The sequence below is a fragment of the Thunnus maccoyii genome, chromosome 5 (genome assembly GCF_910596095.1).
Source record: "Thunnus maccoyii chromosome 5, fThuMac1.1, whole genome shotgun sequence".
NCBI lineage: Eukaryota > Metazoa > Chordata > Actinopteri > Scombriformes > Scombridae > Thunnus > Thunnus maccoyii.
The window spans coordinates 31,384,089-31,672,446 of NC_056537.1; the positions used below are offsets into that span (position 1 = coordinate 31,384,089).

General features: G+C 40.9%; 4 protein-coding genes across 18 annotated transcripts in view; 3 read left to right on the top strand and 1 right to left on the bottom strand.

The window, feature by feature from the left end:
* Positions 1–7,053, bottom strand: part of cnot1 (CCR4-NOT transcription complex, subunit 1) — a 25,681-nt gene extending 18,628 nt beyond the window's left edge. For 6 of the 12 annotated variants that reach the window (XM_042411899.1, XM_042411898.1, XM_042411895.1 and 3 more), the window contains exons 1-6: positions 6,910–7,050; positions 4,991–5,286; positions 4,744–4,851; positions 1,450–1,548; positions 1,072–1,140; positions 911–965 (exon numbers count right to left, since the gene is read on the bottom strand). In XM_042411899.1, the coding sequence (XP_042267833.1) occupies positions 911–965; positions 1,072–1,140; positions 1,450–1,548; positions 4,744–4,851; positions 4,991–5,092 (433 nt within the window). In that variant the 5' untranslated portion in view covers positions 5,093–5,286; positions 6,910–7,050. Of the gene's footprint in view, positions 1–910; positions 966–1,071; positions 1,141–1,449; positions 1,549–4,743; positions 4,852–4,990; positions 5,287–6,448; positions 6,518–6,631; positions 6,753–6,909 lie in introns of those variants that run through there. The other 6 variants (XM_042411900.1, XM_042411897.1, XM_042411892.1 and 3 more) reach the window with 4 other exon arrangements.
* A 2,778-nt stretch (positions 7,054–9,831) lies between these two features.
* si:ch211-216l23.2 (uncharacterized protein LOC565061 homolog) lies at positions 9,832–26,959 on the top strand. Its single transcript, XM_042412413.1, has 9 exons — positions 9,832–10,070; positions 10,248–10,334; positions 11,571–11,644; positions 12,822–12,942; positions 20,259–20,458; positions 22,070–22,348; positions 22,504–22,674; positions 22,962–23,207; positions 23,449–26,959. Exons 1-9 carry the CDS (start codon positions 10,009–10,011, stop codon positions 23,484–23,486), a joined length of 1,278 nt encoding a protein of 425 aa, XP_042268347.1. The 5' UTR covers positions 9,832–10,008; the 3' UTR covers positions 23,487–26,959.
* A 20,463-nt stretch (positions 26,960–47,422) lies between these two features.
* znf423 (zinc finger protein 423) lies at positions 47,423–204,421 on the top strand. Of its 4 annotated transcripts, none has more exons than XM_042411430.1 (21): positions 47,462–48,757; positions 70,686–70,748; positions 85,675–85,884; positions 116,262–116,439; positions 117,063–117,187; positions 117,484–117,565; positions 117,755–117,830; positions 118,044–118,324; positions 118,440–118,723; positions 118,856–119,236; positions 119,525–119,706; positions 120,488–120,973; positions 121,260–121,410; positions 121,642–122,202; positions 122,423–122,607; positions 123,142–123,560; positions 124,075–124,288; positions 125,734–125,818; positions 189,275–189,406; positions 190,860–190,975; positions 203,445–204,421. In XM_042411430.1, exons 1-21 carry the CDS (start codon positions 48,718–48,720, stop codon positions 203,472–203,474), a joined length of 4,281 nt encoding a protein of 1,426 aa, XP_042267364.1. In that variant the 5' UTR covers positions 47,462–48,717; the 3' UTR covers positions 203,475–204,421. The 4 variants fall into 4 exon arrangements, with proteins under 4 accessions (XP_042267367.1, XP_042267364.1, XP_042267363.1 ...); XM_042411429.1 differs by having other exon boundaries at positions 85,678–85,884; positions 120,434–120,973; XM_042411428.1 differs by having other exon boundaries at positions 47,463–48,757; positions 120,434–120,973.
* A 4,114-nt stretch (positions 204,422–208,535) lies between these two features.
* On the top strand, positions 208,536–253,430 carry si:ch211-212o1.2 (uncharacterized protein LOC492735 homolog). The gene is made up of 6 exons (XM_042412539.1): positions 208,536–209,292; positions 235,328–235,447; positions 235,704–235,795; positions 244,160–244,304; positions 249,476–249,688; positions 253,230–253,430. The coding sequence occupies exons 1-6, from the start codon at positions 209,133–209,135 to the stop codon at positions 253,349–253,351; spliced, it is 852 nt and encodes a 283-aa protein (XP_042268473.1). The 5' UTR covers positions 208,536–209,132; the 3' UTR covers positions 253,352–253,430.
* Positions 253,431–288,358: the final 34,928 nt, after the last annotated feature.

A 288,358-nucleotide genomic window follows, 5' to 3' on the forward strand; every position in this document is an offset into this window, starting at 1 on the left:
GTTTACTTTGTACCGATAAGTCAATGACAAAAACCCCATTTTGCCTGTTTCCTGCATTGCTTAATAATGTGTTGTGGTCACTATAAATAACTTTAGGTAAACGCCTCTTTCCTCTTACCCACTGACACTCTTTAGCACAACTTGATGAAAAGCACAAGGAAGTGTATAGCCTGTACAGCCAATACATGTTTGTCTCAGTGTTTGGTGTATTTCAAATCTTGCTTCAATCTCAGACAAGTAATTACAACAACAAATTACATGGGTGTTTAAATTTAGTTTGTGTTGTGAACACAGTGAAGACTGTAACACTTGACATTAAATCTACTTTTGACACATTATATTTTCTTTGTCTTCAGTAGTCTGTGGGAATTAGTGTTACCTATGTTATGCTGTACCAATGGTTTTATACTGTTCAAAGCATATTTCATATATCACAGCTATTCATTTAAAGTTACAGGATTATTTTCTCCACATTCACACAGTCCCTTTACTGCAGTTCTTTTATTTTTTGCTCCTGGTCTGAGAATACAACAGCCCACAAGGGATAGTTACCTTATCATCCACATCTACTCCATGCTTTAATAGTTGGTTAGACAAAAAACAATGCTGGCCTGCCTATAGTGCAAGGAAAGGATTATAATGAACTGAATACGACACAACAAGAATGCATACGTTGTCCATTCCAATTTTGTTTAAGGACAAAAGGACATTTGTGTGCCACGCATATTTCACCCAAAGCTGAATACAAAACCACACTACTAGAAATAATTGTAATACTTAATTTTATTTTTTTTTTAAAAATTGTACTACTTCTCACTGCACATAACATGTTTGCTGCTACTTTAAAACATGGTTTCAGATCATGTTTGCTACAAGTTTCAACATGTTAAACTTTATTAGAATTACTTACCAAAACCCCGAAGGTCTGCGTTGCTGGAGTTGAGCAGAGCAAGGCCAAATATCACCTAGGAAATAAATGACTGACATTCTAATATGTTCTTCCATTTCAAAACAGACCATCTTCATTTGACAGTTTGGTAATTAATGAAGGCCATAGTAGAGCAGGCTTACCTCTTGGACCTTGCTGAGCTTAAGAACTTTACTCAATTGGGTGAATAAGTGGGCCGATGGCTTCAAACTCTGAAAGAAAATTAACGCAAAACATTTTAACGGAAATGAAAATCTCTATTATTTTTTTTTATTCCTACACACCTGCAATAATTCTGTACAAACATGGGTGTTTGAGTGGATGTTTATGGGAGTCAACTGAAAGCCAGTGCAATGTTTTCTATGATACAGAACTGATAATGATGACTTTTGATTGAGCTTGAACCTATGTGTGTGTCTTCACTCGGGTATGAATTTTTCTATCATTAAAGGGCTGGCATATATTCAGGCTACCACAATAATAATAATAATAATAATAAAATTCAGACAAGTGCTCCTTACCTTCTGGTAGTGCAGGGGATTGTCGATAGCGTAACACAGAGTAGAGATGAAGTTTGGCTTTGATATCAGCGACACACACTCCTGGATCAGAAACTGTGTCTTGGGCAAGTTGAAAAGGAGGAGAAGAAGACAGGAAAGAGAATAGAAGCAAGTGAAGAGCAAGATAAGACGGTAAGTCTCTCACAAGAGTCAATACAGAGCAATAAGTAGTATGAACTCACATGTCTACAATTATGACAGTTACAAATTTCCCAGTGATACAATTTTGAGATGGTGTGGGGTGAACTGTGCCAAATGTTAAAGTGATGGGTGTAAAATGATGAAAAACCCATGAGGGAAACGTTGTCAGTGCAGAGTACATAGTTGTATGAGATTTATAAGCGCACAGTCTCCTTCGTTTACACACTGGGCTTCTCTTCCAGATAGAAAACATTATCGCTGGCCCCATCAGCCAGGTTTAATTTTCTAACACTGCTGAATACACACAGTGTCCCAAAAGAAGGAATACTCTTTTTTTTCCCCACTAGGGCAACCAATAGCTGCCATCTTTTCTATAATAAAGTAAGTTTAAAAATTCACACTGGCCACTCAAATTGAAGACAAACACTTGTCTTCAAAGTAAGGCACGAAAGCACCCACAAACACCCACCCCACCAACATAAGGCTTTTTATTTTGGTCTTAAGCCTGTAGATTTATGCTTATGGTTAAGATGACATCAGTCAGGCATTATGGTCAGTGTCAGACTTATCAAATGTATATCAAACTCAAAACAAAACACCCTGAATCACAACCAGGGCTGAGATAGTAAGTGATTCTACTTATCTTTTATTGTATACAGTTACATGAGTGAAACTTTGACATGTACTGCACTAAATATCTAGGGCAATAAGCACAAACATTGTTCTAGTTTCTAGGATATTTTGCTAGCAAATGGCAAGAATTTAATCAATCTTTGTTTTTAATCCATACTTTCAGATTCATGTCCTGAGAGTTTCAGGATTAGCGCTGGGTTAATTATTAAAAATGAGAAATTCCCAATAGGTTTCTTGAATATACAAAAGAAGGAAAAAACATTACAGGAATAATCCAATCATTTAAACTTTTAAGCACTGATTAGCTTCCAGACAAACATTAGTTTCATACCATCTCACAAGTGTACCTGTCACATTTTTGAAAAGCAAAATGAAACTACCATAGCTGATGTGTGTTCAAGTGTTAACATGGCTCCTATTGCTCTAAATATTTTGAGTCTAAATGTTTTGCTAGAGGACTGTGATTAAGTCAATATGAAACACTTTTTCATTGTGGTTTCACTTTCAATTTCATTCTTAGTATTTTTTGCATTTTAGATCTTGTTTTTTTCTCCTATTTGTTTTTTCCAAATCTGAGGTCATGGCGCTCTGCTGGAAAACGGTGGACTGCTCCCTCTGGGCTGGGAGTGAGTTGCTACGCCAAGTGAAGGAATTCATGTATCTCGAGTCTTGTTCATGGGTGAGGTTAAGATGGAGTGTGAGGTTGACAGGTGGATTGGTGCAGCATTAGCAGTGCTGTGGGCGTTGTGGTAAAGAAAGAGCTGAGCTTGAAGGCAAAAGTCTCAGTTTACCAGTCAGTCTACGTCCCAACCCTCACCTACGGTCACAAGCTTTGGGTAGTGATTGAAAGAATGAGATTGCGGATACAAGCAACTGAAACAAGTTTCCTCCGAAGAGTGTCTGGGCTCAGCCTTAAAGATAGGGTGAGGACCTGGGACATCCAGGGGGAGCTCAGAGTAGAGCCTCTGCTACTTCGCATCGAAAGGAGCCAGCTGAGGTGGTTTGGGCACCTGGTTAGGATGCCTCCCTTTGGAGGTGTTCCAGACACAGCCTACTGGTAGGAGACCCCAGGGCAGACCCAGAACACAATAAGTAAGGTTTCCTTACTCAGTCTGATACCACTGCGAGCTGGTCCCAGATAATAATGGATAAAATGGATGGATTTTTTTTTTTTGGCTATCCATGTATATGTAATTGTCTGACCCCTTTCTCTCACCCCCAGTAAGGACTTCTTATCTCTTGAAAGAATTAAATTGGTCCTGACTGGGTTAGACTATTAACTGCTACATGGTGACATTTCTCACTGGAATTCCATGTATCATGATGGCTACAGCTGTCAATAGTCTAAGTACAACGTGGTAAAAAAAATAGTGGGAAAGCAAGGATGAGTGTCTAATAAATTTACTTATAAAAAAGTAACCAATGAATTGCTCAATGGCTTTTAGAGACGCACCGACTGGAATTTTCTTTGTCGATTCTGATTTTTTAATAGTCTGAATTGCTAATTCGGATTTTCTTTTTAAGAATTTAATAAGAAAGATTTTCTTTTATACATTTCCTTTCTTTCTAAGAACTATAACTGACAGCATACAAACATTTTTGTAACTTTTCTTTAATGGAATACTGAAATTCAATTGTATGTTCATTAACTATTTAAATAACTTACAGTTTTCTTCTTGAAATTGGGCATGTTCACCGGGGTGATGGTTTTTTTTATGTGCGTCATTGAGTTCGATCCAAATGTTTTCAAGGTTGTTCCTGCACAGCTTTTTGGTATCAAAGGTATTACAAACTGCAAGCTTTGCGTCTTCACTCATGCTGAAAAACTTCCACACCAACGACGTGTGTGTGGCTGTATACTGTCTGTGCCGCAGCTGCTGATGTGCATTAAACGTGCATGTTGTGTGTGTGACATGAATATTGTGTGTGTGTGGCTGTAACGCTGTGTACGTGACGTGCATGTTGTGTGTGGCTACACTGTTTATGCACTGTGTGCACAACATGCATGTTGTGGCTGTGGCTGTCACGCTGTGCGTGTGACCGGCATGTTGTGTGTGTGGCTGTACTGTCTGTGCACCATGTTCACTCAACACGCATATTGTGTGTGTTTGTGGCTACTCTGTCTATGCTGCAGCAGCTGCTGTGTGTGCAACATGAACCATAGTGCGGCTATGTACAGAAAATGTGATTGGCAAAAAACTGAATATATGAGACCAATTGGGGCTGGTCACCGGCCATGGCCGATCAGCTGAAAACCGGCCGTTTTCAACGGGTGGCCAATCGATTTGTGCATCTCTTATGAATTTAGCTTGCAATAAGAGCAGCCAACTGTTGTTCATAATGAGAGAATAAATTTTAAGGAGCTAAACAATAACAAATACTGCCCCGAAACACTGTTTTCCCTTGTTATATAAAATGTAATTATGCAGAAACACAACCGAAAAAATCCGAAATATCAATGTGTTTCTAATCAAAAATTACCTGGTGAAAGTCCTTGCCACTGCTTTTACCATCGCCACTGAAATCCACATGGGAGAAAAGACAGCGTAGTAGATGCCTGTCTGCCTCAGGACCGTGACGATTTACAATCTGGAAGACGACAGGGAAAACATCAGTACATGTGGACAAAGTCACACACACCAGCCATAAGATCTCTTATGACAGATGTGTATAAAAAAAAAATATATATATATATATATATATACTTAATGTCTTTGCCACCACTTACATGCTGTATTTCCTGCTGGCTGGCTCGGTAGTTTTTCTTTGTTAAATTGTCCACCAGATAGCTGATTTGAGACAAAGCCAGCGAGAGCGAGTCAAGATTCATTGCTGGTTGGGGCGGAAGCAGGCGGCCGAGCACGGCGCAAAATCACCATTATTCCCCTTTAGTCACTTCAGTGATAGGTTACTTCTGCTCCCCCCCCCCAAAAGGTGTGAAAAATATCGGCTTCCAAATGAGTTTGTCGATCAGTGTCTCTCGGTGCTAGGTGAAGTCCTTCAGTTTAAAATCAAGTTCAGCATCTGTAATGAAAGAACAAAAAAAAGGTTTTATACAACAATAAGGTTTGCAATACAGTTGCAAGAGAGAGAAAGGGGGGTATTCCATGGTGAACTGCCGTTAACGTGGAGCTGCTTTAGTCTACTTTCATGCTGAACAATATTTACCATCCTTTGACAAGACAAAATATTGTGACGGGCTTTGAGGCCTAGATGCATGACAGACCCAAAGGTTCAGTGAAACATATTTTAACGTCCGCTGCGCGGCCATCTATCTGTTAAAACATCCCAACATGAGGTCAACGCCATGTAGTTTTGTGCGCTATCTTAACGGAGATATTGAAGTTATATAAACTAACGTGCCAGCAGCTTGCACTAGGCCTCGAACTGAACCCAAATATCTTGCACACAGACTCAAAGCTTAGGTAGCTAGCTCACTGAGCTAACCAACTTCTCCGTTTACAATTTATCATACTGTCTTCCCCAGCTTTATCAAACGATACAAAAGTACGTATGTTAACGATACAATAACCGCTATCTAGGAATTTCTATTGACTAATCGACAGATGAGAGAGCTAAAAATCACCCACTGAAACAAAGGACAAGCGGATATAGCAAATGTTAAGTTATTCGCTAGCAATCTACATGTTTCTGAACGTTAAAAGCGGTCATTATTTCACTTCCAAATTATAGCTGGCTAGATTAGTTAATGGATTTCAAACAAAAGTCACCTTTCGGGGTCCTAACTCATATGGAAACATAGCTAACACTCATATTAATATTATCATAGCGCTGGGAGACACTTGCTACGGGGAAGTTTCAGCTAACCTTAGCCAACATGTTTACCGGATAACTTCCACTAGAATTAACGATTATTATTAACTCTGCTAAACGCTTCCGCTTTTATCCTACATTCACAGCTCTACTGTAACAGTTTCACTCACCCGTGGTCAATATCTAACATTAACCTCGGTGAAATGTTAGCTAGTCCCTGTGGGCTACGAGCTAATGCTATCAAATTAGCATGTAGGTAAAGCCAACATTAGCAACATGAGCCCCTTTCACGCTGCCGTTTACGGGTCCACAAAAGCAATTAACATCACGCTGTATTTAACGCTGATTTAAAACTGCATTTTTGACAAAGTGACTGGCCACTAAGGCCTTTAGAGTGTTACACATGTCCTACCCGTGACACAGCGGCCGTGAGCTTGAAGGCCGCGAGTACTGCGGATGGGTTTTTTTGCGCGATCGTGCTAGCTAACATTAGCATAAGCTAACCCTGTTAACGTTAGCAGTTATCTTATTTCTACGGACTCCGACTAGTCTTTGGGATCGCTATCAATATATTTCCAAATGCTAACTAACTTACCTTGTAACGACGCATAGACGTTACATCGAGCCAATGTCAATATTGAATCAAGCAAAATTACCAATGCAACTATAAAACACGACCTACAATAAACGAGAAACGTTGGTAAATTAACGAGTTGTTACTTTCTGGATGTGACCAATATGACAGCTGCTTTCCAGCAAATAGACCGCCCCTCGCGTTGGTGGCTAACGGCCATCCTCAGTATTAATATCGCCGCTTATGTGTTATGTATAAACCTGTCGACGGTTGTTTCACAAACATATTGTAAAGCTCACCGTGCTTCCAAGAAAGTAATTCAGATGTTCATCCCTTCTTGTTTCTCCCAACAAACTTGACGAAATTGAAGAGTCGCTGCGCCCCCAGTTCAGTTTGATTTTCAAAATAAAATGGCGACTGTCACCACACCGCGGCGCGCTCACGGTGCGAGACGAGTGCGTGCTCGTGCCCGTGCCCGTGCGAGCGACACCCCCCCAGGTGTTTGCCAGGAGACACCATTAATATACAGTCAATGGGAGTCACCTGTCGTCATATATTCATCAAATTGGTAATGGTGAATGAAATGTTTGATTTTGTATTTTGGGACTATTGTTTTGTATTGTTTGTATTTCGTTTGAGGTAAAAAGGGTATAAGCATAATAAGCTAAAGGCTTATTGACAATAATAATAATAATGAGTCAATAATGATTCTTTCTTCCTTTGATATAATTTGTTATGATTTATTTACGTATATGTGTATTCTTATGTATCATTGTTAAAATAAGAACCAAATAAATTAAAATAAAATAAACCATTAAAGCTTCAGTCCAACTTGCGCATGTATATCAGTGTACTCCTCACAAGAAGTGTTGCAGCCTGCCAAAACAGGCTATTGCTAATGTGCCTCTGAATGCAGTTTTCTAAATAACCCCGATGATGTCATCAGGGTTGTAAAATTGAGGTGTGGAATTTGAAAGGAGAGTCTAACAGAAATGCAAAGAAGATGGAGCCTTTGATTATAGAAGTGTTTTCCCCCATTCTGATATCCCCGTTTCAATTTATTTCTTCTTTAAATCTGTTATTTTGGTAAGGCAAACACGGTTCTTCATACTACAGTAGTACTAACGAGCCTTACCCGCTGACATTTCTTTGAAAAGGTTATGTATAAATGGGTTATGTATAAAATGGGAAATGCACTCATTATAGAGAGGAAGAATCTAATATGCTATTATGTAGTTTGACACACAAAAGTACAGTGAAAACTAAGTATGTTCTGTCTGTAAAATAATTGTTAAGAATCTCATATTTTAACTTTTTTTTTTTTTACAAATTAACAACTACATATGAACCCAGATAACATGTATGGGCACTTACCATACTTTAAATTAAAGTAAAATTAAAGGACATGTAAAATAAATCGTTACAGGGATTTTCTAACTAGCACTACAGACGCATTTTACATACTAGGTTTATGAGAATGTAATTTTTTTCTTGATATTTGGTCATAAACCAAAGTACCGTTGATTGTGCTAGGTTTCTAGCACCATAATTGCAAGAGGAAAAGTCAGGGCATAACCACACCGATTCATCATCTGTGGACCATAAATGTCCATACAAAATTGCATGGTGATCCAAAGTTGTTGAGATATTTGTGTCTGGACCAAAGTGGTGGACCAACTGACTGACAGACCAACATTGCCATCCCTAGAGCCATGGCTAGCCAAAAAAAAAAAAAAAAAGAAAAAAAAGTGGGATGTTAAACTAACTTAATGACTAAAACTTTACCCAAAGAGTAGACAAACTGAGCTACAACCAATGAAAGAAAAAAGATTTTTTTTAAAAAGTCGAATCTGGACTAACTTTGTAGTGGTCAATCAACACATATAGTGGTCAGAACTCTTTTCCAATTATTCAGCGTCAGTTTCAGAGCTAATTTCCTCTGTAGACCTGCCCAACCGGCCAGTTAGTGCAGAACTAGGACCAATAGGTTGAAGGGCAGCCCTGCCGGCTCCTGACTAAAACTGTGCATATTAGCAGCAATTTTTCCTAGGATGGTCAAGGATCTGGTTTGTCATTTGAAGGCACCCCTCAAAGAGTTGCTATATCCAAACTTAATAAGAACACACATCTTCTCACTTACCTTTTGTGGCATCCAGCCATACAGATGAGATTGGTTTTTGTCTGCAATGGATTTACGATATCTGTTTCTGAAATTTCTACTATCAACCCAATACAGCTGAGGTAAATGGAGTTTTCTTTGTGGTGCTCACAGCATTAAAAAATACTTTCAGTCAAGTTTGATTATCCCAAATATCCTTTATAGGTAGGTTAGTAAAGCAAGACCCATTTTTCTATCCTAAGACCATGAAGACGGTCCCTCTTCATGTCAAAATATGTCAAAAAGTCAAAATCTAGTTTTAAGACCTTTTAAAGGATATTGGGTTTACATGTCCCAATAATCCTCAATTAATGTTCATTCATATTGCTACACAGTAAACAAAGACCATGTTATATTCCAGGAATAAAGAACCCAATGCTCAGAGAGAGGGAGGGGCAGGGGTCTAATGGGGGCCAACCAGCTAAGTTTTGTCAAACTTTCTGGCTCAATTTTATTTGATTTTATTTTAAGATGTTGTAAATCTTCTACCAGTCTGTTGCGACAAGGGCAGTATTCTTCGCTGCTATCTGCGGGGCAGCAGCATGAGAGCCAGGGACATTAAGAAAATGATCAGGAAGGCTGGCTCTGTACTAGGGACTCCTCTGATAGTGAAGACAGACTGTTCACCTGGACTTTTATTTTATGACATTATCCATCACATCTGTTATATATAAGATTCATATTTTGATCATCTTTAAAGTAGTCTCTGTATATACTTTTATCATATGTATATACATTGTGTAAATCATTCAAGTATCAATATTTAGTACACTCAGAGTACACTAGTACTCTAAGACAATCATGCACTTCACTACCAACCTAACCTGCACTAATGTACAGTGTACTAACTGCACAGTGTATACTCAGCAAATAGTATATTATAGTTATGGTTATATCTCTAGTCACTATTATTCTGTTTAGTTTTTGTATATAATTTAGCCTATCTATCTATCTATCTATCTATCTATCTATCTATCTATCTATCTATCTATCTAATCTTATTTCTCTGCCGACATTGTGCCAGTAGGTGGCGGTAATGCGCCTGTAAACTGGCCAGTCAGCCTCCAGAAGAAGACTTCCTCCTCCTCACTAAAGGGAGGGTTGTGGTAAAAACACTGGTGGAGAAATGCCAGGAGGACGTTCATTCTCTCCCTGTGATTAAACGCATAGATTCAACCGCCATAAAAATAATAAGAGGAAACGCATAGATTTGTTTCGGGTGAGGGTTAGTGCAGGCAAAATGTCGTCTTGGGCGAAATCATCTTCAGCTGCACGGCGGCCACCGGCGAACCCAAACGGAAGGTAAGCGGAGCGGTTCGCTGTAGCAAGTTTAGCATTAGCAGCTAACAGTTGCAGCCACAGCACAAAGCTAGAAGGGAGGGGGGTTACCAACCGCTGTCTTCCTTGTATCAATGTACGTTAGTAGAGGTTAGTTATATTTGACAAGATACTTGAAAAACTCCTTATTGTGTTGTGCAGTGCGCAGCAACTGCGGTTGTTCCGGAGAACAGCGCCTTACCCCACCAGAGAGGAGAGGACCGAGGACCTGAAGGATGCTCTGGACAGGTAGCAGCATTAACGTTACACTCCTCTAACTCAAAGTGTTTGTGTGTTAGTAAATGGACATTACATGGATCACAATCCCGTTGCATCTGGAAGGCTTTATGTTTGAGTTTCAAGCTTCAAGTTTAAGTGGACACCTTTTGACGTTTGTTTCATGCCATTTATACCGAAGGAATAGCTCCAGTTTAAATTACTTTAATTTTACTGTTAAGTTTTATTCAGATTCATTTTAGGTTACATTTAGGATCATTTAGCACAACCTTCTGTAAAAGTGTAACTGTCTCAGAGGAAAGAAAAAAAATCCAAAGGCTAGCCAGTCCATTTGAAAATTTAGGTTGAAATAATAATAATACATTTATTTCTACTGCACTTTTAAATCATAGTGAAACTCAAAGTGCTACAGTTCTAATAACATAGAGAACACAACTAAAAGGGTTACGTGTATTACCATATTATGTTTAGGATATTTCATTATAACTTGTTACTTGTATCTAAAATAAAATAATGTGAATGTAACTGCTCTACTGTTCAATCACATCAGACAGATTTTAGTAAAACATTGATGCAACATTATTATATTTTCACAGTATGATTCTACTGTAGCTACTCTAAATGTGTATCTTAGTCAAGGTGATCTGCTATCCCCATACAAGAAACCTGAAAGGACCTTTTTGATTTGTGTAAACCAATAACTTGCCACTTTTGCTCTGCCCCATAATGAATTGGACAAAGTGTCCTATTCTTAAATCCCAGTCCGGTTTTGCAGCCACAGTACACCAACACAAGTGTTTTCATTTATTTTGTCTGGTAGTCTTGTCTTGGGTGTCACAGTGGTTGTTGCACCTGTTAAGTTGGAATAACTGACACCTCTGTGAATTCTCACTCAACCTTGACAAGCAAAGTATTTCAGCAGTTCACCTCTGAATCACCTTAAATGGTATTTCAAGAAAAAATAGGAATTGAAATGTTTGCAATACTAAGCAATTGATTGTGTATCGACCAAATTATCAGGCATGAGAATGCAACATCAAAAATAATGTATATTCATTTCTAGACCCAGGGCCTTTGAAGCACACTTTTGTTTTGGGGGTTTGAAAGAAGCTTCCTCCAGTTTTTCAGTTTTTCTAACATCTTGATAATATCAAGTCATCATGACCTTGTGAACAGAAGGCATAGAAATGCTTCCTTCATTAAACCATAAGAGTAAAAGAAACACCTGTCTCACCACTTTCCTTTCAGTTATGAAGAACTAGAGCAAATGCAAAACTACAGTGGAAGTGTGAAGTACGAGGGGTACAAGCATCAACCAAATGGTGAGACTCCTCACATTCATCACTAAAACACACTAACAAGTTCGCACCAGTCAAACTTGGTATGTTTTTTGTTTTTTTTTTGTTTTTTAATGTGGCTCACAGAAACCTTGCACACCAAGACTAATCCTATTAAAAATTCTCACAATGAAAATGCATGCCTTGTTAGTCCTCCGCTGCATTTTAAATCACATAAAACTTTTGTTCAATAGCTGATAACCTATTGCTTTAAGCTTCAGATATATCCTCTTAAGTTATGGTGTGTCAAATATACAGTTTACAGGAAAGTTAAATGGTAAAGTTGTAATCCTTACAATTTCGGTCCTGGTTCATTTGGGGATACCCGTGATTACCGTGGTAACGACAGGTGTAGTTTAACACTACAGTATGCACTTTTTGAGCAGCTACTTTGTCAGAAATACAGCAGAAGAGCAGGTCGGTCATAATGGCCACTGTGACATGATCCAATGCTGCACATGGCATGAATAGTTTTCCACACAACAGCAATGCCACAGTAAAGTTGGTTATCTTGCTGAGGACTTGGGAGATGTGCAGCCTGTCACCTGCAGCTCTTGATCTTACATCCCACTTTGGCTGCTCCTTCTTATTTCATTGCTCTCTTGCAAAAGAAAAAGTGATCCGCTGATGAACAAATGCCAAAAATGGCTGTTATCTTGCTTTGTACACATTTTTAATAACCAATCATAGTCAGAGCTAACTGCTATGACAATTACGTTACATTTGCTGTGCTGCTTCACAATAAAACCACCCTATGTGTAGCTAGTTGAATGCTTTTAATGTTAAGAAGTGTCAGTAGGAAATGTTTGGTTTGCATTAGCAGTAACTTAACTCAACGCTGATGTGGCTGTAGGAGAGTCACTAGTAAACAGTGACTGTTACGAATAAGATATAATTTCACCAGATTGGTGAAATCCCATTACTCTCACTGCCAGAAGGGGCAGACTAAAGTCCTGCACTCCAACTTTAAGGATTATAATGTTAAAATGTCATTTTATTGTGATTAGTGCTCCAGCCCATGTAGATGTACTGCTGATTGCAAATTCACCAAAAATCTGCTCTTATTTATCTACCTGCATATTTCCCTCTCCTGTCCCCACTCTTTCTCCCTGTACCTCTCCTTCATTCTCTCCCATCTCTTTCACCATCCTCAAACCTCCAGCCAAACCAGAGGGGACTCCAGCAGACAGACGTAAAGCCATGTATCAGAAGTTCTACAGACAGGTGCAGGAGGAGAAGAAGCCGGCTGACTGCGTGGTCCTCTCTGTCACCAACCAGTGCCTGTGAGTACTTTTGACAAAAATCTAAACCACTAGCAGTTAAGGTGAAAATTTGGGTGACTTCTACATACAAGGATTGATAGGATTGACTGGAGGGGTCAGCCAAGAGCATTTGTTTCATTAATTTAGGGCCTGGCTGGATGACTTTCCCCCGTGCTGACCCGATCCTCTGGTTTTACTAGCATTTATGATGGATGGAGGCTTCAAGCACCACTAAGTGCTTGTTGTCCTGAATTGAGATATCTCATCTGATTGTTCTGATAATTACAAATATGTGTTCAGATTTAGGCAAGGCTTAGATACCATCAATATATAACAGACCTGCCAACCTATACACATTTTGTGTAGCAGGTATGCATTTTGACATCATACGCTGGTATGATTTGTCACTCTAAAGTACGCAAAAAGCTGGTGAGGTCTGCGAGGTCAATTGTGCACATGCAGTACTGAAGTCTAACAGCAAGAGGCAGCAGCGTCTAGTCTGCCAAAAAGCAAAAGAAGAAGAAGAGTTCAACCAATCACAGCATCAGATTCATTCCCCTGTCTTCACCCAAATATCAAGCGGGGATGATCCTGATTGACAAACGTGTAATGTCATTTCAAGAGACTGCAAATCGACAGCAACACGAGATCGATTTTATCTCTCTCGTTCCCCCTCCTCACTCTGGCTGGCTGGTTCCTCAAGTGAGGATGGTTCTGTTAACTCCTTTACAAAGGAAACAGGACTGGGGTGGACGTGAAAAGGTGAAATTGTGAATTGAGTTAACTTAACGCAGACCTGCCAATAACTAATAACGTAATTTGCAAGCTAGCTTTCTTGTTCACCAGGTATTTAAGTTGACAAAGTAACATTAAGTTATATTGTCTGTGTGTCGCAGATTGTTAAACTTGACTTTTCACGTTGCAGCCAAACCCGTAGCCATAATGAGAGGAGCAGGATGAAAAAAAACAAGTGCATGTGCCACAGAAATAACGTTACCTAGAAAGTTACCGGGAGGTGTGTATCATCATGTCATTATAGCCTACCTATAATGAGAAGAGTTGTATTAACCAGCTCTTGTCACCATAGCCCCAAAATAGGCTGGTTTGGGTTTTACAGCTACATTTTCATTGTCTTTTTAAATTAGCTGAAAATCATATTTTCAAAAATCACATTGGCTTAAAGTTTGATTACTGTGGAGATGTAAACAATAGAAACTATATAAATGCAGCAGTAGTGGTAGTTTGGTGTGTAGTAGTGAAATTGTGTTCATTGGTAAGCTGTGTTTAGGTGAAAGACAAATGGACAAACAGACATAAGTGACAAACTAACAGTTGACATCTACAGATATTTTTGTAAACAATTTGTTAATGTTATCAAGAATTTTCATATCAATGCATCCCTCACTTTTTTGTTCTGTCTGCTGCATGCATGCAAATGTTGTACAATGATCCATTGTGTGAACAGCAGTGATTTGCATCTGACACATCTAGTGGTCTGCTACTCAAACAACTGGTCTGGGGTTTGCAGGTCTGATATAATGAGTTGTGTTGACAAGATCATCCCTGACACAGTGAGGCCCTTCCTCAGTTGTGATGCACACCAATGTGCAATAAACTACAAAAAGATCCTCCCATCGAACATCGTACGCTGTTATGTAAATGTGCCACTCCCAAAACTTGAATTCATCACCAGGGTTACCACACGTTCTGGAAAACGTGGTTAACAGTCGGCCAATTTTCCAGTCATGGAAAATAAGAGAAAGTAAAATGTCCTGGAAAATTATTTCAACATTTTCCTATTTTCCTTTAGCTGAGAATGAACTACTAGGGTATCTATCATAGCTCCCCAAAACAGATAACATTGCAATCTGAAAGGGCTTAATTATATTCATAATCATATTAACATTCAAATGGTAGTTTATGGCCAGAGTATTTTAAATAGGCTGCTCTCGGTTATGTTGTGGAAACACTGTGAACGCACCCCCAAGTCACATCACATGATGACTTTACAACTTAAGTGGCCGAAACTCTGAATAATGTAAGTTACATTATCCTTCAAATGTAAATATTAGTCACTGCTGCTGGTAGTTTTTATTAGGTGTATAGATTAATGTTGCTTTCTTCCCAACTTATTTTAAACAGCTGAATAATGTGAAATTGGTTAGCATGTTTGTTTCAGTTGCTAAAGTTGACGTGCTTGCTAGTTTGTTTTGCCTGCAAAGGTTTGAGGTTTGTGATTCAACTTTGGCTAGGAGCAATGGTTTCAAATGTGTGTTGGGCATTGTTGAGAGAGTTGGATAATAATTAATGGGAAGTCAGGGTCAAAACAATGAATAGGAGCCCACCTATATGTGAGTCAAACACCAACTTAATACTGGATAACGGCACTTGTTTACTTTGCTAGCGTTGTCTCTTATAAAATGTCATCACTTCCATATGGAACCCTATAGTGTACTGTATCAGGTTTCATTTAAGGTATTGCATTTGATATTTATTTAGCTCTGCTCCCACAGGTCTTAGTCAAATCTGCAGGCTCTCGGTCTTCTGCAGCTGATTTCATTGTTTTAATCTGAAAGGTTTGTTCATGTTATACTTGTTGTAACTCTTACATCCAAATTTACATTCATACTTGGGCCACTGAGAATCTGTGGATTGTACCGCCACATGTACATTTTTCGGATGTGATCTTTAAGGATAAGATATTCTATATTGATGAAATTCTATATTTTTGTTAATGTCAACAAATCCCATGAAAAGACCAAAACCAACAATGATGAATGAAAGTAACTGTTGAAGATAACCAGTTGATCTTGTGTGTACGTGCATTTGACAGCACCACTCCCAGTGACTTATAAGTATGCAAAGCTCTAAAGTTAGGTGAGAGTCTTCATGATCACTCATCATGACAAAGACACAAAGACAACAAGGCCTAGGTTATCCTTTTACAATAGTGTTGAATGATTGTGTCGCATTATGTTTGATTTATGATGACTGACGGGCAGATCCCCGGTTCTCTCCTCCCGGCAGCAATGTCATTGTTCTTAAATGTCTTTAAAGCTGTTTGAGACTACATGAAGTTTATTTTAATACTCCGCACATATTGCTCCCGTTATCCATAGAGCATATTTTACAGTAGAAAGATACTGATAAAAAGCATTTCTACAAACACCAGATTCAAATTTTACTCATTTCATTTAATATGCGTTTTTATTACTGCACCAAAATTGTCTGAAAAGCCACATTTCTATGTGCCATTCAAGCTCACCTGTGAAGAAAGTAGGAACATTATGAGCTGTTAGCACAGTGACTTTACAACCTCTATCATAAAATGTTCTTTATCCATGACTAAATTCATAACATAATCAATTTTATTTTTCTTTATGCGTTCTAAGAATATGCAAGCTAGGCTATAATGTAATGCAGTTTTAAATAAGAAACTGATTTGTTTGCACCTGTGTCAAACACACACACCTTTCCACAAAAGCTTCAAAGTTCTTTAATACACTCCATTAAATAACTCCCATTTACTGTACATATCAAATATAACTTGGATAACACATTCTCACAAAACAACATAATATCATACTTTTAAAAAGGCTGCTATTGTTACATACTTTACTATATACTACTTGTTACATATAGTTACATACTAGTGACATGCTACACACAAAAGCATTTTTCATGATGAATAAAAATTTTCGCTGTTTGTGAAGATTCTCAGTCATTCCGGTCCTGGTTGTCCAAGGAGGGTTGGATCGAGAGCAACTGAACTTCCTGGTTGTAGATACTTGAAGACGTTTTGCCTCTCATCCAAAGGGCTTCTTCAGTTCTGACAGGTGGGGAGCCCCAGCTATTTAACCTCTGTGGGGTCGTTATCAAGGTCATTGATACCGCTTGGTTCATTAGTGCTCCTGGCTGTTGTAACGACAAGTGTAAACGAAAGTCGTTGGAGTTGTCACATTAGGCCAAATGTGAATGGTTGTTAAGTCTCCTAGGAAAAGATGAAAGGACAGCATTGTAGGTGGGGGGTAAGTGGTGTCATAGACTTCTTCCCCTGTTGAGGGATGGTTTCTCTACTTTGACGTAGACCGCTTCCTTCACTCCTCTTTCAAACCGTCTGTCCTCCCTATCCTAAATATGCATGTTGTCTTCAAAAAAGTGTCCCTTATCTTTCAGGTGTAGGTAAACTGCTGAGTCTTGACATGAAGAGCTGGCCCTTCTGTGTTGAGCCATGCGTTTTGTTAAATGGTTGTTTAGTTTCCCCAATATAAAAGTCTGTGAATTCTTCATTGCATTGGTATGCCTACACTTGGTGGCTTTTCTTGTGTTTGGGTGTGTGGTCTTTTGGTTAGACTGTCTGTTGAAAATCCTCCTGAGTTTATCAGATACTCCAGACACGAAAGGAATGATGATGTTTATTCTTCTTCTCATCACCACCTGCGGGGTTGTTGTTCTTCTTGGAGCTTGTGGCTGTTTTTACAAAGGTCTAGTTGGGGTATCCACAAGCTTCTTGGGCCTGGGCACTTGGTACATTATCAACTTGGTGGTGCACGGTTCTGATAACTCCTAGCTTATGCTCCAGTAGGGGTGCAACAGGTCATAGTTGATCCCTGATCCGTACAGATCGCCCCCCATGGTTCGGCACGCATGTGAACCGCGGATTAATTGCAAAATTTAATATCTCATTTAAAATAAAGTAAACAAACTGCTGTAAGTACAAGTCATAGACAGACAGCGCGTCGCTGACAGGGATTTTGAAGAGCAACAACCAAACCAGCATTTAACAGGTCCATAGTGACATCTGCAGCTTTGTTTACACACTGTTTAATGTGCTGCAGCTGAGCAGCTAATTAGCTACGTAGCTGCTAACTGATGTTAGCGGTGCAATTTTCCCCGGTTAATGTTTGTTTGGTGGCTCATTGAACAAACTAAACTGCAGTACAAGATGTGTGTTCATGTTTGTAAGTTATGAAGTTTTGATGATGTGGACACAGGCTGTTGTTTCAATCACTAATGTTACCATGTTTAAAGGAAGAAGGTATCATGCTTCATATTGTAATTTAATTTACCAATTTAGCTTTTTTTTAATATTTTATTTAAATATTGGACATCTTGAATGTTGTTTTCATCTAAGACCATGGGCAAAAGTTCCATGCTGTAAGTGTTTTACAGAATATATGGAATACAAAGTTTTGTCCCACCCCCCCCCTTTTTTTTTTTTTTTTGTTTTGCTGATCTGAAAAATGATCCGATCCGTGACCCGATCCGAACCGTGACTTTTGTGACCCGTCGCACCCCTAGTGGTGACAGTCAAACAGTAAGTATTGGTCTGTGTGTGCGGGTTTCCTGTATACTCCAATGTGGAAGCTCCTGTCCTCTTCATTATTTACAGCACAGTCTAAAAAGGCCAAGCTGTTGTTCCTGACATCCTCTCGTGTGAACTTGATGTTACTGTCCACTTAGTTAATGTGTTCTGTGAAGGCTTGTACCTCCTGGGTTTTAATTTTGACCCATGTGTCGTCTACATATCTAAACCAGTGGCTCAGTGTTGTTACTGTCTTATTCACTGTTGTCTTTCTCAACATTTTGCTAATGGTTGAGCAGTGGATGCTGTATTCGCCTCATAAATCGACACCATTAAATCGATCTGCCCTCACCTAATTTGATTACAATTGTTTACAAAGACTGCTCTGTAATGTTGATACTGCGTCATCATATGTTAAAAGTAATAGTATAAATACATAAAACATTTACACTCACTACACAATGCAACCTCAAAAAGTAATTAATGCACGACGTACTCGTACAAAAATGGCAACCATGAAGTTTGACAAATACAGCATCTGTGTCTGCATTTATGTTAACTTTCTGGTCAGTAGCTAACTAACCAGTAGACTAACACTGAAGTGACAAAAGCGTTAACGTTTGCTACTAAACTACTATTTATGTTACCTAGTGCACGGGCCAGTGCTTGTTATTAGCATGCAACCAAGCATTTATTATCTAAACAAAATGGATGTAACTTATCAGTGCCAGAGCATGCTTATAGACTATTTATTTTATTCTTTAGGTCAGAAATTGTGTATGTCACAGGGCTCTATCCACTGGGATTATAAATACAGGCAACGTTTGTGGTAAATTCAACAATATAGGTGTACATATTAGGTAAATGTTTCATTTTTTTCTTTTTTTTAAGTCTTCTTCAGCTGTGCAAGAAAAACTGCTTGGTCCCATCTTATTGCTATGTACTTGTTCTCAGCTGTTTAGTTGGGATTTAGAATATAGATATAACAGCATGACCGACATTAATACGTAGTATAAACGGCACTCATTTTTGCACAATACATTCATTCAAAAGAAACTTTTCAGCATAGTAACTCATGAGTAGCTAATGACTTATACTCACTGTTGTGTACCATGGTCTGCAATTGTAGTTGCAACGTCAATGTCAAATGTATATTGCAGATGTTATGGAATACTCCTTCTGAAAACCTAGTTTGAATATCACATAGATTTAAATGGTGACTCAGTTTTGCTGTGGAAAAAAAGGTCTAGGCAAACTTCTTTAACCACTCTTTCAACAAAAGAAAATTGTCCTTTTGTCATTTTATTGGTAGTACATTTTCGGTACAATATGGCTATCACTTGCAGCTATGCTTGCCTACATTGGCCACTGCGGACAGACAAACTGCTAACTGTGGTAGTGGCAAACGGGGCTTTTTATTTAGCCACACTACTCCTCATATAGGTTTGCCTACTTCTAGTTAGTGGATGACTTCCTATTTTTTGCCAGAATTAGTATCTTTGACTCTAAAAAAGTTTTTTTCCTGTGTGATTGCTGAATGTTGGAGCAAGGTGTAAGTCTAGGAAAAAGCTCCTGCTCAGTCATGGGACTGATATAAAAATATTAAAAAACGCAACATTTACCATTGACGCTTTACTGCCCGTTCACACATACAGACTCAAACACTAGAGGCGCAACATGTTGCCATTGCTATTGGAACCTCCAAATACCAGCCTGGCACCAACTCCAGTGGTTGAAGACTCAAAAGTGCACACTGCCAACAGCTGTTTATAACAGTGTTAAGTTTTTTGGTGTTTTCCTTTGACAGGACGACAATTCTTTGAAAAACTTACACAGCTTCACCAGAGGAATACGACTCTCTGTTTTACCTTATTTATAACCTAAACACATGCAACACTTACGACTCCTTGCCAATTAAGGTGCATACACTCTCTTACATTCTCAGAGATTTGATTTCGGTTTATCTTTCTGCCAGCTGAGTCACCTAATATAGAGATGTCACGTTAACAAAGTGTTTCTCTTCCTCTCAAAGGGATTACCCCAAATCGCTAGGCCAGTGCTTGCAGGAGCGTGGCCTATCAGTGGAAATGCTCTACCTTCAGGCGGAGTCAGGCCTGACCCGGGCCCTGCAGGATGTGCGAGCAGACGGCTCCCCGTTATGTATTCTGGTGGAGCACACAAACGTAGCTCTGTCCTCCTGCACTGTTATCATATTCTCAGAATCCCTCAAAAGTAAGTCCCTACCCCTCATTCCTTCAAACTTAGCCAAACCACCGCAGTTAAAACCCTCCATCCCTTTTCTAGGCTCACTTCTACTGATGGTGTAGTGACGATGTTCATTTTTAAAATCTACCAACATCCAAAATGAAATAAAAACAAGACATACTTCCATTAAATACCCCAACATGCACACTTCAAATGCTTTAATTCTGCACTCAGCAGTTGTAACAAACCTACACAATATTCATTCAGTTTATACATCAGTGGCAGTCAGCAGATCCTCCACTAGCTGCTACTGGTATACACTTGAACACTGAATAAAACAACTGAATAAAATCTAAAAGTAGCCAAATTAGTGTGTAAAAAGAAAAATAAATTTTGTTACAACTTAGGGTTTTTTTTGTTGCTCATGCCATTGGTTTTACCAGTTATGATAACACTGTACTCACCATAGTAATTGCTGAGATCTCAGAACTACGGCTACAATGGGGCAAGAAATACAAATGGCTAGATAAGTTCTAAATGACCCACCAGGTCAAACTTAATTGGAAGAGAAAATAAGGCTTCCTGGTTCAAGCTTCCGTATTTGCCATAGAAGGGCACATTCATGTCTTTTTGTGAAATCAGGAATTACTAGTGGTCACCAGTCGATCAGACAGTGATTTTTATCAAGACCAGTTATCCTAAATGTCATGTTTCATATTGAAATACAGTTGAGTAAAGACTTGAGATGTTTTCATAACCAATAGAACTGATGGCCCGAGGTACAAAATTTAAACCCATGTTGAAATAAATCCTAGTTTTTTGATTTGACTCAGTTTGGAATACTAGAACAATTCACTATATCTACAACCTGATCTTCATACAACTGATCAAAAAATCGACAAATAGCGTGCAGAACTATATTTCCCCTGTGCTTTTTTCTATATTTATAATAAAAACAATTTCTGAATTTCTGCACTGAGTGTGCAGAAATCATTAAGCAACCTGTCTGATTTAAGATACCCCACAAAAACTGATCTTTTTTTTTAAAATAGCACAGCATGCACAGACAAATCTGCATAATTCAAATGTCAAATCTACACAATATAAAATAAGAACATCAAAACTGTGCAGAGTGATGTAATTTTTCAATGATGTTACACTGTGTAGCTCACAACAGAAACATGAAAAGCAAAAGATGCCCTAAAAATACACTTTTTGGTCTACACCACCAGAATAAAATTAATCAATGTATGTCTTTAAAGCTAATATTAAAAAATGAAATTATTCATTGCACCAGAAATAAATACAGATCAAATCATCTAAAGTTAAATCATTGCTCATAAAATATGTCCATCAACATAATGCAACACATTTTTAAGTTACTGATAAACGCACACCTCTATCCAAACTGCATGCCACTCATCGCCCCTCTTTTTCCAACAAACCACAACTCATACTCAAAATACCTTCTCAAAAGTACTACCTACCGAAGTACCAAATATCAGCATGACACAAATAGTCTTTAAGAACCCAATTCATTTTTACTGCAAATTTCTACGGCTTTGGCTCATTTTATTTTACTTTCTCCCCCTCCAGTCCCTTGACACCACAACTCTAACTCTCCCATTTCGCCCCCAGTCCATCGCAACATGCCCAAAGACCAGGCCATGGACTTTGTTGCAGCAGAGTACAGTCGTGGACTCGTCAAAGAACGCCCGTCAAGGGATCCCGCAGACATCGCAGCACAGGCATCACAGCTGCTGGATGATTTTCTGGATCGAGAAAAGATTGAGCGCCACAGTGTTCCTTCCGAAACCCGTCAGCTCCTCATGCTGTTGACCGAGGGGGTGCATCTTTACCCCGAGGAGCTGGAAACCATCTCAGAGTACGTCCGTTCCCGGCAGGTGCATGCACAAGGTAGGACACTCATCACGCTGTAGTACCTACACTATCTAGGACTGGTGCTGTGTCAATATTACCGATTGGACCTTTAACTCCTTATCGTCCCCTGTTCTTTCCTTCTCTTTGGGTCATGCCTTTCCTGTCTACTGTGGTTCTTCCTCTCTCTCCAGCCTCCAACACTGAGGGGGAGAGGGGGAACATGTTACCTCCAGGACTGGGGAAACCACCTCCTCTGCTCCCTACTCCACCCGGGCCCCCTCAGCCCCAGCCTGCAACCGGAGCAGGGGGACCCATGGGGAACCACTCACCACCTCCACCTGTTCCTCTTTTGCCTTCACCAGGTTAGACTGCAGACTTGACTACTTACTTGACTTTTTAAAGGGTATTTTTAAATTTGTGTTCATTTCAAGGGTGTAAAAACCATATACCCTGCTACCACATTTTTAAAAATTCAAACTTTGTCCTCCTTGTTTTAAGAGAAAATGATGTTAATTTTGTATTCAGGCACACTTGAGGTGTTGATGTTGACATGGAATGGTTCCATCTCATCATGATGTCCTCTAAGTAAAAGAGTAATGTTTTTCACCCAGATCTGTTTTGTGTCACTTTTTTTTTTTTTTTTTTTTAGGTTCGTATCCCAAAACAAAACCTCCCCCATTGCTGTCCTTGCATCGGCCTCCTGGTCCATCACTAGGGCCCCCATCGTCACGGGGCCCACCTTCCTCACACAGTCCTTACGGCGCCCCTGGCTTGCCTCGTGGGCCCCTTCTCCACCATGCGCCTCCATACCACCCAAGCCCCAGGGGCCCCCATGGGACTAGAGGAGCCCCTCCCTCTCTGAAGAGTTCTCGCCCTCCACTTTTATCTGCGCCAGGTGCATATAATATCATAATCATTTTTTTCTTCACCTTTGTCTTGACAATTTCAGTCCTTTTTATTAAATGTATATGGCTCTCAAAGATTGTAATTCTGAATTTGTATATAGAAACATTGAATTAAAACAGAGCACTTAGATATAAACAAACAATACAATTTAATTTAACCTTGTTGTATAACATTCTTTTGTCTTTTTTTTCCCTCTTCTCCTCTCCCCTCCCCGCTCTCTTTCTGCTCAGGTGGCCCTCTTCCACGACCGAGTGGCCCCCGACACTAAGAAAAGACTAAGATATACACACACACACACACACACAGGCTACCAGTGCCAGCACTGTACTCTTGAGCAAAAGACTCCTGGCCACTGCGTAGGATTCCTGTTTGGGCAATTTGACCTTTTTTAAATAAAAGTAGTAAATCAGTTTCCGTTGGATGGAAAAGATGGGTCATGTCAGATATTATTATCTGAGGTTTATTATTGTGGATGGATTGACAGAGAATGGCAGTATTCTAGTGACTCGTCATGTATTTTTTTTGAAGATCCTTCTGTCATCATGGTTAATTTTTTCTGTGTATAGTGCACTGGTCTCATCCAGAGGCATCCCATTAAAAAAAAACAAACAAACAAAACAAAAAAAAAACAATTTTGGTCGGGGTCACATTGACAAGCTATACAGGATAAACACTTAACATCTAACTTGTTTAGCTGAATGCACAAAAACCCTTGCCACCAGTGGGCAGCTGGTTCATATGGAAGGAAACAAAAGGTGAGAGGTATTGGTGGTCACATGAAGGTAATAAGACTTTTACTTGTCTCTTGAAAATACTGAAGAGGTCTCAGTAGCTTACTTGCTGTGGACAGTGTTTCAAGACAGTACTTAAAAGCACTTCTCAAAGGTTCTTGAGACAATTTCAACAACTGATGAAAGACATTACAAGCTGATCTCTGGGTTTGAATTTTATTTTTATTTATTTTTGTCTTAGGTGCACAACTTTTGGCTCCTTTTCACGACAAGTCAACAAATCTTCATAATTTATTACTTCACTTCAGGTGTGTTGTCTTAGTAAACACACTAACAGTGTTTTTCCTGAGAATGCTTTTGATGCGTTGTCAAGTGAACTTGGTGACAATATGCAGTACAGCACCTTGGCAGTGAAAGCATAGTCCCTCTGACAGCATTTTGACTTTTTTGTAGGCTTTGTTTGGTCATCCAGAATAAAAACGGACCATATTGTGTTTCATCAAAGCAAAGGAGGCAACCCCCGGCCACTGCAGTAAGGTCACATAATTCTATCTCTGGGGTCAAAGTGGGGGGTGAGAACCATGTCATCTCTTTGTATGCAGATGACATTATTTTGTTTCTTACCAACTTAGTCACTCGTGCCTGCCCTTATGGACCTCTTGTCAAAGTATAATGTGATTTCTGGGTAAAAGGTTAATGTACAAAGAAATTTTTCTAGCTGAAAAGATTTCAAGGAACAATTTTCCCTTTTTCAGTGGAATACTCATTTCATAACATATTTAGGTTTAAAGATTCCTAATCAACTAGACAAAATATTCTCACTAAATCATGACTTATTGCTTAAAAAGGTGGACAAGGACGTGGATAGATGGATGCAGTTGCCAATTTCTTTGATTGGGTGAGTGAACTGTATTAAAATCACTGTCCTACCAAAATTTCTTTACTTTTTTCAAACCCTCCCCATATCTATACATAAGAATTTCTTCAAGAAACTGCAAAGGATGGCATCTACATTCATCTAGAGGAGGAAAGTTCCTAGATTTAAAATCAAAACCCTTTACAATACCCCTCAGTGTGGAGGATTGAAGCTCCTTGATTTCAGTTGTATTACTGGGCTGCTCAGTCCAGAGTAATATGGCTCTGGCAGACAGAGCGAGTTAACTCCCCTGCTTGCAAACAAAGAGAGCAGTGCCACACATCAGCTGTGCCACTGGCCAGCATTCCTTTTATTAAGTCATACTATACTCTGAAGAATGGTACTGATAATCCATTTATTAAACATACATCCAGAATCTGGTCTGCCATTCAGACACATATTTATAGTGTTATTGTACTTCACAGTAGTTCACAGTAATATTCCCTTCCACACCAACTCTGCTTTATCAAATGTACTCAGAGATGACATAACCAAGATGTGGCATGATCAGGGAATTAAGAACTTTGGGGACCTTTACAAGAATAACATACCTACTGTCATTTGAACAGTTATGTAGAGCCTTCCACCTCTCAACTACTCATCTCTTATAATATTTACAGGTCAGGCAGTACATTTAAGAGAGGAAACTCCACTCCTCTAAAGCCCCTCCCAATTGATGAAATTCTAAAAGATATCAAACACCCCAGAGGCATTTTGTCGTTAAATTATAACAGAAGTTTGGCCTTCATAGAGACTGAACCCCTAAACACTAGGGCCAAATGGGAGCAAGACCTGGACTGTCCTTTTGAAGACAGTAAATGGGAATTAATATGTGAGGAGGCACTACACTTTTCATATAACAGCCACCATAAGCTTTTGCAGTTCAACATTATCCACATAACCTATTTTACACCAGAAAGACTCCATAGGATAAATTAATCAACTTCAGATCTTTGCCAACATGCAAAACAGAGACAGGTAACCTTATTCACATGTTCTGGAAATGTAATAAATTAAAACATTATCGGGGTTCAATATTGGAGATTCTTAAAGAGATTGTTGAGTTTTAGATCCCCTGTTCACCTAAACTAGCCTTACTAGGTGACATATCTGACATCCCTCTTAACAAAAGAAACAAGGTGCAGTTTATCGAACTGGCCATGATTGCTGGTAATAAATGTTTTGCTTTGTTATGGCAAAGTGCAGATCCCCCATCCCTTGTCCATATGTAGCTTAAAGAAATTTCCTCGTACATGACATCAGAAAAAATGACGTTCAATCACAAAGGAAAACCACACATCTGTTAAATGCTGGTCTGCTTTTAGAAGCTACATGGGAAATATTTCACAGTCTGTTGTTGGTCGATGATGAGATATGTTTGACATATGCACACGTGCATCTGTGTAGATGTGTATAGTTGAATTTATATGTACTAATGTGTGTAAATTTTATGTTTATTTCACCAAATGTACCCTGACCCCCAACCCCCCATACCATTGCTTTGCCCTTGTCTGGGGGTGGGGGGGACTGGTCTTGTGGGATTATTACTTTATTATTTTATCTTTGATATTTCAATTCTGTGTTTTCTCCTGTAGACTGTTCTGTGTTTGAGAAAAATTCAATAAATAAATTGTTAAAAAGCAATGAAGGCAGCTTGAAAGGCTCGCCAGCATAACCTAAAGGGATATGAATCTCTTAACATATTTTTCTTGTCAGCAAATTATGCAAAATCTAAGTGAGCTTTTCTTCACAGCAAGGTGTCTAATTTTGACAACTGCCGTCAGTACAGCACGTAAAGGAAAGCTCTGTAAAACGTCCTGCTAAGCAGAGTGCATTGTCATTAAAATCACTGCTTTTCAGCCTTTTACTTCAAGTTCTCAGTTGAAATTTCTCTCATGCAGTCATCCTCGTTCATCTTGAGCGGAGTCAGTGAGAATTTCTTCATGGATGTTTCCTGTTGTCATGTAACGAGATAATCACATTCACACTAATGTATTGTAATTCAGGGAAAAACTCGCAGGTTTAAAGCATAAACAGTTTTTATCATTTTTCTTGTTACAAAGCTTATTAAATGTTCTGTTTTGTTTTCCGGAACTTTTGAATACTCAGTGCTAGGAATTGTAGAATGCTCTGGTTTGCTTGTTAATAATCCTTTGCAATGTTTGGTGTGGCATTTGTGGAGTACAGACAATGCAGCGAGTCAGTTGTAAAGATATGCTCATATTTCCCAGATTACCCAGTGTACTCGGTTGTGAGAAATCCTCTTGAAATTCTTAAATGTGCTGCTAAGTGATTTCAGGATGTTACTTAATGCTGTGAGACAGTTTGGGAAGCATTACAGATCACGGATTACACACCAGCAACATGCCATTTGTAAGAAGAAATTTTTCTTTTACACATTTCCTGTTTTGTAGATAATGTCCTAACCCTAACCCTTTTTTAAAAAAGAAATATACAGTTTATAAATTGTAAATGTTCAACAACTTTTCGCTGTGGATTTGTCGAATGTTTTCTCTGATGTGCAGCAGTGTCCAACAGGTATGGAGGGAGAATCTTGACAATATTTTCAAAGAAAACGCCTACAAATGTTTTAAATATTTTGTTATGTTTTGATGAGCGTTTGAATGTTTTTTCTTCTGTTCAAGAGAGAATTAACCACAGGAAATAAAAATGACTACCTGACTTGTGAATACTGACTGCTTCATGTATTGTTTTGTAGCACTGAACAGTGGATGTAAATGTTTTTTTAGCACGAAGCAAGAAAGACTGATGTTAATCTGAAAAATCTGTATAAATTGATATAAATTACGTTAAAACCAGATTGATCAACCTTCAAATCAATATTTAGTAGATGCAGCAGTTAGAGCCAACATTAGCAACTCTGGGAGAAAGCAGTGTGGGTGAGTATATCATGTACACTGAGTGTGGCTGATTATAGATGAGAGACAGGTGTATAGTTCAGGTGACTGGGAGAGTGGGAAAATCCAAAGGGCGGGAGGTCAATTATTCTTTATTTTATTTATGTACTTAAGTCCCTGCACACCAGTTTTGCTTGCTTGATTAGATTTCATTTCAGGTTGAAGATGGGTGGAGCAACACTGGAATGATGTGAGGTCACTACATATCAAGTAGTAACAAGAACGACAAAGTTGTACCTGTAAAGGTTGTGAAGTCCTGAGAAGAGGTCTAATTAGGAAAAACAAGTGAAGACACCTGTCAGCCTAAATGAGGCATAAGATTTAGATACATTTGTAAATATTTATTTGGCATCACAGGTTCTTGCTAATGACTCATTCAGTATTCAAAAATTCATTTTGGCATTTAACCACTGCACAGGTTAAAGGTGGTTGGAGTTACATTGGGAATTATGGGATGTCATCAGCTCCTATGTCAATAAAACCGACAAATGTAAATAGGCTGTTGTCACAGAAAGACATTTTGACTTGTCATCGCAGGAAAAGCACGTCATTGTAATGTCATTGTCACTAATGACGTTAATGATGTGACAGTGAGTGCACAATACTAGAACTGACGCAGCTAAATGGAATTCAGCCATCATTCTTTTTTTTTTTCCTACTGTGACAGTCCTGTAAAAGGCTTACCGCCCATTTTCTTGGCAGACATTTTAACGTGTCATACCGGTAAAATCACATGTAATTAATAACATGAATCATGGCTACTATTTTCTATTTAAGCCTATGTGTGCAGCTCTCAGGTCCCTGTTGTTGTGCTCACTGTCCCACTGTCATGGCTCACTGGGAAACCTAAATGGGACAGAACAATTGCCAATGTTATTGGTAACACCCATGCTTTTCCTGTTACGTCAAGTGAAAATGTCTGCTATGCAAAAGGTATGTTGTCCCACCTCAACATGCGCAACAAACATAATAGGAGACTGAAAGAGTTGGTTCTGCACAAGAACACAGTGGTAAAGCATATAAACACTGTTCTGTGAGTTTGGGCTAACAAACACAGAGACACACACGACCTCCCTCTATGCTGGCCCTGACTGAAAGATCGTGTTACAGCAGAGTGTGCAACATGTGCAGTGAAAACACCTGTGATGAAGTTACACCTGTTAGTCTCTAGATGGCAATGTACACCTTCTCTTCTACTTCACACACCACTAGGACGGAATTTCAACTGTAGACATGAAAAATAAAAAAGTTCATTCTTTCTCAAGTCCTCAGTCTGTCATGCTACTTTTATTTTTACTTTAAAAACAGGATTATTTGTTTAACAGTGCTACACATCTTTGAATACAATATTTACAGTTGTACATTGTGCTAATACATGTGCATAGCATTCATGTACAATGTGTTTTAGTGGATATAAATGTGTTTCAGACACACTTGCAGATTTAACCTGATGTATGTCCTCATTACAGCTGTTCACACTGAAGAGGAATCTCTCTGTATAGACACAATTTTGAGATATTAAAAGGATAATGTATCATTATTGAAATACATGTGAGATATTTACACTGTGTGAATCTTGGTGGGCATAAATCTGATGCAAAATTATCCCATTTTTTAAAATTATTACAAGGCTTATTTAGCTTATGCAACTTTGGGTGTGTTGTGCGTGATAAAATTGGTTTCTGAATTCTACAGGAGAAAAGCATCACCACTACAAAATGCTCATTCTGTAATTCTTGTGTATGTTGAGTTTATTTTACATGGATCATCTGATATGTGATGTTAGCAGGCTGCATAGTGGGATAGTGTGAAAGACTGTAAAGAACCATAAGCATGCAACATGCAAAATATGCCATATAGTATAATGTAGGCAAAACAAGTCTCCAAATCCCTGTCCAGGAAACAAGTAAAACCTCTGGCATCCATGCATTTCCTGTTAGCATTTTACTGTTCTTCTAATGTGTGTGTGTGTGTGTGTGTGTGTTTGAGAGAGAGAGCGAGGGAGAGAGAAGGAGAGAGATAGGGAAATTGTGAATCAGCTGTAGATTAACACATTAAGAACTCATTAGTTCCTTCCAGATGTTAACATATAACGTTGTTCAACACCACTGAGTTTCCAGGTAACTGAAGAACATCTTTATCAGACAATAATTTGTTAAATCATGTAAATACAGAAAATGAAAGTTTATTTAAATCTGCATAAAAACGTCTGTGTGTTGTTTTTTTTTTTTTAAGTTGCAGTTTACCTCTCTCCATTTACAAAATGCACCAATCAAAATCAATCAAATTATATTTTGTTCAGAGTTGGCCAATCCTTCCAGTAGTTTAGAGTCGATTATAAAGACAGACTTCTATTCATTTTAAAAACAAAAGTGGGAAAGACCAGCTCTTTGAACCCTCTCTGAGTCAAGTAATTTTAACAGCAGGATCAGACAATTTCCATTAGGGTCTCTAAACTGCATGAATCCACATTTTTACTGTACATTTTTATCCAGGTAAGTTATTTTTCCTGTCATTGTTACTGTTTTAACATGTTTTTGTTTTCCTATAAAGCAATTAATAATGTTTACTATAATAAGTGCTGTATACATGAAGTTACTATTATTAATATTATTAAATGAGAGTGGAAAAGCCAATATGTCTGTATGTATCTGGTATTCCTATTCCTTGTTTGTGCCACCTCCTCCTCTTGTCTTCCAGCTGTGGGTGGACTGCTGCGAGGAGCCCATCAACTCAGGAAGTAATGGACAACCGTCTCCACCTCATTACACCAGCCTACACACACACACACACACACACACACACACTGATTGGACGCTGTGTGTGTGTGTGTGTGTGTGTGTGTGTGTGTGTGTGAGAGAGAGAGTTGTTTGTGTGTAGAAAAACATCAGCATACTGTTGGTGTTCAAGTATCTTAAATTCATGTTAACTATGTAACTGAAGTATTTTTCTTGCCTTATACAAGAATGTCTGCCAGAGAGGATTTCTGTTGGTTTCATTTGCTGAGCACTAGTGTGTGTGTGTGTGTGTGTGTGTGTGTGTGTGTGTGTGTGTGTGTGTGTGTTTTACAAGTTTAACTTTGACCGAATCACGACCCTTCACAACATCATCAGGAAGGAGTTTTTTTCACAAACATTTTCCTTAGGAAGCTTCATCCTATAGCATTTATTGCTGGGGCCAGATGCATAAATGATGAGTACGCACAACATCCACGCATACGCCATTTCCCGCGCATAAACGGGTATTTATAAACACAGACTGTGCGGTGAGAATATGCTCACCTCACGCATTCTTCAGACCAAACGTACACATGTTTTTCTAAAGCGATCTGAGGGTGATATTATGAGCTGGAGATAAAATATAAATTGAGAGACGGGATCTTTTAGTAAAACATTGTTAAGGTTGATAACCAGATACACTGATTGTGTCATTTATTTATTTTTGAGGTCACACAGAGATCTGTCAAATGCCAATCAAAGGTGCATTTATAAACGTAACATTGATTAATTACTTTCTTGTCATTAATTTTATCTTTCTTTTAATTTACACAGGAGTCAACATTTTATTTTGCGGTTGTGTCACACCTTGTAAAGTCTGTTTAGATATGAGAGCCACAAAATGCTCATCATTGCTGATGATGGTTTACAGTCCATGTCACGAATGACTAATAAGGACGGTATAAAGAGCCGTACAGCCGTGCGTAACGGTCGCGCGTAATAACAGCTGTTCTGCTGTTGTGCCAACGTTTTATTCTGGCGGACTGGTAAACTGCACTTCTTCTTTCCCGTTTGTTTCATTGACAGGTGACTGATATGAAAACAGCTGGTTCAGGACGTGTCTTCATCCATTTATGTGTAATTGTGGGAAATTGTAGAAATGATTCTCGTGCACGTGCGCCCAGTTCCACAATGACTGAGATTTATAAAGCAGAACCATGTGTGCGCAGGGTTTCATAATTCTGATTAAAATAATCCGTATGCATAGTTCTGGCTTTGTGTGTACGCACAGTTTTAGTCATAAAACTCTATATATAATATATATAAATCTCTTATGTTTTGACAACAAATATATTTGTTGTCAAAACATAAGTATGTGTCAGCACTGAAATGACACTGATCATTGCTAATTCTACCAGGCAAAGCTGGAAAGTGTCCAGTTTTGGCTGCTTTGAAATCACAACATGTTCACATTATTTGAATTCAGGAATAAAATGTCTATTATTTTCCTTTTGTCAGGTTTTCTTATGGCTTCCTTTTTGTTGCCACCTCATTAGCTACATTAGAAACACACAAACACGCTGTTGCACCTTGTTGTTAATGTGTATACAAGGAAAATGTAATTGTGTGACCTAATAATGGAAATGAGAATAGAATATTAATATATATTAGTATAATATACACCTACTGGGTTTACTTGACCTGAATGATGCAACAGACACTTTACAATAAATTAAGACTTGGTTCTTCACATGAAAATACCTCACATTAACAGCTATATTGAATTAACATTTAGTTTACATAATGATGTTATTTGATGAAAAACATACAACTTTTTGTTAATTAAACCATAATGCTGCTAACTCAAAAGAAATCATGGTAATACCAGGCCAAGTGATTCTGCTCTCTATTATCACTTCACATGTAGGTTTACCAACTCAAATTTTAAAAAATTCTTTAAAGGTCAATACCAGCATACTAAGTTTTACTCTTTAACATTAAATGGGGCAGTTTCTACATGCATTTGCTACATGTGAAGTTATTTTAAATCAGTTTCCTCATGCACGCATTGCTATTTGTCCCAAATAGCAAAGCAACATTGGATAGGTAAATGCAATTTTGTCATTTTTAATAAGAGGCCAACAATTTCTTTGTTTGAAAATATGTATCATACTGATAATATTCAGCTATAAGCTGATATATTCAGATCATTGGGGTTTTTCCAATTTATTTGCACATTCAGGAATGAATGTATTTATGTGTTTTCATTACCAATATAAAAGACTTTGAACCAATTACTAAAATTTCACAGATTCACTTTCAGTGCTCACTTGAATGGACGTCTACCAAAGAAAACCTTGTGACAGCAAGAATGAGTGACAGTGATTTTTTTTCTTCCATATAAAAAATCTATTTATAATCTATCTATAAATATCTCAAGATGATTATAAACACACCAGTGACATTTAACACTATAAGGAAATAACTTACTGAATCTATTCACACTTGATTTGTCTCACAGAGCTTTAAGATGTTGAACACCAAGCACGCAGACGATCAGATGGACAGATGTACAAGCTTTAAAAAAAAAGCAAGTCAGAAAGATAAATCTTGCAGTCTCAAATAGGAATTTTGCTTGGATGAATCAAAAAGCTTGCACGAAAAAGTAAAAAAAAACAAGACAAAAAAACTCCATTTAGCTTCATAAAAAGCATGTAAGACATTGGTTTTGGATACAAAAAAATCCCCCCCCCCCTCACACACACACACATTATCCTCCTCTACCTCCCCATCCTGTCTACACTGCTCCTCCTGTTTCCCCTCATCCCACTGTCATTCCTCCTCCACCTCCTCGCCTCCTGAGTCAAGTCATTTATTTGTCATTTGCATTGTCTTTGTCACAAGGCTCAAGTCATTAAAGCAGAAACACGTACAGCATGAGACAGGATAAAAAGAAGAAAAGAGTGCAAATATGTGATTAAAAATATGCAATTAGACAAACTCTCTCCTCCTCCTCCTCCATCATTTTCTGCACAGTCTGGCTACACCCCTTCAACTTTCCTCTTTCGTCTCCCGCTCCCCTGCCTCCCCTGTCGTCTTCTCTCCTTTTACCTACTCATCTCCTCCTCTCCTCCGCACCTCCTCCACCAGTCCCACCTCCTCCCCTCTCTCTGCTCCCCACTGGATATCAATCAGAATCTATCACTCCAACTATTCCTGCTGCCGTTGTGTCAGAATTCACAGGAACTTCAGCAAATGGGGAACTGTTTCATTGTTACATCAAGCCCTCTCTGCGTGTGTGTGAGCGTGTGTGTTGGGGCCTGTGTGGTAGAATTAATGGTATGCACACACACACTTCCTCGCTACCCGGCATCACGTGAAGGCTTGTACACACACACCCATAACAACCACCACCTTCCCTCCCATCACCGTCACCGCACACACAGACATGCATAGGGTGTTAATTGTTGTGATAACACCTTCCAATAACAAGGCTCTAATTATCAACATGTTTGGCTGTTGGAGTGTGTATCTGGCACTTGCATACGGATCATGGGGTGAGCGTGTTTGTGTGTGTGCCAGTGTGAGGTGTGGCACTAGGGGAAGAAAAGGTTTGATGATTTTGAAATATGCTGCTGTGTGTGCGTGGGTGTGTGTGTGTGTGTGGGTTGTATGCTCACATGTATGCGGTGATGATGTCTCAGTCTCAATCCACATTTGCATATGACAAGGGGTCTTTTGTCCTTCGGTTAATTGCAAATGCTCTGTTTGAGAAATGGCACCGTTGCATTGCATCTATCGCATGACAGACAGACACACAGAAGTTACAAGATAATTTTCATGTGGTAAACAAATAGCACATAAAATTCACCTTGACCCTCTGAGCCTCTAATCTGCTCTAAATTGCTAGATTTAAAGAGATGTGTTAACATTTAGGGCTACCAGAGGCAGGAATATTTCACATTGGGGACTCAATACTCAGCCCACTATTAATGAAAAGACAGGTTTGGATTTTTTCAAGTCTATCTTAATAAAACACTGTCATGCCATATGTATGTTGAAAGCATTATTGGTTGCTGTAATCATTCCTCTTGGTCAACACTGTGCAGCATTCTGGCATCTCATAAGCCTTTAAACCAAGCAGAAACTACCACGGCTTGAGGATGAAGTACCTTAAAGCGCAATGACACCGACAGCCACTAGATGCTAGCTCTCTGACTCCAACTGACTCCTAATCAAAAAGCGTCAACTTCTCTCTAGAAATATTATGTCAATAATTTTTTTCAACAAGTCATTATGGTCTCAATCACTAAATTCAGGCCCTCTAATAAGTGTGCTGTGCTGTGATGCAGGGCTGTTTTTTGTCTGAACACCGGCTAAGGCAGATAACAACATACTGTGAAAAAAATGTAGCCCCTCATTCATTTCAATGAGGCGACTGTGTTAGCACATGGATGAACTTTTGCTGCAATTCACTTCAGTCAACAATTTGGACATCCGACTTGGGATAAACTGTAGCACAGTGTTTCGATGTCTAGTAAACTTTCAAACTTTTCAACCCTCTTGGGTTGTATTTCATCAGCTCACTGGTACTTGAAACAACATGCCCCCATATAACCCCTTGCGATTTTTTAATGCGGAGCTGTTTTCAGTCTGAAAAATGAAAAATCATCCACAGTTCACGTTCTGTGCAAAAATGCATTCTAAAGTTCAGGTGAAGCTACATAAAGGCTTCAGCAGTCTGAGTTAGCTTTTTAGTACGAAATTCTATCTCTGTTTTTCCGACAGTGTTTCCTTGCTGAGCATTGATGGAAGGATACATCCTAGTAGTGGCATGTACAAGAGATGATTATAGCCACCATTAACTCTTTCAATGTATATATGGCATGTGAGTATTAAGCCTTGAAAAAATCTAAACCTGTTGTTTGGGTAACTGTTCTATGTTTTTATTATTGATGACTTTAGCTTTCTGTTAGGGGCCCAGGGAATGGAGGTTTTATTGATGGATATGAACCTCTCAACAAAGTAATAATTATTATCACATCATAATATCCAGTAATATTATATTTTTTATCTTTTGGCATGCTCATACTTCCTTATAAATGCCTCCTATACCTGCAAGGGGTTGGTGCTGACACATAACGCATACTGCACAGTGTATACATACTGCAAAATAGCTGAAATCAGCCTCACAATGCCAACAACAGCAAGACTACAAGAGCAGTTCTTAAACAGAGTCCAAATCACTTTATAGGATGAAGAGGCTCGCTGATAGGTTGGCTACCTGACAGAACACCTGGCTAACTGGTTTGCTGGCTGGTTAGCTGTCTGACTGCCAGGTTGGTGGGTGCACTAAGTAGGCAGCTGGTTGGTTTCCTGGCTGGCTGACTATTTGACTGACTGAGTGGGCGGCTGGCTTGTTGCCTGCCTGCCTGGCTGGTTGTCTGGCTGACTGGCTGGCTTGGTGCCTTGTTGGCAGCCCCAGCTGTGTCCCGAGCCAAGCCCCTACGCCCCACCAGATCTTAATTGGGTTAAGTTTGTCCGCCACAGATAACGCTTCCTCTTTCTTCTGAGAGTAAGAAAACAAAAAAATGGCCTGGCACTAATGGCCGTCTTTAACGGGGCTCTTTTCTGTTTAGGTGGAGGGAAATTAGGAAGAAGGGGGTGGGTTCCCTGCAGAGAGAGATCATCGGGGGAAATGTGGCATTGTTAGGAGCCGAGCACTCAATGAGAGCGGAGAATACGAAGAAAGAAAGAAAACGAAAGAAAGTCGATTTGGTTTTCACTGTAGTGCTGTCACATTGCCACTGTTTCTTTTTAACAACCCCTTATGACCGAGGCAGGCAGGACCCTAAGAGATGGAGACACACTCAGGAATATAACTGCGTTAGTCCATGTGAGCAGGAGTCGTACAAACACAATTTCTGGCTTTCTTGTTGAAAACACACACAAACACACAGAAACGGTTTTGTAATTCTTTTGCCTGAACCAATACAGTTTGCAGACTTGATACAGTTTTGTCATGAATAGACATGAATAGAGGTAAGGTGTGTGTGGTGATGGCCAAGGGTTTGGTGTCAGAAGTTGGGGATATTGTGTTTGGACGTACTCTCTGCAATTGCAGCATGTTTGTGTATTTGGTTGTTTTCTCATTCTGATTTCTCTCTTCTTGCATGTTTTCTTAAAGGTGCAGTAGTTGTTGAGCTCTCAGTGCCACAGTACATTTCACCTCTTTTCGTCCCTGCACCAAGCTAGCACGTACTGGACCAGTCTGTCCACTAAATTTGCACAGCAACCAAACTGCTATCATACTAAGACACACAAACATGTTGACCCCCAAATTAAGGAAAGTAACGGAAATTGGGATTAGAAACTGCTGAATTTCAAATTGTAATCCCTTACATTACTCATTGCTGAAAAATAATCATATCATCAATGTGTTACTGCCCAACACTGCTAGAGAGGTGAAAGAAGTGAGTGGCTGTGCCCCCTCCATCCTCACTGGAAATTACGCCTCATGTGATGGCATCCACTTAAAACCCCCGAAAACATGGTTTCAAATATTGTGTATTTTTTCCATAACATTAAATATTAACGACTCAATGAACAGCAATCAAAGTTTAACACTCAAAAACTGTCTCATCTGCTTGATCAGGACTCTGTGGGTGTGGTTTGGTTAAATGTTGCTCAACTCTGACTGATGCTCAGAAGTACATGACATTAATTTTTTTTTTTTTTTTTTTTTCAAACAGAGCCCTGCCCATTTCAAATCAGCGAGAAAAAAAAAAACAAGGACAAAAACACAAATATCGAAATCTCTCATGTGAAATAACTGTTCTAACTTTGGCCCCCCAAAATATCTGTGTTCAAGAGGGACCTCATTGCTATGAATCTCACTGAGAAAATAGGGAAGGCAATAGCGGCTTCCAGGTAAAACCCTGTCCCTTTCTCCTACTGGTGACAAAATCACAAAAACTGGGAGATGAATCTAACTCAGGCTTGCAGACTCCATTGTCATCTACTTTCGTTGAACATAAATAGGAAAACAATCAGAATGACCCACTAAATGAACAGTGTGTGGGCACATACAGTAGGCTCTAATTAGACCTGTAAAGACAAGTAAAGGACTTAAAGAGCAGCTTGCAGGTTGAATTTTTACTGGATTTACAGTTTATGTGTCATGAAAATTATCCTGTGAAAGGTTAATGTATAATTTTATTAGTTTAACAAGACATAAAGGCAGAAATTAAGGCAGAAAAGTGTTTCTTCAACAAGGTATTATATTATGTCACATAAAGGAGTCGCTCTCCACGTCCCAGCTGCAGTACACTGTGCAGTACTAAATGCTAATGAGTCTGAGCGGTTGTCATTTAAGTTGCACAAATTCCAGCCTGTCAGGACCTGAAGTCTACTTTCCTAGCAGGAAAAGCAGCAGCTAGTTCTTGTGTAGGAGTAGAGACGGACTTCACTGCTGCCTCTGTGATGGGCTCATTTTAGACAGGAGGGTTTTGTTATTTGTGATATGATGCCTTTCAGGATGGGATGTCGAAGCCAGGGCCTTGTGAGGCTGATAGCTGGTGCGGTTCCTCCAGTAAACACAGCTGCCTCATTGGCTCCATCTTCAGCAGCAGCACCGTGCCGACCAGAGATCAGAGATTCAGCTCCACGAAGACATGAACTGTTCTCTGTTAGCATCCTGTTTTGTAAACGCGGTTACCGTTTTGACAGGGCATGATTTTAATTATTAACTTCTGTTATCTAACACTGGATCCTGGTGTCTAGTTACACAGCTTGGTGACTTTCTGTTTGCTCAGCTAAAACATTTGTCATTTTTATTCTCAGGTGGTGTTATGTAGCTGTGATATAAGGTTTTGGGAGATGCTGCATAAGCAGTGGTGTCTCTGAGGTCCTCTCATATCTAATGTTAGCTGCATTTGTTCCATATCGCACATTATTAATGATTGACCTTCACCATATTCTCCAGCATAACAGTATTTGATGATGTTGCACTGTTACGTAAAATAAGAGTTACTCTCAAAAAGGACAGACACATATTTGCAGTTTCAAGCTTTCTGTGTAAGTCTGAAACCATCCTGAGGAGCAGGTAGAGGTGTCAGGAAACAGCTAATAAATAGCAGGTGTGGCAGCTGATTGCTCAGCGGCATCTGATGATGACTCAAGATCATGTAAACACCTTCAGTTACTTTGATATCCCACATCTTTTTTAAATAGTGTTGTGTCCAGAAGGAACAAACCATTTCTTTAATGCGTAGCATGTTTCGTAAAAATTGTATCCTGATGTTTGTTGTGCATTTTCTTTTCAACATATTGTTTCTGTTCTGAAACCGGTCCAGGGAGGCTTTGGATGCAGGCATGAAGAAGAGGGAGTGGAAGACCTACAGCTGTGGAAGCCAGCCGTCATCAACCAGTTAGCAATTTCATTCAGTCATTTAATCTAATTCATTATTTGGGTCAGTGCATGTGTAACCGGGGTAACATATGTAGCATATGTTACACATGTATTAAATATTATATCACTGAATGTGATCTAAATATTTTTATCTCCCTCAGCATATGCATCAGCCCTGATGGAGTCTCTGAGGGAGGACAACTCCACCTCATCAAAGACACTACAAGACTGTCCTGTCCTCCGCTGCACCGGGGTCCCTCTCCAAACCCTGCCAGCAGATCAGCTAAACATAAGGTAGTCAGCCTGTAACCTGCACAACCTTTACGGTTTAATGCAGGACTTTAGTGTGAAACCCAGCACGGATGTTGTGGTTCTCAGTTTGCAGTTTTGACATTATTACAAGTCAGATTAATTCTACAATTCATACTCATATTTACCAAGAGGTTCAGTTTCATACTGACTCATTTGCTTTATTGTTTATTTATTTATATTTGAAACCTGGTAAGAGATTTATATGGAATAGGGGGAAAAAAATTAGATCAGGAACGATTGAATGATGGGGTATATTTGAACATTTTCACTATTTACTCATGGTTATTAAATAAAAAAATGGTTTCATGATTGTCTCTCCCTGTGTGTATTCTGGTGTACAGCCAGATGCAGATTGAAAAACATTTAAATAGCTAATTAGACATTGTGCAGCTTTGGTGTATCCACTCTGTGCTTTCTAGTTGTTTTAAAAGGGTAAATTGGTATTTTTTCATTTGACAATATATGTTTGAGATACATCCAGATATATAATTTTAAAACTTACATTCCTTACATCCGAAACCTTGGTTTACATATGTATTACATAATGGGCTTTATTTCACTCAATACAGTTGGAGAATATTAGAGTGCACTAGGTTTGCTATTAGTATTTAGCTGCTGATGCCTGCAGGCCCATAGCCATTGATGCAGTATCTGATAATTATGAAGCTGCTCTTAACAGCATAAAACATTTTAATACATCCAAACACTTGGTTGTTCTTGTGATAACTTTTATTAACTGTCACCTAAATGAGGCCATTGAAATCCTTTGTAACGTCTTCTGTTGTCCTATTAAAAACCTAGATTAGAAACGTATCACTCTCTTTATCTGTCTGTCTCTCTGTCCATCCTGCAGTAAAGGTAGAGAACTGTAAAATATGGTGTGGAGTATTATTATACAATGTCTGTTATGGGTAAGTATCAATACTCCTGCTGGTGTTAAATGACCAATACTAGTTTTGTTATAGCCTGAAACATGATAGCAAACTTAACAATGTTGTGATGTGAACACAGTATTAGACATCATTAGCTAACGCCCACAGACATATACATGTATATTCTGATCTTTAAGCTAATACTCACCCACCGACACACACTGGTTCTCCTCACACCACAACTCAATTTCTCTCCTCTGACCGTTATTCCTCCTAACCCTGGTCTGTTCCTGGTCTCTTGGACACCTAGCAGGCTCATAATTATAAGGCTGTGGTCCATTATATGCATAAGAATACATATAAACAACCTCTTAAATGTCAGAACTAACCTTGAGATCCATTCATTTCTTATTGTTCAACTGGACCGCTCTTCCTTTTGTTACTCCAGAAGTCACCGTACTGTATATATAAGTTTTTTTGTTTGTTTTTTGTTTGTTTTTTTCTATGAAAATCTAGTTTCCTACACATTGATTCACTGGGGTCTCCAACCTGCAACTTTAATTACTCTCACTTTCATTAATTTACCTGAAATATTGAACCTTTATTTGCCATGTTACCAGAGGGGCCAACTACCATTTCAGCATAAATATCACAATTAAATTATTTCAGTGATCCTTGCTTGTCATTGCCGTTAGTCGCCATTATCCTTTTTTGACATGACATTCATCATCATCATCATCATAATCATCAAAAGCTTATTATGATATGATTCCAACAATAACCAAAAGATAAAATATTGATAATCCTCAGTCAAATCAATGTCTTCATCAGCAAAATCATAATCACCACAAGCATCATCATCATCATCATCATCATCATCATCATCATCATCATCATCATCATCATCATCATTACCATCACGTTTTGTTTTTTTGAGACCCCAGACAGCTGGGATCCAGTGCCAGTCGGCCTCCTCTCTCTCTCTCTCTCTCTCTCTGTGTCTCTCTCTCTGGATGTATCCCCCCCCCCCACACACACACAAACACACACACACACACTAATATCTCCACAAAGACCTTGCGGTTGGCAAGTGAGACTGGGTGTAGGGTAACAAGCTTAACTAATGCTCAAAACAAATATTAAAATTAATTTTGATCTTTTTCCTGCGTCTCCATACTGAATATTTATTAATAAGTAACCGCGGGCTAAATGTTCTCCCTTGTTCTCACCTTCGGATCAGATAATGAATGCAGCCCACACACACACACACACACATACACCACATGCTACTGCACTCTGCGCGCACACACACACACACACACACACGTTGTGGATCTGTGGGTGCACCATATGAATCCACAAATTCATTATATTGAAATTCACATACATTAGGAATAATGCAGATGATCAACATACCTTTGTAAATACACAGTGCACCCTTACCACTTCTGAACTGTACCTGCATAAAACAATAGCAATTACTTCAGAACACACACAAATACACACATGTTCACTTTAGACCTTTGGCATTGTGCACCCAGCCCACATTAAGTGGAGACAAAAGAATACAGCTTTGCAGTATTTAAATCAGTTATGTGTCTAATTATTCCATATAAAAATAGCCGATATCTAGGGCAAAAGCAGCGAGATGGAACATTGTTGTCTGCAGAGACCTAGTGGAGCTGGCGAGAGTTCAACACAGCAGAAGACAGGGAGAGAGAGAGAGAGAGAGAGAGATGGGGAGGCAGGGAGGGAGAGAATGATAAAGGAAGATAGGGAGAGAGTGTGCTTTAGGCTACGTAAATATAACATGAACTCTATCCGCTAGTGGCAGGCAAGCAAGCAGCACAATGGACCGATGTTCAGGAGTGCTTTGTGAGGGCAGGGAGAATAGACTGCTCTACCTCCTTACCTCAGGAATATCAGGCTTTGATACCTGGGAGACAAGGAGAGTGGTATAAAGGAGTGCGTGTGTGTGTGTGTGTGTGTGTGTGAGTGTGTGAAAGACAAAAGGAGCGAGAATTCACTAAACACATGCAGTTATTCTGCAGGTCCACACTGATGTGGAGACCCTGCAGTCAGCTCTCAGCAGTGTGTGACCCTGACTCTGTACTCCAAAGACTCAGCTAGTAATGTGTCTAATGTTTACTAAGGATGCTCAGATGCTGCACTGTGTTGTCTTTGGTCACACTTCACTGTCCTGTCATTACATTTGGTTTAATGAGTGTGCATTATACTAAAAAACCTAGATACCTGATGTCTTACTGCCATGGGCCTTGTGTGGATGGAATAATCAATTCTAAAGAAACTGAGCTTCTAAATAAAATGTTTTTGCACATTTCACCTTCTATATAGTATGGGTGCCTGCTCTACAAGCCTTTAGCAATACAGCAACTCTTTATTTAAGGGTTTTTAAAGGGTTTTTCCCTGTTTCCAAATTTGAAATATCCAATTTCAACTGCACAGATTTTCTGCTAACTTTACTATTGGCCTGTGGAGGGCTGCAGAGAGTGTGCTACCTCTGTGATGCTGTGGCCAGCGGCTTCTTTTCACCTGTCAGCAATCATATCAGTATCAGTATAGCACATGGGAGTTTAATGCTGTGTTCATGTCATATTGGCATTAACGTAATTACAAGATTCCAACTTGTAAATAGCGTTTATGTCAACATACAAGTTGTAATTATAACTAGGAAACTCAGATTTTTCTGAAAGCTATATCCAGCTTGAGCTTCATAAGTGCCCAAAAGTCAAGCAAATATAAATGCATCACATCAGCCAAAGTCTGTCATTCAAGGAGATTAAGTTCATATTTACTGGATATGGTGTTATAGTGTCAATGCATTATTTTTAACCCTCTCTTGACCAACTATGTAATCATACAACCGTCTTGAGTTGTCCTGTGACATTCTCGCAAGTTGTAAACATAGGAACCTTTCTCATTTCTACCATCTATCCCATATGACATGAACATGGCATAAAGGCCTGGGTATGCTTGAAACAAACTATTTGGGCAACGTGTCATACAACCACGTCCAAAGGTACAAGTGTCAGTAGCTGTTGACACAGCCACCAAAAAGCCTGCTGTCATAAAGAGAGGAGATGCAATGAATTGTTCAAATTTTTTTGTTTTGTTGGGCTCAGAAATGTGCGAGGGAGGGGATTTATGATGCTGTTCGGCAATCCAACAAGCATCTCAGCTCAAGCATACTGACCCCTTTACCTGTGACCCCAGCCTTCAGTCTCACTGTGTGCAGAAGCCCCCACCAACAAGTAACAGTTACTTGTGTAGCGACCGGAACAAGAACCCATGCTGGTGTGCATCGAACATTTCTGTCTGTCACAGAGTCATTCTTGATACTATCACCAGATTGCATCAAAGCAAAAATTTTTAATTTTACACATAGTGGCTTTAATAGCAAGTGCAAAAGTTTAATGATTAGCTGCAACATGCTAGCCAATAAAAACAAAAACAGTAGTGCAGAAGACGTTTACAGTTTTCCACAATACTCTTAACTTTTTCTTTGGTTTTCATTCGGTTCAGGAGGATGCAGATCTTCAAGCTTTTATAACATTATATATCTTATTTATGGAAAGGTTACAGATGATAAATTACACAATGTTGTAAAGATTGAAAAACATCTTAGCAGAGGCAGAATAAGCACTTTAGCTGACGTAAATGTCACTGGGCCCATCCAATCCAGTTTATTATAAATGCTTTGGCAGTGACACCTACAGTAAATACTTCCTGCAATTAGACATGTGAGTCAGTTTAGTTATGCCTCAGGTCTGATGTATACCACATGAAAGGAGAGGAAATAGCTCTTTGAGGTGCACCTGTATTGTAACAATTACTTCAAACATTGCAAACCTGTGATTTGAACAAACTCTCACCTCCTGTTGAAAGGAGCTGTAAAAAGGTTGCAGTTTCCTTTTCACAAAGAACAACAGCTGTGTGGTCAGCTTGGATTCATGGTGGTTAAAAGAAACTCAAATGATAAGCAGTTCAAAATCATTCACAGAAACTTAACAACAAAATACTCTTAGAGTATGTACACAGTGTGGTGCACACATTCATAGTTTTACCAAAATACACTGCTTTTATGTTGTGTAATTGCTTTCCTTCAAGCTCCAAAGCCACAATGAAAACGGGATATTTAGAGTCATTTTCTCTTAAAGTGGTAATTACCAGTAAATGAAACTTTTTATTTATATTATTCAAGTAATTTCCAAGCTCGATAACTTCATCAGACATTATATACAGTATATTATAAATGCATATATGTATCAAAGTAGTAGTTTATAGTCACAGTCTCACCACAGCTACATTTGCTGTAAGACTGTAGTCTGTGCTGTGCTGTACTGTATGAAAATACACACACTCCTGGCACCTTATTTTGTGTCTCATAATCTCAGTGCTCACACATTCCACATCACTGTAAAACCCACTGCTGTTAAGGTATGAAATCTTCAAGCCAAATCCCCATTTTTGGGGCTGTAATTCTACATCTGCCCCTGGTTTATTCCATTGATGTCCTGTCTGTATCAATTCCCACTGCATGTCTGTTGGCCGACTTATTCAGTAGCTGCTACTTGATGTTCTCTTGTTGTGTGTGTAAAAAAGCCAAATCCGCATGGAGATGACAGAGGGTGTAATCGCTAGCTATGTGATTCAACAATACGACTCTTAGAAGCTATTCAGACTGAGGCCTGTCCTTGACCCTTAAGGAGCTTGTAATGTGGGCTTTTTTCCCACTCTTTGTATTTACCGGCAGAGACGAGGAGGGGGCAGAGGGGTGGAGGGGGACCAACCACCGAGTGAGGGCTTTTGCCCCTCCATGCCAGCGGCAGTCACACTGGGGGAGCTATGCACGCACACACACACACACACACGCACGGACACACAAACACAAATTCACACACAGGTCTCCTGGCGTGCTCTCATTTCATAGGGAGGGAGAGGTGAGGGTTGGAGAGTGAGGCAGAGGGAGACAGAAGGGGAGGGGGATCGTGGGGGAGGGAGGGGGGCAGAGACAAGAGCCCCCCACCTTCCCAGCGGGGAGTCAATCTTAAAGGCTGCTCTGTCTCTCCATGGGAGGATGGGGTGGGGTGGGGGGCAGGGAGGCTCAATCTGCAGAGGGCAGTGGTCCTGCTGGTCAGCACAGGGAGCTCCACGTTACCCAGTTATCCATGACAACCAGAGAGAGAGAGAGGGAAAGTCAGAGAGACAGACAGAGAGACAGAGAGAGAGAGAGGGGGAGAGGGGGAGAGAGAACATGGAAAAGCTCAGCTGCGGTCAGAGAGCGCTCAGTTGGAGCAGAGAGTGAAGAACAAAGCACCCAGTGATTTTCATTTTTTCCCTCTTTGTCTGCTTTATATTGTCCACAGACGTGTCCCTCTTTTCTTTACTGGAAATAAAGGAGCTTTGAAGAAGACACACACTCACACTTATGGACACACACACACACACATGCCTGTACTCGCGCACGCACACGTTTGTGTGGCTAATTGAATTCTGTTACAGTATACAGTAACTCAAATGGTTTATTTTCACTGTGACAGGAAGTGCCCTCTAAACAGTTATAGGAAAAAATGTTTAAGGAAAGGGTTCTTCTCAGAGCGATATGTCCAAAGCACCATAGGAAAGGGTACAGGAGGGCACAGAGGCATTTTTTTTTCTTTAAGAGATATCTCAGCAAACAGTTTAAACCGTTGACGGTGCATCACTGCAACACAAAAGTCTATGTTCTCTTATGATCATGACTGAATAGAAACAGACATTTCATGTGGTCTCAATCTAAAGTGTGGAAAATGTTCATTACGCACGCATAGGTTCTGCTCTGCCTAAATGAATAGGCTTAAACTAATCCTGTCAGAGACTGTCCTAAAGAAAGTAATTCACTACAAATGGGTGAAATGATAAACCCTCAAGAAAAAGGCACCATTTCAAGATGAAAAATGTCAGACATCCCAAAACTGTTCACAAATCCTGTGAAGAAATTTCAAGGTAGGAATGGACCATAACAGGGTGAATCCATGCCTTTGTTTCCTGCAAACTGAGGATTACTAATCCTTCCTTAAATATTATGCTGAATTCCAGGACTAAAATAATAGATATATAAATGAATTATTCTGCAAAACATCATCTCATGTGTGTAATGAGAGGGACTGGCCTATGAGCTTCCACTCAGTGTCACGCTGTGTAATGTTATGTTGCCAAAACTCTGAAAAAGAGAGTGGATGTGTACATCCAAAATTCCTAAATTCTTCTGTACAGAAGATGCATACCAACATTAAAAAATGGAGAACGCCTGCAGCACAGAGGAGCTTCATATACTGTTTTAAATTATAGAGCACACTTGAACAAATCTTTTGTTTCAGTCACAAAAATATACACTGGGCCCAAACCCTTGGCTACATTTGTGTAGACAAGAGGATGAAACATTATTTTGTTAATGATAAATGAAATAATAAGTCATCCCCAAATACATTTCTGTTGAAGTTTCTATGGTGATTTAAGATGACAACAGCTGCTGTCTCAAATTTCGACTAATTCATGTGACGGAAACTTGCTTCAACCCAACAAAAACTTATACACTCTGGAGTGCAATTTAGTCAACTGTGACTGTTATCGACTTCAATTTATGACAAATAAAGGAACTGCAACAATGTAAGCAGGACTCATGGGGAGTTTTCATCCAACAGCTGCACAAATTTAAGGTGAATTTTAAATAAGCTGGGAAAAGAAAATTCTAGGAAACATCTCTCCATCAGCTACTGGTGTGCAAGAAGATTACTCAAAAGAGCATGCTGAGCTCAGCTGTAACTCTGGGTACATTGTGGCAACTTTTTACTGCTTCCCACCAAATGCCATTGCTGTTACTTTCATGAATTGTTTCCTCTGTCCACTCATAGCATGTAAAGAGTTTTGTCCACGTCCACTGATGTTATTTTGGGGTTTTAGAAACACATCGATGGAAACTTCAGCAGTCTGTAATTGGCCTCACAAGAGAGGAGAATGCTTATTAAATGCAGAGACCCAACAGAAATGTTCAATGCAGAGATATAAAACACTTCAGAATGACGTGTTGTGACACTGGTCGTTGGCTGGTAGCATCCTGAACAGTGTGAATGATTATGACAGCACCAATTAAACAACCCTACCAATGGTCATTTTTTGCAAGGAGACAATAACTTACTTAACTTTAAACTTTAGACCCTCTTCCATATCCAACTTTAATCCAACTCCACATTTTCTCTCTGTCTCGTCCCTCTGTATTCTCAAAGTCCCTGCTGCAGTTGTGCCGTTCGGCCACAGCTGGGCGCTGTTGCCTAACTCTCCCCCTGCCTCTCTCTCTCTCTCCGTCAGCCCAAGCCTGCCTCTCTCCTGCCTCTCTGCCTCAGCCAACCCGGGCTGTGCCGAGCTGCTCCCTGCGGGATCAGAGCGCTCCCCCGCCGGGACCCTTCTCTCACATCCCCCTGCTGGGACGCGGCTACATTTCCAGCCAAGCACTGCCTGCCTTGGCTTTATTATGTGTGTCTGCGCCGCAGCCCCGCCAGCAGAGGCAGGCAGAGGAGGAGGAGGGAGACTGGTAGCCAGAGTCAGGACAAAGAAAAAGCAGGGAGACAGAGGCTAGCGAAGGGTTAGACTGGTAGAAATATTAGGCTGTTATTAATACCGCCGGTAGGGCATTGGGAAATATTAACAAAAAGAAAGCGTGGGTAGTAAAAGCAGTATTCCCCTCGGGGTGGAGATGCAGGGGAAGAGCGCAATGTCCATGCCACCAGACCACCACCACCACCACCACCACTGCCTAGTGTAGAATAGCGGGACGGAACACTGGTCGGTTCGGGTCGGTGCCGCTTTCCTGGAGGGCAAAGAAAATCAAAACAGACTGAAATAGTTTCGATAAACTAAAAAAAAAACACAGCGAAGACGCGAGGAGCGCGGGGGAAGAAGCCACGTTTCAATTTTGAAAGGAAATTTCCCCAAAACATTCTCCGTCGCCTCTCATCACCTGGACCGTCACGTACCGCTGTGGCACCGCCGCCACCTCGCGCTCGGACGGTGCCGCTGTCACTTTTCCTCAACACCGCGCGGGACCTGCTCAGGTGTTTGCCGCGCGCGTGGCTGGCAGCTCGCGCTTCGGTCCGCTAGTGCTGGAAGAAGTCGGAGCTGCACGAGCGGCCGGTCAGCACCGGAGAAATCAAAACGCGTGCCGGGAGGGAAAAGAAAAGCAACAACAACAACAAAAAGTGAGGCTGTCGGTGTCTCGGCACGCTGTAGCGAAGAAGAAAGGACTATAAACGGGAAGTTGTTGCCGTTTATTCTACAGGTTGCGCGAGTCCTAGCAACCGCTGAGGAAGAAAAACGCACCGGAGGATCCGAGAGTCGCCTCCCAGCCGGTGCGTTTGGTTTGTTGTCGGTGGACTAAACGGCCGTTTCCCACTCAGAGACTGAAGCTGCCGCATTGCAACAGGCGAAGAAGCAGCAGCGAAGTGGAGAAGGAGGAGGAGGAAAGATAACCCGACTCCGTCCGCCTGTATGGTTAGCTGAAAACACGGAACGGAACAAAAACAATTACAGAATACAAATTAAAAAAAAAAACTGTACGCGACCAGAGATGTCTAGACGAAAACAGGCCAAACCGCGCTCCGTTAAAGGTAAGAAACTGTTTATTTTGCACCTCATGTGAACGGATAGTTGACTCATGTAGGAGTGGGGAAAGAAGCCAACGAGACCAAAACCATGACCAAGATTTCATGTCCAACTCTGGTGCCTTGCTTTAGCTAATTTAATTTAATTTTCCCCTAAAGGGTTGCAAGCAGTCAGTGTGTAGTTTTACAACAGAGGTAAATGAATATGTCTCCTACCTTAACAATTAGCGTGTTTGCTCACTCTTAGTGCCTGAGGTTCACTAATTGTAATTGATCACGACACTGTTGAAATGACTGAACCGAAAAAGAAATTGTATATGTTAATTTTACTGTCTATAAGCTATTTCTTATGGTCACATTATTGTCAGAATTAAGCTTTTAAAGCACCACAGTTTAATGTTGCTGTCCACCAGGCTAATTGTTTTCAATTAGATGCCACACTGTCAGAAAATGAAAGACGATACACTGGTGTATCGTTTCTCTGACAGCATGGGTTGTACTGTTGGACCAACTTGTTGTAATTCACTTGGTTAATGGGCCCATGTAATCTGGACGGTTCGCATGTTGTGATGTATTGTACTTGTCCTAAACTGCCCACTGCTGCTTTGTTGTGGTAAATTTGACTGTTTTACCCCTAATCAAGTCACTTAGCTCTCACATTATATGCCTTTATGGCCAGTCATGTTTCTTTTTTTACACCAAAATAATGATCAAAATTGATTTTTTTTTTTATCCAAATTTTCTCCTCAGATGTGGAAATCCCACACACCTTAAAGGAAGTGCAGTGAATGGCTGCATTTCATCTGAGATTTTAGAAAATTTTTGTTTCTTGTTTCTGTTCCCTTTTTCTCAACATACTTAGCAGGTGGAACATTTTCGGGCTTCTCCTTCCAGCTTTGAAAATATGCCCTGTAAGATTGGGCACACATACAGACTAGTTGCAGAATTGACCGATTCGATTTTGTGAAGTTAAAAAAATGTCCAAATTATGAAAAAAAAAAAAAATTAAAATGGTAATATTATTTGGTAAAGGGAGCCTTTATTTCCCCCATTACCACAAAATAGTATTCATTGCAGTGCATGGGTGAGTGGGCATCATGCATGAGGGCATGTGGTGGCCTTGGCCTCCATGTTTCCTTTATGGGACCCAGATGGGCAACGGGACGGCCTGACCATGTGGTCGCCACCCCCTCCCCCACTTCCTCCACCATATAGACTTTCCCTTTCTGTGACTATCTGGGAAGCAAGCAGATTTCTGACAGTGATTCAAACTGGGTGGTTAGTTTGATTACAAGCGTGATTTTCATTGGAGGATTTCAGCCTCTCCTACAGGTTCTGAGGTTAAGCCTGTTTCATCTGAGGCAGAGTGGGATTCATTTTGTCAATAGTATGAAAAGCTATGCACATGCCACACAAGAAGCACTGGCAGTATGTGTTATTGTGTGCGTTTGGGGATAAGTTTGTGGTTGTAATGTTTATTATTGTGGGATATATGTGCAGGGAAACTGACAAGTTTAAGAAACAGTTTTTTTTAGTGTGGCATTGAGGACCCATAGCACAGGCTCACAGGGTTGTTGAAGGGAAAAGGATGTGATTGTGAGTGATGTGGTAGCCTGCAGATTCCACAGCCTCCTCAGGAATCTACTGTAAAGCTGTTTTCAGTCAGTACATACACTCCATCTTTATATTTATTTAAAGAATGGACTTGGCATTGCAAGTAGAGTAAACGCATTTGTTGCCAATAACAATATTTAATGTATTAAGAGGATATTGTAACCTAAGAAACTGAAAATTGTCAAGACTCTAACAGAGAATCTCCCAAATTACAACTTTTTTTCTGCATGAATCTTGCTTTTTTTAATTGTCAAAAAATCTTGAGCAGGGAGTAAAATGCATAGATATTACTTGTGTGATCTTGGGTTAAAATCTGACTCATGATTTTTGCAACACAATATGTTACCAGCTATGTGTCCCATCTGTCCTGTCTCCTGTTGACAACAAAAAGGCTAGAAACGATGGTAGATATGTTAATGTGTATACACATGCACAAATGACGACATGTCTGGGGTTTTTCTTTTTTTTTTGGTACAGTAGATTAACTGGTGCTGGCAATATTTGTCGATCTTTTGCTGAACTCATAGGACCATGAAGTGCCCTATAAACTGTGGAGACTTTTACGTTTTCTGGCTGCATTGGTACTTTTTTTCAGGCCGTATTTCTCATATGTGTCTGTGAAGAAAAATGAAATGCATCAACTGTCCACATTCACCCTTGCTGAACACAGTGATGGGATTCCATGGCCTTTGACAGTAAACTCTCTAAACACACTCACATTTCTTACGTAGAAACATAGTGTTTAGAAAAGGAATCCAGCTATTGTCCTTGATTAAAAAATGATAATGTAAAAACTAAAGATAAATGGCTGTAAGAGATTATCTAGCCTAAACTACTATCTTAAAGTTATTTGACAAACAGTAGAAAATAAACAAAAACAGAATAATCAATTCATGATTACATGAAATGGAGAAAAGCAAGCTAATCCTTACATTTTTAATGCTGCAACCAGCAAATGTTTGGTATGCATATTTGATAAATTACTAAAACAGTTAGGGATATTTTTTTTGTAAATGGATTAATCAACTAATAAATTAATACATTTCATTTCAACTTTTGTTTAGAGTGGTATTCTATAAACATGGGGTTGATTTCCCTTTAATAAGCATTCAGTATATGTAAGATGTGGTTGTCGTGGCCCCCTGCTGTAGTGTTGTTGATGCTTGTCAGTGAACAAATCAGCTGCTGTGGACCAGCGAATCTGTCCACTGCCGCTCTGCTGTTGCCCTGTCAATGTGTGTGTGCGTGCGTACCATGCAAGATCTACATTCTTGTATTTGTGTTTGTATGCATCATGCACATACACGTGTGTGTTGTGTGTGTGTGTGTGTGTTAGTGTGTGTCACTAAGGCAGTCTGGTCTCAGCAGCCTGGATAACCAGAGCTTAGCTTTAGTCAGGCAGCCAAGCGAAGCAGAGCGAAGCAAAGCTGAGGCGAACGACCACCACAGTGTGTGTGTGTGTGTGTATGTGCAGCAAAGGTAATGCAGCCCTTGTAGTCTAGCTTGCATAAGCACTATGTGTTTTGTGTATGTGTACTCATGCATCTGTGTGTGTACATGCCGTTTGCTATCTCCCCTCCACACCTTGCCCCACTGACAGCTTGGCAAGACCTGGCATTGGGGGGAAGATGGATAGAGGGATGGAGGAGAGAGAGAGAGAGATAGAGATGGAGGAGAAAGAGGGGGTGAAGGGTAAAGGGTAGAGAGAAGAGAGGTGTTTGGGGGCAGCGCAGTGGCACACAGCAGGTGAGTGGACAGGAGGGAGGGAGCGATGGAGGCCAGAACGAGGTGAGCATCGCCGGGGGATTATCTGTGTTTTCATGTTCTTCTGTCTTTCACCTGCTCACCCAACTCTGACTGGCTGGCTGGCTTACAGACTTACCGGCCAGCCAGGCATGCCAAAACAATAACAAAGAAGCACAAAGTCCCACCTCATCCATCTCCTGCTTTAGATTTGCACTGACTCAGAGTAGCCCTGACCTAGACCATGAAAAGAATTATGTTTTTCTAGAAATGAAATTTATATCTGATGGGTGATGTGGCGATCTTACATTGTCACTTAGTTGCAGTTTTTCATGAATAGGGAGATCATGGACACTCTCGCCTATAACCCACACATTCATCATTTTCGTTGCTTCGTTTGGCATTAACTTTCACCTGACTTGAAACCCAAACCCCAGAACTTCATGTGTGTTGCTACCAATAGCAGCCAAGTGTTACATCGCCAGGAAGTTGTGTTTTTCTCAGTTTTCCTGTTGAATTTTAACTTTATAAAATTCCTTCAGAAAAGGATTGTGTCAATGTTAATTTACTATCATAATACAAAACAGCATAATTATTGAGTTATGTTCTTCGATAATAGTACACCCATCTAATCAAATGACATGGTCATAGAAAATTCCAGTAAAAGCGACCATAATAAACAGTCTCCGTGTTTCATCACTGCAACAAAGTTCCTCTTATGGATTTACTTGACCAGTCTAGCCTTTACAGTGATTAAGCCTTGTTAACAGTGGGGGGACTTTACTAATTGCAGTCTGTTAATTGAACATGGACAAATGGTGCGACGATGGGCCATGAAACTAGATGATGGGCTGCGAGAAAAAGGAGGGGTGAGCAGGAGGAGGAAATGAGAGAGCGCCGCTTCTCTCTTATCAAAATATTATTTCAGTGGATTAATCCGTTTTTAATGTGTGTCTTTAGCGAGGCGAGGCAGCAAAAATCTCCTTCTCTGTCTGCTCCGGCAGCCTCGCTATCCTATCTCTCTCTCTCCTCTCTCTCTCTCTCTCTCTCTCTCTCTCAGCTCTTAGCCCCTTGAGTCTCTCATGCATTATGTAGTGATGATTATTACTTAATTACACATTAATAAATCCGCTTCATTTGCAGGACATTAAACGGGAGTTGAGCGCATATGACAGGGAGATGGAGGAGGGCAGGGAAGATTGGAGGGGGGTGTGGGGGGGGAGAGGGAGCACTTACTTTTTAGCGTTTATTTGGTTTGTTTAGAGTGTTGTTTGTAGTTGGTGGAGCCAAATGAGCCCTTTTGACAAAGAGGGAGAGAGAGGGGGAGGATTGGTCTGCTGTCGGTGTGCGTTGAGCCGAGCTCTTCCAGGCAATTGGCATCATTTCCACTCGATCTCCTCCTTTCTCCATCTCTCGTTTTCTCTCTCTCTCTCTCTCTCTCTCTCTCTCTCTTCTACATCCCTTCACAATTTCTTTGGTCCCACCACCTTCCACCAGTCTGTGTAAAGTGTGTCCCAAGTAAACACATTTTCAGCTGAATTATTAAGAATTCTTTGACTGCATTTCACTGACATCATATACTGTAGATACTGTAACTGCTGTTTGCACTGGTCTTTGCAGACATAAGCTGTTTTCTCATATGAACTCCGGACAATGTCTGGAGAATCAGGAGTCGCTCTTTCACGCATGTAGCACACAACGGGATATGGTCTGTGTTGGATATGTTCTCACCTACTGGAAATACTCTGTTTGATTTAGGCGAGGGGTGGTGCCTGGGTAGAGTGTGCAGGAGGCAGGACACGATGCCTTCAGCACATTGAAGATGGTGGACGACTCATCCGTAATGATGACTGTTTTTGCATTGATATTAATACTTGCATGTATTTGGACATATCCCTTCTTCTTCATCCTCACATGTTTGTATGACCTGTTCTATTCACACATGGGCTCAATCAGACATTACACAGACTTTGTACTAGGGAGCTGGCAGGGTAAAGTCTGTTTAATGTCCGGTCTGACTGATTTGGACACTTGCATTCTCACATACAGCTCCTCCAGGTAATGTCCAGATAAGTTCAGGGTTTCAGTGCATGTGTGAAAGCAGCTATACAGTCACCTCTGACCAACCAGTCATCACAGGTGCGGCGACATGCTCATGTATGTAAGGCTCTGTATTGACCGTCGATGCTGCTTGACTGCACACGAAGGTGTGCCCACGGCACTAATTATTGCAAACTGTCAAGTACCAAAAATTTGCACCATTTTTTGGTCAGATACTTCCATACTCACATCATGTCTTAAGATGTTTCTTAATTTCAAATAATGATATAGTTACTTTTAGAGTGTATTTTAATAAATATGAAATACATTTTGTATTTTTATTTCTCGTCCAAACCTTTGTTTTAACACAAGATGTAGCCTAAAACATGCATCTGGGAAGTTTTTGCTGGAAAACAGTTTTATACTAACTAACTACTGGCAAAGTATGACATCACTTTGCATTTGCATTTCACATGATGCCCTGTACTGCTTGTTTGCGTTCAGTGTATTGTTGTGGCCAAGCTGTTGGCAGTTTTGCTGGGAAATGAAGTTACTCTACACCATATTGCTTTTTCCTGCACTGGTTAGGACTGCATGATATTTCATGTAAGTATGAGGTTTAAATGTAATAAGAGACTCTGGGACAGTAATTATTCATTGCCTGGAGTTAAAGTTATTGTCAATTAACTGTTCAAGACTTGAAATTAACAACCGCCAAGCTGCCAAATGTGGGTAAAAATTAATTGTGGCGAGAAATACTGTATCATCACGTTACAAGCCAACTACGATCTCTGATCTTATTATGATACTCCTCTGTGGTTAAAAAAAATCACAATGACCAGTGCAAAGAGCAGGTCATGTGTGCAAGGACAACAACACGTTCAAGCACTTTTGAGGCGGTATTATCCTAATCATCAGCATGATACATTGGGCATTGTTGGTGTTTCTGTGTATGTACAGTGTGTGTCTTGTACAGTACAGTTAATCTCTCATTTCTCTTCCTCTTTCTCACTCTCCTGTCTATTTTTCTTTCTCTCTCTGCCTCTCTCTCCACATCTGGCTTTATCATTAGAGTAGTTTAAATGTCACCCTTTGGCAGAGCACAAAGACTTTCATAGGGCGACTGGCTCTTATAAAACTCAGAGACCCTACACATGTGGTTTGGATTACTAGAAGACAACAGTATGTTTTTTTTGCAGGTACATCTAAGTGTGTGAATGTTGGAATGCACCGTAAATGTCTTTTTGATTTTATTATTAACACTAAATATGACAACCTATCTCATTTTTGTTTGTGCAGCTATAAATAATGTCAACAATAGTGCAATCGGTGTGCGTACAGCCATACTGAGTTACTCCTGTATAAAAGCTTGTATTGGCTTTGCATTAAGGGTTGCTGAACCATTAAATGGCTTTCTGAGAGCTTTGTTAGAAATTCCATTGACTACTCAGCAGGGGGTGGATTTGAGTTTTCTTTTCTTTTTTTAATAGGGGCAAACAATTTAATGTAATTGGTGATTGGTGGAACCCAGCAGTACTTTGCATTGAATGTAATGGGACTCACATTGATCTACACTCAATTAGAACCAAATTACTGCACACTTGAAGGCTCTGTAGAACAGATCTAAGCTGAGTCGACCTCTTTCATTGAACTTATTCTGACATGCTGCAGTAGGAAAAGCACAGGTGTAAAATAATAACATGAATGATGGCTAAATTCCATTCAGCAGCTTCGGGTTTGTGCATGCTGTCATACTGTCATGGCTTACTGGGACACCTGAATAGAATGGAGCCATCATTGATGTTATTAGTAACATCTGTGCTTCTCCTGCCATGAATGTAATATATATATTTATATAATATAGTTAGCTATAGTATAGCTGTGGAACAGGCCAGAGAAAAGTGCAGTCAACTTATACTCTTGTCCTTGGCTAGAATTTTTAGCAAGAAACCTCAGGTATCATTTTTTTTTCTGATCATTTTTTTCTGATGTTCACTAAGTGACCAGAAAAGTAGAAAATAACTGTATGATACATTATAATCCAATACAATTGTCTAGTAATAAATATCAGCTGTGTAAAGCAAATTATTTTTAATTGTTGTTCACACTGTGTCAAAGAAGTGCTAGATGTTTTTTGTTTGTTTGTTTTTGCTTCTCCATAGATACAGTATGTAGATAACTATTAGATACACCTCAGTGTGTGCATGCTAGCGACAACTCCTTATCAGCGGCCAGCCTGACGTGGTTGTGCACGTACATGTGTGTGAGAACAGGGCGTCATGGGCCAGGACTGTGCCATTGTAGCGGCTTAGCTAGCCTCGTTTATCAGCTGCAAACTCACTGGACCTTAACACACACCCACTCTCTGGAGACACACACACACACGCACACACACAAGCACACACACACACACGCATGCACGCATGCATGCACGCACGCAGTGTGGCTGAGCTCTGTGCATGCCCATGCCCTCAGCTTTTAAGAAGAGAAAGATGATGCTGGTGTAACTTGCACACACTTGCTCAGTCAATCCAGACCTAGCTTGCCAAGCCTGTATCCCCCTACCACTAGATAGTCTCAGAGGACATGGGCCCTTCTAAGTTTCCTGCAAGGCTGTGTGTGTGTGTGTGTGTGTGTGTGTGTAAGCATCTCTGACAATCCTTTGCTAGATTATGCTTTCTCCTTTTTCAACACTAATTACTTGCCTGCAATCTATCTGTATAGTTTGGGGTGTTTGATTAAGTCTTATGTCCAAGTGTCTGTTGTCTTAGTTGAAGTTTATTGGATACCTGATTATTGCAACAGCTAGATTAATTTATCAATCAAAATCAAATCAACTGATGGAAGTTAAGATTAATTAATCAATCATTACTTAATGGAATGTATAGAAACAGAATACTAGCTTACTATTTTTGATCAATTTTCAGTGTCTCCCCTTCTCCTTCCTCTGCTGTCCCCCCTCTCCTTCATTCAGCCTCCTGCATTTCCCCATTACTCCTTTCTCCCCAATATTTAACCCCCCCCCATTCCACCACCACCACCACCACCTCCAACCACCCACCCCCTCCTCTAATGATCCCTCCCTCCCTTCTCCTTCCTATTCTGTACATTAAACATTAGTGGTGGGGGCAATTAGCAGTGCCCCTCTGCACACCTGGCTGATGCATAATATATTTATCGGGCTACCCTCCCTTCCTCGCTCTCTGACACGCACATTGACACTCACACACAGACACACACTCACTTCTGTTGATGAAAGGGTGACTTTGGGGAAATGGAAAATTTGCGCATATGTGAGGAATATTAGAGCTTTATGCCTCCTTGTCTGACCCCGCATAACCTCCTGAGTTTGAGCTTTAGGCAAGGTCATAAGTCAGTTGTCTCTGCTTGTTCTTTCTGAATTTGTAATGCTCTATTGGTCTCTTGAAAAAATATATTTTTCTGTGGTCAGGTAGTTCCTCTATTTGTCTGTTTTAGTTGGCCAGATCAGGAAAACTTTGAGCATGTTTCTGTCTTTATCTGTTCAGTTCTGGTAAACCAATCCTCTTTCAGACAGTCTCCTGCATGGTGTTAGGATATATATTACCAATTTTAATCTGTGCTCTATATGACCACAAACAGCCAAGGCTCCAAAAATGTTTTTTTCCCTGTATTTTTACGGATTCATGCATTCATTAATTTTTTTTGTCCGCTTACTTTTTACCCCTCCTCTAGCACGCGCACACACACACACACACACACGCAGTCGCCATGGACCCAGACTAATGTGCATTGTCCTCAGAGCGTGGAGTCTTCAACAGAACAAGCTGCTTGTGTTGTGTTCCTTTTTTATTGGACACTCTGCCGAGTCTTTGTAGTGCGCCCCACTATAGGCCTACCAATGCTTCTTTTTAGTGCCGGAGTCTTCAGTTGGTTTTTCTAACTCCTTTTCATTCACCTCCCAGTCAAAAGGCAAGGGTTCCCCGCTGTGAGACATACAATGGGGTGAGAGAGAGCAAGAGGCACAGAAAGAGATTGAAAGAGTGAAAGCGACATTGAGAGAGAAAAACTCCACACTGAATAAGAAAGAATAGAGATGATGTGAAAGAAAATAAGGTGCTGTTAATATTCTTAATTGATTGTTATCGCCATGTTGTGACACATAAGTATATAAAAGTCAATTCAATTTTTACCATTTATTTTGCTTTAAATCATTTTCTCTTTTCAACAGCAGGTTTAGTGTAATGATTTATTTGACATCACTTGTCTCATAAGTCTGATGACATCGTAAATGTTTATTTTAATTCGGGGCAAGTTTGGTTGGCAGTGGATAGACTTTCTGAAGTTATTAGAGCAAATGTGCTCTTCTGTGACAGCACAAGCACTCTCAGATAAGCCATTGAGTGACTCTACTTGTACTGTGCTGGAACAACAGCATGTCTGGTCCCTAATAAAAGCTTTATGCCCATATCAAGACAGAATGAAATAGGGAGACTGTTGGAGAAAAAGTGGTGGAGCAGAAAGAGAATAAGAGACTGCATGAACACAAGGTGTATGTTGGTCAGTGAGGGCCAATTTTAAAAATGCAAAAGTACTGTCTGCCTTAGACTCAGAGTTGATAAGCAGGCTGGGGACTAACACACCCAGCCTCCTCTCCTCCTCAGTTTTATTAGTAATAGCACTTTTTCTGACAGTAAAAAAGCTAATTGCTACATTTGTAAAAGTAGTTAAATAAAAAAAAACTAGCTGAGATCACAGCAGGAGACTGATAACTGTAAATACATTGCCTGTTTGTTAAGTTTAGCATGCTGAGCCAATGGGTTTGCACTGCAGAAGTACAATCAGAGGCATCTTATGATTTAGCTATATGTTTGTGGCTTTTTAACGTAAATGCATGTGACAGTCTGATCATAATGGACTTTGGCATATGAGTGAGCAAACATAAGATATTGTAGACTGTGCTGTTGTCAGTGGTAGATTCTAGACTAACATGGAGTTTGACTACCACCTTCTCCATGACTGAGGCACTCCTACGTTTCAAGCCTTAGATGATTGATTTTTTTTATTTTTTATTTTTTTTTATCCATGGGACTAAAATCTGTTGCTAAGCAATATTAGTAAAAACTCACTGAGGATTGTATCTGTTGCCAGGCAACATTAACTTATTGAACATTATATCAGGAAGCAGTGGGCAACTATTATGATAGCTAGCTGCTTTCTAGATTGTAATGCTTGACCCTCCGTTTTTTATTCTAAAAAGATATACATGACCCAAAGCCTACCTTTTAACCTCCGTTTTAATATAAGTTGCAACAAATATTAACAAAGAAGAAAAATCTAAAAAAAAAAATCAATTTAGAGATGTCATTAAGGGTTATCTCAAAAATGAAAAGTATATTTTATATTTCGAATAAGATGCTTGATTATACGTCTACTCAAACAAACAAACAACCAGCCACGCTCCGAGCGCACACGCGCTGTGTGTATATTTTTCTTGTTACTCCCAGAAGGAGCGTGACGAGCGAGTTAATCTGTCCGCCAGCGATGCGGCATGACACAAAGCTGTTTATTTCCCCTTTCCTCTCAGTCTCACGGTCGCTCTTTCGTTCTCCCTCTCTCTCTCTCTCTCTCTTTCTCTCTCCTCCCGTAAAGCCTTATCAAGTTTGTATCAAGCTAAATAATGCCTTAGCGTGAAATTGGTGTCTTCAGTCAAAAAGCACTCCCCAGCCTGTACTACAAGAGAAGGCAATTATGTACCCCTCCCTACCGCTCCACCCTCCGCCCTCCAGCTCTCACCGCTCTTGTTGTTCATGTAGCGTATGTCTGTGCATGTGTGCGTGCATATGCATGAACTCTAACTGCTATAGCTCATAATTTGTCTCAACTGTTCTTGACAACATTTGAGTGTGTTCAGGTTTGAGATCAGTTTTCTAATGGCGAACTTGGTGCCTTTTTATTTGACTTGTGTCTGTAATGGTGAGCGGAGGCTGCTGGGGGAACTTCTAGTTCAGTTATTTCTGGAGCCCTCCCCAGAGTCGAGGTACTCCAGAGGAATGTTCTCCCTCTCCTCCTCCTGCCCTCTCTTTCTCTCTCTGTCCTACTCCTTATCTCTCTCCTCACTGCCCTCCTTCACCTCTCATCCTTCCTCACTGGTGCTTTCATCCTCACCTTTCACTCAACTTTTCCTCTCCTCGTCTGACTTCCCTTTCCTGCCTTCTCCACTGTCTTTTTGTTATCTTCCTCTCTCCATTCGTTTCTGCTTTACCCCCCACTTCCTTTCCTTTCCTTTCCTCTCCTCACCACGTCTTTTCTGTTATTGATTCCTCTTCTTGCCACACTCTCTCTGACAGACAGAAAAACAAATGTCAGATCAGAGAGGCTCTTTAATCTCAAGCTGTGTTGTTTGGCCCTGAGCATCAACTCTGTGCTCGTCTGGGTGTGTGTGTGTGTGTGTGTGTGTGTAGAAGTGAGCGTTTTCTGTGCTCTCCGGATGTTGAGTGAGGTGAATTAGTTGTGTGTTAATAAGAAGCACTTAGTTTAAAATGTTTGTGGTGTGTTCCCTGTTTTTGTATACAGATGACTTCATTCACATTTTGTATGTGTGTGTGTGTGTGTGTGTGGTTGGTAGACCCACTGTATAAGTAGGATTAGAAGAGTGGAGAGAGGATGTAGAAAACAGAAAAATATGACGCACAATCACCTTCATACTAGAGCTGTAAAAAGATAAAACAAAGAGAACCTTTCATTTTTACACCCATGTCAGTGATTTCATTTTCTTGGTCTTTTTTTACACAAGCCTTTGGATGTTGGGTTGATGTGTGTGTGTGTGTGTGTGTGTGTGTGTGTGTGTGTGTGTGCGTGTGTGAGAGAGAGAAAACAAGAGCATATGTGTTTATGTTGTCATATATTGTTGGGGGTATGTTCAGTGATGTTGGGGAGGTTGCATAGCAACTCAGTTGGACAGCACAGCGTGGTTTAAAACCACAATGACCTCATGTACAGCGAGAGACTGAAAAGAGTGGTGTGAGGGACAAAACGGGTAAAGAGATGAAGGTAGTCGGGATGGAAGTACAGAAGCAAGGATGACAGGAAGAAAAAGTAGCGACGACTGAAAGTGCGAAACGGCAAAAAACAAAAATCAGATCGTTGCAACATCCAGGAACAAAAGAGAGGGAGAGGAAGAGAAAGTGATAAGAGGAGAAGAAGAGAGGGAAAGAGCGGAAAAGAGAGACAGCGGAGAGAAAAAGATAGACAGGGCGATGAAGCTTGTCCGCCAGGCTTTGTGTTGTTGTTTCTCTCTGCCATCCATCTAAGCCCTCTGCTACCTCTGTCCCTTTACACACACTCTCACAAACAAAAGCATGTGTCACAAACACACACACACACACACATACACACACACACACACACACACACACTGTCCCAAACCTCAGACTGGCCTGGTGTTTCTGGCCAGTGGCTCAGTGCTTGGGCTGTGTGTCTGCGTGTGTGTTTATGTGTTTTAAGGCTGTTTTGTTCAGAATGCAGGCAGGCAGAGAGAGCGGTTTTACTGCTGATAAAAGTATTTGGTTAATCAGCTTCTGTCCCCGTCCCCTGACTAGAAGTGTTTGCGTGTGTGTGTGTGTGTGTTTGACACAGGCCATTGAAGTTGGGGGGCTCCCGGGGGGCGGGCTGGGGATGGAGATTGGCATCAGCTCTCGGCCAGTAGCGTCACAAAGTCGTTCCTGAGGGACAGGAAGGGCAGCCAATGAGAGTGTCCCTCTGGAGCTATAGGGAAAAAGCGGGTTTGGGAGGGGAGGTGGGGAGGTTGGGGGGGGGGGGGGTAGGAAGTGGGTTGGAGAGGGGAAGTGGAGGGGGAGAGGGAGTAAACAGAAAGGGACGAGGGAGGAAGAAAAAAGGAGTGTCTAGGATGAGAAGGAGAGACAGACAGATAAAGAGAGAGAGTGAGAGAGAGTCGGATGACAATTACCCTCTTGACTTCTGTCCAGCACCAGTTGTCAATCAGCCTGCCCCTCTGAGAGAAGAACCAGCCTATCATTGGCTACACTGACCCACATCCCGCCTCTCTGGGCCGCCTGGCCAATGTGTGATTGGCCACGGTGACCCGTTCGTCAAAGAGATCTGGGAACACCAGAGCCTTGGGCTGCCTTGGGAATAAGTGGCCCTGATACTGTACGTGCATGCATGTGTTGTTTAGGAGAAAAAAAAAAGACAAAGGGGTTTCTTATTGAGGCTATAACTGCTTTCATGGGACAGAAGAGAAAAAAGACGGACAAAGATAGAGAGGGAGTAAGTGGGAATGTGGTAAAAGAGGGGAAATGTCGAGGGAGGTGTCGAAGAGAGATAGAGATGTGAGAGAGGCTATAGAGAGCAGGAGAAACAGAGGGACAAAAAAGAAATTGGAAAAAAGGCGACGTGGAAAGATGGATGTTAGAACAAAGCACGGACAGCGAGCAGTGGTAAGGGCAGAAACACTAAAGAGATGGAGGGACAATAGTGGAGAAAGATGTGTAAGAGATGGGTAATGAACAAGGGAAGGCAGAATGGAGGGAGCGATAGATCGAAGAGGTAGAGAGATGAGTGGAGAGAAAGGTGCATTGTTGCACTGCTTTGTAGTACTGTGCGTGTGCGTGTGTGTGGGTGCTTACATGTGCATGTGGATAATTAATGACAACAACTGTGTAAATATTTGTTTATGATAGCATCATCATGATGCAGAAGCTTAACTTCACTTCACCTCCTTTCCTCTCCTCTCCTCTCCTCTCCTCTCCTCTCCTCTCCTCTCCTCTCCTCTCCTCTCTTCCTCTCCTCTCCTCTCCCCTCTTCCTCTCCTCTCCTCTCCTCTCCTCTCCTCTCCTCTCCTCTCCTCTCTTCCTCTCCTCTCCTCTGATGTAGTCTAAAACTAAAATTGGAGCATGCCAAAACAGCAGTGGCTCGCTGTTGTGTGAGAGGCATTATCTGCCATCTTTAGTATAGTTAACCTGCTTTTCGATTATGAGTGTTTTAGTTACAAACTTCTTCAGAGGTTTAAATCCTTCATTTAAAACTTAATGAAAGCAGGTCATAAACCCCTTTTCCACACAGCATTAACATGTATTATAGGTGATTATATTGGGTGTGGAAAGAGCAAAATATGTGTAAATGTACCACCCATCAGGTGTACATTTTCATTGTATAAGCTTAGAATAGCTTGCCCATTTGATGTGTTCAACAGAAGGTCTATTTTTTCTAGATTCAGCTGCTGTGTCTCACATGTAATCAGTTACCCGCAATCTTAAACCCATGTGTCAATATGTACAGTGCATTGTTTAAATTAGACACACACTACAGACGGAGCTCATATCATTCCTGGGCTTTATGATGGCTACAGGTGTTCAGTCAACTGAAGGACTTCATACTTTCAACAAACAGGTCTGGATAATGTGGGTGGGAATCAAATCATCATATATATTTCACCAGGCATTTAAATGAAAATTGCTCTTTTTGCTTGCGCCTGCAATAAGAGGCCGTTCATGCCAAAATGTGTGCCACCTAATTTGAAATACAATTTATCAGTGATGATTTATTATTTGCGTGGAATTTGAAAATGTTGTGACAGGAGCAACACATCCTCATAAAAAAAATGACGGTATAGATCTAAAATCCAGGCTAGCAGCTGTAGTAATGCACCCTGGCTTTCCAAAACTGTTAAAAAATAATTATGTTTGAAGGTGTGACAGTGCTGTGGTTAACTTCTGGTAAGGTTTAGGCACAAAAACCACTCGGTTAGGGAAAGATTATAGTTTGGGTTAAAATAATCACTTGAAACTCGGTTTATATATCCTTAAATACGCAACCTTTGTCGTCATGACAGCAGTAAACGCGACCACATTACGTTTTTTAAAAAATGTCCCCACTCGCGGTTGGAAACATGACAGTCATGGTTGGAAAAGGGAAGCGAACAGTGGTCTCATGCAGCAAAGTCCACTTCTTGCCATCCAACCATGTAGCCATCTAAAATCATCTCATGACATTACCGTATACTGACGTCAGCTGAACCGCGTCACTTCCCTGGTTCATAATTACTACGGCTGCTAGATGGTGTAAATGTATACTGTGGTTTCTCTTGTGAGGACGGGCTGGACGGGAGAAGCAGTTCTGTGTCAGATGTACTGATCTCTGCCTGATCTCATCATCTGTAGATTCTCACTGATGGCGTGCGTCCTCAGGGTGCTGCTCGCTCACTCAACTTTAGATTTAAAAAACGTACCAAACAATAAGATTATAACAAAATTCTCACGACAGATTTCATTTCAGCATAAAGGTCAAAGATGTCATTTCTAATTCCTGTATGTTTTTCACCTGGAGAATTGAGACTGGTAGTGGGATATTCTGCATTGCAGATTCTCATACTGGGACCTGTTTTGCGTATGCATGTAAATGTGTGTGTGTTTTGTCACTGTGGACACCGTGGTATAATTGCGTGCCTGACTGTCTAATGAACCATAGCAGCCCATTACAATGCAGACAAGTGTGTGGTTTTAGGTTGGACTTTAGTTGTGCTTACTGTTTGTGTGTGTGCTCGCGTCCGATTGTTTATTGTGTAGTCTGCAGGTGTGGCTGACACTGTTTATTGAATGTTGTCTTGGCTTTGTGTGTGTTTGCACAGACAGATAATGTGGATCCCTTCTATGCTGCTTTTTTAATGCTCCTGGCTTCAGTAGCGCACCCCTTGCTGCTAGGGAGAATATTTTAACACACATACACACACACACACACACACACACACACACAAATGATTTAAGCCAACCAATGACCAATAAAACTAAAACTCTGTCGTAAACTGTTGGATCATGTCTATAGCTCAGTTCCACCCAAAGATAACAGTTTAAGAAGTAGCGCTTCCTCTAAATGTAACAACAAAACATCACTTTGTCTTTTTTCTTGACATTCCTGCAGTCTGCCGACCCCTTACGCCAATCAGTGGAAAATACCCAGGCAGTCAAATAAACTCAAATAATCCACATTTATATTCACTTTGTGAGAATGTGTTTATGAGAGGTACTTCAACCTTAGAAAGGGACGCAGATTTAAAGTACACCGCACTTCCAAGGCACTCACTTCTCTACTGTTCTCATTAACGGTAACAACATTCGGTGTATTTACCGAAATGCGCATGTAAAACACACATTTGATAGACTTAAGGTGTCTCAGGAGTTAACAAAAGGAAAAGCACACTTCTGTTATTGGTAGAGGATTGTTGCGCATGGTTTATAAACTTAATTGTTGTATGTGTGTAAGCGTGTGTGTATAAATGCTCCCAGGATTCCCAGCAGCATCCTGTTTGCTTTGTGTCACACACACTCACACACATATCATGCTCCGGGGTTTTTGTTTGTGCTGAGTTTAAGCAGTGCGTATGTGATGTTCTTTAGAGTAGATTGTTTGATCTCTAGGCCTCTGCTGTCTCAAAAATTATTGGCTTCCCTACAGGTATGCTATTTTTCTGTGTGTGTATTTGTGTGTATGTGTGTGCTTGTGGCCATGTTTGTCAAGTTTAGCTCTGTAACAGTAAATGCAATAATAAATACACTTGTGTGCACCATTTGATACAGAATGTTTGGTTCGGTACGTGATTTCCTCAGTTGGGTATGCTCTGCGACCCAAACAATTAGTGTCAAGATAGTTTAATAATCCACTTATTCCAACGTGCGAAACAATAATTCTAGAGCGCAAGTTCCACCCGGAACGTTTTGGCAGTGCACCACTTATCTGTAGCATGCTAGCTGGTTTAGCCAAGTTACCCTGGTTACCTGTGCTCATATAGTGTCGTTATTTCCGTATTTTAACAATATTGCATCTTCCCGTCCCCCTACCCTCACTATGACGGCTTTCACTCTGCCTTTTGGTGAAGCCATTCGGAACCACTATAAATACATTTGATTTCTGACGTGGTCAGACGGCACGTTGAAAGAGCATAAACCAGCTGTCAGCAGGTGTCCTGACTTCTTATAAGAAACAGAAAGGTTGTTTTCCTTTTCACTGCAGCACAACTAAACTGTTTCAGTAATAGTTTTGACCAATGAGCCATTGTTGGATGTTTACATTTTTCAAATTGAAGGGCCAAAATATTATTTACCACCTTTCTTTCTTTTCTGCTGAACTGAAATCGTACCGAACTGTGACCCCAGAAAACGAGGTACATACTGAACTGTGAATTTTGTGTACCGTTACACCTCTAGTTTTCAAGTGTATAAGTTCTCAACAAATGACAGTCTGTCTGAGAGAATTATTTACTCAACATACATACCTCACAACCTGAAACATGACTCAGCAAAAGTACCCCTAAATGTTTTTGCAAAGAAAAAGACAGAGGGCAACTTCCTCTGAATTAGTGTCAGAAAACAAAGTCATTCTTCTTCATTCTTATTAGTACATGGGTTTTAGTGACATCACATAATTTCTATCACAGCTCTGCCCACTTTCAACCTTAGCAGAGATCTAATCAACCAGAATAAGTTAAACACTGGAATGGGTGTGCAGGGCCTTTAAGTTTAAAAATCTTTAACAGCCTTCTTTGTGCCTTAGAAATGATAAGCTGTGCAAATGGGTTATTTTGTCAGTGACTGTATGAAACTCGCCTGTATGTGCTCTGTGTTATTAATTGGCTTACTGTGCCAATTTACATCCCTCAAACTAGAGCCTGAGGGTGACGGGAAGTGAGGTACACTGAAGGCGAGACAGAGATGGATAAACACACACTAGCGGAAAGACATATTAATTGGATACCTTGAATACTTTTTCCTCACATACACGCTCTTCCCCACACGTACTGGCATCCTCATGCTGGGTTCTCTCTGTATATTTTTTCCTAATGGTGTACTTACACATATACACACACCCCTGTACATACACACATATATACTTGGACGCTCTCTCCTTTTACGCATACTGTATGTATAAGCATGCTCAGCCCTTCCCACACAATCTCACATACACCCCCCACCGACCCCCTGGTGTGTGCAGGGTTCACAGTAACGGTGTATGTGTCTCTGAGGGGGGACAGCGGGAGGATATGGGAATCTAAATAAAGCTTTGTGGGCTTGGCTAATGAAACACACTGTATTCCCCACAGTCTCATCAGGAAAAATGTGCTTTTATCAGAGGCAGGGCTAACAGTGCATCTAGGTCTTTCTACAACAACCAAACTCTTCATAACTACTAGAAGAATATGTTTTTTTTAAATCATAGTTTCACCTTTTTCTATTTGTCAGGGAAAAAATTACTGAGACTCCCTGTCACAACAAGACCAGGGATGCTCGGTTCAAGCAGAGTGCGGTCACAGTGGGGAACATCGCTTGTCAGAAAGTGAAACCTTTGATTCAGATCTCTGCGAGTGCCACAGGTGCCTCTTTTCATGTAGAATCCAGAAGATACTCCCTCCTTTCTTAAAGTCGGCGAGACTTGCATAAGCTTGTCAGGATACTGAAACAGCTGGATTCGCAAGATCACACGAGAATCCATCATGTCAGGCTTCAAGTTACGCACTTGTGTCTGAGCCGCTGGTGGATCGGCACCCCTATGAGGATTTTTCGCGTGATCTTGTGAATCCAGCTGCCTCGCAAGGTAAGACGGTGATAGACAGATGGTTCATCCAATCACCTGCCAAGTATTTTTCTTGAAAGTGCCTGCCCTTTTCTAAACAGTTTCCAAGGACGACTTTTCAGATGGTTCTGTGTAACAAACCATCTGGCGCATCAGGTTACTGAAACGGGTGATGTGGCATAAAAGGTTGCTTGGAACTAGGATTGTCCAAAAATATATGCATGCCTGCATTGTTTTACCTCAAATTATTTGCTAATGTGTCAGTATTCTGGAAATGCCTTTGCACTGCATGTTATTGATACTGAAGGCATCATATATATATAGTACTGTAGTAATCAATCCAACCTAAGTCAGTGTAGAAAAATGTGTAGCTTACATACAAATAATGTTTTCTACACTTTAAAGTAACAAACATCAACTCCATTGTATTTGATGTGTCGAAGCAGTGCTCCATACTCACTCCTTAGTACTAAAGCAGTTGCCGACTTAAGCGTGCGTATCCGTAAAACCAGGAATTACTATAAAACATGTTTTAATTGTGAAGTGATATGCTATAGGTGTTTTTGGAGGAAAAAGCCTTTTTATTAGCTCAGAAAAAGTACTTTATTTTTCTTCTGGTTTTCTCTTCTCATACCTTCTCTCATCTGTTTCGGTCTGCTGTGTTTGGCAGACATGTTAGTCATGTTGGGAGGTCCCTATCCGCGCCGGGTTCTGTTCAGGCAGACGCGCAGCCTTCAAGTCAAACTCCTGTGTGTGTGTGTTTCTGTCTCAAGTGCATACTGTATGTCTGCGTGTGCATATGTGTTTGTCCAGGGATCCATTAGTCCGTTATTAGTGCACTGTGGTCCACATCTGGCCTTCAGAACCAGCTCCAGCTCCAGATTCTCCAAGGAGATTTTTAGACCGGGTCCAAATGCTCAAATCGTTACCCAGGTTTTGATCCATATTCTCTATTTTATCAATCTAGATCCATATGCGAAGACGCTACACGAGCAGATTCAGAGATTAAAGATGAAATATGTTTTTGGTTGTTGTTGTTGTTGTTGGACAGATCCTCAGCATCTCCTATCTGTCTGTTAGTGTTGTAGTGTGTGCCTGCTACGCCTCGAAGCACCTCAGAAATGTGTGTGTTTGTGTGAGAGCGAGAAAGAAAAAGAGATTTCATTTTTTATCTTTTTCTACAATTGCCTGCAAGTTATGGGAGGAGCAGCACTTAGCTTGTGTATGTTTTTGTGGTGATGAATAAACAAAGCAGCTGACTTTGTAGTAAATCTAGATTTTCTCAGTATTATTGTGGAAGTAACACTGCAGAGTAATTGTTGTTTTTATATTAATCCCTGCCCTGGGCCCAGTTTTAGTTCTACTTCAACTACAGCACTAAAGTAGTTCTTTTGATGTCATAATTATGGCACAGTGCTTAGTTTGTAATAGTTTCTTTTTTTTTGCTTTCATCCATAAAAATCTGGGTTTTGCAACATTTTGGGAGCAGATAGACATTGGCAGGTTATGATAGTGTTATGCACACTTTGTCCTCCAGTCTCTCTATTGACACGGCCTCTCTGCAGTATTCAAAGCTTACATGAATGTAAATGCTACCAAAAGGCCTAAAACCTTGAAACTTAGATACATGGTTTCATAGACCAGCAGTTCATAAATTCTTACACTAATAAATCACACATTATTTGAAGTAAAAGTGGGATAATAATTTTGTAACACACCTCACAATCTGAGACAGCAGATTTTTCTGTAAGAATGGTGCCAAATTGTAGTTGTTGTAGTTTTAATGAACTAAACATCCATATAATTTGGATATGGTGTTAGGTGTTGTTTATGGTTATTTTTCCTCGCGGTTGTTCTGCACACGCAGTATATTTGGCTTTGCATGAGTTAAGCTGCTGGAAGGCACACCTCGACACTGTTTTTATTTTCAAAAGGAACACTTCACTGATTTATAACTTCTTGTTTTCATTCGAGCTTTTGGCTCAGCTTAAATGTGAGGATGGGGTGGGTCAAAAGGGACTCAACGAGGATATGGAGTGAGGAATATGAGGAGAGGTATAAAGAGTAGGAGGGGGAGGGGGGTCACAGGAGAGAGCAGGATGAGAGCGAAGGATTTTCAAAGATCAGAGAGAGAGGTGAGTAAGTGAGAAGTGAGGAATCGTGCGGTGGGGAGGAGGTGTACAGGAAACCCCATTGTGTGGTGGTTCCAGCCATTTCCTGTTTGTGTGCCAGCTGTACTTCCCTCCTTCCTGTTGTACCCAGGAAGTCAGTGTCACATTCCAGCTCTGATCAACTCTGTGTGTGTGTCAGAGAGATCTCAGGACATTGTCTTCTTGGTCATACCTGCATGTTTGTTTCTTTCCTGCTCTATTTTTAGGGATTTTAAAGAACATAAGTTAACAGAGGGTAAACGTTTTCAGAGCCAGATACATGTATAGAAATGTATGCATAGAATGGACACATGCATACTTGCAAACTCCAATAAAATAGTAGTGGTCATGGTTTGTAGAGACCGCTTGAACTTTGAATCCAATATTGGGTAGACAAAGGAGAGCACAATTATAATTTAGACAACCTACTGAGACTTATATTACTGGAAAAGTCTGGTGGAAACTTCTAAACTTCTTATAAAAAGACATGCAGTCCAGTTTCAAGACCCCAAACTCCTCAAACCAGTTAGTGTTATACTTTCATTACGCTCAAACTCATTTAGTCTAAATATGTCCAGAAAGACCTGTAGTGTCAGGTGTACAGTATATGATAATCTGCCTCTGTAGTTGAAATGAGGTTGAGCCCTGTTTGGTCTTCACCTCTGCCTTTTTAGTCTTGGCTCTGACCCTTTCGGGCACTGTCTTGGTATGTAAGATCTCTCCATGTAGAACACGGAGAAGGGTTTGCTTGCTGACATACAATAAATACTAAACACACTTTCTCATTTCTCTTTCTCTCGCTGTTTGTCTTCATTTTTCCTCAGCGGTAGAAGAAGGGGAGTCTTCAGAGTGTGGAGGGACCTGGGATGAATCAACTGTCCAGACGGGTTAGTGTACAGACACATGCACACATGTACACACTCATGCACACACACACACACACTGATATTGTAATAGAGTTCCAGCCAGCTGTCAGATCCACACAAGACGCTAAAGTGTATACATCTCTTACACAAACACACAGAGACACACACAATTTGTAATATCAATTCCACATGGTTTATAATGGCCTGCTCAGAGGGATATCAAGGAGACGAAGGGGGGAAAGATGGAGAGATGAAATGAACACAGAAGGAATTAGGATGGAGGGATTGGTGAAAGTATTAGGAGAAGGAAAAATCATATACGAGAGGAAAAAGAGGAGATTTGAAAGGAGGAAGAAGGAATGAGAGGGAGATGCGGAAAGAGACAGAGCACTTACTGGTCTCTGGAGTCAGACTGAATGGAAAGAGAGATGACAAAGGGGATATGGAGAGAGAGAGATGGGTGGAGGGGGGACAAGAGAGAGATTTGTGTGCTTTTTCACTACTCTCTGTGGTCTGGTGATATCCTGGGAGGAAGTCAGAGAGATGGTAGGGCTTTTCTTTTCTTTTTGTCCTTTTCTTGGATTTTAGTTTTTCCTTGCGGTTTCTCCAAACCAACCGCTTCATTTCTCCCTCTCCCTTCTCCTCTCGCTTGTTTCCACCCTGAGATGGAAATTTGAAATTATCCTCACTTGCCCTTTTGCCTCGATGGAAATAGAACAACTGAACCAACTGCTGAAGTTAATGTATGAGATGAAAAACAACGTATATCTTGAAAGAAAAAAAAGATGGCGGAGTGGATTCCATGGATTTGGTTTTATTTAAAGGAACTTTGCAAGCAAAACATACAACTTTAAACAACTACAAGAGGCATATGAAAGCAGGCTTTGTGCAACCCTCCTGCTATATATAAAAAAGTGCACATTTTCATGAAAAACGTTAATGTAGTGGGGAACCTGACCACTCACAACTTCTAGCTGATAAATGTTCCTATAGGGTTATTATTATGGCCAAGGCAACAAGTATTCCAAATCTGGATTGTCATCGTTTATGATGATCCAAATGTGACTGGGGACAATAAAGATGGGAATTCTTATATAAAGTTGGATTCAGCAGATGCAACAGGGTCTCTGGTTGAAGCAAATTGGCCTCGTTCCCTGGTCAGGCTTTTGAGCTCAGCAAAACTGCAACAAATGATTATTTTCATGATCAATTAATCTACTGATTGTTTTGATTAATTGGTTAATGCTTTGTATTTTTTCCCACCAATAGTCTGAAATCCAAAGATCTAGAGTTAACAATCATAGAGGTCTAAGAAAATCTAAAAATATGTACATTTGAGAAACTGGAATCAGAGAGTTATCACTATGTTTGCTTTAAAAATACTCGTAATGATTAACTGAGTATCAGAATTGTTACAGATAAACTTTCTGTTGATTGACTAATCAATTTCAGCCCCAGCATTCAGGAGTAACATTATTTGTGGGTACATTTTTGGGAAATTCCTTTAATCAGTAGTATCACAACTGCTGTAGTGAGTCAAAGATTCCAGAGTGAAAAATGATGCATCTGCTGGGTCCATATGCCAGCCCTGGCACAACTATGTAGATTATTGACATTTTTCTGTCATTAGTACTTAGTAAAGATCAAATTACAAAATTTCCAAACGATGGCAAAAACAGCTTGACTCCTGTAGGTGTTTGCCAGCTGTAGCTAGTTTTTCTGCTCTGGTTTGCAGCCTATCAGAGAACAGTTAAACATTTCCTCTGACTAGATCCCAACAGGGAAATAAGATACTGCTGAATGTGGTAAATATGCAGTTATCTCTCTCTCTCTGCCTCCCTTGCCCTGTCTCTTGCTCAGCTCAACAGGGATAGAAGGATAGGAAAGTATGACCCTTGGGGTGTCTATGACGTGCTGAACCCTCCCATCCTTGGCCTCCCTTCCTCAGACCTGTGCTAACTCTCCTCCAGGGGATGCTGCACGGGTCTATGTCTGTGTGTGTGTGTGTGTGTGTGTGTGAGTGTGTGAGTGTGCGTGTTAAGGGGGGTGCTGACTGAGGTCCTGGGTGGCTCACTAGAACTGCTGTGTGTGTCAGTTCCTGCAGGAAGTTAGAGTCCCATGACACACACACACACACACACCACACCTCTATGCTCACACTTTTCTTCCCATAAAAACATACGGTCCCATATTCCCTTACTCAACCCCTCTTTCATTTTGGATTTTACCGTCAATTCCCTGTCCCAGCCAAGGAAATAAAAGAAGGAAGGGTCATTACGTCACTGTGTAGCGTGTGAACGCACATTGGTGCCACACTTGAAAGCTCTTGGCACAGTTAGTGTGGCAGAGAATGGGCAGACCACTCCCTCATCTCTTCCCTCTCATTTTCACAGGTTATCAATCTGAGTGATGGAGGCGCCAGCATTGTGGTGTGTTGTTATTTAGCTAATGTTTCATGGGTTTTCAAGGTACATTTCGTTTGATTTGTAGGAAAATTCAATCATTTATTTGCATGTAAGTTACGTTAATGTTATGCTGGATTTATAAAGGATTGGAGCTTCTTATGCATATGTGATTGAGGTTATTAACAGACTAACATTAGTAGGTTAGCTAAACTGTGATAATACCTTAAGTTAATTAACTCTGAGCCCATTAGCTAACATTATGCAATCTACAGTTTTTGTTATGTTGATCAGGTGGACAGCAGGGCACCAGACAAATGGGATTACAGCCCAGGTGTTGATTTTATCAGATTTCTTCATTCATAATTATAATGCATTATTTTCTGATGATCAAGTTCATTGTTTAAAATTTATAGCCATGGAATGTATGCTGTTGTTGTTTTATAGCTAAGGGTTAGTTTATACCCTACCAATGCACAGTTAATAATCAGCGGCGGTTTGTAAACATTTAGTGTGAGTACATTTCATTTGAATACACAACATTAGCTATTATTATCCCTGTCAATCATCGTAAAGCAGCAGACTGAAATAAAAGGAAGAGGGAAGGAATGAAGAATACAGATTTTGTTAACTATTTATTTATCCTAAACTCAATATTTTAAAGGGACACTTCACTTGCAACTTTTTTAAAATTTGCCATGGAGAGCATTTTAATTTGACTTGCTATAAGCCCTGTAAAGTTTGCCCATAATCATCTTTGGGTACTATTTGGAGACCAACGCCAAATAAACAAATGTACACGTTTGGGAAAATCAGTCTGTATTCTCTGAAGTGTGTTCTTTCATTTGGTAGAAGCATTTCTTTCTTCATCAAAGGTCATATGATGTAGATATGTTGGGTTTTAGTGTACTTCTCCATGCATCTCCCATAGGCTTCAATAGAACTAGCATCAAAGTCTGGAACCAAGCAGAGCATTAGAACGTAGGTATTATGATGTAATGACCCTTCATTTGTTTATAGTTTCCTTGCTCCCAGCATCCTCTGCATCACTTTTTCTTTCTGTCCCTGCATGCTTGTCTCTTTCTGCCCGTCTATGTCTCTGTATTTCTTTCTCCCTGTGTGTCTGTCACTCTCGTCCTCTGTACCTTAACTTTTTTTTACTGTTTATCATATTAGAGGAAGTGTGTGTGTGTGTGTGTGTGAGAGAGAGAGAGAGAGAAAGAGAAAGAAAGTGTAAAGGAGCAAGAACTGCTGTCTAACCCTTATTCAAAACAGATTAAAAAGAAAAAAGACCTTGTTTCCTTTACTCCCTGGGAGATGGTGTCGACAAGGACAGGGTGAGAAAGAGAGGGAGAGAAGAAAAAAGGGAAAGAGAGAACGGAGAAATATACCTTCCCATACTGCTATTAAATTCACAAGCTTCCACCCCTCCTCTCTCCTTCCTTTCCTCTCTTTTTCTGTCTCCCTGTCTCTCTTTCGCTTACTCTGGAAAATGTGTGTTGAGTTTGGAAAGACCCGCGGGAGGGAAAGGCGGAGGGAAGTGGGAGGGTGACTCGGAAGGGAATTGCATCTAACCTATTCTCCCCGACTCCTACATCTCCTCCTCTCCTTTCCTCCTCCTCCCTCTCCCTGGCCTTTCTACCCCACAGAGGAGCCCTATGAGGCCGAAGGTGCCCCGTCACCCTCTGTCTCTCCTTCCTTCTGCCGCCCCTCAGTGGGACAGAAAAACAACTTGTCCCCTTCCTCTCTTGTTTCCTCTCTTGTTCCCTTGCTCCCCTGGTGTGCTGGGAGAAGAAAAAGAGCAAAGTTGCCAGGGATAGAGAAAGGAAATGAGAGACAGAGAGAGAGAGAGTTGGGAAGGGAAGGTAGCAGTAGAATGTCCCATTCAGACCTCATCATACTCTTTCTCGATTCTTGTCTGACAGCCTACTGTAGACCGCACAAACACATACCCCCATGCACACACTTACTGTTTCTCTTGGATAACATATCCACAGACACACAGTCACATACAGAAAGAGTCAGTGAGTCATCATGGAAAAGGTTTGTCAGGTCCCCAAGCTGAAACTGAGAAACTGAGACCCGCTGCATTATTGTTATTCACAGCTTACGTACTCTGTGTGTGTGTGTGTGTGTGTGTGTTTATGGGTGTGTAGGGACACAGACGGGACTGGCCGGCTAGAAAGTTGCCTCCACATATCAACTTACAAAGTATCCAGACAGTGTTTTTCTGTGTGTTTTAACATAGGCGGATCAATTCAGTTTACATTTATGCAGTTAAATGTCATTGAAACTCCCAACAAAACCAGAAAATAACAAATGCAAATGTTTGTCACTTCTAATCCATCCAACCTACTACAAATATGTTAATTAGCAGGATGCTCGGGTTTGCGTTGGTGGCGGCGGCTTGCGTCAGGTACCGACTGTACAAATACGCCTAATGACATTGTGACTCGCGTTGCAGTCCAGCATTTCGACCCTATATCTTTTTGACGGAGCCCTCTGTGTTTGCACCCTCACTGCATTGATGGACTGCCCACATTTAAATGAACGGGAAGGCTGCATTTGATTGAAACAATTGTTAAAGTCACGTGAAGGCAACCTTACATTTTTAGTTGTCTTGTTTTTGTGTTGCACATGGTTCACTAGAGTGTGGTGGAAAAATGGTGTAACAACTCACAATCTTTCATTAAACCCAACAACAGGTGAACATACACTGTATGTGTTCTATGGTTGTAACGTAGTAGCATAGATGCACCACAGAGACATGTTATTCTAAGCCTCTGGATACTTAATTGTAGGTCATTGCAAGGGTCAGAGGTTCAAGGATAGTTTGACCTTTGACCCTAAGTTTAACCAGCGCCTGTTTCGGAGCCTTTTATGTTTGTGTAATTTGTAGAACGATAACAAGCTGCAGTGATAAAATGATTAAAAATTGAAAGAGGAGGAAAAGAGAGGAGGAAAGAGGGGAAAAAAATGTATGTGAGGTAAATCACAAAATGCTTCAAAACTAAAGGAATTGGGGAAAATGTTTTAGAATATGTCACAAATGAGGAGTTGAGAGAATGAAAAGACATTTCAGGCAGTGTCACTTGTTCTCCTGGTTTACTGTAATATCTTTATTATGGCCAGAGCTGAGAAAAACAGGACACTGGCCCTCTCTCTCTCTCTCTCTCTCTCTCTCTCTCTCTCTCTCTCTCTCTCTCTCTCTCTCTCTCGCTCTCTCTCTGTCTCTCTCTCTCTCTTCCTCTTCCTCTATCCGTCTCTTACCGCTACCCTCTGGAGGTCCATAATGTAGTTTTAATTTCCCCAAGGCTACCACAGGAAAACAGTTCCTGTGTATGTGTGTGTGTGTGTGTGTGTGTGTGTGTGTGTGTGTGTGTGTGAGAACTATTATTGCCTGCTTGTGACAACGCACAGTGCATCTGTGTTTTTGTCTGTATTGCAGCATTTAAGCCCTTTGTTTGTGCGTGTATGTGTGATTTTTTTGTTAGGGTGTGTGCATGCACCAAAAATTCAAATAAGTGAGCAGCTGTCAACTTGTTTGTGAGTATGCTTTTCTGCCGATCTGTGTGAGACTGTGCGTCGCATTTGTGACTGATTTTTCTGCGTGTTGGTGTACATACAGTATGTGTTTGTGTGTCTTTTCTGCTTCCTTCCATGACGTGAATGGCTCTTTCATCATCCTGTTTCCAGACATTGGTGTTGGGTGCTCTCTCCCTTGCCGCAGCTCTTCCCAGGGGTCTGTGTGTATAAGTGTGTGCATATATATGTGAGTGAGTGTGTGTGTGTGTGTGTGTGTTTGTGTGTGACTGGTACCTCTGTGGCTCAGCAGATCTCCTCCCGGGGGGGGGGAGAGAGGCCTTGTATTGTGAAAACACACACACACACACACAAGCAATGGTGGGGGAAAGAACATGAGGTGGGAGGCAGAGGGGAGGAGGTGAGGAGAGATGGCTTCTTTATATAGCCACCTAACACACACACACACACACACACACACACACACACACACACACACACAAACACTAACAAACAGTGAGACAGAGGGTGAGAAAGGGGTGGGGAGTCATTCTCCTGAGAGGGAGAGAGAGCAGGCCTGTGTTGTTGTGTCCAGCTGCACCTGTTCAGCCTATGTGTGTCAGTGTGCGGTTGAGTGTGCACTCTGTGCCAAATGTGTCCACCATTCTTTGTATGTGCCCACTTCTCAACATTTTGAGCTCAAATAGGTGGGGCATTATGACAGTTCCTGTCTAACCAACAGTATCCTTTCACTGTAATATTGTGTTGTTGGAGGTTTTTTCAGCCACATTTGATAAATACAGTATATACACTTACTTGCCAGCTTATCAGTGACTAAAAACACCTCTTGGTATAAATTTGGACAGCACCAAAAACTACAGCCTCCAAAATGACCATAAAGTTGAATCAACACATCTCTAAAACATTTTTCTCAAGAAAATAACATCATAACTTTTATAGAGGTAGAATTTATTGCAGGGCGGTTTTATCAGACTGCAATTATTTAGCTAGGTGTACATAGTCAAGTGGACATATATGTAGATAGATGCATGCATCTGAGAGGATGTGTGCATTCCAAGCTTGCACCAAAAATTAATTAAAGTTAAATTGAAATTAGCTGAATATAGCCTATAATAGCCCTTTTTACAGAAGACATTTTGACATGTTTCAATGCAAAAAGCATGTATGTGTAAATTAAAAAAATCTATTGTGCTGTTTCAGGGTCCTGGTGTGGCTTACTGACACTCAAATGGAACAGAGCCATTGTTAATGTTATTAGTTACACCTGCGCTTTTCCTACCATGAACAGTCAAAGTCTGCTTTGAAAAAAATAACCTATTGGGCAGCTTTTATATGTTACTAAGTAACAGTGGTTGCAGTGCTTCCAAGGCATGTGTGTGAAAAACAGTAACAAAAACACAATCGAGGACATTGACAGTTCCACAGCACACCCATGTGTTGACACATTAACACTAAAGTGACAACCTCTAGGGCTGAGATTGCTCGCTATATAAACCTAAACCAAAAAAAAAAAAAAAAAAAGATACCACCCATTGGGCAGCCCAAGCAATCCATGTGATGATGTGATGCAGATCTGATTTTAAACTCATGGCTTATTTGTAGCCCTGCTGAAGGTGGTGGTGCTCAGCCAGGTGCCTGTGAATCCTTATCCAATGTGGAGCGTGATGTAGAGCAGAATGAAAGCCTTGTGTTGGGACTGTTTGGTTTCTAAACATTCAGCTGGAAGCTCCACACACCTTTTCCCACCTTTTGATGCCTGTTTTAGGTTCACGCAGACATAGATGTGTGTGTGTGTGTGTGTGTGTTTGTGTGTATGTGTGTGTGTGTGTGTTTTATGCATGCTTGGCAGACAGAGTGTGTCCCAGACAGGCCACAGTACCAGCCTCTGGCTGCCAAATCTAACACTTGAATAACTACTTTACCTTTGCAGTATTACAGTATGTTTTATTCCCCTTTTACTCTCCCTCTAGCTCTGACATTCTCTTTCAGTGCACTTCTATCACCCTGGGGCAATTCAAGAACATTTCCCAGAGTTCATTAGTTCCTTAGTTTTCTTCCCACAGGATATATAGAGATGTACGGTGGTCATGCTGACTGTGTGTGTTTGATTTTTGGTGTTCCACTTTTGTATCTACAGTAGCTTATCTTGGCAACTGCTCACAACAGTGCCATGAAACCAAACTCAGACTGTGGGATGGAGAGTGTCCATATTTAGTCAGCTTGGGTCCAGTGTCTAAGGCTTTCATTTGGTTAAAATTCCATTTTTGGGGGATGGAAGGAACAAAACTCTCTTTCTAGGTCTGTCCTATCCAGTATGTTTGGTAAGGCTTATTATCATTTAGCTCCCTAATTACCTCAATGAACTCATTTTAACATGGGTAATGAGAGAACATAGGCACACAGACAATCTAACAAACACACCATGATATGAAAACACACAAACATCCGCACATACTCTTCTGTGAGCCTAACGAGTGGTGATTAGTGGGTCTCAGCTAGGCGTGGTTAGGCTGTGTAACATCATTCTGCACTGTGGACTCTGCTAATTCACTTCTCTTTATCTAATTACCCAGGGTGCGCAAAAACACACACACACAGACACACACACACACACACCAATAAGAGTCCGCACACACACACCACCTGCATATATCTTTCCCGCAGATATGCAAAGTGACCTCATTATACCTGAGGTATCCATTTATATATTTATATTTTTATCTGTTAATAAACAGCCCATTGTCCTCAGGTTACTGAGGCTGGTGGGTACAGCCAAGAATATTACTTATTACTTTTACTCTAGAGACACATGGTGTAAAACATCTTTTCTCCACATTCTTACCTGATGTTGCACGCTATCATACACAGAGGCCTGCATATGAAAGTACACAATACACAATATTTAATACAAGTCTTTATGAAATTCTCAAAACTATTTGTTCAACCTCCACATCATCTAGTCACTTGTGCACATCATAAAAGGAATTTCTCATTCTATTGAACAAATTGCAAATGCTTTGGCACATTCATGCAAATGATTATGTACAATTGTCTGCTGCTTCCTACATTATCAACTTGTGTTATGTTGATCAAAACATCTAGGCAATATTCATTGCATAAGTCATTACATGCAAAATGTTGGAACCAGTTGTCATAATCTGTAAAACATATTGTCTATACATTTCTATTAGTGTCTTGAATTGATGAATTGCATTCACTAATGAAGGGGAATGTGTGGAGCATTAGATCAACCAATGATCAACCAGTTCTCTAAAATAGCTCAGCAGCTCATGAACCTTCAATTGGCAAGCATATATAGACAGAGCACAACACAGTGTTATAATTTCTGACAATGGAAGAACAACAAGGAAATGAACAGAATCAACAGCTGTTGAAGAAGAAGAGGAGTAAGACTACATGAGGAAGGGTAGGGAGGCAAAACAGAGGAAGAGGTAGAAGAGGCTGAGGACATAGACACGTTCCTGATGAAATAAGGGCCACGGTTGTGCACCATGTTCTCAATCATGGCCTTATAATGGCCGAGGCTGGTGAAAGGGTGCAGTTGAATGTTGGGAGAACAACCGTGATCTCAATCATTCAAATGTGTTGAATGAATGTTATGTTTTGCATAACTGTATTTTACTATATTTTTCCCACATAGGAATGCAGGACTACTTCACAGGGGTGGCAGAGTTACAATCATTTTTGACTATCTTGTTTGTGAACAGTGACACAAGGACTTGTTATTCTGATGGCACTGACAGATTCATTGACATAAATATTAACTTTTGTGACATAAACTAGGGATTTTGAGCAAGTTATGGGCTTTTGCAGGTTGTGTGGTGCTGTTTGTTTGAATTGTTTTGGGAAATGCACTTACTGTGTTGCGAATGATTTGAGTAATGTACCAAAGTGGTACCAGTATCTGTGAGTGATGCAGGCCTGTAATAAGTCAGTTCAGTTTGGACGGGCTGCCTGCCTACCTGCCTATCTGCACACACTCTGCTTGTGCACTCATTGCGCATGACACAGAAAGTTTGGAGGCCCGGCGAGCATCGGGATACTGACAGATAGAAGTGACGGGACTGCGTGAATTGCAGAAAGAGAGAAGGAAAAGACAGGAATATCAACAGAAAGCAGAATGAAGAGCAACGTGCAATCATCGGACTATTGCCTTTAGTACAGGGGAAACTGAACAGCGCATAATTTTATCGACAACGCTGGCACGAGAGATTTGCAAAGGAAGTGAACTCAGCTCCCCGAAGTGAAACACGATATCACTCGATTTCAAGCAGGTAGATGGAACACACAACTTATGTGGTGAACTTCAAAAAGGTGAGAGGCGGTCCTGTTTACCGTTTACTATTTATTAAAAGTTGTCGTGCCTTGAGAGGAAGTTGTGTTGCCTGCACGTATGAATGCGTGCACATGCCCATGCTTTTCTGGTGGGAGGGGCTTAGGACAGAGAGGGAAGGGGGGAGGGCTTTATTTCCAAATTCTTTGTTTTTTTTGTGTTTTTTTTCCAGAACACTACCTACTCCAGCTTTAATATCTGTGGATACAAAAAAATGAATGGTCTTCTCTGCTACCATCTGGTTTTAAAATCTAGACCAACAAATATCCTAAAGTAGATGCTGACATGCTGGTTATGGCCCCATACTGACATATTAGTTTAGTGCACATACTGCATGTATCCTCCTTCCAGCAGACCAAACAGTGGTTTCAATCCTATTCCTTGGAACTCAGAATACTGCTGGTTTTCTATCCTACCAGCTAGTTAATTTCATTTAATTGCATTCACTGCACATCCCAGGTGTGATTCAGTCCCTCATTACATGGCTAGAATAAAAATCAGCAGGGCTCTGTGATTCAAAGCCTGGTAGAAAACCACTGTTCTGAAACATGTTTTTGGGTGAAAATTCTTATTGTTCATGTTGCTGTGACTTTCATTTAGTAGTGAAATTTGTATTTTTTTATTTTTTCTGTGGGTTAACTGTAAGACGTGATTTTGACTTATTATGTGTCTCTGTGGATGATGTAAGAATATAACAGTTTGTCTGTACTCGAGATTGGAGGGTTTGTGTTTGCATGAGTGTGTGTGTGTGTGTGTGTGTGTGTAAGAGAATGTGCAGTTATTCCTGGCATAGGGACAGTCTGTGACTCAGAGATAATGGTTCTCTGTAGAGCGAGCGTGTGCATGTGTGTGTTCGCGTGTCTTTGAGTGACTATAGCCATATCCTGCTGACGTGTGTGTGTGTTTGTATGTGTGTGTGTGTGTGTGTGGGTTTTTGTGTGTGAAAGAAAGAGACTGCGAGTGTATGATGCACACATGCTATTTGCAAGGGACCACTGTCGTACTATCCAATCAATACCCCAGCACACACACACACACACACACACACACACACACACACACACACACACACACACACACACACCTCCGCACCCAAGGACCCACGGGAGTTGCCTGCTTTCATTAGGTAGGCCTGCTGCTTCTTTCTGGTGTGGTTGGGGTGGGGGTGATGTGGTGTGGTGTAGAGACAAAAAAAGGTGAGTTAGTTTTGTGAGAAATAAGAGAAAGTTTAGCCAGAAAGATGAAGAGGGTCTGATTGATAAAGCTGTTCAGGTTCAGGCAGATAAATGAGAAAACACAGTTGTTTTTGTTTCTGTTGTCAGACAACTGAATGAGTGTAAAATAATGATCTGATTGTGGATCATAAATGCTACTTATAACCAAGGTGAACAGTAATTCCTGTGCTGCTGCACTGACATGTCAATTAAATCACCATTATAGGTGACAGGAAGTTGGCTTCTTAACATTACTGTGACAAAGTACGCAGACGTCTTGTAATTTTTTTGTCAATTTTGGGAGATATCCCCCCCTCCCCCCACAATAAAACATGAGACCAGTGTTTTTAGGTTTATTCATGCTGGAGAGTGTCTTCATAAAGCAGTTTTGGATGTGACAAAAGCTGGTTTATGTGGACAAATGGGCAAGAGGGAAAGATTTGTTATAAAACTTGAAATATAGCCAAGCCAGCGTATTGCTTTTGGGAATGAGTTATTGAGAATTTACTATTTTAGATTTTGTGCTGAAACATCCGGTCATGACTTCATGACATGATGAAAAACTGTGGCCAAACCAGGAGGTCTGTTGCCACAGTTTGACAGCGGTAATGATCATAACAGCTACAGCATCTAGAAGCATACAGTAACAGCGCTCTTATCAAGGCTGCCCCATCTACATCTCTCTGAGACCCATAAGAGGACACATAATTATCCTGTTCGTGTGTGTGTGTGTGTGGAGCGAGGCGGGTGGCTAGGTGGGGGTACCATACACACACACACTCACACACACACACACATGTGCAAATAGAGAAACCACCAACTGTGTTAGCCTCTCTCATCCCTTTATCCTCTTCTGTTTTGACACCCTTCTATCTCTCTTATCCCTCTGCACAGTGATTGAGGGCTGGAGACCAAATAAAAGGATAAGTAGACAAGAAACACAAGTAGACACATAAAGAGAATAATGAGGAGATAAGGACAGAGGGGTGCGAGTTGCAAGGAATTAGAAATAGAGGGACAGAGACAGAAGAAGGAGAGAGGTTTCATCTGGCTCCTCCCTCTGTTGCTATGACAGCAGGTTGTGTTGGCATGCACTGGAGTTGGCACTGCCCTCACCTCTGGCACTGCACCCTGGGGAGTGTGTGTGTGTGTGTTTGTGTGAGGGAGCATGTTGTGTGTATGTGTATGGTTGCTTTTGCACAGGAACATATGAGATACTGCACTGCAAAAAAACATCCCATAAGTACCAGTGTGATGAGAGCATTTCATTCGTTTCCAGTCTATACTTTGAGATGAGTGAGATTTTATTTCAAGATGTTAACACAACGTCTAAAAGGAGTGAAACAGATGTGAATTTTATATTTGAATCAATAAAAAACAGATTATAAGAGTCACTACTAGAATACATTCATCATGAATAACTTTGTGTGGTTTTCATCTTACAGCACTCTTACACCAGTCCTGAAATTCAATACCAATATGTAATACTACATTTTAAAACAAAGCTGATGGGCTTTCTATATTTTTAGCTCCTAAAGAACATGTGTCTTTCTTTCTGCTGAAGCAAGTACGACACATAATCCTACTCTGTGCTTCCAGTTTACTCAAGTTACTGACACTCTGATCCCATCCTGGTGATATCCAACAAAACTGCACACATTTACATTACAACATACACACATGTATGTGTATTTGTACATGTGTGTGTTTATTTAAGTATCTTTTTGCCTCTGGTGTGTGCGCATCTGTGTGTGTATTCGCATTTGTGTATTTTTATGCAAGTGTGCACAATGACCTGCATGTATCTAAGCGTGTGTCTATGTGAGCATGCACATGTGTGCGTGTGTGTTTTGTCAGCCAAGGGGCCACTTTCTCTCCCTGGCCAGACGGTGCTCTCACCACTGGACAGATGGCCAACACCCTCCCTCTCTTCTTCCCTATCCCTTCATCTATCCCTCCCTCTATCCCTCCATCACTGTCCTCCACTCCTGCAGCCCCCAAAACACCCCATCACCTCAATCCCTCGTTCCCCACCTCCCAGCATCCCTCCATCCCTCTCTCCCATCACACCTCTCCCATAATAAATTAGTGTTGGATGGAGTCGGTGCATTTCACTCTGATGGTTCTCACTAATATAGACATTTTCTCTCTTGAACTTGTAGACCATACATTGTGTCTCTTCTGCTTTCTTTTTGACTGGGAAAACCAGTGGAATGATTTGTGATTGGACCTGCTTATGCTGGGCTAACAATCTTATCTAATACCAAAAATGCATAAATGAAGTGCCAAGAATAGTATATCATACTAGATAAATATCATCTCTGCTTCTTTCACACATAAAATGATGTTAGAAGCTCCTAATGGACAAAACTAAATTGAAGCTTAATCTCATATGACCCATAACTGCACTCACTAAAGGAAGTCTATTCTCCATTAAAAGATTATTGACTCTCTATAATGGCCAACACTTCAAATTTACTAACAGAGATTAAACTTTATAGAGTTCGCTCATTAAGTGTAGCTACTGTATACAATCAATCCAATACAATACCTGTCCTCTCCTCCTTCTCCTTCTCCTTCTCCTTCTCCTTCTCCTCCTCGTCCTCATCCTCATCCTTTTCCTCCTCTCTTCCCTCTCCTTCTCCTTTCCCAAGCCAGTGTCTTCAGTGTCAGTCCTATTGGATCCTCAGCGTTTATAATGTGATAATAAGGTGTGAAAATGGAGACACAATGGAGCAGTGAGGATTGGGCTGACACAGCCCTCCACTGGTCCCCTCTCACACACTCTCGCCTGTCTGCTACCAGGACACACACATTCTCACACACACACACACACTCTGTCATATGCTGAAGTGATGTTCCACACACTCAATATAAATTACTCAAGTTGTACATATCATCGGTTGGTAGAGAGGCCAAAATAACAATTTGTACAGGTAAAAATGAACTAAACACAAAATGACAAAATAAAAAAGACACATCAAACTACATGATAGAACTCACCAAGGACAAAAAGAAAATAACAGGTAACAGGTAAAGGTACCACTGAAAGTTATGGTAGATTAAAATAAACATGATTAAAGAGAAATGTAGCGAGTAAGGGGATGTGTATGTATGTTCAAAGAGAAAAAACAGAACAAGAGATAACAGGGACAAGGATGACAGTGAATATGCCAGATCTTTGTTCAATCCAGAGTTGTGAAGACAAGATCAAGCTGGTGTCACTAGCAGAAAAAAAGCAGAAATCTTACTTCTGTGATGCAAGGCTGTGATCATAAATCAGTAACAACAGGGGTGTAAAAACAGAGCTTGCAGTACCGTAGTTGAATATAATTATTAGCATTGTGAAAAGCTTTCTGAAAACATGAAGCGGGTAACAAAAACCCAAAATATATATAGTATATATGCAGTATATGTTTTGTGTGTATCCTCAGAAGTCCCTGCATCTGACAGAGAGACAGAGCCCAAAGAAGGCCATGGGGCAGGTGCTGAGGATGGAGAACAAGATGAGCATGATGACCGCGATGACCGCGATCATGACGATGACCTAGATGACGAGTCCATCTTCACCTGTGACAACTGTCAACAGGACTTTGACTGTCTGGCCGAGCTCACTGAGCACAGAACCAACCACTGCCCAGCTGGTAAGAGAGTTCATGTAGATTGTGTTCATTTCATAATTGACCAGGTTGACATCACTGTTCCACTCTATGTTTTTGATCTTTTTCACAAAACCACAGGTACAGAACAGCTAAATGTCCAAAATCATCATATATCAAAGATAGATAGTGCACGCGGAGTCCTGTATACCTCATTGGACATGGTGCTAACATAGTCATGGTCAGGATTTAGTGATATTTTGAGATAGTGGCTACACAAAAATAAAAGGGGAAAAAATATGACAGAAAACCAAAACGAAGGAAAGGATGATTTAACTGAGATTGTCTAGCAGCGTCATCTGTAGCAGGTAGCATTCACAACAATAAAATGATATTGTATTCTCTTGTGTTTAATCCATTATTTCAAGTGACACTAAAATGCAGAAACCTTTACTTGAACTCGAAATCAGTTGTGCTTACGTACAGCTTTTTCTCCCATTTGAGGAATGAGGTGGAACTGAATCAATACTGTTATGACTTGCTCTAGATGTTTAAAAAGTACACAACTTTAAACCATTTAAGATACACAGTGGAAATGTGGCATATTTTTCAGGGGGCACTATGCAAAAGTCTACGAGCTGTATAGGTTCTGGGGTGACTCATGCCCTCCCCTGTTTCTGAATACCTATAGCTCCTGGATTCAGTTATACCCATGACAGACTTGTGCATGCGCACATACACACAAGCCATTATTAGTACTGGTGTAATTAATGGAGGGGCTGAAAGGAACACGACGGGGGCATCTGGTTCCTACAGATTAATCCAAACGCTCGCTTAACAAGCCAACATGCACGCACGCACACACACACGCACACACACATGCACGCATGCATGCACGCACACACACACACACACACACACACAAATGCACACACACTTTCTTGCTACTGCAAGGCAGTCTGCCTCTAAGCGTGTGAGAGTGTGTGTGTTTACTTTTGATAGGGGGATGAAGAAATGGGGAGAGGGAGGATAGAGGGCTTTGTTTAAACTGGTAAAGATAGTGTTCCTAGAGACTGTGTAATGTAGATGGTAAGACCTCAGCAACCTCTTATTCACGTGCTGGCTTGACATCCAATCCCAGCAAAACCATTGGTTTTTGGTCTCACATGCAGTCGAGATGCTTGGAGATGCAAGCTTTGTTTAGGGCTTTAGATATTCTGCAGCAAAGAGCATCAGGAAATATGTACACATATAGAGGCGACAAAGGTCCCTGGGCTGTACGGTGTAATCATGTAAAATGTCATTTTGTACTACATCACTGGGGCATCGTGGTGCCTGAAGATGTCGTGATTTTGAGTATTATAAATGAAATTTATAAGAGTTGGAGGCAATAAAGCATGCTAACCCAAACAATGGGAATACTACAGAACTACACATACATAAAGTATTCACTGAGGCTCCATATGTTCGTGTTTTACTATATTTTCATACACGATTTTGATTTGTTCCACTTACAGTCTTTTTAGCCAGGGATAACTATCTTGTAGAAACAGTGTAATCCTACCCTTATTCAATTTCAGCCACAATGTAACTTACCAGGACATTAGAAAGAAAAGGGTGAGTTGGCATTCTTGGCGAAAAAAAAAAAAAAAAAAGGAAAACGCAAGATGAGTGTCCCATACAGATGCTTTCCTTTTCTTTGAATGGGAAACCCGTCTGTGTTTTTTTCATTTTTTACCTTTTTCATTCTCTCTCCGTCTGACCCACACGTAAACACACACACATACAGAATAATTTACTTCCGTGTGCCGTGTCACATTCAGACACGCATTCATACACATTCTGAGAGAATCACACCGCCAAAAGCAGGGCTGCTGTCAGAGCGCGGGATGTGGCCTGTGATTTCAGCACAGGAGTCTGGGGAGGACTACATGTTGCTGAGCGAGAAAGCGGAGGGAGGGAGGGAGGAGGGTGAGAGGGAGCGCAGAAGAAAGAAATGAAATGAAATGATAAAACATGTTTTTCCCTGGAGAAAGAGTGGTTGAGATTGCAGAGTAATCCCACAGCTCTGCAGGATGCGTGTGCACTTGCATGCAGGGGTTTGTGTACGTGGGTTCATCTATGTGTTGGTGTGTGTTATTGTATGTGTGGTTGCACATGTGTATTTGTCTGATGTGTGTGTGTGTGTGTGTGAGCATGCGGGAGAGTATATGTGTGTATGAAGTTAGTGGTGGGACCACGGCTTTCTGGTTATTATTGAGAAGAAGGCTAAATTAAAACACATGGACTAAAGAATCCTTTTAAGTTCTCTGGTGAGGGCTCCTGGGAGCTGGTTTAGTGGGATGACATGGGACATATGCACACACACACACACAAAAAACACACAACCTACTGGGGATAAACACATGCCACTCCGGATCTGCATGAGAGAGTTAATGTGTTCATGCATTTTGTAGTTTGATGGTGTGTGTTTGTCCCTGAGCAGAAACTAAACAACTCAGACATCAGCCATCTTAGTTGGAGGCGACAGACATCTTGCCAGAAGTAGCTAGCTATGATGTAGCTGTGATTTTTAGCATGCTGTTAGCTTTACATCAGCAAAATAAAATAACAGTCAAATTAAGGACACATTATTCTTACCACAGGGAATTTTAACTTTACATAAAAAGTCAAAATATTCTAATTATGACCAAAATACATATAGATGTGGAACCAAAACCAAAACTATTCCCAGTCTGTCATCACCACAAAACATTGCTTGGCAAACACTGATTTGACACAGATTTGTGGCAGCATAGAGTCTACAGATCAAGCCAGAACAACAATTTAACTTGTATTCACATGGAGAAATTATCCACGCTTTATGTGGTAAAATCCAAGATAAACTGTAGTTTTTTTTCTCCTACGTTAAAAAACAAATTTTTCATATTATGTTAAATTACAGTCTTGGGGTTCTTACTTGTAGTCTTTGCAGTATGTTCAAGTGCATGTGGAACATGAAGGAACATGAAGAAGACAAAAAAGGCAAACATTAGGCAGTTTAAGGTGACTTTAGGGGATGCAACACTTGGCACTAGTTCTTTGAAGTCTGCTTGGTTTGTCAGCATTTTCACTCTATAGAGGTGTAGCAGATGATTTAAGCTTACAACATTAAGTCAAAAAAATTAAAAGCACTTTCAGAATTGTATTAACTTTAATAATTTTTTACCATAACTCACAGAAAACAAAATGCATTGTTCATTAGTTGCAGGGAATTCAATGAAATTAAGATAAAAGTCCTCACTTACTAGTTGTAAATGTAAAACAGTTCATGCTACAGCCTGCTGAAACTGCACTGACTCTTTGCGACATACAATTTAAACTTATAAGTCTTTTGCAAATCTGAAGTTTCCTGCAAGTTGTCCACCGTCAGTGCACAATTATTCAACAATATCTGATGTTCATCTGTGGGTCCCAGGTGCTAGCTTGAGAACCATGTTAGTTAGTCCAGAATTCTCTGCAGAAAAAGTGCTGGTATCTGTAATGCTAACTATACTGTTATAGCAAATTGGTCCCAAGTTAGCAGCTAGCTGCAGCTATAACATTGAATGGGTCCCAGGTGCGAGAGTGAAGCACCAAGTAATTCAGTGCCACTCTAGCAGAAGGCCTATAAAGAGGCACCATTAATTTGAGTGGAAATTGGACAAACACACACGTGCACACACACAGTGGCACAGATCAATGATATATAAATGTGTGTACACCCACTCAAGCACGCACATACCCACAGACCCAACACATCTGGTTAATGTAATGCCACATTGATGTGCATGAGCCTGACTGCTCAGCTGGTTGTGTGCATGTGTGTGTGTGTGTGTGAGATAGAGATTGTGTGCCTCCATTACAGCACCATTGTTATTCCGTTTCTCTGCATCTTTAAGTCAGTGTGACAGGTCTGCTTTTAAGATACTGTGTGTGTGTATGTGTGTGTCAACTCGTTTAGCTGACGGTAGTTCCTCTTTGTGTACTTGATAATTATATGTTGTATTTAAGTAGCTAGCACACAAATGACTGATACTGGTATTATCAATATTATTATAACACTCATGGCACGAAACCATGCATTTATGCTTCATCTCCAACGTGTAGTTTTTTTTGTCATTGTATTACCGCCTGATATTCTGAACTATTCCACATGGTTTAGAGGCTTTTGGCGAACTTTCTGAGGTATATATGATGTGTAATATCTTGTGATGTGTGTCTATTACTTTTAGTAGTGTACATGTGGGTCTATATCCCGTGTGTGTGTGTGTGCAAGAGAGACAGAGTGAGAGTGTGAGTCGGGGGAGTGTCGATGGGTCTCAGTAGGAGTCAGAATGTGGAGCAGAGGCTCCCTGAGGAGAGGAGGAGCGGAAAAAACCTCCTACAGATCAAATGGAGAACATTCTCTGGCCCTGCTTTACTGCATCAACACACGCATGCACACACACACACACACAGATACACTTCCCATTAGGGAATCCCAAAAGCTCAGTCTTACCGGCCACACCATTACAAGGTTGGGTCAATGTGATGTGTGTAGAGCCTTAAACACACTCACGCAGTGTTTTAAAACTGCTATGGAGGCCTTGTGTTTGTGCAGCCGCTATCCATTTAGTTTAGTTATATATATAAAAGCTGCCTCGCGCACACACACACACACTCATCCGTAGACACACACACACGTCAACAGTGTCCACACACTCATGCTAGGTGTGAGTGAGGAGACAAAAGGGTGAGAGGGTGAGAGATTGTTAAAGATGTCAGTAAAAACCACTTGAGGGGGAAGAGCGAGTGATGAGACGGTACGCGCAGAGTAAACGAGGGAGCTGTCAGTCAAGGCAGGGGGGCTGAAACTGTCGCTGTCAGTGACAAATAGCAAGTCATTAACCCAGCTAGTCGCTTCTTAGATGGTGAGATGGTGTGGGTGGAAAATGGTGTGTGTGTGTGTGTGTGTGCAGAGAGAGAGCGAGATACTGTGCATATTCTTTCCTAAGGTATTTGTGAGGTCTCTGTTAATTGAGCACATACAGCTGCACTCTTGTCTATTCTCTTTCCTATCTCAGTGGGGGAGAGGAGGGATTACCAGGGAGCCCGTCTAGCTGGGAGGGAGGGGGAGAACAGAAGGAAATGAAGGAGGAAAAGAAGGGGAGGAAAAGAATAGGGGAGGAACAGGATGAAGACAGGTGAGGAGGAGGAAGAAGAGGAGGAGGGGTGGAAAGTGGATTGCGGAGTGGGAGTAAAAACTTAAAACGTTCAGAGAGGAGGGGGAAAGACAAGGGGGGAACGGGAAGAGGAGAAAAACACGGAGGGAAAGCAGGGAGGAGAGCACGTCTGTTAGTGCAGGGGCCCTTGGGTGACTGGTTTGCCCCCCGCGGGACATCTCCCCACTGCTAAGCTCTTACCGTCTGTCGCAACCCGCTGTCACACACACACATGCAGAGAAACACCCTCTCAAGCACAGAAAGACACACACACACACACACACACACACAGCACACACATCTCGCTGCGTCTGTCGTCAGGATAGCAGCTGAGTCCTGTGAGGCCAAGACTCTTATTAAAACCACAGATCACTTTCTACAAGAGAGGGAGAGAAGGAGAGGTAGGAGGGGTGTAATCTGAAACAAAATTACAGACAGCCTCCTGCACTCTGGCCTGCCACTTAGTGTGTATGTGTGGGTATGTGCGCACGTGTGTGTGTGTGTGTGTGTGTGTGTGTTCCTAGTCTGGTAGCTGTTGTTGACTGACAAAATAAATATCATGCTCTTTTCCTATTCACGCCTTTGCTTTCAGTGTCATTTTTTGTTATTTTTCCTCTTGGCTTCCATCCTCTTAGTCTTTTTTCCCCTCTCCCTCCCTCTTTGCCCTCTTCATCACCATGTACCCCTCTTCCCTCCTTCTGCCCCCTTCCCTACTTCCCTCCCTCCTTTCTCCCCTTTCCCTCTGTGTCTCTGTACCCGGGGGTGGCCCGAAGATTCCTGTGCTAAGCCCTTGGCATACATACAAGTGCACAGCGCACACACAGACACACACAGACACAGCTGGCTGCCGCTCAGGTTTTCCAGGGAGAGAGCAGGAGCCCGGCACCAGAGGAGAGGGGGATGGAGAGAGGAGAGCAGCAGTAGAAGAAGAAGAAGTAGGGAGGGAGGAGGGGAGGGGGGGGGTACAACATGCAGAGAGGGAGAGGGAGGGATGGAGGGATGGGAGGGAGGGGGTGAGACGGAGAAGGGTTGTTGTGAAGTCATTTTTCATCACAGGGTTCATTTTTCACTGCAGAGTTCTCCCACTCTCCTACATCGCTCTATTTCTCTTTATCTGTCCTCTCCTCCTCTCGTTTGCCTCCCTTGATCCCGCTTTGTCTCTCTTTATCTTCCCTTTTTCCTCTTTTTTTCCTGTCGTCCTTTCTCCCCCCCCCCCCCCCACCTCTGTTACTCTCTCTTTCTCTCTCCCTCTTGCCTAAACTCTTCCCATCCTCCCTCTGTCTCCGTCTCTCTCTCTCTTTCAGCCTAGTTTCTCCTTTATGAAATATGGATGGGAGCAGTTTTGGGCGCGCTGAGAGGTTTGCAGTTGGAGGGAGGGAGGGATGGAACTTGGGAACTGGCAAGGGAGGGAGGGGGAGACAGAAAGAGAGAGAGAGAGAGAGAGGGAGGAGGGAAGGAGCTCGTGTCTCAGCAGACGTGCCTTGTGCATGCACCTAAACACCTCACTGAGCAATCTGTCAACATGTCAGTAACACATGTTTGGTAAAAAAAGAGAGAGAGCGGTTGGAAGGAGAGAGGAGAGGGTGAAAAAAATCTCTGCTCCTCCAGTGGGAGTAATGGCTCCCACCAGGACTCTGGAAATGCTTTGAATTCAGCAGATTTCTATTGCAGGGTCCTCCCCCGGGGGCGTCTTTTTACAATGCCTGCATCTCAGAAATTTGAGCCTGAGGACCCCTGGGGGCGTCCTTTCATAATGCCTGAAAATGTAGGGTTATATTGTGTGCTCTTCCCCATGGGGCTTTTATTAATACCTGTATTCACTGCCACTGGAAATTACACAGGCGGCGCTGCAGGGGCCCACGCTCGCTCCAGGAAGGGAGAAAGACTCTGCAGGGACGTTTTCTCTCTTCTCCTCTCTCTTCTCTTTCCTTCATTTCCCCCCCCCACCCCTCCTTCCCTCTCCCCCCTCCTTCTCCTCTTCTTTCCTCCTCCTCCTCCCTCTCCTCCTACTTTGACTCTCTTCCCTTTTTTCTTACTTAATGCAAGAGTGAAAAAGAAGAATTTGCCAAAGGACACAAGAAAGTGTGTTTGTGTGTGTGTGTGTTGGCACCAGCTAACCACCTTATATTCAGACCTACTTTGCTCGGAGGAAAAGAAACACTCGATTAAAAATGTAACTTCCCTCTTCCCCTCTCTCATCTCTCCTCTCTCCCTCTCTCTGTCCTTGTGTGCCTGCGTGTAGATCTTGCAGAGAGTAAATATTTGTGTGTGTGTGTGTGTGTGTGTGTGTGTGTGTCTGTGTTTGAGTGTATTAGAGTGAATGTGTGTGTGTGTGTGTGTTCATGTAGAAAGGAAAAAGCCTAAATCTATAGTCCAGTACAGTGTGTGTGATTTTGTTCACAGTGCATAGACAGACAGAGAGACGACAGCTTCTGTCTGTCTCCAAACATTCATTAGAATTCTTCAGCCAAAGGGTTCGCAGCTTTTTTTTGTGTGTGTGTTTCTGTCTCTGATAGTGTGTTTGTGTTTGGGTGTTTATTAATCAAATATTTACACAGTCAGATTATAGAAATATACATTTACATATCTTTGAATAAATAAAATTTGTCTGATCTCCACAGTCAGACTGTTTAGATTTCAGATTTGGATGTTGCACTCTGACTGTTTTGCCAGTTCCAGTCTTGTTGTGGACAGTTCATCCACAACAAGAAGATCCTGCATCTCTGTGACTGATACACTGGATACACTCAAGTGTTATTAAGAAATGCACAAGCAGATGTTGCAAAAGTCACTTCATATTAAAAGATTTCCTGATGAATTTGAATGATATAACTCACCGGTTTCCTCTAACCCCTCTTGAAAACTGACAGGATCTCGATGGCTTTTCTTAAAACCCAACGCTGATTGCCATCTTTTGAAGGCCAGGTGTTTCTCACTCAGATCAACTTGTCAAAACATATGTCTCGTGTGGTTTTCTTCTCTGGGTGTTTTATTTGAGCATCTTGCCATCAACATTGTCAGAAGCAGCCTACTGGTTATCTGTTGGATAAACAAACACACAAGTTGCAGTGCTATGATTAATGACATCCCTCCAGAACAGTTTTATGAGCATCAAGCTGCTTGAAATGTTGACACTAGGTGTTGAAAGCCTTGGAGGAGGGATATCTCATTTACTTACCTCACTTAATTTGGGTTTAAATGTTATTGATGGGTGTCTTGAATATGACAATATTTTTACAGATAAAAAATAGTCCTCTTCCTAGTTCCTGCATAGGACAAAGGCAGTTAAAAGTCAGAGCTCTGCTTACTTTAAAAACCTTAAATGCTCGGGTTGAAACATGTAAAACTGTTGACTTTGTAAGCAAGCTTTCTGTCCTCCCTGCCAAATGATATCAACTACATAATAGAGCTGGTTTTGTCAATCTGTCAATGTCTGAAGAGGTTTTGTAAACCCAGGAGACGGAAAGGGTCCAAAATCTTCTGGACCATAACTTCCAAACTGAGTTTTTATAAATGCTAAACCACAAATATTTGCATCACTGCAGGATTGCGTGTGTTTTGTTTTGGTGTATGGGTCCTTGTGTATGTATCTGTCCACATGTATTTATATGTATGTAGATATGTGTGTGTGTGTGTGTGTGTGTGTGTTTTATGTCTCCATCAGTGTGTGTCTGTGGACGGGTCAGGATAGAGTTGTCATGGGGCCATGTGGGGACCTTTTCCGTGTGTGTGTGTGTGTGTGTGTGTGTTGGAAAGGGGGGTATCTGGATAATGAGGAACAGGCCATTCCCTTGGATTCCTGCACCCCTGCCAACAACCAGGACCCCCAGAACCTCTACCCCCCTCTCTTCTCTTTTTTCTTCCCTCCCTCCTGCTGACACCTGGGACTTTTTTCCTTTTTTCCTCCCTGTTTCTCCCTCTCTGCTTCTTCTTTCTCTCTTCCCAAGTGGAACGTGCAACCTCCCTCCATTTGATACACCTCCCCTCACTCACCCTTTCTGCCTTTCTACCTCTTTTTTTTCCATTCTTTGTTCACTTCCTTCTTTCCTCCCTCATTCTCATCCTCACCTTGTCTACTGTGACCCCAAGCCATATATGTCACATTTATGCCTCCTTTCTTCTCCTCTCCTTTCCTATCCTATCCTTTCCTCTCCTCTCCTCTCCTTTCCTCTCCTATCCTATCCTTTCCTCTCCTCTCCTATCCTATCCTATCCTTTCCTCTCCTATCCTATCCTCTCCCCAGTCTTTCTCAGAGTACACAGACCACAATGTCTGCCTCCTTTCCTCCCTCCCTCCCTCCTTGCTGTCCCTCCCTGCTGAGTTCTCAAACTCAAAAATGACCACATCCCTTCCTTTCACCCTCCGTTTCCCTTCCCCCACACCCTCCCTCCATTCTCTCCCCATCTTCTCTGTTCCCTGTGGAGCTGGCCCCAAAGCTCTGATCCCTTCCTCCATGCCCCCAAACTCCCCCACTGCGCCCTTCCAAGACACACACACACGCACACACACATGTACACACACACCCTGTGGCGACTGGCCCCAAAGCAGCCCCTGTTTGTCTCCCTCCCTCTGTTTTTCCACTCTTTCTTTCTGTCTTTCCCCACCTCTGTCTCCCACCCTGTTTGATGCTTTAGATGTGTTATGCACTTCATTTAAGATGTTTTTCTCAAGTCTTTATTTTGAATGCAACAATTTATTACATTGTACTTTTTAGCACTGTACCCGGTTGGGTGAATAGTTCCTTATCCTGCATGTTAGGGGTGTGCCGTCATGGTATGGACATTGCGGTTTGGTGCATGAGGTCGTAAGAATACCCTCCGTGTCAAAATAGTTTAACAATCCACTTACTCCAACATGGGGAACAATAATTCTAGAGTGCGACTTCTCACCCGGAACGTTTTGGCAACGCATCACTGGCAACTGTAGCGTGCTCATGGATGTATGCTAGCCAGCTTAGCCAAGGTAGCCTGGTTACCCAGGTTACCCTGTAACGTTAATGTCACTGCCGTCAGAATGACAAACGAGAGACCCATAACACTGACCGAGTGCAACACTGTTATTAAAATATGCTCCGTTATCTCCACAGTGAAAAATATTGCGTCTCCCCGTCCCTCTCCCTTCTATGTGATAGTTGGCTTTGAGTGAAAGTGTGCAGAAGAACGATAAAAACATTTGATTTCTGACGTGGTCAGACAGCACGTCGAAAGATCCATTTCTGTGAGTTTTGTCCCTCTGACTGATATATTATTATATATGACATCATTAGATTATTAATAGTGAAGCATCAGTGTTAGAGCAGCATGTTACTGTTGTAGCTGCTGGAGGTGGAGCTAGTTTACACTACTTTATATACAGTTAGACCATGAATCACCATAAACCAGCCGTCAGCAGGTGTCCTGACTCCATGCAAGAAACAGAAAGCTTGTTTTCTTTTTTAACTGCAGCACAACTAAACTCTTTCATTAATAGTAATGGCCAATGAGCCATTGTTGGATGTTTACATTTTTCAAAATAATGGATCAAAATATTATTTTCCACCTTTCTTTTTTTTTTTCTGCTGTACCAAAATTGTATTGAACTGTGACCCCAAAACTGAGGTACATATGTGCCGTTACACCCCTACTGCATATTGACTTAACAGCTTTTTGTGATCATGGAATAAACTGGTGTTTTTGATTACTGTTGTACTGTAGTTGATAATTCTGTGTGGAAAGTTGCAAAGCAGAATATACATCAAAACATTATTTTTATCAAAGCATCAAAAGACTATTACCTGTAAATTGCAACAGCTGAATGCAGAACAAAACTTGAACTTTCATGTTATATTTTTGGGGATAGAGTCAGAGTAAAGACATGTAAATAATTGAAAATGGAAAGAAAATCTGGGATTGTCTCATATGATGAATGTAAGCTAACCTGCTTGCTGGAACTTTAATTCCTGAAAATATTTTAACAATAATACACATTTCCAGCCTCACCCTGCCCACTTTGCTATACTTTTATGACCTTTTTTAAGGTCACCAAGGGACCAGAGCAAAAGAATGTTTTCTGTTTCTGACATTTTCCATTGAAGATGTTCTACTTGTTGCTCTTTAAAGCAGTAAGTATGTTGGCTACTTATCCCCCTGTCATATGCTTGTGTCAGCTCAGGTCATTTACAAACAGGCGGCTCAAGCTTCACTATATACAGTTCCCATAAGGAACTGGAGTAGAGTTTAACACTTATCCATAAAGGATAGGTGTTACATAATGCTACTACACAATGCTAAACAATATTCTTCTGCTGGTTTTTCATTGAAGACATTTTGACATGTCAAATAAATAATAAATGAAATATGGCTGAATTCCATTGAGCTGCTTCAGTTTCAGGGTCTTTGCGCCTTGCTGGCTCACTGTCACACTGTCATGACTTACCGAGCCATTGTTGATGTTGTTAGTAAGACTGTTGGTGAAGGAGCTGAAGAAGAGTTGGCTCTTTTAAGTGTAACGTGGCTATTAACAGGGCTGTCAACTTTCACGCATTGAACGTGAGACTCATGCAGTTGACACTTTTACACACTCTCACGCCACACGTCCATTTTCTCACACAGCGAAAAACAAATTCATAACTGATAACATCATGATGTGAAAAGAGGACACTGACAGCGCATAGATGGACAAGACAGAGCAGCACCGTGCAGCAGCTGTTGCAGCTACTGCAGTTATTCAGACAATCAGGGAGGAAGTGAGAAATATACTCAAATCTATTGTATTGTAATTTATTCCCATGCATGCTGCTCTGAGTAATCTCAGTCAGCGGCTCTTCTGGCAGCAACACAGCATCTCTCCCCTCCTCCCCTTCACGCCATAAATATGAAATAGCCATTCTTCTAATTATCATTTCCTGTCCACCCAATTATATACTGTTCTTGATGCATTCTTGGTTTTCATAGCACCCTCAATCTAACTAATCTAGACTAGTGCAGGTGGCTGCTAGGTGAGGTTAGGTGATGTGAGGTTAGGTGGTGTAGAAATGCAGGATTTTTTTTTTTTTTTTTTTAAATTTTAAATTTGTTTTACTTTTTTTTTTCTGGGAGAGGGTTCCCAGACACCCCACCAATTTTGTATCTTTCCAAGTTTGCTCCCCCATTTTAAAATATAATCAGATTTCTGTGGTTACTATTATTAATAACTTCAAACCCTGCTCCAATGTGTCTTACATAGATTTTGATATCTGGTTCCAGTACCACAAAATATGTGATAAAGATATAAATATACAATGGATGATTGTGAAAATAGAAATCTCTTCTACCCGCGCACCTGCTTTACACCTACAGTGAGCAAATTAAATTTACTATAATAACTTAGAGCATGCTATGTTTATTACAAAGATACACCCAGGTGTACAGGCACATGCATGCATGCATGCACGGACATGTGTGTGCGCGCATGCACACACACACACGCACACACATACACACAGTTTCAGTCACAGACAGTGGTGGCAAAGGGCAGTGTACCACAGGGAGAAGGCCTATAATAGTTTTAACCCAGCGCTCAGGTGTGACTCGCCTTTGTCCAGCCAAATGTCAGAGAAAAGCACAACTCCGGGGAGACAGGGAGGGAAGGGGGTTGAGAGAAGGACGAAGCAGAGTGGGGAAAAGGATCAAGGGAGAGCGAGTCAGAGATAGTGGAAATGCAGAAAAAAGTAGTCAGATGCACAGCAGAAAGAGAGGGATTCGTACTGTATGGCAGTAGAGGATAGAAATGCAGTGAGAGTTCGGGAGCAGGGATTATTTACACCAAGGTAGACCAAGGCTCAAAAGATTGATCTGGCTAACTGGATATGGTGGATTTTTCAGAATTCGGCTGACTATTTAGCTATCAGACAGTCAGATGAATGCCAGGCTGCCTTTTCTCATTAAATGAGCTGACTTATTATATTTGAATACAACTAAATGACAGACATTTTTATCAACCGACTGACTGTTTTGTCCAGCAACTGAGCGGCTGTTTTTGCCAGGCTGTCTGTCTGGGCCCTTGGTTATGTGGGGGCTGGGAGCCCTTCTCTGCTCTGTTCTCTTGCTGCCTCAAGAGCTCCCTAGGGGGGCAGCAGGACCAACACTGCCAACCTCTCTCTCACACTCCCATTTACCCCCACCCTAATGCTGAACACACACGCACACACACTGACGTCAGCTGCTCTGGGCCTGCTCCCCTGGGTGCTACCAGAACCCTTTGTTTCCCTCCCCCCCTGTTCCCTCCCTGCCTCCCTCCTCTCCATCTCTCCTTCCACCCCTCCTCACTCCTCTCCCTGTCCTTTGTCCCTAGAAATAGCTGTCCTGCTTACTGCCTGATTGGAATTCACTGCACTATGGGAAGTCACAGGGGAGGGCCATTGTCAAGTGTATGTTTGTGCGTGCGCGTGTGCACACATATGTATGTTTTTTTTTGGTTAAACGATCATGGGTGCATGCATATGTCTTGTGTGTGTGTGTTTGTGGCTTGTGTGTGGGTGTGTATCGATGAGACATGTGGCGGGACTGTTGTGTCGAGAAGCTGTTTGTCAAGGAAATAAACTACAGTTCACCGTTTATCCAGCACCAGCCGCATGTGTAAAATACAGCGGCTGTGGATGAGAGGGGAGTTGACTGCTGGAGGTCAAAGATGTCGTATTTGAGTTTATGTTCTGCTTGTTCAGCATTTGTTTGATAAATTGCTATTAAACACATTCAGAGAGGATTTGAATTGCTATTTTTTTTTCAATTCTTATCATTTTGGCGCCGGCTAAAACCTCTTTTGGGGGGCGCCAAAATTTCCTCTTTGCAGGAAAAACCCTGTACGTGATGGTATTCATGTCTGTGTGTGTGTACTGTACTTGTGAAGTGAACATTTTGTATGTTGGCTTTTCTTCAGTGTGTTCTCTTGGTGTAAGGGGAATGCATGTGCTGTGTGTGTGTGTATGTGTGTGTGTATGTGTGTGTGTTCATGCGTACTTCTGCTCCCAGCATGAATCCTAGAATTGGGGTTAAGGAACAAGAGAATTCCTCCCTCGTATTCCCTCCTTTCCTCTCCTCCCGTCTTTCTCTCTCTCTCTCTCCCTCTGTCTTTGTCTCTCTCTCTCTCTGTCTCTCTCTCTCTCTCACCCGTGCAAGTGGGATGTCTTGAAATATTAACCAATCTGCTCTTCATTTTTCAAATATGATAGAAAACACACTGCTAAATAAGTCAGGAGCGAGGCCTGCCAGGGAGCGCAGCAAGACAGGGCACTCAAATAAACAACAAAACAACACAAACAACAACAATGAAGAAAGGGAAAGATGGAGAAGGGAAGTGTGTGTGTGTGTGTTTGTATGTGTGTGTGTCTAACCTTGATCCATCCATCCATCCATCTAGCGCTCTCTCCGTTTTATTTTCACCGTCTATTTGACTCATTTTCATGTAGTCCCCTTTCTTCTCTCTATCTCTCTCCACTTATCTGTCCTTTGTCTCACCCTCTGTCTTTTACTTGCCCTCTTTTTTCACTTTTTCTCCACTCTAATGAGAGCAGCTCAACTGGAGTATTACACTACATTCGTGTGTGTGTGTGTGTGTGTGTGCGTGTTTGTGTGTTGGAGGCTTATAGTCATGGGCTGGGGGGCTATGTAGCTGACTGAGGCCTAGCTTCTTTACCTCAGCAGTGCTGCTGGCTGGTGGCCGGAGGGAGCACCCAGCTTGAGTAATGAACTCCCCCAGGAAGAGGCACTGCTACGTGGGCCTGCCTCCAACCTGTGCTCCCTTTTCTCTATTCCTGGGGTAGAATTAGGGCTAGGGCTGATTTTGAAGGGGGAATGGGTGGTGCGCAGAGGGCATTTGGGGTTTTGGGTGGTAGGGTGAGTAGATATTTTTCCCCCTTGTTGGCTGCCAAGCCATGCGGCCTGCGAGTGAGCAGATAAAATTGTGTGTGCGTGAATGTGAGTCAAGAACTGCTCGGGCTTGTGTACAGAGATTTGTATGCGGCTGTGTTTGTTGTACGTTTTGAGTGTATGTGGGTATTTGGCGTATGTGTTAGGGAGTTTGTCCTCAGAGAATAGTATGTGTGGTGGGGGGTGCAGTGACAGCTGCAGAGGGGGGGGCCGGGGGGCTGACTGCTTGCCGGCTGATAAGGGGGGCTTCACATCAGAGACACGACGAGAAGACTAATAATTCTGCAGTGCAACACACAGATACACACAGAGGCTCATAGAAGAGAGGCAGTGTGAGAAAAAGTTAAGGAAAGCTAGATAGGGCTGTGGGACACTCCGTGAGGAGATTTAGATTGTGTGCGCTTGTGTGTGTGTGCGTTGAAAGAAGTGGGGAGTGTTGATGAGAGACAGACAATCAGAGAGATATGTGCTGGTATGTGTTTGTAATGTAATATGATTTAACTGTATAAGACTCGTGACAATAGAAAGGCAGCCTCACAGGTCCATTTTTTAAAGTCCAAAACAGACTGACTCCTGTAAAAAGAGGCTGTAAAAAAAAGCTGTAACGCACCATATTTACAATGGAAACCCACATACCAGTGATGGTAAAGCATAAATCCACCTGCGCCATGAGAGTATACACTCTCCAATTTTCCATAGTTTTTTTCACTGACCTCTACATCACACAGATCAGAATTAACCAAACTATATCGCCAAATCCCTTGTTAGCTACTTGCCCTCAAGACCACTGAGGTCATCTGCCGCTGATTTATTGGAGGTTCCCAGCAACAGCTGAAAGAAGATCAGTGACACAGCCTTTATCAATTACGCCTCCAAACGATGGAACACACTGCCCATAGATATCAGGGAACCCAGCTCACTAGATACTTAGCTTACATACTAAGCTTAAAACCTGTTTCTTTACCTGAGCATTTAAATAGCTTTGCACTTGCCCTTTGCTGCACTTTTTAATGCTCAGTCTGCTTCACACTTATGCTCTACTGCACTTGTTTTAAAATGTTATATTTTACTTTATATTATACATTCTACGTATTCTATGCTTTAACTTGTTTTTATCTTATTTTATTCTTTGATTACTATTCAATATGCATTCTTTGTTTTTTAGTTTCACTTTATCAAGTGGGTTTTAATTTCATTTTATTTTCCATCTTATGTTACATCAATGTTTTGTTTTTTTTTACATTTATGTTCCTTTATGTCCTTTTCATGCAAAGCACTTGGTGCTTGTAAGTTCTTTTGTTGTAAAGCATTTTGAGCTGCATTTCTTGTATGAAAGGTGCTCTACAAATAAAGTTATTATTATTATTATTATTATTATTATTATTATTATTGGTGAGCCATAGTTGATAAGACTGGCTCTTAAGGTGAGAAATAAAGTAACATAACATACAAAAGACTGAATCCAGGTGAACACTTCATTCCCTTTATATGCCTTATAATATGCTTCACATGCTACTCGTGTTCACTTGCTGCACCGTGGCATGTCCATTATGTGTCAGGGTCATTAAATGACATCTGTTACATTATGCACCTCTGCGCTGAGTCAAATATGTGCCAAGGTAGGCTTTGTAAAACTGACTTCTCTAGCAATAACCCACCTTCTTTACTCAGATCACATTAAAGTGTACAGCACAAGAAATAGAGGAAAATGTGAGGGGTCTGAAAATCCTATAATATAATGTTCTTTTGAGTGTAGCTATAATGAACTATGATTACAAGGGTCCTATGGTCCTGTCGACTGAGATATCCTGACATTCATATGCATACCTGTAGAGATAGGGCTGGGTCTGAAGATTGCTGTTACTGATAACATTAATGATGGCTCTGTCCCTCTGAGCCAGCATGCACAATACAGGCCCTAGGTGTGATACAATTAAATTTAACACAGCTGTTAGCAATCTTACTAATTACACCTGTGCTTTACCTGCTGTGACATGTCACAGGTATACAGGTAATCTGAACCTTATATTTTTAAACTGATCCTGAAACACCCTTTATTCCTCTTTTGTTCGCCAAAAGAAAATGTTTTTATGTGACTGGTTACATGGGTGTTACACATCTCTACACCATTCACTTGGCACTACACTCAGCCTAAGTATTGATTAAGTTAATATGGATAGCTAGCCTTACACCCAGCCCTTTAGAGAGGATAGAGACACAGTATTTGTAGTATTTGTACTAATGTACAATGAATGAACTACACAGTGTTTTTGGTAATCCTAATTCCCGTTTACTTACATCCCAAAGATTCAGCCTCTCCTAACAGAGACTTAATCAGTCTGTGTTAAATCCATTCCAATAGTATATTGTGTTTTTCTTCCTCTTTCCTGATATAATAATAGCCCCCACCAGTCCTTAATTATTCATATTTTAGTAATACAATCCAAGTTAACGGTTCAAGCATTAGTACATAATAAAACTCCCGAGGCTTCGCTTTTAATTTAATTCCTCCGTTTAAATTAATTTTGGGGCATGCTTGTGCTTTTAGCTTGCTCCTCCGCTGAGGGGAGGGGGTTGGGAAAGAGACAGAGGAGAGACGGAGGAATGAGGGCTTGCTCGGGGAGACGGATCTGCTGCAGGTGGAAGAACAGCTGTACAGGTGCTTATGCATGTCGGGGGCACAGGATCATACAGAGAAAGATAAAGAGAAGGACAGCAGCAGAAAAAAAGATGAAAAGAAAAAGAGGTTTCTTTTAATGGTCATCCTTAAAAGAAGAAGAAAATCAATTAAATGCACACATCTAATAACACAACAATTACTGTTACTGTCGTGCACAATAAAGACTATTATTCGGTCCAGCCATCAGCTTGACAGTATGCTGAGGCAGTGAAGATAAACAGTTGTGCCATTATGTGTATTGTGCCCAAATTGGAAATCTATACTGTATGGAGTCTGAAGTGTTATTAGAGCTGACCTAGGAAAGAAGGTGGATAGATGGAGAGAAAATAGAGTGGTGGACCAAAGGGGGTGGTAGTGAGTAGATGTAGAAAGTGACAGACAGAGAGAGAGATTGGAGGAGGATGGAGGGATACATGGATACGTGGTTTAGGATAGAGGGACAAACAGAAAGAGATTAGCCCTGCTGATGCCAGGGGGTCCCCTCTAAAGGCATGAAAGCACAATGAACCCCAGTCAGTCAAAGAGGCATTTCCATTTCTCTGCTCTCACCGCTCTATTAGACTGTTTTGTGTCCTCTGTCAATGATGTGTGTGTGTGTGTGTGTGTGTGTGTGTGTGTGTGTGTGTGTGTGTGTGTATGTGCACATCTGGGTGTGTGTGAGACACAGAGACAACTAGAGTTTGCCTCATGCTCATGTTCTGACTTTGTGTTGTGTGTGTGTGTGTGTGTGTGTGTATGTTCAGCTGTGTGTGTGTGTGTGTGTGTGTGTTTGAAGTCAGTGTGGTGCTGTACAATAGTTTGGGTCCCAGAGCAATCCGCTTTTCTGCTGCGGAGACCAACCAGTGAGTGGTCTCCATTGATCTGCACCCCTCCACCACAGACACTCCCAACCCCACTGTGTGTGTGTGTGTGTGTGTGTGTGTGTGTGTGTGTGTGTTTCCCACATTGTCTATACTGTATACACGCGCATGCATGTGTGCTCATGTTTTGTACTATATGCGTATGTACATCTAACAATGCAGACCGTACAAGCTTAATGCAAAATGTTCTGCTCATACCTGGTAATATTTGAATGACTTGTCCTTTCATGACCTTTGCATTATTTTACTTTATGCGTGTTTATTAGAAACCATGTTCGTGTGCATGCATCTACACATAGGGCACTGTATGTGTTTGTGTGTGTGTATCTATGAGAAGTGTGTGTGCCTAAAAAAAAAAAAAAAACCCACTCATTCCACAGCCATGCTTAGACTACTGATGCACACACACACACTCACACACACACACACACACATGCAGTCACACATGGCTCAGCTTGGCGGATGTAGGTTGTAATTACGGGACCCCCTGGCCTCTCTCTCTGTCTCTCTCCTTCTCTGCCCTGCCGACCTCTCCCCCCTTTGATCTGTTTCATGTCACCAGCTCTCTCTCACTCACACACACACACACACACACACACACACACACACTTTTTTTCCCTACTAAATCCACCTTTGTTTCTGTCTGTGCGTCCCTCCTTGTGTGTGTCTGAGCACTGCTCTTTGTTGTAGCCAGTGTGTGGTCTTTAATTCACACAGGAGCCTCTTTTCTGGACAGTTTGTTTTGAAACCTCTCCTTCTCCATCGTCACATTGAACTTGATACTCGGGGATTATTCCCTTTATAACTGGCCTTGTTGGCATATGTGCGTCTCATTGTCTATATGTATTTTGATGAGTAAAAGCTGGCAACTACAGTACTTGTCTGGGAGAAGAAAAGAGGTGATTTGTAGAGTGTGTGAAAGTGTCAAACACACAAAGTTAGCTGGCTCATGAGACACACAAGCACTTGGTTTCTTTAAACACTCTGGATATGAATTGTGTGTGTGTGTGTGTGTAAAAGTGAAGGAGGTATATGTGATGAGACCCCAGAGCAGTTATGTTGTTTCTTTCTTTTGTTTCTTTCTTTCATTTTCATTTTCTTTCCCTTTCCTTCTTTTTCTTCTGTCGGTCTTTCTACCTCTTTCTCTCTGTCCTTGACCTTCAGCTGGTAATATCACTGTCTCAGGGAAGCAAAAGGTTTAATACATGAGTAATTATTATACAGTACATGCACTCTGTCCAGGTGGCATGAAAGCGAATAAGAGACTGAGTGTATGTACTTCTCCGTGTGCGGATAAACACTAACACCATCCAGCACATATTACACTATATACATACAACTGTATGAAGAAAGCTCCACAAAAACCATAATCAGAGCCTATCTACAAAACCATAAATAGCTCATGTAGTTCTTGAATGCTGTCGAGAGCTCAGTTATTCAATATGAGTGTGATCAAATATGTTTAGATCAAATGGACTGGAACTCCTAGAGAGTTGATCTTGGTGCCGGAGGGATCGACAAAAATACAGTGAGGCTTTTTGTCTTCAGTTCTACGGATTACATTTCAAAAGTCAAAAATACTGACAGAACATTTTCCATGACTACCGTGACTATAAACTTGTCTTTGGTGTGGGTAGCGCTTGAAAACAGAGGCAGACTTTCAAACACTTCCGAACTCAAGTCAAAATTTAGGTCAAAATCATGAAAAAGGAATCATCCTTTTCTAGATTAGGTAATAGGGTGCGTTTGTTTATTGTAGACACAGTTAATGCATGTTGTTAGCTAGCTTCAGTCTGTGATTATTTGGCTGTTTTAGCGGATTAAACACATGTAAAAACATTGAAGCACTCACATTTTTTATGTTAGTCTTTTATGTTTTTGCCTCCGTATGTCAGTGAAGTCGCTGTGTGTTTGGGTATGCATGTGTTTGTGTACGTTTATGCATATTACTCTCTGCATATAGTGTGTGCGCCTATCCCAGTGTGCATTCTCTCTCTCCATCTCTCTTGCCGTCTGTGCCTCTAATCCCTGAGTGTGTCACTAATGGCAGGTCCAGGTGTTCTGCTCTGCTCTGCTCCTCCCCCGGGGACCCCTCTTCAGCGAGCGTGTGTATGTGTGTGTGCGTGTGCATGTACTCCTCTCCTGGGGGGTTTAGGAGTTGTGAGCAGGGGGCTGTCCAGAATCCCGTCCTCCAGAAGGGAAGGGAGGGAAGGGGAGCAGTGGGCAGGAGGTACCCGCCTCTCACAGCTTGCTCTTGGGCTTCCCCTGGGCACAGGACCCCCCTCTACCATCCTCCCACGGGACGTCAGGAGCCTCATTGCCTCTCTGTCTCTATCTCTCCCCTCATTTTCTCTCTTGCTCTCTCTGTCTCTCCTCAAATCCATCTCTTGGCAGCTTATGTACCTGCACCGCTACAGCTTTTCACTCTAGATGGAGAGGGTTTGCACATTGCTAGTTAGGTTAAATCATTTTTGTGTGTTTTTTAGTGTATTTGCACTACATATACAAAAAATGGGTTTGTTTGTTTACCTGTGTATATGTGTGTGTTACAGTGTGTTTGTGTTTTGAGCAGCAAGCTCCAGCTGCCTACATCACTTATTTATAGGTCCCACGTACGCGTAGGTGAATGAGGGAGGACTTGTACAGTATGTGTGTGGATAATATTGTTGATACATCTCTAGATCAATCACATCCATTTGCACACAAGAACCTATATGAGGTTCTAGCTAAATGCTAATTTTCCATCATTATTCACAATTATTTGTTTAATAATGCTTTAAACATAACTGAGGTGTTATTATTTATAGCAGTATGTGTATTATTACAGTTCTGTTCAGTAAACATCCACGGGCCTCCTTATGTGTATGAGTGTTTGTATTTATGAGCAAGTGTATGTGTGTGAGGGTATGAGAAGTAAATCAAGTGTGTGTGTGCGTGTGTGTGTGTGTGTGTGCGTGTGCGTGACTCAGGTGAATGTGTTTCTAGGTTAGCGAGCGGTCTGTCAGTCCAGCAAACCTCATTCTTATAAATAGATGATATAGCCGCCGGCATGCACACAATTGGACCACACCACTGTGCGTGTGTGTGTGTCTTCCTGCGAGCATGTGTGCATATGTGGTGTGTACTGTATGTGTGTTGGCATGGTGTTGTTGTTTATCTAACACTCTGCCTGACAGCTGGTTCTCATTTCTGAGCGAACAAACAGCAGACAAGATGGACAGAGAGCGGGACGGTGGAGGGGAGAGACGAGGAATTTTACTACACAGGGAATAGAACCACTAACCCTCATGGTTTAGCTGCCCTGCTCTAACCGTTTTGACCGGCGGTGATGAGGAGATGAGGTGAATAATGAGAATAATCAGAGGAAATCAGGACACGGTGAGATAAAAGGCTTGTTGAGAAAGAGTTTTGAAAAGAGAGAGAATGAGAAAAAGAGGGAAGCATGGCAAGAGGAAGCAGATGCCAGCCCTCCTCTTCCACATGGTGTATGTTTGTGTGCAAGAGAGAGAGACAGACTAAGTATGTTGTATGTGGGTTAATGTCTACTGGCCCTGTCTTTGTGTATGTGCGTTTGTGTTATTGTGGAAGCATGATGTGGTAAGTTAATGGGTAAAATAATACTGATTCGGCATTTAAATAACTCTCTGTCTACCACATATATTTTCCTTGAAATTGGATACTAGTACTTTCAATGTTTTCCTAAATTTGCCACTTACTTTTTTTTAGCTTTTTTTTTTCATTGTCACAACCTCACCAGTGATATGCCCCATTACACTTGAAAACCAGTACTGACCCTATTACCACAAAGTCAGTCTTGCCATTTCTACTGAAAGCACACAAAAATGTGTTCTTTCAGCGTCTGTGTGACTTTATTCATTCTTTAACCTCCACTGACCTTGTTTTCGAATGTTGAGCTTTCCTATGTTTGTATGTGTGTTATGCTGTTTGATGTTTGTATACACTACATTTAGCTGTGTGGTAAGGACAAACTTGTCATCTGCCAGCTCACTGTCCACCCACCCCCATCCTTAGCCCCCTGCCCCTAACCTTCTGCCCTAAAACACACTCGTACACACACACAAACACACACTGCCCATATGGAGCAGTTGGCGCCCAAAAGCGTCCAAAGCAGCCGGACCCATTCCCAGGGCAGAAGGTGAGGGTCCCCACAGCCTGCTTAGTATGTGTGTGAATGCGTGTGTTTGTGTCCATCCATCGTGTCCTCAAGGGCTCAAGCCCCGGACAGACTGCCGTACCGTCCTTCCTATCTGTCCTCGTTGTAGCACGTATGTGCATGATTGTGTATGTGTGTGTGTGTGTGTGCGTGTGTGTGTTTGTCCCCACAGACTTCATCCCATGTGAGCTACAAGGACAGCAGCAGAGGACTGTGGGTCCTCCAAGCAAAGAACAGGGTTGCAGTCATGTGCATATGTGAACTACTGCACCCAGTTAACATATTGTGGATGCATTTTGTAGACCTGTGTGTGTGTGTGTGTGTTTGTGTAGATCATGTTGTTGCCATCTCATGAGATCAAAATGTCCCTACAAGAACAGACAATGTCAGAAAGTTGTGAGGACTTTCTGTGGAACCGAGTAGGAAAATGTACCAGTGTCCTCTGTATTCTTTTGTAGGGAAATGAATTTTGGCTCCTACTTTTCTTCACAGCTACATTAGAGAGACTACGCAACAGGTAGTTACAGCCAAACAATCTGACTGGTCAAATAAACCTTCCTACTGTGCAATTCTCATAATGCATGGCAACCAGAAAGCTGTGCTTAGCTTATCGGTTGCCATGCCAACTCATATGGTAATCACAGAGCCAGGTAGGGATCTTTCTTGTGTTCTCTTGTCTGGTTATCTCATGCACCATGTGTAGTATTTTGAAAAACCTTCAGATGTTCGTAGCCAGTGAGTGGTTCATTACTTGGATTATGGTCACCATTATTGTTATGTCATGACTTTGGCTCTACCTCATACATTACAACAAAATGAAGTAATAAACACTCAGTAAACAGGGTGGCCTCTCTGCAGTCCCACCCCTTAAAACACAAATCATACAATTTATTAGGGACGTGAAACTCTGGATTTAAGCTGTTGCCCATCTAAATGATTTCCAGCTTGAATCAAAAAGGATGCAGTCGCTGTTGTCGTAACCTGCAGGATGTTCTTTACAAAAGTAAAGATGGAGCTGAAGAAATGATGACCAATAAAAGTGTGGCATGCCTGTTTCCCATCAAACTTAACTCAGTATTGGACATTGAATTGTACTGTAATTGTGTTTGTGCCTGTGTGTGTGTGTGTGTGTGTGTGAGTGAGTGTGTGTGAAAGAGAGAAAGCATGAGTGAGTGTGTGCTGGGCTGCCCAGAGTGAGCCAAGGGTGGAAGTTGTTTTTCTGCCCCCTATGGTGAGTCTGGGGCTGTGTGTGTGTGTGTGTGCGCACGCCTGGGGCAGCCTGGGGCCATCGGAGGGGGCCTGGGGAGCGGTGGAAGGAGGGATGAAGCGAGAGAGGGATGGAAGGATAGGAGGTCAGCAGGGGCCTCGCTGGGAAAGGTGCAGGTCTGGGCCAATGGCCAGACAGAAAGGTGGAAGGAGCGAGGGGGGGATGTATGAAGGGGAGGTGGAGAGAGAAAGACAGGCTGATAGGAGGATTAGCATTTGAGCAGGTAGACAGTTAAACTCAGGTAAAAATATATAATTAAATTGAGACAACGACAGAAGGTAGTGAGGTTTCATTGTTTTGGAAAAAACAGCTCTGTTATTATTAAAGTTTCTTATGTAAAATTTAAATAGGACATTCCTTTCCTTTTTTGAATTAATAAAGTTGGGATGAAAGGTATGGTAAAACCATTGATAATTCCTTTGATATGAGAACATTCAAACAAAGCATTGTCTTCCATTTGAATGCATTATTCATTCTCGGCACATTTGTCATCTTAAGGATGACGTCTACTACATCATCTTCAGACGTATGGCACGTTTAACTTGATAGATCAATTTCTGTGTCATTTATTTATAATGTTAATTCAGAATTTTCTGCGTGGAACCGTAGTTAGCAGGCAGCTTTAGCTCGTAGTAGCAGCACTGGGAGCTGAAACCTTTTTGTTGCTACCAGCTGAGCTCCTTTGATTCGAACATCAAAGCAACAGAAAAGAGAGAAAGCATGACATACATGGATTATATTTCCATTCCAGGCATTTAGTCAACACTGTTATCCAGAATGAACTAATTGAACGAATGTTTTCGAGTGCTGGTTTCATGTCGGTCCATTGTGTCATTTATTTCATCAAACTTGACTCAACCTCTTATCATTCAGTGGCGATACAGTCAGTGCCAAAGCCAGCAGATACATATACATACAGAGAATAGATATTGTGCAAAATTGCAAATGTGCCTGTGGGTTTTGTGGGTTTTATGTGTTTTTTCACAATGGTTTTTTAATTTTTAAAGATCCCCTCCAGACATGTTTTATTTATCTCTATTTCAATAAAGATTTGTGTCTAATATGGTTTTTCCACAAAGAAGCTCAATTATCTTGTTAAAATCCTTAAAATTAAATTTATTATGATTATAATTAATTAATTACTCCTTCTCCCTCATTAAAAAAATCCAGAATCTATGAATAAGCAAATATTTTTTATTTCATAAGTTGAACTGCTGGACACAAGATGTCTCCTACTTCTCTGAAAACTCCATTCTCAGTGAATGTGCACTGGAGGCTTGAAGCTTCCACATCATATGTGTGTAAGCTGAATACTGGACCACGATTGGCCCCAAACTAGTTGTGATGTCACGAATCATAGGTACATACCTTTAAAATTGGATTTTCAATGAGCACAGAAAAACTTTCTACTTCAGCAGATAGTGTTAAACTCTGCACATCCATCATTCAGCACAGTGAAGCTCAAACATCCAACTGTAGGAACAATAAACAAAACATGAGTGGAGGAAGACGTAAAAGTTTCATAAAGATAATGTTGATTACATTTTAAAATCACAGCAATCTGAGATGTTGTGATAATTTTATTAAGTGTTCCGTTTTGTAAACTTTTTATGCTGTTTTGATGTATTTTTCCTCTGTGTGATAGTCGTGACAAAGTGGCTGAGTTTGGATAGGGGGTAAGTAGACGGGGGAGGAAGAAACATAAAGAGAGATCAATCAGCATGTGTGTCTCTTCATTAGTGTTTCACCAAGGCTGTGTCCTCCACACGTTGCCACATTGTCCTGCCTATTAGAGAGAGACGCGGGGAGTGTGTGTGTGTGTGTGTGTGTGTGTGTGTGTGTTGTTTGCATGTGTGTTTGTGTGCTTTGTCATGTCAGGTAGACTCAGGCGGTCCGTTTAGTTCCATACTTTCTGGTCTTTACTATTTCTTGTCACAAATCCCCGGCTCCTCTCCTCTCTGGTCCTATCCGGTCCTCTCCTCTCCTCTCCTCTCTCCTCTCTCCTCTCTCCTCTCTCCTCTTCTTCTTTCTTGTCTCCTCTTTCATCCTGTCATCTCTTCCCTCTCCTCTGGAGTTCAGAGTCTGTCCATCTGGAGCGTCCCCCCCCCTCCCTCTCTCCCTCGGTCCCGTCCAGGCTGAGACACAGGGGTGAAGGCCAACACCAGTAGGGGAGAGACTGTCGGAGAGACGGAGGGATGGAGGGAGAGATGTCAGCGCTATAATGAGTAACAACATGAAAGCTGACGGAGGGAGGGAGCGAGGGAGGGAGGCAGTGGAAGAGAGATGAAGACAGAAGAGTAGAGGGACTGCTGGGGACAGAGGGAGGGATGAAGGATAGAGGGAATGGATGGGAGAGGAGAAGACTGCAGAGTGAGAGATAAAGGGGGAGCGGAGCGGTTGGGGCCCTGTGGTCCTCCACTCCGCTCCTCTCGTTCGTTTTCGTTCGCCAGAGAAGAACAGAAAGGAGGATGAGGAGACGGGGGTAGGAACAGCGTGTGTCGGCGTCCGCCTGCTCCTGCCTTTTTCCTTTTTTTTCTTACCAACTACTTTTTCTCCCTCTTTTTTCCTCCAATCCCCCCTTCAACATCCATCCTCCTCATCTCTTCTCCTCTTGAGGATTCTTCTCTAATTTAACTTTTCATTGAAATTTTCTCCGCTTCCCCCTCCCCATCCTCCAGTTTCTCCCAGTTTGCCATTCGGCCTTGTCTTGCCAGGTCCCCTCGCGGCCGACTGACAAAGGCGCCGTTAAAAAGCCGTGTGATCCTCCATTTTAGCGCCAGCCACGCTAGTCAGAGGATTAGGGGTCTTTAATGACGCTAATCTCTCCTCCCCTTCTTTCTCAACACCCCTCCATCCCCCCTCAAAAAGCGATTTCTCCCTCTTGCTCTCACTGAATATCTCTCTTTTTCTTTCTTCCTCACACTTTCCCACCTCAGAAACATTACCACGTAACTGACTCATACTGGTGTGCCTATAATTGTCCACATGTGTCAAGACCAGCACTGTGAGGAAACACTTTTTCCTAACATGTCTTTGAGATTAAGTTTTTTGTTCTTTTTCGCTCAACCCCAAATGACCATTTCAGGTTGAGTATTTCTTTGTGTCTGGTGTTTGACTGTTTGCTCTCTCTATTGTTGTTAAGTGAATCCTGTCTGACACAGCCAAAAGAAAGAGACAAAAGGTGAGAGGGTACAATATCTGTGTTTGAGACAGGATCACTAATCTTTCTCAGGCTACACTAAAAGACTTGTACTCTGTTGTGTTGGCAGCAGGGGGTGTCTGGACTGGCGTTTTAGAGACACACAGTATTTTAACACTAGACGCCATGAAGACGGTACATTAAAAGCATATTTTTGTAGGTTGGCATCGGATTCAGACTTCTGTTGATCTCACTGACATGGATTATAGGAATAAAATCCGTCTGTTCTCATATTCACACATGGATTTGAAACTTATGCTGTAAGATGCACGCAGCTTGCTTTAACTGTATTTTTAGTGACAGTAGAGTTTAGCACAAATACTGAATTTGCAGCGGGATTCTGCGTGACTTAACGCTCCTTTAAATTGTGTCAACACAGGCAGATCATAGCACAACCTATTCTACATATTTATACTTTGATTGCTTCCGACTGAATTTATATCCGTCACTAGTGCAAAACCTTTCAAAAACCAGAAATCACTTCAAGACAAATAGATTAAGGCTTTTTTATCAATTAGTCTGAAGATTATTATCGCAATTAATTAAGTCTATAAAATATCTGAAAATAGTGAAAAGATTGTGTTGTACGACTAACAGTCCAAAACTCAGATATTCATTTAACAATGATATAAAACACACATTTGAGAAGCAGGAAACAGAGAATGTTTGGCGTTTTACCTCAAACAATGAATCAATTATCAAAATAGTTGACAATTAATCAACTTGTTTGAATTGAATAGTTAAATGAAATTCTGCTTTCTACTGATGATAGCCAAAAATCTGCATACCTTGACTGTGTTGGATCATTGTACAGATGTAGTGGAGGCTTGCTAGATTGAAGGCCCAGTGTGTCTAGTATTATATTATTGAGTTGTGATGTAAATAACATTACAAGAATAGGGGTGAATTCATGTTTTGCTTGTGGACTGAAATCTGTCCTCCCATCCATCTGTCTCATGTAATATCCCGGATGATACCGAATGGAGTTTGATCATATTTGATGAAATGATTTCTGAGCTTGTTTTCTCGTTTCTGATTGGTCTAAAGAGGGACAGCCTCATTCCTGGGGGATTATATGTTTACATAGGACTTATTTTCAAAATGAGATTTCCATCAGGTGCATAAAGGGACATCCACTGAGCAAATTCAAGCAGTTAATGCATAATGGTTTATAAAGAGCAATGAAGAACAACATATTTTTTACACAGTTCATCCAGTAGAGTGATTCTTGTAATTTGAGAAAAAAATGAACTGAATTAATTTTAAATTTATGTCAGCGTTTTATTAGTGAAAACTAATGATCAACATTTTTATAATTTAGCAAAATGATCCAGTGTTTTTTTTTGTCAGATTTTCTTTAGTATCTTTCTGTATCCTCTTTCCCAGCCTTCTTATTGTATCTGCACTCATTTTTCATTTTTTTTCTGATTTATGTTTCTCCTGTGCACTCATTTTTAATCGCTCTGTGCAGGGCTCTAGGATGACATATTGTTTGTTTTTCCTCCTTTCACCCTGTCAACATGTCCATGCTCCTTCTTCATCCTCATTCCTTCCTTTCCTTCATGCTTTCAATTTCTCTGCCCCATCTGTCTCTCTCATTCACTCTCTCACTCACTCTATCTCACCCGCTCTCTCTCTCTCTCTCTCTCGCCTCGCTGTTAGGCTCCATGTTGATATCTCTATTCCTTATATTTTCTTAAGCCTTTTTTATTTTCATCTTGCTTCCAGTCAAATTTATAATTCATGCTTTTACAATTTTTTTAACCCAGACCCCCCTGCAGAGTTCTATTTGCTCATCGCAGTGCCTACATTTTCCCGGCGATCGATTCATCACAAGAATCTGTTTTCCACCCCCTCTCTGTAAGGCGTAATACACAGTAGACTGCACACACACACACACACACACACACACACACACAGCAGACACACAAGATTGTGGTAGGTGTTGGTTGAGGTAAAACGGTGTGTGCTTTGGAGAGGTTTCTAAAATTATCAGAAGGAACTTCTCCGCTGCACATGTGTCTGTGTTCAGGTGTTTGCATTGCAGAAATATTGGCCTTAATGATGAATTTTGGCACAAGAATCTGTATTTACATCTCTTTCCTATCACTCTAGTTTCCCTTATTTTCTCTCTTTGATTTGTTACTGGCCTAGTTGATATAGCTGTCAGATAAAAGCAAAGAAAACAGCCTCCCCTCTCTCTTCATCTCCTCTCTTTACATTTTTCAGGCAAATGCTAAATAGCCTCACTGTGCTGCTTCACAGAGCGCACAAAGAAGAACAGAACAATATCAAGCATTATTCAGCCCCCTCTTTTGTCGCCTTGAATCCATTCTGAAGTGTCTATTAAAGGAGTCATGGCCTTTTTTGTCGCCTCTGTGCCAGACTACACAGGAGGGGGAGAAAAAAAAGAGGGAGAGAGGGAAAAAAAAGGAAAAATGCTCCTGTCCTATCCTAAAAATCTCCTATGTATGACAGATAAAGGGAGTGAATATCGCCATCTTTCCACTCTGCTCTCCACATCTCCTAATCGCTTTTCCGACGTTTCAATCTGCCAAGGCCCTAATGAAAATATGATGAGGCGGATCTATGGTCCTCGGGGACGGATGGAGGGATGGGAGGGGAGGGGAGGTGAGGAGAGGGATGGAACGAGGGATGGCTGCAGAGGGAGGATGAAGGGAGAGAAAATACACTCTGTCCTTATTTCTGGGCTCCGTTGGGGATACATAGTTCTTGGAGCTTTCTATTTAGATGTTGCTGCTGCTGGAGTGTGTCTCTCTCTTCTGTTTCATTCTCCCTCTTTATCTCTGCCATCCTCATTTTCCTTCTGTGTGTGTGTGTGTGTGTGTGTGTGTGTGTAACCAGGGTAAATGTGTTTATTTTTTTGTTTATATCCTTTTTTTTTCATTTGAACTCCCACAGGCTGCCTCTTCCGCCTTTTGCCTTCCAAGAAAGATGTAACTTCTTCTTAATCATTCTAATGCTCCCTGTTTTTTCTGTCTGTGCTGGATTGTCTCTTTTTTTTGTAAATCCTACAGCTGTGTACAAAAATTACATTTGTTTTTGTGTGCTGTTAATGAATCAAAGGCATTTAAAAAAAAAAAAAAAAAAAAAATTGTCTCCCCCTTTTTGTCAGATGGTGATGATGACCCAGCAGGGCTGTCCTGGGTGCCTTCCTCGCCTTCCAGTAAAGACGTGGCGTCGCCTTCACAGATGCCCGATGGCTGCTGTGACCTTGGCATGGCCACCGGTGGTGAGGAGGAAGGAGGCACAGGTCTGCCTTACCCCTGCCAGTTCTGTGACAAGTCCTTCAGGTATCAAACTCACACATTTTGTTCCCCAAGATGCTGCAAGTGCTCCCTCAGTGCACACATGGTGTATTGTAGCCAATAACACCAATGTGATATTTTTCTGTTTTTCTGTTTAGTTGCGTCCTCATATCCCACTCATGAATATCAGTGTGTACATGAATAAACAGTATTCTCAATATTACCATGGTAACGGAACTAACATGGACTGCTAAGGCAAACAGTGAAAGAAATGAGGTGAATACATTTCTCACTAACATCTCTAGGGACTAACTCAAGACCCACTTTAAGAACAGCTGTCACATACACCATAAAGTCGTCATCATAATCCTCTATATTACTTCTTCTACCTAGCTGTCCTATCTATTCTCATTTTTTCCTTTCTTGTTGATCAGATGTACAGAGTGATATTAAAAATGGATAACATGATAAAAAGTTTTAATTTGTGTAACTACTTTCAAAAAATCTTGTATCTTATTTACCATTTTATTGTCTTCATCTTTGTTTTTCTCTCGTATTTACACGCTACTTCTGAGTAGTATTTTTAAAAACTGTTTTAAACAAAATGTGCAATCATTATTGTTGTTCCAATGACTTTTCATCACCTGTCATCTCCTAATCCTCCTCAGCCGTCTGAGCTACTTGAAGCGCCACGAGCAGATCCACAGCGACAAGCTGCCTTTCAAGTGTACCTTCTGCAGCCGTCTGTTTAAACACAAGAGGAGCAGAGACCGCCACGTCAAACTCCACACAGGTAGGAAAATAATAACTACAGTCAATGTCTTGGATATCTGTCTACCAGGAATGCTAAATGTATAAAGTGTGTTCATGGGTTGTGATGATACGGATTCACATAAACCTTTATTTTTTATTCAAAGATTAAAAAAAGATCAGAAATAACATCAGAATGAATTCCCTCAACAGTGGTAACATGTTCTGATTGTCAGTAGAATCACATGAGTTCTGGCTGTCTGAGATCTTTCACTTTGTAGCGTCTATAATTGAGCTTCTCTTTTTAATTATATTTCATCAATCTGTCAACTGATGTAGGAGATAAGAAGTATAGCTGTCAAGAGTGTGAAGCTGCATTCTCTCGCTCTGATCATCTGAAGATCCATCTCAAGACACACAGGTAACTGCCTCTGATCCTGTTCTCATGGAATCTGTTTTATATGATGCGTTTGGATTTGATGTTGACTGAAATGTACATCTGATGTTGAAATGATTTTTTATTTCTGATTCCAGTGCTCCATTTGACTCCTCAAATGTAGCTCTTTTATAATTGCTTTTGATTTATTCTCTTTTTTATTCACACAACCAGCTCCAGCAAACCATTTAAGTGCAGTGTGTGTAAGCGTGGCTTCTCCTCCACTTCATCATTGCAGAGCCACATGCAGGTATACTTAAAGAGTTTTTGTATTCTTCTACTACTCACAGTATCACTGTAAAATAAGTTACAACATCGAAGAATCAAAATATGAAGAATATAAGATAAAAGTAAGAGTTGTATTACATTCCTAGTTAACTAGTACATGAGAAGAAGAATCTTTTGACAGAATATTTGACAACACATGCTTCTTTAGGTGTTGACTAATTTCTGACTCTGGCAGGCTCACCGCAAGAACAGAGAGCACCTTGCGCTGAGGAGTGAGAGGGACGGAGGGAAGAAAGGAGCAGGAGGAGAGGGTTACCTGGAGCAGGACCTGTATATGTGTGATTATTGCGAGGAGACATTCAGCCAGACGGACGAGCTAGAGAAACACGTCCTGACCAGACACCCCCAGCTGTCTGACCGAGCCGACTTGCAATGCATCCACTGCCCTGAGATCTTTCTAGACGAGGCCTCACTCCTCACGCATATTGAAACACAGCATGCCAACCGCAAACACAAGTACAACACAACTTTGCTTTTTAAAAATCTGAACCACTGATTTTCATGAATGTGGAACATTTCAGGATATGCATATGTTAACTTGTGTTTCATCGGTCTTTTGCTGTATCCCCAGATGTCCTGTCTGTTCAGAACAGTTCCCCTCTGTGGAGGATGTCTACTGCCACCTAGACAGTCACCGCCAGCCTGACTCCTCCAATCACAGCGCTGCCAGTCCTGACCCTGCGCTGGGCAGCATTGCCTCAATGAGCTCAGCTACTCCAGACTCCAGTGCCAGCCTGGAGAGAGGATCTACACCCGATTCTACCCTGAAGCCCAGCCAGGGCAGTGAACGAGGCCGCAGGAGAGGCACCGACACTGCGGAAGAGATCGGGATAAGCCTGGGTCATCAAGGTGGAGGTATGACAGTTGCCTGTCTGCGGTGTAACCAGTCCAATTACATCTCATGACTTGATAGTCAACAATTGTATTTGATACAATAGCTGTGACTTCCTCTGTGTTATTTGAATTTATCTATGTCCTTCACTACAGGTGGGGGAGGACATTGGGGTAAAGTGACGTACTCTTGCCCTTACTGTTCCAAGAGAGACTTCCACAGCCTGGCGGTTTTGGAGATCCATTTGAAGACCATCCACGCAGATAAGCCGCAGCAGAGCCATACGTGTCAACTCTGCCTGGACACTCTCCCAACGCTCTACAACCTCAATGAACATGTGCGCAAAGCTCACCGTGCCAGTGGAGGAACTGTTAGCGCAGCAGCTGCAGCTTTTCCCCTACTGCAGTTCACCAATGTCACAGCGTTCCACTGTAACTACTGTCCAGACATGTTTGGAGACATCAACTCTCTGCAAGAACACATCAGAGTGTCCCACTGCTTGCCTGGTGGGATTGTGGCGGGATCCACCACATTAGGTGTGTGTGAAGAAAGCGACCGTTCCTAAGTTATGGAAAGGGACCTATCATGCGTCACGATATGTGTTTTGCTGGGTCAATGTTAATTAAAATTATGTATGTATGGTTAACAGACTGAGAAAGGTTAGATAAGGGCTGTTGCAATATATAGCATGCTTGTCCCTGGGGTTAGTATTTGGTTAAGTAGCTATTATGGGGAAATTATGCATCAGACTCTATTATGTACAGTATTATGATTTATCATGATTGTTATTATTGTAACAATGTGACATATCTCTTCCATTCTAGAAGGGAACCATGCCTTCTTCTGCAACCAGTGTTCTATGGGATTCCTGACAGAGTCTTCATTGACAGAGCACATTCAACAGACGCACTGCACCTCAGCTGCAGGGGGCGGAGTCGCCTCTGGAGGAGCTGTGGCCAAACTGGAGTCACCTGTACTACAGGCCGCATCCCAATCCTTCATGGAGGTGAGAATGAAGAATTAGTCAAGAATTACATGACAGAAACAGCCTTTAAATCAAAGTTGTCTGTACACATGTCAAAGCTGTGATTAATCAGTGTCTGAGCTGAATAGCAATAAGCTGATCCCTGTTTAATTAGGTGGTTTCCTGTACTTGCTCATGAGCCTGTTGAAGTGTATACTGAAATACATTGCTCATGTAAGTTCAGATTAAAGATCCTTGATAAATTTATTGAATGAATTATTTTCTGAGCTGAGTCTTTGGTGTGCCAGTAACTGCAGTTCCAGACTTGTTTCACCTCTTTACTCATAGTTCATGGTTTGTGCAAAACCTAATTAGAATTGGACTAGAGCTTTTAATTTCTTGGCTCTTGCTAGAAGGTGCTGAGCACAATGATATACACTAAAAGATTGTGTTCATGTGGACATTAACAAAATCCAACCACAGATTCCTATATTGTTATACACTATAAGCTTTAAAAGTCAAAAATACACAGGGCTCTTAAATGTTCTCAATCTCCTAATAATTGATGTAGAAATCCTCAGTTTATTATATGTGAGCTTGCAAAATTATGACAACAATTTATGGTCTATGCTAGTGTCTGTCTCCCTCGCTTTTGCTCTCTGCTTTTCTCCATATCCTTCCCATTTTGTCTTTATTCTCAAAGGACTAAATAATTGTATGTAAATGTATAATAATCTTAAAAAAGTAAAGAATTATTGTCCATGTACAGGTTTACTCCTGCCCTTACTGCACCAATTCTCCTATCTTCGGCTCACTCCTCAAGCTCACCAAGCACATAAAGGAGAACCACAAGAACATCCCATTGGCCAACAACAAAAGGCAGGCGAAGGTTGCCGACCTAAGCCCCGCCTCCTCTGATGTAGAGATCTCCTCCCCGAAACGCCACAGACTGGGAGGGGACTCCACGCCCTCCATGGGGAGCAATGGGGACTACCCGTGCAACCAGTGTGACCTGCGATTTGCCAACTTTGAGGGTTTCCAGGCCCACCTGAAGTCACACCTGGAGATGCTGCTGAGGCGCCAGTCCTGCCCCCAGTGCAACAAGGAGGACTTTGAATCCCAGGATGCATTGCTTCAACACCTGACAGTGCACTACACAACCACGTCGACTCAGTATGTGTGTGAGAGCTGCGATAAGCAGTTCTCCTCTGTGGATGACCTGCAGAAACACCTGTTGGACATGCACACATTTGTCCTGTACCACTGCACACTCTGCCAGGAGGTCTTTGACTCCAAGGTCTCCATTCAGGTGAATAAGATAGCTGCTTTCATTTGGCTTGTTCCTTATTTCAATTCAAGTTCAATTTTTGAACTTGAATTGAAATAAGTTCAAAAAGTGAACTTATTTCAATTCAAGAATTTTTGAATTTCTTAATTTTTTTCAAATTCAGTTTAATTTTTGTTTGTTTGTTATGTTTATTATGTGATTTATTATATGTGAGGTACATAGTTTGCATAAATGAATAAATGAGTAAAACAACCAGAGAAAATAAGCATCGTGGATCTCTTTTTTTCTTCTACCCTCTGTCATTTAGGTGCATTTGGCAGTGAAGCATAGCAATGAGAAGAAGCTGTTTCGCTGCACAGCCTGTGCCTGGGACTTCAGGAAGGAGACAGACCTTCAGCTCCATGTTAAGCATAACCACCTGGGCCAGAGGTCAGGCCTTCCAGGGGGGCTTGGAGCAGGTATGATACACCCTTCCTGTTTAGTTTTGGAAACTTCCAAAGTTCCTTTGGAAAATTAGACCATGGTGTTGATGGTAAAAAAGAAGATAATATAATAAAAACAATCATTTACTTAAGAAAACCAACCAAAAAATCACATGCAAAAAAAAGATCTGGTGTTATTTTTCAACAGCAGTCTTATAGAGTAGCTAGATCTTGAATCTGAATCTAACCTTGACTTCTGTCTTACAGGACTCAAGCCCCGGAAGTGCATCTTCTGTGGGGAGACGTTTGGAACAGAAGTGGAACTCCAATGCCACATCACCACTCACAGCAAGAAGTTCACATGTCGCTTCTGTGGAAAAGCTTTCCACGCCCTCTCACTGTTAGAACGACACCTGAGGGAGAAGCACTGCATCTTCGATGGTGGCAACATCACTGGTAATGGAGGTGGTACAGGGAGCAGCGGGAGCCAGAATGGGACGCCAAATGGGCTGGCGCAGTCCTCCAAACGGGGAGGAGGAGGAGGTGGTGGTAATGGAGGTGCAGGAGGTGTTGAAAGAGCAACAGTGGCAGCTGCTGAACAAGCCGACCTGCAGAACATGCTGCTGAAGAGCAGTGTCGTGGGAGGAGGAGGTGGCCAAGGAGGAGATGCAGCCAACAGCCATGAGGCAAGCGGAGGTGAGGAGGAGCTGGACAATTCAGAACCCATGTATGCCTGTGATATCTGTGGAGCGGCCTACACCATGGAGTCCCTTCTGCAAAACCACCGACTGCGTGATCACAACATCCGACCAGGAGAAGATGACGCTGGTAAGAATCACTGCTTATTTTGAAAAGGATTTGTTAAATTTTATTTTTTTGAATCAGAATTGGCAGATTATTTTTTAAAAGTCTTAAGTCATAATTGAATCATTAGACATTTTATTGTACAAAATGTGTACACTTGTAAAACATTATTCCTATAAAACATGTAAGTATATTATAGTCAGAATAATATTTCTATGATGATAACAGTAATTATGTATACCAGGTTCTCGAAAGAAGAAGGCAGACTTCATCAAAGGGAACCACAAGTGCAATGTGTGCTCCAGAACTTTCTTCTCTGAGAGCGGGCTTCGTGAGCACGCTCAGACGCACCGCGGCCCCGCCAAACACTACATGTGTCCAATATGTGGCGAGCGTTTCCCCTCTCTGTTAACCCTCACCGAACACAAGGTACTTTTACATTTACTGCCTGTAGACTTGTATATGTCTATGTGCAAGTCTTTCGACTATGTTTCAGCATGAAGGTTTATACCTTGAGAACAAATGTATTCTGGATGCCTCATAGGTATAACAAGGTCTGTATAGACATGCTTTTGCTTTTCTCTTGTGCTTTAATTGTTTGCATGTTTGTAGCTTTCTGTCTTGTGTTTGTGTCTCACTGTTTTGATTCTGAAAATTCTTTGGCTGCTTTAAATTTAGACTTTAAAAAATTGTTAAGTTATCCTAAGAGACGCAATTTGTGCTGCACCACATTACTTGAACAATGTTTGCATATTCAAAAATGCACTATGAAAAGGCTATGAAAGGCAACATTTGGCTGAAATCTTGCTATCTAATAGTTTTTAGACCACTCTCTTGATTGTGATGAATAATTTTGCTAATTATTTTCTTCAATCTTTTACTAAGGCTTTAATCAAAGACTTTTGGATTATGACTTTGTGTTTTATTATATTGATAGTTCATGTTGACACTGTCTCTCTGCAGGTGACCCACAGTAAGAGCCTGGACACAGGAACCTGTCGAATCTGCAAGATGCCCCTGCAGAGTGAAGAGGAGTTTATAGAGCATTGCCAGATGCACCCTGATCTCCGCAACTCCCTCACCGGCTTCCGCTGCGTCGTCTGCATGCAGACAGTCACCTCCACCCTGGAGCTAAAGATCCATGGCACCTTCCACATGCAGAAGCTTTCCACTGGTTCTGCACTTGGAGGAGCTGGAGGAGGAGCTGGGAATGGAGGAGGAGGAGGGAACGGCTCAGCGTCTTCGTCCCCTAACGGGCTGCTTCAGCAGCACAAGCTGTATAAATGCGCATTCTGCCTAAAAGAATTTAAGAACAAAGGGGAGCTGGTGAAGCTGGATGTCAACGGCCTGCCTTATGGCCTCTGTGCCAGCTGCATGAGCAGGTAAGGAAATCATATTATAAACTCCATGGGTGACCATTACATGGTCACATTTTAGTCAACACAGGCTTAATTTTTTTACACCAACCAAACAAACATGCCCTAAAACACAACTTCCCTTTAAGTCTCACTGTTTTTGTAATGGAACAATGATTATCACGACTGCCACAAAGACACACATCAGAAAATAATATGTTTAACTGTGTAAAACTGGGAAAACAACTCGGTCTCATGATTTTATACTGTTTACATGTTTTTTGTCTGTGATGGGGATTGTTTTTCTTATGTAGATATAAGGATAGAAAGGTTAACTAAGTGCAGACATCGTCATGTATGCTACACATACTTCTTCATGTGTGTTAAAAGGGGCTCCACATGTAGTTGAAAACTCAACTGTTGTTTCTTAATAATACATCAACACACAGAATGACATGCAAACACCTGTATTTCTGTTTCACAACAGTTTTTTTCCTGTTCAAATCAACAACAACAAAAATCAAATGCTTAATCATATCAGGGGCACTAACGGCCAGAGCCCCAGCCAGGGGGGAGCTGCCACACCCGGGGACACGCAGGGAGACAAGGCCATGGCTGGGCTGAGGTGTCCAGAGTGCGGGGTGAAGTTTGAAAGCCTGGAAGACTTGGAGAGTCATGTCCAGGCAGATCACCCTGAGGTCAGCCCTGAAACCAGCTCAGCAGGGAAGAAGGCTGAGGCTTCACCTGCGCCTAAGGTGAGCCAGGCAGATAAATGGTTTGATAGAAATTGTTGGATGATACTTTCCTGCTGAAAATCTCTCAAACCAAGTCTGGGGCATTGCTTGGCACTAAGGTGAGAAATTTGGTAATGTAGATTGATGTAAAAAAGATACTTAAAATACAAATTAGGTTTGCATCTTGCATATTGATATCTCTACATTATGTAATATAATTTTGGCCAATATTGAAACTCATGTAAATGGGTTAAATAGCATTTAACAGATGGAGACATTTTCAGGAGGGCAGGAGACTCAAAAATCCTACTGAACTGTACGTTTGCACGAGTCGTGTGCGTATGTGTGTGAAATGTTGGTGCGTGCTGCTGTTTTTGTGTCTGCAGCTTGCATACGTGTGCTTGTGTGTACGTCGGTGTGTGTCAGCTGAGCCCCACTGGGTCCTGCGGCTGGGGCGTGCTGAGGCATTGTGGGAGCTGTTCGCTCTACTTGATATTGACAGTCAGGCTCCCCGGGACCTGCCGCGTGTCTATGTGTGTGAGAGTGTGTACTTGGAAGTGAGTGTGTGTCTGTGTGTGTGTTGGAGGCAGTTTCCAGGGATCCTCAGTCTTACCTGCACCTTTGTTTCTGCTTAGTCTAACAGCACAAAGCAGACAAAGTAGGATTTCTGTGTGTGTGTGTGTGTGTGTGTGTGTGTGTGTGTACTCAGTCTAGCAGGCTGAAGCAGCAGAGAGATAGTGGAAGTGGGGCCTTTGTGTATTTTGTATGTGTTTGTGCATGAGTGATCGCTGTGTGCTATGAATGGATAAGCAGAGCCTCTGCTTCTTTCTCTCTTTGTTTCTCTGTCTCTCACCCTTGTTTCACTGGCTCTTTTTGTATCTCTTTCTTTCTCTCTTGTCCTCTTTTCTACTGCACTCATTCCCTCTGTTTCTGTTTCATTGCTTCCTCCCTTAATCTTTTTCCTGTTCACTCCCTTCCTTATTAATTTCTGTCTCTCCCTCCATCTCTCTCTCTTTGCAGACGTCTTTCTTGTGTGTGTGTATGTGTGTGTGTGTGTGTGTTTGTGTGTGTGTGTATGTGTATGTGTGTGTGTAATTGCATACCTCTTCTTCCTTTCACGAAATCTCCAAAGATTTGGACTTTCAGGGTTTCTTGATTAGTGTGAGACTTAATGGGGTTCACATGTCTTGCATGTTGAGTGTTGAGTCCAAAAAAGAGTATAATTAAAAAAAAAAAAAAAGTTATTATGGTAATAAACATATTCTGTGTCATGCCCCTCTCATGCTCAATGCTCTATTGAGTCAAATATATCATTGTATTTTTAACAATTAGAAGTAATATTATAATTAATAGTGAATTATGTATTTCATGTTCTTGGAATGTTTGTGTGTATTTAACAATTTAAATCAACAGAATAAACAGCTAGATAATGCTTTTTTTGGTATTTGTGTGTCTTTATCTTACAGAAAAAGACCTACCAGTGTATTAAATGCCAAATGACGTTTGAGACAGAAAGGGAGATCCAGATTCATGTTGCGAATCACATGATCGGTGAGTGAGGCACAGCTCTTCCTCTCTGTTAAAGTTATATTCACAAGCGTGTGTGTGTGTCTGTGTAAGTGCAGCATTTGAGTGTGTTCCTAATGATCGTAAATGCCTCATCTCTTGGTTATGTCTTATGGTGTAAAAGCACCAATATTGCCATTGTGCTCTTCTCACAAACATTCAATTGAAACACCAGCAGACACAGCAGCATGCCAGAGCAACACACACACACACACACATACACACACACACACACACACACACACACACATACACACACACAAACACAGAGGTGTGAGACAGTCAGGTCGAATGAAGAGCTCTTTTTGACTCGTGGGCTGCCTGGACCAGCTGTTGTGCAATTTACCACTTGGCTGCACCTCTGAGGGTTAGAAAAAAGGACTAAGAAAACAGTCAAAATTCTGATAAAACTTAATACCCTTAGTGTAAAACAAAATAAATCTCTGAAATTACATTTCTTACACTAACATGTGATGCTTTGATGCTGCTGCAGGTGTAGTGAGTTAACACTGAGGACAGTCATAGCTATACATACTATTATATGTACATACATACTGTATATAATGTATGTGGCAGGTAGATAAACCATCCACACTTTTAGCAGTGTTGCATTGTGGTTATCAACATTGATCTTTTATAGCTTGAAGACATTGACTTGAATTCTTCTGCTCCGTGTGCAGTTGCTAACATACATAACGTTATAGCACCAGATGATTATAGTTATAATTTACAGGTATATGCATACACTTAGTCTTTGGAATTACTCACAAAGCAGCAGAAAAAAACATGCTTAGTGGGCACTGAGGTAGTGAGCACACACAGGTGACACAAAGTGAACTGCTTAGCAATTATCAAACTGCAGCATAAAAAACTTACCCAAGCCACCAGTTTAATTTTAAAGATAAATTTCTTATATGTTGACTAGGACATTCCCCAGTTCTACTGTGTGTACTCCTGAAACAATACAATGCATTACAGTGTGTAATCTCAGGTGTATGACTGAGACATTGCACCAAACAAGTGTGTCTTCAGTCATGTATTATGGCCAGCTGCCGTTTGCATGAAATAAAATAAGGAGGTAAGTTAAATCATTGAGGGCTGAGGTAAGGTCATAAAATTCTGTGTGTGTGAATGCATCAATTATGAATGGAGTGTGACTGTGTTTAACTAAAAACTTGTGTTTAACTAAAAACTACCTCTGTAGTTTGGGGTCCATGTTCTTTCATGAGCTTCCCCTGTGACAGTTTTACCCATTCAGTACTAATTTGCTGCCTTAGCATCTCTGTCATCATGGAGATTAACGAGGTGGACCTATGAGTTGTTCTGGGGAACAAACGCTCTGCACCCCCCACCCTAAGCCCCTCGCCAGACCTGATAGGCAATCCCATAGTCTCTGATGTAGTCTGAGGTGTATGTGTGTGTGTGTGTCTGTTTGTTTGTTTGTGTGTGTGTGTGTGTGTGTGTGAAACTGAGGTAGAGTGAGAATGTGTGTGTGTGAGTGCTAACATTGCAAAAGAGTTGAAATAGAAGTACAGAGTCGGAGCAACTTTTACTTCACACACACACCTCCATCTGCCGCCACACACACACACGCACACACACACAGGGACAAACTTTCTCACACACGCCACACACAAGAACACACACTAAGGGCCGTATTTTTGTGAAGACACAACAACCAGCTTTGCGTGCCTTTGCGTTATCAACAGGATCAAACTAAATACTTGATGCAGACGTGCTGCAACAACGGATTAATGCTTATAAATCATTTATTTTAATGAAACAATCTCCAACCAAAATCAGCACAGAAAATAACGTTTAATATGGTTAAAGCAGGAAAGTCAGTAAATCAGTCTGCATTGATCTATAAATGAATGTTGGTGATTCTTATGGTATCTGCTGTCCACAGCTGCTTTATACTGTATGAAAAGCTTCTCCTTCAGTTCATTAAATCCCTGCAGCATCTGAAGGCAGCAGAACTGATATGTTGATAAATCTGCAGCCTCTGAGAAACGCAGTGCTGTTACGCACGACTATTCACTGTGTTTACCTTCATTAAATCACCTGATGACACCAGGCTGCTACAGTATAACCACACACACCTCTACACAAATCACACCGGTCAATTATAACTTGATAATCTGCTTTTTTATGAAGGAGACGTCGGGTTAGCAGGGCTCATCACAGCCTCTTTTCCAGCTTTCTTTTCTGCAAAAGTAACATCTCATGTTTTATAGTTGAAACACACCGAAGTGCAAACGCTGTTGTGTAACATTAATTACAAAACTATGTGACTGTACAAGGTGAGATACATTAGAATTATTGCTGAAATAGTGTCCTACTCTCCTTATGCTCATCTTCTAACTCTCGTTGATCTCCTTCCACTTCTTCCATCTCATGTCCATCCATCCATTCCTCCACCCTCAGTATCCTGCCCTTCATTCTGCCATTTCATCCCAGCGTTATCACAGTTTTTCCTCCCTGTCTGATAACTTATCCTTCTCTCTGCTCCTATCTCTCACACTCTCCTCACTTTCTCTGGATCCCCCACCCCCCACATATGCACACACACACACACACAAACACAAACGCATCTCCACACACTAGTGGCAGTTTTGGGTTAATTAACGTGCTAATTGTGTGAAAGCCTAGCCTAGATTAATTATGAAATTGAGGCACATTATTTTTAAGAGCTTTCCCAGTTCCTATTATTACATTTGCTACAACCTTCCCCACCCCCATGCCTTAACGAAGAAGGGTGCGAATACTGAGGAGAGAGAGATCTTATATGGTGCATGAGCACTGGTGGTGAGTAAGTGACAAGACTGAAAAGAAGATGTACATTTCTCTGTCATCTTTCACTTTCTCTCTTTGACTGTTGGTCTTTTCTTGTGTGATCAGATCACAAGTGCATAGTCATAAATAAAAATGAATGAAAAACCTGTTAGCTCCTAATCCCAAGCCAGTTTGAATTCTTAAGACTCAATTATTCTGTATGAAGGTTTTATTAAGGTTAGGGCATCAACACTAGAGGGATTTATAATTTCTTGTAGGCTCTACCTGTTGACTGTCAAATAAATTAGGTGGCGGTGTCATGCACTCATCATGTAAAAAAATCAAAGAAATGATTGTATAGGCACATTTGTATTGGTGCTAATGCATACATACACACGCACACCCACCAACACCACACAGACACACCGAGACCCCTGCAGGCACAATAAGTGATGGTGTGAAAGTGTTATCCTTCCTCATTACTTTCTTCCCTTCTTCTCCTCCAGTCCCCTTCCTCTCCTTTCTCTTCATTATACCGCCGCTATCATCTTTGGTAAAGTGTCACTGCCTGTCTACCAGTCTGATCAAGTCTGATCACTTCTACTTTGGTTCTACTAGATGAGGGAACAGAGAGGAGGGAGTTTCCTATTGGCTAATCGAGTCCAGTAATGTGATTGTCACATTGCTCCGTGGGTAATACATGGTGCACCCCACGGCCCTGTTAATTACGCTGTCAGAAAGAGAAAGAGAGACAACATTCAGGCAGATAGAGGAAGAGAGGGTCAGAGTGAGAAGTCTAGAGAGGAATCCTTGTAGCGCAGAGAAGGAATCAAGCCAACAGCAGTTAAGACATTTTTTCAACAAAAGATATTCACTCTACTACTGCTGAACGCTTATTTTAAAGATACTTAACATGTCATTAGTTATTCATCACACTAATCATGTTACTTTCTGTTTTACTCCTAAACAACTAACTGTCTTTAAGTTAAATACATTTTTCCAGCTTTTTTACATCAGAAATAGAGCAAGTGGCTGCAGGGCATATAAAGGGTACTCTCTGTGAGTCCTTTTAGCAGAGCAGAGTGCTTTCAAAACTCTAAAAAGGTGAAAGAGATGAGAAATGTGATCTTTTTTTGGCTGGACCACAACAGATAGCCCTACACATGCAGTTGTCAGTGAGTGAGTGAGTGAGTGAGTGAGTGAGGGATGAAGTTACACCGTTAGTGGGTTAGTTTCCCCATTGGCCGTTGCTCTTTCAAAATGAATCGGTGCAACAGTTTCTATGATGTCCTCAGGGGGTGGGGAACTGAGAGTGAGCGCAGTTCTGAAATAAGTTAATAAGTTAAATAAAACACACATTTACCGACTGAGGCGTCTCACACACTGACATGAGTACCAACCTGTGCATAGAAAGACACGCGATAGATCTATTTTATTAGGCTGCACGGCAGCTAGCAGCTAGTTAGCATGGCTAACATCGTTAGCATAGCCGTGCTGTGCGGTGTGTAGCCCATAGACTGTATTAAAATAAAGTGTAGCCATGGTGTTTCCGGTTTAACAGCACCGTGCTGGGCTGGTGACAGGTTTGTTTATGGCGTTTTGTGTGCCCTGAAAGAGCGTAGCCAGAAATATCAATTTAGTGGGCCTGTTGGATATAAGGTGTGCAAGAACCAAAGTGATCTGTAGATCAATCATAACAGTTTTTTTTACTCTTGATTTAAGATCTCATTAGTATTAGTATGAGTATTTACCTACTATTCATTGTATTGATAGCAGACTGCTGGTTTTGTTTACTGTTGCTTAGCAACATATGATAGTCTCAAGAAATAAGGTGGTGGAGGTGAGCCGCAACATTATTTCTTCATTTAATGCTGCAATGATTTCCCTGATAACATTATAGCACAACTGTTGCATAAAAGCAATGTCAAGTTGTGGAGTTGTGCAATGGTCTAACTTACTCACTGAACATCTGCAGCATTGAACATGCAGCAACATGGGTAACCACAATGGTAACCACACTACCATGGTACCAGGCTTTTTTTAGGCTAAGCCTGTAAGCTATTTGCACAATGCCAGTACATGGCAAAAACAAATTGACAACATGCCACTTACATAAATTAAGTAAGCATCATGTATCCAACAATATAGCAAAGTGTGAGATTAACAAAATTTAGCTCCATTTATAAGCTATCATTACATTCACAATCCCTCCCTCAGCTAAGAACACAATAGGCTGCACCAGCAGGTCCCTTTTTAACATTTACTTCTACCATCAAAAAGCACAATTTATCAAAAAGTACATTAGTATGACTTACATGTGTCAGCACATCTTCGAGGTTTAAAACAATAAGAAACATCCACAGAGCTGGGATGTTTCATTTCCAATGCTTCCAGACTTTAACGGAATTGAATGAAAATAAGAGCGGAATCACAGAAATGTAGCTGCAGGATTTTAGTGAATTAAACTGTAGCAATATTTGCACATTACAGTACACACAGGATCTACTGCTTACTGTAGGTTTGACATTGCTTTAAATCCAAAGACATGCATATTTATCACAAAAGTAATAAAAATGTCCCCAGATAGTGTGGATACTATATTTAACTGAGCTTAGAATGTAAATGAATCTGTTATTTTTCTGTTTCTGCAGAGCTGAAGTTTCATCCCATTGCAAGACATGATGGAACAACATCTCATTGCTTGTTAGAAATATGCCTTGAAAGAATTGATGTGCTTACAGACCCACATACATAATATGGCGGAGTGGGTCGTTAGGGAGGAAACAGTAGCTAACTCATCCAGGAAATCACTCCAACTGGGTGTGCAATCCACACATCATAAGTAGGCTAATGCACAATTCTCTTATTTACTTAGCAAACAAAAATATATCAGCTACAGACCAACAAAGCCTATACTCTGATACAGGTTTAAACTCTACATTAACAGATAAAACCTTATGTTCAAATCAAAAAGTATTAACGCGTCTATCAGATACATGACTTACACACCCTCATTTATATGCTTGACATGCAAAAAATATCCCTCAAGGCGTACAATACTATAGTTAGTTGCTAAAATACAACACAGCTTGAAAACAAATGAAGACATTTTCAGGACCAACCAGCAGACCTTCTGCACACGCCCCAAACAATCACAAATCACAGACAAGCAGCAGCAACAGGTGATTTAACAACCAGCAAACAACTTATTCAAAGCTTGGGCGGGCTCCACAAACAGCAGCAACACTACAACAGCTTCAGTGTCCAGACAAACAACAAATGGCACAAAATAAAGGCTACAAACCATCAACAACAACACAGTGATGAGCTAAATAACATTAGTCCATGCTCTTGTCTTTCACAGAAATGAACTAGCATTAACTTACCTGCTCTCACTCCTGCTCCTCTGCTGACTTTTTCTTTTTCATTTTGGCTACTACCAAAAAAAACTCAAGTCAAATGCAACGCTTCATGACAGTAATCACTTGAGCATCACAACAGGCTGTCAGACAGGCTGTCACAGGTCAAAAATGACATCAATCAGGGCAGGGCAGAGCCGCCGTCAGGGACTCAGCAGGCAAGGAATTCAAATGCACCAATGAGCGGGCACAGCACGGCCTGGCTGGGTTGTTTATGATTAGGCTGGGTGTGCCAGCTTGAGATTTAGGTGGCACAGGCACACTCGGGCACACCTGTGGCTACGCAGGTGGTCACTGCGTGGATATAAAGTCACACAGCTGACGGACTGTTATCTTAGCGTGCTAATCCTACATAAATATATGGATGAGACCATATGTTTACAGACATCTGCAGATAGAAACAGAGGAAAGCAGAGGGAGTTAACAGATAATTAGAATAGTTACAGTATAATTAAAATTAAAATAAGCTCCCTTTCAAATCAAACATCCCAAATATGAGTGGAAAATATTGTTCTTGCAATTACATTTATACTCTTTTTTATGCAAATGTTGCTTAACCATGTCATGTGATACACTATTTCAGTACACTTTAACAACAAATATTACTAGAACCACTACAGAAAATTACAGACGAACATTTAATATCCAGGAATTCACATTATAGACACTACCACTGACTATCTCTTTAACAAATTGGCCACAATTTCGCATATTGAGCAAAAATAGTCCACATACTAGGTTTTGACCTAGTCCTGTTAATATTTAAAGGAGAATCCCTTAAATGCCAGTGGTTCTCAACCCTAGTTTCTGCTTTACTGTGATGGTATAGTCACATTTCTTTCTGTGTTCCTGCTAGCCTTGGCTCTAACACAGCACACAAGTTAATTAAAACACCATGTGGTCAATGCCCTGCTCTGGAGGCACAGAGAAAGAGAGAGAGAGACAGAGAGAGACTGAGCACAATAGGAGGCAAAGAGAAATCATGCAAGAAGGTTGAAGGGAAAAAGCAAATTAACAGTTGAATTTCTTCCCTCTTGGTTTGCTAATCATTTTGGCAGATTTTGCATACACTGGCTCTGAATCCATTAAGGGGCTTTACAAGGTGTTGCAGTGTTTCCTCTAGGTTGACTGCTTTGAGGGGGGGGGGTGCGCCGAGCAAAACTCAGGACTCAGCAGCCGCACATTTGTCCGTTCTCTGTTTACGAGTGGCTTAGGTTGACACTAAAATGAGAGTAGTTGGTCCACCTTAAAGGTCAGTCCACCTCAAGTGAGCCTGGCCAGGTAAGGTTAACCCATTGTCGCTAACTTCGCTTTTAACCCCCTTCACTTTTCCAGCTGTTGGGGAAAGAAGAGACTTTTCTTTGTCTAGAGAAGCTGCAGCATTTATTAACTGATACACTGTAGCATGTACTGTACATTTACTGCCAGACTGACAACTCACTGCTATCCTTTTCCTCTGCTCCGCTCGCATTCATGTCACTTTTCTGCCACTCGCTCTCTCCACTCGTTCAACCACACACTCATTACGTACACACATTATGCACTGCCCTGTTCCTTAAAGGAGCTATGCTACTCTTATAGCAGTACTTTTCATGTAGATGTCTTTCGAAGAATGAGGAGAGGGAGGATGACTCAAAACAATTCCGGCCCATTGATATTAATGATTGTGTGAAATTTTTGCAGTGGCACTCAGAATAAATATATGGGAAACACTGTGTTGTCATGTCATATCTTGTAGCACTGATCTGTAGCTAGTTGTCTGTACAATATTATGCTTGTGGTCAGTTTGGTTAGCTAGATTGGCTAATAATACGACTATAAGGCGACCCTGATAAACTGATTTTGCTGACATTTCACCTTCTTCTAAAAACACACATATGCACCCACACAAACAATCACACACACAGGTTCAGTCCATCTCACACATTCAGGAGAGAAAGAGAGAGAGAAATGGACTTCTCCATTTTTGCCTCAGGTACTAGCTTGCCATTTAAGGATTTTTTGGGTGTTTTTTAGTGAGTATAGATAAAGGCCTTAGGGTAAGTACAGTGTACATTATGTATGTGCATTTAAATATAGTATAAAATGTACAAATTGCATGCAGAACCGCATACATTTTATAAACCCAGTTTAATGAGTGAGCATTCATCAACGTATGTATTTGACGATTTATTATTAAATGGAATAGAAATGGGATAGTTACACACATTATTCATTTTGTCTGTTCTTTCTTTCATTATCCGTGAATATGACTCATAACTCATTCATTGAACAGAATCTCCATCATACTCAGCAGTCAGCCTCTACAGTTTGTGTATGTGTGTGTGTGTGTGTGTGTGTGTGCGTGCATGTGTGAGTGTGTCTGTGCATGAGTTTGTGTCTGTACATGAAAAAAATGTTTTGTCTGTGCAGGTCCTGGTTGTATGTCTGGTGTATGTGTGTGTGTTTGTGTGGGTTGGGGGCATCTCCCACCTGTGTGTGTGTGTATGTGTGTGTGTGTGTGTGTGTGTGTGTGTGTGTGTGTGTGTGTGTGTGTGCGTGTAATCACAGAGCTGTGTGCATTTGTTTCTTCTAGCCCCCACCACTGCTGAGCAGGTGGGAAGGGAAGGGAGGGCTCGAAGAAGTGGAGATGAGAAGAGAATGTAGAAAGTATTTATTTGTGTTTTTGGCTGGGCACACTGGGGGTGGAGGGGGGGCTTTGGAGAAGATGCGAGGGGGGGTTACCAGAGAGATGAGAGACGAAAGAAAAAAGAGAAAGAAGCAGAGCTGAGGGTGGTGAAGGGCGGCACTGAAAAAGAGGAATGACAGTAAACTTCAGGGTTTTTATCTCTGCATGTAAAACTAATTTTGACACAAAACCAGCAATCAAGCTCATGTCTGTACAGTAAACGTTTCAGTATTTTTCGGATGAGGTGTACATCGCCTGTTCACATATATATTTCAGGTGTTTACATAACATCTTAAGAGTGAATCACAAAGAACAGTCTTTATCATCATCACCCAGGCTTAGAAGCAAGCACAATGAATGAATACAATAAATCCTCCTTATGTTTTTGTGGGTTAGTCTCTCATCATGACTCGATTTGTTTTGTCTTTGTATTCCCCCCTACCTCCTCTAATTCTATGTCTATGTGTATTTGTGTGTATGTATGCGTGCCTCCTTGGACTACACTGTAGTGGTTTGTGGCAGGTTTTATTGTTTTCTGCCTTGCAGCTGCACATCATAAAGAAGTACCTTCCTTTGTGTGATAGCGCGAGGTGAAAACATGATTCTGTATTCAACTTGACGTCTGTGTATGTGTTATTATGTCTGCCAATTTGGACTGTATGTAATCAAAAGGCAGCTTCCCATAACAGTGTGTCTGTTGACATGACTGTAGATTTGGTTAAACATACAATAATTGATTATACCTTTAGTAGACACTCATTTCAGTCATATGAGGACCCTGTCTGCTGAGACTATTTGTCCTACAGTATGACACCGTGCTTTATGATTGGCTCTATATCTTCTTGTGTATTAAGATGGCATTGGAATTGGCTGGCTTCCTTTGAGTACTGATTTTTTATACAGTTAGATTGGAAATATCTCTCACCATAACCTTGAACTAATTGTAGTTCAAATCTTAAACTCATTGATTAAGAGTTTAAACACCTTGCAAAACTCTCCTCCTTCCTCAGCTCAAAATTTTCCTCACAAAGACAAGCACATCCCCACATTCATACCACAACCACACACACACACATACACACACACCACTAAATAAGGTCCTTGACAGCATGTTCTGAGTGTTGCATGCAGCCACTAATGCTTTACTAATCACCTCAGTCTAGATTTCACAGCATGAGGCCTCACTTCTCAAACACATGTAGACACACTCTCTCCTTTTTCTCTCTCTTTCTCTCACACACACACACGTACACGTACACAACATGTATGCCGGCACCAAACACGCGCTGTGTGTGCGCACAAAGAGCCACACACAGCATGTCGTCTCCCCTCTCCATTGGTCCTAATCAGGGGCCAGTATCCAATTAGCGTACCAACTGTAACCCTTACTTTGATATACCAATAACACTTGACACTGTCCTCTCTCTCTCTTCCTGTGATAACACCTTTGATAAAAGTTTCTGCCCCAACCACAGTTTTCCTTCCCTCTTCCACCAGATCCTCTCACTTTGTGTCCTTTTTTGCAAATCCCCTTTGTTTCCATCACTGTAGCCTTTAACTGTGGCTGCATTAACAGATCAGCTTTAAGTCTTAATTATACAATTGTGTCACTGTAGTTATGCAGTTGCTGACAGTGGAGGAAGTGCTCTTTAGTTTTACGTAGGTCAAACCAACGCCACAAAAATAAGTGTCATGTCATTCAAAAAAATGTCTTTTCATTTTCTCACATTCACTTTGTACAGAGGTAATGAAGGTTGCAAAGAGAGGTTTTCCACTAAAAATGCCTCTGCTAGATGACAGTGCACTACATTACTGATAAGAAGAAATGACCAGTCTTTAAACCTGCTTCATGTTTTGTTCACTATCAAGGTATAAATCAGCGTTTTGTCCCTCCTCCCCACACACACCACGTTCACACTACGTATTACTAACCGTGCCCATTCTCTCCTCCGCTCTCCCCCATCCCCACCTGCCTATTGGATGGCCTGTAGAAGAGCCCACCTGTCGGCAAGGTTTGTCCCCTTTCTGTCTCCTTAGCTCACACTATGAGCAAGGTAGCATTGTGCTATCTCACTGCCTGCCCATCAGCATTTCATTTATAAACATTCTCCTGCTTTTGAAAATATATAGATTAGTATTTGATTATTCATTATTACACATTTTGTGTAAAAGCCACATTGCATGATGTGGAAAACAAAAACTTGAAAGCAGAAATTAATTCTCTCAGTAGCAGAAATCACTCTGTAGTATAAAAACAGTATAGACTATTAAAAATAATATTTACGGATGATTTTGAATTTTAGCCAAATCTTTGCACAATTACCCCTCACCTCGACTACTCATTCACCCCAATCCCTGCTGCTAGCTGCATGCTTCATTGTCCTTCCCACCTCATACGCACCACACACACACTCACACGCACACAGATGCCTTGGAGGTATTGAGTGGCCACTCACCTGGATCTAAGTGCTCCCTGTGGAGAGCGGTGGCTAATGATGTGTCCTCAGCATGAGCTTTACTTACCTATTTACATCAGTGCACTCTAATAATACTAGGTAGCTTTACCTATTCACATTGTTCAATCGTCAATAGTTCAAGGACACATTTTGTGGCTTCCAAAATGGCTTCTTGTTTGACACATGGCAGCTAGCCAGGCATTGCATCAGTTAAAAGTCCCTGAATGTAGTCATGTACTTTTCACTTGAATCACTTGAGTCACTCACACTTCCAGCTTTCAATTTGATGGTGACTTTGGGTGCAGACCAAAAGCAGTTTATGAACCCCTCTGTGTGTGGTAAGGCATTAAATAAACCCAGCTAGTTCTTATTTTGTACCTGGAGGTTGTTCTCATCTGCCAGTTCAGAACAGCCAACCTGCATTCAGCCTGTCTATTAGCCTGCAGTCAAATCTGTGATGTGCTTGACTAGTAATGTCTGTCTGCTGTCTAAGCAGCTGTCCCGAGGGCTGTGGCTGAGCTGGTGTGTGTCTGTGCACACATTTCTCTGTGCTTCAGAGTGTCCCCCCACCCCTTTTCTTCACTTTACTTTTACATATGCGTGCCCACACACACTCATGCACGCATGGATGCACGCACTTATGCACGCACGCACACACACACACCTCTATCTGTATGTATGTGTATGTGGGGGTAAGCAGGGTCTGGTGTGGTTACTTTGTATCACTGAAGACTTAATGAGGCGAATAAGAAGCTTTTAGAGTCAATGGAGGTGGATAATGTGGTTGAGAGTTCACTCATGTATATGTGTGTGTGTGTGTGTGTGTGTGTGTGTGTGTGTCTTTACCACCGGCTAGCAACATTGCTGTTTTCTTCTGCCTGGCTGCACCTGAACTAATAAGCTACAGACTACTCTGCCCTCTGTGTTGTTGGTGTTTGTGTGCCTCCACTAATGCTTTGGACTGAAGAAAACACTTCACTTGCGGCAGTTTTTTCCCGGGGGGTCATCAGTCATTGTGGAAACTGATGTCACAGCGAGCATTTCACAAATGATAAACAAAGAGAGTGATGGGAGATTTTCAGTGTTCCCCTGAACGGCATGTATTTTGAAGTAACAGCTTAGTGAAAAGTCTGAAAAAAAAAACTGAAAAAGGGCAATAAGGTACTGTGGGAACACTACTAATCCCGTCCCAGGCACAAGTGTCCCATCTGAGAGAGTTTTTAGCACCACAGGCGATGACATGTCTTGGCAGTGGCGTGTGCTTAAATCTCAACACATTGATCAGTTGGTGTTTCTCAAGAAAAATCTGGGGTAGTAAAACCCGTTTACACACTCTTCACTCAACCATTTCCACTCTCTAACGCACTCACACACGCCCCCTCCCCCTGCCAGCATTACATGTATTAAAATAGGTAATGTCAGTGTCGCTAACACAACTAGAACTATCACTACTACTATTTCTACTGCTCACATTGAAATGAGAGGTTTACAGGTTGTGTTTATTGAATTTTCATATTCAGTTCAAAACATACTAAATTTAGGTATGTATTTTTAAATTAATTAATTTGACAGTATATACAGTATAATACTGTAATTCTATCTTGTGTTCTCTTTGTAGAAATATAAATGTGTGTGTGTACATAATCAAATTAAAAAGAAGAAAACAAAAATCTTTCTTGCCTGAAATTGGCATATGCTGAATAAAAATCAGTAAAAAGTGTGTGTAAGACCAAGCAAGATGTTGGATGTTGGTCTGCACTGTGATGGTATGAACATAGGAACAGATGACAGCACTCCCCCCCCCCCACACTCCTCCGTCTTTCATCCCTCCCTCAATCCATCCTTCCCTACATCCCTTCCTCCCTCCCTTCCTCCCTCGCCACCTGGAGCCAGCGAGCCGTGACACCAGAGGGAGGGAGGGAGTGATGATGAAGGGACAAGGGACTGGGGAGAGAGAGAGAGAGAGAGAGAGAGAGAGAGAGAGAGAGATAAGGGATTCTGTGTGTGTGTGTGATAATAGATTAATAGATTTACTTAAATGATGATAAACTAAAATTGATTCATTTGAACCATCATATAGAAATATAATAGTGTGAAAAGGTATTTTCTAATAAATTAAGTGGTAAATATTGAAATTTAAACAAAAAAAGTGACTATGAAACAGTTTGACATTTGTAGCATGATTTCTATGATATCAAAATGAACTGTGACACACCATAGCTTATATGACATAATGTGAGGAGCCAAACACGGCACAGTCCAAAGCCCCATGGGTGCTTCCTTCAAGGAAAGCACGTTTAAACTACTACCTCTACATGCATTTCTGAGAACCAAACATGTACATTTACACACACGACGATGCTGCCAGAAATCTTTGTAGAATGTGCTTACTGTTTGTTGTGCTGTGTAATGTAATGTTCTGATAAAATGTGTTGAGTCCATTTCCTCCCACTGCATTGTGTATTCTTTAACATTTTCGCTCCGTCTGTCATCCTGTTTTATATAATTCTCTAACCTCCTCCGACACCGTTAAAACAAAGTATTTGCTCTCTGCTAGTCGCCATAACCTGCTATTGTCTGCTTTATTGACTGTGCATGAACACATACACAGAATTGTGAGTGTATTTCGGTAAGTGTGTGTGTGTGTGTGTGTGTGTGTGTGTTTTGAATTCTGGGAGCACAGTGGTCCCCTGGAGAGCTCATTTTGTCATCTTCTCGCTTGATTTACCTTCTTCTTCTTCTGCTGTTTATTACTAGTCATTACAAGCTGTTTGGAAACCTAATAGGACACACTGACAAATAGACTGGGAGAGACCCAACCAGGAAAGGCATCGGAACACAAAATAATGTTTGTGTGTGTGTGACGGAGAGAAAGTGACATGTTCCGTGTTTGCCTGGGAGAATATTTGTACATGCAACATCAGCTTTCTTAACTCATGTATAGAAGTTGTCTGCTTTGTATGAGTGATGTCTTTGTTAGCCTTCTCTGGGTAGGCAGGTGTGTGTGTGTGTGTGTGTGTCTGTGTGTGTGTGTGTCTGTGTGTGTGTGTGTGTTTATTAAGAGGGTGGCCAAAGATAGAGGGCTATACACCATACTGTACCTGCAACCCCCCCATTGCATCCCTCTCTCCTCTCTCTCTCTTTCTTTTTCTCTGTCTCAACCCGTCCAGGTGTGGCTGCACCAGCTGCTAAAGAGAATGGGACAATTACACACACACACACACACACACACACACACACACATACACACACAGCTCCTCTCTCTCTTTCTCTGCTGGCTAATTGTCACAAGACAAGCAAGGCGCTTTGCCTTTATGCGCTTCATAAACAGGGGCCAAGCAACAATTAACTCCCTGCTTAATTCACTAACTATTCTGAATTCATTTTCTCTTGTGACAGGCACATCTGTCACAGCTGGTAGCGAGCGAGAGTGTGTGCGTTTGTGTGTGAGAGAGAGAGAGTTTGGGCCTTTATAGTAATGTAATCAGGCTGTGCCTTTAAACAGGTTACATTGAGGCTGATTATTTACTCTATGTGTGTATGATAAAGTTCCACAGGTGAACATGTGTGTGTGTGTGGTTGTGTGTGTAATAGAGAGTGAGAGAGAGCACCAGAGGGTGTTTCAGGGTATGTGAACAAAGACAATATCAAGCATATGTTTGTGTGTGTTTGGTTTCTGTGTGGGTTCTTAGTTGCGTGTTGTGGTGATGTTTGCTTCTGCTTTTGTGTGCGTATGTGTGGGGGGGAGTAGTTGCATACCCTTTTTAAAGCATCATGATGTAACGCAGCAGGATGGGTTGACCTGTATTATAGAGGTAAAAGAGACCATCAGATGAAGATAGCAGAAGCGAAATAGGACATCTTGGACACAGGTAATAAAGGATGGGGGAACACATAAAAGACGGTCTGTTCTCTGTTAGAGATAAGAAGCAGAGGCAGATCCTGATACATATCTTGTAGACTCAGTGACCATCAGTTGACAAAAGACACAGGATGATACAAGAATACCAAAAAAGAAACAGAAATGACTACACTCCCTGCATGTGATGTAGATAAACTGAACAGAATAAATGGAAAATCCTGACATGTGGGTGTAAAGCAGTTAAAAGGGCTGCCCAGCATGTCTATTATACTTACATTTATTATTTGCATTGATCTATTCATCTCTATTTTAGTATTTTTTGTGTCATTATTAACCACTCTACAGTCAATTACACAGGTTTCACTTTCATTCATTGGTTAGAGCTCTTTTCAGGACTGTGCAAGCATGTGTAGACTGATTGATCTGTAGTCTGTGATTCTTTTGTTAGCTTAGGTGCGCCTGTTAGCGCTTGACAATTCATAGCTTTATCATTCTAATTATTACATAGACTTGAGTGACGTCATGTAATTCCCAGTATAGCTGAGACGATAGAGAGACAAGGTATAAATTAAAGATGAGTTAAGGACCTTGATGTCTATTTTCACTTTAAACTTTTCTTTAAACTGTCTCTGTCTCTGTGATTCTTTTGTTAGCTTAGGTGCGCCTGTTAGCGCTTGATATATGTAATAAAAACTGCTCACATTATCTCCTGTGGATCATCCAGAGTAACAGGAACACTGATTTAGGAAAGACAAGTGACTGTTGAATTTCCTAAAATAAATTTTCATTGCTGTGAGCACCACCACACAGAAATTCCACTTACCTCCAATGTAATTGTGGTGGTGGAAGAAATTTCAGAGGCGCGTATCTCAAAACTTTGGCAAATAAAACCGAAACTATCGTTGCTTAAAAATCACTAGAGGTACGTGAGAAAATATGCTTTTTTTGTAAGTTGGGCAAACCAACCCTTCACTGAATTTGAAATCGGATTTTATTTGCAAAACATAGAGTTCCATCCCTGTACTGTATGTCAATACACATACATAAACATTAGATACCAGAATTAAACAGTGTAAATGATATCAATATGTATGCAGTATGAAATAACCATTATGAAAAGTAACACTTTGCTATTCATGGAATAAGAGGAAGATTAGAAAGTAAAGAAAGCAGATTTGTGAACATGATGAGATAATGGGATAGTGAGGAACATAATGGAGCAAAGAAGGGACGGCAAGATAAATAGTCTCTGCAGGATTTTGCTGAGTTTTTTGGTTCTTATTGCGGCCAAAAATGCTTAATTATTACAGTGGCTTCTCTCAAAAATTGTTCTATAATTTGTGATGTTTTATATTTTCTTATTGCAATAATATTACGGGATTTGGGAAAAATTGCAAGCGAAGGAAAATAATACCATTTTTTTAAAACTACTATTAATGAAGAATCATATGTAATAACTTATTCTATATACTGCATATCAATGAAACAACTATATTTCAGTGCTATTGTTTCCGAATATGAGAACCATGAGCTCAAAGTTGTTATTGTGTTGTTATTGTGTTATTGATGTAGTTGTTGTTATTAAATAAACTTTGACCTCAACATTACCATCAAATAAAATCAGTCAATAATTCCATTAAAATGAAACCATTAACATAAAAATATAGTTTCATTTTTATGTTTGAGGTAGATTATGTCCATCTTTGCTGTCTGAACACATCAACTTGTATTCGTCAGACTAACTGAATGTAAACCTCATTTAGGGACATTTGTCTTGTACGGTCTATGGTGGTCATTTTTGTTGGCATGTGAGATTTGTCTATCTTCCACCTGAATGCGCGCTGCAGTGAAGTAAATTACCACAACATGAAATGTGACAATTAGTCCAAATCACAAGCGGTCTGTTGATTTGACTATTTCATATGAAAAGTTGTGGTAATTTAGCAAAATTGCAAGCTCTCACAAATATTGCGGAGATTTCTTGAATTTGCGTGAATTATTGCGATCGCAAAATTGCAATTTCCTGGAGGGACTGAACAGGAGTACAGAGTGATACATTACCCAAATGACACTGCCCATAGTAAGAGAAGTGAGAAATTGAGACATCAGGAAAACAACATGGTGACAGAAATAGTGGTGATTACAGATCAATTGAGTGAGATTCACACTGAAGGCAAATAATAGGAGAGGAAACGGACTGATGCAGAGATAGAAACTGCAAAGGACATGGAGAGAACAGGCGATGGAGAAAGAGACAACTGAATGCAGATCAATAGGTTGAAATGAAGGGAGAGCGTGGGTGCGGATGGGTGGACCAAGATGAATAAAGCGAGAGACGGAAGGAGAGTGTGTCGGAGGAGAGAGACACAGAGAGGATGAGAGCGATTTCTGACAGATTTTGGCTCAGGCTCAGTCCTCTTGCCGAGCAGCTGGACTTCATTAGTGGCTGGTGTTAATTACTGGGACTGTACACACACACACACACATGCAGATAAGTGCACGCACACAGGCACATGAACTCACGCTAATAGATACACACACACACACACACATACGCGCACTCTCACACAGCCTGTGATTCAGGGTCACCTTGCTAGCCTTGTTTGAACCAGCAGAGAGAGGGGGAGATGGTGCCAGACAGACAGAAAAACAGAAATGAAGAGAGCTCACACAGAAGTGTCAGTCCACTGTGGGAGTTTTTATGTTATTAATGGTGTTCTGAGCAGCTGTATAGTGAGCACCTGGGAAATGGACAGGTAATACTGCGGATGACTTGGTCAAGGATTGAACATAATTAGATGTGAACATGGCCTATGTATAGACTACAGATTGTAATCACAGATTTATGTAGGGATGGAATAGAAATATGGATGATGGAGATAACAGATGCTTATGAAGAAGATTATAATGACACCATCTCAGCAATCCACTTGCTCTGTCTCCAAGTAGCAGCACAGGAGAACTGAGGTTCACCTGTAACCATAGTACATGTTTGTACTAAGTCTATGATGATGATTTGGTGTTTAAAGAATGTTGCAAAACCCTGAAACCAGAGCGACGTAGTGAGAATTATGACTTTGTGGCAAAGAATTTTAACTTCTAGATTAACACCCTCTCAGTTGCACTCTTATGAGGCTGCTGTAAAGCTCCATTTAAGTTGTGTGTGTCTGCTCCTTTACGGTCACTGCGTTTATTCTTTTTATTGTGAAACAAACTCACATCATCTAAATGAATCAACATGTTCACTTTTTAACATTTAATTACTCAAGGAGACCATAGTTTATGCAATGTTGTTGTGATGTGGAAGTGGATTCATGTGTTTTTTAGGCCATCATTATGCCATCTTGATTTTATGGTTACCATATGACACAAGTGAAAAGTGCATGAAGATGGAATAAAAGATGAGAGAAAATAAAAACAGTACTTACTGGCAGAAATAGTATTTGAAAACTGAGCATTTAGTGATCTGGACAGCAGCCACTTCAGCAAGCTCACCCTGAAGTTTAAATGAAAAAAGACACAATGTTAATTTTTTATATACCATGAGCAGGATAATGATTTCTAGAGATCTGCTGTCAAACCGTCTCAGACTGAGTCAGTTAAATGTAGGGAGCATAGCTCATATTGTCCAAATAAGATGCTGAAATAAGAACCCGCGCAGTGCAAATCTGACTTTCAGTTTTAATATTCTGTTATGAACCACAGTCTTCAGAAGATCAATGTTCAAGACTTCAAACAGTGAAATGAGTCACTTGCCTCTTAATAATATTACACAAAGATCATAAGCTCATCATAGAGGAGCAGAGATTGAGAGAGCTTCAGCAAACATTGTATAGAAAGAAGACAAACTTAGGATCAAGAGAGAGATGTTCAGAGGCTGAGCTTGAGATTGATTATTGATTTGAATTGTTACATCTTTTCATTTGGGACTGGCAAATAATTTATGATGGACTATTGCTGTCTTTGGCTCACTACGATTGATGGACATTATGGACAGTGCATACATTGGCTGGTTGTAGCCTGAAGTTGAGTCAAGATGCTGAGCAGGTTGACAGTCTGATTCCTGAATCAGGAAATTGAGAACGTGAGTAAGTGCTCTTAAAGTCAAACTATTTCATCAGAGCTGCTCACTGATGAAACAAGATTACGGTTGTAGAGTGTGACTGTATGAATTTGAAACAGCCACAAAGATGCCCAGTGGTTCTATGTCTAAATAAAGGTTTAGATTATGTAGAAAGTGGTCCGCAAAAAGGTTGCACATGTGGAGCTGATCCAAATTTCCTACTTTGCCCAAGAATTTCTCTGAACAAAGAAGTGATGATCATGTTCTAGTTTCTGCCTTGCTGTATTCTGGCTTTGAATATACATACCATGTGTTTGGCATACATACTGTATATTTGGGCCTGTTGCCAGTGGTGGTTCATTACCGATCAAGAGATTTTTGTCAAACAAGGTTTTTACAAATGTGAGTCAATGGATCAAACAAAGGAGAAAGCAAGACTGAGGATATACACTTTTTAAAATCCAAAACCAAAAACTACTTTATGTATGGTGTGTTTTGGTCTGGCAGTGTAACAACAAATCATGATTTATCATCTTGAGTAATCATATACTCCACCGCTAGCTGTTGATTAAGCACAGACTCCAAAATCGTGTTTCAGTCAGACTGTAGAATACAGTTCCTGGAGAGAAAGGAAATTTGTTGAACGACCGGTAGCAGCGCAGCATGAAGTGAGATGCAAAGCCATGCTGGGAGAGGTTAAAGGGTTTTCTTTGGCTCTTAATTAAACGGCAGAAGACAGGAGAAGGCAGGAGTGAGAGCGATGAAGAAAGGTTGAAACAACGATATACATTGTCGCTCTTATCTTTCGTCTCTAAACAGATGTCGACCAGGCTGTTCTCTTTATTGCTGTACAAAGGCCTTGTGGTGAAAACACACACACTCACACACACAGGCATGCACACACATCATCCTGGATAAATCAATGCATTCTGGTTTCAGTAATTTCCCAAGGTGCTTTGCTCTGCCCCCCCCATGGGTGAGCAAGGTGACAAAGCCAGCCACAGAGGAGAAAATCTCTTACTTTCTGCACTGCTTTTAGCCATTATATGCTTTCCTTTTCTTTTTTTTTACTCGCTTCTTGCCTTCAGTTTGCTTGCTTTTCTTTATACAGTATGCACGTACTCAATATGAGTCTTTAAATGTGTCATCTACCAATCAACATCTTTAAATCAACATTGTAACAGTATATTCAGCAGGAAGCAGCTGAAATTCTGCTATTTATTTACCAAATAGAATTCAATTCAAATGCAATTTTGCCCAGAGCTTTCAATAACAGCAGCAATGTTTAATAGTGTAAACAAGCAATATTTGTGTGGCTTTTACACTGTTTGTTGAGTGAATGGATTGATTATTTCAATGGATGCACTGGCATTGCTGTTAACTTTCTTTATACCCAAACATAGTTACTCCATGTTAGTGTGTGCTTTATGACTCGCATATGATGTAATAATAAACCTCTAAAAGCAAGTTTTGTGCGATCAGCATTATGGGGTGTCCTTCACTGACAGCCTGTGCCCGCACAATGCCCTACACAGCATAATACAACTCACCTGCAGCGCTCCATCAGGTTTTGTTTAAAGGCTTTGTAATCTGGTGGTATGTAGCAGTAAACACTACCCAACCCCCTGCATAATGATGGCTGATATTGTATTGTTGTGTAATGTGATGTTTTCTTAAGGTAGAATGTCAGTCATCCAATAAGTCGTTTCCCGAACTTTGTCCACTCTTTTTCTCTATTAGTCTCCTTCTTTCGTTTCTCCTTCTGTGAGCCTTCCCTCTCCTTCCCCAGCAACCCCTCTCCACGTCCTCATCTCATGTTCTCTGTCCCTCTTCATCCTTGTATCTCTCCTGGATGTGAGATGCTCATTTGTGACAGAGCCAACCTGCTAATGGTGGATGGCAAGAAACAAAATCACCCATGCCAAATACACACACACACACACACACACACACACACACACACACACACACACACACACACATGCGCACACACACTGCACTGTATTAGTATGTACGAACATGGACATCCGTCTGGAAATACACATGCTGAGACGCTCTCTAATGCAGCCACATACACACATACAGTAGCACGCATTCCCAGGTATGCACACACACACACACACACACACGGACACACATCAGTGCATAGATACACAACACATTCACATTAATATATTCACATAACACTCTGTGTGCTCCCTACTGCATTGCTCCTGGTGCTGGGCTCCCTCTCTGCTCTGCGCCGCACCTCCTCCTCGTCCTCCTCTTCGTCCTCCTCCCCCCACCTCCTCCCTCTCCTTCTCCCAGTACATCTGGCACGCTCAGCTGCCGAGGAGCGCCATAATTATCCCGCCGGAGACGCACGCACTCACACACGCGTACACACACTGTGCGACGAAAGCTCACACACACTTGTCTTCGGCGATCCGCGCCGCTCCCTGCTGCTCTTCGTCACTACCGGGGCTTCATTAGAGTGTGTACATGTGTTAGTGTGTGTGTGTGTGTGTGTTGATGCATGGTGCTTTTGGATGCTATCCAGATGTTTTTTCTTTATAGTCGAGGAGTCGGGTGTGTCCTAGATGCAACTGCCCTGCTCATGTATGCTCAGTGTTTTGAGTTTGAATCCTGCCTGTCTCACATATTTCTTTCTCCTCTTCGCCTACTGCTCATATCAGGGGCCAGTCTAATTTAGCCATCATGTAGCAGACAGCAAGTGGACATTAGAGAGTATCACTTTGCCTCAGTCTGGGATTGAAGTAGGACCTCGTTGTGTTGCAGAACGGGAACATGCACGCTGGGCCGCAACATGTCTGTCCCACACCTTTCTGTTTTTACTTATATGTCCTTGAATATCACTAAAATGCATTAATGAAAACCTCGTTTAGTATCTTGTTTCAGTATGAGTTATGCAGACACTACAAACGGAAAGGTGCAAAGATAGGATGAAAGATTTTCCTCATAATAATATAAATATATGTTAAAATAAGTAGAGATGGGCACATTACCCACTTGCACTTTCTCCCTCTGCAGTAGTAATTGCAGGGCTGTTTTTATTCTGTCTGGTGTCACATTGTAATTACTGGCCTGTACAGGTGAAGGAGAGGCTGAGGTCGGCGTGCTGCTGCCTGGGGTGGGCGGGGGTGTGTGTGTGTGTGTGTGTGTGTGTGTGCGTGTGTGACAGAGAGAGAGGAGGAAAAAGAGAGAAAATGTGAATCAGTGAGTACAGTGTGATTGGCAGTAATTGTGAGTGTGTGTGTATTTATAGTATGATTGGCATTCAGTGTGTAAGTGTATGGATGTGTGTTTGTGAGTGTAGTCTCATAGTGCCTGCTGTGGCTGCTCGGAGTGATACTGTAGGTTTGATTCCCAGCACCACTTTGTGTCAGACTTACCACAGAGCAAAAAGCAATTGAGCTTTGTGAAAAGGGTCCGGAAACGCCTCCCACCATTCTATTTTCAATTCATGCTTTTAGTGCCACAGGTAGCATGGCATAAACCATCTACATCAGTCACATGGATGGGTGATGAGCTTTGACTGTGTGTCACCAAAGCAAAGCAATAAGCCACTTGAACCTGTTGATTTCAATCTTTCAAGACTTGCTACCTTCATTTTTTTCCTAACCTGCTATTACCTGTTCATAAATGACTGTAGATCATAATTAAATTGTGGTTATATGTTATTGTAATAAAAATAACGTAGGAGAAAGCTTAAGAAATCTTATGTAGGTCTACATAGTTGTATTTTGGTACAGTATCTTGGAGCATTCTAACTGATCTCCACACAATTTTTAGTCACTCCAGTAACCAAGATTGTCCTTCCTGATGCAACTACTGTACTGTTGAATATGCTCTCAGGCCCTGCTGGTCACACCAGACAGTCAACTTCATCTCCTCTTTTTTTGTGAAACATGTTCTAGAAACTTTTCCTACATTTTGACATTTGGCATTTCGTTCTTAGGATTATACCCCATTTCATTCAATTAAGACTTATTGAATGGGAAAATAAGATTTGTAAGCTAATGAGCTTGCTAACTGACCAGTTAGCTTGATCACTAACTGGACAATAAATTCAGCTTATTCAAAAAATTAATTTGTATCATCAACTCCTGTCTCACAGCTGTCTGCAAACCATTCCTCTTTGTGGAGCAATTAATAGCCTAGTCTGATGATGAGGTTAAATGAAAATGGACGATGCAATACAGCTGATAAACTACAGTAGCTTCCTTCCATTTTGGATGCTCTGGCTCTCCGTTCCATCCAAGGTCAGCACAGTAAAGATTGGCTTGCTATGATGTCAGGGGCACAAAGTTCTGGTGTTATCAGGCATTTACACTTAGAAAGAAGTGCTACTTTTTTTGTCTAGCTTTCATTAATGGATCTGACATTGTCACCACAGCAAGGTCTTCTCCCCTCCATTGTCTCTTGTCTCCTGTTTTTCCAACTGAACAACATTGAATCATTTATTAAACCAGTTTGAGTATATGACCTTATATTTGTGAATAACAGATGTTGAACTCAACACCAGGCATTGAAATCAACATTGTCAGTGGTTCTGGCTAGGCTTGCCGCAGTGGTCGATGTTACCGATGTTACACGGTGTTGGTACACCGATTACCCATACCGTAGTTTTGCTTTTTTCCATAGAAACAAACCCATTTATTTCATCGTTGCGTATCAACGCCCATGTTCATCAGATAAAAAAACTACAATTTGTAAAGTATCAAGGGTGTTATCAATACTTAGTCGGACAACGGACGCTACAATTATAAACTGTGAGTGTCTGCTCTGGGCAACTCTGCTGCTGCTGTTAGCAGCTGCTCTCATATCTCTCCGGGTCTTGGTGCTTGTTTTCGGCAGCAACTCTCCCGCTCTCTGCCTGCTCAGCCTGCTCTCGGCGTGTCTCTCTCCGGATGGCAGGCGAGTTGCTCTAGTTCTGGTTCTAAGTGGCGGTTGTCCTCTGGCTCGTCCCGTCTGTGTGCGCTGCAGCCCGGTTGTACACGGAGGATGACCTGTTGGCAGCAGCCAGAAGCCTGCCGTCACTAACTCTTAAATAAGGGGAAGATCTAAACTAAAAATCTAATGTTAAAGATCAAATGAAGCACTCTACGCATGAGCGTCACTGACAAATATCTTGTTTTGTGAAATGTCCGGTGTAAGTGGTAACACCGGTGTTGTCATGAGTTTATTAGTCAGTGGGAAAATGTCCTCACCGTGGCATCCTTAGTTCTGGCAATGATGTCTGTTTCTCCAACACTAGGTGAAAAAATAATATGGATCCATTCATGTTCCAGCAGCTCATAGATACATCTACTCTATCTTGTCCTACATGTATGGGGACACAAACACATTTTTATACCATCTCTATTGATTATACCACATGTAGGTTAGATTGGTAATACATCTGAGCAGAGAATATCTTGGACACAGTGATGTGAATTCCCCACTCACATAATGAGAAGCTATGGGACTGGTTGAATGGCCTGGTCTGGTTGGCGTCAGTTCTTCTGTCCTCTCCTCCTTTAATCCCTGTTGCTCTCTCCTGCACTCCATCATCTTATCCCTCCCTGAACCCCCAACCCCCCACCAGTCCCTCCCTCTCTTCATTGTCTGTCCATTTCCCCTACAGGTTTACCTGAAATTCACTGGACTCCTTTGCACACACACACACACACACACACACACACAGTGCTAGGGGCCTCGATAGAAGTGTAATTTCCCCAGTGTTCTCCCTAACCTGGAATATCTGACACTGTGACACCAGGAGAGAGAGGGAGTCTGTGTGTGTGTGTGTGTGTGTGTGTGTGTGTATGTGCATGTCTGGATGGGGAGATGTGAAGTTTTGCAAGAGGGGAGAGGGGGAGCGGAGGATAGGTGAAAGTACCAAAAAAAGGGTTTGGGGTTGATTTGCTATTTTTTTCTCTCTGAGCCTAGCCAGGGCTCAGGTTAAAATCATAAATAATTGTCACTGGGTCAGATAGGACTAGCTAGAGCCTACCTTTCAATTCACAATTCAGTGCACCTACAGTATGTGAAGATATGTTTGTTTGTGTTGAATGTTCAGCGAAAGTGTGGAAGAAACAATGAATGCATCACCTCCACATTATACTGACTGTGGAGTGTGTAGGTGTGAGAGGCCATTTAAAGTTATGAAGGGTATAGGCATTAACAGGAAGGAGGCATGGTGTAATCTTAAGTGTTTCTGTTGCCTTTTGACTGCGAACAAGAGATAGACTGAAGAATTTGATTTGAAACTGGCTATGATGAAAGTTAAACTTAAAGTTTTGGAGAGAATACAGGGATTTTTTGGAAGGTAAGTAAGTAAAAGTCTGTTGACTTTCACATCTGAAGTACAGATCAGAAAGTTCTCCAAGAGGGAAATTGGATGCCAAGCAAAAAATGCTTTTTCAAACTCTAAATGAGTGGTTTCATGATGGCCCAAACTTTCTAAAATAGAAAAAGATATTTGACTGTTATCTTAATTTGAGCCTCTTTCACACATAGTTCCCAGTAAATTACTGGGGGAACCTCTCAGGCACCGCTAATGATTTTCACTATCCACACATGCAGCCACATTCAGGAACATTTCTGTCTTGCGCCTTTTCACACATGCCATGGCAATGCCAGAATAGATGGGGCAAAGGACAGTCCAGCAGATGGCAGTCATACAACACATATGGATGTCAACCGCCATAAAACTCAACAGAAGAAGAAGAAGAAGAAGCTGGGCCAAAGCTGGATATATGTGTACATGGCAGACTAAGAGGAGCTCCCTTATTTCTGAATCTGTCCAGTTTCCAGCCATTCTTTAAAAAAGGAGCTTGTTTGCAAACAAAAGAAACTGTATTGCTTGTTAGTTATCAAATCACCCACAAACGCATTGGCAAGGCAACCTTTAACAAGTCTTGCATTCAAATATGTCATCAGCAGAGTCTTGTGATGTGACGCCATGCAGGAAATGTTCCTGAACATTTCAGGGATAGACTGCATGTGTGAAAGGGGCTTATGTGAGCTTGGCTTTCTGTTCAAGAGTATGTGGCACTGTAGAGATGAACTTTTAGAAAACTTGCATTTTCAAATTTTCATGAGTGTCATAAAAATCATTGACCCGTCATCAGCATCCTCATTGTTGTGTTAGTTTGTCTCTCTGTCTATCCATCTGTCTTTCAGTCACTGTAAAGGCTGCAGACAGCTGCGGCTTCCTGACTAAGGTTTGCACAAATGACTGTCTGATCGATAGCTTCCCACCAGCAATATTTGGTATCAATGCATGTCCTCCTCATTACCGCAGCAGGCTGCCCTCTCCATGGACCTGAATTATTCATACACACAAACAGGCACAAATATGCACACACAGCTACAGACAAACACACACACGTACACATAGAATACTGCATCAAAGAAGAAGCTGGCCTTTTGCTTTCTCTCTCTGCCTCCAATCCTTCCTTCCTTCCTCTTTCTCTCTCTCTCTCCCTCTGTTTCATTTTCTCTCTTTCTGTAGTTCCCTTTAGCTGAGGGCAGAAGAAGAGTAGACCAAGCACCACCCTACCTCACTATCACTCTCTCTCGCTCTCTCTCTCTCTCATCTCCTTTTTTAACCTCTTGTTCACCCAGATGCTTACTCATGGATACTTGCCTCTTTCAGCATTTTTTCCAGCATGTGTGTCTCTTTTATTTCAGTTTCTAATAATACCACTTAGATCAGACCATTATTTTTTAAAGAAGTGATTCTGTTTAAATGTATCTTTAATGACTTCATTGTCCTCATAGCTGAATGGATTTGCAATTAGTGACACTAAACTATTTGGTCTACATACCAGTGCATACTGAAAAAAATTAATTACAGTATGTACACATGAATTACAGTCTGATTTTTTTGGTAAAAAGTAATTAGCATGATTTACGTTCTGTATGGTTTACAGTACAGGTTAGTTTGGGTTACACAGTGACCCACTTATTGGCTTGTCAAACCACTCAGCAACACAATATTAATGCACCAAAACATACGTAATATGACATAACACAGATGTAAAAAACATGGAAGCTACTCTGAGTGGACAGAAGAGAGAGTAAGTATTCATGAAAGCTAAATTTTTCCTTCTCCATCCATCCATCATCTGTCATTCTTTTGGTGTAATCATAAAGAAATTACCTGCTCTACACCACGTCTGCTGTCTTGGAGTGTTATAGCAGCAGCAATCATCATCTCCTATAATGATGATCATAAAGTTTAACAGCCTTGTGTTGTTGTAGCCGTAAGCCACTTAATGTTGCCTGCTAATGGTTTCTGATGACGCCGCTCCTGTGTGTGTGTGTGTATATATGTGTGTGTCTGTGTGTGTGTTCGGTCCCTGTAGTCCTATCACGTTTGCTCTGCAAGAGGAAATAAATATGGGATCAGTGTTAATTACAGAATACATAAAAACTGGTGTTACTCATCTTCGGCCCACACTTTTCACTGCACGTGTTGACACACACACATACACACATGAACACATACGGACAGAAAGATGAGTTGCCAAGCTAGAGGTTGCTTTTCTGGTGTTTTCTAGTTGAACTGACTTGATATTCTGAACATGCATAACCTGTCCAAATGTTGCTTGTATCTGCTACATTGCTAAACACAGATACAACTGGTATGTGCATGCTAGATCATAAAAATACCTTTGTCAGTTAAAAATATGAAAAATGTAACTTTTTTCAGCCACAGTGTAACACACCACAAGCCACCAACCAGAATGACACAAACACGCACACACCAAAGTTTCAAGCATGGCTCCCAAAACAAGGTTCACTTCAGACCAGATGTTAAGAGTGCTCCTGCTGCAATTAATCTGATTCCTATACCTGTCTCTATATAAGTATATACCCTGTGTGTGTGTGTGCCTAAAGAATGGAGGGAGTGTTCTTTTCCAGAGTTCAGTTAAATAAACAGTATGTAAGTGTGCTTGAAAAACAAAGAACACATATAGCAACTGCTTGACAGGGAGATGGGAAAATAATATATTTTTGTTCCTTTTTCATGCAGTATTGGTAAGCAGTAATAGCATTAGTACTATACCATGTTACACAGTTAATCCATACAATAGTTGATATGATATACACCATTAATTGTTGCTATCGCACACTGTTCATTATCAGTTGTTGCTACAAAACACTGTTCACCAATTGATGCTATGGCATACTATTAATCATTAGCTATTGCTATAATAATAATAAACTTTATTTGTATACACCTTTCCAAAACAAAGTTTACAAGGTGCTTTACAGGGTAAAGTCAAAAGACAACAGGAATACAATAAAAATTAAAACAAAACACCTGGTGTGGGAAAGGTAAAATAGAAGGATCACAGGAAGGCTAGGCTATAAAAGTGTGTTTTAAGAAGAGACAAGAATGACTGTTTCAAGGTTCTTGGTAGACAGAAATTGCTCAATTTTAGAGATTTAAAAAGCATGACTGTATGATGGATTTGATATGGCTGTTCAAAGTGAGGGCAAAATGAGTGCCTACAATTAAAACACCATGGTTTCTACACTAATAAGATGAGAGTATGAACCTAGTATGTTTGTAATTTGAGTGTTGCAGGAGTCAGTGCCAAATAGAAGTATCTCAGTCTTTTTTGAGTTCAGTTGAAGGAAATTTTGAGCTGTCCATTTATGAATGTCTTTGAGACAGTTTATAAGCAAAAAAAAAAAAAAAAGTTATTGGGGTCACAGCTGAAATAAACTTGAGTATCATTCGTGTAAAAATGGAAACTGATGTTTAGTGATCTTATGATGATGAGATGTCCCAAAGGCAGCATGTAAATGGTGAACAGAATTGGGCCAAGCACTGAACCCTGAGGTATCCCACAATGCAGCCTAGAGACTGAAGACCTAGACTCAGCAATACCAACACAGAAAGTCCTGTCTGTATGAGTTAAACCATTCAAGGGCCGTGCCAATGATGCCCACCTATTGCTCTCAATGGGACAAGAGGATGGTGTGATCAACTGCATCAAACGCTTTACTGATGTCTAGCAGAGCTAAAATGGAGGGACGTCCAGCGTCAACAGCTAAAAGCAAGTCATTCATGACCTTAAGAAGGGCAGTTTCTGTAATGTGATGAGCTCAAAAAGCTCATTGGAAAGATTCAAACAAAGTTATAATTCATAAAGGCTAAAAGTTGATTTGCATCAATCTTCTCCAGGACTTTGTCTAAAAAAAGGAAATTTAGAGATGGCACAGTATCAGTAGAAAGGGAGCTATTTAAAATGTTCAGTATAAAAAGGGCAAATTGTGTTAAAAACTTCTTTAAAAAAATAAAAGGAGGAGAATGTCAGGAGGACAGGAGGAGGGCTTCATTTTGTTGACAATTTCTAACACTGTAGGTTAAGAGACAAGGTTGAAGAGATCAAAACGATTACTAGGCCTTGCGGGTAAACAAACTGATGGGGGATCTACAGGTGAGGTAATACTCTGACGAATGAGGGGGATCTTTTGAGTAAAAAAGTTTAAAAACTCATTACAGGAGGAGCGTCTATTGAAGGGACAGGGGGAGCATCAGTGGAACGGCTTACAGTGTTAAAAAGCACCTTGGGATTAGAAATATTAGATTCAGTGAGATGGGAAAAGTAGCCGCGTCTAGAGCTTTTAACCTCAGCATTAAAGAGCTTCATCAGAGCCTTTAAGGTCCTCATGGTGACCAGGGAGCTTTGACGCCTTCCACTGATGCTCTGCTTTATGACGTTTACATTTTAAAGCACAAATGTTTTCATTTATCCGGGGCTGGGACATGTTTAGTTTTCCTGGTTTTAAATGGTGCAATTTCATCAAGGATGGAATTGCAGATGATATTGAAATTAGTTAGATGCTCATACATTTATAATAAGGGCTCTATCTCACAGGGGATAGTGTTAAAGGCTTTACTAAAAATATTGGCAGAGGTAGAATTAAAAAACTCTAGACCGTAACTGTGTACGTGAGCAGCTAAAACAAGGAGGTAAAACCAAATTAAAACATATGCAATAGTGATCAGTAATACAAGGATCAGAACATGTCAAGTCAGATAATGTAAGACCACAAGATAAAACAAGATCAAGAGTATGGCCCTGACAATGAGTGGGCCCAGTCAGTGAGAGAGATAAATTAAAAGAATCAATCAGGGATAAAAATTCAACACTTAGACTGTTAAAGGGTGTAGCAGACATGAATATTAAAATCACCTAGAATCAAAAACCTGTCATATCTTGGTATTGAGTATTGCTCTGAGAATTCGTTTATAAAGCCAAAAGAAAATTTGGGGGGTCTGTAGACTAGAAGGCACAGACACTGGGTATTCCCCTTAAATACAAATGGAAGTGCCTAAAAGGAGGAAATAGTCCTAAGTCAATTCAAGAAAGATTGAAATTAATTCTAAAGAAAACAGCTACCAACCCCTCCCCCCTCCCAAAAGTCTAGGTTGGTGAAAAGAGAAGCCAGGAGGAGAGGCTTCAATTAGAGAAGTTAAATCCTCACAATTTTCATAAGAATGTCCAGATGACCAGTGATAAAATGAAATTGTTACACACAAATGACTTATTTAACGGAGATCTTACATTGAGTAGCCCTGTCTTGAATATATTTGGCATTTTGGCATGTGGGCAGTGGAGGAGACATAGGCCGACAGGGAATGTGAATGAGATTAGATGGTGTGACCATTCGAGGAGAGAAATGGCATGCTGAAGACCTGTTCCTTCTGTCACTGGTCACAACTGGAATGGTACTTTTAAAATGACAGAAAAGGCTAGCAGGACCCTCACTGTTTTAAAATGGGCTTTTCTGAGGAGAGGTTAAAGTGTGGAAAGGGTCATGCTGAGGAGTGTGTCAGAGAGAATTAAAAGTTATAAAATGGTTAAAATTAGAAACTAGTTGCTAGGTTCCTTTCTTATTTGGGTGAAGGCCGTCCATTCTCTAGTAGTCCTGCTTAGTCCAGAAATAATCAAAATTGCTGATAAAATGATATCCTGCTGCTGAACAGAAATTTTGCAGCCACAGTCACTGGTGGAGGCTAAAAAGATGACTAAAAGGTTCAATGCTCTTTGAAAGTAGGGATGGCGCCAAACATTACACAGCTTTTTCCCAGACTCTCGATTGTGCAGCATAGTGATTCATTGTCCTGGTGCAACTTGGCTGAATGTCTATACATGATGTCATTAGTTCCGGTGTGTACTATTACAGCATGGACTGAGGGGTGAAGGTCAAGTGTTGGAGTAAGTTTAATAAAATCCTCAACCCATCCACTGCCAAGACAATATGTAATGGTGGACGGGAGTTTAACAAATCTTATGATGGAGTTGCTCAACGCTAAGATTTCAGGCACAGAGCTACCCCTATCGGTGTGAACTGCAAGGTTGGAAGGAAGTTGGCAGGTAATGGAAGTAGCAGATCTAGGCAAGGCATGGGGTGGTGGCACTTGACCGGGGGCAGTGGTCCTTGCAGCTGGAGGTGAACTGAGAGCAGCTGAAGTGGTAACCGGCTCAGCTACACTGGGTAACAGGTGATGCCGCTTGCTCCAAGGACAAACGGTTTTGGGGGTTGGAGTAAAGGAGTTGGTATAGGAGCCAAATGAAGAGCTGGGGCCAGAGCGCTTCCTGGGATGGGACTGTGGACTCTTACACCATCCCTCCAGGGTAGTGAGCTTAAGGTAGAGGTAAGGAGGGTATGCTATCTGCTAACTCCAGCAGCGGTGCATAGAAGTTGGAGCATGGTAGATCATCAGTGATGTCACGTTCACCAGATCCATATGGGTGAAAAAGGGGAAGCGAAATTCTTACGAAAAGCTTACCTTCTACAACTGAGACCCAGGAGGCAGCTTCTCCGAGAGTCTGTGGGAGGCCACTGGCATCTGGAGCCACACTGCCAGGCAGTTCCAAGGAAGCCAAGCGGTCTTGGAGCAGTGAGTGCCGCTGGAGATCACTTATGAGACCTGTAATGAAAGAGAGCTCAGTGTTAATATTGGAGATTTCATCTGCTATGGCCATCGTTGATGAGACTCGCAACAAGCCTAGTAGCAGTCCAGTCTCACAAGTGGAAGCCCACGACTGGAGGGAGTGAGTAAAGTTCTTTAAACTGTAGAAACCTCTCCTATTTTCAATACTCAAGCAGTGTCCCTCAAGTCCCTCAACCAGGGATAGAGGAGCAAAATCCAAAGGTAAAATTGCTTAAAATCCTCAATAAAAGCAACTGGCTAGTCTGGCCACCAGGCTAAAAACAAACCCAGCTAAGCTAGCAGCAGTTGAGGCAGTCCAGTAGGCTACTTCCAGTTGACAGCTAACTTAAGATTCAAAAGTCCCATGAGTAAAATATTTTAACTTGTTAAAATATATAGGTAATCCAACCAGGATCTAAAAGTGTAGCATAAAAATGTGGCTTAAAAACTGAATAAAAATGTCAATTTGTGACAGAGTTTCTGACAGAGAAACACACCGCTGACACTATGTAACACTGTTCATCATTAGTTGTTGCTGTGTTACATTCTTCATCATCAGTTGTTGCTATGGTACACTGTTCACCATTGGCTGTTGCTACAGTACACTGTTTACCATCAGCTATTGTACCACAGTTAAACATCAGTTGTTACTATGGTGCACTGTAGTTGTTGCTATGGTACACTGTTCAACATCAGTTGTTGCTATGGCATACTGTTCATCATCAGTTGTTGTTATGGTATACTGTTCATCATCAGTTGTTGCTATGGTACAGTGTTCATCATCAGTTGTTGCTATGGTTCACTGTCCAGTAGTGAAGTGCAAGGCCTGCCTTTTTAGTATGCGAGGCAGCATCGAACCCTTACTCTGGGGCTGAATTCAGATGAGATATCTGTGTTTGCATGTATGTATTTGTGTGTGTGTGTATGTGTAGTAGGCGGGGGGCAGTGTGCCCTGAGGCGCTTAGTCCTTAGCGGTTGGCTAACGGGGTGCAGAGTGACCCTCATCCTCGCCCTGATCGATGCGGTGTGTATGTGTGTGTGTGTATGTGTGTGTGGAGGTGTATGTGTGTGTCTCGTTAGCAGGAAGCAGAGGAGAGTCCAGGGACCCCTGCATTCCCTGCCCAGGGACACACACAGGTCTCAGCACCTGGACCAAACATACACACACACACACACACACACACACGCACACATACACAGATGCAGATGCACACTCCAGACCCACACAACTCACCACGTCTCTCTTTCTCTCATTTTCTCAGTCTGTCACTCTCGCACACACTTTCTGTCTGACACACACACTCACACACCATGCATACAGATTGAGTACACACAGCAGTCCCAGTGCGCTGCAGTAGCACTAAGCTTAAAGTACAGACATGGCCTGTAACACAAACACACTCACTGCGGAAGACAATGCTTCCAGGGGTTTTCACTGTAGAAATTGTAAAGAGATCCATTCAAAACTGTGAAGTAACAGCGACAAAAACTGAGAAAGTTAAAATCTGAGATGTGTTTTTCTCATTATTCTTCTATTAAACTGATTCCTGTGTACGTGTTTATGAGAGTGTGTGTACTTTTTTGTGCATGTGTTTTCCTTATCATTAAGGATTTTGGTTAGATATAAGCACCCCCCCTGTCAAACAGAGAACAAGCAAGTGAAAAGGCAGCAAGGGTGACAAAATCTGCCAGCTGTGTTGGTGCATGAGGGTGTGTATGATGTGTGTGTTTGTAGACTTACCAGATGGACCATCAAACTGTTGACATGGAAAGATGTACTGGGTGCAAGAAACAGTGGCTATGTTTACATGCACACAGTAGTGCGATTATGGCCAATACTGCGACTAAGACCTTAGTGCGATTATGCTGTTTACATGATTACGAAGGTGACAACTTCCTCTAATAATCCTGTTTACATGTGTCATATAGTTAGTTTGATCATCTAGAGAGAGTTGTGATGTTGAGTAGCTGACATTACCCTGACATTATGTCCATGCTACACATGACAAACAACATGAACTCTGTCTCCTCAAACTTCCAGAAGCGTTTCTTTTCTGTTTTGCTTTCCATTATCACGTTTGTTAACACTACACCACATAGAGCGCTACATCACTAGTTGCACATGTGCACCTTTATCAGAGTTTCAGTAATTCAACTCAGGTATATACACCCTCTGTCTGGCCCCAAATAATGCCAGCAAGATCGGACTAATCCACATATCTTACTGTGATTATGGTTACTTTGACTATGAGCATAAAAGCATTAACATAATTGGAGTATGGTGTTTACATGGGTTCTGCCTTACTCGCATTATTGCCTTATCGCATTATAATTGATTTATTAGTGTGCATGTAAACATAGCCATTGTGTTTGTGTGTATATTTGAATCAGACTTATGATGTTTAAGGGTGCAAGAATGTGAGAGCGGTCTATCTTATTGTCAAGGACACCTTTAATTACAACAGCAGGGGTTCCTGTGTGTGTGTGTGTGTGTGTGTGTGTGTGTGTGTCTGTCATAGGCTCCTTTTGGGGACAGCCGTGTCAAATGCTGATTTTTGGGTCAGTGGTTAAGGTTAAGGTTAGAGTTAGGGTTAGGGTAAGTCTCCAGGAAATTAATGTAAGTCTATGTAATGCCCCCAAAAGTGACCTAGGTCAACGTGTGTGTGTGTGTTATATTATTACTTCTTACCCTGTGACTTAATTCTACTTATTACAGTATTTTCCTGTTACAAACCACCATTGCATGTTATTAGCAGCCTGGCTGTATAAGTGTGTAGTCCCAATGCCATTATGGTCTTACCTTGTCGTTAGTTGAGGATATCACAGAGTAATAAGCAGATGATAAGATCAAAAGGCATTTACAGTATTGAACAACATAATGTTGTCTTTGTCACTGGTAGGGGGATATTAAAGTGAGCTGAAACAAAAAGATAAACTAATGCTTCACACAGAAAGACACTGTTGAATGTCCCTGAACGCAAAGTGGCCGGGAACAAACAGGAAAAATAACAGAAACAGACCAGGAGATGGAAACAAGCAAACATCAGAGGCAGACTCTGGACTGTTTTCTAATTTAGTTATAATTAGAAAACAGTTGTACTGATTCCTGTTTTGTTGCAAGGGATAAAACCATTCTAGCTGAGTGTACCATCAGTTATACAAGCTCTCCTGCCAGTTACAAATAAACAGTTTGAAGCAGTTTGTTTTAAGTGGTAAGCTAAAAATGAATGGTAACAGGGAAAAGTTGCAAATTGTTGTGAAAGGCAAAAGCTTAATCAAAGTACATTAACCTTAGATACAGGGAAAAATAAGTACACATCTTATACAAGTTGATCTTTTTCTATATATTTGTTTCGCTAAATGTTTTCAGCTCTTATGTCTGTCCATCTCTCCGTAACGCTTCCCCTTTTCTTCACCCCCTCCCTCCCGCTTTCAGCTCCTCTGCTCACTCCCTCCCCTCCTTTCCTCTGCAGGAGGAGCTGGAGGTTGGGGGGTTTATGAGTTGGCAGTCCAACTGCTGAAAGGGTGGACACCTATGGGGACCCTCACAGCAGCACACTGACACATGCACACACTCGCACACACGCACACACGCACACATATATACACACACTACATACCCAGAGCCAGAGCCCAGGGAGTTTGTGTGCAGAGAGCAGCTGTAAGGCCAGTGGACTGTTACTGTAGTTCTTTGTTCAGGCCTGGCTCGGCTCCATTGCGCCTCTCTCTCCCTCTTTCCCTCTCTGTTATTCTTTCATTTTCTCTCTAGCTGTCTTTCTCATAAGTCATAACTCTTTCCCTATACTAGCATTTATGTACTTCACTGTTTTTGTTCTATTCTGTTTGCCTTTCTGTGTTGCAGACTTTCTCTTTTCTGTCCTCCTATTTTTGTCTCCCTTTCAAGGGATATGCAGGTCTTTAAAATGCTTATTCATGTAAATATAACTAACTATATTTTTATGACTGTACTTACTATATTTTTATGACTGATGTGAGACAATGGTGGTCAGCATATACCCAGTTCATGAATTATTTATTTATTGGTCAACACCCAGTGTCGGGTTGGTCCTTCAAGGAAAAAATCCTGCACAGCACAGGTAGTGATGTGTTTGTTTCCTCCTCCTGCAGCAGCAACAGTGGTTTGGAATGAACTGAAGAATTGGAGAGTTAAATTGAGCAGTGTTAGCTAAAAAAAGGCAAAGAAAAGAGTGCCACGTACAGACACTCATACTTTTCTGTTTGATTGACATGCAAAACACCATTAATGCCTGCTCATCCTTAGAAATCACCAGAATTAAAAGTTTGAGATTATTATATCTCTTTAAAATGTCTTGATGGAACAGCGGTCGCTCAATTTCAATACCTGCCCGCTTTGATCCTCTAGTGTCATCCACATATGCATATTTACACACACACACACACACACACAGACAGATTGATAAAGAGAGAGAGACAGGTGAATTATAAAGCACGACAGAAGGGGAGAGGCATGTATTTCTGTTATATACAGTCAACGTTTGGTACATAACCAAGATCAAGCTGCTTTTTGTCTGCTTGTCACTGTTGTGACTTCCCCACATGCTGTGTGTGTGTGTGTGTGTGTGTGTGTGTGTGTGTGTGTGTGTGTTAGTCTAGCTCCTTGTGTCTTTGTATGTTAGTGTGTAATGCATCCGTCCCTCTGGGTCTGTGCTCGGGCATAACAGACATATCAGTCATGTGTGTATATTTTCCTTGTGTCAGTGTGTCTTAGTGTGTCATGTTGGTTTCTGAAGTGAGGGGATGAAAGAAAGCATCTTCTGTCGCCACGGCGATCAGGCTAATTACAGCAGCTTAAGTGCTTTACCCACGGTCATCACACACTGTCAAAATACACCACTGAGCGTTTGAGTGTGTGTGTTTTAATTTTTAAAGACCATGAAAGCTTGCTTTTAACCAGCTCAGTCGTACTTTAGTGCTGCCTGTGTGTGTGAGTGTCTTGCACACAGATGCACACACACACATTTGTAAACACTTCACTTGTCTGTGGGAGGGGTTTGAAGGCACTTGATGGCACTTTCTTTTACACTCCATCATGAGGTCTTTTCTTGCGCTGTGTCCTTAATTCTCACCCTTACTTTCTTTCTTCTCCTGCCTCTGTTATCTAATCTCACTCACCTGGGTAGTGTCAAAGTCACTACAAAATGATTATATACAATATCTTTATACAAAAGAAAAGCGTAGATGGTGGAGAAAAGTCAAAAATACACAAAGGAGTAAGGAAATGTGTTTTAATATGTGTATCTGTTTGTCTATCATGTATAGATTTGACTGCTTTCATTTAAAAATATCGGGGCAGGTACACCGTATACATGGGTGTGTTTATGTGTAGATCTGTGTTTTGTACATACTCCTTTGTGAATGGATAAATTAATTACTCTGGGAGTGTGTGTGTGTGTGTGTGTGTGTACCTGTGTACTGAGGGTTTTGAGTTGTATGGTGCTTGTGGAGCCCTAATGGAGTGTGGAGTGTGTGTTTACGCGCTCCCAGGCCGCTGTTTATCGCTTAGCGAGCTGGAACTAATTTACTAATTGAGTTTTGAGATGGGAAGGAACGACAGAGAGGGAGAGGGAGAATGAAAGGGAGAGAGGGATGGAGAGATACACCAGGGGCCTACACAAAAGTCTTAAATGTTTCCTGAAAAAAGTAGAAAGAGGACGGTTTTTGAATATTTTTGAAGTCGCACTGTTATTTGATGGTGTGGTATGACTCTGGTCTTTCTGTTTCTCAAACACACACACACACACACACACACACACATGGTATCCTTTCAGTGCCACTTGGCATCATCTGAATGTGTGTGTGTGCACATGTCTGTTGGGTAGCTGACAGGCAGCTGTGAAAGCCTGCTGGTAGATTATAAAGAAGCCTGGCATCTCCCAGAATGCACTTCAACAGCAGGTCCCTATAAGAGGGGCGGAGGGGGTGAACAGTCAATACAGAGACAGAAGAGAAAGAGCAAAATAAGGAGTAACAGGCTTTTATGGTGCGGTTTAAAAAGTGTAGTTAGAATTCTCACTTGGCCCACAGAAGCACTTTTTTTTTACCACTTTCTTTCCACTACCTACAAAAACAATTAGCGCAAATCAATTGACCCACAGCGAATGATCTTAAAAGATAAGCCTCTCACCACCTTACATAACTTTTTTTTTCACTACACAGCAAAGTAAAAGAGAAAGTTTCCTCTAGTGAACCAACTCATGATATAGCACTAGAAAACAAAGCTACAGCCTTTCAAAGTAAAAGCAAAAACTATTTCCAGTGTTATCAAGAGCAGCAGAGATGACATGAATGATATGAGGAACAGATAGAGAGGTTATGGAAAATGAGGAGAAGGAGGCAAAGGGGGGAAGTAGAACAGAAAGGGAACTTGTTAGGGGAAAAGGAAGCAGGAGGAAAAGATCCAGAAAAGACTTTCATTGTAGACACTGTGGGAGCAGCAAAAGGGGGAGTTCAGTCAGTGGAGGTGAGGGAAGGAGGGGGTTGCTGAGGGAGGTGATGGGGAGGTCTTGGGTGGAGCTATTAGGGGAGTCATGTCAGTACCAGCTGCCTCTCTCTCCATATTTTCCCATTATCCCCTCGGGGCACTGACCAGAGATTTCTACAAAGGTCGCTTTAAATCTAGCAAAGAAAAGAGACCTGATGTGATCCTACTGGAACAAGGTTTTGTCCAGTGATTTTCTCAGTAGGATAATTTATGGCTATATACAGAGGGACTCACACAGCAAATAAAATGTATGTTTAATAATGTGTATTTTAAATATATGAATCACCTGACTTTTAAAACACAATGGAAAAAAGTCCTTCAGTTTCTAAAACAACTGTTTTTGCTAAATGATAATTAAATGGATTAAAGACATTTTAAAAACAATAACAAAAGGTCTTACAACCCTAGTGTTTTAAATAGATGCAAAAGGATCCAGAGTCCTCCTCGGGAATTTCTATTTTAATCTTTTCTTTACATGTATGTATATATTAGTTTACTTCATCTGTTTTGGACTCTTGATTTGAAAATCTTTGCGGGTGATCCTAAATTTAGCCTTATCTTAGTGCAGACCTTTCTTCTACTTTGAAAATGATGCTCCACTGCGTCTCCACATCTTAACAGTCTCCTGAGCATCAGTAACTGGGTGAGCATGGTTAGGATTTTTTTTTTTTTTTCGCTCAAAATGATTTTTATGATAAATCTTCCTCTTTTTCCCTCTTGATCTGTTTTGCCTTTATCCCCAGTCCTCCCCCCCACCCACCCCCACCCCATAACTCACCCCCCCCCCCCCTCCCCTCTCTCTCTCAGTGGTCCTCCTGTTCTCCTCATCTCTCCTCCCCCGCCTCCCTCCATCTCTCCAACCCTCCCAGGGAGAGCAAATCCCTCTTTTCCTAGGTAGGAGTGTAGGGAGGAGTGGTACAGCTTAGATCTCGGCCCCCCACATCGTCCCTTCATCAGACCCCCCTCCGGTCCTCCCTCCTTCCCTCACTCCATCCCTCCATCCCTCCTCTATCTATTCTCTTGTTAAATTATGGTTTTATGCCCCCCCCCTTTCTCTTCTTTCACACTGCCACCTCTTGCCTTTTCCATTACATTCACATTTGCATTTAAATTTTTTGCATTGAGCAGATGTTCTTATCTAGCATGACTTGAAATCCTGCGTCACCCGTTACACAAGTAGCCAGTGTATACTTAAAACTGGCAAATTCAATATCAGTAAACTAAGTAGCCTATCAAGAAGGAAAAGTGCTCCCTTGTCATCTACTTTCTTCTTTCTTCAGCATTCAGTTCCCTACTTTTTAATATTCCTCACAGTTTTCCCGTTCTCATTCTTCTTGCTTTACATGTACTTTTTTTATGATAGAAACAAACAGCTGGACTCTATCATGTTTCATCCTTTTTTCATGTCCATCTCACTCATTTCCAGCCCTGTTCCCCACCTTCCCTCCTCCTTCCGTGTCGCCTCCTCTGTACCTTCTCCACCCCAGTTATTGTTAAGCACAGATCAACCATCACGTCTGTACCTCCAGCCCCTCCACCTCCTCACCCATCCTCCTTTACTCTCTCCTCTACCTCTGCAGAGTCAGTGGCGTACCTCTGCCCACATCCTTCCATTTGTGCACTTTCTTGTTTTGAGGGAGTGGGGGGTCGACCAGTCATTAGGATTTATTTTCTCTTTCACTCATTCTTTTCATTCCTCTCTCCGTATGCTGTCTCTCCGGCCCTTTTACCTGCCACTGTTAAGGGGATGTTGCTTCCCAGCCGAAGGCCTTGTTTGAGGAAAGGGTGTTCAGATGAAAAGGAGAGCGCAAAGATGGAGAAGGGGAAGAGAGAGAGATCAGGAGAGAATTCATGCAGAGGGGGTCCTTGGGGAGTTACGGTGCATACTGTGTACTCACACCATTATAAGATAGAATCTGGCTCACAACCTTTGCTGCGTATCACTGTATAAATGATGTTATTATGTTTTGTGCAACTTTGTACTGTTCTGTCAATCCAGGAATGTATCAAAAAGCTCTTTAAACAAGCCCTCGCTCAGAATTTAAATCACTAAGCATTGTTGAAGGCAACAATGCAATGATATCAGCAATTTAATGTGACGTGATGTAATGTAATGGTGCAAAAATGTGACCTTCTCTTGTGTGATGATATAAAATGTAAACTAGAACTAGCATGTTCCTAGAATACCCCATCCTCATATATTAGTGCTTTATTTGTGTAATGTATTTATTATTAATGATTCTACATCAATCACAGCATGTGTCAAAATTAAGCCCATAATGTTCATAATACGTATGAATAAGGAAGAATTATTTTATCAATTACCAACATAATGATCCTCATACAGTATGAGAGAACTGTTTGAATGGGCTACTTGCACTTGTGGTGATGGGTGTGTGACACAGGAACAGAGTGAGAACAGGCAGAGGGGGTGAACATGGAAGGATACGAGAGCATGTGTATATAGACACACTAGTTTCCATTCACACTCTACATTATGTGTCGAGAGAAGGTCCGTTAATTCCAAAAAAACACAGGTGGTGTAGCAATGTGTCAATGACAAGCTGCTGACTTTATGGGAGCGCGGGTGGAAAGTGTATAAGTTGACAAACTGTGTGTGTGTGTGTGTGTGTGTGTGTGTGTGTCAATCCCAGAAATTACATCATGGCTTCACATGAGAAAATGAATACAATATAATGTCTGACCAAAACACATCTGATTGCCTTCTGCTACTATAGTATTTGATCACAGTCATCTGTTATTTAATTAAGTTTAATTGTTATGTTTTACTTTTACTTACTGCTATTATGTGAATTTTCAGACGTTTTGTATTTCTAAACCCAAATGCCCAGTTTCCATGGTAATATTAAGAATATAGTTCCTTACTTCATACTCTTACAGGGTGTTATTTTTTATTTTAATAGGCTGACTGGAATTAAAGTTGTTGGCATGAAGAGAAATTTATAATTATTTGCACAATAGGTCACATTAATAATATTTAAAGTTATTAACAGTAGGGAACTGCTACACATCTGTGTGTGTGTGTGTGTGTGTGTATTGAGAAGAAAAAAAATCATACTGTTCTCTTCATGTCTCTACCATCTTATTGAGCATGCATCCCTCTCCCTTAACATTTATCCATCTTTTCTACCTTCTCTCCATTGCTATATCCCACTCTCTGTGAGGTGGTGGATAGATTACATGTGTGGTATCAAGGTAGCTCCCTAAGCTTCACACACACACACACACATGCACACGCACACACTAACACACACACACACAGGCACTGATGTGTTTCTGTGTGTGTGTTATGGTTGTGTTAGCATGCTGTGCTGGTGTGTCCAGGGCTGCTGTGGATTAAACAGACTTTTCTGTCTCCTGCCACGGAAACACACTCACACAGTCGTACTGTATATACAAAAGGGCACAAGCCCAGTAGACAACACATATAAGAAATAAGCTCACTCACATGGGGCTATGTATACACACAAACACAAATACACACACATTTTACAACAGAGCAGCCTGCAGCCAAAAAAAAAAGGAAAAAGGACAAACACACATGCGCAGCCATCTATACGCACGGAGCACACGAACAGACTATATTGTACAACATGAATGTGCATTTGCTCATATACAGCTCATATGTGCACACACACACACACACACACACATAAACACAATCTCACACACATTCCCCAATTTATTGGTCCTCATCTCCTGGTGTGCAAGGTGTGTGACTGAGCAGTTAGAGGCAAATGCCAGACGGAGAAGAGAGAGAGAGAGAGAGGGAGAGAGAGAGAGGTGGAAGAATGAACCCCCTACTATGTTTTGAATAGACTAACCCACACCACCGGGCCCTAGGGGCCCCTTCATTGCTCCTCCACCCCTCTGTCTTTCTCTCTCTCCTTCTGTTTCTGTCTGTTTGCAATTTTAATGTCTTGTTTCGCTCATGTCTATGTCCCCTTCTCACTTTGCCTCATTGTTTCTGTAAACATGTCCTTCATGTGTCACTTTCTCTCTTCTGAATGTTACTGTATTTTTTCATCTCATGTTGGGACAGCTGTGGACATAGATCAGGTTACGGGTGGCGCAGGCACTTCCTCTGCACTGCCAAACGTGTGTGTGTGTGTGTGTGTTAGCCGTCTGGTTGCTATTTACCCCATTTCACCACAGGCCACTGAGCTCCTGGGTTCTTCCTCTACATTATACAGTATGTGCACAAATGTAAGTGTGTTAACGCCGCAGCAGCTCTGTGGGGCTGGGCCTTTGGGACCATGCCCCTGCTTTGTTGGCTGGGAAACCCTGTCTAGTCAGATAGGACAATAGAGCGAGCTAGATGTCTAAACAGCCTAAAGCAGTTTTGTTAAACCAGGGCTCAGGACCCATAGTGAGCCAGAGATGTCTTTCTTGAGGCCCCACTGTATGATAAAAGAAGCACTCTCATATGTTTTCATTGGACTAGCAATATTGAGATTACATTACAACAATATTGATTCTTTTCTGTTTTGATTTCAGTAAAAGTTTTACCATCACCAGTCTGTTATTCAGACTTTACTGGTAAGAGATGCAGTCGGTGTGAGAAGATGTAACAGGGGAAGTGTTGTAACAACAACACAGTTATGAAGGAGTTTTATTTCATGGTTAATAATAACACCACTTTTAAAATAAGTTTGGTTTACTTTTTTGGGGGGATAAATAGTGTTTTTTGTGGTCTTGTGAAATGCTTGTTTGAACCTTGGCATGCAGTTGTGTCATAGTGCTAAAAGAATGCAGTTACAGTGTATCGCCTGAGTGAGGAGCCCATTTTATTGCTGACAGAAGCATGTTTCCAGCCAAATTAGACAGTGATCCCAGACAAGAACCTGCACGCATACAGCGTTTATAAGAATTCACACCTCCTAGTAGGTTGATATAGAAAAAGTTGAACAGTATCTTTAACTTCATTCTTGTATCGTATGTCTGTAGGGTTTCCAAAAGCAGCTTCACTGAGGAGCAGCAGCTGCTCAGTTGTCCTGCTGTTGACTGTCCGATATCATAAGAATTATAAATCAATGTTTGGTTAGTGATGTTGTTGTTTTCTGAGGGTTCCTGCAAGACACTGATGATGGCTGTGTTAGATTTATTGTTGCCTGTCTGTCTGCCAGTGGGTTCATTGGCTAATGACAAATCATTTAGACAAGTGTGTGTGTGTGTGTGTGTGTGTGTGTGTGTGTGTGTGTGTGTGTGTGTTTGCTGCATGTCTGGAAACAGCAGCAGAAACTGAGGTGATTAAAAAATGTTATCTCAACCTTTCATCCACTTTGGACCACCCGTTCATCTCTCTGTCTTCTCCTTTGTCTCCATTTTTTTTCTTTCCTCTCTCTCTCTCCCATATCTCTCTACCCTTTTCTTCCTCTCATCCAAACACTCTCCTTCTCTGCTCCCCTTACTCTTCTATCTCTCTCTCCCCAGCTGCACAACATTAGGAGATGAATGAATTAATAAACCTCACAGACACACGCACACACACACACACACACACTGATGTGAACACACACAGCAGTGCTGACAGATAGACAGAGTGGGCGAGTGTTTTGCTGTCATTAAATGGGAAACACCAGCTCTCCATCATCATGAACTGTGTGTGAGTTATGGGGAGATATCCATAGCTGTTGGCTGTGTGTGTGTGTGTGTGTGTGTGTGTATGGGTGCCACCCATGTTTACTAAATTGCAGTGTCCTAAAGCCTCATCAACATTATCCTATAGGACCCAGACATGTCTCTATGTAAGTGATGTGAACAGACCACCTTTCATCAACGTGTATTAGTATTCATAGTTAACTGCAGACAGACAGACTGACAAAGACACACACACCTGTCTTTGTGTGCCCATGACCACACACATAAAAGACATTGCAACTGGAGGTTGGTATGTGTGTGTCTGTGTGTATGTGTGTGTTTGCGCAGAAGGAATGGGGGCCCATAGGGGGAAATAGAGGGGAAGAAGAGTGGAGCGAGTGTTTGATATTTGACAGCTGATTAAGGAGAGGAGTGAGGAGCAGGGAGCTCTGACAGGAAGTCTCCATGGGCATCATGGGAGGTACGACCTGGAGAGGGTTGGGGGTTGCAGGGGTGCAATGGATGGAAGAGAGACAGGAGTGAGACAGACGAGGGAGTCAGTGGGAGAAGACACAGCGGTGGTGCGTGAGTGTTGGTGGGGGGTAGATTGAGATGGAGGGGGAGGAGAAAGGAGTAGAGCAGAATGAGAGTTACTCAGTGGAGGAAGGAGAAAGTAAGTAAGAGAGAGCAGTAAGGACTTAGCCGGGGAAAGAGTGATGGCATGGAAATGAAAGAGGAGAGAAGGTGAAACTGCCGAGGAGGAGGAAGAGGAGGAAGAGAGGAAATGGAAAACAAGGTGGAGGAGGAGAGAGGAAGGTGGCCCTGCACCCTGCTGCTTATCCTTGAACACTCGGAGGAGGTCTCTCTTTCCATCTCTCCCTCTTTCTCTTTCTCCTTCACACACACACACACACACACACGCACACACACACAGTGCCCGACTGGCACACGAGGGTGCTGTTGCAATTAAACCGGCACAGCATGGAGTCCAGATTGAGGGAGAGACAGAGAGAGAGAGAGAGAGAGAGAGAGAACTCCACGCCACATCCCCTGGAAGACATAGATGAGGAGGGAGAGAGGAAGGAAGTGAGGGAGGGAGAGATGGATACAGAGAGGACAGCAGTAAAATATTGTGATGACACAGGTGATGAGAGAGAAAACGGCGGGAAAATATAGTAGTACAAGTAGTGGTTGTTACAGCTGTTATATAACAGTAGTTACAATTGTGGCAGAAGCACGAGTAATTATAGTATCTGTAGTTGTAAATGTATCAGTGGAAGGGAGATACACACAAAAGGAGGAACCCTTCCTATTAAACAGAATTAAATTAAACTGAACTGAATTGATAAAAAGGATGTTAATTTTTCATATTACATAAATTAAGGGGCTAGTGCTTTACAACATGTATTGTTATTACTTCACCGCAAAAGTCTCCCATCATAACTGGCTATATAGCATAGTACCAAATCTTAAAATCATACCCACATAAACAATTTGAATGCCATACTGTAGTATTATAGTACATTTTTAGAATTGGAATTGTATAGTTTTTTTTGCATGTTCTTGTAATTAGCAGATTCTTTATGTTGCTGTGCTACTTCAAAAATGCCGAACGAGCTTCACTTCAATCAAGGTGTCGCCAAGAACTCTTGCAATGTGTTTAATCTTTTGCCCTGTTACTGTGACGCAGCGCCATCACCTCGCCTGCTGTGATTGGTTCTTTAATTAGCTTCTAACAAGAGCCTCCAGGAAGCCAGCATGCTGATTGGACGTCTTATCATTGTTAATTAGCTCAATTAAGTCATTAGGAGGGTCCTCAGCTCCGTTTCCTGGGGCCACACAGGTAGTGTGCCCTCCCCTCGTGCACTCTTGCGCGAGCGAGTAAAGAATAAAAGAGAAGTAGAGAGCAAACGGGAAGCAATTTAGATTCAGAAATTAAGTAATTTCCTCATCAGTGTGTGTGTTTAATGAAAGAAAATGTGAAAGAAAATTTGTGCTACTACCTCATATCCAAGCACGAACCCCCTCACATAGACACTTGCAAACGTCAAACATAAGCTTGTTCCAAAGCATTATATTGCCTGGGAAATTCTAGGAAACTGCCTGATTTTGGTTGTTTATTGGTGACATAGATCATTTGTTTTTGTTTTTGTGTGTGTCGCTGCGGTGTCCAGGTGTGATATGGCCTGCAGTGGTTAAATACACATCTGGAGCAGAGAGAGCACTCTTAACACAGATGTGCTCCAGTAAGAAACACACACACACACACACACACACACACACACACTTTGTGGTAAAATCATGTGATTTACTTTTGGTTAGAGGGGTGGAGTGTTTTTTAGTGTGTCTGTGTGTCCAGACATCAGCTGTGTCTGTCAGGTGTATTTGTACAGAAGTTGACAGATGTTATTTTGATGCTGATGAGTGTTGAAAGTGACAAAGGACAAAGAGAATAGACAACAATGAAATGATGGCGCGCACACACACACACACACTCATACACACACAAACACATACACTAACACACTCACAGAGAGTCGTTGCTATGAAGTCAGCCATGAGACAATGTTTGGTCAAGCATGGTTGGGTGGAGAGGCAATTAGTAAAAGCTACATACATGCGGCTGGGTAGACGGTGTGTCTCCAACTCCAGCTGTTGTGTACCTACAAATTAGTCCATTATTTTCACTTGCGTATGTGCATCTGTATGTGTGCGCTCCAGTTAATGAAAACAAGTGTTAATATATGGTTCACATCAACCTATAATTGTTAACACCAACACACTGTTGAATGAACAAAGGACCTGACTGTTTCACTGTCATCCCCCTGAGCAATACACACACACAGATGTTGGCCATTACAGTTTGCAGCTATGTCAGCCTGATAAAGTGACCTGATTGTACAGTAGTTCTCTTCTGAAAAAGTTGGATGTCTCTGCATGGTTAATTATTACATGATACTGACAGCGGGCTAGTGCAGTTGTGGACACTGCGTAATAAATTTCCCAAAGTTCATGGAGACACACTGATTAAAGTCAGTGTGTCTCCATGTATGTATTATATTAAGTACTTTTCAGTACTGCTGTGAAAATTCCTCCCTTTAGCACATTTTCTGTATGCAGATCTGTTCACACATCTGTTGAAGTGTTCCCCAAAGTCAAAGTGCCAATTATAAACCGTCACCTGTTTCTGGCCAGCTACTTTTATATAACACAGTTAAGTCACATTTGGGGCTGTCGACTGACCAATGCGATGAACATGAAGCTAATCAGCACAAGATATTCTGCTCCTTGATTTTGTTTAGCTGAAAGTGAGCAGCCACTGTACCTCGGGGAAAGCCAACAAACTGATTTAGTAATGTTAGAAAGCTAAATCTATCTAAAATTTGCAAATATTAGCCACAATAGGCTACTGGCCCTTCCAGACCAAGTAAGGGTGTTACACCCCTGTATTGATTTGAGCAAGGATGCATTTTGTTGCTTGTGTGGTGCAGCATTTCATTTGTAGGAGGAAGAATGCAACATATTCTCAAGTCCAAGGCTGTGGTGCACGTATTGAGTATGAGATTTTCACAGTGGACAATCACACACACTCACACCATATCTTGTTTCTCAAACTTAAATGAGTTGATGTTTGGCTTTTTTTTTAAAGCATACTCTGGATTGGAATCTACAATTGATTTGCCTTAAAACAAAGTGTCTGCTGCGCCTCATCCCTTTGCGTGCATGTGCAGTATCACTATTGTTCTCTGTGGTATACAGTGACTGAGATGAGGCGGTGCTGCAGACAAGCAATAGATTAACAACCAACAGGCAATGATGAAGAAACCATTGAACCTATGACTCTTGTGTCAATGGGATCAGACGTTGGCAATCTCAAACAAGCACATTAGGATCTTCTGAAAACAGACAGTTGTCCTTCCCTAACTGTAAGAGACGTCTAGACTATCTGATACACTATACAGTAGTCGTAGTGTAATAAGAAAATTGTAGAAAATCTCAAAAAAGAAAGAGAAGGAGTCAAGGAATGAGAGACGAAACAATACACAATTAAATTTAAGCATCCACATTTTCAAACCAGTTACTGCCATGTAGTTTACACATGAAACAGAAGACAGAGAGGATTTCTTACTGATCAAACATACTGGCTTCCAGTGTATAATTTTTCATACTTGTTTTGTCAACAAAAGAGTCAGCAACAACACAGAGCTTATGGGACTGGCTTTACTGTATCTGTTGAGGTGAGAATCCAGGGAGAAGGGAAAAAGACGGATACAGCAGTAGAGAGAGAGAAAGAGAGACGGGCAGAAAGATGAAGAGTAGCTGTGGAGAGAGAGAAGAGAGAGGTTGATGGAAAGGAAGGAGAGCACCACAGAGACAATGAAACAATGCCCTCTAACCACTGCACTGACATCTCTTTGTTGAAAGCGTATGTATGTGTAAGCACGTGCACATGTGTGAGCATGAAATAATATTGATTTAGCATTCTGGCAGGGGGTCTTTGAACCTCACTTTCCCTACTCAAGCCCCTTGGGACATATCGCAGATGAGCACACATACACACACTAGAAGCGGCGTCAAATATAATTAATGATATAACCTGAAGCCTTGACAGAGAGACAGAATAGCCGTTCACAAAATGCATGTGATTGTGAGAAAGGGTTTGTGGATATAAACTTATCTGTGTGTTCTTGCATGTCTGGGTGTTTGTGAGACTGAGAGACAGAGGCGATGAGTGAGAGAAGAGGGCTAAACTGTGATTCCCAGTAGTGGCTCTGCTCTGCATGTGAACTCTCTTAAGTAGACTGGAGAACTGTTTAACTGAGCACTTGTCTATGCACGTGCGTGGATGTGCACTTCAGCGTGCGTGTCGAGATGAATGTTTAATCCAAAAGGCCGATGTCATGTAGCCTCTATCAGCATTTTTTATGCTTATTAGCTGCAGAGGAGAGACACATTTTACTTGAGTTTGCAGAACAGGAGTTCTGCCGTCAGTGTCATGAGTCATTGGTTTAATGTCAAATATTTAGTTATTTCTAGTGAAGTCATTCCTCTTGGAGAATACAGTGAAACATTAGCTGCACAGTAAATAACAACAGATCAGAGTAAATGAATGAGCAAGAAGAGATGTTCATTAAAAGATAATGGTTTCATTTCAGAATGGGCTTCAGTTTTGGGTGTTTTTTTCATTATTGGTAGAATATATATATAAATATTAGAATATCTGTGAAGCTGTATGTTTCCAGTCCTCGCATGGACAAATAGACATGTCAGTTTGTATTTTATTCATTCATTTTTGAGATGCTGAAGACTTCTTGAATAAACAACCTCAAACCTTTTGGAATCTGGTGGTGGCACAAACATACAATTTGCTTTTTACTTTTATATCCTGTCTTTCTTAAATTGCATTACCTTCTGTATTCATGTGTCTTAATGTCAAACATGTATTTAATATCGCTGATTATATGCTCTAGAAGAAGAAAAACAGTTATTTTCCTTCATTGTTTTTGTCTGGTTGTCTTATCCGTCAGTTGCTCTGCTAGTCTGCCTCTGCGTCTATCTTTGGGGATTATCTTTATAAGTCTTCCCTCACACACACACGCACGTACACACACACACACAAATCTCCAGACACATATATATTTGATTCCTGCCTGAGAATAATTAATAACTTTGTGTTCATTTATTTATTTGTTTGTATTTGAGGCTGACAGAAGTGAGAAGTGTGTGTTTGTGCTTCTGTCTTTGTGGGTTTGTATATGGGAGCGAGTGGAAGCTATTATTTTATAATTCAAGTACCGTGCATTGAAAATTTACATTATTTTTGCCAGGTCACTCCTCTCTTTTTTTAGAAAAACTTATGAGTGTAACTTCTGTCTCTGGTTACATACAGTACATGTTTGTATGTTTGAAGCAAAATGATATTTGTCATCATAATCATCTACTTCTACACGAGTTAAATATCTACATCCCTCAGCAAACTCGCAGTTCAGCTGGATTATACTCATCTATCTCAGCTCTCTGCCTTTTCTCTGATAGTCTCCTCTAAGCGTGAGGGTACAAATTGGTGGGTATAGAAAGCAACCCCTGCACTTTTGTTTCCGAGGGCCTGGCACCAAACCCTGACATTTACCTTTAGTGTTTTAGTCAGCTCCAATTTTTCTCCTGGTAAACTCAATTGTAGCTGTGCTGGAAATATCTCAGCGCCATATCTCATTGTCTATATTTCATCCAGGAATGAATAAGATAAAGCCCACCAGCTAACACCAGCATTTCTTTTGCAGTGTGAAAAACAACAGCTATATAATCCATCACAGTAACTGTAAAGCCTTAGTTTGGATATGTAAAAGTTTCTTTTTTTTCATTGTTTCGCATACTTTGCTTACTGTCAATCACCTGAAGTACAATCTCTGACATGAAATAAGCCTTTAGCACACAGCACCTTACACACTTAATCATCCATACTGTAGCCCTTGGAGACAAAATCATTCAAGAGTAATTGAACATAATCAGATTATACTGGTGCTTAATCTTACAAGGTCATGCAGCTGATCACAACTCGGAGCAGGTAATCGGCAGCTTGTTTCTTTCTAAAAGTGACCATGCTGATCCTCGTGTTTCATGGATGATTGTGCTCTTGTAAGTGTGATCATTACCTGGTCCACCCAACTGTTTTAAGTCTTTTCATTAAAATGTTACCTTGATTAGCTGTTCTCAGACACACACACACACACACACACACACACACACACGTGCAGTAATAGTGAGTTGTGTAGGATAAGGGCTTCCGCTAAATGCTTCTGTAATTGTAAAATGTAAGAATGCAACCAACTGTGCGTGCCCCCTTGTTTTTAGCATTTAGCAGAACGAGAACTACCGGAGTGTGTTCATTTCACTGCAGAGTGAGAAAGATAAGTGCTGAGAGGAAAAGAGGAAGACTTTCTCTTTCCTAAACCACTTTAATAAGGAACATTTTTTTACTCTGTGCTGCTGACTTTTTTTGACTTCCTCTACCGCACCTGTTGTCGGGTGGCCCGGTCCACCCACAGCTTGTTTTGAAATGAAGACTGTGAAACATGGACGATCTTTCACTCTTGATAGATACTGTACGTTTTGCCATTTTGTGCCTTTTCAGTACTGTTGTGCTTTCTCATAGCAGTCATGTTTACAGCTAACAGGCATCCTCCATCTCTCTTGCTCACCCACCCACACACACGCTCACACATACACAGTGTGTGGCTGAGGGAGGTCTCTAGCCATGGTTGCAGGTATCTGGCAGGCTTTTCCACACATGACCTAGTAGTGATTTACTGTCTTCATTAGCATGCTACTGCTCTCTCTCTCTCTCTCTCTCTATGTGTGTGCGTGTGTGTGTGTGTGTGTGTGGGTGTGTGTGGTGATACATTTGTGCTTTAGGGAGGGTTAGAGTTGGCTAGCTGTGTCTTTTGTGTTGAAGTTGAGTGTTTTGTGAGTTTTTGGAATCAATAAAAAAAAAATTCTGGTTTCAGCCTCCCTCACTACTCTATTCTTTTCTACTCTGTAACTAGCTATTCTAGTCTCCTCTAGTCTGTTTGTTGTATTGTCTCTATGACCACAGCGTGGTTCAGTTTGGCACTGGCCTGGTAAGGCACTGTGGTGTGTGTTTGTGTGTGTATGTGTGAGAGAGAGACAGGCAGGGTGGCTCGGTGGGGGATGTAGCTGGCCAGGGCAGGGGGCGAGGACAGACAGGCTGGACCAAGGTCACTCCTACTGTGTGTGTGTGTGTGTGCATGTGTGTGTGTGTTTCTATATGTGTGTCCACTTGTCCGCCCCAGTACAGCTGGGGATGTGGCCAGCTTTCTCGCTCGTTTTTTTTTTATTTTTTTTTTAGCTTTTTTGTCACTTATCGCTTATACAACAGATTTTTTTTTTCTTTCTACAGATCAGTCATTACTCTCTGTGTAAAATCTCTGTATCTATCATGTACGCTGTATTCATCTCTGTGCTGAAACAATGAATCGGTCTACAGGAAACTAATCATACAGTTGTCAAAATCCAGTTAAAGTCATTTATTAATCAAATATGCCAAACATCAGTATTTCCAATGTCTCAGATATGAAGATTTCATGTTTTTTTTGTTGACTGGTTGGCAGAGACATACAACCGCCAGGTGGTATTTGTCGTTGTATTATTTTTAACTGGATATCTTTGGGTTTTGGACTATAGGTGGGACAAGACAACCTTGTGTTCTGGGAAATTGTGATGATTTTCACATGTATTTCATACAATAAACTCTCTGTCTCTACCTGCATCACTCTCTCGCTCCGTCTGTCTCACCGTACTGTATATCTCTCTGTCTCGCTCCCTCTCTCTGTCTCTCTCCATATATCTCTCTGTCTCTCTCTCTGGGTCCAGATGGGCAGTTTGCAGGTTAACTGGAACAGCTGGAGCTGCATTATTAGCATCCTGCTGCGAGCTCTTATTGGCTCTGCTCCTCTCCTCGTTCCTGTTCCCCTCCTTCTCTTCTCTTCCTCCGACAGTTTTAGGGGTTGTGTTTTATAGTCACGCAGAATAAGATGTGGACGGTCAAGAAAGCCATTGTATATACAGAGTGTTGGTTGTATGTGCATGTAAAGTTAACCCTCATTGTTCCATAGTATTAACATTTAGTATTAATATTTACCCTAAATCAGGCAGGCATAGTCTGATCGCATCATTTCAATTTAACCTTTAACTGTAAAGCATGAAGTGTAAAGGGTGAATTTATTAGATGTGATTGCATATGACAATGTCTGTGCAGTGTGATATGTTTTTGGGGTGGAGTTTACAGTTTGGTGAACAGAAAATTAAGCATGTCTCTCAGGCCTTTCTCTCCAGTTTTTGTGTGTTTGTTGTGTGTATTAGTGCGTGCGTGTGTGTCAGTGTTGTTGTTGTGGAATGGAGATTGGCTTTTTAGTGGTATTTGGGAGATGCAGCAGGGATAAGCCTGCTAGCTCCCTCTGACTCCCCCTGGGAGCACAGATTAAAGAAACACACACACACAGACATACACTGGCAGAGATAGATGTGTACTGTATACACACACACACACACACACACACACACACACACACACATACCAGTAAACAGCAGGATAGGATTAGATGGAGGTAGGCAAACACACTCACACACACACACATATCTTTCAGATGCACCAAAAAAAGAACGAATATTGAATCGTTAATCAACACATCACACCTCTGCTCCCTCCCTCCCTCCCTTTTATCTGTCAATGCCCACACAACACAACACACACTCTCTCAACACATCACCCCATAAACTTTAATATCTGTCTCTATAGAAAAAGAAGAGGAGTGTAAATAACAGTTGTTTCCTAAACAGAAGGATTTAGTCATTCAGAGACAGGGAGAAACCGTCAGGGGTGACCCTCTCTCCATCACCTTGACAACTAGATCAGAGCCTTGATTACGGTTGCCGTGGTGATTAGCCCTGGATACAGACATGCTTGCTAACCTGGATGGGCGAGTGGTTTTGTGTGTGCGTGTGTGTGTGTGTATGTGTGTTCTAATCTATCGCAGCACGGTGGGCTCAGGGGTTTGATCCGCGTTGCTCCGAAATCTGTCTTTCAAAATCCTTTCTACTTCAGTGTGTGTGTGTGTGTGTGTGTGTGCGCGCGCAACTTTTTTTTCATGAGGTAACCTTTACATACAAGTTGAAACTAGATTATCCAGTCAATTTAACTGAATATTCAATCCAAAAAATAAATCCTTGAACCAGTCATTCAAATAGAATCTTACAATGTCTTTCTCTCTCTCAATTGATTTCTCTATACATGCAAGGAATGACAAGATAATAATGAAACTTTTAAATTGAGAGCTTTTTTTTTCAAACTTGTGAACTACTTAATGAGATAACATCACAATAACACCAGAGATTGAATGAAAAACACCTGTAGTAAAAAGAAAAATACCTGTAATTAATTAGCGCATGCCCTAACCCACCATAAATGTCGTTTATAACTCCATGTGGACATCTACTATAGTTTGAACACACACAGATTAACACACATACCCATACTGGTGATGTGCATCCAGGGGGCTGTAGTTGTGTTTTACATATGTAAATAGATGGAGGGATGGAGTGAATGTGGAAAAAAATGGAAGGAAGAGGGGAGGAGAGTGAGAGACGGAAGGAATGGACAACTTGAGAGAAAGAGGTACTTCAGTTTGAAATGTTATCTTAGGGAGTGGCGTGTGTGTGTCTGCCTGTCTGTCTGTCCTTGTGTGTGTGTGTGTGTGTGTGTGTGTGTGTGTGTGTGTTGATGGTTTATTCACACACAGTGATTAGGCTTATTCCCTCCAGGCCACTTTCAAGCTTTCAATTAAGATTCTAAACACAAATATACTCTGCATTCATTACTCTCATCCCTGCTAACGAGCTAAAAAGAGGTGTGTGTATGTGTGTGTATGTGTGTGTATGTGTGTGTGTCTCTGGCTTTCCATGTGTTTATTTGAGGAAACGGTAATTCCCTGTTTTCCTGTGAAAGTCCTGAGCGACGATTCCAAGGCCAGAGCGATGATGTGTGCACCTCTCCTGTTTGAATATTAATTAAAGTCTCATTACGTATGATAATGCAAGACTTGCATGTCAGCTGCTCGTTGTTACGGTCAAGTGCTCTCCAGATGATACTGAACACCCCGTGTTGGTGTGTTTGTGTATGTCTGTTTTTTTTTCTGTATGTAAACAACAAAATGCATGTGTGTCCAAATGCACCTACATGTGATGTTTTAGCATCTAACTGCCTCCTGCTGTTGGAGCCTCATACTATATTTTCTTTGCAGTTCAGAACACGTATTCAGAGGAATAGTTCCATAATAATCCTGTCATATTAACAACTAACATATCAACTGTGTCACATTGTATATTACACCTTCAGTTTGTAATATACAACGTGCTCTGCTTTGAAACTGCGTCCCCAGCTTGCAGCGATGAAATTTGTGTGTAAAATGTTGCCCGAACTAAAAACAGAATTTGCCTTTTAATGCGTCTACCCATCTATCTGTCTACCCACTTCATATTTGGTTGTTTTTCTATCTCATGTATTTATTGTTTTATTTTTCCATTCTTTTTTTTTCATTCATTCATGTCCTCTTGTTGCAAACAGGAAGCCATTACACCCAAAATACCAAGCAGTTTTTGTGTGTATTGCAACAGAAAGCCTATGAGCACCACCCACCAAAAGTTAATATAAAGTTGTGCTTGGGAATTAAAAATTAAACTCATAATGTCATCGTATCCCTTAACATATAAGCAGAGAGAGAGAGAGAGTGTGTGTGTGTGTGTGTGTGTGTGCGTGCACATGTGCATGTGAGTAAGTGAGAAGGCTTTTGGCTTCCACAGGACAGAGCGCTCCAGCTTCCTACTGTTATGTAATCTGATAGGGAAAATCCAAGCTGCTACACACACACACACACACACACACACACACACACACACACACACACACACACACACACACACACACACACACACACACACCGAATCTCCTTCCAAGACACACATGCACTTATGCACTACACAAATATGCTCAATTTGTGCTTCCTTTCATTATACACACAAACACAAACTGGTTATCACCATATGCTGTCCTTGTCTGCCAATACTGTGTCTGTGTGTGTGTATGTGTGTGTCTGTCTGTGTGTGTGTGTGTATGAGTGTGAGTTTTCACTGGAAATATTTATTACAAGATAATATCAGATGTGCAAATGAGGAATGTAGTAAAGGAGTAGAAGGAGGGAGGAGCACGGTCAGTACTGTCATTTTTCTTCTTGAGTTTCACGTCAAAAGATTTTGTTAGTCTTTTTCAAGTGAAGGCCCCTTTTCCTGTAAACCATATTTCTTCCTTTAGCTAACCCTCTTGATAGGGTTGAAGGATTAATGTAGATAAAGTCATTATTCCACTGGACTTTAATTTACCCATCATCTGCCACCTGAGAAGCCAAAAGCTGCAGCTGTGTTCACACAGAGAACAGTGCCTCCCTTTAGTTTTCAGCTGTAAAGCCGTCGCTGTTGGTTCCTAATCTTATGTTTGTTATAATTACATAAAATAAATGAAGATTTATTGATGGCAAAATGCTACACATCAATAAGTCAGTAAGTCAATAAGTCAGTCCTTAGCTGCTTGCAGTCACCTTCCATGTATTTGAAATCATTAGGTTGACTACAAGTTGTGAACTTTGCCCTCTATCATCACCTCTCTTCCACTCTTTTCAGACTGATATAGTCACAGAATCCTCACAACCGAGGCTGAACATTGGCTGGACTTGTTTTGGTGAAAAGACATCTCTATATGGATGACAAGTTGTTGTCAATGTTCAGACAACATTTCTATAAATGACGATTACAGTAGTGCCAGACAAAGTAAGAGAGAGTGAAAGTGAAACTTTATAGCAACCCCGTGTAATTTTGTAGTTTAGCATTGACGTGAATGGAATTACAGATGCGACTGGAGCCTGGTGACCGCAAATTAACCTGTGACAGCCGACTCGTATGAATGGATCAAAAGCAGTTAGTTCAGAAGAGCTTATGAGGGTCCCCTGTATTAAAGGGGTATGACTCTATCTCTCGTCTTCATTCATCTAAATGTAAAAATCCACACAGTGAGATAAGGAGTAAACAAATGATGAAAATATTAACAATTACCTCACAGAGAGAGTGATAGAATCAGAGAGGCAAAATGGAAGATGAGAGAAGGGAGGGAGAATGTGTGTGGGTGTTGGATACTCACGGGACCTCAGCACTGCAGCATTCTTTCTGTGTGTGTGTGTTTAGTGTGTGTGTGTGTGTGTGTGTGTGTGAGGGAGAGGGTGAGTAAAGGTGGGGGCACTCTTGGGACCCCTCCAGCACTGCAGCAGGTTGTGTGTGTGTGTATGAGTGTGTGTGTATGTGCGTGTGTGTGTGTGTGTGTGTGTATATTCTCCAGCCCCCACACTACCAATGGGTCAAGCTCACACCCCCCGCATCAGCCCCCCCCCCCACCCCTGGTTGCCATGGAAACACACCTTGAGCGAGCCCCCCAGAGAGGTGCATACTCCTCCTCCTTCCGTCCACTGCTCTCCTCTTTGCTGCACTCTTTCTTTCTCCCGACGCCTCTATTGCTCTCCCTCCGTCCATCCCATCATCCCTCACTCCTTCCTCCCTCCCTCTCTCTCCCTCTCTCTCTCCCTCTCTCTCTCTCTTTCTCTCTCCATCTCTTTCTTTTGCTACCTCTCCCTTCTCTGTCCTCACCATCAATCGCCTGGCTTGGTTTACGGCCTCTATGCCACAAGGGAGCCAACACACACACACACACACACACACTTTCTACTGCTCTGTCACACGCGCACACACAACCTCATAGTTTGGGGATGGAGGGGGTTGACAGGAGCAGGGGAGGGCAGTAATGGGGGGTTGACACCCCAGGGACCTCCAGCAGCCAATACAGAGACAGCCAGAGGAAGAGAGGGTGGGGATTTTGGAGCTAGTGGGGGCCAGGCACCCTAAGGAGTTTCCCAGCCAAGACCAAGAAAGGGTTAAGAGGTGTGTGTCTGTGTGTGTGTGTGTGTGTGGGTGTTTTGTTGTGTATGTGTGTGGGGTGTGTAATAGGGGAAGGCAAGCACCTTAGGGATCCGTCCCCAACACAAACCAAGGAGCTCATTTATGTTCTGCTGCATGTTTCAGGGGTCTGTGATGAGGCCAGTGTGAATGTGTTTAGTGTGTGCTTGTGTGTGTGTGTGTGTGTGTGTGTGTGTGTGTGTGTGTGTGTGTGTGTGTGTGTGTGTGTGTGTGTGTGTGTATTGGTGTGGCGGGGATGATACCACCTGGTCCCTCTCCTCTGGTCAATTAGCAGAGAGAAAGACAGAGAGAGAGGAGGGTAACGAGAGAGAATGAGTCTGAGGGAGAGCATGAGCAATGAGGATGTGTGTGTGTGTGTGTGTGTGTGTGTGTGTGTGGGTCCCTGTATTGATAGTGGAATTGTGATGATGAGTCTGACTGCAATGTGGATGTTTTTCTACCTGTGCTTTTATGTTCCCTCCTTCCTGCCTTCTGTCCAGCCACACACATTGCATTGCATTCTGTCCTCTGTTTTCTCCATCCATTTTTCTATCTCTGAGGTTAAACTTCATCAGTAATTCTACCAATGTGCAGCAGCCACCCACCAATTACCTGTGTGTGTGTATGTGTGAAATTGAGTGCTTTCTTTGGGTACATGAAGTCTATGCAGAAATGTCATGGTCAGGTGTTATATTCCCTGTGGAGTGATCAAGAAAAATGTCTGAAATAGTGTCCTGGTTACCACAGTCAAACACAGACAGCTATGAGTAATAGGAATGTCAGCACAGCTGGACCATGTCTTTGACTAAGACTGGTAAGCTTAAAGTACTCATTGTGTAATGTTTTTTCCATCATATGGAAAGGTATTGTATTATATTACTAGTCTAATTGTCACATTTTAAACAATTACCAGTGTGAAAAAAAGAGCGAGAGCAATACTTGATGCACATTTTTTTTTTATAGAAAGTATGCACGCATCTTAGCCAAATTAGAGGTTTACAGTTTGAAACAATCCTTCAAAAAGGCACCAAATAATCCCCGATCTTGCTTTGATATGCATTAAAAAACAGAAAAAGTTCATTTTCTGTTTTGTGGTAACAAACTCAGAGTCCTAACCTTCACCCCTCCTCTCTCTCTCTCTCTCTCTTTCTCTCTCTCTCTCTCTCCTCTCATCCCTCTCTCCCCTGTGTTCTCTGTCCCAGCATAGGCCTCCCGGGGTTGTTTGTGTGTGTGTGTGTGTGTGTGTGTATGTATGTGTGTGTGTGTGTGTGTGTGCGCTGGTGGATCAAATGCACTCTGTGAGACAAAGCGTAACGGCAGGATGCTCTACGACTCTGTCATCTCACTATGGGTCACATACACACACACACACGCTCACACACGGACCCGGTCTCAGAGGGGGTCAGCATACAGAGACTGCGGTCCCCACACACACTGATCAAAACAATGTATTTGTCAGAAAAGAGAACTCTTTCATGGGACACACACACACACACACACACACACACACACACACACAGAGGCATTGGAGGCCTCTCTCCATGCCCTTGTTCCGGACAGCCCAATTATCTCTCTGCACCTCACTGTTTTCCCTTCAATTCTCTCTCTCTCTCTCTCTGTCTTTCTCTTTCTCACTCACTCTAGTTTTGTCTCATTTCATCTGTAGCCACTTTTTTTCCACTCAGCCTACAATTGATTGACCATTAATTAGCTTCTAAAGTTTCTTTTGTAAGGCTGATGTCTTCATTGACGTCATCTGCGTGCAGCGCCCCACACACATTCTCCCACATACTGAAAAAAGACATGAAATGCAACGACACACAGAAGAAGCGCGTTCTGGCTTGTGCTGATGAAATGTCAGGATTAGTACTGAAACAATCAACGGAAGACTGATCAATCATTAATAATCACTAATTAATCAATCATTCAAGTCGTTTGTAAAGCAAGTGTTTGCTGGTTGTAGTTTCCCAAATTTGCTTTTATTTATTAGAGTTATGGATTGTTGCTTGTTCAAAATAAACAATTTGAAGATGTCACCTTGGGCTCTAGAAAACTGATGGACAGCTTTCACTATTTTCTGACATTTTATAGACAAATGATTCATTTATACATAAAAAATTGACAGATTAATCTAACAATAATCAGTAGTTGTAACTGGTTTCTGGCATTTCCTCCAAATGCTTTATGACTGACAACAATAGAGGATCCTCATTTGTTTTTGATGTAGATGTATAAAAAATGACTTAAAATATCTGCCATTCATGTGATTAAGATTCAAATAGGAGTAAATAACTGCATACCCTGATTAAGTTAGGGAAATTGTGTACATAGTTAGAGTTGCTCTAATTTCTAAACCCATTTTTTATATATGTGATTAAATGGCATGTGTGCAGTTGGGTGATATTGGTTTTTGTAATTGCAACTTGAAGTAATTTTGTCGCATACAGTATATATCAGACTAGTGAGTGTGTGACTTTCTCACATCACAGACTATGGGTAATAGGCACATCATTGTGTGCATGTGAAGGTAGCAGACGTGTTACTACTGTCTCTGATCCTGGCGGTGTGGGAGAGTGCGGGAGCCAACTTCTGAAGAGAGAGTTACCCCTGCTGAGGGCAAGAGCTTTAAGTTGCCTTCTACAGACAATGCCAGTACACACACATGTACATACATGCACACACACAGATCACTGAAGCATAGGCATTACTGACTTATTCACCCTCTGCCTCTATCTGTGCCTTTTGTATCTCTACATCTATGTTTCTCTCAGTTCTTCCTTTTGCTTCTGTTCAGATGAAACACTACATTTTCAAGCGTTTTTTTTTTTATTAAGACAAAGAAAACTAACATGATAATGAAAATATGAAACACGACAATTGATTGAAATGATAGTGCTGTACACTCCTCCATCCCTCTCTCTCTCTCTCTCTCTCTCTCTCTGTCTGTCTCTTTCTGTCTCTTTCTCTCTCTCTCTGTGTCTCTCTCCATGTGACTCTCTCCTGCTGTTTCAATCTCCTAGTAAATGATAATGAACCTCTATCTGTCTCAGTATGTCTCGGACACACTGGCGCCCCACACAACCTAGCAGCCTTTGAGGTTTGTGTGTGTGTGTGTATGTGTGTGTGTGTGCGCGTGTGCGTACAGGGGATGTTTGGGGACGGGGACCATAGAGCACACCATCTCATCCATATAAGCCCATGTGGCACCCACCACACACACGCACACACTCCCCCACAGCTATTGAGACGGGATTAGGGCACCCTTGTGTCGGCCTTTGAGGCAAGGAGAGATAGGAATCTTGTGTGTGTGTGTGTGTGTGTGTGTGTGTGTATGTGTGTGTGTGTATTAGTCAGTATGGGTGTCATGGATGTATGATTGAAGACGTTATTAACCCCACGATCCCCTGCAGCTCTGCAGCTGAAGTTTTGCAGACTGTTTGAATGTGTGTGTGTGTGTGTGTACACGTACACGTACAGGACATGAGATAAGTGACAAAAAAGGAGAAAGACACAGATTGTGTTCTCCATGAATTGTCTGCGTGTATCTTTGAGTCAATGTGTGTATTGTGTGTGTGTGCACGACTCCACAAGGGGTCACAGATTGGCCCGCAGAAGACACCATCTGATGTCTCCGGGCTGTACAATCCTATGGTGTGCATGGGTGTGTGCAGCCCCATGCGGTGTGTGTGTGTGTGTGTGTGTGTGTGTGTTTGTTGCCGTGTGTGTGGGCGACTGTGGCATTGGTCCTGTATGGTACAATGGTGATAAGGACAACAGGCGGGAGACCTGATCGTCAAGGGGTGCGAGTGTGTGTTTGTGTGTGTATGTTTATGATGCCCACCTTTCATCTGGCCTTTCACCGTGGGTGCTGTGATGTCACTCACACATCCTTAAAATAGACACAGAACGAGGAATGATGGAAGCTGGTGATGTACAGTCTCTTGTGTGTTTGTGATGAAGACATATACACTTGATCACATTTGAATGTGATTTCAGCTCTCTAAGCCTCTCGTTGTTCATAACGTTCATATCTTTTATGGCAGGGATAGCTTATCACTTTTATTTATTTACATTGAAGCACTGCATACACATAAGTGTGACTTACTATGCAATAACAAAGTATGAAGTGTAAAATCACAAAATGAGCAGTGAAGGGCCCTGGAGAAACTTCTCCAGTACTGCGAAATCATGTCAATTTATCTGAATAAAAGAATTGGATTATGTTCACGTTTTCTATAAAGTGTAACAAAGTTTGCTCAAGCACAAGTATTGAGAGTTGACACTCTGGACAGATACAATTGGTAGTAAAAGAGGGAATACAGACGGAAAAAAGAGGAGGGAAGTATAGTATATGTGAAGAGAAGCAACAAGGGGTGAGGGGTTTGAATTGGCGCCCACACAAATTAATCAGCTAGTGATGGACCAAGAGGGACGATAAGGAGAGACGGAGGGAGGAATGGGCAAAGTGAGGAATGGATGAGGGATTCCAGTGGGGGAGGGTGGATAACGAGGACATAGGGAGGAAAGAAAGGATGGCTATAGGAAGGGCAGATCATCCACAGCCCCGGTGGGGAAGACAGGCAATTACCAGTTGGGGCAGACATGGCACTGGGGCTGGTGTGTGTGAGTGTTGGGGGGGAGTGTACAAGAGAAGGAAAAATGAAAGAGAAGGGAGTGTATGATACAAGCTTTATCATAATGTCTCTCTTAACAACTCCATTGATTTGTGAGTGAGCCTAAAAATCATTTTTCAAATGCAATGAAAATGTTCACTTGTTTTCAGTGCAATCTAGTTTATTTCAAAATGGTTTTGTACCTGTGTCAACAATTTCCTGATCCTAGAACTCAATCTGTCCTGTTGGCCATTCTGCCTAAAGGAATATACATGCGTACTTGCACCACATTCTCATGTAATTGTAATTATCACACATTATTTTTAAAAAAATGTGTTCACCAACGATAAAATGTTATGACCGGGGGAAAAATGTTGATTGAAACTTAAGCTGAATAGAGTGTTTTTCACAGCAGAGATTTTGACTCAAACACAGGTGTAACTCATTACATCACTAATTGCTGCACTGATTTGCAACAATTGCTGAACTGTTTCAGCCATCGTTAATGTTATTAGCTCCACCTGTGCTTTTTCTGCTATGAAAAGTCAACATATCTGCTGTGTGAAAAGTCTACAACCTGATTCATTTAGGAATTAATTGGGGATAATAAATTAATTTTTTGCCATCTCACGAGAGAAAAAGTTTGGGAACCACTGCCCTCTGGTGAATCTTAGTGAATATGAGTCACTCCTGTTGATATTTCTGTCATTGCCATATGGTTTACAAGTGCATTCCTGCTTATGTGTCTACTCTTCTCCTGCATATTTCTATTATTTTTCATACGTAACTATAGTATATGCTACCGTCTGACAGTTTCTGTGCGCTGTACATGCATAAGTCATCTGTTGTGAGTGTTGTATTAATATTCTAAAATGATGCCATTATGTTCCTGTTTTTCGTGTTGCTTAATCCAGCCTACACGCGTGTTTCTGTCTCCTATTTGCAGAGGAGGGCATCAATCACGAGTGCAAGCTGTGTAACCAGATGTTTGATTCACCTGCCAAGCTGCTTTGCCACCTGATAGAGCACAGCTTCGAAGGCATGGGAGGTACCTTCAAGTGTCCCGTCTGCTTCACAGGTGAGAGACAGGCGCACACGCACACATTCACCTTCAAGGACAGGAGCACAGACAGCTCCTCCTCGCTTACGTCCTGTCTGCTTTGTATTTAAAATGGACACAAAACAATGGATTCACATTTTGTTCGCCCGTTTTACAGATTTATCGTATATCACCAAAGAGATATAAACGACTATAAACATTCTTTCTGAAGGAACACTGTAGAGGTGTAATTGCTCCGGAGTCTGTTGATGAATATAAAGCTGAAAGAGCATTTTGTGTTTCTAAAGAACACATTATCTAAGCACCAAACTGGTTACACTTCATCACAAATGATGTGCTCATTTTGGTGAAAATGCAGGAAGAGGTTAATTTTGCTTCTGGAAGCAAGGTTTTCATTTATTCCTGGTATCACTTGAAGTACCTGTTGTGGCTCAGAAATGGCTCTCTCTGGGTTACCTGCAAGATGATACATTGAGTAAATGTGCTGTAATGGCTGTAAAATTTTTTGGTTTAGCAAAATCATATTAGGAGTATTCATTGTTTTAGCATCTCTAACCATGGGAGCAATATACCAGCAGGGTTCCACTGGTGAAGGAGCGCTGACAACGCTCATATACAGAATTTCATGAAATAATACCACCAAACAGGCTAGATACAAAGTGCCTTATACCTTTGGGATCCACTGGGGGGGCCAAAACAAAATGCTGGATGACCAAATTAGGCCTGTCGTGTTCAGAGTTTCATTCATCACCTATGTTACCAGGAGTCTGCACCTTAACTCTCTCCCTCCCATCTCTGATCCTCTATCCCCATATGCTCTCTCTCTCTCTGTCACTCCATCACTCTTTCCCTCCCTCAGTTGTTGAGTTTGTCATGTGTTGTGTGCCTCCCCCCCCCCCAGGTACACAGCAACACTTTAAACTTTAACTCTATTCCTTGGTGGTTTATGAATTAGTAAGATGGGCACCACTCCTATGGGGAGACTTAATAATTCAACACATACACACTCACAGTGAAAACTAAAAGTTTACTGAAACAAAGGGGAGAGAAAGAAAGAAAAAAAGTGTATGAGACAACACTGGAGCGGCAGTTAAAAAAAGGAGAGATAATTTATTGATAAATATCACAAGGTCTGCTGAGGATAGGTCTTCCTGTTTTCTCTCTCTTTCTCTTGCTCCTCTCTCTCTTCTCTTTCTATCACATATACTCCCCCCTTTCCTGCCAGCCCTTCATTTCCATTGCATGTTTATTTGTACAGCTTAGTTGTCATCTATTATTGTCTATATAGTAGATAGTATAGTCTTAGTTATATAGTGTTTACTGTAACTGCCCAGTACCTCAGTAAATTCAACCTGAGATGAGTTTCTGGCTGTGGCATTATCTTTGAAGCCTTCAGCCCTAGTAATCACTGGATGATTTACTTTATCAGTTAAACACTGTGTAACTTGTACTGTGTTTGTCCCTCTTTCAGTGTTTGTGCAGGCCAACAAGCTCCAGCAGCACATTTTTGCCGTCCACGGCCAAGAAGACAAGATCTACGACTGTTCCCAGTGTCCGCAGAAGTTCTTCTTTCAGACTGAACTACAGGTAGGTCACCTTACTTTTACCTCTCTTTTAACCTTGCCCTGACTCTTTTATCTGTCTGTGTTGTTCTGGTCAATTAATAGTCTAAACCCAAACTGGACTAACATAGTTATCTGGCAACCCCCTGACTAGCCATTCACCTTCTTTCCGTACCATTCCTCTTCTCCTCTAATCTCAAACTCTTTACATCCCTTCCTCTCTTCTTTCTAGGCTTCTCTTCATCCCTAAACATGACCTTACCTTCTTCCTCCCACACACATTTTTTTTAATTGAATCCCTCTATTTCCTGTTCATCTCTGCATTCTCTCTCCATCCTCTTTCCATTCCTCTGTCCTTCTCTTTCCATCTCTCCTCATGAGGTCTGAGCAGGGTTCTGGCAAGCTTCATGTCATTAGGGTCCAGGCACATTCATGTGTGTGTGTGTTTGTGCGTGTGAGTGTATGAGAGAGAAGAGAGGATATAAGTCACCCAAGAGTAGGTCCTGGGCCAGCTGTGGCCTGGTCTGTGATAATGTAAACCTTCCTGTCCTTTTCCATCTTTTCTCCTCCTTATCTCATGCACCAATTTTGCACCAAAGTACTGACTTGCAAAATCTGCAGGTCAAACATCAGCCCTGTTAAAGGTGTAGTCAGTACAATATAATAAAGATGATGTAGTCGTGGAAAGTTGTGCAGTTTATTTGAATCCTCCGCCAGCAAGTGAGGAGCGATATTTCTGGGCTTATGATTAATTTTGATAAAAATAAAAACATGGTGTGTAATGTTATGTTTCCAGTACATGTCGCTCTGTTCTGTAGAGAATTTATTGACACTGTCAACCAGGACAGGTGCAACACAATGAACCATGATGAACTCATCAACATGTCTCATTAGCAGAGGACTGAGAGCATCTCCAAACATGATAAACATAAGGGGGTTGTGTGTATTACAATTCCACAACACAAGATGGAAATATTAATAATTGATGACTAAAAAAACAGAACAACATGAAAAAAGGAACATTGCAGACGATCTTTAAGTGGAGTCTGCAAAAACACCACAGTCGTCATCATAGTTGATAAGCAGAACACACTCTGCTCTGCTTGGTGTGATGTTTTAGTGATGAACCTGTGTGTACCATGTTTGACACAAGGAGTGAATACAGTGTGTCCACTCTTAATCACAAGAATAGGACACAGAAAATCCTATCTTCATCACTACATTACATTACTATCTCTTAAAGGCACCTTCTGCTGGGCAACTTTTTGTTCAAGCACTATTGAAAACAACAGGGTATAAATTCAACTGAAAATAAATAGGGAACAAATCTTATACTTACTTCTTGTTCTCCTTGACTTTCTATTTCTCTTCTGCATCTTTCTATTTAGTTTTCTTCTCTGGTTATGACTGTGCAGGTTTAAACTATACAAGGTCCCTCTCAGACAAATATTGTATATATTGCAGCCAGTGGTATTGATGCCTGATCAGTTGTTGAGCAGTTCTGCATGTAAATAACAGCACTAGGTGTTTACTCTTTAATAAATGCTATATTTCACTGGTACATCATTTGATGAGTGGTTGATTTTCAGGCTGTTGGTCACAGAGATTTACACAAAGAAAGTCCAAAAAAAGAGAGAATACTATAAAACAAATAGTAGCAATTATTATTTGGTTCTAAGAGGACATGCTCCAGCCACCATACACAAACACACACACACAAACACACACACACACACACAAAGTGGCAGTGATGTAGGGCCGGAGGTGGTGGGCATATGGCTGGCCAGTCCATGTAACAGCAGGTTGACTGCTGGACCCTGTCGGTTAATGTCCACACACGAGCACAACTCACACCTCACATACTCGTACTCACCTACACACACACACACACACACACACACTGTATACCACACACAAACACCTCAACTCCTCTTCCATATACACTCCATCCCAGATGACTCCTCTCCTGTCCTCTGGCCAGGTCACACAATCTTAATAGACTGATGAATTATTGAGTTAAAGTAATCAGTTGGATAAATCAGTACTGTGACGTTTGGTTGAAAAAGAACAGCCTTTTACAGCGGAGTGAAAGGAAGACAACCTGTTTGCCTACACATACTGTACTGTATGTGTCATTATTATATGTGTTACAAGGTAATGAGAGTAAATATTCAAACAAGATTTTATGACTGAACGTGTCCCGGTAAGTTAAGTTCAGTTCAATTTTTTTCTCCCTCAGTTCCTTATAGTTTTTCCTCTTTGGCTACTGTGCCGTGTCTGTATCCATCGTGTTACTCTTTGGTCCTGGCCCAAATGTATGTGTGAGTGTGTGTGTGTGAACTTGCAGCCTGAGCCCGACCTGCCACAGCTCCATCGCCCCATGGGAGGGCTCTCTAAGTGGGCTAGACAGAAAGGCTGACTGGGGGAGATGGAGAGCTACAACCATGGAGGTTAATGTCACTACTAGCTGTTATCGTGTGAGTGTGTGTGTGTGAGTGTGTGTGTGTGTGTGTGTTTGTGTGCGTGTGAGTGTGCATACATCTGCCAGAGAAAACGGAATGGGGTAATTTGTGTGTGTGTTTTAATGAGGTGCGGATGGATGAAGAAGGCTGGTTGGCTAGCTAGAAAAGGCTTTGGCCTCTTTCAACCCCTCAGAGGGGTTGTATGATGTCCAGTGCTCTCTCTCTCTCTCCCTCACACACACACACACACACATACACACACACCCAAGGGTCATTGCAGCATGGACACGTCGCTGCATCATCCTCTCTCCCTCCAGACTGTTTCCTTCTGCACTCCTTCATTCCCTTTTTCCAACTCTGTCTGTCTCTCTGCATACAAAGTCCCTCCCTTTCTCTCTACTGCTCTCTCTCATTTGCTTTCACCTCTCTCCCTGTCTCTGACACATACATACCACAATTTTCACTTTCTCTCTTCCTGTCCCTCTCCTCCCTCTTGCTCCGTCTCCCTCCCTCTCTCTCTCTGACTCCCCCAGTCTGTCCCAGAAGAACCAGCCCCTATGCATATTTTAGCCCCTCTCCTCTCTTCCTCTCTTCTGTGCCTCTCCCCAGTGTCCCATAAATAGTGCAGACGTAAGCTGGTAAATAAGAGATGTTTTGGTGTGTGTCTGTGTGTGTGTGTGTGTATGGGGTGTGTTTAAATAAGAAATGCTGTGGCCCTGATCAGTGAGGTCCTTCTGGATATCTCTCTGTTTTTGCTCCCAGACTTCACACACGACTGTCTCATTCTCTCTGTTTTAGTGTTTTAGTTTCTTTCTTCCTTCCTTTGTTTTATTCCATACTTCCATACATTGTAATACAATAGGTAAACATAAACCATCTAACCAGGGTCCAAACATCTATCATTTTTGATAAGTTACAGTAGTAGTTGAATGTTTTTTTTAGACTGCATTCCCCTCTTCTTTTAGTTTGAAATAGTCATCCACTCCTGTATCAGCTCTGACTCTCCCATGTTACCTTTCCCTGACAGACTTCTTGATCTTCACATTCTTTTTAAGCCTCCAGGGGGTGCTGTACTGCAGCTTCTGCCCTGAACGCTTCCTTCTATCCCTCTCTCCATCATCACTCTTGCACTCCTCCCCAATCATCCCTTTTTTTTTTCTCTTGCCTCTGCGTCTGTTGCGCTACACCATTTCCTTTAGCACTAGTAAATATTTAAACACCGCTAGATGGGTGGATTGCTGGTCAGATGAATAAATGGATGGATGCGAGGGATCCTTTCATTTGTTTGTGTGTTGATTCCCTTCACCGGATCTTCCTCCTTTTTCTTTTCTGTGTCCCAGCGGTGTTCAATATTTGAGAGTTGTGCACGCACACATAGCCGCAAAGCTGAGCGAGGGATCTGTTCCCTTGTAGACACAATTAAAAGAACATGTAGCATACATGCGCAATGTCGGATGGGTAGATGACAAGATGAGGGGATAGACTGATAGAAGATTAGCTGGAGGGAAGATGGAAATTGAGAAACAGTCAGACTGAAGAGGAGGGAGAAAAGATAGACACACATAATGTACAAAAACGTAATTTTAAGAGTTACACTACACGTAATTAGTGTAGTGTAAAGCTCCTTACAGCAAGATCTAACGAGCAATTCGACTTAACATTTCAACACAGTTTGACCATACTTCCCATTGTCAGAGCTGTGATATCAGTAACACATTATCAGATTGTATAGAGCCTGGGGTACCATAGACCAACCCTACTCAGCAGTTACCCGGAACATGAAATAAACAGCTATGCCCTAAAAGGAAACGTAATGAGTAAAAGCTTTATTTACGTTTAGTCAATGCAAAGTAGAGAATTGCTTGACAGACTGCGCTCGGGTTCATGGCGGAGTTGTGTGTGTGAAACGAACCGCGTTTAGTAGTCTGTCTGTGAATAATGTTGTCTGTCTGAATTGAAGAGCCTCACTGTCTCCCTCTCACTGAATTATGGAAAGGTGTGGATGTGGCTGAACTGGCAATAGGTTTTATCTGTGTTTGTGTGTGTGTGTGTTTTTTTGTGCGTTCGCCAGTGTCTGGCTGTTGCCGTCGGTGTGTCAAGTCATAGTGTGTACTCTCTGATCCATGTATCCCTTGGCTCTGTGTGTGTGTGTGTGTGTGTGTGTGTGTGTGTGTGTGTGTGTGAGTATGTGTGAATTTGATCCGAAGATCCCTTTTGCGTTCCAGGGGAGCGTACTCAGCTGCCCCACTGCTCACTGGGAGACACTGTGTTATTAGAATGGGGACCTGGGATACACACACACACACACACACAGACACACACTCTTGTGGACTTGAAGGTATTTGCAGCAGGGGAAAGAGAGAGAGAGACGGGAACAAAAAGAGATTCAAAACAAAAGAGAGCGAGAGAGAGACTGCAAGCCAGACCTGATACGTCTACCACGACCGGTACTGCGGCTGATTTTACTAAAGGTCCCACAATTACTACTATTACAAGTATTACCAGAAGTAATACAACAAACCTGAAGCAAAGTTAAAATAAAAAAACTAGAGGCAAAGCAGTACGTACAAGTTAGTAAAATGTCTGTAAAGAAAATGTAAAAGGTAATACTGTAATTTCATCTAACTGCCCTTATTGTTGGCAGACACTTTATTATTCCTTTGACCACCTAAGGAAAAATTGCATACAAATTGTATCCATGGCTGTTAACACTGTTGGGATTTTTGCACTATTCATTGTTCCACATCGTGAATGAAAAGCATACTGTGTTCTATTGGGTAGAAATACAAGAAATAAAATCTCGACATGGGACCAGTTAATCATTTGGAAATATTGTATTTATGTGTGTGTGTGTGTGTGTGTGTACACTTTTGTGTGTTTGCATTTATCCTTTGAGGAACTTACCACAAGAAAACACTAAAAAGAATTACACAGTGGGTCTCAGCGAGGGGGAGACGAAGGTTAAAAAAAAAAAAGAGTCAAAAGAAGTTGCTTGTTGCTTTGACGCAAAGAAGAGAAACAAATAGACGGATGCAGAGAGACAAAGACAGACAGAGGGAGATAAACGGGGAGAAAGAGATAAACAGAGGTGGGGACAGATACAAAGGCATTACACTATGTGAGCCAGCACCTGGAGGGTTTCTAACAGCTTGGACCATGTTCCTGTCATTTTGTGCGTGTGTGTGTGTGTGTGTGACAGGTGAACAGAGGCAATGTGTCACTGAACAGGACAGACTCTGCATGGCGTAGTGTTCTATCAGCCCTGCCAAAATACTCATACAGACATGAGCACGGCACTCACAAACACGCTGCATTGTGTTGACATATGTGTGTTGACTAACAACAACACACATATTTATACAGTATATCCCTTCCAGTTTTTCACACTTTTTCACTTCATCAGTCAACTGGTGAAATGAATTCTTGCTCCGGGGCTCTGCTTCCTTCTGACTGTTTCCTGTTGATGCATGTCATTTGGATAAGGTGATGAGAATGTGTCAAAAAACGTAGTTAAATTGTTTGTCAATGTACTAATTATCATATTGTAACATTTCCTGAGTGTTGTACAATTACATCATCTTGTTTTTCGGGGTTTTTCTGTTACATTTAAATAATTATGATGGGCAATAGGTATTATTTGCTACAGTATGGACTTGCATTACCTAGAAACTAATTACTATATGCCTGAACATTCTTCAGGCATGCACACTGAATCTCTCACTCTTCCTCTCTCTACTCCTCTCTACTCTCTTGTCTTTATAGAAAATACCTGCATCCCTTCTATCCTGCCATGCATCCACCCATCCATTCATTTCCCCTCATGTTTACACTTAGTCCAACATTGTGGTTCGTCTCAGCCCTTTTCCAACCATAACCCTGCGCCCATCTATCCCTCCCTATCCCGATCCATTCTTCTCTCCCGCTCCACCCATCCATCTCTCCTCTCCACGCTCTCTCTTTCTGCCGTTCTGCCAGTTTAAGGGTGCATGGTAATCAAAAAAATCGGGTCCCCCCTGGGGACTGATGGGGATTGGACGTGTGCAGTAATACGACAGTGACACAGAAAGCCTGCACGCTCTGCTGAATTGTGAGCTCAGCATGTGTGTGTTGGATGGATCATGTCTGTGCATTTATTTATACGTCTGCAACCTCTAAATGCATTTTTCATTTATGCCTGCCATTTTGCATTGTGTGTGTATGTGTGTGTGTGTGTGTGTCCACGACTTGTCCAATTGGGGACAAAAACCGTGTTCCCAAATTGGTAAAATGCTGATTTTCGGGTCAGTAGTTAAGGTTAGGCAAGTAGTGGTTATAGTTCGGATTAGGGTAAGTCTCCAGGAAATGAATGTAAGTTTATGTGATGTCCCCAAAAGTGACCTAGGACAATGTGTGTGTGTGTATGTGTGTGTGTGTGTGTGTGTGTGTGTGTGTGTGTGTTCCTGCTTCTTTACACGCATGTCATATATTCAGTGTCCTGCCTGTATATTTCTGTGTGCTTGTGGATGCGTGTGTGTCTTGTCACCCATGTCTGCAGGCTCCAGTCCTCATCTGGCACTCAGCACTACAGTCTACAAGGGCCACATTCCTCTGAGCTGAGAATATGTGTGTGTGTGTGTGTGTGTGCGAGAGAGAGAAAGAGAGAGTGGGAGAGTTTATTCATTTTTTTGCACATACCCCACATTTTTCTCTATATTGTGACTCAAATGTGTCATGTGGTGCTCAGGAATAATCGGTTATTTGTGCTGGAGGTGAGGTCACTTCCTATTTTGTGTAACAGCTTCCAGCAGGGAGCCCTCACCTTTGCTGCGAATCTGGTGTAGATCCATGTGTGTTTGCCTTTGACGGCGTGTTTGTGTGTGCGCCCTTCATGCTGTGAGTATATTTCGGGTTGTGTTTACTGGTCCAAACCTGACTGTTTGGGCCAGGAGCAACAGGAGAGGGGAAGTCCCTGTAGGAGAAAGAAAGGGAGGGAGCACTCCAAACAGGACATAGCCAGAGAGGGTCGCCCTGGGTGGGGTGACGGAGGAGAAAAGTAAAGTAGGGGTCGTCGTGACTTGGCTGAAAAGATATGGGGCTAAAGGAAGTTTCAGATTGATAACTTGAAAATAACGTATCAAGGGAGAGAGACAAGAGAGAGATGGGGACAAAGCCACATGCAAGAAACGGAGGAGAGGGAGGGGAGCAGGGAATACGTGTCGGCGGGATGTTAAGGGCAGGGGTTGCGTTTATTTTCGATCTGCTCCCGAGGCAGCATCCTGTCCTGGACGGGTGGGGCTAAAGACAAGCCAGGGAGCAGAGGAAGAGGGCTAAGACAGCCCATCTGCTAGTCCCAGACACACACACACACAGACATAGAAACACACACACAGACATTGACACGCTCACTCTGTTGGAAGAGTGTCAACTCTGAGCTATAAATACACTGAACCCAAAGAAGACCACAAGGCGACTAAGGTGATTTTTCATTTGGTGTTAAAAGCAGCAGTAGAGATGGGGCACATGCTCACACACACACACAAACACACACGTTTGGACTGCCTCCAATTACCCCCACATACACATACACTTGACACAAATTCACATACTGACAAACGCTTGCTGATACATGTAGGTAACACACGTGCACACACACACAGAGCATTGTTCCAACAGCAGTGCTTCCTCTTCCTGTTTCTATTAGAGACTTGGCATCTACATTTCAAGGTGTAGTTGTGACATCATTACAGAACAGCAACGTGTTTGTGTGTCTAGGTAACTGAGAAAGTTATTTTGTCATTCAACTGACTTGGCTTACAAAGTCATTGCCTAATGCTAAGAACTACGTGTGTGTTAGGGGCAAAGTCATATCGTATTACTCTAATCTGATGTTTCAAGATGGATTTATGGTCTTTTTCCCTCCACCTCAGTTCAGGCCAGATGCTTCATGGAAACAGACACTTATATGTTTCTGCTATACAGGTGAAGCTGACCGGGCATAACACTGATCATGTGCATGCATGTACACACACATACATGCATATGAAGAGTGAAGGCAGTGCTCTAAAACACAAGAACCAGCATCATCACTACAACAACAAATGCACACAAATGCATTTTGCATGTAATGCAGTAGACAGCAGAGCGGAGCAGGACAAGGCAGATTAGATTGTCTCTTTATCTCTATTTCTCCTCTTTCCTCCGTTGTCCCCTTCTTTCTTTCCCCATGAGACTGTGTGTGTGTGCGCACATATATGTGTGCGTCTGAACTATTGTGTATTCTATTCTTTTCAGTTTTTTTCTTGGCATCATATGTCTGTGCATACATGTGCTCTTAGCTGCAAGTGCAAGTCTGTGAATGCATTCCCGTGTGTGTGTGTGTGTGAGTGTGTGTGTGTGTGTGTGTGTCTGGCAGTGTTGTGCGTGGGTAATGCGACAGGGCCATATTTCCCCTGGGCTCAGGGCTCTGCAGGCTTTAGCCTCGCTCTCTCTAAGCAGTTTAGGAAAAACAATGACAGGCCTCTGTATTGACTGGCCTGGCCTGGAAGATGGGCTGTTCTCACTAGAGCGCACACATCCCCCTGCCATGAAAAGAACAGTAGAAATCTCCCCTCCACCCCACCCCCCCCAATATCCCCTCTTTTCTGTAAACTGCATTTTATCATATTTTAATAATATCCTTCCTGCTTCCATCTCCATGTTAGTTTGCTGTTATTGCAAATTCTTGTGCACATGCTGCATCTGTTTCACATTAAAACACTTCCAGCAGTTCATGGGACATCATTTTCGCTGGAAGGCTTTTATTGTGAAACATCTGCAGGTGTGGGGTTTCATTAACAGCAGCTTTGTTTGAGAATTTATGGCACTAATCACAGACCTAGAGCCAGCGTAAACACTTAATATAAAAACAGTCTGCTTTCTTCTTGCTCTTTTTTCTTTTGAATTCTCCTCCCCTTCACTCTCTTCTCCTCCTTCTGTCACCCATTTTTTTTTTTGTAGAATATATCAATTACTCTGCTGTAGAGCAGATGTCACACTGTGACACACACACACTCACACTTCTGATCGATCGCAATGCTGCATAATCAATACCAAGCTCCCAACAACAATGTAAATGAAGAGAAGTAACCAGGAGGTGTCAGTGTCTGTGTGTGTGTGTGTGTGTGTGTGTGTGTGTGTGTGTGTGTGTGTTTGTCATGTGATGTGTGTAGCATCGCAGGCTGTCATCCACCTGTCCATAACATTCCTCTCTCGCTCTCTCATCTCTACCCCTCTCTCCCTTCTCTTCCTCTCCCTCTCTCCTCTCCTCTCCTCTGGGCTATTTCCAGCAGTCCACTGCAGCGCCGCCTCATGGGAGTGACCGCAGCCTCCCTCCATCCCTCCCTTTTCTTTCACTGTCCTTTCCTTCCATTCCTCGCTCCGTCTACAAATCAATACGCCAGCAGTAAGACCCGAAGAACCTGAGGGAAAACACACACCCGCTTTCTCTCTCTCCTCCTTTTCCTCCTCCCTACCTCCCTTTTTCCTTTTTGCAATCCTTCTACTACTGGGTCATTTTTACTTTTTTTTGTCCTTTTCTCTCCATTCTCCATTTCTAATCCCTCATATGTGACCTTGATGTTAGAGGTCATATATGTGAAGCAAGTGTGTAATGACATAAACCAGACATGAGTGCAGTGTTATAGGGAGCAAGACAGATACAGTGGACAGTCCTCTCCGCTCCTCTCTGTCACATAAAGAGGAATGAGCCTGACCTCTTCTGGTGGTGAGAGGAAGCTTGGTGTGGGACCAGAGAAAGCGATAAAGCGAGAGGCAGCAGACAGGCAGGAAAAGAGAGAGGAGGGTTTTCTATCATAATGGGGTCAGTGGCTCCCAATGAGATCTGCTTCCTCACTGGAGAGGCTTCCACAGAAACACACACACACACACATACGGGAACAGACACTTATTTTTCACTGTCCCGTTCGTTATTTTACTTATTTGCTCACCCGTTTCTCTGACAGCCTTCTACAGTCCTGCATTTATGTGTGTGCAGAGGCCTCTCCAGTGTGTGTGTAGGGCATTAATACCCTTTGCTTTCCCCTGGACGGGCTAGCTTGGCCTCTAAAGCCGAGTGACAGCCACTCTCAAACACACACACACACACACACACACACACACTCGCACACCAAAGGGCTCAACGAAACATGCACAGCAAGATAAGGGCCATAGAATGACAAATAAGTATTTATCAACCCCAAACCACGTATAATCCTTCACATTTCTGTCCCCATCCACCCCTCCTCGCCTCTCTGTTCCGTTCATCCCCCTATCCCCTCCTCCTTTTTTTTTCATTCTCCCATCCGCTGTTCTTTTTTGTCCTTTTTATTCTCTCCGTAGTGGGGCCTATCTGTGAGAGAGAGTGATTAATCTGAGAAAGCTGCTTTTAGTGGTGGTAAAGGGTGGGGGTGGTGGTGGTGGGGGGGAGGTGGGGGTGATTGGGAAGATCTCACTGGGAATTTTGTGTGTTGTGTGTGTCTGTGAGTGTGTGTGTATGTGCGAAGAAGCGGTGATGATAGGAAAGATTTCATAGGGAATTTGTGTGTGTGTGTGAGAGAGAGAGTGAGAGAGTGAGAGAGATGTAGGGAACATTGTTTCACAGGGAGAAAGCTTTACAGTCTGGGGAAAATGAGGAGAGGAGGAAAGCATCCTAGAGGAAATTTCTCTGATACATACACACACAAATTCCCAAAGAAATCTTTCCAATCATCTCCCCATCTTCCACACACACACACACACACACACACACACACACACACACTACACAGACGGTATCTCCCCAGCTTTAGATGTGATGCAAGTTCCAAACCAGCAAATCCAGATTATCATGAGTTCAGTTCCCCATAGCAGCTGATATGGAGGAGCCACGGAGGACTCTGTGTGTGTGTGTGTGTGTGTGTGTGTGTGTGTGTGCCACGGAGGACTCTGTGTGTGTGTGTGTGTGTTTGTGTGTGTGTGTTTGTGTGTGTGTGAGAGAGAGAGAGAGTGAGAGACAGATCATGAGTGAACAAGTGCATGTTTTTGCACATTTCTGTGCACAAGAGTCCTTGTATACTGTAGGACTGTTAACATGTACAGTATTTATATTTCAGTAAGTAAAGTTAAAGGTGTTATAATGTGCATGTGCACTATCCTGTACTCATTTGTGCATACAAATCCTTCTGTGAATCTTGGTTCCTGCACTTGAGTTTTTACCCAGAGATCGCTGCACCAGTCTCCCTTTGTGCTCTAACTGCTGTTGTGAATTTTAATTTTGAATAAAGGTGTTTTTGCATTGTGATTATGTATTGATGTGTAGCGCACTGATGCCCTCAGAGAGAAGTGAGTGTAGGCGTCTCCGAGGTATGGAGACGGTCTCTGTAAAATATTAATCACAATATCAAAAGACACCAGGGCTTCACATATCTGAATAAACAAATCGAGGCACTGGGATCCCACAGACAAGAAACACAGAACAAATATGATTTGTAATGATTTGGTTCTGACCAGAACCCTGGTCTGCTTTATTGGTTGATGAGGTTTTCAGTTATGGAGCTGTGATTTTGGCAAAATGTGCAAGAATTTAAGTACGTGTGTCTCACATGATCTGTAGTTCTCACACCAACCCCCACTGACAGTGTCTAACATTGTCTAGTAAGTTATCCATGCGTCTGTTAAAATCTGCTCCCAGATATTTGTATATGACTGATATCATCAGTACAATTACACTGTTTCAAAATATTTTTTTCTTCTCTCTCAAAATCTTTTGTGTAAGCAACAATACCACATTTGAGGTTATGAATGGTCTTGTCTGCTCCTCTTCCTTTCTATTCTCTTTCTCTTCTTTCATCAGACTATGTATAAAGCGAGGAGGCCTTGCTGTCTGTACTGTGGGAGGCAGTTGTGTTTCTGTTCTCCTCTGTTCTATTATTGGGTGGGGGGCAAGTGGAAAGCAGTATGTTCACGTAGCCCATTATTTCTCTCATCATGTGTTCTCACTTTTTCTCTCTATCTCTCCCTCTCCCTCTCTCCCTCCAGAACCACACACTGAGTCAGCACGCACAGTGAGACCGAGGCCCGGCAGGATCTCTCGGCTCAGCCGGGGCCCCCGACCCGGAGCCGGCAGGGGACCCCCATCTCCACATCACAGCCAATCAAAGTGTCATTTGCTACTCACATGTAAAACTCTAACGATCGCGCCACTGGGCGCGGCTATTAGGAGCAGCGGGGGAAAGGAATATTAATGGGATATGCTATTAAATAAAGAAAGGAAAAAGTGGGTGAGAGAAACGGTAAGAGCTAGATGAAGGAAAGAGAGGAGTGAAAAACGGTATTGTACGTGCAGTATTTTTTATTGTCCCTGCCAAACCCCCCCCCCCCACCAGCTTCTTCCTCCTCCCCTTCTCCTTTCCTGTCCTCCCACCCATCGTTCCCCAGGTCATGCATTTTATTTTTTTTTTTAACAAATAAAAAGAAAAAAAGCAAGAAAACACCCTTTGTTTTGGATTTTTTTTAATAGATTGTAGGAAAAAGCTTCACTTTCTCGTCCCCTCAGTTGCTTATTGTATTCAACTTCATAGGTACCAATTTCTTTGATTTTTCTTTCTGCCATATGCGCTTATTTTCCTTTTTTTCATTTTTGTACCTTTCATTTCTCGCCGTCAGTAGGTACTTGTGCTGTGTTGTGATTGTTTGTTTGCCAGTCGTAATATTCCTGAGTTTTTTCCCCCCAACTCTCCTTTTTATGATTATTGTTATATATATTTTTTCCTTTTTGTAATTACTATGAAAAAAGACATCAAACAAAATAAAGTGCAGAAAACCATACAGATGTTTCTTTTTTGGATTGGGTTTTCCAGTCTCTATGGGGCCTATAATGGTTATTGTAAAAATGAATATCATCGATTTCAGTGCGTCTGGTCAATGACTGCTTTTTAAATGTGAATTAACCAGATTGCAATAATCTAGTACAGACAAAAAAAGATAAAACAAATAAATAAATGACAAATAAAGAATTTCTGTGTGATGTGCATTTATTTGAAAGAAATGCATCTGTGAACTTGCATTCATATTTACTGATGTGTCATCAATCCCTAATATCGCTAATGTTCAAGTATAATACTATCCAAGTCAGATGGAAACTGTAGGAACTGTAATGAGAGAGATTCAGAGCTACATGTGATGGTAAATTGAAGGATCAACATCCATAAACCCAGTTCAGATTTTAAAAGGCAAGACGAATCGTATAGCAAATTATTCATACAGCACATTTCATCATGCACAAAAGCCATTCAAATTGCTTAATATAATGTACTGAAAACACTAAGAACGATGCTCCCAACCTGGGATTAAGACCCTTACAAGGGGTCACACGATGACTTAATGTGAAAGGAGTAAAATATATCTGCAACATGTTTTTTCTGTCTTTTCTCTAATCTTTTTTTCCTTGTGAAACATGTCATCAGACCTCTAAAAACAAACAATCTACAGAGGAAAAAAAATCCCTCTTTGATTTATCTGCTCACAGCTCATAGACAAGTCTGCCACCTAATGACACCTAGCACCTAATCGAAAGGGGTTAAAGTGTGAGTGTGGGTGTATTATCAGGTAATATTATCATTTGCCATCTTTCACTGACTCTGACTGATCCTTCACTGACTGTTTATAAGACGGCCAACCTGCACATGAGAACTGGAGTCAAGCAAAGTCAGGGAGATTTCATTTGTCTGACATGATCAGTCACACAAAATAACTATTAAATTTCAGATTTCTCTGTTTACAAAGTTGAGACTGAAAACAACTGAACAACTAAAATTTAGAGCCACATTTAGAGGAAACAGGAATGGAAATGTAGCCTACAATAAGGCCAACAGATACAACAAAGTTAATGTTGACCAACACGCGCTGATGTATGGAAAATACCAGCAGCTTAAAAACATACTGCTACTAACAATTGTTGGCAAAATACTTCCATCTCCACTGCCACAAAACAGAAAATATGAGTCATGGGAATGTGCTGTCAGTCTGTGTGGTGTCAGTTTACTCTGGGACTTCATTCACAAAGTGAATCACTGTGTGATTGATCACACTTTGCCACAATAAACTCTGAGTATATACACAAGCTGCTTGTTTGAAAAGAAGTAACGTCTAATGTGTTTTCTATAGCTTATAATGTGTATCAATGCTGCAAATGACTGCTGGAGGGAAAATGATATATGTAATACAAACTTCATTTAACCAGAAAAGTGTCTCATTTACATTTGAAATCTTTCATAAGCATGACCAAGGTAGCAGCAACATAGAAATTATAAAAGTATAATTCAGACTTATAATAAAATAGTTCAAATATAGAGAGGATAATCAATTAAGGAACATTGATGAGATTGCAGGAATTATTTAAAATTGCCAAACAAACAAACAAAAAAACAGCAGTGTACCATTACTAAACAATATTTAACAAACTGATACAAAATAAATATATTACAAATTAAATTAGATAAATAGATAAATAAAATAGATAACTCTGATAATAAGTTGGAAGAATAAAAAACAATCATATCCGACCATGTAACATAAACACTACAAAGATTTTCTCACCTTAAAATAATGAAGAGTGGTTTTAAAAGAGAGTGATGAGATGTTGGTGTGTGACTAAAGCATGTTACAATAAGAGAGCAGCAAACATGAAACCTCTTTTCCCTACGTTGATATGAAAATTACACATCGCAGATATAAGTTCCAGGAGTGTTAACAGTACTTCTTAGCGCACAGTTATTTTGGATACTAAAATTGCACAAATATGATGATAGCACTGTACATTTTTTCTGAAACAACAGTGTTAATGAACGATTGGCTTAGCAAATTGATATGACTTATCTGACAACTGCCTACTTATGTACATATCTATCCAGAACATCATGAGCATGGCATGGAGGATGTGTTTCTGGCCACGTGATGAATTCAAATCTTAACTGTAAAGTCTCATGAGCACTTTTAGTTTCTTGTTGGCAGGTGCGTAGGAGAAAATGTCCAAAGGCAAGAGAAAGATACGATGTTGTATCTTTAACAAAGTTTATTGCAAGTAAAAGGACAGTGAGGGAATTCTCTCTTCTCTGGCCACCTGATGAATGTAAGATCTGGATTAAATCAGATGTTTGATCCACCAAGTCCTGTGACAAGCTGCTATATGAAAGTGTCAAGACTCCAGCAACACTTGTAGTATAAAGAACAACTTTATTTAGGGCCACTTTTTTATTTCGGGTCTATGGTATTTTGTGTTATACCACCATGGTACAGTAAACCTCCAAACAGAACATTGATATTGAGCCATTCTGCAAAACCTCACTCCCTGTTTATGTTCAGTTACATTTTTGAATGCTTGAATGCCCACTAAACATCTGTGGATCATTCCTACAGTATCCACGTGTTACAACTGCAAATGTGAACATAGGAAAGACAATGTCATATTGTCATCACAGTTAAAGATTTTAAAATATGTTAGGGTGACTCCTGCAGTAGCAAAACTGCTGTAACCACCACTGCTGTGACTCACAACCAGACTGAATGACTTCTTAAAATGTATATCTTTTGCAGGGTGAAACCTTCTGTTGCAGCAGTATCCACGTGTCAGCTGAGTTCCTGCAGCTGCTGATGCTCTCCCTGCCAGAAGGCTGATAGGTGGTGTACCCATTCCCTGAAACCAGTCATCCGAACAACCCCAACCTTACTAGAGGGAACTGATGAATGTGCCCATTAGCAAAACACAAAATCTGTTTGTCTGCTACACTTGCTTGTGTATTAGCGGAACAATGATACTTTCCTGTGTAGGTTCATGTGCAGTGTTGTCATGAATTCATTGTACTGTATAACATAATAACTTTTTGGGTTTTATTAACCTCTGAAAATACTGAAAAAACAAAACTTTCTAGCACTATTACAGAGATAGAAATGAAACTGAATTGTTTTTTTTTTATATGTGAGTGATTGTAAGTTACAGAAAACATTTTATTTCCCACTTTGACGTTACAGAAAGGAGCTAAAGGATCTATTTCTTTTTGTTATTTTTAAGCAGCACATACTTAAAAGGATCTAACAGGGTGTGAAATGTAGGGATCCTTTCATTTTGGAAAGAAAAACTGATTCAGACTGACTCAATAACAAGTTAACAAGGACGACGTTTACATGCACATTAATATCCCACTATTATTCCAAATATGTCAATATTCTGAATTTGATATGGGTCATGTAAACAGCATATTCTATATGGATATTCTGAATCAGGTCTTATTTTAGGAGCATTTCTTTGGACATGTACAGTATACAGCACGTTCAGAATATGCATCTCATTTGCCGTTTTACCCCAGTTTCTGACATACAGCCTCTTGCCTGTTTACGGTCGGCTATGTGTGTTGTAACAAACCAACTAGCCAACAGTTTGTTAAGCTGGAGTAGAGATGCATGCTCAAAGGAAAAGTCCACATTTCTGGTTGGAAGGAGAAACACACTTACTTTTAAACATTTTCAAAGACTTGGATATCAACAGGTTTTTGGATATGCGCAAATATTGCAACGCCTTTTAAAGAAGGTGGTTGAACAAATCAAAGAGAAGGGCTGTGTTTGCACAGTCGAATGAGTCCACTACCGGTGGAAAACTTAGAAAAAATCCTGTTTTGACGCAAAGAAGCAAAATGGCCCGTGCAGCTCCAGCCGTTCCACTTTTCCATATTTTGACGTGATGAATCTGAGTAGAATATTCATTTTCATCAGCCATGTAAACAGCTTAGTAGGAATATTGTCCTTTTTGGAATGAGGCAAAAATGTATGGGAAAATTTGTGCATGTAAATGTAGTCAGTGCTAAAACAAGTGATGCTCTAATTTCCATGCACCAAAAACTAGCCATGTCCCAAATCAATACTACATGCTAATTGTAGGCAGTTTGAAGTAGGCCTGTAGTGTGTGCACACTGGGACAAGGACAAAATACTGTACAGGTTACTTAAAAAAGCATAATTTTAAAATAAATATTGATGCACACTACTCTCCCACAATGCAATGCACAAAGGAAATGGGAGATCAGCCCACATCTGGAAAATAAAACTTCTGACTTTCGCTGGTTTTTGATGGAAAATTTATTATCTGAAACTGTTTAGGCAAATGTGTTGATTTCTGCGCTACAAACTGCAAAAACAATATACTATGAAGACTAGGACATAGTATACTGGCACACTGTATTTTATTCAGTATGGAATTTGCACACGGCACCTATTTTAGGTACCAATTCCACTTTTTTATCAGAAGTGCAAAATGTGGACGGTCCCTGCCGCCAAGTGACAGCTGAGCTGGACGCAGAAATAAAGTTTGTTAACAGTAAGCATCCTACAGAGCGCCGTGTGCAGGTGGAAAACAATAGCTGGACTCAGTCTTTCAAGTTAGAAGCTGACAGCGGTTCATGACAGGAGCTGCAGCAGTTAAAACCGTGAAATAGGTCTGTGTGTCAGCGCAGCTCCGTCCGTGTGTTTCCGGGTGGCACGAGTCTTCTCCGGTAACGTTACATCCCCGCCAGCATCAGTTGGCTCAGCCTCCCGCCTCCATCCAGCCACAACACAGCCAACGGAGGCCGAGACACAAACAAAACCAAGCCGTTATTGACTGAGACAGATCTATAATTGATGTCTTATAGCTGAAAGCCAACGCGGGGGGCAGCAGGGCGGGCAGCGGGCAGGAGTTATGGCGGCGTCGCTTCTCTCCGAGACCGACATCAGGCACCGGTCCATGGCGGAGGAGGATCCGAACGGGAATGAGCACGGGGCGGCTGCTCGCAGCGCGGCACCTCGCTGGGGACCGCAGCACGCCGGGGCCCGGCAGCTGGCGAGGCTCTACTCTCCCGGTGAGGACGGATGCATTGTCGTTGTCTGGTGTTATCTCAGTTGTCACTTTCTGTTGTCGGTAACGGCGTTAAGAATGAGACATGGCATCATAAGTTAGAGGCCTAACCACAGTGCGACATGAGTGCTGATGGGCGCAGGGAGGATGATGATGATGATGATGATGTAGACACTCCTGTTTACAAACAGAGGCTATAGGCTGAATTAGCAATGATATGTCAGACTAATCACTACAAAGCTTTTCATTATGGCTGCCATACACCTGCCGTGTAACCTGCTGAGTTATTGCATTTAACAGTGTGAAGGTCTTCTGTCTACAGCCTCCAGTCTGTGTCTTAATATCATTTGTTTGTTTACATTGTATAATAACAGTAAAATGCAATGTTTTAAACACCAGTCTGACTCAGTTATTATTGATAGACTGGGAAGAATTGGACATCCACACTAAATTGTACCCAGGGCCCCTGAAAGTCCTAGAAATATTACTTCTCTCTCCTTGCTGGGGACATTTGTTGCATGTCGTTCCCAATCTCTCTCCCCTCATTTCCCGCCATCTCTGTACTGTCTAGCTGATAAAGGCATGAAACGCTCCAAGAATATTGATTACAAGTATATATGAATGTATAATTAAAGAAATGCACTTAACCTTGTTCGCTGTCCATTGTCCAAATTTGGGGAGGTTTTCCAGATCACTCAGATTCTTGCTTTACTGACATTTTTACAAATGTTATTGATATTTAAAGAAACATTTCACAGCAACAGAAAACGCTAACAACTTGGATTTTGCTTTTGCTTTTGTGTGATTGTAGTCTTTTCATTAAAATACATTTAAATCAATCTGGCAGATTTTAATACTTATTAATACTTAATAAGTCCAATCCCAGTTGAGTCTACATAAGAGGGGATGTCCTGGTGGCCTTGGGCAGTATTTTTCCATCCTGGTCCTGGGGCACTCCTGCTCTGCATGTTTTAGATGTTTCCCTGCTCCAACACACCTGATTCAATTGATCAGCTTGTCATCAAGCTCTGCAGAAGCATGTTAATGACATTTGAATCAGGTGTGTTGGAGCAGGGAAACATCTAAAACATGCAGGGTAGGGGTGCCCCAGGACCAGGATGGAAAAACACTTGCCCAGGGACCTATGTTGCATGTCTCTCTACTGTTGTCCAACCCATAATAATGCCCCCCATATTACTTTTAAAAGTACATATGATTAAAAAACCCCTAGTAGTAAAAAACCTTGCAGTCAAATACATCAAGTGAAGTAAAGGCTCTTATTGTCAGGTTTTTGAGATCTTAGTGAAGTTGTTGGCTTCAGCTGGGACAGGTGTCAGTTCCTAGGACAAAATCCATGTCTGTGACACAGTCTACAGCAGGTTTTCTTTATCGCCTGCTAGTTTAGATTCACCTGGCATCTCAGTCCAATTAGGTCTCTGATTAGGCATCTAGAATGAAAAACTTCCCGGCAGAATCAAAAATAAGAAGCAGTCTGGACCTTGGAGACTGAATTTTAGGACCACTGGTGCAACAGGCTAAAAGTACTTTAATAGAACGACAGCGGTTGTTATTATTGGCAGAATTGCTTTGCCTTCATCGCAACAAAGTGTTGGCTCAGTGTCATGACCCTGAGGCTTCATGTAGCAGTGTGCATTGTGGTCTTGTTAAACAAATGTAACTTTAATTTTCCCATCAGTTGCACCACTCCCTGCTCTCTTTTATGTTTGTTTCAACCGCTCTCCTTTCTGTTCTGATCATAGCAGCTTTTATCCAGGAATCTCTCTGTGACCAGGCTCCTTTACTTACTCAATAATCTAAAACAGTAGAAAAAGATGACTTTTGTTTTTATTTTTAGCCGTTCCTTGTTACATAAACCTGCTCAAGGTTCATGTCGTACTTTATTCCCTGTCTGGCGTATGACTCCGTGCTGCTGTTTGAAATGACAGCTTCTCTTTGGTATTTGTTGGCTGTCATTTGGTTTCAATCAAATGTGGGCTCAAAATGGGTTAGGAGAGAACATAATTTAATCAACATGCTAAAATGAATCATTATATCACTGAAGATACATTGATTTCAGTGTGTTGATGGAAGGCACACTGTGCCTCAGACCTTAGCAAAGAAAACCTGTCTTACCAGTTGTGCATCAAGCTGGACTGTGCCACGTTTTGCCCGACCATCTGCCCTGCTTCGCACTTCACTGAGCATTTTAATTGCCTCTAGTCGGGCCATGTTGGCCACTTGTTAGCACTTCCAAAAATAGGAATGATGTTCAGAGAAAAGTAGGGTTTGCACCACTATAACCATTGTGAAGTTCATATGAGGGTAAAAGATGTGTCACAAGGTTGGCACTCGAATCCAAAGCCCTCAAAGCAGTATGAGAGTGTTCATGTTCACAAACCACTGACCCTGGCAGCGCCTCGCTCGGCTCACTGAACTGAAAATGATCCTCTGACCTGACTGGTGACTTAAGACTTTTTATAACTTTATTTTCATTTAACTTCTGTCAGCGTGCAGGTTATCAGAGAACAAATCCCACACCTCACGGGAAGCTGGTGAGACCCGTAGTCCTATTTTTAGTCACTGTTGAGTAAAGGAGTCACCTTCCCCATTAATGGAATTGGATCCACACTATTATTCAGTGCCATCACATTAGAGAGATAATAATCTCTGCTCTGATCTTTGGTCTATTCTGCTGCCAGGCAACGCAAACATTACCTATGCATGTGAACAGACAAGCTTGCTTATGTGCAGGTGCAAACACACACACACACACACACACACACACACACACACACACACACACACACACACACACACATGCACACACATGGTTAATGAATGTATTCAATTATAGTTGATTACGTGCTAATGACAGGAAGCAACAGAGGTGGGGGACAAGGAAAAGCAAGTTTGTGTTTTTTTGGAAGCATATTTTAATTTATTCATAGATCATAGCAGAAACCGATTGTATTAACAGCATTAGAGATCATTGGTAGCAATGTACAATAAACTAAATAAATAAAATAAATGTTTAAGTTGAAATCCATAACTTTCCTGATGGCGGTTGATGTATGCCTGCTGTTTACATTAGATAGATATTTATAGATATATCAGCAACTGTAAAATTTTGAAAATATGTAATTACTCAATCACTCATGTTTGTCCTTATACAGTGTAGACATGTGCACCATATGTGTTTTTTACATGTGTATAAATAGAGCTGCAAAACTGTTTGTATATGTGACACAAAAAGGCAATTTGTTATTTTGGCCAGTAAGAAATATGCTCGGCTGGTGGATTTTTTTCATCTACCAGTCCCCTTGGCAGGTGGGTCAAAAAGTTAATTTTGGACACTGCAGCCACACATACAGTACATCAGTGCTTTGTTATCAGGGATAACAGGAATATCCATAACACTGACATGATGTAAAGGGCAAATGTAAAACCTAGTGCTGGGTGGTATGAAAGTAAACAGGAACTAGCCCTCTGTAGCAGCATTATGGCGTAGAGATCTATGCAATTTGCATGTTGGTTTCTTTACGTCTGAGGCTGTGGATAGCTCAGCGTCTGTTCATGCTAGAGAATTTCTAGTTCTTTGTAGATTAAATAAATGATTGTTCCTGTGTTACTTATGTTCAGATGCACAAGCTTCTTAAGCAATTCATGTAAAAATCATGTTTATTTCTAAAGCAGCAGGAGGCTGACGGAGGTTGCCCTGATAACCGTCATTATACGCGAGGCCTCGTTTGCCCAAATGTCAATCTTAATCTCCAGAATCTCAATAATGGAGCTACCTGGCTAGCTAGCAAGCTGTACCCAGCATGCAGTTCGGCGGTGTAATTTTGTAAATGTACAATTATTAGTGTTACAAAGTATTTGTGTCACAAATTATTGTATGCCATGGTGTACTGCCCTGTTAAAGAGAGTTAGTTGTGGGTTATTCTACGCAGCTTGCCTTGACCATAGCATGCTTCACAGGGATTCTATATTTTGCCGCCTATTGAAGAGTTACAGCAATTATTTCAACTATGCAGTATATGGCAGTATATGAAGACTTTGTATTGTATGGGAAATTAAAACTGGTATAGCGGATGAATCAGGTGCCAGTACTAATAAAACCCAAGGCCAAACATTTCTAAATATAACTTTCCTGTTGGCAACATCAAAAATGTTTAACAGTACTTTTAGACTGCTTTGATAAGGTTCCCAACTTATTTTGCACAATGTTTTTTTTCTCTGTCTTGTAGTACCTGTCTGCAACCTGTGTGTTGGGAACCAATGTGCTAAGCATTAAAGCAGTAATAATTGAATTTCTTTGTCCACTAGGAGGCAGTACAGCAAACTGTAAACACAACATTGACATATTGTCACCATATAAAGTAATTACGGCAACGTGTTAACAAACAATAGCCTATTTACACATCCAGCACATTGAGGGAGTCATGTTCCTGGCCACCTGACAAATGAAAATCCAATATTCACCCTCCATTTATCTCTGCTTTGCTCTCCACCTAATCATAAGAGAAATATGTGGCTCGGTAGCAGCTAAATGCTAGTTGCTAACTTTGTTGGTCTGCCGTAATGAGCAGGTAGTGCAGTAGCTTTATCCAAGCTTTTACATTGAAAACAGTTGCCTGCTGTGTATCAAAACTAGGCTGATGAGACTGGTGAAAGTGAACCAAAACGGTAAAGTTATGTGCCAGAAAACCAAAACAATGAGCTGAAAGACACTAAAACTCTCCGTAGAGGGAAACTTCAGAGTTGGTGATTATTCTCAGCAGGTTTGTTACTACAAGTATGCCCTTTCACATTACACAGGACAGAACACCGGCCAAAGATGGTGATTAACTGGTTTTACATTGCTCTAGCCTACATATAGTAGATCAGATTATTGATGATCAAAGCTGAACTTGGATGACCTGTTCAACTTCAACTTTGTTGTTAGTGAGATAGAAGAATTTTGTCAGAATAAATCAGTTTAGGAGCCAACAGCCTGGTTGATGAGGAATATCTGACAAAGATGTCATCTGCAATAATTTAGCTGGTCGTACCAGTATTACAACTTTATAGTACAGTTATCTTATTCAAAATGAACATACTGTATTATTTATATTTATATGTAATATATAATTATACATTCAAAAAAAAAAATAAAACATACCAGTATCTCACCTAAAAACTAATTTCTTTCATAAAGCATCAGTTTTTCAAACTTTAAATGTGTGCATATAAGGGGAGGATGAAGAGCTGATAGAAACATAGTAAACATACTGAATAAGAAGGATGCTGATGAGAACCCAGATCGTGTTTGCTTTGCCAGCCTGTTGTTGTTGAGTGTGGCGCTGATTGATGGTTAAGAGGATCACACATGCATTTGGGGTCCCGACACTTTATCCCCTCTCACTTAGTGGCTGCTGAGCTTAGTTAGCAGACTAACTCTGGGTAAAAATGCATGACGTGATTTAGCCAAGTAGGACATGTTCCTGGATCAACATCCAACACTGTGTTCCTGGACCAACATTGCGATCAACCAATCACAGCCGTCTGACATCATCAGTGTGCTGCTCCTGTGCTTCTTTTAAAATTCTTTTGTACTTCTTCTGAGGTATGCTAAGTTTTCCAAAATGAAGTTAGTACAATTGAACAAAATCCTCAGTAAAACTGAACAAAATCTTTAACACATTCTCTCCATTTTTGGAAAGCTTTGTCTTACATTTCATATAGTAATGCCTCAAATTGAAATTTATTTCATTTACTTCCATGCTTCTGTGTCTGGATCAACACTAACACTGCAATCCTGCAAAAAATTGTTTTGAATGGCTGTAAAAAAGAAGGTAAAATATGTTCATCACAGGTCTGTAGGATAAGTCTGGTGTATTTTTTATTATTTAAATTATTTTTGTTATTGTCAGTATGAACTATATGAAAAGAGCAAAAATGAGTTTCTCTTATGAATAAGTATGGTTCAAATAGCCACCTCCAAAATTAGATTTGACCAAAGCAAAATTAGGGCTCTTGTATCATCTTGGCAAGCTTAATAGCCTAGCCTACCTAGTTAGCAAGCTAACTCGCTAACCCTGCAGTAGCTCATATAGCTACAGCTCTAGGTCGTTACTAGACTATAATGATTAAATATTAATGACTTAAAGACATGCAGTTAAGGATTTTGTTCAGTTTTACTGAGGATTTTGTTCAATCACGTTGTGCGGGTAGACTCTGTTGCTAAACTCAAAACTGGTGTGTCACAATAATACTCAGCAGTTCAGGTCATTATCCCTGAAGTATGATGAAGCTTCATTTGTTTTGTTTTTTATATCAAAAGGGAAATGTAGAACAATCATGTCAAACTGCAAAATACCGTTAAGGCTAGTAGATACTTTCTTTCCTTGCATTAAAGTTTGTATCGCAACATAATCCCAATATACAGTCATTCAAATCACACATATCTCCTGCTTTTTAAATGCTGTGAATGTCAGTTAAGTTGAGTTTGTTAAACAATGAATTATGAATAAAACTTGAGATTAAAAGTAATAAAAACACCATCATAAAAACATAATCTACAAGAATGTGGCTCAAGACTTCTTGAAGGGTCAGTTCACCCAAATCATTGAAAATATGTTTCCTGACTTATCCCTTGTGGTATCAGGCCATGTAGATAGTTTTGGTTTTCTTAGGGATATCTCCCTTCTGCTGTCACCTCAACAGTTTTCATTGGAACTATTGATGTTGAATTTACTACTGGTAGGGAAGTGCTAAAGGTGTAAAGAGTATTTAGTGACTTATGATCCCTAAACATTTGTGTCAAAGTTTGGTGTTTATAAAGAAAAATGGAGTTTCTGTTGTTCTACTGACATCAAATTCTCATGAAAACACACTTACACATAGTTAATTGTCTTAAAGTTGCCCAGTGGAGTTTTCTAGTCAACAAATAAATTATATTTACATTCAGAGTTACTCACCAATACACATTATGTGGCATTTTTGATCAGTTTAAATTGTGCATTGTTTACTTCTGTTTGCTAGCTTGCAGTCTTCGTCTTCACTTCCTTCATTGGCACACTGTCATGTTTCTTTGCACATCACCACCATCAACCATTGATTAACAGTACAGCGTGAAACCAGCAGCAGAACTGTATATTACTTTGCTCCAATTTGTGCATGTGCATCATTGTGCATGATACAAATGAAACAGGGAACCACTCATAAAAACATTGCTCTATAGCACTGATAGTGATCAAAACTCCACAAGGTACCTTTTAAGTTACGGCAACGTTAACTTAACTATGTTAACTAACTATATTTTTATGTATCTGTATTGTTTATTTCTGTATCATTATGGTAATGATCCTGAAAGAATGGATTTGTGAGTATAACTGAGTTTAAAGAAGTTGGGCTGTATGGTTCTCCTCAGTGGAGAACCAGGACGTGTGTCCCCTGAAGATCAGCAGCTTGAACAAACAAGTGAACAATGCAGTTCAGTAACATAAAACTTGTTTTTTTGTGTTTTTACAAATGAAACTGTCACGTTAACATATTTAAGCTTATTATGCTTCACAGGAATCAGTTATGGGCTTCAGTGATGGATAAATGCTGATCAGATGGGGACAAAAATAGCGTTTTATTAGCATGGCACATTTTATCAACAAAACGAAATAAAGATTTTAGTTTAGAGCAGTTTTTTTTTTTTCTAAATCAAGATTTAGTCGGCCACAAATTAGTCAAATATCATACTGGATGCACTTTTTCATTGCACATAAAAAAGATGCTGCTTTTTTGTTAAAAAAAAAAAAAAAAAAAAAAAAGGTCAGTGGTTTTTTTTTTAGCTGTAATCATAGAAAAGAACATGGTTGTGTAAGAAGTTTAGAGTCTTCACCAGGTATATTTGAAATGACTTATAAGCTTTCCCTCATTTCAGCAGAAAGGGCACAGCAGGCTGCAAGTGGAAGATATGCTCAGCAACGCTAACAATGCCACCAAGCCATTTTATGAAAACTTAAAAGCAAAAATGTTCCCCACATGCTGACAAGTGTCTGTTACAGAAAAATAAACAGCTAAAATTCAAAATGTCAAAGTGTCCATTTAAGGGAGCACCACGCTGTTATGTGCTTAGTTGTTTGGGTCCGGTTCAATGCTGGTAGGAGGTAAATCTAAATAGCAGTTTGGCTTGTTAGACTTTGGAGAAGTTAGATGAGGCGTTGGCGATGCTCCATAGAGCCAAACATGGGCTCATTACAGCAAAGCAAGGATGGACAAACAGCTGGATATATCTCCCTCTCCCTCTGTTTCTGCGTCTCTCCATTTCTCTCACCAACTCTCTATTCATCCCCTCGTCTCTCCTCGGTCCTCCCATATGTCTGAAGTGTCACGGTCCGCTGACTTCCACTCCTCTCCTCTCCTCTCCTCTCCTTTCCTCTCCTCTCCTCTCCTCTCCTTTCCTCTCCTCTCCTGCAATTTCACATTGTTTCACTTCTCCTTTCTGTATTTTGTGAGACATATTCACATGAGCAGCATGTATGTCTACATGCATCTTTTAGTGTATTTATCCATCACTTGACTTGTGTGTCCATTAAACTTTTTTTTATTCTTATAGAACACACTTTAAATTTAACATTTTCAGTATTTCCGGATCTTTAACCTGTAAGATTTAAAATAGGGAGCAGGGATCAATATTCAGTGTAATCTGTGCCACCAATTTCCCACCTCAAGACCTAGTAACATTTCCGGTTAAATGCTGGTACGGCTGTGTTGTGAATCAAAGCAGTATAACTTTCAGTAGAAAGTGGTACAATGGCTTGACATTTGGAATGTCTCTTGATAAACATGTGCTAGACTCACTTACAGTTACAAAGACTGGAGGAATAAATGCAGTGTAGGAGTGCTGAGCAAAACTTGGGGGACACTCAACAGCATTTCTCCGTTCCCTGTTTAGATGAGCTGAGATTGTCACTAAAATGAGAATAGCTGGTCCACCTTAAAGGTCAGTCCACCTTAAGTGAGCCCAGTCAGGTTAAGCTAACCCATTGTCACTAACTTTGGGCCTAACCCCTTCACTTTAACCAGCAGGTGGCAAGCAGGACACAGGAACTTGGCTTGGGTGTTGAGGAGTTGTAGCATTTATTCACTGACAAATAGCCTAAACTGTACATACACACTGCACTGTTACATTCACAGCTATACTATTAACTTCATACTCTCTGCTCCAGTCGCCAGCCTCACACACACACCTGCTCTCTCTCGCTCTCTCTCTCTCTCTCTGTCAACTACACTTGCCACACACACAACCTTTGCGCTGAACTGTCCCTTCTGAGTTGGACGTATTATCGTGGGGAAAAAATGCATTTTGTTCAAATCGGTATTGTGAATGTATTAATTTACTTAAATAACCAAGTAATGAGTGGTACATAATGTGAAGGCACACTTTTATTTTTGGTTATGACTTTTAACTTGTTTGGTGGGGCATGTAAATTTCTCTTCCATTTGCCCTACAAAAAATCCACTAGTCCCAGACAAGCAGAGAAGCCTTAATGTTGAGCCTTGCTTTTTATATGAATATCTTTGGAAATTTTTATGCAGTTTTATAACAGAGGTAACAGACAAGATATATTCTTTTATTACTGAAATTACATATAATACAGAAAATAGATATTCGAGGCAATTGATTTTATAACTGTTAATAGAATAAGCACAAGAACCCTCAAGAATAAGCACAAGAACCCTATGTGTGTGTGATCTTGAGTTGCCCTCAAGCATCTGTGTCAGTGCCTGTAACTGATCTAAGGAGTGATACTGATCTTCAACCTCCCTCAGCTCATCTGGCTCTGACTACTCACATGTCAACCGCTCCCATTAAACAAACATAAAGTCACGCTGCAGCACAGGAGCTTCTTCAAAAACCCTTACTGCAATAAAGGTATGATTAGTTTGATTGCAATCAATCAACTTTTTGATAAATAGACCGACTTGTGCAGCAACCCATGCCCAACCAATGACATATATCAGCTAATATTAGCTTATTGCAGACATTTTGATACCTGCAAATATGCAGACTGATAATTACCAATGAATTTTAGTACAGAAATATTGAATGTATAATAATATATTATGGTTTCTAAATTGAATGCAATTTAGAAACCTTTATATAATTTGTCCACTAGACGGTACTGACTCAACTTTTAAATGTTCCGCTCAGTACAAATGTTGGTCACAATTCTCTAAAAATCAAATTTAAAAGATCCTTAAATTTGTATGTGTTGAAGTCAGCTGATGTAGCTTTTGGTGAACAGCAACAACAAGAATCATAAGGCCATCAAACTGACTCATTAATGTCAGAAACACAGCAATATCTGTCTGAAGTATGATAACTTTAGCTAACGTGAGCCACTGGTCATACGAGAAGTGTACCATGTAAGGCTGTAGCAGCAAAACCCCTGTACTGATCCGAGAAAGGGGGCGTTTTAATGCTTATGCCTTCAACTTTACAGCTGTAAGTGAAGACTGTTTTACTTCTGCTCTCAGAAGATATGGTACATAGTCTTGCTTAAAGTTAAGCTTGTTAAGTTATATTAAATTTGTTTATGTTGTGAGTTTATATAAAACATTAACTTCTGAAAATTTATTTTATTTTTTTCACTCCGAAAATATCATTATTGGCCTCAGAAATCCAGTATCATTATCAGCTGTAGTTGGTAGTACTTTCATGTTGAGAGTACATGGGGAAACAGGCAACACTTCTCTCAAGAGGGAGATTTAGCAATTTAGAAAAGCAGCAGGTTGTATACATCATGGCTGTGGTCAAAGTTGCAGATGTGAAACATTGGACAGTGGTCCTTTCCTATAAATTCTTCAAAATAAAAGTCCCCCTGTTACTTTGTTATTTAAAAGCTTTTAATATGAAACAGCAGCAGCAGGAAATGATTTCATCAGTAGTAACTTAACGCTGCTCCAATACAGCTACAAAAGTACTGAGAGCTGAACACACAGACTTTTAAAAAGAGAAGCTGCCTCCTGGGTCTCAGTTGTAAAAGGTAAACACAGAAAAATTTCACTTCCCCTCTTTGACCCATATGGATCTGGTGAACGTGACATCACTGATGATCTACCATGCTCAAACTTCTATGCACCGCTGCTGGAGTTAGCAGATAGCATACCCTCCTTACCTCTACCTTAAGCTCACTACCCTGGAGGGATGGTATAAGAGTCCCGGGTCCCATCCCAGGAAGCGCTCTGGCCCCAGCTCTTCATTTGGCTCCTATACCAACTCCTTCACCTCAACCCCCAAAACCGTTTGTCCTTGGAGCAAGCGCCATCACCTGTTACCCAGTGTAGCCAAGCCAGTTACCACTTCAGCTTCTCTCAGTTCACCTCCAGCTGCAAGGACCACTGCCCCCGGTCAAGTGCCACCACCCCATGCCTTGCCGAGATCTGCTACTTCCATTACCTGCCAACTTCCTTCCAACCTCCATCATAAGATTTATTAAACTCCCGTCCACCATTACATATTGTCTTGGCAGTGGATGGGTTGAGGATTTTATTAAACTTACACCAACACTCGACCTTCACCCCTCAGTCCATGCTGTAATAGTACACACCGGAACTAATGACATCATGTATAGACATTCAGCCAAGTTGCACCAGGACAATGAATCACTATGCTGCACAATCGAGAGTCTGGGAAAAAGCTGTGTAATGTTTGGCGCCATCCCTACTCTTTCAAAGAGCATTGAACCTTTTAGTCATCTTTTTAGCCTCCACCAGTGACTGTGGTTGCAAAATTTCTGTTCAGCAGCAGGATATCATTTTATCAGCAATTTTGATTATTTCTGGACTAAGCAGGACTACTAGAGAATGGACGGCCTTCACCCAAATAAGAAAGGAACCTAGCAACTAGTTTCTAATTTTAACCATTTTATAACTTTTAATTCTCTCTGACACACTCCTCAGCATGACCCTTTCCACACTTTAACCTCTCCTCAGAAAAGCCCATTTTAAAACAGTGAGGGTCCTGCTAGCCTTTTCTGTCATTTTAAAAGTACCATTCCAGTTGTGACCAGTGACAGAAGGAACAGGTCTTCAGCATGCCATTTCTCTCCTCGAATGGTCACAACATCTAATCTCATTCACATTCCCTGTCGGCCTATGTCTCCTCCACTGCCCACATGCCAAAATGCCAAATATATTCAAGACAGGGCTACTCAACGTAAGATCTCCGTTAAATAAGTCATTTGTGTGTAACAATTTCATTTTATCACTGGTCATCTGGACATTCTTATGAAAATTGTGAGGATTTAACTTCTCTAATTGAAGCCTCTCCTCCTGGCTTCTCTTTTCACCAACCTAGACTTTTGGGAAGGGGGGAGGGGTTGGTAGCTGTTTTCTTTAGAATTAATTTCAATCTTTCTTGAATTGACTTAGGACTATTTCCTCCTTTTAGGCACTTCCATTTGTATTTAAGGGGAATACCCAGCATCTGTGCCTTCTAGTCTACAGATCCCCCAAATTTTCTTTTGGCTTTATAAACGAATTCTCAGAGCTCCTATCAATACTCAATACCAAGATATGACAGGTTTTTAATTCTAAGTGATTTTAATATTCATGTCTGCTACACCCTTTAACAGTCTAAGTGTTGAATTTTTATCCCTGATTGATTCTTTTAATTTATCTCTCTCACTGACTGGGCCCACTCATTGTCAGGGCCATACTCTTGATCTTGTTTTATCTTGTGGTCTTACATTATCTGACTTGACATGTTCTGATCCTTGTATTACTGATCACTATTGCATATGTTTTAATTTGGTTTTACCTCCTTGTTTTAGCTGCTCACGTACACAGTTACGGTCTAGAGTTTTTTAATTCTACCTCTGCCAATATTTTTAGTAAAACCTTTAACACTATCCCCTGTGAGATGGAGCCCTTATTATAAATGTATGAGCATCTAACTAATTTCAATATCATCTGCAATTCCATCCTTGATGAAATTGCACCATTTAAAACCAGGAAAACTAAACATGTCCCAGCCCCGGATAAATGAAAACATTTGTGCTTTAAAATGTAAACGTCATAAAGCAGAGCATCAGTGGAAGGCGTCAAAGCTCCCTGGTCACCATGAGGACCTTAAAGGCTCTGATGAAGCTCTTTAATGCTGAGGTTAAAAGCTCTAGACGCGGCTACTTTTCCCATCTCATTGAATCTAATATTTCTAATCCCAAGGTGCTTTTTAACACTGTAAGCCGTTCCACTGATGCTCCCCCTGTCCCTTCAATAGACGCTCCTCCTGTAATGAGTTTTTAAACTTTTTTACTCAAAAGATCCCCCTCATTCGTACCTCACCTGTAGATCCCCCATCAGTTTGTTTACCCGCAAGGCCTAATAATCGTTTTGATCTCTTCAACCTTGTCTCTTAACCTACAGTGTTAGAAATTGTCAACAAAATGAAGCCCTCCTCCTGTCCTCCTGACATTCTCCCCCTTTTATTTTTTTAAAGAAGTTTTTAACACAATTTGCCCTTTTTATACTGAACATTTTAAATAGCTCCCTTTCTACTGATATTGTGCCCTACTATTTCAACAACTTTAGACCTATCTCTAAATTTCCTTTTTTTAGACAAAGTCCTGGAGAAGATTGATGCAAATCAACTTTTAGCCTTTATGAATTATAACTTTGTTTGAATCTTTCCAATGAGCTTTTTGAGCTCATCACATTACAGAAACTGCCCTTCTTAAGGTCATGAATGACTTGCTTTTAGCTGTTGACGCTGGACGTCCCTCCATTTTAGCTCTGCTAGATCTCAGTACAGCGTTTGATGCAGTTGATCACACCATCCTCTTGTCCCATTTAGAGCAATGGGTGGGCATCATTGGCACGACCCTTGAATGGTTTAACTCATACAGACAGGACTTTCTGTGTTGGTATTGCTGAGTCTAGGTCTTCAATCTCTAGGCTGCATTGTGGGATACCTCAGGGTTTGGTCCTTGGCTTGATTTTGTTTACCATTTACATGCTGCCTTTGGGACATCTCATAAGATCTCTAAACATCAATTTCCATTTTCATACTTATCTCAGCTGTGACCCCAATAACTACAATGGTTTTCTTTTGCTTATAAACTGTCTGGAAGACATTCATAAATGGACAGCTCAAAAATTACCTTCAACTCAACTCAAAAAAGACTGAGATACTTCTATTTTGCACTGACTCCTGCAACACTCAAATTACAAACATACTAGGTTCATACTCTCATCTTATTAGTGTAGAAATCTTGGTGTTTTAATTGGTGGCTACCTCACTTTGAATAGCCACATCAAATCTGTCATACAGTCATGCTTTTTTCAACTTTTCAACCATTTTTGTCTACCAAAAATCGTGAAACAGTCATCCATGCTTTTATTTCATCACAGCTAAATTATTGCAACTCCCTTTTCTCCATCTGCAGCCAAAAGTCTCTTTCCTCTCTACAATTAATCCAAAATGCAGCCACCAGGATTTTAACAGGTACCGGAAAACAAGAGCACATTACACCTATCCTCTTCTTTGCACTAGCTGCCTGTTGATTTTAAAATTTTACTTATCACTTTTAAAGACCAGAAGGGTTTGGCTCCAAGCTATATTCCTGACCTTTTAACTCCCCATGTGCCGTCACGGGCCCTGAGGTCCTCAAATGCTCCTCTCCTGGTGGTTCCTAAATCCAGACTAAAAAACTAAGGTGACAGGGTGTGGGGGGGGGGTGTTTTTCGATTGGTTTTGGGGGCTGGGATTAGCAGGCAGCTACACATTAACCACTCACTTGCTTACACTCTGCCCTATTCCTTAAAAGCAGTTACGCTACCTGCAGTTTCCCAGGCAACGACACAGACGTTAACTCACGTTTTGAGACAGCGCTGCTCAGTGGCTCCCAAACGCTATTGTTTTGAGAATGAATGAATATTTGGCGTTATTTTTGACATTTAAAAAAATATTTTTTGGCCTGGCGGGGGTTCTCGTTGGCCTTGCGGCCCACCAGGCCTGTACTACTATAGGGGAAACACTGTGTTTTATTGATGGTGCTATTGTTTATTATTATTATTATTATTACTTGTCACAAAGGCTGCTAACTGTTGTCAGAATAACATTGAGTGTCTGAATCTCAGATAATTGACAGCCTTCCAGGTTTGTTTAGAAGATCTCGAGATTCAACCTCAGTATCCCAGGGAGATGCTCAGGAATGTTGTGATGTCATGAAACTACTATATAGTCTTGTAACATCAGTAACAATAACTTGCTTCAGGACTCATTGGTGTGCTTGTGTTGTGTCTGTGATGACACATGAACACAATCTGCTGATGAAGTCCAATCTATCATTTCATGATATCAGTTGAAATTCAACAGGACAGAACAGGACGGTCTATTGAACACACCCTCGTTAGCTTATTTTTATCTGAGCATTGCAAAATGATTCAGATAATATTTTAGAAAAGAGTCTGAATTACTCTAAGGGCACAGTACTGGGTTGAATTATGTGTCTTGTGAAGTGTATTACCTGCTTTAAAGCTGTATCTTTATCCTAAGACCTAAGGTTCTGCATATAGAAACAATCCATACAGCCATCCATTCATCTGGCCAGTCAGCCAGTCGGTCTCAGCTGAATTTTGCATCAGTGGGTCATTGACTTTCTTTTTTTTTTTTTCCTACCAGAGTTGAGATAGCCAAAAGCTTTTTTCCCCATAGATCATGGCCTTGTTACCTTAACAACAGAAACAGGGCAAGGTCTTTAAGGTAGGTCGAATTTGAAAATGTGGACAAAGGGAGTAGAGCCGTGTCAGAAATATAATGCTTATAATTTCTAAAAGTCAAAACCCTCCTGATGTCATGTCAAGCCTAAAACAGTACTCTGATATGATATTCATATTATGTCTTAAGTCTATATGCATATTAATGTTAAATATATTAATAGGAATGTATGGATTTTTTACATCTTCTAATCAATCATTTCATTGATGATTTCAGCCAATACAATACAGATACTGACATAGTTCATGGCAGTACTGAGTTTACTAAATTGTACTTTACAGAACGTTTATCATGATGTATGACTTTGTTTGTTGGATAATCTTAAAAATAGCTTCATTTCCACCAAGATTTACTACTTGACACTCTTTCCTAGAGTCCAGCAACTGAAGGATGAAAGCACAAATTGAATCATCTAAAAAACAAAACATTTAGCTGACATTTAGCTCTTAATCAAGAAATATCTATGCGCACATGCTCATGGGAAAGTGTGCGTGCAGAAATACCCCTGCAATGCAAATGTTGTGCCCCAGGAATCGTGCACTCTAGTCTCTCCAGTAGTGAAGAAATAAAGAGCAGATTAGATTTTCAGAGATGGATTTTTTCCTTCACAGTGAAGTGAAGCTCCAGAGTAGTGTGACAGTTCTCAACCCTGAAATTTGACTGGCCTGAATTTGTCTGTTGTAGATGTGCAACTGTGATAACACTCACCTCTCATATGTGACAGTTGACACATTTACACACGTGCACACACACACACACACACACATAGACTCCCTGAACTGCTGACCCCAGGGTCATGAAGGTCAGGGGTTAGAAACCATGTGAGTATGTGTGTTGGGCCCTGAGAGTCACATGAGCTGAACATGGCTTTGACCTCTGTGTGTGTTTTTGTGACCTCAGTGTGCCTACGGCCAGTGTGGGCCAGAGGAGTATTATAGTAGAGTCAGCAGAACCAGTAGATTTAACTGCTCCATTGAGTTACTGTATACCATGCATAAGTGTATTTTAGTATTTTAGTTATTTATACTGTATCACTTTGAGTTTCACTATGAATGAAAAGTGTGGTACAAAAGGTATTAATTTTTTTATTATTATTGAGGACTACAGTGACATGAATGACAGATAATCTACTTTTTCTTTTTCTGCTGTAGCTTTATAGATATATAAAATCTTAATCTAAATAACTTGTAACCACAGCTGTCAAACACATGTAGTGGAGTAAATAGTGCAATATTTACCTAAAGAAGTAGCATAAAACTGAAATACTCAAGTAGAGTAAATGCACTTAGTTACTTTCCATCACTACAGTGTGCAAATTGATTTCATCAGTTTTCTCCACTGTCCAAGAAAGAAAGTAAAGAAGGTGAACATATCTCCCAAAATCTTTCAAAATCCTCATTCAACCATCTGCAGACACAGACACAAAATATATGACACACTCATATATTCATACATGAGTATTGGAGGATATTTTTCTGATTATAGGACGGCCACTTGCCAACAAAATGCCATATGTATTATACAACTAATTTCAATCTTCCTTGTCTGTTTTAAATCATAAAATATAGTTTCCTGGTCTCAGAATGCCTGTCCTTTATGTTGCAAGACAATATGTAGTTTAAAAACTGGGAGAGAAAGAAATTTTCCAGATTCCTACCAAATTTTGAACATACTCAACCCATAAAAATAGAGATTAATCTGATAATATAGTAGAGAACACTACTTAGCACTCTCAACACAGGCTGCTGCAGTCTGTCACACACACACACACACACCACCGCCTCATTTTCTGGGCAGTTTTGGTCACATCTTCTGTCTTCTTTCGCTTACAGCTCCTCTTAATTGAAGTTGATTTGCCAATTCACCAAAATATTCAAGGCATTTTAAATTGAATGAGTCCATTAGTCTTGTATTGTAGCCGTCTTTACCTAGAATTTAATAACAGCACATTCAATTAGAACTACACACAAACACCTGCCTCACAGGTGTCTGATTACTGAAAGTAAATCCACACCTTTCAGCCAGTCAGAATTGAAAATTCTCCGTAGCCCTGTTATAAACATCACTATCACCAGGCCCTTAAAGTGAGTCACTTTTATTTTTCTAGTTGCTGATAAGGAGCTGCTAATCAAACATTTATTGAAATGAAAATGTTGCAGATTATTACTTTGAATGCACTTTTCCACTGCAAATAATGAGAAATCAACTTCCACAAATAGTAAGTGGAGAGGACTTGCCAGCACTGTATTTATTTTGCAAGCTAGTTTGGTTTAACTATCTTGGTAGGAACATTTGGTTGGAAGGGTCAAGTTGCTTTTAAGAATCTGTCAATATATGTTGGACCTGCAGGATAGTGTCCACAAACACACAAACAAAGATAACGCACAGTACACATACATATAAATCATGTGCTCACAATTTTATACACAGGCACATACATGCTGAACACACACTGTACACACACACTGTGCATCTATGGCTTTAGGCGAGCCTTCTAGGCAGGATTTTACTATTGACCTTGACCAATGCAAGAGAGGAGCTAGGAATGCTGCATATTTTCAGAGATGAGCTGTGTGTGTGTGTGTGTGTGTGTGTGTGTGTGTGTGTGTGTATGTGTGTGTGTGTGTGTGTGTGTGTGTGTTTGTAATTATCCTTATGAGGGCCACAGATGAATATGGCGGTAGCGGAAAGCCCAAGAGATGAGGGGATGGTGTACAGCACACACACACACACCCTCACACACAAAGGAACACACACATGATGGGATCTGTCCATCCTTTTTTTGTGTGTCTCCACAGGGGAGGGAGGCTGGAGCAGGGCCTACTTACACTGGCTCTCATGTGGGTTAAAAAGTGTGTGTGTGTGTGCCTGGATATATGCATCTGTTTGTCTGCATGCATTTGTGTGTGTGTGTGTGTGTGTGTGTGTGTTTGTGTGTGTGTGTGTGTGTGTGCGTGCGTGCCATTGTGTCGGTATGCCGTTATTGAATCTCATTTGCCACATTCCTCTCTTTGTTGCTGTTGAATCTACAGGGTAATGGATTTATTAAGTTTGTCTGGCAGAATTGTGTGTTTGTGTGTGTGTGTGTTTGTGTGTGTGTGTGTATCTGTGTGTGTGTGTGTGTCACATAAAGATATACATATTGTGTTTGTGCTTGTGTGTGTGTGTGTGTGTGTGTGTTTTGTTTCTTCTTCATCTGTGGTATGTGTAATTTGCGTTGTTGTTGGTTTTATGTTTATGTGTGCGCCAATAAGAGTGTGTGTGTGTGTGTTTACTTGCATCCCTGTGTTGTATGTGTGTGTGTGTGTGTATGTGTGTGTATGTGTGTGTCCCAGGTTCTGTAGTCCACTGAGATCAGATGAAAGGAAAGAGGCCTGTGACTGATCCACTCCTTCTGAACAAGGGAATTCGACCTCCCCTCTTTCCCCTCTCTCTCTCTCTCTCTCTCTCTCTCTTTGTGTCTCTACCTCTCCCTCTCTCACCCCATCCTTCCCCGTTACTGTCATTCTCTCTCACTGTCTCTCTTCCTCATCTCTCTTTCATTCTCATTCTCTCTGAGCATGTGACCCACTTTTACCACCCACATCACTCTCTCTTTCTCTCTCTCTCTCTCTCTCTCTCTCTCTCTCTCTCTCTCTCTCTCTCTCTCTCTCTCCCCCCCAAGTCCCATCTGAAGACAGTCTACTGAGAGCAAACCACGGGGACACAGAAAGAGAGACGGAGAGTAAAAACAGTAGCAGAGCCGTCTGTATTCTGCTCCCACATTTAGTATTGCCCTCTGCGATTTAGTGCAGAATGTTTTAGCTCTCTATACATCAGTCTGAATAAGTGTAAATGGAGTTTATCTTAGAGACGGAGTGTAAGGTAGGTGATGGGGAAAAACTAGAGAGAAAAAGCAAGAAAAGGTGTGGTCGAGCTGTGCTGGCAGCTCTGACTGGGGTCTTTGAGCGGCTGTCAGGCTGCTGCTCACAGTGTTTGAGTTTCTTTTTGTCAGAGGCTCTGTAGGTGTTTTTCTGTATGTAGATTTTGTGTTCTCGCCTTTTGGTTTCATCCCTCGTTGTTTGTGTGTGTGTGTGCTCACTTGATTGGTCATAACAGAAACTTCTCCCACTTTAACATGGGACTATGTCCTCTTATTAACAGTTTATAGTTGTATACAGTTACACTTCAGTAAATCAGGCTTATTCTAAAAAAAAAAATTAGTTCATAAAGTAGGTTTAAATGAGCCTGACTTAAGTTACCATGGAAACCTATCCTTCTACACTAGCCTGGTGCAGGTCAGGCTAGTTTTCAGAATTAGCTTCACTTGAGGCTTAAGCAGTGTTACAATCAATCTGCCAGACCGACACACAGTGTCTTCCTCTTTAGTGACGCTCTGTGTACATGAGTCAGTCTGCAGTTCACTTCCGTTTGTTTAGTATCTGCACAGTATTTCAGTCAACATAAGGGATTTTAGATGAACTGTAAGTCAAATGAAGCTAAATAAGTTGGACTCATGGCTGTAGCCTCATAGTTAGGATCATTTTCACATGTTTTTTCTTTCTTTAAATGTCACACAAAAGTTAAAGAAAGACAGTTTATTAAAAATACAAGAAGGGCAGTAACTGCAGCCGTAGACCTACAGTAGTAGAGAACAAATCCACCTCAAGTCAGTTCACCAATCTATGTATTTGCAGAAGAGAGTTTCCCCTCCTTTACGCACATGTACTTCATGTTGTAAGTTGAAGATTTACTGTAAACAGGGAAAATTGGCAGTAAGACTAATTTAAATGACTTTTCCACAGTTTCCACAGTTATCTGCATTGACCTCCCCCTCGGTCTCTCCAGACTCTCATCCACACTAGTGTTTTCATTGCATGATCAGAAAAACTTCTCCATCCGCATTGAAATGCCAAAACAGTAAATCTCTCCTCTCTCCTCATCCCTCACCTGATGGTTTAGGCTGGACAGCCAAAACGGAAAAGAAGCAACAAATCCTACTGCTAGTGCTAAAATATAGTTAAATTACACCATGATCGCCTTGGATTTTATTCTCTGAATAGTGGTCTGTATATCGCAGCTTTGTTGGACTCATAAGAAGTAACATCAATCAAAAACAGTTTAAACTGCAAACAGAAGTAGTTTGTTCAAAGTTTAAGACAGTTGACTGGAAATCACTATATATGCAGCTCAGTGTCTCTTAGATTCATTCATTTATTTTGAGGAAATTGATCGATCGATTCCTGGAGTGCAAGAACTTTGTAGTAAGTATAATTTGCTGGGTGTTAACAGTTAAATGCATTTTTAAAAGGCAGAGAATCTCAGACGACTAGTGCTGCTCTACATACCTTGTCCACATGTGATGCGTTCGATCCTGACGCAGGGACGCAGTCAGGTAAAATGCAGCTCTCTCTCTCACTGAGTGTTACAACTTGTTATGTTACGGTTTGATGATGAGTAATGTTAATATAGAAGGTCCTGGCCAGAGTAGCTGGAGCTGGACAGACAGGAGCCTGGTTCTCTGTGCTGTGTGACCAGTTGAAAGCTTTTTCCTTAACAGATTTAGCTAGAATGCAGCCAAATCTCTTTATAAGTGGCGTTTGCAGAGAGAGATGTATCTGTCATCATCTCAGAGGTTGAGGTAGATTTTTGTGTCGTAAGAAATAATGTTGCTTTGAATTTCTCAGGACTGACATGATAAATGCCCATGTCGTTTTCTTCATTTTTACGTATTTGTTTGCTTTTTTTCCCCTTTCCCCTTTTTATTTTCTTGTTGGTTATTTTATTTTAGCATGTTTAAGTCTGTTGCCCTATTTCCTTGTTACCTGACACGCAGCAGAGAGAGGTAAAGAGGTCTACTTTCTGTCTCCCCTCTCCATTAGTCCATTAGTATTCAGGATGTGTTGCCTGCCTGCCTGCTGCCCGCCACTCATTCCCCAGACAGCGAATCAGCCGGCGTTGATTAATTTCAGCCTATTAGCACCCCTCGTTCCCCTCCCCCGGCTCCGCCCAGGTTAAATCCCCGTGCACACTCGCGTGCACGCTCGCAGGCGGGGGGTGCTGCTGGGTGAGCGATGGCAGAGAGGTTGCCAGGGAGCCAGTTGTTGTCAAAACGATATTAATGAGTGCGCTGCTTTGGCCCTAAGTGTGTGTGTGTGTGTGTGTAGATGTGTGCGCCAGTGTGTGTGTTTACGTGTATCTAAGTGTACGTCTTTAATTTTGGTGTTTGTATGCCAAGTGTAGGCAGATTTGGGGTGTGTGTGTGATGTAGATTGAGAGGTTTGTGTTTGGAGAGTGTGTGTGTGTGTGTGTCCGAACACACTAGCATATGTGCATACATGCTTGTAAAGCCTGTTTTTGTGTGTCTGTCTGTAGCTGTGTGTGATATCCAGCAATGCCATGGCCTGAGGGACAAGGGCTTATGTGTGTGTGTGTGTGTGTGTATGTGTGTGTATGTGTGTGTGTGTGTGTGTGTGTGCGCACTCTGCGGAGGCCTGTCCTAGTTTCCTTCCCCTCACCAGGGAGCCGGAGGATCCAAGGACTGACGCACATCACCTGACAGCCGCCCCACTGCTCCATGGCCCTGCACTGTCTGTGTGTGTGTGTGTGTGTACGTGACGGAGATGGAGTGTCTGAATTTGTGTATGTGTCAGAAGATGTGTGTGTGTGCGCAAGAGAGATGTTAGAATGTGTTAGGAAATCCATCAGTTGGAGCATCATTGTGTGTGAGTGCTCACAGTACATGTTTGACATGTGTGTTTGTGTGTGTGTGTGGGTACAGATGCATAGAGAGAGTGAATTTTGGTGTACTCGTCCCTTGAGGTGTGTGTGTGTGTGTGTGTACCTTTGGGCAGAGTGGAGAAAATGGTGTCACATGAAGCTTGGAGACAATAGAACTAACTGCGCTCTACTTAACCTCAGTGTGGACTGAGGCTGTGTGTACTGAAAACATATGACCTGGGCGATATGATGGAAACAGGTGAAATTATTGCACTGAGTATGGCTTACATGTAAGGAACACAGTATTTTTAATCCACTCTTTGCAGTAATCACAATTCGACATGACTGAGCTGAATGCAGCAGGAAAAAGATTTCACTTTTCACATCTTCCCTCAGGCACATAGATGATACAATGAGGCGTTTCACTTAGGAGAACTTTTAAACTCATGTTTAAACTCAACTCATGTTTCAGTCAAAGAATGCAACTCAGAATGTCACGGGAGGGTTGAGGAGCTCTTAGACGCACAAGGTGAGGTTAAAAAGTAGGAAATAGCTTTTGAGGAGACACACCATAGATCACCTGTCAAACCACAAAGGGCAGAAAATAAGTAAGGCAGGAATCTAGGAAAACTGTCTCTATTCTTTCTACGTTTTCATTATGGTCAGTCACAACTTCTCTCTGCCTCTACCCTCTCATTCTTCACGTCTTCAGCACAGCTTATATTTCTCAGGATGAATGAGGGCTTAAACTAGCAGCCATTGTCTAACCTGTTTAAGACCAGGTTTCTGTGGAAATGAACTCAGCTGAGTTCAGCTGAGGGTGAGCGGGTCATTTTTCCAGGAATGCAGCCCACAAATGTTCCTGTTGGCGTTGTATTCAGCAGCCAGCTACATCAGTGTGCCACCGAGGAAAAATCATTCATTTTTAAAAACAACATCAGCTTCCTTTCAATGCTGCAAACCTGTAATTGCCTTCGGAAGCATCAGTCAGGCTTCATACTGGTGCACACTGGCTCTCTGGCCCTAAAATGATGTAGAACTCACTGATTATAGAGTTTAGACCTGGACTTAATGTGGTCCTGTGAGAAGGGTCCACATTCCCCAAGTAGAAGGCCAAAGGACCTAACAAGGAGAGTCCAGAAATTCTGACCAACACTGTTGATGGTGTGCCCAGAAGTGGATGCAGGGGGAAACCACTAGCCTGGCTCTGTCCAAAGGTAACAGAATCCATCCAAAGTACCTCTAAAGCTCATTAAATCACATGTAAAAATGATCCGGCACTGAAATCCCTCCCAATTTATCGGGGGAGGGGGATTTAAGCGCCTGTGTGCATAACCCCCCGTAACACCACAAATTTTAACTTTTCCACTTCAGTTTTTGCACAGATAATAAATGAGATATAATTTATTAATTAGTGAGCTTTAGAGGTACTTTGGATGGATTTTGTTATCTTTGAACAGAGCCAGGCTAGCTGTTCCCCCCTGTGTAGAGTCTTTATGCTAAGCTAAGCTAACCGTCTTCTGGCTGTAGCTCCATATTTACAGTACAGACATAAGAGTGGTGTCGACCATGTCATCTCACTCTTGACAAAAAAATGAATAAGCCTATTCCCCAAAATGTCTGAGTATTCCTTTAAACTTAATATTTGGAAAAATACGTGATAATTTGCCTCGGCATGATGTGCAACCAAAAATAGCTGAAAGATTTGAGAAAACAAATCTCTGAGTTACAAAGTCAAACTCATTGAGAAGCTGAACTTCAGTCTGCACTTGAATTAGCCATCTGTCTCTTTACAACTTTGATACCATCTATTTTTAGAAGGTGAAGGGTCACATTTGACGATTCGTAAAATATCCATAATCACATATTTTAAATCTCCCGTGACCACTTCACTCCATACCTTATGAGAGGCTGATAGCATATTCATAGTCGCACAGGTCTATAGGCGTGCACACTCACAGACCTGTGTGCTTTATTAAAAAAACTGTCATGAATATCTTATAGGCTGCTAATGCTATGATACTTTAGGATCGGAAGACATTAAAGTTGTAGAAGCACATTAGACTGGCAAAGAAAGAAGGATTAGAAGGAGGGTGGAGAGAGGAGGGGGTGAGAGACAAAGAACAAAAGAAAGTGACTTAAAAACTGAAGAGTATAGTTTATATTTGTACACTTTGTAGTTTATTTCTGTAAGTCGGCCAGGTATGCTGTGAGATATCAAATTTCCTGATTGAGCAGACAGGTTGAATGAGTCAGAACAAAGAGAAGAAGGAGACAAAGAGACAATTCAAAGAAATGGAAGTCATCGGGAAGGTACAGTGGAAACTGCTTATAGTGATCACGTCTGTCTGGGTCCAACTGATCACTATAAGTGGATGGATGATTATTATAACCACATTTTTTTTTCTTTATTTCTAATGCAGATTACAGTAATGTAATTAATCAGTAATGAAACGGGAAGCTTTGCTATTCACTGAATTTTATAGACTGTTTCAAAATACAGTACAGCTGTTTCAAATGTTAGTTGTTTCGCTGCTGCATCTTTTTGACTTTCTTTTTCCCATCATGATTTAAGTGTGCACGCAGGCACCAGCCTCAGGTAACCAGCTGGCAACAGACGGGTTACCACGAGGCAATAATGGTGCCGCAGCTGCTAAGTACATATCATACGTGTATCATGGGAGTAAAGTTAAAACAAATTGAATTTCCATAGTTTTTTTCTTCCATATGTTTTCACGTATGAAAAGACCCAAAATGAACATTGTAAGCAGACTACTTGATTACTATAAGCAGGTTATTTAAACAGCATTTGTATAGGAATGATTCTGTCCTGAGCTTTTTCATCCATATAAGCAGTTGATCACTGTAACCGTGATCACTATAAGCAGTTTCTACTGTGATGTAAAACCCTGCAGGAAGATATACGGCTCGGCCATATTAGATTAGCTATAGATCAGGGATGTGTGTGTGTTTTCAATAATTCAGTATCTCTAATCTTCAGGGTTGTGTGGCTGAAGGGTTTTGACCCTCCCATCTTTCTCATAATATTGCTGATGTGCGAGTTTAGAGTACGAGTAGTTTTAGTCAGTCCCTCTCCCTCTGGCCATAAGTTAATACTGCTGACCTATGAGTTTGGCCTTGTCCCTGTAGAGGCATACTTCCCACCTGAAACACCCTGTGTGTGTGTGTGTGTGTGTGTGTGTGTGTGTGTGTGTGTGTGTGTGTGTGTGTGTGTGTCCGTGTGGGCTTGGTGCTGCGTCAGCATTTCACATGTGAGAGGTCGTGACCCCGCAGCCTGGAGTACACTTGTCTTCATCTAACTGATTACATATTAACACCATGGACACACACACACACACAGTCATTGTGGTTGAATGGTTCTTTGACCCGTGACTTATTCTCTCAGTGGTTGCAGGGACCTCACCCAGTTCATTAATACACCCTCTCCCCTCCTCTCCTCTCCTCCTCTCCTCTCCTCTCTCCTCTCCTCTCCTCTCCTCTACTCTACTCTACTCTCCTCTCCTCTACTTACTTCACATGAGTAAAATGTGCTTTGTATTGTTGTTTGTGTCTTCCTCAGGTAAACGGCTCCAGGAGTGGGTGTGCGTGATTCTGTGCCTCTTCCTTTTCATCATCAACTTCTCCTTCCTCCTCCTGCACTTCTACACCGTTCACATATACAAGATCATCCTTGGCATTGGTGAGTTGGCTGTCAGAAACGATTGAGATGGGACAGAAATTACCCAGCTAAGATAAAGCTTCTGACTCTCTGGAGTTACATACATTTTTTTTTTTTTTTTAACAAATAAGCCAGTGTAGTCCTGCATAATTTTTATAGTCCACATGAGGTTTTTGTAACATGTTTATAATATTGTATTTTGATGTTTGCTTAAACATCTAATGACAACATATGTTATTCCTTTTCTCCTCTGTCTCTCTCTGTGTTTGTGTGCCAGTCCTAGGAATAGTGACAGCAGACTTTGCATCGGGAATGGTACATTGGGGGGCGGATACCTGGGGATCTGTGGACATCCCTGTTATTGGCAAGGTGGGCATACACACACAGTCTGGGTGCATTAAACAGCTTCTAGTCCTTTACCATCAATTCACTACAAAAAAAAGCTTCACTTTCCCTTGAGCTTACTTTTCAGCCACAACTGAATTGGCACATTAAGAAAAGTAACAATCTCTGTTGTGTTGGTGCTACCATCAGCCTGAATTTCAAATATCATTTTAGGCTGTAGCTGTTCACATTTTTGGGTTGAAAAACTCCAGAAAAAACAACCTTGGACTATTTCAGCCAGTTCATTCTGCTGCTGTTATCTGTGTTGTCAAAAACACATTTTTGCTTCTTAAAAGTTGATCCATCTTTCATCATATGTGTAATTTTTAGATGTTTTAATTATGGCTTGTTGTTAAACTTTTGATCCTTCAAAACATTTGATGTACAATTCAAATGAGCCTTCACTCCACATTTTGAAAGGAATAGTTTAATAACATTTTGGGATAATTGGGCTGGTGAATTGATTTTTTTATTTTTGGACAAAGCCTGGCTAGATGTTTCTTCCTTGTTTCTGTCTTTATGCTAATAGCTACTTAACAGATGGACACAAGGATGGTATCAATCTTCTCATGTTGCTCTTGGCAAGAAAGCAAATAATTGTATTTCTCAAAATCTTCATCTTTTAATAATAAAAATAATAGTAGTAGTAATACTTCTACCACTATTACTAAATAGTTGCAGTAATAGTCTATTTATCTACCTCATGTCAGAGAATGTTACAAAGTACTTTACAGTCAACAGAAATAAAAACCAAACTACAAGGAGGAAAAAAAGAAAAGAAAATGACAGTAAACATTTAATAAAAAAATGCAGTGAACTGTCATCATAACAAAACAAAAAAATAGTATAATTATTGACAAAAGGCTGATGAATAAAAAAAAATAGTTTATTACAAGTATAATAGGAAAGGTTACTTTCTGTTTAAGGTCAATCTGTCTGTAATTGACAAAAATGAACCTTTTTAAACATTTTATAACAGCCTCATATACAGTGCATATGTATTTTTACTTGGCTTTTGGACTTGCTGACTTCACTTATGATTTTCACCACTGGCTTCCTTTCATGTGTGTTTAAGTCACATGGAGCACATAAGTTTGGTATCAGCATTACTTTTCATAGAAACAGCGATAGTGTCCAGTAGTTAAATAGGAATTGTTGGTGTTGGAGGTTTTGTAAGAACATATAAGAATATAGTAAACTTTCTTCTGACTCTGGGAATTATAAACTACAGAGAAGCTGCTGCTCTGCGCGGCGTCCCCTCTAGCTCTGTGTCCCCTCTCTCCTGAAGCTGCATCGCCATGGCAGTGTGGCGGTTGCACTTTACTCCTCAGAGCCTCAGGACTGCTATTGTGACCTGGAAACTAAATGTCACTGTCTCACAGAGGGCTCTCCCTGTAGACAGTAATGTCCATGGTCTCCAATACACACATGACACACACCCAAGCAAAGACACACACACATATGCACACATAGACCCACACTATGAATGGCCTCACCTTGAACTGTCACCATACCAGAAGACATGTATTCACATATGTATATAGGCATGCGTAAAGATGGATGCCCCTACATTTCATTCTCACATTAAAACACATCACCTACATTAACGCACACCCAGATTTTGCCACATTTCCCTCAGCCAATTAGAGTAAAGGTTATTCTCATTTCAGCCAATTAAAATCACTGTGATCAGGTGCAGCATGCAGATTGTTTTGATTAATGAGATGAGGGTTCAGTGTGTGTATTTCATCTTCTATGTCTTCTGTTTATGAAATATTCATTTATAATTAATTAGTTGAAATGTGGAAGCTGATGTGTGTTTTGAGCATCCTGAAGCATCCTAATTATAACAACAGTTATCATTGTTGCTGAACCCATATTTTACCAATGTATGATTAATGATATTGTAATATTTGTATTTATCACTGTCAAAATAAATGGGATTTGTCACATGAACCTCATTCTACTATAACCTCACAGCTTATTATGAAAGTTAAATATGTATATAATATAACTATATGATTATAAAAGTGACCATTGCAGTTCCCAAAAACCTAATGTTTGGAATTGTTTTAAGTGACTAAATTCTGTAATTTTAGGGGTTTTTCTGTAGTTCATTCCAAGCAGATGGAGCTGCCCACATACAGTAAAAGCTCTGTCATGAAACTCTGAGACCTTGGTAGAGACAGTTATATGGAGTCCAGGAGCCAGTCGCACCATCTGTACACAAGTGTTTTATGCAGCACTAAATTAAAACTCACACCAACAAACTAATTAGTTGCTACCAAATATTTAAACCCAGTAAATGTCAGTGTGGTTATCCTGATATTTCTCTCATTCTAAACTGCATGAATACTACCACCTCTTTTGGTACTTAAAGGCATACTATGTTAGATTTTCCTTAAAAAAAAAAAATCTATGTATAGACTTATTATTTTGCTGTGTTTGGGACGTTTCTGGGTGTCAGCCTTTGGGCAGTGAGTGTGTAGCCCCCAGCCAATAACAGCCCGCAGGGTGTGAGGTCGAGACTTGTTGTGTAGCGACCAGGTTAAATGTTTTTTTTTTTTATGTGCTTCAGTGTTTCCCCTAAATGAAATGGGATGTTTGCTTCTTTGTCTTTCTCTTCTGCTCTCTGTCTGTGTCTGCTACACACACACACACAAACAGAGCAGACGGGATGAAGCATGCTCTTCAGTTGCATTCATATCTAAGTCACACAAATCCGGCAATGCGGCACCTTCCTGCAGGGTTGTGCGGAGGTATGGCCGTGTTTATTTGTGCTTCAGAACATAGCTGATGTCAAACAATCAGAAAATAACGTTTTATTTCCCTGATTCACGGCTTTGTAATTGACAAATCCTACATAGTATACCTTTAAGTTAAATTTATCGTTTTGCCTCCTAAAACTAATTTTGGAAGTTACACTACAGTGTATGATGCTACAGTGACTTCCTGTTTAAATATTTGATTTCTTTTGATTTAACAGTACTACAATTGTTTCCTATAATTTCTAAAGTTGAAATGGTGCAACAGAATCAATAAATTAAAAATGATAAAAACTCTTTGTATACTCTACAGTATATTACATCTTGATAATCTAACACCAAATTCTTCTCTGCTAAAATCCAGTTTTGGTTTCTCTTTCACTGTCAACATGACCCTTAAAATACAAACTGTCATCCAGAGGGAACTCAAAGTATTTAAAGGAGTCAATTTCATTAAGCCAAAAGTAGGTATTGGGTTAGATGATGACAGCCTCAGATTTAATGAAATGAATCACTTTTAGGTTTACTGGGATTTAAAATGTGTGTCCACTGAATCAAATTAAAAGCAGTTTATAATTAGCAGCAAAGCACAAAGCAGTTCATCACTGTTTACAGTCTAATAATGAGTTGCTGCATTTGATTTCATTTACATAGGTTTACTTGTTAGCCTCTGAAATACTTAATACTTCATGAGTTAAAGTTCTCCACTCAAAAATGTGTTTTTCTTCTTTTTCCTACACTTGGATGTTTGAGCTTCACTGTACAGAATGATGTATGTGCAGAGTTTGTTTTCATGTTCATCTGCTGAAAGTGGAAAGTTTCTTCCTGCTCACTGAAAAACAGATTATAAGGGGCGGGCCTACAAGCATAATGTGTGACATCACAACTCATTTGGAAGTAAATCCTGGTCCAATGTTCAACCTACAAAAATGTGGTGTGGAAACCTGAAGCTTCCAGTGCCCAAACACTGAGAATGGACTTTACAGTGAAGTAGGAGACATCTTGTGTCCAGTAGTTCAACTTTTGAGATGAAATATATTTGCATATTTATAGTCTCTCAATTTTTAATGAGGGAAGAGGAGATACCATTTTAAGGATTTTAAAGTGGTAATTATACTTTTTTGTGGAAAAACCATATCAGACACACAATATTGTTCCAAGCAGAGTATTTCTATATGTTGTAATACATGTCTGAAGGGGATCTTTCATAGTTTCTGAGGCTTTAAGATAAATCCTCTTGCTACAATATAGTTTGATGCTAAGCGGCTCCAAAAAGGCATTATTTACAGTCTGTTTAGTGTGATTAATTTTAATGGATGATTTAAAAATAAATGTTGTGTTACTTGGGCTATAATGTAATATTTTCTCTCAGTCTACTGTGAACCTAATGTATTTTTGTTAATGAGGACTATTTTCAAGAGGCTTAGTTTTTATTGGCTTGTGTCATTTAGATATATAACACATTTTTGCACATGCGGCGTACATGCATTGTACCATCAGTTGAGTCTAAACAATGATTTCTCGAGTCCTGTGTTACTATTTGTGTTTGCCTAAGGTACTATGTGGTTTGATGTTTATTTATCATGTGGCATTTATTGGGGTTTGGGGTAGTTACTGGGACCAAAGGCACAGCAGCAGTCACAGATTTGCATGGTGTGTCGTACACTGTAGGAGACTTCTAATAAAGACTTTAACTGGAAGAGAAGAATGGACCTTTGCGGAGAAAAGAGGGATGACAATAGGGTAGAAAATAAAGTGTGTATACGTATGTGTGTGTGTGTGTGTGTGTGTGTGTGTGTGTGTGTGTGTGTGTGTGTGTGTGTGTGTGTGTGTGTGTGTGTGTGTGTGTGGAGACAAAAAAAAAAAAAATAGGGCATACACCATGGTTGTGTTTCTGTGTCGGTGTGTGTTGTGAGACTGGGAATAAAGCAGGCCTGTGCTCCCAGTTAAGGTTAGTTTGAATATCAAAGACGAGCACAATGGAGAACACCTAAGGCTAATAACGGTAGCGGTTTTAAAGCTAGATGAAACATTTGAAGACAGTGTCGCTCTTTGTTATTTGTTTGTTTTGTCATTTGATTGTTGTTGTTTTTTTTTGTGTATGCATCTACTGCGTGTGTTCATGTGTATGTCCTTATTTTGTTCCTTGTTATCTTTGTTAAGACCTCTTTAAAGACATTTCTCAGATTGTACTACTGTAGAAGCTTTAATGCAGACACAACATGTGTTGTCTGCACATATGGAGTCGTGCCCTCCATAACTTCACCATAATGGGATACGTAACAGTCGTAAGAGTCTGCTGTCATTGTATCATAAATAATATTTCCAGCAGTGAAGGCCACGGAGCAGTAACAGCTGCTACTGGAAACTGCATTTTCAATCTGTCAAAGTCATTGGCCCAGTATGGCCAGAATGGTCTCAAGGATCTAGGGGGAGATTTTTGCTGCCAAGGTCACAGAGGGTACATTAGGTATGTTTCCATTTTGATGTGGATTTTCAATTTGTACATCTGAGTGGAATTGTAAAAGATTTTTAAAAAAGCCAAATTATTGTAAAAAAAACAAACAAAAAAACTTTTTACGCTTGTCTAAGGTAGTAAAATTAGCATATCGGATGCATACTATGTAACCCCAATATCCATTTTGGCATCATCTAAGAATAATTTAAGAAAAAAAGAAAAGTTGGCATATCAGATGGAAAGAGAATATGCAACAAAGGCTAATAGAGACAGATTGTTATAGTTCTGTTGTCTCTTGCTTCCACTCACTGTTACATGCCTCTATTTGACCAGAAGACACAAATAAATGAACAATAAAATGCAAGCTGGTGTCAGAGGTGTACGTACCTCATCATTGCTGCTTTGATTACAAATTTTCATGTCACCCAGCTCTCAATCACCATAGCAGCTGAAAAAAGTACCAATTTTAACAAGCTGACAAAAAGCAGCAAGGCCAAATGCCATGATGTATCAGATACCAGTGCTTAATTCTGTAAGTAATTTATGTAATGTGTCATTTCTTCTCATGTCCTCTTGAATATATTTCCATAAAGGTAGTTAATGTGAACACGCACCGATTCACATTTTATTTTTACAAAATTTCAGAAATTAGCTTCAACTTACAATTTGAATTCATTTTCATGTACATTATACTCTGGTGTGTAAAATCCCAGGGCTAAATGAAAATCCAATACATTATTAGTGAGCCCATTGTGAAAAGCACCATCACACATCCCTTAATTGCAAGTTGATGTGTTGCTACCTCAGGGTCATATATAAAATTCTCCCATACTGCATACTGCTAGTGCTCTTCATTAGAAATTGTATTACAACGATTTGCTTTGATTTGAATCCATTAAAGCCTTTTCACTGCACAATACTAAAGATGCAACACTGACTTGAACAGTGCACTTCATTTTCCCTGTAGTGTTCAGAACTATTCCTCAGTGAGGCTTTCTGTTGTTTTTTTGTTTTTTTTTTGTCGTCATGTCATGGAGCTTTAATTGACTCAACAAGGATTTAGCAGTCCTCTAATGACACCACTTTGAGGACAAAGTCACGCTCATTAGTTCCCAATGATGCCCAATTCACATTGAAATTTGCCAGATGTGCTTACAGTTTAGGGATATATGTTTGAAGATACTTCTTCCCTGTCTGTTTTTCTTCTTTTAAAAGCATCAATACTTCTCTCCTTGTGTCAATTTCCTTCTTTCTTTTTTGTTACATCATTAACAAACATGTTTCCTTTAAGGCAACTCTCTAATGAGGCTGATTAGAGTGTTGAAGGAGAGTTAATTGAATGACTGAAATCAGTTGTTGCTTAAAGTCCGGAAGGGAAAAAGGAGACTGATGGTAAGAAGGAAGCACAGATAGAGAGATTTGGACAAAAAGAGTCAGAGAGAAAAAGAGACACCAACAAAAAGTGAGATGAAAATACAGTAAAAAGGTCGTAAGGACAAAAAAAAGAAGGGGGCGGAAGGGCGTGTCCATCCAACCAGTGGGACAGCGCCGGTTGCTGGGGCGATGGGCGATGTGAGCTGGTGATTAACAGACGTCGTGCGAGGCGGGCCGTTAAACGGTGTGGGATTAGAGGACACGCAGCGACCGTTGGCCCGCCGTTAACTGGTAGCGCTGATGCCGCCCCGCTCGGCACGACCTCCGCAGCTTAGCCGGGCTTTCATCTGGCTGAGGGCTGCGGCGAGTGGAGGGGGGTTATGGGAGAGGAGGGGGGAGGGAAGAGGCAGACGAGAGCCGAGATGGATACATAATTGTGAAGATATCAACAGATAGTTTTCTGTTTCCAGCGGCACCTACCAACGATGTTCACAGATAGGCGCATGTGATTGGTGTGAACGGCTAACACGACAATAATGAGTTTTCATGCTGATATTTCCATGGCTGCATACACACACACATACACACACACACACACATACACACAGACACACAGACATGTGCACACAGTGGCAATATAGATGCAAACCTTCCTGTCTTTGCTTTTTCCACAGAGGGAAATAAATTACCTTTATCCTCTGTGTGTGTGTGTGTGTGTGTGTGTGTGTTTCCTTTTGTCCTCTTTTGTGCTTCTGAGATTCAGATTCGGTCTTTTATTTGAGACCCCCATGTTCTCACAGACAGGTCTGACAGTGTCTGCCTCTGCTCAGTGCAGGTGGGGTTTACACACATGTGTGTGTGTTTTTAAGCTCATGTTTTTGAGTTTGTGTGATGCGTCCATGGGTCATTTATGTGTATGAGTGTGTTTGCTCAAGTCGACTGCTGTTCTGTGGTTTATTAGGATGCTGGATATGAGCTTTGGGGTTGCGCAGGATGCTGAGCACTGCTGAATCGCTGTGTGTGTGTGTGTGCATTTCATCTGCATTTGTGTAAACACTGTAAACAATGCTTTCCAGTGTCTGTTTTTTTAAGCAGAGAAATCTACAGTTTTTTTTTTATCACATCAGTTCCATTTAGCAGAAACTGGATGTGTTTATGTTTAACTGAGAGAACAGAAAGAGGAGGAGGAGAATGAGCTGTTTTCTGTTCATTTGACATAATTGTATTTGGGCTTCAAGTTTAATTCTTTGTTTTTATTTCAATAGAATTTCTAATTTTCAACCAAATACACCCTACACACTGTATATAAGGTAAAACACTAGGGCTTTTCTGGGGTTAAATGATTTTAAAATTAAACTGTTTATCATAGCTGGTATGAAACAGAGTAGGTGAAAGAAAAAACATTTCAGTTTGGATCACAATCTGTATGTTGATGACCCCAAAAGAGAACTGGAACACAGTCTTTTCTTTAATTGTCGAATTATTATTTATTAAAAGCAGGACTAAGGTTTCACTGCAGTCTATTTCAGTGTCCCATTCAAAACGTCAGTCAAACTGCTGTGGCTCTAAGAGAAGCTCACGATTGGTTAATGAGTCCCTCCTCTCAATTTAAAGCTAATTGTTTTTTAACAAGCATACAATGTTTGAGTAACCCTATCCCTATCTCACAAGGCTTTGGAGGGTGAAGGGAATCACATAAATTATTACTCTCTTACTCTCTCTCTTTTTCTGTCTCTCTCTCTCTCTCTGCAGGCATTTATTCGTCCGTTCAGAGAGCACCACATTGATCCAACCGCCATCACCCGCCACGACTTCATTGAAACCAATGGTGACAACTGTATGATCCCCATCCTACCACTGGCTCACATGGCCTACAAGTTCCTCACATACACACCAGGTAGCACACACACTGACTATAAGGCATACACATACATACACACACACACATTCAAACCAACTGATTGTATTTGGAGGAATGCACAGCTGCAGAACAAACAGACAAACAGAAAATGCTGAGACTATGGACTGCATGGAGAAAAGTTGTAGTTTAGAGGTGACACCAATGTGTGTCCTGTTTCCTCTTCAGGATGAGTTGATCAGTGAGAGACAAAGTAGGACATCCTGATATTTCAGGATGGAAGGAAAGGTGAGAACAGAAAAAGAAGGGTGAAACCTGCTGTTGTGTCCCAGGAATCAACTTTTCCATAACTCTGTTACTAGGAGAGCAGAACGCCTGCAGACCTTCCTGCTACCCCACCTCCCTCCCCTATGGACATGATCCCTCACCTGCTTCCCATATATGAACACTGATGATTGTTCCTGAGCAGTATTGGTGGCACTTACAGTCACACAAATCTGTAGTATGAATGTAAACATTTCAAGGTTAGCCATACAGGGGTTTAACAATCTGTAGCAGTGACTTTGTGAACGTTTTGAGTGTTGCAGGATGCCAAAGGTAGCACAGCTTCTGAGGTGGGTGAAGTGTGTCCACTGATCATGGGAGGCCATGGGGTAGTTCTGCTGGTACGTGCACTGACCTTATGAGCGCAGGGCAGGAGGGGAGAGACCGGAGGAGGAAGATCAGCAAGAGAAAGAGAGCAACCTGTTATTGAGGAGGCGACGCCTCCACTCATAATGTCTGCACTTCAACTTGAGCTGAAAGGTCACTGATGGGTCGAGAGGAGGAGGAGGAGGGGAGTTGACATCAGCTAGGTAGGCTAGTTAGGTTGAAGGTGAGGTTAGCTAGAGTATTGTGGGGTTAAGCTTCTCAGACTCTTCTTTTACAAGCTGTGATCGAGCATTTCTGCTGTCATTTACAGTATAAAGCAGTTATCTAGCTATTAAAAGATGTAATTAGCAGCCACAGTCATACGTCTTTAAACTAGAAAACCTGATCCCAATACTATATGAAGACGCCAAATAATAATACCGAGCACTGACCAGTAACATGCTTTTTGTTGACATCACAAAAATGTTTGCTTATGTTATGCGTTTATGTGAAAAAATCAGCTCATATATAACTTTTTTTTTTTACTCAAATATTGTTCATATTAGGACATAGTTTTAAATGTCAACTATTTTTAAGCCTCATAAGGTCTTCATCAGGGTGTAAATAGTAAAAAGAGGTGTTTCAGAATAATATGCCAGCTTTAAATATGACATATCTCCCTGCTCTGCCAAGGAGTGCCTGAAGAACATCTTTTCTTTTTCTCTGATCACCAGCCAGTGGAGGGGGTTAGGTGCGAGGGCGGGAAGATTAGAGAGGAGAGAGCAGTAGTGAGGTCCACTTGTAGGTGACATCCACACCTGTCATGTCACACACCACAGGGAGTCAAGAGGTCACGAGACAGACACAGGGAGAGACGCGGTGACATCTACACCTGTCATGTCTGCACCTTAAGAGGTCACCGCTAAGAGTTTGAGACGGAGGGTGAGAGTGCATGGAGAAGAGAGGAAGCAGGAGAGTGTGGGGGGTTGGGGGCAGCAGAGGGTCATGTAGCGGTAAGATGACATCTAAACCTGTCATGTCAAGCTCCTCACAGTGTCAAGCGGTCACCAGACAAAGACAGAGACAGAGGTAGATGGGGGGAAGCTGAAAGCCACGAGGTGACATCTCCAGCTGTCATGTCTGCACTTGAACTGGGGTCAAGAAATCGCTGTTTTAACCAAAGAGAGGGAACGAGAGATGGAGGTAGACAGAGAGAGGACAGCTGTAAGTCATACCGACAGAAAGGCTCGAGTGTATTACAAGAGTTAGCGGAGTGACAGACAGACTTCAGACTTAAAGCAGAGGACAGGAGAGATGGACAGAAAGCACATTCCTACTGAAGACTTTGTCATTATAGAACTGTGGACGACTCAGTCACATCTACATCTAAATGCTGTTCAAATTCAAACAACAGAAGACGTCTTTCAGACTGTTTCCATGCAAATTATACTATATCCAGAAATGTTGCACACAGCTGCTCCCAATGTATGAGACTTGACATGTTTGTCACCTGTCAGCTCGTATCAACACTGACACAATAAACATTTCCCAGATACCAATCACTTCTTTAAGAACTCTTTTCATGGTTTCAGGCCTGGCTGTAGTCTGCATTTAGGAAACCTAATTAAACACTTCAGCTCAGAGGACAGACACACAGTGTTTTCGCATTTTTAGCCATGCTGGCAGTATGTCTGTCCACTACTTTGGTCCATAATATCCAAAAATCTCAAAACCATTGGATGGATTACAATGCAATTTGCTACATTCATGGTCTCATTCATGGCCTGAGGATGAATCATTGTGGTTTCAGTCACCCCCTGACTTTTCCTCTAGCAGCACCTGCAGATAAATATTTTAGCACTTATCCTGTGAAATATGTATCTCAATATGTACCAGACGCAACATTTTTCACAGGCATTCCTGTTCCTCTCAGGATGTATTGCTCACTTTGGTGATCCTTTACTTTTCCTTTAGCACTACCATGAAGGTGACATTTGTGATTTTGAGTGAAATGTCTTGACAACTATTGGATGAATTGCCTTTAGATTTGGTACGGCTATTCATGTTCCCCTCAGGATGAATTGTAATAACTTGAATAACTTGGTCTTGCCCTGACTTTTCCTGTGGCACCATCATCAAAACGAATGACATTCCCGTCAGCATGCTGGTATTGTCACCGCAAGAGCATGTTAGCACGCTGATATTAGCGTTTAGCTCAAAGCACAACTTTGGCTACGTACAGAATGACAGAGCTGCTAGCATGACTTTAGACTTGTAGTCTTGTTTTTTCATATTTGAAAAAAATATTTTAAAAAATTGCTTGAAATTTTCTTGACAGTTGTCAGTATTTGTCACCCTCTCAGTACAGCAGTCTGGGTTAGTTCCTTGTAGATCATGTCAACTCCATGCTCCCAAAGTTTGCAGACAATTTACTGTTAAACTGTTAAAACAGTCGATATTTTTTCACATTTAGTTTAGTTGAGTTTAGTTTAGTTTTTTCTGAGTGTGTAAATACCGGGGATCATTCACCATATAGCTGGCTGAAGTGTCAACTGTAACTCCTGCTGCTATCATGAAAACAATATAAGCAGTTTGCAGCGTGGTGCCCTTTTGCTCAGTTTGAAGCCGCTTCTGTGACCAATAAGATCAAATACAAATGAAAGATGACTGAAAACTTTTTCACCTTGTTAGCTAACTTTAAATCCTCAACTAAAAGTCAGTATTCAATTAATGGACAGATGTTTCTTCTGCTGTAAACGTATACTCAACACTTCCTGCAGATTTTTCAGAGTAAAAGGCTTTCTCAGAGGGACTAGATCAGGGCCTCTGAAAGCTATGATATGTAACTATTCTGCATTAAAATGTCTAAAAACAACTAGACCTATGTTATATGTTTTGTTGAATTGTGTACTTAGATTATCCCAAATGTTTCCAACAATTTTCGAACCTAGAGAAATCAGTCATTTTAATCAAGGTAATGGTCCGTTTCATTTGGTCACCTGTCAATGGCGTCATACCCCTCGACCAAAGAGTATAAGCACACAAGATGCATGTGTCAGCGTTGTGGTTGTCTGCTACAATGGTGTCTACCAAAGTGTACATACATACAAGATAATATGGTGCTGTTGTGGTTTCCTGCCACAAACTTTCATAAATTGACTTTTATTCAGTTTTAAGCCACATTTTTATGATAAACTTTTTTAGAATTTGGTTGTTTTTAACTACATCTTTTAACCGGATGAAGGATTTTAGTCATCGGACTTCTGGACTTTATGTTATCAGAGAAACAAGCTGAGCAAACGTTAGCAACAGCTCAGCTTCAGAGAAACAGATTTTCCACTGCAGGTCATACACTGACTTTGGATAAATACGTCATACAACCCTGTTTCAAAAAATGCAAACTGTCCCTTTAGTAGAACATTATCAAATATATTTTAAACATGTAAAATATAGATTATAATAACAGCCTTTGTCAAATAAAGGTCCATTGTTAGCTAACTACTGCCATGATTTGAGAAGTTATGGAAGTTTACTCATAAATTGAGAAAAATAATGATGCTTTGTCACAATCACTCCAATTTCTTTTATTCCCTGTAAACCTTTAATGGTTTCCTCAAACTAAGAAAACTGCAAATTAACATTACACTGAAAAGTCTTGCTCTCCGCAACTCACATCCCCTTGGTTTACAGCTTTGAATTACCTCTCATTGTGTAAAGCCTCGGCCCTGTATCCTGATTCAAAAGGAAAAACATCACATTAAAGTAAAATGTACTCCAAATGCTTCTTCATTGTGACTTCCACACTGAGCCTAATCCCCAGCCTTCACCTGAACTCCAGCTCCACCTTCATCTCAATACCACATGAAAACAAGCCTCACATTGTGTCCAGTCCCAGATTGCCTTCGTCAGGCTGATGTGCAGTTCTTTTTGAGCTTGAGCGCGATTGCAAAGGTTGATTAAATATTTAAAGGTAAGGGGAGATGATTCATGGTTACATTTTAACATCAGTAGGACTTTTACTTGTCAAAAGAAACAGACAGAATTTGTAGAGACTGATTTTCTTGTGTGATAGCACACGTGTAGATGGTTGAAGTGTTGACTGACTTAAATTTTCCCCTTGATGCCTATGGTGAAGTGATCACTGTCTGTCCGGAATAATCTGTTCAATTGATGTCAGTGTGACTGATCTCCCCTCGGACTCTCTGATTTTGCAAACAGATTTTTGAAGGACAGTCACTGCTCAGTGTCCACCTGATGTTATGTTATATTACATTACAGCCTATTTCATACTCCTCTTTCTCTCCCTCCATCATCCTGTCTTTGTTCTCTCTTCCTCTCACCCGTTTTCCACTTTTCCCCATCTTTCTCCATCTCTTCTTTCCCCTGTTCCTCATCCTCCCCCTCGGTCTCTTCATCTCTCCAAGGCTCCTGCCAACATCCTCTCTGTGGGAGTGCTACGCCTCTGTGCTGGCCCTCTTCATTACACTAAACAGTTTGATCAATTATTCTATTAACTTTAGTCGCTTTTTCTTTCTTTACTTGCTCTTCTCTCTGTCTATCTGTCTCCTGTCACCTTTCAGAGGCCTTGGCGGCATCCTACCCTTGGGACTGCTATGTCTTTGCCCTGGCGGTTTTTGTGACGTTGACCAATCAGATTCACAAATGGAGCCACTCCTACTTCGGCCTCCCACGCTGGGTCATGCTGCTCCAGGACTGGCATTTGGTGTTGCCACGGAAACACCACCGCATCCACCATGTCTCGCCACACGAGACATACTACTGCATTACCACAGGTAAGAAGTGGTACTGCTTTGATACAGCACAGTATAGTGGCAAAGTCACCATTTAACACTAGGTTTTGTAGTGTGTAGTCAAATCAACTATATATAATTAAATATAGACAAAAGTATAACAATTTCAAAGAGAGCTGAATGGTTGAGGTGCATACCACATAACCACAACGTCCTAATTGCTAATTGGTTCACACTTCTTCATGTCTATCTTAAAGCAACACTCACACACTCATATGTACATTGCAACAGTTTTTGGTTGCTGTAATCAATCCTTATCTTCATACTGGCCAAGAAGGGATCCCAGCAACCAAAAACTGTTGCAATGTACATTTAGATAGACTTGAAAAATGTGAATCTACCCTTTAATCTCTAACGTTTAATGAGAGATGGTGTCAGGTTTTATTGTGCAGTGGGAGTATGTTTCAGGTGGTTCATCGGCTTTAAATGACCTTTGATCAGCCAAGCCAACCATCATCACTCAGCCAATCACATGAGAGCTGATCATGCTTTCAACACTCTACTCATGTTGCCTCTATTTTAAAATAAGTTAAAGTTAAATAAGTTGAACAGTTATTTAAGATAGCTTCATCAAAGAAAAACAAATCAAACCTCTGTGCTCAAAGAAGTTAACAGAAGAAAAATTAACAGGATCCTTTTAGCCTGATAACAACATGTTAGCCTGGATTAGTTAAGCCACATTTGAAGAACGGGGCCTAGATTATCTTTACAACACCTACAATACTTTACATACATATTACCATCTTTGAAAACAAGATGGAGTTGATGCTTTCAAGGCTTTAAGGATATTTTTTTTGCTACCACCATGCCCCTCATCGTTGCTGTTGGTAGAGATGGAAGTCACAATCCCAAAGTAAATGTGACAATGTTCTTTGTTTTAACTTTGCATCCATCAGAGCACCGAGGCGCTAAAGTTGAAAGTGTGTGTAACATGACTTTTCACTGGTATCAGAGGGTCACCGATGTGTATGATGTGTTCGGCCATTTTAGATCGCCATAATTGAAGCTGAAGACTCCAGAATTATTTCACTTACAATTCTCAGCAGATTCCGACAAAATGGCGGCTGTGTCTGTCTGTCTGTCGGCTTCTTATAAATAACTAAAAGAAAATGTTCTGTTTGCGTGCGTGTGTGTCTTTAGAGACGCAAGGCCTCCGTAATAGATCCACATTCAGTATTCTGTGTGCATCTGGGTGAGAGGGAGGGAGAGAAAAGAGGGAGGATACACAAGGGGGATTCAGCTCGTACGTCACCCTGCGCCCCTGTGGACGACAGATGTGTGTGAGCGAGTTGAGGGGGGTGGCACTGTGAAAGTGTGTGTTCGTAAAACGCACGCACTCGTGTACATCTGCATACTCGAGCATCTGTGTGTATACTAGTCTTTTTGACCTCCTCTTCGGTTACCAACCTGTGTGTGTGTATGTGTGTGTGTGTGTGGTGGGAGGTGGGTTGGTGGCGGTCGGGGGCCCCACAGGGGACGGCGACGGCCCCCCGCTCCCCCAGCCTAGCTGCCTGGGCCGGGCTTGGATTCCACTGGGGCTCGCCTAGCTGCCTTTGTGTTTGCCACCGGCTGACAATCCCCATGTATATTTAATGCTAACCTGCTGTCTGTTCTAACAAATAGGACTTCACAGGCAGAGGGGGGTTGGGGGACAGGGGAGGGAGGGATTGGAGAGAGCGGGAGGGCAAGGAGAGGGTGGGTAGGAGGAAACAGGGATTTGGAGGAATAAAAAAGAGGAGTGTGTGGTGAAAGAGGGAGAGATGGAGCAAGTGAGAAATGTAAGGAGAGATGGAGTGAAAGAAAGACTGAAATCAAATAAAACCTCTGGCTGCTTGACTGTCTTCCAACAGAGAGGGTCACTGGAGGGATGCACACACACACACACACACACACACACACACACATATATATCCCTGGAGCTAAAGCATGCACCCTATGCAAACACATCATGGGTGGTGGTGTGTGAGCATCAGACAAGGGTAGCCTGAATACACACAGCCCATGTGGATGTCTCTATTTGCTTCTTGCTACTATTGGTGTGTGTGTATGAAGAGCGCTTGTGCATTTGACTTCTTTTATTTCTGCATTCGTGTGCTTATGTTATATTCTGTGTGGACTTACAGAAGTGAAATAGTATGCATGAAAGTACTTTGACTTTATACATAAATGTACAGATCATGTGTGTATGTGTGTGTCTTTGGTAATAATAGTAAAATGGCATTTCATCTCAAATGCCAAGGGACTTCTCAGCTGCCTCTAAAGCAGTGACGCTTGTACATGTGTGTAATGTGCTCAGCAAAGACGAGCCTGTGTGTGTGTATGTGTGTGTGTGTGTGAGAACAGTCACATGTTTCCACAGAGCCTTCTGTAGAGTCATGCATGCATGCATGTGTACATGTAAATGTACTTTGGCCTGTAGCCATACATACATTAATGTATTTACCTCAAACACATATACTCATTCAGTAGCTACTAAAGTTCTGTAAACTGTGAGAATGAAAAAACCGGAGTGGTGTGTGTGTGTGTGTGTGTGTGTGTGTGTGTGTGTGTGTGTGTGTGTGTGTGTGTGTGTGTGTGTGTGTGTGTGTGTGTGTGTGTGTGTGTGTGTTAGTGTGTAGTATTCCTCATGCTGTGGGGACCTGAATGTGTTTACATAGTCACATGTGGGGACTCGCCTCCCTTTTGGGGACAAAAAATTCCCTGTAATGTAAACCATTAAATTGTGAAGACTTGGTTTAAGGTTAGGGTTAGGTTACGGTTATGGTTAGGTCAATGAAATGTCCTCTGAAGTGCTGGAAACACGACTCTGTGTGTGTGTGAGTGTGTGTGTGTGAGCTTGTGTTAGTAGGGGCTAAGGACATCTCCTGGGAGAGTCCCCACATCCCTCCACTCCTCTGAAATCTAGTCTGTACACGACGATGAGAGTGAGACAGGAGGTTAGACGCAGACAGAAGATTTGAGGATTGGGATGCAGATGGAGATAGGGGAGGGGAAGAAATAAAACAATAGAGTGAGAAGTAAGTTAAGGACAGAAGAATGAAATCTAAGATGATGCAAAGAGACATGAAAAACTAAAAGAGACATTAGGAAGATGTTCAGCGTGTCTGGAGGGAGGAGAGAGGAGGGGAAAGGCGGAGGTGGGTTTGGAGGAAGGATGGTTAGAAATGGGTCAATATGAGCTAGTGCTCGCCCTGTGGGTGCTGCTGGAGCAGTGGGCGGGGCCTGAGACAAAACAAATATCCAAATACAGTAGAAGAATCCCCTCAGGGCTCCAAGACTGTGGACTGATCTGTCTAAAACACTTTGGCTTATTCATTAGTATCATCCCTCAGCTCTCAGGTTACTGGATATGATTTAGTGTTTTTAATTTGCTTATTTGATGCAATATTATTAAAAGAATAAATCTGACCTCTCATTCTTTCTTCCATTCCTTGACACCATCTCTTTACTCCTCCTCCATCTTTCCAACTTTATTTCTCCATTCCTTCTTCTTTCTCTCTGCACATCTTTCCAATCATCCCAGGCTGGTGTAACTACCCACTGGACCAGCTTGGCTTTTGGAGACGGATGGAGCAATTGATCGAACGGCTGACGGGGCAAAAACCACGATCAGACGACCTGGCATGGGCCAAGAAGACTGACTGATAACCACACAAAACACACACACACACACACAGAATGATGGATGGATGGACAGATGGGCTTGAAGATGCAAGTACATACAGTAGATATAGAGATGGATGGGGGTAACAGACACACACACACACACAAACACACACACACATTTTTTCATGTCTCTGTGCTTATTGCTTTTTTTTCGCGTAAGAGCAAACATTCAAAGAAACGATGTTTGCCAAAAAAATCAAAGATGGTTCGAGTGATTTCTGTATGTGCTGGATGTAAGAGGTGAAAACATTACTAAACAACAACACTCTGCTGTTAACAGCCAATCAGCTAGTGCGTTTGTAGGCCTGTTTAACCAATAAGGTGTGGTGGTGGTGGTGTTGTGTGTAGGTGTAGGAGGTTTCTGGAGGTTGGGCTCTCCAGGAATTACACCACACACATACACAGCTTCGCACGCACACACACACACACACACACACACACACACACACACACACATACACACACACACACAGTTTAAAAGTCAAATGATCAGTCACTGTCTCCTCTGATTTCTTCATGTCTGTTATTTGAGGTATTAGTGTTTTTTTTAACTTTTGAAAGCCCCTACTAGAAACATCACCACCGTCCTAAACACTCATGGCTGCATTTACACACAAGAAGGTGAAAATCTGATGATTGTGTGCTTTAGATTAAATATTTAAAAATCAGACCTGCTTAAAAAAAAGAGATTATAAATCCCGTCTTTTGTGCCTGTGCTTAAGCTTAGATGATCTCAGCAGTCGGGGCCAGGCGAGACTCGGGAGGACAGACATATTGAAAAAAAAAAGGTTTGATTAAAATATACTGTAGCTTCTATTATGACTTTTTATAGCACTACTATATAAACATGTCAGCGGTCCAGTAGCAGATGCATATTTGTGCACTTGTAACCTCTTGTAAAAGTGCATAAACACAAGTGAAACAACTTTCAGTTGTAGATTATGCACCTGCATAATTCTCATTTCAAAATGTCGGTGTTAGTCGTTAAAAGCACCTCCTGTTCATCCTATGTGTGCTTTGACAAACTCTAATTCCTTTTTGTGCAGACATTACTCATTGATGTTTTTGTACTGAAAGACATTTTGGAGCAGTCCAGTGTTTCGTAGCTTTAGGAAAACACTATATGTACAAATTTAAAAGCTTCACACTGGCAGATTAACGAAGCCATCTACTGCTTAAAAATGATCGTTAAATCTTTTGATTGTAATGAGATTTAAGTAGAAGCTTTTGAATCCTGATGAGTTTTAGCACAAATCATAAGTTAGTTGTAGTAAAGAAGCATTTAATCTTGTTGCACTTTCATGCAAATTAAGGGGGAAGCCGAACATAATTGTCTCTTTGTATGAAGCATTTTAAGTAATATTAGGAACAGGGCCATCAGAATTAATGTCTTTCTTTACCGAAAGAAAAGTCAAGCTAGCTGAACTTCTTCTGGATGGATACATTTGTAATTGATGGTTTAGCAAGTTAAAGATGCTGTAAAATGGGTAGCAAAGTAAAGTTTTTATTTTTATAGCACCTCTAAAACCACTCACTGGTGAACGTAAAATACCAAAAGAATTTCAGATAACGGTCAAACAGTTAATAAAACGAAATGAAAAGAACAATATAAAAGAATATCTTTACTTAATGCAGGGTATATCATTAGAAAATACAAAAAACAAAAGAGAAGTTAGGATGTAAGCCAGGTTGATGTTTTATAATATACATATACTGAATTCTCTTTTCTCCGTTTCAACGTTTGAAGCAGAATCTTTTCGACCTCTACGGTTTTTTCTTCCTGTATCTCTGACATGCCTGCAGACAGAAATCTATCCATCAGAAGTTCCGTTTCTTGGAGGATGCTTGTGGCTACCCCCAAAAGCCATAAAATGAGTCTGACATGAGCATTTAGCATTAGCTGTTCACCACCACACTGGACGGCTCAGGGCAGGAATAGCTTTGCTGGTTAATTGCCTCTGAGTCTGGCTTCTTGTCACATTCCGCATCACTAAGAACCTTTATTCAGCTTTCATTCAGTTTAGAACAGCCAAACCACTACTTGAAGCGCTACCTAATGATTTAAATTCTTACTGTACTGATTTAAGAATATTTTTTTTCCCTTTTGTACCACAAATAAACTCTCACAGTCTTTCATAAACAGTCATCCAAAGCGTTTTAACCGCATTAACATCCGCAGAGAAGACAAAGAAACCTCGTAAACTGCAACTGTAAATACTAAACACAACATGAAATGTGTCACAAACCTCTAAACTTAAATCAGAGATACTCGTCAAAGAGATGCATGGCAACAGTTTTCAGTTCGTTCTCTCTGTGCCAGCTGACGGAAAAAGAAGGAGAAAGAGAAAGAAACTTGTTTTTCTTTGCACCAGAGAGCAAAATTGATTAGTTTTCTGAAAAGCCAGTTACCAAGTCGCTTATAGAATGCAAATAATGTCTCCAGTGTCTCTGATTTTTGTTTACATTTCATACTGTGACACATGCACTTTAGTTGGCTGTTACTAACTCTGTACTAGAGAGTCTAGCTGCTTGACTTGTAGTTTTTTTATAGGCTGGAAATCCCTTCAGTCACAGAGGGTCAATAATAACAGCACTTTATTGTTTTACTGAGTAAATGTCTGAAAATGTGTCCTGCAAGCACACACACACACTAGTATTCCACACATACAGATGAAATCACGTAGGCACTCTTACTTGCATGCACACACCACACACATTCTTGAAAATCTCAATCATATACAGACACACACACACACACGCTCTTTCTCACATTGTGTTCTGTTGTTTTTCTCTGGCTTTATAATTTTCTATTTTTTTATTAATAAATCAAGCCTTGTATAGTTAAACTCTGACGTTCCATTTTGCAGCTCAATGCTCGCTGCTCGTCTGCCTTAATGTTTTTATCTGCTCTTTAATTTAAATAAAGGATTATTAACTCCAGATGTTGATGTTCTGTGGTTATCTTGAATATGAAAAACATACTGTATGTTTAGTATAGTATATGTATATGTATAGTAAACTCTTCAGTTCAAAACTAAATGTCAATCTAATAAGAAGTCTAGTCCTCTCTTAGCAGGACGTGAGCTGCAGTTTTAGTGTCACATGATTTAAATGCTGTTTTTTTTTAGTTCCATTGGTGTCTTTAGCTATATTGCAGAAGGGGAAGAGGCCTGTTGATCCTAGACTGTGTGCACAAAAAATGAGAACACAAAATTGGGACATATGGATACAGGATGAGCACTTTTCATTAATCTTAAAGCATGATTTGCTGCCAGGGTTAATATCGTGCCTGGCTCAAAAGTTTCATTTGAGAGAAATACCATATACTGTAGTTACATACCACTGCTGAACCACCAGCGCCCTCTAGTGTCCTGTGTGTCTACTCTTGAACCTAAGAGTTTGGTTTGGTAATATTACTTAAAGCACGTACCACAGAAAAAAATGAACAATTTTTTTGTTGTTGTTTAAATGGTATCTGCCTCATAATGACTGAGTGTTAGAATGTATCACATCATCCCATCACACAGTAGATAGATAGATGCAGTGTGGGGCCTCGAGCAGAGTTCAGAGTGTCACCCTGTTCTGCTCTATATCTCTGCCATCTAACCTCACGCATCGGTTCAGTGAGTCTTGCCATCCAGAGCAACCTCCCCAGAAAGCAGAGCCCCCGTTGGGGTACAGCTGCTGCAGCGGCCCCAGTGGATCCTGCTGAGAGCTGGAGGCAGGGCCAGTGCCAGAGCGGAGGGAAGGGAAGGTAATTATAGAGGAGAGGAGACAAGGACAGAGGAGGAGGGGCAGAGACAGGTGATGAAAGGAATGTAAAACAGAAGATGTATCAATATAATATTTAAGAAGTTTCCATTTTCTGGATTATGAAAGTGGACAACTTGAACTTACAAGTAACTACTGATTATATATATAATAAGGCTTTCTTTCCAAGAATAGTATTTAGTGCAGGAACATAACCAGTCTTGAGAACAGGTGTTAGACTGTCTTGGACACAGGAGTGATGATAAATAAGGTGGTCATTTTTGAAGTAGTCCTTTATAATATTCTTACGGTCCATCTTCTTTATAATGCTTTGGGTATTAATATGCATCACACCGAGACCCCTCCTATGTTTTAAAGCTTGCAGGTGAGATTAAGGGGAGGGGGTTGACTCTCAGATATTGCAGGGATGTTGCTTGAAATGAACCTGAATAAGATTGCTAGAACAGGCACCTGTTGATCCGGGTAAATATGTACAAGAGGATGAGGCCTGCCACTGGTCCTTCCATAAAACAGGCATACTAAATGTAGGAATTGTAGTTACAGAGGTTTTCAGAGGGAGACTGTCACGAGATGGGACCGTCCATCAAGGGGAACATGTGAGTACATGGCTGGGTCATGACCGGAAGTGGCCATCTCTGTGTTTAAGCATGGGGTAGGAGAGAAGTTTCAATATACATATAGAATGAAGATTTGAATGACAAGAAAAAAATGGTACCATAAACAGAATCTTAGTAGCAGTGTGCAGTATTATCTGAGCAAAACATGAACATCTGTATCGAATTTCAGTGCAATGCATGGAAAAGTTGAGCCATTAAATTAAAAACCAACAAGCCTCATGGTGGCCCAAAAGGGAAGGTCAGATGTTCACCAGTCAGCATTCATCCTCTGAGAACCATGACTGTTTGAAATATGTTGTGTCAGTCCATCTAGCAGGCTAGTTTTTGACATGCCTCAGTCTAAAATAGTGGACTGACCAACATTGCCATTGCCAGAATTTCCTCTAAGTTTGGATAAAAACACTGTTGTACAATCACTGTTCAAAAAAGATTGAAATAATAATAGGTGATGAATTTCCACACAGAGGAAATACCACCATAAAAATGTGATTGTGCTGAGTTCTTTGCTTTGGTGAGATTGCTAGATTACTTAGAAAAGCATTGCCATTGTTAGACATTTTCAATATTTTAGCATGGAGAACGTTTTTATGTACTTAATGATTATTCCCTAGCAAGTCAGACTCTGAGTGATGCTGTTGTCATGACAGTAGCTTTATACTGCTTACTTTTCTTTGGGAGAGATTTCCCAGATTCAGTCAAGGTGTTGTGTCAGATTGTCACTTTGAACAAGTTGTAGTGTGGAGATGTAGGACTGTGAAGTGTATTTCAGATAAAAATGGATGTCAGTGAAAGATGATTTGTGTCTCAGTTGTAAAACTTCTACACACCTGACTTCAGGTTTTAGGATTGTTAATAGTTTAAGCTTAAGAAGGAATTGTAGGTTAGCAGAACACACACACAAATACAAAGATAGTGTCTGTCATACCTTAGTGTGAACATGTGCACACACACACACACACTCACACACACACCAGGTGGTGTGACATGTTGCAGAACTCACACGACTTCATATAGCTCACAGTAAGCGTTCCTTTGTCATTCCCACATTACTGCCATCACTTCCACTGTTACATCCAGCGCTAACAAGACACATATGTAGCTAGCCTTCTTCTGATACACACACACACACACATGCTCCCTCTCTCTCTCTGCATGGTGGTGACATTTTGGATATCGCTGTGCTGATGTGCATGGCTGATCGGTGTCTCATGCTGCTAGCTATTAAAGTTTCTATCAGACATACTGAGACACAGGGCTTGATGGCAACACTTACAGCAGTTAGATGCAGGGACATGAATGTGTGGCTTTTAAGTTGGTACTTCATTATAATATAAAAGTTACAGGGTTTTTTTTTTGTTGTTGTTGTTGTTTTTTTTTGTTTTTCACCAAGCAGTGGTTTCATATAGCGGTCCACAAAGTGATCATAAACATCTCACAGGTTATTTTTCAGGTCACAGTTGCAATCGTCTCTGATGTGCATGAATCACAAAAAAAAAAAAAAAAAAAAGTTGTCTTGCAGATTAAAAAAACAGCTTGCTCTTTAGGGTTACATGATTGAATTCAGTCACTGAAAAAAATCTCAATATTCTGTATGTCTTTGAATGAAAGTTGATAAGAACTGCTTTCATGCTTTTTAATATCGACTCAGTTGAAGTATTGGAGTCAGATTGGAGTCAAGACAATAAGAGGGACACTGGTAAAAATAGAATGACTTACAGTAACACGGATTTTGTGTTGCTAGTTCAACAGCCACATTTTCACCCTGTTTATGTGGAATTCATGGGCTCACCCAAGCAACTTTTGTCTTCCAGAAATATTAAAACAACAAAGCCTCTTTTGAAGTTGATGAAGTTTGGCGAACTTAATTGGGGTTGGCTGTAACAATCATTTACACATCTACCTTTAGATATGCAAAGGATATGAGTTTGACAAGTTTTCACTGCGGGTGTGTGCATCTGTGTTTGTTGTTGTTAACCCTTTGTGATTTATGCATTTATTACAGACACTGGGGTGACTTTTCTGGTCTTTTTCTGGCCATTTTGGCGTTGTAGGTTAGACATCCACCTGCACCTCTGAGGGGATTGATCTTTCATCACTAAATAATTTAATTATATTTTAGATTAATTCAGCTTTTCAGACCAATTTATGGTCTGTGTCATGTGAGCCACAACACATGTCAACAATTAAATGCACCTTACATTTACATGGACACTAGTCCCTGCCATGACTTATGGTTTTAATGATATTTAACATATGATGCGGGACATAAGAAACCTGCTTATTCATATCCCTGCATGAATTCTGACATTATCCAGATCAGATTTCTGAATGGTCCTAAACAACCTGCATTGATATTAGTAAAGCAGTTTTGATACTGCATGTTTGAGAGCTGATAGTTCTGCATTAGAAATATATATAATCAGATTCACAGCTTTCCTTTGATGGTTTCCTATAATATTTTGTACTGTGTAGTATCCTATGGTATTAAAGGATGCCTTGCTCAGCAATTTTCTTTCATTGTTGATATAAAAATATTGACTAGTGCATTTTTATGGTTAGGGTTAGGGCCATGGTTGAGTTTAGGGAGGGACCAATCCTAGCAACAAAGGATTAGACCTGGTGTGCCTGGCAGCCGTAGCTCAGGGAAAAATAACACAAAATAAACACATTATTTCCCATGATGTGTCCAGAGTTTTCTGCATGAAATTGAAAAAGTATGTCTGTAGTGTGATGTTTTAGACACTCGTTTAATTAGTGCATTATCATTGTGTAACATAAATTACTAATACATTTCTTAACTGTGGAAATATCAAACTTTAAAAGCGCACAAAATAATATACTGGCATGACATGGCATAAATAAATATTACTCTACAGTACATCACAAATGGTAGCTATGACTTCTTCTACAGCTTAACTCAGGCCTTAAAATTACATCTCAACCTGACTGTACACCAAATATTTAGGGGGACAATGGCTCTTGTAAATACCAAACTTCCTTTTATGAATCTGTAGTTATAAAATATCCAAGTAGAGAGAAATGGAGAGAAAAGGCTAAGATGGTTTATGTCATGGAAAAGATCAAGACAAAACTCCATCAGAAAACAGAAGTATTCACAGAGAGGTGGGCATGACTGTCCTTTTCAAATGTATCCTTTGTATATATGTCCTTTTTCAAGATCTTCTTCACTATATTTGTGAGTGATTATGTTGACTTGATGCAATAAAAATATAAGTAGAAAATACATATATCCATATTTTTCAGCTGCTCTCAATCCAAAACTGGATTATTGAACTCATCCCATTTAGACCTAATTAGGTTCAGCAGGGTTTGATAAAAAAATGAGTGACGTCAAAGAGTAAAAGTAACAGAGACCCTTGACTCTAATGACATCTGTAAGTGTGGCTGCAGGTGACTTTTGTCAGACAGGATGTGAGAATCCCACGATGATGCTCATCACAGATCGAGGTGTGTTCACACCGTTTGCAGCAGCTTGCTGTGTGTGTCTGCGCACCTGAATGCATATGAGAATGTGTTTGTCTGTTGCAATTTTTACATGGTGTGGATTCACGAAAGTGTATGCATCTGTGTTTGTGTGTGTGTGTGTGTGCACCTCACCTGCAGGTGCTTGTACAAGTGAGAAAATACATATTATGAGACCTGACTGAAAAGATTGAGGCATTAAAGACTCTGTAACTTTCAACATACAACACTAGTCAGAATGAAAAAAACCCCACAAAGTTTGAGAAGAGTGGCCTTCCAGAGATTTTAATGTATTTTACTTGATCTTGGTCCTGAGTAATTCAAGTCAAGTCAATTTTATTTGTGTGCCCCAATAGCACAAATTGCCTCAGGGAGCTTTACACTCTGTACAGCATACAACATCCTCTCTCCTTCAGCCCCCAAGTCAGATAAGGAAAGACTCCTGAAAAAAAACTTAAACGGAAGAGCAACAGAGGAGAGATCCCTCTTTCAGAACGGACAGACGTGTAATAGATTTTGTGTGTACAGAACAGACCGAGATCGCAGAATTACAGAAATACATTATGGAAAAACAGCATGACAAAGTTTGTAATGTAATACCAGTGATTTTAATAATAATAAGATTTCCCCACCAGTTGCTGGCTATTTTAATATTTTATATCTGGCTTTTATTAATGTTTTAGGTGTTTAGTCTATTCGGCTTCTTGCAGCCGTAGCCTGTCTGTAGCTGCGGATGGGAGTGAGGTGGTCAGATGTGCATGCGTTCAATATGTGTGTATAAAAAAGCTCTGAATGTGCTGACATTCTTCCAGAGTGTTACTCTAACAGACAGTCAGAGTATAACTCCTTCAATTGTTCAAACTTTATGGCTCCTGATGCTTCCTCTCTACCTGCTGAACCTCCAGCATGAGAGTAGAAAAACAAACAAACAAACAAAAATGTTTTGTTTTTTTTGTTTTTTTCTCCACACATCTGGCTTTTAATAGGGCTGGCACACTACATACAAGGCTGGCAGGGGAGGTGAAAGAGTCATGGGGCATGTCACAATGTTTGTCAGGGGTGGAAAACACCTTAGAATGGGAAGTTATTGTGATGCCACCTGCTGGTTGCATTCAAAACCTTTCACACTAATGTCATACTGTACAGACATGCTGATTAACACAAAATATGTATACAGATTAATTGGAATCCAAACTGTAGTTTGTCACAGCTCTGTCAGAAACATGTCTGTTTTCATGTACTTACAGTGCTCTCAAACTGATATCAGTTCTAGGAAACTAGTTCAACAGCAACATCTTCACTCTTTTATGTGAAACTCTTTGGCTCACTCAAGCAGCTTTTGTCTTCCAGAAATGTTAAAACAACGAAGCCTCTTTTGAAGTTGATGAAGTTTGGAGAACTTAACGGGGGTTGGCTGTGACAATCATTTACACATCTACCTTTAGACATGCAAAGGATATGAGTTTGACAAGTTTTCTCCGCAGGTGTGTGTATCTGTGTTTGTTATCACTGCCTAACCCTTTGAGGTCTGAGGTGTTTCTCAGACTGATGTCTACGTCAGTTATAGGAAAGTTATAGAAAAAACCCACATTAGATTACAGAATTGAAAATAATTGTGCTACTTATACTATACTGATATACTGTAGATACAGTGATATGTTAGGCATGATCACATTGTCATGAAAGATTTATGGTATAGTGCATGTAAAAAATGTATAATACATAAGAGATACAGTACTGTATGTGTCATATGCAGTCTTGTGTAAGCATACTTCATTGTTGTAGAAATGTTTTTTTTCTAGCAAATACTGTAAATCATGAGCGCACTCCTGATGTCGAAACATTTTCTCATTTTCTGATGTGATGATAAGGAGTGGAAGGATGGTCAAGTGCTCACACAGATCACCCTGTAGCTGCAGTATCACACAGTCACTCCACAACAGCTAACATGTGGCTGTTTATGGACACAAACAGCTGCCTGCTTATTCAGTTTGCTAAAAATCCAAAATGAGTTTAGTTGAACAAAACAGCTGTATAGAAGAGTAAGAAAACCTATGTGGATACCAAAAGGAATAGTTCAACACTTAATACACTTAGTTGCTTTCTTGCCAAGAGTTAGGTGAAAATATTAATACCATGTATTTATAAAGTGGTAACAATCTTCTCATCTAACCTTCGGTAAGAAAGCGAATAAACATATTTCCTAAAATGTCTGATGAGTCTTCATTTAAGCACTGAAAGTCAAAGCACAAACAGAAAAGCAGGCAGAAAAACAACAACACTAATACAAATATTAAATGTGTAAATTTGAGTGCAAACTTTATGTTTCAGTGTGTGAACTTTAACTGAGTTACAATTACAGTAAAGGCAGAGAGGAGAGAACCATGACGGGGACAGGAAACACTGTCAGACACTGATGTAGAACATGCACCTTATCATACATTGATAAGTTATTAAGTCTTTAATAAATGAGTTTTACCCTGGCTGATTTGCAACCCTCTTCTAGACGTTTGCAGTAAAAAGAAAGGGGCTGCCGTCAGCATTGTGAATTGGTAACAGTGGTAGCCACACAGCACATTTGGACACATGCAGGATCCTGTTAATTCACTGCAAATACTACTATGGCTATCAGCATTACAGTTATTTATTATTGTTTATTTTGCTGACAGGAGAAACAGCCAAATATGTAAATTTCAACAAACAACATGACCGATTTAAAACAATACTCCATTCATAATTTGTACCCCTTTGTTAGTATGGGAACAGTTAAATTAGGCTCACATTGTACTTGTACTGGGCTTTGCTGTAGGTGAGGGTAATGGTGGGAGTGATGGGTGAGGGGGTGAGGGGAATGAAGGTGGTGGAGAGTTAGTGTGGGGAGCAGGGTAAGGGGGCGTTGCTGGTATCATGGGACTTGGTGATGAATAGCTGACACAGGACCACAGGGACCAGAGCACTGTCAAACTGTCATACCACTCCCACTCACACACACTGGGAATGCTAATTAGGCATGGGCATTGTGTGTGTGTGTTTGTGTGTGTGTGTGTGTGTGTGTGTGTCTCAGAGAAACAGAAACAGAGAAAGTCCAATGTCCTCGTGATTTAGAACTGCTCACGTGTCACTGCCAACATGACCAAGAAAAAATCTGAATCAGTCGTCATCAAAACTGAAAATACTTTGCCCTGAAGCCTTTGCAGATACATGTCCATGTTGTGTGTGTTGATATAAGAAATTGTGTCATGTTTGAAAAGAAAAAGGTGAACCCTCCACCCATTCATCCATTATGATGGAGTTTTGATTTCAACTTGCAATTTGAGTGCAACTCTAACCTCCTCTCATTTCCCAGCACTGTGTCACTGTACATAAGCACATAAATACCTCTGAAATGTTTAGATTTCTGAAAATATGCTTGATTTTCGCATTACAAGACCTTAAATCCATTGAATTCACACTCACTAGTTAAACTTATGAATTTGATCTGTAACATCACCACCTTGAATTAATTTCAAGTCAAAACTAAAAACTACAGAGACCTTGGAGTAGTCATGAAAATATAACAGTCACATAATTACCAAAAGGCTGCTATCAGCTCAAAAAGCTTGGAAAGTGAAAGACTAATGTTTTCATGGCATGGTGAAGCAGCTTTTAGTTTTCATGCACCACATTCTGCACATGGAACAAATTTCCAAAAGATACTCAAAACTCTTTTCAATCAATTCTAAAAACGTATTACTGTACTGTAACACCTACAGTATGTGTTGAATTTGAGATTGTTCTGCACTGAATTTGCACCGTTATTTTGATCCTATGTCATCCATATCCATATTATTTTCATGTATTCTGCTCTTTTTAAATGTATTTTTTCTTGCTGTATTTTAAATGTCGTTTTATATCATATGTAAAGTGTTTTTGTACATTGCACTTATGTTTGAAATGCACCTTACAAATAACCTGCCTTGTCTACAAAGCTGGATAACAGTCAAACATCCCAGTAACACTGAGAAACAGTTTTGGATATATGTATTCTTTTTTCAATTCAATTCTGCCTTATCACGTTGGAATTTTGTAGTTACAGCATTTGTTTAAAAAGACAAGTTTACACTGACCCTGAGCAAAACCTTATTCTAAACAAAAACTAACCTAAACTGTACAAAATACCTGTGTGGTAATATATTAGTCATTAGACAATAAATTCATTAATATCCACAGTTAAAAGACACAGCAGTGGGACTGTGGAAGGGCACACAGAAGAGAAGTCATAAATAAAAAATCACCTAACAGAGATTCAGTCTTTCAGCTTTCTTAACGTTTTAGGTGGCTTATTTTGACTGTGAGTGAAACACAACTAGAAAGGAAATGAACTCTCTTTAATGTGTTTTTGTGGAATAAAGGCACTAATAGTATAATTGCGAGGGTTTCTCTCAGTTTGCACCTACCTGCTTATCTTTCAGGAGTAGTTGTTAATCTTCTGCCTCAGAACTCAGAGCCCTGCTGGTTTTTATTTCATCAAATCGAGAACTGATTCACACCCTGGATTCATTGTGAATGCATCATCATCATCATCTGTGCTACATGGACCTGTGGGGGAAAACAAAGTTTACTCTGACAGCGAGTCCTGCACTCAAAGGCTTTATCTATCTTCTCAAAAAAGAAATAGAGATGAGCATTAGTTGAGACTGAAGCAGGAGTTCGAGCATCCTAAATAATGATGGGAGGCTTGAAACGGTGGAGGGAGCACATGTGTCCACATGACGGTTGCCATGATGAAAATAACAAGGCCTACTGTACACATTTTTACTGATCAGTCCTAAAGAGCTCAGGAAGCTGCTCAGTGAAGGAGGAGTTTGTGTGGAGAGACATTTATTTTCAGAGCATAAGAAAGTTTAATCATTTGAATGCATGGCATACATTTATTACTAATGAATTGGTGGGACATTGCACATCACATGCTTCTGTTTTAAGGGACGACATGTATAATGTTTCATGTATTTTCGCATCTGGCATGTTCCATGGAAGGAAATTGATTCCATGAGGAAGAAAAAATGAAACATCAGATCAGATGATTGGGGAGACCAACTCTTAAAATGACAAATGACCCATTTTTTACAAGCCAAGTCCACAGATACGGCTGTGCAACCTGCCATAACTGATGCTACACATTCTCATATTTCTCCCTAGTTTTTTTAAATGCAAGAAGATATAGTCTGAGGTTGAAGGAAGTGAGATTGATTAGGATGAACCCATGTTTACTGACGACCACTGGTGCGTGTAAACATTTTACTGAAGGTCCAGGAGATGGCAGCATTGCACCTCAAACTGCAGCATGTAGACTTCAGACACAGTGGACGGTCAGAACAGGGCTCAAATACTGAAAAAAACAAAAAAAACAACCCAAGGCTGCTTGATGCATTTTGTCTTCTCAGACGCCCACTTTCCACTTTGAAGAAGAACCGAAGTGTGTCGTTCAATTTGATTCAAATTTCACTTGTTTTAACTAAATCCGGTTGGCACCATCATAGTTAGAATCTGGCGAGGCCTTTGACTGTCCATCATCCATCCATCCCTCCATCCCTGCCTGCCCTTGCCCATCTGCTCTTTAATTTTCCTCAACCATTTATCATTCATCTGGCCTGATATTCAGCTTCCCCTCCCCTCCACCATCCATATATCTCCCCCCATAGTTTGTATACATTTCCACTTTAAATACACACAAATCTGCATAGGAAATTGGGCATTCAAAATTGGGGGAAAACAGAAAAATAGTAAAAAAGACTTTTTGGAAAAATGCTACTTTTATTATAAAGGGACAACACAGTGATGTGTGTGTGTGTTTAGTAACAGTCATATAACCAAATAATTATGTTGTCACAGAATATATTAGAAAACAATAAAGGTCCTCAAAATATAACCAATTCCACACCTAATACAGATAAACAGAGCTTTCATCCATTCATTTTTTAAACGCAGAATCAGGGATGATTAACTTATTGTGTTGCTGTTGTCCTCAGTGAATTTTAAAGCCCACATACAAATTATATTCCCTGTTTTCATCTTTATTTATTTTGACATGTAAACTGACAGGTATAAAAGGATGTGACTTGTTTTTTATCCTGAGTCAGACTCTATTTTTTCAATTTGTTGATTTCCTCTACGCAAACAGTAATCATGTCTTTAATGCTAGAGGAGATTATTTGAATGTAGAGAAGCAGAAAAAATTAGAGAGGAAGAGGGAGAGAAGGAAAAAGGGGAAGGAGCAGAGACAGAGGAGAAGAGAAAATGAAGGCAAAAGGCTGAAACGAGGAATAATAAACAATGAGGGAACAAAAGGAGGAGAGAGAGAAGAGAGAGAGAGAGAGAGAGAGAGAGAGAGAGAGAGAGAGAGAGAGAGAGAGAGAGAGAGAGAGAGAGAGATAGAGAGAGAGAGAGAGGGAGCTGTCTGTGGGTTGAAAAGACGTGGGCTGTTATTTTATTTCCTCTGTGGGTACACAACAACAGCGCTGTCTGTCTGAGGTGCTGACACAGCAGAACTACATGGAGACACACACACACTCCCAGATGCATATATGCACGCACCCACACATGCACACACACAAACACAGTCTGAAACGCACATACAGTATACACACATGCATTCACACATGCGTATCCAACAGACAAAAATACGCTTCACTTTTGTGATTGTATCCACTGGTGTACGTGTTTGCATGAAGGAAAGATATTAAGAAATAGTGCTGCTGTTTCTTAGTGGGTTTTTTTTTTAATATGTGTGTGTCTTTGCATGTGTGTGTGTGTTTTCCTCAGAATACACACTCACACACACATGTCCTTAGTCCTGGTGGTATGTTAAAACTCTAAAAATCTTCTCTGAAAATCTGTTTAAAATCTTCCCCTGGCTGCAACTGAGTCATATATATATATTATGTATGTGTGTGTGTTTGTGCGTGTCCCTGGAGCCTTGCAGTGATCTGGGTTTAATTTGACCAGTCAGGCGGTCGAAGCCAGGGCCTCAGCAAATATGTGTGTGTGTTTGTGTGTGTGTGTGTGTGTGGGCTGACCTTAGTTTTGAGGTGAGGCAGAGATCAATGCTGAGGCAAACAAAAGGGTTGAGACAAAACTCACCATCCTCTACCTTTCACTCCCTCCGTCTCTCTTTACCTCTTCTCTCCACCTTTCCCTCCATCTGTCAACCTCCGTTCCTCCGCCTGTTACTTTAAGTGTGTGCGTGTGTGTGTGCACGAAGAGGATCAGTAGAGAGGAAAGCTTGATTGATCGCAAGCTAATAACCGCAGTTGAGTCTCAGCTGCACAGTGACCGACCAACTGAATAACAGGCTTCCAGCCAAAACAAAGGTTAGCCGTCCATCTCAAACAATAATCTCACACACACAGTGGTGCAAGTGTACATGCTGAATTCAGAAAACCATGAATGTGTTATTTATGAAATACCCATAAATATAAACGAGAATATGTCAACCTCTAAACTGCTGTGGTTCAATTAAAGTAACAAGAAACAGTGTCCATCAATTACTTTGTGTGTGTGTTTGTGTGTGTGTGTGCGGGAAAGAGAGATAACGACAGGGAGAGAGAGAGCGAGAGAAAGAGAGGAGAGAGAGTGTGTGTGTGTGTGTGTGTATTGTGACCCACCAGACAATAGTTATTTCCATCCAGTAGCTTTTTAATTGGCTGAGCACTCATTACTAATAAGATCAGTATGGATCTTTTTACTCTCTGCAGGGTTATGTATGAGTCTGTTGTGCATGTGCGTGAGTGTGTGTGTGTGTGTGTGTGTGTGTGTGCTGGCAAGCGGTAGCGATTTCTCTCCGACGCTGTGTTTATATGAACAGTAAGTGTGTTTGTGTGCTGAGTTTTGAAGAAGAATTATAGTGGCAGCACTGTATGCGTGCGCGCCTGTGTGTGTGTGTTTGTGTATACAGTACAAGGTCACACCTCAGGGTTTCTGTGCTGACACACACACACCTGTGGTGCGCTCTCTGATCATGTGACTAGCTGTCATGGTAACTGTCACCAACCAGAGTGATTGATCAAAGAGTTACGTGACAGGAGGGGGCAGAAAAAAACATACTCTCTCTCTCTCTCTCTCTCTCTCTCTCTCTCTCTCTCTCTCTCTCTCTCTCTCTCTCTCTCTCTCTCTCTCACACACACACACACAGGATGACAGGGTGACACAACAGAAGCTCAGAAAAACAATTTTATTGTGTTATCTTTTTATATTCAGCAGATAAACTCTTTATATTCCTGTTGGTTCTTTCCAAAGGTGTGCATGAGTAGCTGGTATTAGCGTGTCATTTTACTCAGCTAAGAAATCTGCTGCTTACTTTACCACAGTGTACATGGATTATTATGTATTTAGTGGAGACTTTATTCAACAGACTCATGTTTTATAAAGGTGGTGCACTCTTAAATTTCTATGTCACAGAAATCAAAGAGAGGCTTATTTCCTGTAGTTTAGCTGCCCACTCTGACCTGTCACCTCAATTAACATTTATGTGTAGCTGCTCCCACTCTCCTGAGAGTTGTCTCTTTACAGAAATGCCACTTTTTCAGCAGAAAAAAAGTGTCCCAGGGCATAATTGTCATAATTGCTGTGCACATGTAGAATTTTGAAACCTTGCAGGCAACAACAGAGACTGGTGAGCAGCATGACTGGATTGTTTGTTGCCATGGTAATGCTCGCCATATCTAGTTTGCCATGAGGTAAGAAAATATCATCACATACATGATCCTCCATGAGTGAAACAAATAGCTGGGCAAAATAAAGCCGGCCTCTCTTGACTGCACCTCAACAGAATTTACATACCAAATTCTTCATGCGCTCCCTTTCATAACATAACTAACCAGATAAAAGGCTTGAACAAGTCACTCACTGTCTCATCCTATCCTTATTTCCCCTATACAGTTCAAAACAACACCATAAATCTTCCCTGCAATAAAAAAAATCAGCAAATAGGAATGATGGGGAAGATAATGTCTGTTTGTTTATTCAAGTGCTCCATTGCAGGAAAGCATTTAAAATCATCTAAAGCTTTGCTGACAGAAAAGCGTTCTCTCCCCAGTGAGCATTTTCCCGTTGAAAAGACGTTTAAAAAACAGCTATGGTCACCGGTGAAAAGATATTCAAAACAGCTTCAAAAGTGAAAGTTTTTTCACAGACTATCTGATGACGTTGATTAAATGTTCACATTTAGACCATATTTCATCAGGATTTGCAATACTGGCTTTCAACTGAGAAATTTGGATGTGGTTTCTTAGTCAGGCTCCAAAATGATGATAGGCTTTTATTTGCACATTGTAGAGGATGAAAAATTTCACCATTGCAAACCCCAGTGAAATATGGTCTAGTGAAGTAGGGTTCCCACACTGGGTCTCAAACCTAGACCACAGATAACAGCGCTGACCTGCAGCTCTTTATACATCCGTGACACAGGGACAGTGATGTAACCTCGCTACGCTACGAGTCCCAAGTTGTTTTTTTTTCTTCCCGAAAACAAATATTTTTTTAATAAAAATTTGTATAAAATAAATATTTGTAAAAACCCATTATTTGTGCTTTTCTGAATACCATATTCAGAATCGGCTCCACCCCTACTATATAGTTCCATATTTATGACATTTTATATGCGTTGAAATTATGTCTTTGTTTAGACCACATTTCACCTACCAGTGCAATATGACTTTGGAGAAATACCTTCACGCTAATCAATATTGTCTCTCTTTCAATCTACAACTGAACAAATGATCAAAATGATTAAACAAATTTGTGTTTTGTGACATGCTGATGTTGTAATCGCATTTTAGCTGGATGGAAAGAGGGTGAAGGCTGGTTGAAAGAGGTCTCAGACATTCAGACCGAACATCACTCAGTTTTCAACTAGAAATCAGTTCTGGAATTCTAACAAACAGGTCACTCTGCAGCAGTTATTGAGGTATTATGTGCACAGTCCATTTCTCAGTCTTTCTCTTGTTTTTATCTTCAGCACTTTGTTTTAATGCTCAGAAAAACAACTGTAAAACATAGGTTGAAACTGTAAAACTAAAGGGCACAAACTAGGAGGAAGCCAGGAGGGTCATTGTTTTATAATGAATGTTTTTTACTGTAGTTTTAAGATGAGAGAGTGTTTAGACGAGTGTATCTGTGAGCGTATGAGATTCAATCACACATGTGAGCATTGTCACAGCCACATCCGGCTTGCTCATTACAACTGTACCTAGTTCTCAATAAACACTATAACACAGATAATAGTTAAGAAAACGTATATACAACTAAATTCTCTTGAAACTGTAAACCACCACTACCAGTCTGACTGGACTGTATGACTGTTTGTCCCTGAGGAAGAGCAGTGTGCGATTGATACACTTTGGTCTCGTTTGTACATTGACAAATCAGTGTTTTTTGGGTATTTGTATACAAATATGTTATTTGGCAAAGCACCAATATTGGGTTTTTTACGAATATTTGTTTCATACAAATATTTAAAAAATTATTTGTTTTCGGGAAGAAAATAAAACCCAAATACAAGCACACAGGTCAGTTACATCACTATCTCAGTCTCTCTCCTCTGCTCTGTTGTTACGTCCATCAGCAGGTCTTAACGAGGTGAGTCACATCCACCTGCTACATGACGCACATTTCCTAATTTGGACATCACTCCCGGAGTTGAGGATGTTCCCCAGAGATAAAGCTGAGCTACTGACTCACGCAAAGTGCTCCTAAGGGACTGTTGTTCCCCTTCTCCTTTCCACAAAGTTAGGTTGTAAAAAGTAGGCAATAAATGAAAAGTGCAAAACAATAATCAGCTTTGAAGTTCCTCCCTACACGTTACTTGCTGTGCTCTCTCTGTGTTATGGCTGTTAAGGTAATTCTGAAATAAAATTACATCACATTTATTACATGATGCAGAAGTCATCACATCCTCCCTGGCACGTGCAGATTTTTGCTCAGTTTTATGGTCATACTGTACTCTGTAATAACATAACAGGTACCTACAGTATACGTTATTTGTAAGTTCCTAAATTGTTACCCCCTTATTCCATAACTTCACATCTTGTTCCCCTGTACCTACATATATGTACTGGTACACTGTTAACCATACAGTGTAACTACCATAACTACAGTAGTTACACTGTAGGTTTCAGGCTGTATTCTAAAGTGTTACCAATAATTTTGCTGCCTCAACAAATATAGATACAAATACATATCCCTACTACTGGTGCATCAGGAGCACCTGTTTTGTGTCACTGTCAGCTCTGAGAAGCACTTACTCATTTGTTTTTTTAATGAATGCTGTGCAGCTATCTTGTAACATTTTAAAATAACACATTTGTGAAAGAGTGGTTACCACTCTGCTGCCAACTCTGCTGAGTTTTATTTATGTAACAAAATAAGTCTAGTGTACACTTAAAATGTGCATCTTACTGTTAAATGATTCAGCCAAGACCATTATGATTCATGTTGAAGTCACGTTTACTCCAAGAGTAGTTAACACACATTAAAAGGAAATACACTAATAAAAAACAAAATGTAATCACATTTTGTTTTAAGTGCATCACACTGTCATAGAAAGTTGTTGAGATGTACATATATTACATCTTTAAGGCATCTATAATGCTTGTCTATTAATAATCCAGACTTATGAGTAATAAAGTTTGGGTAAACAACCAAGAGGTCAAAATATTTTCTCATAGAGTTTAAGTGGTGATGACTCTGTAACCAATTCAAATATTAACAAGTTATGTCATCACTTACAAGGACAAAACTGGACTGATTGTGTAAACGTTATGACCTTTCATAGAATTTCATAGAATCTTAGAAACAAACTTTGATTAACATGCCGACATACATCATTAGTTGTGTTACATCATTGTAGTAATATATACCACTACTGTAAAAAGATGTGGATGATTCCCAAGAAGAAAAAAAAAGTAAACCAAAAATTCATCCATTCAACCCAACTGTTGATGCAACTGAACATAAGTCACATATTCATTTAATAATAAGTAATAATAATTAATTAATAAACAGTAATGGCTGTGACAGTGTTTTTTCCGTACATTCACCCATTCACACACACTAATGGCAAGCTACTGTACTATGCAAGGTGCTATCAGTATCTTGCTCAAGGACACTTCAACACGTGGAAAGGAGGAGTCAGGCATTGAACTGCCAATCCTGTGGTTATTGGACGACCTGCTCTACCTCCTCAGCCTCAGTCGTTTAATTCATAAGTATTTGTGCACATGGGTACACACACACACACACACACACACACACACACACACACACACACACACACTACACCACCAACTCAACACCAACCAGTCTTTGCTTAGAAATTGGTTTAGTGTATTCAGATAGATGACAGATATTGATCTAATGTAGTGTGCTGCACATAGACGTGCGTGTGCATCATTGTGTGTATTCCTGTGTGGCAGCCGATAAGCCTCGATCCTTAGGGCACAGCTACCTGATATCACACACACACACACACACACACACACACACACAAACAGACAGAGATCTAGAGAGAAAATTGGGTTGAATGATCATAAAAAAGCTGCCTCTATGACCTGTCTCTTTGTAAAGGTTATTCCATTTTTACTCCACACAGCATTTATCAAGCCTACCAGTGCGGGCTTTCAGTCCTAAATATCCTCAAACTCTCAGATCTGAGTGCCGCATATTTGGATGTTTTGTTATAGGCTCTGGAGTAAAGGCATTTATCAACCAACAGCATGATAACACTCCTGCTGTATCTCCTTCAGGATTTTCTGCAGGGCTGTCATATTGTGTTAGTTTATACCAGGTGGCGAGTGACAAGTGACGGGACAAACATGTGGCGTTTTTCAGAAGGTGTAGAAACATATAGATAGTCAAATTTAAAATAACAATCAGACACTGATTAGATTTTCAACTTCCCTCCCAACACTAAAGCTCCAAATATCCAACACCATTAACCATTAACATTATGACTATTCATGATTAAAGAGGTCCAAAGCATTATTATTGTTGCGCTTTTTTATTTTGTGAAAAAATACTGTAAATAAGACAATGTAACAATTTGTGTAATTTTTGTCAATTTAAGTAAAATAATAATTTCCAGTTAATTACTGTAACTTGTAATACAAGTTATGTTATTTTCTGTATTTATTATGTTTTGGCTTCATTAAATTGATCTCTTTTGAATGTGTTGATTGCACATCAGAACTAATGAGGAAAACTGAGAAATATAATTATAGTCATCTCAATTTTATGATTTTGAGTGTCGCACAAACAAACATTCAAAGGAGAACTTCTCAAAACTGACATCATTCATTCATAAATACTTCAAGTTGTTCTCTGGTGAAGGAAGATTTTTGTTCCTAGCTTAACTTTCAGTACAAGGATGGATGCTGAGATTCTTGATAAGAACTCCACCTGATCTAATCTAATCATCCTTGTAACTGTTGTAACAGTATGCTGCTGGGAGTTAAGCTCCAGGTGGAGGCATAAAAGAATGAACTGGAGGTGAAGTCACTTTTAATGTTAACATTTTTAACATGATTAGATCTTACTATGCCTAAAAAAAAAAGTATGTGTACACAAGTGGTAAGTGGTCTTCACCATCTTATCTGTGGACACCAGAATAGTCCGAACGTTTGCGGAGTTATCAGTTCTGCATTGCTCTAATTCTTTTAGCCGCTGCCATGGGACGGGAGATAATGTAACCCTTTCAGGTGTTGTGATGCTGCTGTTGTTGTTGCTATGGGAATGTATTTTTAAAGATTCTGAGAGAAGATGCTGAAATAATGGGTTAGTGTGTGTTTCCGTGCATTGCTTCATCCATCTTGGCTTCCTCTCAGTTTGAGCGAGAATTTACTGTCCGTCAGCAGACTGAAACCCCACCTATCTACATCTGTAACCCTCTCCTCTTACCCTTCTGTATGAGTCCATAGATTATATGGGACTATACTGTAATGAATGTTCCCCTTTGGAGCAAAACAGTGGCTTGATGCAGTGGAACTAGGTGTCTCAGTCTGATGATGTTCATGTCAGTTGTTTCTATCTTCATTATTCCCTGTGGACTCACACATCGCTCCCCCTGTTCTGTTCTTCCTCTCGTCTTTCTCTTTGCTTTCTCATTCTCTTTCTACACCAGGTTTGTGTGTGTGTGTGTGTGTGTGTGGTGCCTCCCGAGTTTTACGGATGATGAGAGGAGGGATGTAGTGTCACTTCAGTCAGGGCCTCTCATCTGTCTCCCCCTTCTTGCAAGTGCATTCATCCTTACCACACGTACACACATGCGTAGAAGCAGACACACACACACACACACACACACACACACACACACACACACACACACACACACACACACACACACACACACACACACACACACACACACACACACAGGTGCACAGATGCTCCTGAGATGTTTTTTTTTTAATCCTTATCTTTCCTTCACTTCTACTCTTCTTTCTCTCCTCTTTTGCCTCTCCCAAGCTCACTGGCCTTTTATTTCTCTTTCTTTCCGTCCTTTTTTTATCTTTCTCATGGTCCCCACTTCCACACACACCCTTTCCCTCTTTTGTACAACACACCTCTCCTCGTATTTCCTTGTTGCTCACCCTCTCCATTCATACATCCTGATTTAGCTGTGTTGTCCATATTTCCTGGTTTTAGACGTGTCGCCTTGTTCTCTGCTCTCCTGCTCCTGCGTTTTCCCTAGGGAGCTATTTGTGGGATGCGGCTCGCCTGTGTCCCTGCTCCAACATCTCTGATGCCAAAACAAATGAACTTAAATGGAGGCAGAGGGGAGAGGGGGAGGTGTCTGCGTGGAGCAGCTTGCAGATAGGTTTGAAACTTATGTTTAGACGACATCACTCATCAGTTTGCTGACAAAAAAGGAACACATTTCCTAATATGTAATATGCATACACAGAGAAAATGAACTATTATATCATCTAGTTTGGGACAATCCCACAAAAACATTTGCATCTGGCTTGAGTAAATTGTTAGAACACATATTTTGCAGGGCCTCGTCGCCAACCTGCTGTGAGAAGGTCGGCTTATGCTTTTCTTGAGTGATGTAACCACAGCTTGTACAAGTACTGTGCAATGAAATCTTAATGTGCTAGTAGCAAGTAAGTGAGTGCCTGCTACCTTAGCATTACTTAGACGGACGTTACATTCTGTAAATATGATATGCCCTGCAACGAAATGCAGTCTAGTGGTCCTATGACCTTAGTGCATGCCAGCAGAGAAAACAACTATTATGAAATTATGATAGTTAAAGTGATGGTGGTTGTAGTTAAGTTTTTAATATTGCACTTTCCATGACTCTGGGGGACTTGCAAGAGACAGATTAAAAATGAATTATCTTGATTGATGTAGCTGAGACCATGATGTCATGATTTTTTGTGCCTTTTAGTGGTAGATCCTACACTAACCATAATGCAACTTGATAGCATCCTTTATTATTAGGCCTGCTCAGTCTAGTAAATGCCTAAATCATTTAAAAAGACTTGTCCCCAGTTTGTAAGCAGGCTTTCCGTTAAAAAAGATGAGTTTCTCAGATATTATATAACTTTTTTCCTCATGACTAGTAAATTGTAAAATCTGTGGAGTTCACTCCTATTTGAAGGAGTTATAATAGTGAATGTGTTCATCTAGCAGCTATTAAGTTATAAAATAAACTGGTGAAATGATGAGTTGTTACACTACCTGCTTCTAATGGTACAGATGCAGCTGCCTAGAATTGCTGGCTGATCCGTGACAGGGCCCATCCAGATCTGTGGCAGATCCCCGCTGGGTCCTTGGCTGTAATGAGATCCTCCTTGATGACGTGGTGAACACAGCCCCAACTCATAACGCCTGTTCATGTAATGATAGTAATGTGCTGTGTGCATGTCACCATCCAACACTGGTCTTAGTGAATGTATAACTGCAATTGGAAAGTTAATCTTTTCATCTCTTACTTTTCTTTGTCTCACCATATTACTTCTATCAAGTAAGAGTTTCCAAATGCCTCAATAAGACTAACCTGGATTCATAGGGATTAAATAGAAACAAACATCTCGATCAACCCGTCAGTCTGTCCATCCTGTCTGCTCTTTATTCCCGTCTATCTATCCATTCATCATCCATCTGGCCCGCTATTTAGCTAACACTCCCCCCAATACCTCCGCCCATCAGCCATCCATCTCCCTCAATCTTTATGTCTGTTTCTGCACACATTTCTCCCCCCACATCCACCTGTCTGTCTATGTGTTTTCTTCTGCGCGCCGTTGGCAGCATTGCTAAAAGGCTGTCAGCTTTGACCTTTACAGTACCGGCGCCCCCACCCTCCCCAAAATCCTTCATCACCACCACACACCACACACATAGGCTGGAGAGAGAGAGGTAGAGATCCTCTCACCTCCTCCTCCTGTATACAGTGAAGTACAAAAAGACAATGGGGGAGAGAGAAGGAAACAGGTGAGATACAGAGGGGGAAAGTGTGGGGAAAGAAAGGAGAGGGTACAAAGAAAAAACTGTGAGAATAAAAGTGGAAGGTCTGAGCCAGGCAGACAACAGGTATTGATTTTTGTCTGCATAAGACCAAAACACCAGTAAATGACCTTCTGAGTTATTATGAGATGAAAATTTGATTGAGGTCACTGTACAGCTGCAATTCACTCCTTCGCTGCAACTGAAGTGTTTCATATTTATATAATCTTAAAGGAGAAGCTGATGGTAAAGTAAATTAAAATTCATTTAATAACAGCCACATAAGTAAAGAAATAAGGTTCCATTGTTTTTGGAGTTCTACATCTGCCGAACAGAGCAAAGCAGTGGGCTATACTTTGCTGCTCCCAGTGTTGCAGTTTGTTAAAAATAGACAGATGTGACAAGAGAGTGAAAATAGGAAATACAGTGAAGGGTATGTCTATAAGGATTATCTGTACTACAGACACGGGGTGGATGCAGGCGAGTGCAGGACTTCTACAGTAGACACTGCTGTTTATTTTGGGGGAATAATCAGACTTGTAATGTGACTGGACAGGTGTAAGTGTGTGCTGCTTTACACAGCTGTCAGCCTTCCTGCCATATCACATCGGTGATTTTTCACAGGGAAGAGGGAAGGGAGGCTGTGACCGGGATGCGGCACTCACCCTGCTAATGGACTGCCTCTCGACCAGTTTTTGGTAAAAATGAAAATGGAAATACGGTTGCAACATTTTGATTACATCTTGTGACATCAGTGGTTGTCTCTCTGTTTTTACTAATTTGATGTTATTAGTGAGTATGGGCGAGCTGCAGAAGTCATTTTGTTACTTTTGTCAACATGTTTTATCTGCATTTGAACCAATTTCAAATTTTAAGTTTTTCCAACACAAGAAAGAGGAGCTCTGTTAGCCAGATCATGTTATGCTGTACACCACCTTGCAAACTAAACCCAAGACATGTGTATAATGGAGGCTGCTTTTTGACAGTGAGAAGGGTGATAGGTGCATTCTGCAAAAAGTAGAGCCTAACCACGAAAAATGATGCTTGTTTGCATTATTTGTCTATGAGGAACAGTTCTATCCTAAGATACTGTTTTATTATGCTCTGAATGTACAACATATTAAGGGCAACTTAACAAAAAAAGTAAATTAACTTGTTAAAACTCTAAATTACAAATGACTCCTCTCTTATTGAAGTATAATAATGCAACTTAATTGCAAAGGAAATCTAAAATCTTTCAAACTCTACTCACCCACTACTTTAGAGCATAGGCTTTCTATTAAAAATAGGAAGTCTCCAAGCCCATTCTGAAATAATGCCTGATAACAGCCAAGGGTTATTTTCTCAAACTTGACAAAAGAACATCATACAACTGTTTTCAGAGGCTGAGTAGTACTAACCATTAACCAAGCAAACTTATCTTAATGTCTAAAATTGGTGAAATGCCCATTTAAGTCATGGTTACTGATTATGACCATAATGACTACAATTTTACATTTTTGTGCAATTCTTTAATTATTGCTTCAATCCAAATACATTCAAATTATTGCTTGTTTAAATGTCCTGTTTGTGACTGTCTTTTAATCTGCTCTCCACCCAGGTATTTCCTTCTCTTTCCTCATGCAGCTCTGATTTTTGGGAGCCATCTCTCTACATTCTCTCGACCCCTGACCCATTTCCTCCTCCACTCACAATCTTTCCCTCCGTCTATCCATCACTCCATCTTTTCCATTAACAGTATGCGACCTGTAGGTATAAGTGCTAGTTGAATCAGTCCTCTCCTCTCTTCACTGTGTTTTAAATAGCTCTGCTTTTCACTAGCCTCTGTATTCTTAGCTCTTAGCTGCTCTACCCATCCCTTCCCCATGTTCTCTGTCCCAGCATCCCTACTCCTTCTGTCTCCCCCTTCCCCTTCACTGTTTTCAAGTTGAGTATTTGTCACAGCAGCTCAGTGGTTACTACTGGTATGGGGTTTTATCTTCAGCACCGGCTTTCTGTGTAGATTTTACATGTCATATCATTTTTTTGTGAGCTTACTCCATAATTTTACATCCATACAAGTGAGTTGGACTGGAGCCTCTAAATTTGCTCACAGATGTCAATGTGTTTATTGTGTGTTATCGCTGTGATGGCAGTGTGACCTTCTCTGGCTCATTTCCCTCCCTTCCACCCACTTTATATTGGGATAGGTCCAGCTTCCCTGTGACCCTGAAAAAAAAGAAGGAAAAATGTGTACACAGGGCCTCTATCAGTCTCTTTCTGCATTCCATTTTTAGGTGCTTTCATACTTTTCTTCTTTCCAGTGTTGGAGGAGAAATCCCCAAATTACCTGCAAGCAAAAATAACAACCCTCTCTTCCTGCTTTTGCTTCTTCATCTTCCTTGTGATAAAAGGTCCAAAATATTGGTTGCTTGTAATGCAACTTTGTGAGTTAAATGTGCAATATAAAATGGAAATGACTTCACCAGTCTGCAGGAGAGTTATATGTTTTCTATCTGCAGCCTCAAATTTGAAAATTATGCACAATGATCTAAATGGTTCGCTGTTTGGGAACTTTGTCAAACACAATGTGTAGCTGTTTACATCACTAATTGCTGTATTGCATTGCAATAACTGTTGGAGCTGAACCATCTTTAATGTTATCAGTTCCACCTGTGCTTCTCCTGCTGTGACAAGTCAAAAAGTCTGCTCTGAAAAAGGTCTATGATTCATTTGGGAACGATGCTAACAACTCTATCAAGAGTGAACTTGAAGATTCTTCTGGATGCTTGTGAATTGATGCAATCATATAAAAGGGTTAAACAAACATTTGCTTCACTCAGTTGTAGCATTTTAACACTAACAAATGTAAATAAAGGCAACCCTGTTAATCACTTCAGAACAACAGACAACCAGCAGAATATTACTTTTTTTCTTTCTTTTACAGTCATTTCTTTGTAGCTTTCCACTGAGTCATATCTGCACATAGACAGTTATTGTTTTGAACCAAAAATACATCTCATGATGTGACCTGATGTTTGTGTGTTGTCTCTCTGAACCTCCTGTACAAATTATTGTTTTCCTACTTGGAGGAGATGGTCTGGATTTTCTCTCATTCAGTGAGTCATGCGCCACTGTGATTGACACATCTGTTTGAAGGGAAGTGTGAGACCAACAATATGACCAGCAGTGGAAGAAGTACTCAGATCCTTTACATAAGTAATACCGTAATGCAAATATACCTTAATAGAAAATATACTATACATAAATCTCCTGCATTCAAGTAACTGGAACAGTAAGTAAAGCTGCCAAATAAATGTAGTACAGTATTTTGCTCTGAAAAAAACTCAAGTGATGTACAAGCATCTTAAAATTGTATTGAACTACAACACTTGAGTAAATATTCTTAGTAACTTTCCAACACTGACTGTGACTGTGTGAAGAAAGACTGATCACCACGCCCCTGCCATTTATATTTCATTTCATCCAAACATTCTGTACTGTGCTGCACATACAGAACAGAACTAAAACAGCAGGTACTCTTGGATAAGCCATCATTGTCCCTGTACACATCACTTAGTGCTTTAAGAGCACTAAGTGCAGCTGCACAGTCAAAACAGAGCCCTTCATAACTAAATACTTGTCCGGTAATAGAAATCTGACCAGTAGACTCTATCTCATGAAACTTGTCGGATATGCTCATGTCATGGAAAAACCTGGTTTCACTTAGCCATTGTGAGCAATACTGTGCTCTGCAGCAACATTTACTCAGTTTCACTCAAAACCTGACATGTATTATCAGCTGCAGGGAAAACAAATTTACCAAAGGTCAAAACTGGTTGTGGTTGTAGTCATTTACAGTGTTTTTGAGCTAAACATTTTCACTGTTTATTGTTCACTAGGTGGTTGATTAACGTATATTTTGGGGGTTGGGCGGTGTGGATTGTAGGTGTGTTGCCGAATGACATATTTGAATTCGGCAACACACCTACAATCCACACCACCCAAGCACAATAGCACAAATGTTGGGTTTTTTGCAAAATTTTTGTTGTACAAATATTTTTAAAATGATTTGTTTTCAGGAAGAAAAAAAAAACATGTCAAATACCAGCAGACAGGTCGGTTACATCGCGATCTCAGTCTCTCTCCTCTGCTCCGCTGTTATCAGCAGGTCTCAACAAGGGGAGTCACATCCACCTGCTACATGACGCACATTTCCTTATTTGGACATCACTCCCAGAGTTGGGGGTGTTCCCAAGAGATAAAACTGAGCTACTGACACAAGCAAGGTGCTCTCAAGAGACTCCCCATGACCTGTTGTTCCCCTTCTCCTTTCCACAAAGTTAAGTTGTAAAAAATAGGCAATAAATGAAAATTGCAAAGCAAGAATTGCCTTTGAAGTTCTTCCGCACATGATACACACTGTCTCTGTGTTATGGATGTATAAATAATAAATAAGTAGAGGTCTGTTTGTACATTTGTGATGCATTAGGTTTCAGTTCAGTAGTCAATGCAGTTGTCGAGTTGAGATCCAAGTTCAAGACCCAGTGTAGAGACCTCCTTCATAAGTTTATTCATCAACACTTACTTTAACACTTTAATATCCTAAAATTAAAAGCATAATAAAAAGAAGAAAAAAAAGTACACCTATTTCCACTTTTATTTGAATACAAATGCAAATAGAAATAATTTTGCTGCCTCAACAAATATAGATACAAATACAAATACTGGGCTCTCTGCACATCTAGTGGATTGGGTTGGGTGGGTGCGGGTATGAAAAAACCTGACCCGTGCATCACTACCGGCCAGCGGCCAAAGTACAGCAGGAGCCTCTGTGTGTTTGCTGTGTGTGTGTGTGAGCGAGCGTACGCACATAAAGCAGGGGGGCTGACTGACTGGATGTGAGAGACGCTTTGTGTTATCTTCTGTGTTATTATGAGAAGTGTAAGTGAGGAAAAAGACATCTCCTGCAATAGTCGTGCATCGCTGCTCGCTCACACTAGTGGAGTGCAAGCATCAGGAACAACAAGATGCTGATTGCAGCTCATTTAACGTCCACCGGTGTCACTAATGAGAGGAAATTTCTGATTCTTACATATAGAACCTTTAATGTGTGGATGAAGTGAAGGGGCCAGTCTTACTCTTCTCTGCGCATATATCAATTAATTGAGGACATGAGAAGCAAACTCAAGTTTTCATCTTCACAATCCAATCAGGTGTATTTAACACTATGACAGACTGAAACTCAGACACACACACACACACAAACACGCTGGGAGTGTTAATTAGTGTGCTGAGCCACTCTGTGCACTGCTTTACCTTCTAGGTAGAGATAGCTGCAGTTGTTTAAGATGGAATATTTTTCTACTTACTTTAGACTGTTTGAATGTTTTAGCTCCACTAATCAGAATTATTCTAATGTAAAAAAGAGACAAAAATAATTTTACTTTGCAATTAACTGATGTATATATTTCTGCCAAATCTATGTACAGGTGTAACTCCAACAGTTTTGAGACCCAAAGTGTAAAAATAACAATAACAGAGAATATTACATTCATTTTGTATTTATCTTATATTTTGATTTCAACATTTTAACTGTCAAGACAAACATTCCAGAACCAGTTATGTGATTGGCTGTAGTTTTGGTCTAAATGAGTTAATAGCCTGTCACATAGCTGCATCTGCCCTATTTTCACTTGAGTGACAGGATTTAAAAAACCTCTCAAGACCTACCACATAAATTTAACATATACTCTAGTCATCAAGCATAGTGCAAGGTTTCTGGAAAGCTACAGTTGTCATGCGCTATATTGCTGCTGCCTCCAGTATTGTTGCTTCTCTGACTTTTCTCATTTCAGTTGTATCTCTACATGGTGTGTTTCATAACCCCCGGGTCTTTAAAATCTATCGAATAGCAGTAAATAATTTACAAATGAATTTCCAACTACATCAGTGAGAAAGAAAACATCCACACCTTGCCTTCATTTGCTTTTGGAATGTGATTTTTTTTGTCCTTGACAGTTGCATAATGTAGCAGGGACACGCTAGGTGAAGGACAAAACTCCCCAGGTTCCAACATATGATACCTGTATAATGTGAGAGACGATGTAGACCAGGAATCGAGAATGATGGTGGTCTCATCATCTGTCTATGGTCACTGTCAGATGAGAGCCGCAGTTATCATGTTTTGTAGGTGTAGCCTATGTTTTATATTACTTTTTTTTTTTTGTACACACACCCGCACACACAGGTGTAGTGTGCCAGTGTTATTACAGTAGAAGATTGGCCTTTTCCTCTTCCGCAGAGATCAACCATCGATCTCTAGAGTCAACACAGCACCTCACGCTTTTGTGATATTTGCACACAGGTGCAAACAAACATTAAAACAGGCACACACATACAATCAAAAAATGAATGTAAGGAACCTTCTCTCCACACACACACACACACACACACACAAACCAACAAACACATACAGAAATGACACTGTGACCTGGCAAGATTTTCATTTAGATAAACAGAGATGCAAAACAGTCTTGTGTCCTACTCACCTTGTCAGAAATGAAGACGTCACCTGCTGTCTTTGGGGCATATTCACACTCCTCTTAGGAAAATGAGCAACCACTTCTTGGTGTTGGCCACAGTGACATGTTTTTCTTCAGGGTGTGCATACAAAATGTTCTCCAACATGTCTGGCTTCTTCTGGTGAACACAACAGTGTTTTCACTGATTGCCCACTTTACACCTCCCATTCAAATCTATTTAAATAGCTTATGGCGAAGGAGTCGGTCTATTTTTGCTCTACCAGTTTTCTCAGTGCCTGCCCACTTCACACATCTTCTAGGACTACTAGAAAATTCACATCATGAGCAAAACTAGTCGGAGTAGCTGAGAGTGAACAAGAAGCTTTTTTTCTATGGTAAATGATGTTTTGTAGCTGTCTTTGTAAGACTTGTGTTTGTTCACTGGAGTGGAATCTATCAACTAATCAATCCATCGATCAATCAGTCGAAGGTCTTCATGTCACATGTGTCACGTGCAGCTTGATATTCTGCACAGACACAGCTGGCTTCCTTCTTTGGAATCAGGAAACAATTCCCCCACTATATAATGTGATCACTCTTTATCAAAGCTGCACCTGCCTTACAGCTATATATATCTTGGTGTTTCTCACCTCTCCCACGTTTTTTTTTCAATTTATCACCCTTGCTCTTACTCTCACACTCTCGCAAGTCCCATCTTTCCTCTGCCATCTTCCAACTGCCATGCTAACAGACACAGGACCTTCTATGCTTCAACTTTTCACCTTGAATCATTACTTTTCATGCTTTATAACAGTTTTGTTAATTTTTATACACGCATGCTCTGATTTGCCGAGTTTTGCTGCACACTTTCTCCAAAAAATGGCTTTGACAGACTGTTAAGTGAGAGAGGAAAAATAAAAGGAGAGGAAAACAGGGCAAAAGAGAAAAAGAGGGCAAAAGAGAAAAAATGTATATAAGTTCACTTATAACAAAACTATTGAGCAAGCTCAAAGATATTTGAACAGTCTGCAAATCAAACTTTTGGAGCATTTTAGATGGATTTTTAACAAGATTTTGTAACTAGAGTTGAGCAGTTTGTTTTTTTTTAATCTGTATTTTTAAAGAATAATTAAACACAAAATATTTTACTAGGCAGGCTAACAGGTAATGTTTCTTTATTACAATAACAGTACATGGCGAAACTGTCCTCAAGAGAAAAACTACTTGGACATGGGAGATGTATAGTGTTTCCTACCAACAGACAGCACTGTGTGTGGACAAAAAATCATCTTTTCTGCTAAAAACTAGCTTCTTATACAATTACTTTGAGTTGAAAAGTTAAAAGCCAAATTTTGTGGAACCTCCTCAATCATGATGTAATTGCTGAGACTCTAGGATATATTTTGTTTATTGTCCCCCCTAAATGTGGTAGCAGTTGCTGCAAGTACAAAAGGGGTATCACTGGCAGGACCACTCCTTTTCACTCTTCTTCCACATAGACTATGACAGTTGTCATGGTAGCCAATACCAAAATATTTTAGCAGCAAGTTAAACTGAAAATGGCCATGATGGAATCGTGTATGTATAGGTAATGTTAGCAAGCCGACGATGAGTTGACGTCGTACATGATAGAGAGCTTTATTTTTCCTCTCTGGCAGTAAACACAACACATGGGCCCTCAAATAATTATGCTATATTCAGAGCTTCACTGGATATTTAGGGTTGATAAACAGTAACACAGGGCTACGACTATGTACGGGTACTTTCCAAAGACACATACACAAATATACGCTGGGAGAAGGTTCTTGTAGTGGAGCTGCTAGCCCAGATACCGATATTTATACAAGCTATCTGCTTATCATTGGTGGCCTCACATCCCCACATCACCTGCATGGTCACACACTAGGGAGGGTTACAGCAGAATCTGATCTGTACTTACTCTTTAATGGCCATGCATTAATATGTGTCATCTTGAGGCCTGTGCATCAGAAATTTTGGCCAATCAAAAATCAGAACTTAAAACTAGTTTAGTTAAACTGACAAATGTATCCCTCTGTGCAGCTCAAATCTTAATATGTAGCTTGATTACAGATCGAATTTGATTAGTTCGTGCTTCTTAGTTTTGTCATTAATAAGCCTCCGTATAGAAGAGGCAGAGAGAGGCAGATCACTGTGCAACAAGCAGAGGGAACAGGAGAGAGTCAAAACAAGACAGAAAAGCTATAAGCCAGTGAGTTCGAGATGTGCAAGGAAGAGCGAGCGAGGGAAAGGTGAGAGGGAGGACAGCAGGAAGAAGAAAAAAATTAGAGAGAGCGAGAGAAAGGGAGAGAAGTGATGACAGGTTATTTTTCACCTTTTCTCTCTTGACGGTTGATGTTATTTCCCATTCTCCTCGGACACACAGCAGATCCAATCTAAGGCTTCTCTGGACGGCCCTTCTGAAGCCCCATAACCAAATGAAAACCTTTATTACATACACCTTACACAGACCACATGCACACACACACACACACACCCACACACACACACACACACACACAGAAAACTAGAATCTACGCAAAATATACTACTCAATATCAGGGACAAATATCACAGTCACATTGTTGCACACACACATACACATCTGAATCTAACAAGATATGTTTTACACATACTTGTGTATGCAATATAAAGAACACACACCTTGCCTAAGGCCTAAGGTGTAAATCAGTAGTGCTCAGGTGTTACACAGTATGTGTGTGTGATTGTGTGTGTACATTCAAATGTATGCATGTTCCCAGCTTTCAGTTACTTTTTGTGTGGATGGCATACTCAGTGTACCCTGACTGAATGGGCATTTATGTTACCATTAGTGTGTGTGTGTGTGTGTGTGTGTGTGTGTGTGTGTGTGTGTGTGTGTGTTAATAGTAAAGGCCAAAGGGGTCTGTATCAGGTGAAGGTTTAATTTGTTAGTTGTTAGTTTATGGAGGTTTATTATTGTTCACAAGGCTGAGTGTGTACACTAGAGTCATATACAGCATATACCCATACACACACACACACACACACACACACATATGCACACACAACACTGGAGAGCCATGTGCGTCAGGCCATAAAAATAAAAGCCCCACAAAAGATATCTGCTGAGAGCACTCTAAATTATTATCCTACCTCTTCCCCTTCCCCACCTGTTTTTTATTCATTTTCTTCCTCCTGGTCTCTATAAACTCCCTCATATCTCATGTACTGTATGTACAATCTCCAGACATGTGGTAACACTCTATTTATTCAGATTGTTGGAAAAGAGATTGGGACTTGTGAATAGAGTGACACTGGGAGAAAGTAATAATATATTAAAAATTTAAAAGACAGATTGAGAGAGATTTAGAAGGGAGGTCTGAGGGACATGAAAAGAGAAACACACTGTAAGAAAGAGGGGCGATGACAGCTAATCAGATAGGCGTGAGAGAGGAGATTCAAGGTGAACGTTCCTTTTGATTCTCCACTACTACTATCAGGTTATTTCAGTCCATTACAGTAATGTGACACAGAGAGGGGTCGCACCAAGGGAACTGAGGGAAATTGAGTTGTTGTATGCACTGGGGGGGGATGAGTGTGAATGAGAGAAAAAGAGAAAGGACAACATCAGACTTCCTCCTCTGACATTTCTCTAACACAGCAAATGAGATCCAATAATCTCATCACTACTTCTGCTGTGTTATCTAATGGAAGTAAATGGAAAAAAAGTGCAGTATTTTTTAAATTTCCAATTTTAATTTTTTATTATATAGATAAATAGCATTCCAAATACAATTGAATATAAACTTCAGAATCTCCTCCTCCTTTCTCTCTCTCTCTTTCTCTCTCTCTCTCTCTCTCTCTCTCTCTCTCTCTCTCTATATATATATATATATATATATATATATATATATATATGTATGTATGTTTATCATGAAATAATGTGGTTTATATGAAAAAAAGTTTTAAAAAATGGACAAGACATCTCTTTGTTTTTGAGTGAATAACCGACCCATCCAGAATGAGATTATTATCAGATTATTCAAAATTACTAACAATAACTGTGAGAGTGTGAGAAGCTGATTAATTCCATCTAAGCATTGCTTATTTTTTTCCTCTGTCTGACACCG

What these genes read in the sequence shown, in the direction of transcription:
- si:ch211-216l23.2 (XM_042412413.1), top strand. Translation starts at nt 10,009, where the DNA reads ATGTCGTCTTGGGCGAAATCATCTTCAGCTGCACGGCGGCCACCGGCG. An exon ending in CTGAAGGATGCTCTGGACAG is followed by an intron (nt 10,335 to 11,570) that starts GTAGCAGCATTA and finishes CTTTCCTTTCAG; the next exon opens with TTATGAAGAACTAGAGCAAA. An exon ending in CCGGCAGGTGCATGCACAAG is followed by an intron (nt 22,349 to 22,503) that starts GTAGGACACTCA and finishes CTCTCTCTCCAG; the next exon opens with CCTCCAACACTGAGGGGGAG.
- znf423 (XM_042411428.1), top strand. Translation starts at nt 48,718, where the DNA reads ATGTCTAGACGAAAACAGGCCAAACCGCGCTCCGTTAAAG. An exon ending in CAAACCGCGCTCCGTTAAAG is followed by an intron (nt 48,758 to 70,685) that starts GTAAGAAACTGT and finishes ATTTTTCCTCAG; the next exon opens with CGGTAGAAGAAGGGGAGTCT. An exon ending in ACTCCAAGGTCTCCATTCAG is followed by an intron (nt 120,974 to 121,259) that starts GTGAATAAGATA and finishes TCTGTCATTTAG; the next exon opens with GTGCATTTGGCAGTGAAGCA.
- si:ch211-212o1.2 (XM_042412539.1), top strand. Translation starts at nt 209,133, where the DNA reads ATGGCGGCGTCGCTTCTCTCCGAGACCGACATCAGGCACCGGTCCATG. An exon ending in GGCGAGGCTCTACTCTCCCG is followed by an intron (nt 209,293 to 235,327) that starts GTGAGGACGGAT and finishes TGTCTTCCTCAG; the next exon opens with GTAAACGGCTCCAGGAGTGG. An exon ending in CAAGATCATCCTTGGCATTG is followed by an intron (nt 235,448 to 235,703) that starts GTGAGTTGGCTG and finishes TTTGTGTGCCAG; the next exon opens with TCCTAGGAATAGTGACAGCA.